Source organism: Dasypus novemcinctus, chromosome 10, assembly GCF_030445035.2.
Source record: "Dasypus novemcinctus isolate mDasNov1 chromosome 10, mDasNov1.1.hap2, whole genome shotgun sequence".
Lineage (NCBI taxonomy): Eukaryota > Metazoa > Chordata > Mammalia > Cingulata > Dasypodidae > Dasypus > Dasypus novemcinctus.
The window spans coordinates 58,806,149-59,094,506 of NC_080682.1; the positions used below are offsets into that span (position 1 = coordinate 58,806,149).

General features: G+C 39.4%; 3 protein-coding genes and 1 long non-coding RNA gene across 8 annotated transcripts; 1 reads left to right on the top strand and 3 right to left on the bottom strand.

Annotated features, from left to right (window-relative positions):
- Window positions 1–5,886: 5,886 nt before the first annotated feature.
- Window positions 5,887–23,273, bottom strand: DEPDC7 (DEP domain containing 7). 2 transcript variants are annotated; one of them, XM_071218122.1, is made up of 9 exons: window positions 23,143–23,273; window positions 13,789–14,179; window positions 11,635–11,762; window positions 10,622–10,811; window positions 8,360–8,571; window positions 7,015–7,157; window positions 6,689–6,814; window positions 6,515–6,593; window positions 5,887–6,209 (listed from the first exon to the last, which is right to left on the bottom strand). In XM_071218122.1, the coding sequence occupies exons 2-9, from the start codon at window positions 13,944–13,946 to the stop codon at window positions 5,995–5,997; spliced, it is 1,251 nt and encodes a 416-aa protein (XP_071074223.1). In that variant the 5' UTR covers window positions 13,947–14,179; window positions 23,143–23,273; the 3' UTR covers window positions 5,887–5,994. The 2 variants fall into 2 exon arrangements, with proteins under 2 accessions (XP_071074223.1, XP_058161581.1); XM_058305598.2 differs by lacking the exon at window positions 23,143–23,273 and adding an exon at window positions 22,646–22,773.
- LOC131280040 (uncharacterized) lies at window positions 22,883–67,774 on the top strand. Of its 3 annotated transcripts, none has more exons than XR_011649925.1 (4): window positions 22,883–23,155; window positions 24,029–24,099; window positions 65,671–65,752; window positions 67,078–67,774. It is a non-coding gene; the product is annotated as an uncharacterized lncRNA (long non-coding RNA). The 3 variants fall into 3 exon arrangements; XR_011649924.1 differs by lacking the exon at window positions 22,883–23,155 and adding an exon at window positions 23,385–23,480; XR_009187603.1 differs by lacking the exon at window positions 24,029–24,099.
- QSER1 (glutamine and serine rich 1) lies at window positions 49,888–157,338 on the bottom strand. 2 transcript variants are annotated; one of them, XM_058305596.1, is made up of 13 exons: window positions 156,823–157,338; window positions 99,470–99,579; window positions 98,918–99,079; window positions 91,554–95,255; window positions 68,525–68,730; window positions 67,690–67,806; window positions 66,487–66,620; window positions 65,171–65,391; window positions 60,964–61,101; window positions 59,129–59,226; window positions 56,272–56,424; window positions 54,581–54,676; window positions 49,888–53,510 (listed from the first exon to the last, which is right to left on the bottom strand). In XM_058305596.1, exons 1-13 carry the CDS (start codon window positions 157,005–157,007, stop codon window positions 53,370–53,372), a joined length of 5,463 nt encoding a protein of 1,820 aa, XP_058161579.1. In that variant the 5' UTR covers window positions 157,008–157,338; the 3' UTR covers window positions 49,888–53,369. The 2 variants fall into 2 exon arrangements, with proteins under 2 accessions (XP_058161579.1, XP_058161578.1); XM_058305595.1 differs by having other exon boundaries at window positions 68,525–68,853.
- Window positions 157,339–196,052: 38,714 nt separating this feature from the next.
- On the bottom strand, window positions 196,053–228,490 carry PRRG4 (proline rich and Gla domain 4). The gene is made up of 8 exons (XM_058306323.2): window positions 228,366–228,490; window positions 223,521–223,588; window positions 221,511–222,249; window positions 221,280–221,404; window positions 215,278–215,441; window positions 213,011–213,059; window positions 211,527–211,659; window positions 196,053–199,578 (listed from the first exon to the last, which is right to left on the bottom strand). Exons 1-8 carry the CDS (start codon window positions 228,488–228,490, stop codon window positions 199,344–199,346), a joined length of 1,638 nt encoding a protein of 545 aa, XP_058162306.2. The 3' UTR covers window positions 196,053–199,343.
- Between the last annotated feature and the right edge of the window lie 59,868 nt (window positions 228,491–288,358).

Consider the following 288,358-nt stretch of genomic DNA (forward strand, 5'->3'; position numbering starts at 1 on the left):
CTCAGCTACGATTCTATCACTTCCCCAGGTCATACAAGCTTGCTCATCACATTTCTGCTCCTTGCTGCAGTCTATTTCACTCTTTTTCTACACTACAGACTGGTTTCTGTATTTTCTCAGTTGCTGCTCCCTCATAATTTATATTTACCCACATAGAATTTGATTGGCAAGCTGGTTTTTTGTGTGAGGTCGGACAGCCTGCAGGATGAAGTGCTCGGCCATGGCCCACTTAGCTCAGGTGGTAGCCAGACTCACAGGCATCTAAGGCATCAGGTATGGAGGGGATGGGAAGGCACCTGGATGAAAAACCACCAACAGTGATCAACAGTTCTAGTGACACAAGAGTTAGTTTCTCAAGGCATTCAGGGTAGCGCTGGACCCCTAGTTTAAAACTTTGACAATGCTTACAATAAACATAACCAACTTTTCTTGGTTTTACTTGTATACTTTCCATGAAATTGTCATTCCACTAGAATGTTGCTGCTTCTACTTCTGGAAACATGAATTATATTAATGTACCAGAATCTGTTTGCTTTTATAAAGGGTATTCATTTGGGGTAAAATTTAGTTACAAGGCCCTAAAGAGTCCAACTCCATGTAACATATTGTATGATTCCATTTATATAACATGTAAATATCAATTTATAAAGATAAAGAGTCCAACTCAAGGTTGCCTTCTCATCAAAGTCAATTGCCACACGTTGAAGCAAGATGGTCATGCCATCTCCACAAGGGTTCAGCCTTCCTCTCTCTGTTTCCTCTCAGCTACAGACTGACATAGGGCTTGTGTCTCAAGGCTTCCTCTCTCTCCTGGCATAGGGCTCATTTCTTTCCAAGTTTCCTCTATCAGTCTCAGCTCTCTTCCCAAGGTCTTCTGCAAACTATCAGGCCAATGGCTCATCTCTCCTTGGGGCTTTAGCTGTTTGTGCCTTCTCCTTTCTGTCACATGGCAGGATCAAAAATGACAAAGTTCTCTCCTTTTTGTATCTTCTCAAAAATGACAAAGTTCTCTCCTTTTTGTATCTTCTTGAGTGTCCATTTATATCTGTCCACCAAGGGGGCAGGGAATCAATCTGAGTCAAGGTCTTACTGATGTGGTTGAATCAAAGCCCTAATCTTAATAATTTAATCAAGGGACCCTCAACCGAATCCTATATAATCAAAGGGCATCACACCCAGAATAATAGATTAGTTTACAAACATAATCTTTCTCTTTTTGGGATTCACAAAAATAATCTGTCACAATAACTAAGCAATTAGTTCTCCCTCTCTGGAAGGAAAAGTGTTTTGTTTTACCAAACAATGCTATTCAATTTTGTACAAAATAAAAGGTTGCAAATCAGTACACACAGTTGCTCTGCAGTCTTACCAAATTTTCAGTAGCTTGTTTTTTAAAATTTCTTTGTTTTTATTTTTTCATTGTTCCATTAAAAAAATGAGGTCCCCATATACCCCCCACCCCCTCACCCCACTCCTCCCATAACAACCTCCTCCTCCATCATCATGGGACATTCATTGCACTTGGTGAATGCACCTCTGAGCACTGCTGCACCACAAGGTCAATGGTCCACATTATAGTTTACACTCTCCCCCAATCCACCCAGTGGGCCATGGGAGGACATACAATGTCCAGTAACTGTCCCCGCAGTATCACCCAGGACAACTCCAAGTCCTGAAAATGCCCCCACATCTCATCTCCTTCCCACTCCCCACCTTCAGCAGCTGCCATGGCCACTTTCTCCATCTCAAGCTACATTTACTTCCATTGCTAATCACATTAGTTCCAGAATAGAATACCAGTAAGTCTACTCTAGTCCATACTCTATTCCTCCATTCTGTGGACCCTGGGATGGGGTTATCCATTCCACCTTTGTATCGAGAGGGTGCTTAGATTCCACTTGGATGGTGGATGCAATTCTCCTGTTTGCAGTTGTAGGCACTCTTGGCTCCCTGGTGTGGTGGTTGACCTTCTTCACTTCCCTGTTAGCTGGCTGGGGTAAGTCCAATAAACCAGAGGGTAGGAGTTACAAGTCTGTTAAGGCTCAGGGCCTGGCTATCACATGGACAGTCCAGAGATTCAGGTCCCGAGTTTACACTAAACCCCAGCGCCAACCACAGGTCCAGTAAAAGTGACAGGAGAGGCTTGTGAACAAAGATCATATCTGAGTCCAACTCCATCACTCAGTAGCTTGTTTCTGAACAACTTCCTCAAGCTTAAATCAGGAACTATCTTATTTCTTTCCTTCACTGTAAAGAGCTGCCTTCCCTTCTTGCCCGAAATATGCAGAAAAGCTGATATGAAAGTTATTTCCTGATTTATGAGAATTGGCAACCTAGATTCTAGCATCTTTATGCTAACATATTGCTGCATCATTTACGTTTTCTCTACCTCTCATTAAAAGTATTAGGTTGGTGCAAAAGGAATTAGTTTCAGACAGTGAATTTTAAATAACTATGCTCAAACACACATTTATTAATCAAAATAGGAACCATTACAATCAACATTTTGCCAATGAGAAATAAGTTTGTTTAGACCTGTAGCATAAAAATCCATGCTTCAGGATTCAACAGACTCTTAGAAAGCATTTTCTGCATCCTGCTGGCTGTGGAAGCGTTTCCCTGCAACAGGTTGTCAAGATGCTGGAAGAAGAGGTGGTTGGCTGACAAGAGGTCAGGTGAATATGGCAGATGAGGCAAAACTTTGTAGCCCAATTCGTTCAACTTTTGAAGCACTGGCTGTGCGACATGCACTGGGGTGTTGTCGTGGAGAAGAATTGGGCCCTTTCTGTTGGCCAATGCCGGTTGCAGGCGTTGCAGTTTTTGGTGCATCTCATCGATTTGCTGAGCATATTCTCAGATGGAATGGTTTCACAGGGATTCGGAAAGCTGTAGTGCATCAGACGAGCAGCAGACCTCCAAACAGTGACCATCACCTTTTTTTTTCGTCCAAGTTCGGCTTTGGGAACTGCTTTGGAGCTTCTGGGTCCAACCCCTGAGCTGGTCATTGCCAGCTGTTTTATAAAATCCAGTTTTTGGCGCATGTCACAATCTGATTGAGAAATGGTTCGTTGTTATGTACAGTAATAGAAGACAACACTTCAAACGACTATTTTTTAAATTTTTGGTCAGCTCATGAGGCAACCACTTATAGGGCTTTTTCACCTTTCCACTTTGTTCCAAATGCCAAACAACTGTAGAATGGTTGACGTTGAGTTCTTCGGCAACTTCTCATGTAGTTTAAGAGGATCACCTTCAATGATTGCTCTCAACTGGTCACTGTCAACTTCGGATGGCTGGCCACTATGCGCATCTTCAATGCTATCATCTCCTTTGCAAAACTTCTTGAACCACCACTGCACTGTACTTTCATCAGCAGCTCCTGGCCAAATGCATTGCTGATGTTGCGAGTTGTCTCTGCTGCTTTACAACCCATTTTGAACTCAAATAAGAAATCACTAGAATTTGCTTCTAACATCATTTCCATAGTCTAAAATAAACAGCAAGTAATGGCATTAGCAAAAAAACAAAGTGAGAAATGTACATTAAAATGATGTATAACGTAACCGAATTTATTGAAGAACATATGCCAATACCAAACAGCAGATTTCAACAATGCAAAACCGTAATTATTTTTGCACCAGCCTAATATATTTTAAAATAGATAAGTCAGGAAAGCGGATGTAGCTCAAGTGGTTGAGCACCTGCTTCCCATGTACAAGGTCCCGGGTTCAATCTCCAGTACCTCCTAAAAACAAACAAATGAAAAAAGCTCTCACTGGGGAGTGGATGTAGCATAGAGAACCTGCTTCCCATGTACAAGGTCAAAAAAAATTCCATTTTTAACTTTCGATTTTACTATAGTAAGGACGAACAATCTCAAATTGTACTGCAATTGTATTATTTGTGGATTTACTAAATATATCTTGATGGTACAGTAGTTCTAAAATAATCATTAACGTGGTTAAAAAGTTGTTTAAAGCCTTTAGTTCTATTCACCAATTTACAAGAAATAGAAGACAGAAGAACAAGATTAAGGACATCCCAGTCTTGCTATCAGCAAAACCCAGACTGTGGGAAAATCAAGAACACCACTGAATAAACAGGGTTTATTCAACAACAGCAACAACAAAAAACCAAACACGAAAAAAGTGAAAAAGGTGGTGAAAAAGAAGAAACACTACCTAGAGGTTAAAAGAGACTTAAGGGAAGCGGACTTGGCCCAGCGGTTAGGGAGTCCGCCTACCACATGGGAAGTCCGTGGTTCAAGCCCCGGGCCTCCATGACCTGTGTGGAGCTGGCCCACGCACAGGCTGATGTGTGCAAGGAGTGCCGTGCCACGCAGGGGCGTCCCCCGTGTAGGGGAGCCCCACGCGCAAGGAGTACGCCCCATGAGGAGAGCCGCCCAGCGTGAAAGAAAGTGCAGCCTGCCCAGGAATGGTGCCGCACACATGGAGAGCTGACACAAGATGACGCAGCAAAAGGAAACACAGATCCCTGTGCCGCTGACAAAAGTGGGCAAAGAATACGCAGCAAATAAACACAGAGCAGACAACTGGGGTGGGGGGGGAAGGGGAGAGGAAAAAAAGACTTAAGAAGCACATTAACCGATTACAATTTATGGACCTTATTTGGATCCTTCCTTACTTCAACAAACTGTCAGTCTTTTGTGATAATCAGAATATTTGAATGCTGACTGCATATTTGATGTTAAGGAACTGTGGATTTGTATGTAGGTAATGGTCTTGTGACTTTTTTTTTTTGAGGTACTAGGGCCAGGGACTGAACCTGGGACCTTTTATGTGGGAAGCCAGCACTCAACCACTGAGCCACATCAGCTCCCCGGAGTTGGCTTTTCATTTGTTTCCTTCTTGTTTGTTTTTAGTAGGCACTGAGAACTAAACCCGAGACCTCCCATGTGGGAAGCAGGCACGCAACTGCTTGAGCCACATCTGCTCCCTAGCTATGTTTTGCTTTTAAAGATTTTTTTATTTTTCCCTCTTCCTCTCCTCCCACCCTGCTGTTTTTTTACTGTCTGTATTGTCTTTTCATTTTCTATCCTCTAGGATTCACTGGGATTCAATCCTGGAGACTCCTGATCTGGAAAGAGGTTCCTTGTCAATTGCACCACCTCAGTTCCTGGTCTCTGCTGTGCTTCACCTTGACTCTCCCCTTGTTTTTCTTTTGTTGCATCATCATCTCACTGCGTGACTCCTTGCACGGGCACACTTTCTTTTTTTACCAGGAGGCCCCAGGGATCGAACCCAGGTTCTCCCATACGGTAGGCGGAAGCCCTATCACTTGAGCCACATCTGCTTCCCCCAGCTATGTTTTTAATTCCTTATCTTTTAGCCGTATGTACTGAAATTTAACACATGAAGTGATAGATTTGAAATTTTCTGGGGTGGAAGCAAAAAATAGGTGGAAGCAAGGAGGGGCTGGGGTATAGAAGAAATAAGATTGGCCAAGAATTGACAAGTGCTGAAAGTGGATAATGGGTACATGGGAGTTCATTATTCCAATCTCTCTACCTTTTTGTGCTTTGAAATCTTCCACATTAAAAAGACAATAAAGTTTTCAAAAGCGTTTAGTTCAATTTCTGACTTGTCTACAGTTTATGGTAATTAGCAAATTCATTTACCAGAGCCTGATTTTCTTGTATTAATATTTTTAAGGAGTACCATTCAAGGTACAAACCACACTCCTATTAACATGTAAACACTAACTTTCTTACTGTTTAAAACTTCCTTATGTAAGTGCTGCAGTGTCAGATCAACCAATTCAACTATGATGTTCTACAAGTATTCACAATAATTCTCAACCACTTCACTTAAGTCAGTGCTTAACAGCAATATACCATCTGACTAATACTCAGTTTCAGACACACAGTTATGAAAGAATTTTTTATTAAGTACAATTTCATATTTAAAAGAACTTCCAACCTTACAAATGTGATTGGATATTTAGTATACATAATTTATTTTTTAAATATACAAGTTATACATTAACACTAGAAACGCAGTCCCCAAAATATTCAATAAAGATGTCTGGATGACACTTATAGAACTGACCTAGCAATTTTTTCTTCTCCTTGGCAGACAGTTTTGAATCTCCATCAATAGTTTTTAGTAAGTTCAACAGCTCATCTTTGGTTGTCTTCTGTGTACTACTGGAATAATCATTTTGATCCATTCTCTGGCAATAAATATACCCTTAAAGTTTAAAAGTAAAATATTCAGTTAATGAATTGATTTCTGATTTAACTTGGAAAATCAAGCAATATTTTTATATTTATGTTTTTTCTCCCCATTTTGTAAAATGCATGAAGATGTTCAGCACCTGCTGACTTCAAAGCTTAGTCAAGTTGCTTTTTGATATGAGGTTCTCTGCTAAGTATGGATATTTTTTAAGAGAATGTTTAGAGTTTAGGCTGAAATTAAAATGCAATATTTGTAGCAACTTAAGTAAACTCTAGGTATTTGTGTTTGGAAGACCATGAAAATATTTCTCAGGTTACCTGTGTCTCTGTTTGGATCTCTTCCCTTCTGCATGGCCATGAGCTTAACACTAACAATTTTATGTAGAGTTCCAGGAATCTTAAGAAAAAGAAGGAACATGGCACATTATTCAAATGCATTTTAATCTAGTGATCTACATCATAAGATTAATGTAACTACTTTCAGAGCTTTACCTTAAAAACATCTTTTTGATGATCAATTAAAAAGAGTACTAGAAGATCAGTTTTGCCTTTGGATACATTTTTATTGTCAATGATGGCTTTCGAGAATATCCTTTTCACAACCATTCGGTTGTCACTCTATAAAAACAAAACAAAGCATAACCCTGTAGTATACATTTAAAAGAAAAAATTTTTCATTTTTCTTTTTACTGTATTTTAAAAAGAAAAATTTTAATATAGAAGGGGATATTAAATATTAATAGCTATTCATTATCCATTTCAGCATATTTTGATATTACAGATATGGAATAAAATTAACAATAAGAAAAAAGACTTACTTCTTCCTGTAATTTAAATTCAGAAGGATGTGCTGCAACAGCCATGAAATACAGTAGTCTTCTAAATTCTTCTCTCTTTTGAGACTCCAAAAGCTTTAGAAAGAGCTGAGTAGCTTCTAATGCTATTTCAGTCTTCCCATTCACTTTAGGAAAAACAAAACAAAACTTGATTCATTTTTTTTTAAACTTTATTTTTTATTTTTTTTAAAGATTCATTTTATTCCCCGCCCCCGTTGTCTGCTCTGTGTCCATTTGCTGTGTGTTCTTCTGTATCACTTGCATTCTCAGTGGCAGTGGGAAGCTGTGTCTCTTTTTGTTGCATCATCTTGCTGCATCAATCAGCTCTCCTTGTGTGCAGCACCACTCCTGGGCAGGCTGTACTTTTTTTCTGCACGGGGCAGCTCAATGTGGGGCACACTCCTTGCATTAGTACTCCCCTACACGGGGGACACCCCTGCATAGCACAGCACTCCTTGTGTGTGGCAGAGCTGTGCATGGGCCAGCTCACCACATGGGCCAGGAGGCCCCGGGTTTAAACCTGGGACTCCCATATGGTAGGCGGATGCTCCATCAGTTGAGCCATGTCTGCTTCCCAAAACTTGATTTAAATTCTTGCCAAATATGACTGTATTAAAGGGAATGAAATTCAAGTTGAAGCTTAAGCTAAATAAACTATTAAAAAAATATTTCCAAAAGCAAAAACAAGAAAACAAGGAATATCAATGAATGACCACTACTATAAAAGCAGCCTGCTCTCAAAGTGGCAACTAATATTCTGACACCCTTGTAATGCAGTAGTTTAGGATCTTAAAGCTTACTCTTTGCTTTGTAGATAAATTACGGTTTTCATTAATTAAATACGTTTTGGGGTACACTATGTGTAATGTACCCTGAAAATACTTTCCACCTGAGGGAAAACAGAAAAGAGTCTCTGAAATCCCCAATTTGTTTTCAACAAACCATGTGGAACAGTCTGGCTCATGGGTAGAAGGACAAAACACTGTATATCTGCCATTTTGAAGAGATTTAAGGGGGAGTGGCAGTGGTGCAAGTAATGCTTTCCAACAAAGAAAACTATTGCTTTATGGTTAAGCTGCCAGTGAGTGAGTGCAGCAGTCTCCTGTAGCAGCCAGGAGTTTCCGCATAATTTTAGATCTTGTTAAAATCTCTTTCTAAATCAGCCCTAGAATTCTTTGGAAAAAACCCATAATTTCCATGAATTAATCCATAATCCAGATCCACTCCCAACTTTAAGATTCAATATTTTGATTAACTTGGAGAAAAATTAACTTTTTCCTGATTCCCTCAAAAGACAAATTCTAGTATCTAGTAAGATCTTACTTACCCAAGAGTTCTGCAATCGCATTGTGAACATCAGATAAATGTCTTAACAGAGGTTCCCTGGTACTGTAATATTTGCCAAGGGCATCAAAGAGAAGTTCTTTTATTAAGTCTGTTCTATCTGGTTGCTCAGGGAAGTTTCTGCTTATGTCCACCACCATCTGGTCTGGAAGGTATTCTAAGCAGTCAATTGCTGCAGAAAGCCACTCATCTTCCCTATGGGGGAGTGGGGGAAGCAGATTATTTAATAAAGCAAAGAATTACCAATATACACATAGTACCTAAGGTATTAACCACTTCAAGTTTGTCTCCAGGGTAAATTTCTATACACTTAAGATACAGACAAATGTCATTCTATTTTTTTTTTAGTAGATACCAGGGATTGAACCCAGGACCTCATACATGGGAAGCAGGTGCTCAGCCACTGAGCTCCATCTACTCCCCTAAGTCATTCTTTTTAACATATAATTAGATCAAAGGTAGAAATTTCAGCTTAATATTTATGTGTATTTAGCAAAAACAAGTAATTCACTACTAAAGAGCTGAAAAGGACATAAAAATCCAAACTCTACTATTTTAATTTACAATGGAGACTCAGAAAATCTAAGTTACTTGCTCAAGATCCCAGACAGGACTAGATCTCTGATCTGATTCGTAGACCAGTATTTTTCCAATACCATGTTGCTTATTTCAGAGATCTATGTATGAGCTATCATCTCTCACACTTTGGGCTAGGAAAGATGAGAGGAAGATAAAGTTTCAAAATAATTAAATGTTAATTGCCATTTCTAGTAAAATGCCAGCTAGCAGCTTCAGAAAAATGTTAAATTTCAAGAAATAAAATAGCTAACTTATATTTTCATATGTTGCTTCAGGTTGTAGAAATATAAATTATTAAAGGAAAGTAAGTTTATCATATATGCAGAGTTCCATAACTGTTTTGTTGGGATTAACTTTTTCACACAATGTTTTAAACTACCTACCTTTGACATTCAATTGTTTAACAGTTCATGAAAATGTAGAACTGGTAAAGTGCTGAAAATGTTAGGTTATATTTCTTTTTAAACATTTCCAATGCCCTAACTGGAATGCTAGCTGCTAAGGCAAAATAATTAAAAATTAAATAACCTAGAAAATACAAGAACTTATTTTAACCTTTAATAATTTTACTTAGGGGAGTGGGTATAGTTCAGTGGTTGAGCACCTGCTTCATAAGTATGAGTTCCCAGGCTCAATCCCTGGTACCTCCTAGGGGAAAAAAAAAACAAATAATTTTACTTAGGAGAAGAGTCTCAGAATTGTGAGGAATATAAAACTCTTTCTTAAGGGGAAAAAACCATAATTCCCTTGGCACTTGAAATTAACCCGTAAGAATTATATTCAGGGAATGGTAGTCAGAAGTGAGAGCAAAAGCGACTTTCATTATATTTCTTTTTGAATGGTTTATATATCATGTACAATTTCTAAAATTATACTAGTTAAGTAAAAAAATTCATATTTAACAGGCATTCTAGGAGTACAAAAGTTTATGTAGCCCATGAATTCATCAAATCTTTTCCAGGTCCATTGAAAGAACCTTTTAACAAGGATAAGATAATGGAGCAAAATCATTTTCTTTACTTGATGAGCAAGTAAGTTATATGAATGTAATGAATACGAATAAAAATTACTATGAAAAATTATGAAAAAAAATTTTTTTTTAAAGATTTCTCTCCCCTTCCCCCTCCCCAGTTGTCTGCTCTCTGTGTCCACTCGCTGTGTGTTCCTTCTGTGACAGCTTCTATCCTTATCAGCAGCACTGGGAATCTGTGTTTCTTTTTGTTGCATCATCTTGTTGTGTCAGCTCTGTGTGTGCGGTGCCATTCTTAGGCAGGCTAAACCTTCTTTTGCGCTGGGCGGCTCTCCTTACAGGGCGCACTCCTTGCGCGTGGGGCACCCCTGCGTGGCACGACACTCCTTGTGCGCATCAGCACCGCGCATGGGCCAGCTCCACACGTGTCAAGGAGGCCTGGGGTTTGAACTGCAGACCTCCCATGTGGTAGGCAGACACCCTATCCATTGGGCCAAGTTCGCTTCCCTGAAATTTAGTATTCTAACTTTGACCATAGTAACTTTGTTCTTTACTTTCTCATGAAATAACAATAAATAATGCCAAACTGACGATATTTATCTGATCCTATGGAAAGAATTCAAAAGATTATTTTAAAACCATTATCTATGATCTACCTACAAATACACTCAAATTAGTACACATATTTCCACATACTGAGAGTCGCTATAAGCCTTGAGAATCCCTCGATCCAGATAGCTACTATCGTAGATCAAGTCAGGAGGCCTCTTGGGTTGAGGAACTTTAGGTACAACCTCTTGCTGTCTGAGTAAGGACTCAAGAAGTGGAAGGTCTACAAGTTGTAGTAGGCGCCCAATTGTTTCCTCTCGCCATACTTCACCAATAACTAGAGGAAAAACAACAGGGTGAAAAGGAACAACAGTTAGCTCACCACAGTATTTGTCTAGGCAGGTCTAAGTCCATACATTTGTGAGGAAAAAAGAAAAAAGGTCAACCTTATGAAGTGCTTTCTTTAACAAGGTAAAACAATTCAAGGTTTGTTTAATGTGTAGGAAAACAGACTTTGGACAATAGGAATTCTTTTAATGCTTTATACAATTCTTTTAACGCTTTATACTGTAAACACAATCTGTCAGAGATAAGAGATCAAGTCATATAACATGTTAATAAGGACTTTGGAAGAAGAAAATGAGTCATTCGATTTTAAAAAGTGGTTTGAAAGTATTGGCTGCAGATTATTCCAGTCAGAGTTTCCACAACTGGATGGGGGAAGGAGGGTAGAAATCAAAGTCATTAAATTACATTTCATTGCCACAGACAAGGAAGAACATAAGAATTCTGTTAATGTTCTAATATACTTTTCAGATTTTTATTTAATCTAATAAATCTTAGGGAAGAAACATCTGAGAGCATATTTTAAATAAACAAAATTCTGCATGCGAAACATTTCAGATTTGAACTTCTGCCAACTGATAGGACAAAAGTCAGTGTTCAAGAACTGCAACACTGATTTATTTGTTAAAGATAATAGACCTCTGTTAAAACTTAGCATAAAAAAAAACTTAGCATAAAAAGCTTTAATACATAGTGTGCTCTTTCTTTGCTCTCTGAATATTTAAATTCTAAGAAAGGTTAAGATTGAAACATTTTAAATAATTTTATTTTGAAGTTACTCCTCTATTTCATATCTCATATTATCTTTAGCTTACCTTCTGGAGACAGGGTTGCAGAGCTATTTACATTAGGGAAGTTAGCTGGCTTTAAACTCAGATTTTTCCACAGATCCTCTAAACTTGCTGATTTCAAATCAGATGACTTAAATAATGCTTCTGCATACCTAAAATAAAATTTCATATTGTTTGTTCATAAACCCTCAGAAATATTTTAGTATTTGAGAGCTAGAGTTTCTAGAGAAAAAAAAAAAACCCACAACAAATGCAAATTTTAAGAGTGGAATAAAATACAAAACAAAACAAAACAAAACAAACACCATCTTTTTCAAGCCTAAATATACAACTCTAAATAAATTCTCCTTTGAATATTTATGTAGATTTAAGTAATTCAATGACTGAAATTTTAGTTAATTTTAAAACATAAACAATCAAATTCACTCTATTTCTAGTGCATTCATTGGTGGATAGTGCTCATTGTTTTCCAAAAACAGATCTATAATCCTTTATCTACAAATTTGAAATGCAAAAATTTTTGAAACATCAATTTATTCGAAACTCATATTGAGGGAAGCAGATTTGGCTCAACAGACAGAGCGTCCACCTACCACATGGGAGGTCCAGGGTTCAAACCCAGGGCCTCCTGATCCGTGTGAGGAGCTGGCCCACGTGCAGTGCTGATGTGTGCAAGGAGTGCCGTGCCACCCAGGAGTGTCCCCCACATAGGGGAGCCCCACGTGCAAAGAGTGCACCCCATAAGCAGAGCCGCCCAGCACAAAAAAAAAAGCACAGCCTGCCCAGGAGTGGTGCTGCATACATGGAGAGCAGACACAGCAAGAAGACACAACAAAAAGAAAACAAATTCCCAGTGCCGCTGACAAGAATCCAAGTGGACACAGAAGAACACAGAGTGAATGGACAGAGAAAGCAGACAATTGGGGAGGGAGAGGGGAGAGGAAAAAAAAAAAAAAAAAAGACCTAGGAGAAAAGGGAGCTGAGGTGGCGCAAGAGAATGATTGCCTCTCTCCCACTGTGGAAGGTCCCAGGATCAGTTCCTGGAGATACCTAATGAGAATACAAGCAGACAAAGAACACACAGCAAATGGACACAGAAAGCAGACAATGGGGGAAGGGGAAGAGAAGTAAATAAATCTTTTAAAAAAATACTTGCAAGTCAATACACTAAAACTCTGACTTTAGGTCAGATCTGAATTATAAGAGCTTCAATTACAGTGTCACATCTACAGTTAGCTGTAAGAAATAAAGAGGAATAGGTATGGGAAGCAGATGTGACTCAAATGATAAGGCCTCTGCCTACCATATGGGAGATCCCTGGGCCCTTCTGGTGAAAAAGAGGAGAAAGCATGCCTGCACGGGGAGCCAGTGCCCATGCAGTGAGCCACATGCCCACATGAGTTCCTGCGTGGTGAGCCAGTGCCTGTACGAGTGAGTTATGTGCAGCAAGATGATGACACAACAAAAGAGAGACAAGGGGAGAGTGAAAGTGAAGCACAGCAGAGACCAGGAAATGAGGTGGCACAATTGACAGGGAACCTCTCTCCACATCAGAGCTCCCCAGGATCGAATCCCTCTGGATCCTAGAGGAGAAAGATGAGAAGATAAAAAAGAGAAACAGATACAGAAGATCACACAGCAAATGGACACAGACAGTAAAAACAGCAGGGCAGGGAAAAAAAATTAATCTTTCATTATGTAATTACCCACATCCACTTCAGTCACTGGGTTTTACAATTCTTTCTCCCCTGTCTTCTTTACATCTGTATATGTTATATGAAGCCATTTGCACCCCAGCTCCCACTTGTCTTTCAAGCTTCACATCTGCCACTTTCTGGATTCTAGTAATCTCTGCAGCTTTCCCTGCCTTTACCTTCTCTCTGTTCTCATTCTACCTTGTATATATAAACTCTTTAACATATTTTAACACTATTAATGTAACGAAGCAGGAAAAAAAAGTTTTTGATCATTTCTTCTACATAAAATGAATAAACAAGAATTCTAGGAGATACCCAATAAAATTAACAAAAGTTCACTGCAATACATCAAATTTACCCACAGATCTGAATTGTAGCCTAATTTACTGTTTAGAAAGTAACACAGAAGACAGACAGCATCTCAGAAAAAGAGACAGAATCCTGCTAATATCCCCGAGTTAGTCTAACATCATATACTAACCTGGAAGGTGAATATAGTTTGTTCTCTTTGCCTAACTGACTGTCTTGGTCAGGTATTGTGGTAAACCTATAAAGGCTGCAACTACTATCTTCAAATGTAGGTTTTTTGTCTTTTCCAAAGACTTTGGTTGGAACTGCTTCAAACACTTTGTAGTCCATAAGTGCTTGACACACTTTCACCACTTTGGCCCGAGGAATATCTACATCACCAAAATACTTATTCTGAATTAGGTGAGAAAAAATGACATCCACAGCTTCTGAACCAACAAAGCAGTCATTGTGCCGTTTTAAATGGTGCCTTCGTCTCTTCACTTCCACCTGTGCGTGAAGGGTGCTTATAATGCTGCTCCATATATATGTGGCTCCAAATGGCTTCTGGGCCACAGTGAAACCTGGAAAGGGAAAAAAATAGCAGAGTAACTGAGATTTAGTATCTTGTTCATATGTAGTAAGGTCTAAGCAATCTTTAAACCAAAAGTGATGATTTCCAAAGTTATTAATAAGGACCAAGTTTGAGGTCAGCTTAATACTGAAATATTAAATTATTAATAGCAATTTATTTTTTAAATGCAGTGCTTACCAAATGCCAAAAACTCTTCTATGTGCTAGGATACAACAGTAAACAAAAGCAAGTCCTCATGGACTTACAGTTTGTGGGAGGATACAGATAATATGTGTTAGGTCAGTGCTAAGAGGGAAAAATAAAGCACAGGGAGAAAATGCTATTTTAAACGGGATGTCAAGAAAGACCTCTCTGATAAGAGTATCTGAGGAGAAATTTTAAAGGAAGCAAGCTGTGCATATATCTGGGGACAGAACAGACAGAACAGAAGAACCTAGGCCATGAGGTGGGTGTGTGCCCTACTAGGACAACAGGAAGGTGGCCAGCACATCCTGAGAGGAATAAGCAACAGCGAGAACAGTAGAAATGAGATAAAAGTGGGAGTGGAGATGGGGCTGGGAGGGGGGGTGCCGATCAAGCAGGATCTCAGGGCATATATGATAATGTGCAGTGCACTGTTAGGTACCTTACATAAATCATCTAATCTGCACAGCAGCCCTGTAAGGGAGATACCACCTCTACTGGAGAGACAGAAAACAGATCCGCAGAAGTTAAGGGTAATTTCCAAACATCATGATGTAAGAGGTAGGCTTGAGGTTTGGTCTCATGGTCTACATGACTTCGAAGCATTTATCAGTCTCATATATAGGGATGTATCTATACATACATACACACAGAATCATATATATATATATATATATATATATAATGGTTACACGAATAGATTTTTTAAGCTTCCTATTATTCAGGCTTACAGATGTCTCTATTTTATTTAAACACAGAATATACCTTAAAAAAATATACATTTATTCCTGCCCTCCCACTATCACCACCACTTGTACTTGTTGTCTACTCTCTGTGTCCATTCGTTGCACATTCTTCTGTGTCTGCTTGTCATCTTTTCTCGTCTTTCTCTTTAGGAGGCACTGGGAACCGATCCTGGGACCTTCTGACATGGGAGAGAGGCACTCAGTCACTTGAGCCACTTAGCTCTCTGGTTTGTTGTGTCTCTCACAGTCTCTCCTCTGTGTCTCTTTTTTGTTGTGTCATCTTGTTGTACCATCTCTCCATGCCACACGGGCTAGATCTCCGCACCACATGGGCCAGCTGACTTTCACCAGGAGGCCCTGGGAACCGAACCCAGGACCCTCCGTAGGGTAGGTGGGAGCCCAATCTCTTGAGCCACATCTGCTTCCCTGAATATACCCTTTTATGTACTACACTTTCCAATGATCCTCTGAAAGTTTAGTGGTCCTAATTTTTAAGGCCCCACTTTTGTTAAATATATTATTTCCTTAATTTTTAGAATATTTTAGCAGAGAAATTGAAAAATTATTACTTCAAGATAATCTAAAAAGGAAAACACTATACATCAGTACAACAGTAAGGATTAAGGAGAATGATAATTAAAGAAACTGCTACCTAAAATTACCTTCCTATCATTTAGACAAAATAGAATGTGGAAGATAGAAGCATCTGGTAAGTTCCTGAAGGAGATTAAAATTCTATTTAAATACACTGGAGTCAAATTTTTTTAGTGGGTGATTTGAACTTCATCTTTGTGTTGCAGTGAATGAATATAGTGACTTGCTATACTATACTCACTTATAGCATCATTGTGTTACATAGCTCCTGGGCATTTTAACAACTTCATGGTAATTACTAAAATACAAACACACACACACAGCCCTTTACTATTTATTTGTATATTTCCAATACCAAAAATAAATGGGTAATTTACCACCCACCCATTACTATGATGCTAATTTAAAATTATCAGCTAGATTGTTTTTAATTATCAAAATTGAAGATACTTCATAAACCAGCACTAAATAAGGAAGAAAATAATTGTTGCCAGTCTTCCAAATATTAAACAAGCAGACTGAAGAATGGAGAATTAACTAGGTAAGTCAAGCTGGAATTAGATTTACTCCGGTACAGTATCAAGTCTCTACTGAATAAACCCAGAATATGGCCTTTGATAGAATCTCAAAGTAAATCCAGGTCATTCCCGGTTTCCAGAACCCAGGAGTAGCTACACTATTGTCAGCTACAATGACTTAATAAGAGAAGGGTTAGCAGCGAATACTCTTAACTTCCTGAACTACCAAAAAATTTAACTGAGATTTCAATGAACTTAATGCCTACTCTTTAATCTTTTTTCAAATCTTCATTGTATTATTAATAATAGCTAACATTTGCGACTTCCAATGAGATAGGCTCTGCCTTCTCTCATTTAATCCTGATAAACTCTGTGGAATAGTTATTAATCTATTTTGAGGAAATTGAAGCAGTCAGACTAACTTGCCCTTGGTTACATAGCTAGTAAATTTATACTAGATTTTCATAGTACTTAAACGTAACATTAAAAGTCAGCTACTAGATTAATAGTTTTAGTGTTAACATGTCAGTGGATTCTTCGATAAAGTGAAATAGCTGAAAGAGAGTCCAAGAGATTAAAAGAAATAAAAATGAACAATTCTAAGATTTGTGAACCTTTACCCAAACTACTTAAAAACACTTTGAAGCAGATGTGGCTCAAGCAGTTGAGCCCCCACCTCCCACGTGGGAGGTCCTGGATTCAGTTCCCAGTGTCTTCTGAAAAAAAAAAACAAAACAAAAAAACAACAAGCAAAACAAACAAAAGAACTAACTCTGGGGAGCTGATGTGGCTCAGTGGTTGAGTACTGACTTCCCACATAGGAGGTCTTGGGTTCAATTCCCAGCCCCCAGGACCTCAAAAACCAATAATAATAATTAAAAATAAAAGCACTTAGCAGTCACTACTCCTAAAATAAGGCAGGATATCAGATAAATTGCTATAAAAAATACTATCTGCAGTTTATAACAGTAAGACAGGAAAGGGCAATAGATAAGGTACAAACTTGAAGAGATAAAGATTGTACTGTAGGTCCCAGTAAAGCAGATTTCTGGACTAGTGATAGTATTGAAGATGAAGCATATTATTTGTAGTTCGAGCTACAAGTATAGCAAATAAATCCTCAAAGAGAAGGCTGAGAAACTTATTAATTTGAGATAAATAAAAACAACTGAAGTGGGTGAAGCTGGTAAGAGTGAGGGGATATACAGCTTCAATGACGTGGAAAAGGCTAATCCTCACAGGGGAATTAAGAGGTAAAAAATAACTTGCTGCTTAAATGTGGGAATTCAGGAAGTTTTGCAGGTTGGATAACACTACATAAAAGATTAGAGAACAGGTTGGAGCAGGATAGTAGGCACCTGCAAACCACACGATGTTTCCCGGAGTCCTCCCAGCCCTTTCAGGTCCCCTCTGTTCTCTCTTGACCATTAATTCCCAGCCATTGCATCATGGGATATTACCTATCGAGCACCGCCACCCACAGACCCAAACTAGCTCGTGTACATACAGGTATTTTAATACATAACATGCCCAGGACTTCACAAATTAAGTATGCCAAAACCCACACTAGGAAACCTGTTTTCTTAATGTTGATTTTACCAGATGTACAGATTCCCCAACATGCTGGTTTGAAACTTTTTATCAGCATCTAAGTCAAAAGAGTTGAAATGAATATTGTTAGAGCAGACCATGGCCCAGTAAGACGACTTATTGTGATTTCCAAACACGATTCAAGAGACCAGAAGTATACAATGAGTGCTTTATAAGTCTAGCAATCAGAATTTAAGCTTCAGTGTGCCCTCAAATCTCAGCTGCATAAGAGCTGGCCAACTCTTTAAAATTCATCACTATCAACATATTGATGCTCCCTTATTTGCACAGGGGCAAGTATTTTGTAAAGGCATTGTGACCAAAGGAATCAGTTTGGAGACCAGCCATGATAAACCCCAGATAAGAGACTTATCTCGACTATGTAGGTTTCTTTATCTATTGATACAGGAGTTGAAGACTATGGTATGGTTGGTTTCAATTCTAATTGCTGACTCAAGATTCTAAGATTTGAGAGGCTGGAATTATGCTCCTCTCCATTTAGATATGAACATTGAATACCAAATAAGAGAGGGCAGAACTACAAGTGAGAAATGAAGCAGGAGGAGAAATTTGGCCTTAAAAGATACAGAACTTTTGGGAAGATGGTATCACATGAGACTTTTCTAAAACAAATTGTTTTAAGCTGGCTCTATAGCATACTACACATGATAATTTCTTAAAACAAATTGTTTTAAGCTACATCTATAGCATACTACACATGCTTTTAAGCACTATAATAAATCTAGGCTAGTTATTAATTTTCCAGTAGTCTCATATTTGCTTAAAAACAGTAGCTATTTTTCAAAAGCAAAGATCTGCCCTTCATATTTATTTGAACTCTACCAAAAGTTTAACAATAAATTAAACTTCTAAGACAATATTAAACATTGCCATAACATTTGAAATACTAAGAATTACCTTTGTTTCAAAGAATGCACATTAAATAACTTTACAATCATTTCCTAAAAGTCAAATCATAAAGTAGACAGGTCAAGAAATCACATTTACTCAAAAAATCACAAGGGGGATAATCCGCAACAACTACAATCCATGCAGTAAGCATCAACTGCAGTCCTACTGTGAAAATTATTCAAATAGTATGACTATTTTAAAATCCTTAAACATATAAGCACATTATAAAACTGGACCCCAATGTAATACACACAGAATTACTAAAACATGCTAACTCTAAATGAACATTTAAGAATTTCACTTTCATCCTCAGGATTTAAACTAGACTTATAAAAAATTCAGATAGTTCATGTTTTTCCACAAAACTTTAACTAATGTCTTATTTCTTTCAAAGTTCCTTATAGTTTGGAATGGTTCAGGCCACTTGCCTTATAGATTACCTCAACATAGCACAGATGATTCAACACTTGTAGATTATTGTCACGTACTAAAAAACTTTTTTTAAGAAGAGTTAACCCAATCATTCACAGTGGGTGATTTTATCCCCCATAGGATATTTGGCAATGTCTGGAGATGTTTATCATTGTTACAACTGGAGTGGGGGTGGAGGGTGTTACTGGTGTCTACTGGGATACTGGGATGCTGCTAAACATCCTACAATGCATGGGACAGTCCCGCAACTAAGAAAAGATCAATATGCTGAGGTTAGGAAGCTCTAACATTAAGAAGCTGAATGTTGTCCAGACACAGGAACTTGTGCTAATCCACCAGGCACAGTGCTAGGTGTTGCACATATAAAAAGAACTCAGAGACCTGGGTTCCATTCTTGGTTCCATCACTTAGTAAGAACGCAACCTGGGGCATAATTGCCTAACTGCTGCAAAACAGCTAATTCCACTTCTCTCAGTTATTGTGAGGATATGAGATAATAAACAAAGTGGGTAGCACAGTGCCCAGCAATTAGCAGATGTATAACTAAAAATAAAAGAAACTGTCACAATCAATTGTAATGTGGTATCCTGGATGGAATTCTGGAACAGAACAGGGATATTAGGTAAAAACTAAGGATGTCCAAATAAAGTATGAACTTCAGTTAATACTAATGTACATCAATACTGGTTCATTAATAGTGATAAATGTACTATGCTAATATGAGATGTTAAGGGAAACTAAGTGTAGGGTATATGGGAACTAGGTAACTATTTTCACAACTTTTTTGTAACCCTAATTCTGTTCTAAATTTTTCAAGTTTCTTTAAAAAGGGGGGTTGTCTTTCTTCCTCTTCCTTCCTCTGAACTTAGAGACAGTTCCCACCCTCAAGGAGTTTCCCTTTACTACTCCTACCACCTGGATGATGTGAAGGTCTGAAGAGTATTCAATCAAATAGACCTCGAGGAGATGAGAAGACAAGATGTGATACAGACCAGAGGATTTAACTCTTCATGAGGAAACAGCAAATACATCAATCCTAAATCATTTAGAATTTAAGAGATTTTAAGAATTTATTTTTTCAAAATAAGTTTTAAAACATTACTCACAGAATTGTCAAGACAAAGGAAAAGGACCGTATCTATTGGTCAGCAAATGAAACCTCATGAAAACAGATAAACGTAGAGAACTGCGTTTTGGGTGTTAAAACGGGGCAGCTATGCCTGAATGGAAAAAACTTCCTATACTATGATACCAAGACTGGATCACTTTTACTGGTTATTGATTTTGCTAGTCCAGAGTTTATTTTTCTTCTTGTATGTTATTAGAGGTTTCATACTGAAAACTGAGATTGCCTCTGAAAAGGCGACTGCCGGCAGGTAAAACGAGTTAAATAAATCTCTACTAACAAGCACAATTTTTAAATATGTTGAGAGAAAAAACAACAAAGGTAGGTATTGACGTCTGCTTTAATTCATACAGAATAATGAGATAGCATATGGGAAGTACTTTGAGCTCCCTGGAAAAGTGATACCAGGCAAATTCAAAGAGTTGGGTTACAGTATAAAGGGATAACAGGATAGCATACCACTTTCTTGTACTTGTCTACAGTAAAAGACCAGTGTCTTCAAAGTACCTGCTAAAGATTAACATATAGACCTTATTTCTTATTTCTTCTACATAAATCAGGTCCCTGGTCTTTATAGCCACTTTAATATATGGAAGAATTACTAACAGGTGGAGAAACAAAGCACAAAAATGCTTGCCAGAACACATGGAAAAGGAATGGCAAGAAACCAAGAACTATTGGCTCCCACTACCATGCTGACTAGGACTGTGATAAGGCAACCAAATGGTGGAAGAGGGATTAACAAATGCTAACAGGCCAGGACTCCAACTGCAGCCAAGTGAGAAAAATGGGTCGCTCCTTACCTACCACAGCTGGTGTGCAGAGGACAGTGGTCCTTCCCCTGGACTCAAATATGCTAATCAGCACTTGAACTCTTGCCTCTGAGAGCCATCTACTTGAATTGTGCATGCATATTCCCTTACACCATGTAAGAAGCCTCAAAAATGCCAAAGCCCAGAACTGGCATTTCAACTGTCAGGGAAGAGTGCCATTTTTTAATCAGGTAAAATCTGGCAATTTCCTTCACTCAGAAAGTAAACCTAAAGAATTCTCAATACTGTATCCAAATACCACTTGAAAAGGTTTAAATTCCTAAATGCTGAAGTATTTTCCTTCACGCCACAAGGTAAAACAAGGTGAGAGTTTGAATATAGTTATCATGTGCTTATCTGAATCCTTAAAATGGGAGAGTAAGGGCAATATTAAGACCTCTCAGAAAAGTACAAATGAAAAGCGGTTTTTAATCAAATTTATCATTAGCATTTTGAAGATTACAAGGAGCATTAATTAGTAACTCAATCGCAAGACTAGGACTTCTGAGACGCACCCATTTGACCTAAGCGAGTTCACAGACCACTGTCACCTTGAAGAGTCATAGTTTCACTGGTTGGTGCTTTACCAAAAAAGGCTATTGTCAGATGAGGGCCCAATACCTAGACCACTCCGAACTGCAGCTCCAGAAAAGTCCGCAACTGATCGAAAAGGGGGAGGGGACGGGGAAGCCAAGCAATAACGAAATCTTCCAGCAGTCACCTGAGCCACTTCCGTTTACTGAGTTATAGATATACTAGTATCAGAATTTTAGAACTGGGATCTTCGGATTCCAATCAGTTGTTTGAGCGTTTGAAGAATCAGAGACCCTAAGCAAAGTATCCCAAAAGATTTGAGTAAGCTGGTGGTGGAATCCACCACCTTTTCTCCTAATGCCCATTAATTAAAAGAAGAAAAGCAGAAACATCTATTCCCCGAAATACTACTTATCCACATCAGAAAGTGTACCCAATAAATACCTTTGATGCCAAGTACCGGCCAGTAGAGCTTATATAACAGAAACCTCCCCCTCTCTCCAAGGAAAAGTCTGGGAAGACGAGCATGATTCCTAAGTCCTACCAATCAGCAGAACAAAGTGGGCAAGAAAGGCACTCGGCCCATGGCCACACTGTGGTGCCAAAGCTGGTGGCTGAGATGACGGGCAAAGAGCTATACGAATTTCCAAATATCGTTATACTTCGTCACCAGTAATGATGTGGTCCATATGCTAGAGACCCACTGCGAGTGCCTGGAACGTAACGGGCGCACAACGCAACGCGCGGTGAAGTTAAAAAGTTTGGGCAACTTGGACAAAAGCTGGGCTGTGAGGGCAAACCCGCGGCGGCGTCCGCGCACGAGCGCGAGAGGCACCCGACCCGCCGCAGCTGTGCGGGGCTCGCCCAGGCGCCGCGGGCCGGCGGCTTCCCGGAGGCGGCGTGTGGGGGCTGGAGCGGCGCGCGGCTCGCCCCCGGCGCCGCGCCACGAGCGAGGGGCACAGCCGGGGCCTCCCCCCGCGCCGGTCCTGCGCGTCCCCCGGCACGTACCTGGAGGCCTCTGCGCGGGGCTCTGGAGGGCCGAGTTCAGCGCGGCCGCCTTCTCCCGCACCGTGGCCATGGCCGCTGCCGCCGCCGCACCGCCGAGGCAGCCCCCGCGCCACGGAAGCCAGTTAACCGGCCCGGGCGGGGCGGAGCCCGCCAGCCCCCGCCCACGGGCGGGCCCACGGGCGGGCCCACGGGAACCCCTCCAGCTGCGGGTCCCGTGCCCGCCTGGGGCCGCGTGGAGAAGGTGTGTCCGCCGCGTCCCCTGCCCTCGAGCAGCCCTCGGGGCCGGCCCGACGCGGGCGGGCGGCCGGGGAGAAGGTATTTCTCTGCGCCCCGCCTAGGGTGCGCGCGCCGCAGCCCGAGTGGCCCGCGCCCCGCGGCGCCGCGTTACCGCCCAGCTGCGCGACTCACGAGACCACCTGGTTCCAACCACGTGCCGATGTAGGTTAACGCTGGGACTAAGCAAGCTACTTAAACTCTCTGTGCCTCAGTTTCCTCACCTGTGACGCGGAGGTAATATTAGTATCCTCTTCAGCAAGTTATTTGTGAGGACTGTACAAACTTATCCATGTTAAGCTCTGGGTCTGGAACATACGTGCTTTAATGATGTCGCTGTCATAAAAGCAGTGAGTTCCTTACATATCCCTCCCTGTACAGAACAAACAAATCCTTATCCCGCCCAGGAGAGCAAGGTCCAGAGGTCATAGTCTGGAGCGTAGCGAAACACCGTGGCGCTGGCTGCCAAGGAAATCTGTGCCTATTCAAAGTACCGCCGGGTCGGGTGGAGAGGGGCAAGCTCTCCATGAAAAGGGGGAGTTGGACTAAAGAAGGAAAGAAGGTGGGGATGGGGGGCGGGAGTGTCAGGGAGTGGAAGGGCTGTTAGTGGGAAGCATCTTAGTTGTCCGGGAGGTTGAGGCCAGGGAATCCGGAGTTTCAAGACTGGGGTAGGCGACACGGAAGCTGGAGTTACCTCTGAAAGGGTGAGGGTCTAAGAGACCAATAATCCGATTGCCAGATATTTGCCCACTTTTTCAAGTTCAGGAATTTTGCAGTCATTTTAAATCTTTGGTATACGTATAATATTAAATGTCTTTTCTTAGAAAGGAGGATGCTTGTGTGATCTGGTTATAAATTAGAACGGAGTCGAAGTGGGAGTTAATGAACTAAGCTTATTTGAAAAAGCTCTTACACGTGGTTGTTTCAGAGAGTACATACTGAGAAGCTAAGTAAGGAGGAGGGTTTAGTGGATGGGGCATGGGGGGCAGTTCCTTCTAAAACTTACAGAAGGTTGCCAGCTGGTAGGTCTTCTTTTATTTTTTAATACTTATTTTTTTATTCACTCCCCCCTGCCCCCCATGGCTCCCTCGTCTGTCTGCCCCTCTTTAGGAAATAGTGGGAATCCAACTGGGCTTCACCTGGGGGAGGCAGGCACCCAACTGCTTGAGCTGATCCACTAGGTAAGTCTTTTTCTAGGTACACTCTTCCCCTAGTGGTGGTAAACTTGGCCTCAGGTATGTTTGAGAAATTTCCTTTGTCATTTCTCAGTTTGCTAACAGAGATAAGTAAGACTCAGGACCTGTTTCAGGTATCCTATGGATAAGTTAACCATGCTGCATAACTGAACGTACTAATTGGGAGCGGGGAAAAAAAAAACTCATCCTATTTTTGAAAATAGATCTTGACAAACATTAGCATTTTGAAAAAGTCAGGTGAGATACCTTATATAATTTTTCACCAGCTCGTGCTGTATTTGTGTACCTCATTTGAAATACTGTATTTCTTCTTCTCTACCTATCTGCATTCTGTCTACCGTGGGGGCCTAATCCAAATCTCACCTTCTTTACTGGACATATTTTTACAGGTCATCCTGATATATTCCTTTCCTAGCTGCAATTGGCACTTACTTGGCCCCTTATTGTATTCTTATCTCTGTTTTAGCATTTATGTCTTGATTGCCTAATAAAATTGGAAGATTGTCCAGGGCAGGGAGTTTATTTTAACCACTCAGGTTTCTTTCATCATCTGTACAGTGTTCGATGTATACTAGATGCCTTGATTGTTCTCATCAAAATATCATACTTTTTAAAGGTTAATATTTATGAACCTATAGATTTTTTTTAAAAACACCCTCATATCTAACAGGTATTATAAACAGTATATTAAGTGGAAGGAAATTTCCTTCATCCTTTTCTTTTTCAAAAAACAAATAGATTTTCCTGATATATATTAATAAAGCATAGAGTTCATTCAGAGTGTACAATCAATGGTATTAATATTTGGTATAATCACATAGTTGTGCATTCATCACTTCATCTGCTCTCTGTGTTGACTTGCTATGTGTTCTGTGTCTGCTTGCACCCTCAGTGGAAACTCCGTCTCATTTTTATTGCATCATCTTGCTGCATCAGCTCTGTGTGTGTGTGGCGCCACTCCTAGGTGAGCTGCACTTTTTTGACATGAGGCGGCTCTCCTTGCAGGGCGCACTCCTTGTGTGTGGGGCTGCCCTACGCGGGGACACCCCTGCGTGGCTTGGCATTCCATGCACGCATCAGCACTGCACATGAGCCAGCTCATGGCATGGGTCAGGAGGCCCTATCAGACCCTGAACCCTTCCATGTGGTAGGCGGATGCCCAGCTTCTTGAGCCACATCTGCTTCCCCAATCTCTTTAAATGTGATTGGTTTGTTAAATTCTTGTATTTTTAAAATAGATTTATTTTATTTATCTCTCCCCATCCCCTCGTTGTTTGCACTTGCTGTGTCTGTTAGTCTTTTGGTTTTTTTTAGGAGGCAGCAGGAACTGAACCTAGGACCTCCTGTGTGGGAGGGAGGTGCCTAATCCCTTAAGCCACCTCCATTCCCTGCTTTGTTTGTGTCTCTCATTATGTCTTTTCTCTTGTGTCTCTTGTTGCATCATCTTATCACATCTTCTCACAGTGTCTACCCGTTCTGCCAGCTTGCTGTCCTGCTCGTTGTCTTTAGGAGGCCCTAGGAACTTCTGCTCCCTGCTTTGTTGGGACTCTCATTATGTTTTTCTTCTTATGTCTCTTGTTGCATCATTTTGTGTCAACTTGCTGCATTTGTCCATTGCAATAGCTTGCTGTCTTCTTTAGGAGGCACCGGAAACCAAGCCACAGACTTCCCATTTGGTAGGCAGGAGCCCAGTTGCTCAAGCCACATCCACTTCCCAAGTTCTTGTATTTCTTGTCGCATTAGTGTAGGCTGTTTGTTTGGCATGTATGTTGTTGTGTTTCATGTTGTCATTCAGCTCCCTGAGCCCCTGATACATTTTTTCCATTCTTTTCTCTCTCTGTTCTTTTCTCTCTTCAATGTCAGCTGTTCTATCTTTCTTCTATCACTTATTCTTTCTTCTATCATTTTGAGTCTGCTGTTGTATGCCTCTAATACGCTTTTTAAAAAATCTCATCTCTCATGTCTTTCATTTCCATGAGCTCTATTACTTTTCTATTCAGGTTTTGAAATTCTTCTTTGTGCTCACTCTGTCTTCTTGATGTCCTTTATCTCTTTAGCCATATTGTCTTTCATCTCATTGATTTGATTTTGGGAATTTGTGTGCATCTTGTTAATTGTCTCAAATCCTGTGTCTCATCTGGGGCTTTGATATATTCCTTTCCTTGGGTCATGTCTTCCATTTTCTTAGTATGGCTCATATTTTTTTAATAATATCTAGGCACATAATTAGGATGGTGAGTTTACTCAGATGATCAATTTTTCTCTCTTTCATAGGGATTTTGTGGCAGGAGGCAGTGTGTTACTGCTGTTCTTTGATTCTTGGTTCAACCTTGGTCTTTCAGGTTGTCCCTGTTATTTGCTCACAACTGGACTCTAGATTCAGTAATGGGTTGGAGACTTACCTCCCTGGGTCTTGGGGAGGAAGGCTACCAAGCCTGGAAAAAGCCTCTTTTACTTAATTTCATCACATGCACTTCCTGGGTCTGCCAGTAGATGGCACCCTTTTGCAGCTCTCTCAGTTCAATGCCTGGTAGGAGTGGGCTGCAGCCCCAGCTGGATCATTGTTGACAGAGGATCCTGCCTCGAGGCTCAGAGCCTTGCAATTCAAACTTTCTCAGAGACAGCTCTTCACCCTTTGCTGGCAGACCTCCCATTTCCCCAGGTGGGAAATAATTTCACTCCCCTCTATGTCCTCAACAATCAGTCCCAGTTAGCAGAGAGGGAGATTGAGCGGATTGGATCTCTTTAGTCCTGAGCTGGTTCCCAAGGCAAACAATGGCACAACCGTATGAGGCCGGGAAGGGCTCATGGTACACAGCAGTCCATATTTGTGGGTCAAAAACTGAGTGAGCCTTAGGCTCTGTCCCTCTCTCTCCCCTTTCCTGGGGAGGTGGATCCCTGGGGCCCCCTTTGTCTGTAGCTGCTGGCCCAGTGGCCTGAGAATTCAATTGTCTTTAATGTGGGGGAGAGTGCCAGCAGTAGCAGCTGCCACTTGTAACTCACAGTTTGACGTATGATTTTTTTCCTTTATCCTTCTCTCTTCTGGGTAGTGTCCAGCCTTCTCCTGGTATCCTAAACCCTAGAAGATCTTTTTCCAAGCTGTTTCTGCTTGTCCTCTAGCTTTTTTTTTTCTGGGAGAGAAGAGAGTCCCATATCTTTCTAGTCCACCATCTTCCTGGAATTCCCACCCTTTTCTTTCTTATTTATTTATTTATTTGTTTATTTATTTATTTCTCTCCCTTTCCCCTCCACACCCCGGTTGTCTGTTCTCTGTGTCTGTCTGCTGCATCTTCTTTGTCTGCTTCTGTTGTTGTCTGCGGCATGGGAATCTGTGTTTCTTTTGGTTGCATCATCTTGTTGTGTCAGCTCTCCCTGTGGGGGGCACCATTCTTAGGCAGGCTGCACTCTCCTTCGTGCTGGGTGGCTCTTCTTATGGGGCGCACTCCTTGCGCGTAGGAGCTCCCCAGTGCAGGGGACACCCCTGCGTGGCACGACACTCCTTGCGCGCATCAGCACTGAGCATGAGCCAGCTCCACACGGGTCAAGGAGGCCCGGGGTTTGAACCGTGGACCTCCCATGTGGTAGGCGGACGCCCTAACCACTGGGCCAAGTCTGCCGCCCCCATCCTTTTCTAATTAACCCAGTAAACAGCTGTACAGCCTTGTAGTCATTTTTTTTCCTTTTCTTTTTACTGTGCTGTAAAAACTAAGCACAGAATGCACCCAGGTTGTTTTGTTGTTGTTTTTTTAATCATATAGGGTGGTTTATCTCTTTTATTTAATTTAATTTTTATTTTAAAATAAAATCCATTCATCCCTTCTCCCCTGATAACTGCTAATCTCTTTCTTAGCTCTGTGAACTTACTCTCGTTATCTCTTTTAAGTGAAATCGTAAAATTTTCATCCTTATGTGTCTCACTTATTTCCCTGAACATGTTTCCCGTGTTCTTCCATGTTGCAATTCGTCTCATAACTTCATTTTTTTCTTATGCCTGAATAATATTCCACTGTGTGTACATACCACATTTTGTTTACCCATTCATTCATTCATTCATTCCTTGATGGACACTTGGGTTGTTTTCAGCTTTGGCTATTGTGAATAATGCTGCTATAAACATTAGTATATAAGTGTCTGTTTGTGACCCTGTTTTCACTCTCTTTGGGTACATACATTGAAGTAGGTTTGCTTGGTCAAATGGTAATTCTGTATTTATCTTTGTGAGGAACCACCATATTGCTTTCCACAGTGACTGCACCATTTTACTTTCTCCCCAACAATGTACCAGAGTTCAATTTCTCTGCATCCTTTCCAGCCTTTATTTTCTTTGTTTTTAAAAATAGCAATCCTTGTGGGTGTAAAATGATATTTCAATGTGCATTTCCCTAATGGCTAATAAGGTTGATCATCTCTTCAGGTGTTTATTAGATATTTGTATAATTTCATCAGAGAAATGTCTGTTCAAGTCCTTTGCCCATTTTTAAAAATGGCTTGTTTTGTCTTTTTGCTGTTGAGTTGTAGGATTTCTTTATATCTTCTGAATATTAAACCCTTATCTGGTATATAGTTTTCTAGCTTTTTTTTTTTTTTTTTGAGGTACCAGGGATTGAACTCAGCACTCAACCATTGAGTCACTGTTTTTTTCATTTGTTTTTGTTTAGGAGAGCCCGGGAACTGAACCTGGGACCTACTACGTGCAAAGCTGGCACTCAACTGCTTAAGCCATATCCACTCCCCTGATATATGGTTTGAATCTATTTTTTCCCATTCTGTAGGTTGTCTTTTTCACTTTTTTTGCTAATTTCCTTCAATGCACAAAGGTTTTAACTTTAATGAAATTAAATGTATCCATTTTTTTCTTTTGTTGCCCATCCTTTTAGTGTCATATTTAAGAAGCCATTGCCAAATCCTAGCTCACAAAGTTTTATGTTATCTTTAAGAGTTTTATAGTTTAAGCTCTTACATTTAGGTCCAGTACCCATTTCGAGTGGACTTTTGCATATCCTTTCCTAATTAACCCAGTAAACAGCTGAAGAGCCTGTAGTCTCTTTTTTTCTTTCTTTTTACTGTGCTATAAAACACAGCAGATCTAACTTCACTAGATTCGTTAGACCAGAGGTCTAACTATATTCTTCTGTATGTGGCTATCCAGAGTTTTCCCAACACCATTTGTTTTTGTTTTTGTTTTTGATTTTTTAAGATTTATTTTTTATTTATTTCTCTCCCTCCCCCGCTCCCAGTTGTCCGCTCTCTGTGTCTATTTCCTGTGTGTTCTTTGTGACCGCTTCTATCCTTATAAGCGGCACAGGAATCTGTGCTTCTTTTTGTTGCGTCGTCTTGTTGTGTCAGCTCTCCATGTGTGTGGCACCATTCCTGGGCAGGCTGCACTTTCTCACTGGGTGGCTTCTCACGGGGCACACTCCCTGCATGTGGGGTTCCCCTACGCGGGGACACCCCTGCGTGGCACGGCACTCCTTGCGCGCATCAGCACTGTGCATGGGCCAGTTCTACACGGGTCAAGGAGGCCCAGGGTTTGAACCGCAGACCTCCCATGTGGTAGGCAAACGCCCTATCCTTTGGGCCAAGTCCGCTTCCCTGCAATCTTGTTTTGATACCAACCTAACTTCAATAGTATACACAAACTATGTTCTTATACCCCTCTTTCCCCCCACCTTTATGTTGTTCTTGTCACAGTTACATTTATATACTTCAAATCCAAAACCACTGATTTATCATTACATTTTATGCATTTGCCTTTCAGATCCTGTAGGAAATAAAATTTGGGATTACAAATCAAAATTACAATAGTACTGGCATTTGTACTTACTCTAGTCATTACCCTTATTGGGGATTTCTTCATTCAGTTTTGATCTATTGTCTATTGTCATTCCCTTTAAATCTGCAGAACTCTTTCAGCATCTCTTGTAGGTATGGTCTAGTGTTGATAAACTCCCTCAGCTTTTCTTTATCTGGGAATGTTTTACTCTCTCCATCATTTTTGAAAGAAAGTTTTGCCAGATATAGAAGTTTCAGTTGGCAGTTTTTTGCTTCAGCAATTTAAATATGTCATCCCAATTCTTTCTTGCCTCTATGGTTTCTGATGAGAAATCAACAATTAATTTTATCAAGGTTCCCTTGTACATGACACATTGCTTCTCTGCAGCTTCAGAATTCTCTTTTTATCTTTAGCATTTGACAATTTGGTTATAATATGCATGATGTGGTCTATTTGGTTATATCCTATTTGGAGTTCATTGAACATCTTGGATATATTAAATTGGAAAGTTTTCAGCTATTATTTCTTTGAATATTTACTCTGTCCCTTTCTCTTTCTTTTCCTTCTGGGATTCCCACAGTGCACACATACAGGTACATACACTCAGGACATAACCACAGGTTCCTCAGGCTCTGTTCACTTTTCATTCTTTCTTCTTTCTGTTCCTCAAACTAGATGACTTCAACTGTCTTATATTCAAGTTCACTGGTTGTTTCTTCTGCCACCTCCAATGTGCTGTTGAATCCCTCTAGGGAATTAAAAAAAAAAAGATTTGTTTATTTATCTCTCCCTCCTCCCCCTATTGTCTGATCTCTGTGTCCATTCACTGTGTGTTCTTCTGTGTCTGCTTGTATTCTCATTAGCAGCTCTGGGAACTGATCCTGGGATCTTCTGGAGTGGGAGAGAGGCAGTTACTCTCTTGAGCCACCTCAGCTTCCTGTTCTATGTCTTCTTATTTTCTCTGCTCTGTGTCTTTTGCTGTGCCAGCTCTCCACATCAGCTGGCACTCCCATGCAGGGTGGCATTCCTGTGTGGGCCGGCACTCCACGTGAGCCAGCTTGCCTTCACCAGGAGGCCCTGGGCATCGAACCCTGGACCTCCTATATGGTAGACGGGAGCCCAACTGATTGAGCCATATCTGTTTCCCTAGGGAATTTTTTAATTTCTGTTTCTTCTTGCTCTGTTTGATTCCTTTACATAATTTCCAACTCTGTATTTTCTTTGTGTATACCTATCATTTTCCTGATAACTTTTAGTTCTTTGACCATATTTTTCTTTAGCTTTTTCAGCATAATTAGGACTATTTTTAAAATATCTTTGTCTGCAGTGTCCCAGGTCTAGCCCCCCTCATTGTTTCTTTTTTTTTTTTAATATATATTTGATTATTTTATTGTACACACATAGTAGGTCCCTTTATTTTTTAAGATTTATTTATTTGTTTATTTCTCTCCCCTTCCCCCCCACCCCACCCCACCCCACCCTGGTTGTCTGTTCTCTGTGTCTATTTGCTGCGTCTTCTTTGTCCACTTATGTTGTCAGCGGCACGGGAATCTGTGTTTCTTTTTGTTGCATCATCTTGTTGTGTCAGCTCTCCGTGTGTGAGGTGCCATTCCTAGGCAGGCTGCACTTTCTTCCGTGCTGGGCGGCTCTCCTTACGGGGCGCACTTCTTGCGCATGGGGCTCCCCTACGTGGGGGACACCCCTGCGTGGCAGGGCACTCCTTGCACGCATCAGCATTACGCATGGGCCAGCTGCACACGGGTCAAGGAGGTGCGGGGTTTGAACCGCGGACCTCCCATGTGGTAGATGGACGCCCTAACCACTGGGCCAAGTCCGCCGCCCCCTCTTTGTTTCTTGAGCTTTATTTATTTTTAGGAGGTACCAGGGATCTGCTCCTCAATGAGTTTTTTTCCCCATTTGTTTATTTGTTTGTTTTTTAGGAGGTACCAGGGGATCAAACCTGGGACATTGTATATGGGAATATACAATATACAACCATTTGAGCTAATCCTCTTCCCTCTAGTACTTGTCTCCTTTGCATGGGCCATCACTTCCAATTTCTTTGTTTACTTTGTAGTCTTTTGTTGAAACCTGGACATTTTGATATTTTGATGTGTTATTGGTGGAATTTAGACTCTGAAGCACTATTTCTTAAGCTTGTATCCAGCTGTGTTATGGCAAAGTTTTGATTAAATGTCAGGAGCTTAAAAAAAAAAAAGATAAAAAGAAAACCCTTTTCTCAGTCTTTACGGATTGACCTGTGGGAGTGCTCTCCTTCAGGGCTTTTCCATACAGGGAATTTAGAGAACAGCTCCAGGCCAAAGCATAGGGGCCTCCCTGATTCTTTCTAAGAGGTGTCTTATTTTAGACAAGGGCATGTAGCCTTAGGAATTCCTCTGTTTACACAGCTCAGAATATCCCCTAAAAAAAAGAATATCCCCTCTTCCCTAGGAAACATTTTTTTTCACGGTCAGGCACTGCAGTTTATCTCAGAGCCAGCAATCCCTTGTCTCTGGTATCTCAACTTGACTCTCCCACAGCATTTTGTGAGCCACCTTCATCACATAGGAAAAATTTTGGGTTGTGGGTGCTCCTTGTACGTAAGGGTTGCTCTGCTCCCTCCATAATAGGACCAAGGATCTGCACTGGGGGCACCATGAGAGGTGTGGAAGTGGTGATCCAGGACACCATGAGATCCTCCCACTTTTTTTCCCTTCCATTTTTAAGTAGGCTTTTTATTGATTTGGTACTTGCCCTGTTACTGCAGTACTTTTTTTTCTGGAGCTTTTAGAAAGATGTTTCTGCTGGTTCTTGTAGGTTGCTTAAAAAGAACACTGATTTAGGCCTCTTTGAGTTGGTGATGCTTTAGTAGAAACTTGATGACATAAAAAAGACAGCTATGAGAAAAGGAAATAGCACAGGTAGAGGAACTATGAAGTTCTAAAATCCTAAAGGATAATGAATTTGATTTACTTAATAAACAGGAAAAAGGCCAGTGGGGCTGGATTTACGACTAGAAGAGCTCATGAGGTGACCAGGGGCCCAATCTAGCAGAGCTTTATAGGCCATGATAAAAAGCTGGAATTTTATTTTAAATGTGAGGAAAAGCCATTGAAGAGTTTTAAATGCCATATAGCATGACCATATTAAAAAAAGATTTTATTTCTCCCCACCCTCCTTATTTGCATACGCTGTGTCTGTTCTTCCTCTGCTTTTTTTCTTCCCCTCCCCCCCTTGTGGCTTGCTTGTTGTCTGCTCTCTGTGTCCACTCACTGTGCGCTCTTCTGTGTTTTGCTTGTCTCCCTTTTTGTTGCGTCACCTTGCTGAGTTGGCTCTCCATGGTGCCTGTGGGCCAGGTGGCACTCCACAGTGCTTGTGGGCCGGCAGCTCTCCGTGGCATGTGGGCGAGCCTGTCTTCACGAACCCAGGGCCTCCCATATGGTAGATGGGAGCCCAACTGATTGAGCCGCAGCTGCTTCCCTTCCTTCTTGTTTTTTAAGGAGGCACTCAGAGCCAAACTCAGGACTTCTGATAGAGGAGGGAGGTGCCTAATCGCTTGAGCCACATCCACTCCCTGTTTTGTTGTGTCTCTTATTCTGTTTTTCCTCCCCATGTCTCTTGTTACATCACCTTGTTGCATCAGCTCATTACGCCTGCCCATCACATAAGCTTGCTATATTCTTTAGGAGACACCGGGAACCTCTGCTCCCTGCTCTGTTGTGTCTCTCGTTATGTTTTATTCTTCTTCTTGTGTCTCTTTTTGTGTCAGCTTGCTGCATCTGCCCATCATGCCAGCTCACTGTCTTCTTTAGGAGGCACTGGCGTCTGACCTCACATGTGGTAGGTAGGAGCCCAGTCACCTGAGCCACATCTGCTTCCCAGCATGATCTTAAGTATGTATATAAGTGTTAACTTTTTTCATTAAAAAATTTTTATTGAAGTATATCATTCGTACATGAACATACATAAACAATAAGTGTATAGCAAAAGTTGTGAACTTACAAAACAAACATGCATATCATCACATAGGGCTCCCATATATCACCCCACCACCGATACCTTGCATTCTTGTAAAACATTTGTTATAAACTATGAAAGAGCATAGTCAAAATATGATTGCTAATTATAACCAATATCTTAGATTTGGTGCATTTTCCCCCAACCCACCTGATTATTATTATTTTTTTTTTTTAATATTTTAATGATCTTCTTTTTTTTTTTTTTTAAAGATTTATTTATTTATTTTAATCCCCCCCCCTCCCCTGGTTGTCTGTTCTTGGTGTCTATTTGCTGCGTCTTGTTTCTTTGTCCGCTTCTGTTGTCGTCAGCGGCACGGGAAGTATGGACGGCGCCATTCCTGGGCAGGCTGCACTTTCTTTTCACTCTGGGCGGCTCTCCTCACGGGCGCACTCCTTGCACGTGGGGCTCCCCCCACGCGGGGGACACCCTTGCGTGGCACGGCACTCCCTGCGCGCATCAGCACTGCGCATGGCCAGCTCCACACGGGTCAAGGAGGCCCGGGGTTTGAACCGCGGACCTCCCATATGGTAGACGGACGCCCTAACCACTGGGCCAAAGTCCGTTTCCCCCACCTGATTATTAATACCCTGTTTTAGTACTATGTATTTCCTATAGTTCACGAGAGCATGTTCTCTTATTTGTCTGTTAACCACAGTCCATCTTCTACCATAGGATTCACTGTATTATACAGTCCCATGCTTTGTACAGGCCATTCAAAGTGTAAACTCAGTGGCTCTAATTTTCATCACAGAGTTGTACTGTTATCACCTCAGTCAGTTTTAGAATGTTTTCATTACTCTAAAAGGAAAAATCTTATACCCCTTTATACCCCTCTATTGTTGCCCTTAGAACTGATATAAGGGAAACGGACTTTGGCCCAGTGGTTAGGGCATCCGCCTACTACATGGGAGGTCCGCGGTTCAAGCCCCGGGCCTCCTTGACCCGTGTGGAGCTGACCCATGCGCAGTGCTGATGTGCGCAGGGAGTGCCGTGCTACACAGGGGTGTCCCCCGTGTAGGGGAGCCCCACGCGCAAGGAGTGCACCCATAAGGAGAGCCGCCCAGCGCGAAGGAGGGAGCAGCCTGCTGAGGATGGCGCCGCCCACACTTCCCGTGCCACTGACGACAACAGAAGCGGACAAAGAAACAAGACGCAGCAAAAAGACACAGAAAAAAAAACAGACAGCCGGGGAGGGGTGGGGAATTAAATAAAGAAATAAATCTTTAAAAAAAAAAAGAACTGATATAATATCTCCTTTTCCATTACTATAAAAATACTATGGGAAGCGGATTTGGCTCAACAGATAGAACATCCTCCTACCACATGGGAGGTCCAGGGTTTAAACCCAGCATCTCCTGACCCATGTGATGAGCTGGCCCACGGGCGGTGCTGATGCGCACAAGGAGTGCTGTGCCACGCAGAGGCGTCCCCTTGTAGGCGAGCCCCACGTGCAAGGAGTGTGCTCTGTAAGGAATGCCGCCCCATGTGAAAAAAGTGCAACCTTCTCAGGAGTGGCGCTGCACACACGAAGAGCTGACACAGCAAGATGACACAACAAAAAGAGACAAAGAGTCCCGGTGCCACTGACAAGAATATAAGCAGACACAGAAGAACACGCAGCGAATGGACACAGAGAGCAGACAACTGGGTGGTGGGAAGGCAGGGAAGGGAAGAGAAATAAATCTTTTTAAAAAATTACAATATTACTGTTTTGGTTTTTTTTAAGATTTATTTATTTATTTCTCTCCCCTTCCCATCCCCCTGCCCCAGTTGTCTGTTCTCTGTGTCGATTCGCTGCGTGTTCTTCTGTGCCCGCTTATATTCTTGTCAGTGGCACCGGGACTGTGTCTCTTTTTGTTGCGTCATCCTTGCTGCAACCCTTCTCTGTGTGTGCGGCACCATTCCTGGGCAGGCTGCACTTTCTTTTGTGCTGGGCCACTCTCCTTACGGGGCACACTCCTTGTGCTGGGCAGTTCTCCTTACGGGGCACACTCCTTGTGCATGGGGCTCCCCTACGCGGGGGACACCCCTGCGTGACACGGCACTCCTTGCGTGCATCAGCACTGCGCATGGGCCAGCTCCATACGGGTCAAGGAGGCCCGGGGTTTGAACTGCGGACCTCCCATGTGGTAGGCAGATGCCCTATCCATTGGGCCAAGTTCACTTCCCTACAATATTACTGTTAACTATTGCTATAAGTTACATTCATTGTAATTTTTTGCATGTATCACCATATTCTTAAATTTTGTAAAAGAATAACATTATTTATGCTATTAACCACAATCTTCATCTACCACTGAAATCACTGTTATATACATGTTATATAAGTCCCTAGATTATTCTCTAGCTTCCTTGTTTTTTTAAAAAATTTTTATTTATTTCTCTCCCCTTCTCCACTCCCCCCCCCAATGTCTGTTCTCTGTGTCCATTTGCTTGTGTTCCTCTGCATCTGCTTGTATTGTAAGGCAGCAGTGGGAAACGGTGTCTCTTTTCGTGGCATCATGTTGCTGTGTCAGCTCTCTGTGTGTGCAGCACTTCTCCTGGGTGAGCTGCACTCTTTTCACGTGGGGTGGCTCGCCTTGCAGGGTGTACTCCTTGTATGTGGGGCTCCCCCATGCTGCAGTGCCCCTGCGTGGCATGGCACTCCTTGCACGCATCAGCACTGCTCATGGGCCAGTTCATCACACAGGTCAGGAGGCTCTGAGTTTGAACCCTGGACCCTCCATATGTTAGGCGGACGCTCTATCAGTTGAGCCATGTCTACTTCCCTCTCTAGCTTCCTTTCAATGGACATTTACTTCCTCAGACTATCCCTTTCAGCCACAATTACCTTTATAAATCAGCAGTGTTAGTTATACTCACTATAATGTGTTACCACCAAACCTAAAACTTATTAAAAATTCTACATACATTAAGCATCAGCTACCATTCTCAAACCACATTCTATATCATAGTAACCTGTATTGTAGAGTTCACCTCTGGGAATTTATTAATCTTATTTAGTTAAAATTAGTGAGACCATACAATATATATCCTTTTGTGTCTTGCTTATTTCACTCAACATAATGTTCTCAAGGTTTATCCCTGTTGTCATATGTATCCTTATTTCATTTCTTCTTAGACTTTCATAGTATTCTGTTGCATGTATATACCACATTTTGTTTATCCACTCATTCGTTGATGGACACTTGAGCTCTTCCCATATTTTAGCAATGCTGCTGTGAAAGTAGTGTGCAAACGTCAGTTTGAGATCTTGCTTTCAGTTCTTCTGAATATATTACTAGTAATGGGACTGCTGGATCATATGGCAATTCTGTACTCAGCTTCCTTAGATTCGGCCAACTGTGTTCCACAGAGGCCTCACCATTCTGCATTCCCACCAACAGCTGTTTCTCCACATCCTCTCCAGCACTTACTGTATTCAGGTTTAAAAAAAAAATAATGGCCATTCTATAAGGTATAAAATGATACCTCATTGTAGTTTCAATCTGCATTTCCCTATAGCTAGTGAAGTTAAATAGTTTTTCATGTGCTTTTTAGCCATTTTGCCTCTTGGGAAAAATGTCTATTCAAGACTTTCAAACATTTTTTAATTGGGTTGTTTGTCCTTTTATCGTTGAGTTGGATGATCTCTTTATAAACATGAATATGAAGCCCTTATTGAATATGTGGTTATGTGGTTTCCAAATATTTTCTCCTATTGAGTGGGCTATGTTTTTACTTTCTTGGAAAAGTCTTTTGAAGCATAGAAGAGTTTAATTTTGAGGAGTTTCAATTTATTTATTTTTTCATTCATTTCTTGTACTTTGGGTGTAAGGTTTAAGAAACTACTACCTACCACAAGATTTTTTTTTTTTAAGTACTGGGCTAAGGATTGAACCTGGGACCTTGTATGTGAGAAGCAGGCACTCAACCTCTTGAGTTACATCTGCTCCCCATACCTCAAGATCTTGAAGATCTTTTCTTTTAGGAGTTTTAAGGTTGTAACTTTTATATTTATGTCCTTGATTCATTTTGTGTTAATTTTTGTATAAAGTGTGAGATATGAGTCCTCTTTCTTTCTTTTGGGTATGAATATCCTGTTCTCCCAGCACTATTTGTTGAATAGACTGCTTTGGCTCAGCTGTGTGGGCTTAACAGAGCCTTGTCAAAAATCACTTAACCATAGGTGTGAGGGTCTATTTCTTAGTTCTTCATTCAGTTGCATTGGTCAGTATGTCTATCTTTATGTCAATAGCATGCTATTTTTTACCACTGTAGCTAAGTAATATGCTTTGAAGTCAGGAAGTGCATGTCTTCCAACTTCATTATTTTTTAAGACATTTTTGGCTGTTCCAGCCCCTTACCATTCCAAAATAAATTTGATAACTGCTTTTCTATTTCTGCAAAAAAGGCTGTTGGAATTTTTATTGGGATTGTGTTGAATGTGTAAATCAGTTTGGGTGGAATTGACATCTTAATGATATTCTGTCTTCCAATCTATGAACACAAAATGTCCTTCCATTTATTTAGGTCTTCTTTGGTGTCTTTTAGCAATGTTTTGTAGTTTTTTTAATACAGGTGCTTTATGTCCTTCGTTAAGTTTATTCCTAAAAATTTGATTTTTTTAGTTGCTATTATAAGTGGAATTTTTTTTTCTGACTTCCTCCTCAGACTGGTCATCAATTGTCTATAGAAATACTACTGAGTTTTGCATATTAATCTTGTATCCTGCCACCTTACTGAATTTGTCTGTTAGTACATTGTGGATCTTTTGGGATTTTCTATATAAAGGATCATATCATCAGCAAATAGCGAAAAGTTTTACTTCTTCCTTTCCAGTTTGGGTGACTTTTATTTCTTTTACTTGCCTAATTGCTCTAGCTAGAACTTCTAGCACAATATTGAATAACAGTTGTGACAGTGGCTATCCTTGTCTTGTACCTAATCTCAGCAGGAGAGCTTTCAATCTTTCACTATTAAGTACAATGTTAGCTGTGGATTTTTCATATATACACTTTATCATATTGAGAAAGCTTCCTCCTATTCCTATATTTTATCAGGAAGTATGCGATATTTTCTCTAATGCCTTTTCTGTGTCAATCAAAAGGATCATGTGATTTTCTTCTTAATTAATGTGGTTTATCACTCTAACTGATTTTCTTGTATTCAACTATTTTTCTAGTTCCTCCAGGTGTGCAGTTAGCTCTTCAATTTTAGCTCTTCTTTTTTTTTAGTGTTTTTTCTTCTTTTTTAATGTAAGTATTGGGGTCTATAAATTTCCCTCTCAGCACTGCCTTTTTGTATCCCAAAGGTTTTGATACAGTGTGTTCTCATTTTCATATATATGTCAAGATATTTACTGATTTCTCTTGCAATTTTTTCTTTGACCCACTGATTATTTAAGAATGTTTTGTTAAATCTCCATATATCTGTCAATGTCCCCCTTTTCCTTCCCTTATTGATTAGTGTCATTCCATTATGATTAGAGAAAGTGCTTTGTATAATTACAATCTTTTAAAATATTGAGACCTGTCTTGTGAACCAACAGATGGTCTATCTTAGAAAGGGATCCATGACCACTTGAAAAGAATGTACATTCTGCTGTTTGGGGCTGTAATGCTCTATAAGTGTCTATTAGGTCTAGTTCATTTATCATATTATTCAAGTTCTCCATTTCCTTATTTATCTCTGTCCAGATGTTCTATCCAATTCTGAGAGTGGTGTATTGAAGTTTCCCAATATTATTGTAGCAATGTCTATATCTCCCTTTAGTTTTGCCAGTGTGTGCCTCATGTATCTTGGGGCACCCAGGTTTGGTGCATACATATTTTAGTTATTTCTTCTTGGTGAATTGCCCCTTTTATTAATATATAATGACCATCTTCATCTTTTATAACAGTTTTGCATTTAAAATCTATTTTGTTCAATATTCATTTCACTACTTCAGATCTTTTTACATTACTATTTGCATGGAATATCTTTTTCCAGCCTTTCACCTTCAACCTGGTTGTGTCCTTACATCTGATTTGAGTCTCTTATATATAGCATATAGATGGCTCATTTTAAAAAATCCATTCTGTCAGTCTATGTCTTTTGACTAGGGGATTCAGTCCATTAACATCCAATGTTATCACTGTAAAGGCATTACTTACTTTGTCCTCTAGCTTTCCATTGTCTGTCTTTTTACCCTTTACGCGTTACCTTACTAATAATCTTCATTTCCACATTCCTTTCTAAGTTTCTCACCTTTGCTTTTTCCTTTCAGGCTGAAGCACTCCCTTTAGTATCTCTTGTAGATCTGGTCTTTTGTTAACATAATCTATAGGTTTTGCTGGTCTGTGAAGACTTTAAACCCACCCTCATTTTCAAAGGACAGTTTTGTCAGATAAAGAATTCTTGACTGGCAGTATTTCTTTTTCAGTACCTTAAATACACCATACCACTTTCTTCTCACCTCTGTAGTTTCTGATGAGAGATTGGCATTTAGTCTTATTGAGCTTCCCTTGAATGTGATTCATTGCTTTTCTCTTGCTGCTTTCAGAATCCTCTCTTTATCTCCGGTATTTATCATTCTGAATAGATGTCTTGGAGTAGGTCTATTTGGGTTTATTCTGTTTGGGGTGGAATGTCCTTTTATGTTGATATTTATGTCTTTCATAAGAATTGGAATGTTTTTGGTCATTTTTTGTTCAAATATTCTTTCTGCCCCTTTTCTGTTCACTTCTCCTTCTAGGACACTGATAACATGTATGTTTGTGTGTTTTGCATTGTCACTGAATTCCCTGAGACCCTGTTCTATTTTTTCCATTCTTTTCTATTTCTGTTCTCTTTCTTTTCAAGTTCATATCCTTGGTCCTCCAATTTATTAATTGTGTCATCTACCAATTCAAATCTGCTGTTATATGCCTCTAAATATTTTTTTAAAGATTTATTTTTATTTTATTTATTCCCCCACCCTTTGCCACCTGCACTGTCAGCTCTGTGCCATTGGCTGTGCGTTTCTTCTATGTCTGCTTGTCTTCTCATCTTCTCTTTAGGAGGCACTGGAAACTGATCCCAGGACCTCTGATGTGGGACAGAGACACTCAATTGCTTAAGCTACCTCAACTCTCTGGGTCTGCTGCATCTCTTACTTTCTCTCCTCTACGTCTCCATTTTTTGCATCATCTTACTGAGTCAGCTGTCTGCAGTGCAGGCTATCAGCTCTTTGCCGCATGAGCCCTCAGCTCTCCATGGTGCAGGCCAGTGTGGCTTACCTTCACCAGGAGGCCCCAGGAATTGAACCTGGGGCCTCTCATATGGTAGACGGGAGTCTAATCTCTTGAGCCACATTCACTTCCCCTTTAATGTATTTTTTTTTTTACCTTTAATGTGTTTTTAATGTCACCCATTTTTTGTCTTTCATTCCCATAAGCTGTTACTTTTCTTTGCAGGCTTTCAATTATTGTTTATGCTCACCCAGTGTCTTAATATCCTTTATCTCTTTAGTCATATTTACAATTAACAATTGTAAATATTGTTACAATATTTGAATTGATTTGGGAGATTTGTGTGATTATTATTGGTTACTTGTCTTAAATCCTGTACTTCATCAGGATTTTTGGTTTGTTCCTTTGGCTACACCATCTCTTCCTATTCCTTACTATGGCTTGTAATTTTTTCTGATGTCTAGGTATCTGAATATATTGGTGAATTTATTCTGGCGGTCAGTTTCTTTCTCTTGCCTAGTTGTTTTGTTTCATAGCTCTTCTTTGTTTTTTTAACAAATTCTTCTTTGATTTTTAGTTCAACTTAGAATTCTGAGTTTTTAACCTTGCCCAGCTTAAGTTATCAAAATAGGGTCTATTTTGGCATGCAGAACTGATCCAAGGGGTCTGGGTCAAGACTCCAAAAGGAGGTTTTTTTTTTTTTTTCTGTTAAGGTACCAGGCCAGGGATTGACACTGGAACCATTTATGTGGAAGCCAGTTCTCAACCACTGAGCCACATCAGCAACCCTGAGTTGGTTTCATTTGTTTTGCTATGTGGGAAGAAAACGCTTAACTGCTTGAGCTACATCTGCTCCCAAAAGGCGTTTTTTATCCTTGCAGTTTCTGGACCAGCCAGCAGATGGTGCTTGTTGGCGAATCTTTTCACGGAGGTGTCTTTCCACCACCACTTGCCCATGATTCTGGTCTGGACAGAGCTGAGGTTAAAAACAGGCTCTGCTGACCAAACTCACTGAAGACAATCCACCACACCCTCCTTCTTCCCACGTCTGTTCCTGTATCAGCTGGCTGCAGTTTGCCATGGGTTTTATTCAGATGGTTCACCATGAGGGTGGGAGGTAGGTGCTGTTCCTGGCTGTGGGGGATAGTAACTCATGTTTTTTGTTTTGGCTCCTTTTACTTTCTGTCCCTTGCCCTCCTGGAAGATGCGCAACACTCTCCTGGTCTGCAAATATCCAAAGCAGCTCTCTTGGACAGCCTTTACCCTTCCTCCTTTGTTTTTCTGAGTGGGTTGAGTCCTGCCTACCTACCCCAACACCATCTTCCCAGAAGTCTTGCCTGTATTACTTTTTGAATCATCCTGTCTCCTTTTTTGAGAATGAAGGGTCAAGAATAGAGACAGGGAGGCTAATTAGTTAGGAGATTATTGAAATATTGCTGAGGAGAGATGCTGGTGGCTTGGATAACTGTGATAGCCCTGGAGGTTGCAGGAAGTGTGCAGATTTGTAATATTCTTTGGAGATAAAAATAACAGGACTTGCTGATGTGTTAGGTGTGTGTGGGTGAAAAAGAATTCAAGGATGCCTTCTTGCTTTTGCTTAAGCAATTGGATGGAAGATGTTGCCTTTCACTGAGATGGAGAAGTTGAATGATTTATGGGAAAACCTCCAGAAGGGTGTTTGTGTTATGTTTGTTTATATTTATACTCTTTGCTACATTCACTTCATCTATATATAATTTTTTTCTGAACCATTTTAAAGTAAATAATAGATATTACCCTAAATCCTTCAACATGTATCTATAAAACATAAGGATATTTACTCAGAATACCATTATCAAACCTAAATAAATGTAACAGTGTCCTGTCCATATTAAAATTTCTTCAGTTGTCTCCAAAATGTCTTTTATAGGTGTTTTGTTCAAACCAAATCCAATCAAGGACCATGTATTTGGTTGTTGCAGTATCTCTCTTTTGGTCTAGGTCCGTTTTGACCCCATTTTTTCTGCTGTGACAATGAGTTGTTGAAGAGAATGATCCAGTTGCCTTACATAATGTCGCACTTGGGATGGAATGGCTGCAACAGGTGGCAGCTGATCAAGCATGTCTCTCTCTACACAGCCTTTCTGATTGGTTAACTTGGGCTTCCTCACACCATGGTAGTAGCGAGTCAGATTTTACATAGTGGTTGGCTTCCCCCTAGAGGTAGCATTCAAGAAACTGAGGCAAAACCTTGGACCTAGCCTCAGAAGTCATGCGACTTCACTCCAGCCTTATTCTGATGCTCAAAGGAATCACAAGTCAGCACAGATTCAAGGAGATGGAGGAAAAGACTCCACCTCTCAATGAGGGGATGGCTTGTGCATATAGAGGGAGAAGAAATTAAGATGACCATTTTGTAAACAGAGAGAAAACCAAGGAAAATGAAAAAGAAGTGTTTTCTTCTAAGCCTTGATCTCAGTTGGCCAGGAATTCGGTCTTCCCTTCCCCTGGCCGGTACTGGAACAGGATGAGGTACTACCTTTTCTTTTTTTAAAAAAAATATTTATTTATTTATTTCTGTCCCCTCCCCCCCACCCCGGTTGTCTGTTCTCTATTTGCTGCGTCGTCTTCTTTGTCCACTTCTGTTGTCAGCGGCATGGGAATCTGTTTCTTTTAGTTGCGTCATCTTGTGTCAGCTCTCCATGTGTGCGGCACCATTCCTGGGCAGGCTGCACTTTCTTTCGTGCTGGGTGGCTCTCCTTACAGGGTGCACTCCTTGCGCGTGGGGCTCCCCTACGTGGCACGGCACTCCTTGTGCACATCAGCACCGCACGTGGGCCAGCTCCACGTAGGTCAAGGAGGCCTGGGGTTTGAACCGTGGACCTCCCATGTGGTAGGCAGATGCCCGATCCATTGGGCCAACTCCGCTTCCCCCTTTATCTATTTTTGAGCTTTGTTCTGGGATGCATTTAAGTTACTTGGAAACAATTTAATCTTTTTCCATGCTTGCTTTTAAGTTTTATTAGGCAGGTTCAGAACAGCTTTTCCTCTAAGCCTAATTTTGCCTCACTACTGAGGCAATATCCTTTGAGGACACTGCCTGATGCCCTGTGTTAGGACTAACTTCTAGTCCCTGTGTTTGCATACAGGATTTTTCCATTTAATTCTTTCTGGTGGTCTTTCCCTGACTTTCCTAGTTTCCTCACACATGTACCCTGATGAGTATTTAGTTGGATGCTGGAAGGGAATCATCTGCAGATCTCTGAACTCTTCTTTGTACAACTCTCTCCACTGCGGTACTCTAACCTGCAAATTCTAGCTTTCTAGGCTTCCCCAAACTCTTTACTCTGCCTCCTTAATCCAGGGAGACTATAAACTCTTTTTGAGTTCCCGTTCCCTAGACTGTGGCCTCGAAACTACTGGAAGTAAGGTGTGGCTGTTGTAGGGTTTAACTCATTCATTTCCCTCCTCTCAGGATTACTGACCTATGCTAACTACTGTTCAGTGTTTGAAAACTGTTTTTATATATTTCGTCTCCTATTTAAGGCAGAAAGATATATCTGATCTGTTATTCCTTCACGGCTGAAAGTAGAAGTCCCTGTTAGAATTTTGGCCTTTATCCTAAAAGCAAATAGGCAGCCACTGAAGGATTTCTAATAGGGAATCAAACAGAGTTATGTCCGACGGCTATATGAAAAGACTGAAGGAAAGCAAGCCTAGAAGACAGGAGACAGTTCGCAGGCTACTGTAGTAGTTCTGGCAGATGATGGTAGTTTGGATAAAGAAAACAGCAGTAGAGGAGAACCGGGGAAAGAAAAGCTTTATTTAGGAACTGAAAGGACCAAAAGATATGAGTCAGTAGCAAAAGTCTTTGTTCCGGATCTTTATGGACCCCTATCCTATGCTAACAGAGTTATATTGTGAACCTCCGAAAATCCTACAGCCATGCAAGGGGGTATGTATGAACTGTGTCCTTGCTTCTGGATAGATCAGAAAGATTATTTTAAACCAAGCAGTGATGACTATTTGCTAGGCTGACAACCTTTTCTATGCTGTGGTTGACAGCATGGCAAACTCAGCTAGAACAGTCATAGTGATGATTTCTCACCTGACTTGTTTGGATTACAGAATGCTTGTTCAGGAGCAGTATGGGCTAAGTTACTTAAAGGCAAATTTTTGCCTTGCAATGGTGATTTAATACTTAATTCTTCTGATATTGTATTGTTTGCACACTCCTGTGATAATGTTACTCACCTTAACCTCAGCTGTGAAAAACCCTAGCTTCCTGACTTAAACTTAAGTCAAATAACATTATCTTATAATAAACTCAATGGCCTTTGAAAGGAACTTCTGACCGGCCCAACTGTTTAAATCACTGATAAAGGAGCCTATGCAAACAAGGCTAATTTTTAAAATCTTCAAGCCAGATTCTTTCCGTTAGGCTATTGCTATATTTTGAATTCTCTTATTTCACTGCTCAAAGACACATGCTTTCTGGGAAATGGATGTGGCTCAACCAATTGGGCTCCCATCTACCATATAGTAGGAGGTCCAGGGTTCGATGCCCAGGGTCTCCTAGTGAGGGCAAGCTGGCCCATGTGGAGTGCCGGCCCACATGAAAAAGCCGCCCAGTGCAGGAATGCCACCCCATGTGGGAAAGCTGCCCCATGCAGGAGTGCCAGCCAACGCAGAGAGCTGGTGCAGCAAGATGACACAAGAGACACAGAGGAGAGAAAATAAGAAGACATAGCAGAACGGGGTTGAGGTGGTGCAAGAGAGTAATCGCCTCACTCCCACTCTGGTAGGTCCCAGGATCAGTTTCTGGAGCCGTCTAATGAGAATACAAGTAGACACAGAAGAACATGGTGAATGGACACAGAGAGCAGACAAGGAGGGAAATGGGGGGGAGGGAGAGAAATAAATCTTTGAAAGAAAAAAAAAGACACAAGCTTTCTATTAATAGCTCATCCATTTCCACTGATTAAAGCAGGGGTTCTTAACCTTTTTTGTTCCACAGATCCCTTCTCATAATGTAGTGGCAGATAGTTTTATGACACTCAACTTGTGTCAGGTCTAACAACTACCATAATTTGAAAGTATTATGAAGCTATCTTTTGAGATATACAACAACTGTAATGTGATATAAAACAAATACTACTATAATTTATTGCATACATTCATAAGTGAAGGAAGTGCTAGCTTTCAGTTAGAGGTTAGAAAAAATAAAGATAGGGAAACGGACTTGGCCCAGTGGTTAGGGCATCCGTCTACCACATGGGAGGTCCGCGGTTCAAACCCCGGCCTCCTTGACCCGTGTGGAGCTGGCCCATGCGCAGTGCTGATGCGCGCAAGGGGTGCCCTGCCACGCAGGGGTGTCCCCCACGTAGGGGAGCCCCACGTGCAAGGAGTGCGCCCCGTAAGGAGAGCCGCCCAGCTCGAAAGAAAGTGCAGCCTGCCCAGGAATGGCACCGCACACACGGAGAGCTGACACAACAAGACAACACAACAAAAAGAAACAGATTCCTGGTGCCGCTGATAAGGATGGAAGCGGTTGCAGAACAAACAGCGAATGGACATAGAGAGGAGACAACAGGGGGAGGGGGAAGAGGAGAGAAATAAATTAAAAATAAATTAAAAAAAAGAAAAAGAAAAAAGAAAGATAAGTTGCTTTTTTAAAATTCAAGCTCATGAACCCCTTTAAGTCTTTCTGTGGATTCCTGGTTAAGAACGTCTAGGTTAAAGGGAAATTAAATATAAGAATTAAGAGAATATACTCTGGTCTGTTGAGAAGTAAACAGGGTGAGAACTAAGAGTGACATGCAAATGATGAAAAGCAAGGAACATACCACTGGCATGCCCAGAGTTGACAACAAGTACTTTGAACTATTTTGGAGGCCACTTTGAAAATCCTTTAAACAAATTCCCAATTTTTGTTTATATATTCACCCATCTATCCAACACAAACCTATTAAGTTCCCATTGTACAAAAAGCTTTGCCCTGTTGGAAATATAAAGATGAAGACCATGTGGATACAGACCTTAAGTAGTTTATAATTGGCTATACAAGACATGCTCTTAATAAATTACATTAGGCGGGGACTTGGCCCACTGGTTAGGGCGTCCGTCTACCACATGGGAAGTCCGCGGTTCAAACTCCGGGCCTCCTTGACCCGTGTGGAGCTGGCCCACGCATAATGCTGATGCGCGCAAGGAGTGCCTGCCATGCAGGGGTGTCCCCCGCGTAGGGGAGCCCCACGCGCAAGGAGTCCGCCCCGTAAGGAGAGCCGCCCAGCACGAAAGAAAGTGCAGCCTGCCCAGGAATGGTGCCACACACACGGAGAGCTGACACAAGATGACGCAACAAAAAGAAACACAGATTCCCGTGCTGCTGACGACAACAGAAGTGGACAAAGAAGACGCAGCAAATAGACACAGAGAACAGACAACCGGGGTGGAGGGGGAAGGGGAGAGAAATAAATAAATCTTTTAAAAAAATTACATTAATAAGTATCACAAGACAAACTATGTGCTGCCAGAGTATATGTGTGTAAATGTTAGCTGCTCAGTGATTTTGAAATAAGTCATGGAAAAAAAAGGCAGTAAATGATGTAGTAACACCTTTCCATTCTTACTATTCTGCTATGCCTCTCTTTTGCTGCTGCCAAACTGAACCACTTTGCCTCTCTCCCAATGAATCAAAGAACGTTAAGAGCTCAAAAAAGCTATGTTTCTTACCTTACTTTCAGGAAGAGAAAACTGAGATCCTGATTAGGGTTCACTTGACGTGCCCAAAGATAGAGCTATTTAGTTGCAGAACTAAGGCAGAAATCCAGTTCTTCTGAAATAAACCATTATGCCTTCTTTCTCATCCACTCTGTTAAAAATCCTCCCAGTCTCTGAGGCTTGTCTTAATAATGAGAACAAAATATGAAAGACAATAGCCACTCCATTTTACTTTTCCCTAAAATGCCAACACGTTTTGATATCTTGGTATTGTTATTTCCCTCTAATGTTGTACTACTTCTCATTAAGGTCATTAATACCATTATTGCAAAGTCCAATGAGTTCTTTTTGATTTTTATACTTTTAATATTCCCTGTAATTGTCCTCTCATGTAGCCATTCTCATCATATGGCTCAAGAAAATATATTTTACTACAGATAAGACACTGTACTAGGAATTGGGAATGCTAAGCAAAGCAGAATATATCCTTTCACCAGGGGTCTTTTATGTGAATTAGAGTCCACTGAAGTAACCAGACAAAGTGTGGTAAATGCTGTATTGGAGGAATCACAAGGTACCTAATTTGGTCCAGGGGGTCAGAACCTAATCTGGTTTAGAAGCTGAGATCTGAAGAAAAAGAGATGAGAGAAAAATATTTTACCAAAGGGAAGGTGAATGGCCAGAGGCAAGAAAAGAACATATACATTTGAGGAATCAGAAGAAGTTTCCTAGATCTGGGCCACCTTACTCACTTTGGGTGAAAACAAACCCTGTAAGCACCAGAAGTAAATTATATGTAAAACAAATTAGTTTTTGCAAAATAATTTGACTTCTAAGTAACATCACAAAATAGATATGGTTTACAGTAGATCAAAAGGTAATTGTTTCTTCCTTTTATTGGAAACCAGTAAGCCCTGAATTATTCATGCTAAATGAAGAACAGATATATATGTAACCAAAATGATCGATAATCCAGAATCATTTATATTTCATTTTGGAATGAGCGTTTTAATTTACATTTAAACATGGGTAAGTCTGAAACCTGGGAATTTACTTAAAGCCACATCACAGAAAAGGGGCAATCCATTTCCATAGGAACTGAAAGCAAGTTTTAGGTAAAAGTCAAGACTTAGCAGAGACAGAGTGGTTTATAAGTTTTTCTTTACAACTTTCTGCATTGTTTGACTTCTTATTTTTCTTTTAACAATAAGCATGAGTAGCTTTATCCTTTTCTGGTAATAAAAATATTTCCATTTTAAAAACAGAGTAGAAGTATCCTCTTTCACACTTTTCCTAAAGAGGCAGGTTAAATGAGTTTAGAAAGCATCTCTGAGATGCAAACAAATCAGATATTCACAAAACATTAACAGAACAGTATAGTATAACCATGTCGTCTATGTTTTCAATACAGGTAATATGAATAATGAAAGAAATATTTTGTGGAAAAAACTAATGAATGGCAATTTTAGCAGCAAATGGAGAACAAAACCGGGATTTTGCAGAATTTAAGAATATTTTTTATAAAGGTCACTGATTAAAGATTTCCTAATTGTATAAAATAAATGTCAAGGAATGAAAAGTAAGTGCTTTACAACCAAAACTAATTACAACCTAGAAAACAGGCTGACCATATCTTTATTTGAAATACCTAATATTTTTTAATATTCTGTAAGGCAGAATCTTATTATTCTGAAAGTCAAGAACAGTCAGAACAAATTCTTTTTAACTTAGTCAATAGTTATTAACAGTTAAAACAAAAAAGTTATCTTGATATTAGTAAATACTTCTAATTATGCACATTATTTTCAAATAAAAATTACGTATAACTTTTTGGATTTATAATTCTTTGTAGAAAAGGGCTAAGAGTTGTTTATTTTTTATTGGGTTAAGCATTTTCTGACACTGTCAGCTAAGGTTATATATAATTCATCAAATGTTGACTTAAAATAATCTTCTGAGAAAATGATGGGTGGGCCAGATACCTAACTCTGTGCAAGGAATCTATAAAATGATTCTTTTGGCTAATACAATATATTAGTTTTCAATTCTTAAAAAAAAACCAAAAAAAACAAAAACCATTCATTCTGATTTTGTTGTTTAAAAACTGTTTTCATTTTAATGATCTGAGTTAGTAACAAACAAATATACAAAATTGTCTTTCACATTTCCATACATTGTGTTATGGACCACTTGAAACTCTGGACTACAAATGCAGAAAGTTTCTTTGTATCCTTAGCTTCAATTATTGTCACTTATAAATAAAGGTGATTTGTAAAAACATGCATTTATGAACATAGATGCCACAAGTTGTACATGTAGGAAAAATGTACAACCACTAGAGTACATTTTTCATTTGTATAGTTGTGTCAAGTGCCATTGACACAGAAGCACTTATCTTGGGACATGTCACTTTGTTTGAAAAGCACTTTTAAGAAACAGATGGAAATAGAGTTTATAACAAAAATTGTACTGTATATAAAACAATAAAATTTGGGACTTGCACATCTGAAGGAACTTTTGAGAAAGCTGCCTCAATAACCCTGCTGCTTTCGGGTATATCTCAAAAGTGACAGGTTATTGGAATATAGTTGCTTTAAAGAAAATAAATATGTATATTAAAATGAAAATGATTTAATAAAATTAGGGAAAAGCTTTGAAAACAGTTATAATGTCCATAATTCATTCATTCATGAATTCTAGAAATTTAAGATAATCCCCAAAATTTCTAAGCCATTTTAAAATAAGATTTTACCATCTTACCAATGTTTCCTATTTGAATAGAAAAACGGGCATTTCCTATTGACTTACTGTGATAATTCATACATCTTTATAAATTTAAGACTTTGTTAGAGAATCAAATAAATGAAAACTTAATTAGAATAATGAAAATGAAAACAAGGAGGTCCCTCTCCAATCACTTATCTGAATTAGGAACAAATACAATGAATTTTTTTTACATTAAATAATTCCCAGATCTCTGTGGTTAGGAAAATCATTTTCCTTAAAAATGTTTTTTTGGGCTTTGGCAACATGTGCTTTACCTCTTTCTAACTCTATCTATAATCTAAATTATTTCTCTATCATAAATTTCAAACTCCCTGGTAAGAAATGTAATTGCTAATCAGCTAGGTATTATTTAACTTCATACAAAGAGAGGACTCATATATCGTCGTCAAAATAGTCCCAATTTTTCTCAAGGGCCCAAGGTTTATGTTTTATGCCTATGTTATATGGATGAAATGAGATAAGATGGTACAACATTAATAGATTCTCCTAGAAGCAGTATCATAGGACTGGCCCCCAATATTGTGTAAACTCTTGTTTTACTACCGTGAATATAACTGCAAAAGTTTGAGGGCAACTGCAGTTCAAAAGAAAATGGGCTATTTTTATAGGAAGCATTAGATTAACTCTAAGGAAATATCTTTGTTTTCCAAGGGGCTTATTATGAAGAAAATGTGGCAATAAATTTCAAACATCAAATTAAGAGTTACCTAAATCCAAGGCAGCTTTAAAAAAAATATTTAAACCAGCAATCATTTCAGGAAAGTAAGCTGGGAGTGTAATATACTGACATATACTTATCACATTAGGAGATTCTGTACTTTGGAAATAAAGGAAACCATTTCTGTTCAGAGCTGATACTACTAGAAAGAAATATGGCTGCTTAGAACTCTTTCCCACTTAGAATAATTAATTTTATGAAGCTCCCACTGCTAGATTCTGCATCTCATATGACTTAAGCAAAATGAATCTACTAATAGGCTAATTCTGCTTTCATAAAAGCTGCCCAAGCAGATTTTAAGAAACTTGCAGAAATGAGACATTTAACCCTTGAGAGAACTTCCATTATTGAGTATCTTATTGTCTAATGGCAGGTGCAAGTATTAAGGATTATTGCTTGTAATAAGATAACCATCAGAAATAAATATGTAAGTATAACTCAAATCCAAATACTCAGTTTTCACCCAATGCTACAATGTTTTTTTTCTCAAATCAAGTTCCATGTTACTTTCAATTCTTTGCCAGTTTACCAAGGTTTTAAGTTTAAGAAGTTGGCCTGTTATCTCAATATCAAGACAACAGCAGTATCCACATAAGCATGTCTTATTTGGGCATTGAGCAGTAACACTGCTTTCTTGACAGGACTTAAGGCACTGAATGGTGGTAAAATAAACAAATGCATGATGGGTAACAACTTTTTTAGAAGCCTAAAAAAGGAGATCATTTAGAATGACACTAGTAAATCTTTTTTTCCCAAACAAATAAGGCATCCTGTTGGCAAACGCAAAAAAAAGACAAGGTCATGTTGAACCTAATACATTCACTGTCTCTGGTAAACTACTTGAAGTACTAACTATTAAACTAAAGACAGCTATGATAGTGTGTATAAGGTTGGAAAGGCACCAAAAAGGAGAGCTCCACCACTTCCAGTTCTAAGAGTTATATAAGCTGTATTTAACACTGCATATAATCTAATTATCAATTTTATACTTCAAGATGTACAATGTGGCTAGATTTTTACTTCAACAAATCAGTTAAGTGTGATTTTAGTATGAAATTTATTTTCATGAATTAGAAAATCACTGCAGTGTTTAACACAACCCCATTTATAAAGCTAAACTAATTCTAGTACTGAATGTGTATACGTGATAACACTGAAGCAAATCTGTATGAAAATGGTTACCTCAAGATAGAGTTTACAATAGAAATTGAACATACAACTAAATAAGTTTTACTGAAAATAATGAAAAGTGTATTACAGATACATCAAACATAATTATAACCACAATATTTTCTTTGTGAAAAATACATCTATTAGTGAGATAAAATGTACAATTGAAAAATTTTCCAAAGGAAAAAAAAACACAGTATAAAGGAAAATACTTTTCTTTGAGATAGGGAAAATAGTATGTCATTGTTTTTTTTTCATCATAATATAAACTGACACAAAAAGCAGTCATAGAATTGCACCAATTCCACATCCAGTTTCCTGAACATGTTAGAGTAAAAGGTCCATAAAGCAGAATGCAGTTTCTGAATTGTCATATTTTAAATTGGTGATATTCTCATATAGAATGTCACAGCATACCAGATCTGTTTACATAATGTACAATACTATCTGTTTTGTGGCCACATATAAATGCAAATATATGCTTTCTGCCACCTCTCTTTCATTCTGGTGTCTAGCCAGAGTCAGGAAAAATAATCAAGTTACTTAAGTGTTATCTCTCTAGCAATGAAGAAAAATTATATTTAGTGCATGCTTCATCATTTGTCAAAAAACATTTCTGAAAATAAAACTCAGTTACCCAATGGTTTACAAAATAGAAAAGTCATTCATTAGGATAAAAATGTTGTAGGATTTAGGTTCATTTCCAAAGGACTGACTTCCTTGGCAGCACCACTGTCCTTTAGCAGAGGTGATGATGTACGTTCCATGATGGAAGCAGACACACCTGCAGGAGACCACTGCTGGACATCCAATTATCTGAGGACCTAGACCCCCTTTGACCACCCCCCTCCGCCATTTCATTAGTGCTATAAAAAGATGGGATTTTGTGGAAATGTTAGGAACATTTCTGCTGTACGTGATTCAGAAGTTCTCCAAATTTTTCAAACAGGTCCTCTACCCATTTTACATTTTTCATACAAAGTTGAACAATTTCTTCCTGTCCTAAATCTTCATTTTTTTTCTGCACAGAAGAAATCTAAAATAAAGAAAATTGCCATATTAGCTTATACTTGTCCCTCACAAGGCCTTACTTTTTCTATATCCCAAATGACAAAAGGATTTCTTAACTTACAAGTACCAATTAAAAAAAAATTTTTTTTTTTAAAATCCCATCCATGGAGAATGATTATTTCAGGTAAGTCTGGGTGAAGACTAACCCTGTCATTTTTTGGCATCATGGGATATAGGGGGGTGACAGTAGGGAGGAAGATAGAAAAGGGTCCCAAACTTTCTCCATTCCTTCTAGTTGTGTGAAAACCTAGTAACAAATTTTAGGGCCTCTTCTACATTTTAGAGCATTGTAAAATTGTCAGCATATTTTCTATCACTGTCTTTGCTTTCTCCTTTGCTGGAGAGAGGTTAGATTTATGAACATCTTTTCATACCAGACTATTGCCAAACACATCAGGTATGGCCTTGAGCCAATTTAACACTTAATGAAAAAACAAAGTACTGGTCAAATAAAGAATACTGTCTAAAATAATTTAATCTGTCTAGGGAAATTCTGTATATTCTATGTACAAGAGGTGGTATCAATGCCATATATAATATCTGAACAATTTAATGACATCTAAAAGTTACAGTTAAATTTTATATTTCAGTTTTCTTCAGGTCAAGGCACAAAAACCCATTTCTCTGTAATTTCTCTGTAATTATGTGGGATAAGGCCCTTCTGGTGATAAGGATGACAACAAGATTATCAAAGCAGTTACTAAAATGAATTAAGTAGGATCATAATACAATATAAGAAAACAAAATGCAATGAAGCACCATTTATTGTGGCAATGTAAAGCAACCACTTAACAGTTTAAAAATATTATCAATTATAGCTCCTACAAGATATAGATGTCTCAGAGTAATCTGAGCACAAAACTTAAAAGAATCAGAACAGTAAACCTTATATTCATTTATAGTAGAATATAGGCAAATTCATACATTTTTAACGTTTTTCTCTAAAGCATTAAAAATACTATGGCTAGAGTCTCTTTAAAGTTCAGAAAAACATATATTTCTTTTTTAAATAAAGGAAAAAAATAAAGCAATTACCTCATCTTTACATATCAGATAAACATGGTATTTATAATGATGGAGTGAATGATACAAAGAATACAGCTGTATTTTCTCTGGATCTACAGCAAACTCCTATAAAAAGAAAAATGTTTATAGATATCTTTCATAAAGTCTCTGAACTAAGAATACTTCTAGGAAAATATTGGACCAAAAGTCTTAATGGCAATCTTTTTTTTAAAAAAGATTTATTTATTTATTTAATTCCCCCCCTCCCCCGGTTGTCTGTTCTCTGTGTCTATTTGCTGCGTCTTGTTTCTTTGTCCGCTTCTGTTGTCGTCAGCGGCAGGGGAAGTGTGGGCGGGGCCATTCCTGGGCAGGCTGCTCTTTCTTTCGCGCTGGGCGGCTCTCCTTACGAGCGCACTCCTTGCGTGTGGGACTGCCCTACGCGGGGGACACCCGTGCATGGCACGGCACTCCTTGCGCGCATCAGCACTGCGCATGGACCAGCTCCACACGGGTCAAGGAGGCCCGGGGTTTGAACCGCGGACCTCCCATGTGGTAGACGGATGCCCTAACCACTGGGCCAAGTCTGTTTCCCTTAATGGCAATCTTGAAAATGACTTTTTTGGGTAGGTATTACCTTTACTAATACAAATGCCAATTCAAAATAAGAATTTTAATTTTATGTTAAAATCTGTTCTTTTTAGTAATATACACTATTTGAAAATTTTAAACACTATAGAAAGAAATGACTTATAAAGTAAAAGCTTCCTATTATCTTGCTTCAGATATAAACATGGTTAATATTTATCCTTCCATAGGTTTCCTCCTATGTATAACACATATACTAGTAACACTATGTTTTTTAAATGGGAAGGGACTCACACTACCCATATTATTCTGCAACTTCGTTTACTCAATTGAAAAAAAACCTCTGGATATCTTTATAGCCACTGAATAGAAGTTATATGAGGGCAGGGATTTTTGACCATTTCAGTATACAGAAACATATTTGGCACACTAGAGGTATGCTAAAATTCTTTTCTTGAAAGAATGAGTGAGGCTATCTCTTCCTTTTTCAAAAGTGCATATTAATTACATTGTGTGGGCAACTATTTATCCAATTTCAGACTGTACATAAATGAGTGTCCTTACATGCAATTTTGCAATGAGCAAGGGTATATACTATTTTATGTATTTGTGAATGTGTTTCTGCAGAATACATTTTTCGATGTGAAATTGATATTTTGCCAAAATTTTTCTGAAAGAACTATACCAATTCTCATTTGAAGATGAATGACTTCCAATTTACACTATGTTTGAAGATTAATGCATTTCAACTTTAATGATTTTGTAGATAGGGAATCAATATTGAATCTTCTTATAGAATGTGCATATGCATACTTGTTTGTACGCATGTGTAGCCAATGACAAAGAACCTTATGAAATATGCATATAAATATAAACATGGAATGATTCCTTGCTTATTAGTGTATTTAAAAAATTTGTGCACACTTATTATACGCCAGGTACTGTGCTAGGCACTGAAGAAAAAACAATGAATAAAAATGAGTTCCTATTCTTCAGGCCAGAGCCTGTTCATTCCTGCCTGGAAAAGGCTTCAAATATACCAACATAAAAAAATATTTGCTTGTTCCAAGGTTTTAAGTAGGGATTACATTAGCAATTGCAAAAAAGTATAGTCATGTCAATCAATATATACTTACTTGTGCAGATTTAGTGGTTGTTTTTGAAGTCCTTAGAGTTTTCTTATTATAAGCTTTGCCATTCATTTTGATTTTAGAAATAGTAGATGCCCCACTTTTTGCTTTGGAATCTCGAGAAATTATTGTCAGTTCAGGAAAACTTTCCAAAGCATTCTTTAAAAGAAGTAAGCAAAATTAACAGCAGAAGAAAACTAATGTAAACTACTATTCAAAGTTCTTTAAATAGATGTAAATGTACACATGCATACACATACATATATGTGGGAAGTTACTGACAGGGTGTGGTAAATTAAACATGGTCATACAATTTTTTACACCTCCTTTCATCAAAACATGGGGTTTAGTTCCTCACTCCTCAAATCTGGGCTGACCACATAACCTGCTGTAAGCAAAAGCATATTACACTGTGGGACTCCTGACCAAGGCTAAATGTTCTTTCTAGTACTACATCTCTGGCTTCACAGGCAGGGGGAAAAGAGGCTGTTTCTTCAAAGCTTTGCTCCCTTAAACCATTGTTAACATCCTGAAACTTGGCCAAGTCCTCTATAAAGAAGTCATCCCATCCTGGACAAGATGAAACAGAGATGAACAGAGGAAAATGAGAACACTTGTGAAGGTAAGATCATGACACAAGACTTAAGGAGTTTTCCGACCACAATTACATAGTGGCTACACTGATAATATAGTGGCTTTGTGGCAGAACCAATTCCAGTTCATTCTTTAAAAGCAATTGGAATATTTATGCCCCTACCTACTTGGTAAATCATCCCAACATGAAAAGCTATAAATAATAATTTAATGACACTTCTAAGTAAATTTAACTATTTTTTAATTTTAATTTTATAAAATGAAACTGAGCTACCAGAATCATCTATTTTGTAATGCTAAAAGGGTTAAACTACTCCCATTATATTTATGATTGAAAATGCCAGCCTCATGTGATAAGCTCAACTATTTTTTAATGAACAGCTCCAACCTTCAAGGCCATGCTTCTCCAAGTCTATACACTGTTTCCAAGCACCTGGAATTGTAAGCATGAATACAGTGTGGGCTTTTTGTTTTATTTTAAACAGATGATATTCTTTTCTTTAGATATAGTGTAGGAGAGAACTACGTTTCATATGCTACAAACGGAATTTTTTTATTTCCTACCAAAGTGAGTTATCAATTTCTACCTTCTTTTTCTTTCTTAAGGTGTTTAAGCTTTTATCATATATTCTGGTGCTTTCCATTTAAAATATGTCTAAGCCTGAATAATTCTGGGTACAAAAAACTATTTAAAGCAAATGAAATTTAAAGACTAGAAATAGAGTCTAAATTTGGAAACAATGAACCCTTTGGCCAATGGAGATAAAAGGAAAAAATATAAATGATCTTTCCAATGAGCTCAAGATACTGAAGATGATCAGAAATACATGGATTTCAGAGGACAACAGACACAGCATCATAATTTCCAAAGGCTACAAGGCTCCTGAAATTACCAAGACTATCATGAGAAACTGTGGTAGTTATTTCTAAAGAATAGAAAATCTTTCTTAATCTACTATTTTTAATATTTTACCTTCAATAGGCAAATCAGTCTAACTTTTGATATTGTGTAATTTGGCTTTGAAATTCAGTTTGTTTTATGAGAAAATTATCAGAACTATAATTACAAAATAAATTAGCTTCATGCTTTTTCCTATGAAAAGACATGAAAATTAAGTTTTCAGTTGTTCGACATAAATTACTGTATAAACTTGAAATATGTACTTAGTCTATTAAATCTCAAGTGGTGACTTTAATATAAGTTATTAAGAGAACTGGTTTGACATTTAAAAAATACATAGACAAAATTCGTAATTTTAAAGATTCAGTAAATCTTTAGAAAACATATATTAAACATTCCTCTGTCTCCAGAAAATATGGTATTTTCCAAAGGAATATTTCATTTGAAGGCAGTTAAGTAGAAAACAATGGGCTAGGGTATGAATAAAGAGACTAAAATTCTTAATACTAGGCTTCTTACCAGCTTCTAGCTATTCTCTCCCCTGCAAGTTCATGGCAGTGAAAAATAAATGACCAGTGCAAGGGGTTGGTGCCATTAAAACTTAAACCTAACTTTTGCCCAGTGCCTCAATTTTCACCTAGTTAAAATGAAGGCAATATTCATTCTTATGTGAAAAAACTACACAAACATTTAATATTGTCACCACCAAAAAAACTTTCCCCATGATCATTAGGTTCAAATGATTCTAGATGTGGTAACGTTATATTTTTGAATAAGAAAAGCTTGAATTTATTTCAACTACTAGGTAGTTTTTACGATAAATATTATCATTTTGGAGTAGGAATTCATTGTTCTATATTACTGATGACATCAAAACCAACTTACAATGCCAAAATATATTAACAGATGTAATTATACATATCTTCTACCATTATTTGAGAATCAATTTTTTTTCATGTATTGGCTAAGTCAGGCAAGGAAAGGGAATTTTGATAATTAAAATAAGAAAAGGCCAATTTTAATAACAGAAAAATAAGAAAAATTTTGAAAACATTTAAAAGAAAAACAAGATTGAAATAGCGTAGTTAAAAGTAAGTTCTTTTGAAAATATTTGGAAATTATTATCTATAATTACTAGATGACTATAAGAGCCTGAAAGAGATCATTTAATCAGAGAAAAAAATGATTAACACTAAGAATTTACTTAGTAAATAAAAAGGCAAGCTAAACAGACTTACAATGAATAAAACTTTCTGTTAGGTGAAAAATTTTGCAAAACTGAGAATGACTTTTATAATTTCCCTTCCTTTTGTACTTAAGACTATGATTTCCACTGAGTTTTGCTAATAAATCATGTGAAGGAAATACCTTGAATGACTGATCCAAATGAAGATTCAAAAGAAGTCTTTTTCTGTTATCATTCAGCATACCATCTATTTTTTTCATATGAGGCAAAAGTAGCTCATCTGAAAGAATATTAAAATTCACTGTAAAAGAAAAACTGTCACATGAAAACTTGTTGAAACTACAACTTTTTTTTTTTTTACTTAATAAAGTGATGGGATCCGCTCTACACTGGGACCAAACGTCCTGGGCTTTAACCCTGTTTCTGCCACTAGAACTGATGGCAGCGATGTGTCCAGTGGGCAACTCGCCTAAGATCTCTAGACCTCACTTACCACATCTGGAAATATCAGTATTACAAAATATAAACTTAACTGACATTATAAAATTATATAAAAATTGACAAAGGATATTCTCAATGTACTGTATTTAAGAGGCAAAGAAGTAGGGGAAGAAAAACAATCAAGACTTGGTATAAAGAGTGAGTCAAAATAGTTAATTTAGGAAAGGGAAGAGAAAAAGTATGGCAAAGATTCCTGCCCAAAACTTTCTACCTTATTTCCTGTTAAAAAAAAAAAACCACAAAACCACCTTTAGAGGAATGGGTATAGCTCAGTGGTTGAGCGCCTGCTTCCCCCAGGTTCAATCCCTGATACTTTCTTTAAAAAAATTTAAAAATTTAAAAAAAGGGGAAACGGACTTTGGCCCAGTGGTTAGGGCGTCTGTCTACCATACGGGAGGTCCGCGGTTCAAGCCCCGGGCCTCCTTGACCCGTGTGGAGCTGGCCATGCGCAGTGCTGATGCGCGCAAGGAGTGCCGTGCCACGCAAGGGTGTCCCCCGTGTGGGGGAGCCCCACACGCAAGGAGTGCGCCCGTGAGGAGAGCCGCCCAGCGTGAAAAGAAAGAGCAGCCTGCCCAGGAATGGCGCCGCCCACACTTCCCGTGCCGCTGACGACAACAGAAGCGGACAAAGAAACAAGACGCAGCAAATAGACACCAAGAACAGACAACCAGGGGAGGGGGGGGTAGGATTAAATAAATAAATAAATCTTTAAAAAAAAAAAAATTAAAAAAAGTACCTTCAGAGTAGGTTATTAGACTATTTCTTAATTTATCAGCATAGTAATATATTTCTATCTATTGATTTTACATCCATATAATTTCTTTTGATAGAAGAAGGGTAAGGGAAACTGGCTTATTAATCCTTCATTACTTCTTTTTCTTTGCCCTGGTGAATGCCATAGGGCAAAAAAAAAACAACAACTGAGCAGCATTAGATCTATGAATTATCAGTTTATTTCATATGTCAATTTCATCCCTGTTTTACTATTAAAAAATTACTATAGTATATAGGAATAATATTAATGGATATAACCCAGCATGTATATCGTTTTAAAACTAATTAAAAAATGATTTCTTTGTGATATTTCTTTTACTGAAGATATATATATACAGTTTTAATCTTCATACCATTACCTTCTGGTTTATCTTTCCAATTATTAGAAAACAGCATATATTGACATCTGGACTTTCTACACAGTTCCATGTAATACAGACATTTAGTGAAATATTATGAGGATGATAAAGATTCTAGAATTGAAAGAAATTGGTGGGTATCTACATAGTTTTCCCAACTGTAGAAAACACTACAAATACATTCAATATACAACTGTTCAAATATTCACACAATGCATGAAAAGATATGACCCATTTTACAGTATGAAGGTATTACAAAATTGTTAACTGACAATGTATAGGTAGACATTACACAAATCATATAAAAATGTGTAACTAATAGACAATAATAGAAAACAAATCCAGAAAGGGCCATCAAGAAAGTACTACTTAGCAGTCTGTACCATTGCTCTTCTCTAAGGCTTGCATTGTGTCAGGGTCCAAGGCAATGCTAACGAGCAATTCCATATAGCTCTTGAAGGTTTCCTTCATTGCTCTTGTGTTCAAAAACCGAGTGACAAAGGGAGCTGGAGGATCAAATTCTGGGAGGGGGGAAAAGATGAAATATTGAATTTTCCCTCTTGACAACTTTAAAAGCATTTTTTCTCTATAAAAAGAGCACGTAAGCAGATGGAAGGTTGTGGACACGTTTTCTTCAAATTCAAGGTTCTCCAACCCTGCTTTTAAAAATACCCTGAGTGAGAGATTCTTAAAATGGGTTTGCACATTAGAATCAATGGAGAGCTTTTAAAATGAAATGAAAACCCAAATTGCTGGACCAACTAAAACAAAATATATTAAGGATATTTTAAAAGGCAATTAAAATACTCCTTTCTTTTCTAATAACAAATCTGTGTGAGACCTGGTTTTCTTACTGTATATATGATATATATGATATATGAAAATGCTACTCTTACTAAATATTGTTAGGCTTAGAAAATATAGTTATTTTTCAAAGGAGAAACAATATGTAATGGGTTTATTTTAAATAATTTTTTAATTTTTTGTTTTAATTTGTATTTTTAACTATCAGTAGTTTTTAAAATAAAATTCAAGACCATAACGGGATCCTGAAACAGAGTCTGAAAACTCCTGGCCTATAAATCTGTGTTTATTTATCAGTAGTTGCTTTTGTAAAAACACTAAAAATGCTTGCTTAACTACTAGTGACACCTAGTGGAAAGAAAGTTTATTTTGGTTATCATGTGAGGAAGCTGTATATAGTCATTTGTCCTTACTCTGGGTTCTGGGAGGCACGACGAGTACCAAAAACAAGTACCAAACAAATTTTCCCATAAGGAATGATGTAATTAAATTTAATGCATTCTGAAACCAAAGACAATACACATGTTTAAGGTAATATGTAAAAATATAGGGCTTTATATCATTACATGAGAAATATACCTAAAAGTTAATATTTAGATTAAATAAAATAAAAACTTCACTTTACCTGTATTGAGAAGAGTCCATGGCCTAATGGGATGGTGGGAGGAGAGTGGTGAGGAGGAGCGGTTAAATGGAGAGTTGCTTTGCAGGAGAGTCCGCCTCCAACAGAACATCGGGCGCTTGCACTTCAGGCGTTCTTTCTCTTTTCTTCCTCTTTTCAACTTGTACCACAGGCTCTGACACACTGTCACCTTCACTAAAAACTTATCCAATAAGGACTGCTTCTGTCTTCTTTTCAGAATTCCTCGAAAGTGTGAAATTGTTTGGTCATTGAATAAATTCACATTTCTGTTTCTCAGGGCTTTGTGGTTGGTACTTCTCCACAAAGTTTTGAACTTCTGCCCATTTTGCACACATTTCTTCTATCAAGGAACTGGGCACATCCTCCCTTATCACCTCCTCACCTGAGGAAATCTCCTCAGCCACCTCTTGTTGCTGCTCCTTCTGTAGTTCCTGCAGCCCCTTAGTGCTGAGCTTTTCATGATGAACCTCTACTAACTCAACATCAGTAGCATCAACCTCCAGACCCATGGACCAGCCCAAAGATATAATATCCTGCACAACGGAACCCTCTGTACCTGCAGGCTAGGAGTAAGCCTTAAACCCTTTAATGTCTTTCTGAGTCACAGCTTCTGGCTACAAATTCTTCCATGCCAAATTTGTTGTCCTATAAGAGACTTTGTTCCAGGCCTTATTAATAAGGTTAAGGCAGCAAAGGACACTGAAATGCTCCTTCAAGGGTAGAATGGGTGTCAGAGGTGATCTCAAAGCACCTCTGGAAAAGTGCCCTGGTGTACAACTTTTTAAAGTTTGCAATTACCTGCTGGTCCATGGGCTGGATGAGAGGAATAGTGTTGGGGGACAGGAACCTTACAGTGATGACGCTGAACTCCTCTAGTGAGTCATCCTCCAAGCCTGGAGGGTGGTGTGGCACATTGTCCAAGAGTAGGAGAGTTTTCAGAGGCAAATCTTTCTCCAGCAAATATTTTTTCACTGAGGGACCAAACACTTCATTTATCTACTTGGTGAAAAATCACCTCATGACCCAAGTTTTGCTGTTTGCTCTCCATATCACATGGAGTTTGCTTTTTATGATATTATGCTTCTTGAAAACTTGCAAGTTTTCACTATGACAGACTAGAAGAGGCTTGAGTTGTAAGTCCCCACTAGCATTCCCAAACAACAACAGAGTGAGCCTGTCCTTCATTGGCTTGTGGCCTGGTAATGCCTTCTCTTTTGTGATGTAGGTCCTATTTGGCATTTTTTCCCAAAAAAAACTCTGGTCTCATCACAGTTAAAAACTTGGTGGGGAATAAAACCGTTAGCCTCTATGTAGTCTTGAAATTCACTGACGAATTCATCAGCAGCCTTTCTATTAGCCCTCACTGCCTTGCCATGCCTCATGATAGCATGGATGACGGTCCTCCTTTTAAAAGTATCAAACCAGCCAGGGCTGGCCTTAAAAACTTCAACTCTCTCACTATCCGGTTCCAGTTTGTTTTTCAAAAGATCAGCAGGCAAGAATTTCGCTTTTTCACATATCATGGCTTCCAATACATCATTGCCAGCTAACTGCTTCTCGTTTACCCAAATTAAATAACAGCTTTTCAACTTCCTTGAGCATTTGGGAATGCTGCTTTGCTACTGCTTTATCTCCTTTTGCAACATCAGCCTTTTTTAAAAATCACTTCTTTATTCTTAATGATGGTGGAGGTTGTTGTTCTAGGCATACTATATTCCCTAGCAAGATCAGTAAGGCAAATAAAGCTCTTATATTTACTTATTATTTTTTTTCCCCCTCAATGGTGGTACAAAGTCATTTTCTTTTCTGCTCAGTGCTATCACTGGTCATTTTCTTAGGACCCATGATAAGAAAAAAAATGCAAAAATACACAAAATGACCACAGAAGCTAAAATAAGACTGCATAGGGGTGTGCAAAGGACAAGAGCTTCTGTGTGACTAACACATGACCCTTTGTTTTGGCTGGAAAGGGCAGTGAGTCACGAAACAACCAACACCAATTTTCTGGCTTGCGTGTCGAGCATCAAACAAACCACGAGTACTGGGACAAAATTTTTACATCAAAATCCACCGTGTATTGATGAGTTTCAAAGCAGTCAAGTACCAAGGGATGACTGCAATTGAGTGTAAATTCAGAACTTAAACCTTCCTTACCTCCAACATACACCCACCATTCAAGTTCTGCCAATTTTATATCCTAAATTTCTCAAATCTGTTCCATCTGCTCTATCGCCCTTTTTTCCCCCAAAGATTTATTTATTTCTCTCCCCCACCACCCACTGTCTGTTCTCTGTGTCCATTTGCTGTGTGTTCTTCTGTATCCGCTTGTATTCTCATCAGGCAGCACTGGGGATCTGTCTCTTTTTGTTGCGTCATCTTGTTGGGTCAGCTCTCCGTGTGTGGCACCACTCCTGGGCGGGCTGCGGTTTTGCGTGGGGTGGCTCTCCTTGTGCAGGGGCCACTCCTTGTGTAGGGGGCACCCTTATGTGAGGGCATCCCTGCGTGGGCTGGCACTTCTTGTGCATAGCAGCACTGCGTGTGGGCCAGCTCACCACACGAGCCAGGAGGCCCTGGGTATCGAAGCCTTGGACCTCCTATATGGTAGGCAGATGCTCTATCTGTTGAGCCACATCCGCTTCCCTCTATCCCTTTCTACCACTACTTAGGCTCAGACTCTTAATTCATATCTGGAGTGTGATGTCTTATAATTCAAATTTCACCATATTAGTTTCCTACTTAAATCCCTTTCCACCTTCAACATGATGCTCTAGAAGAATAGGAGTCAGCAAACTTTTCCTAAAAGTGCCAGGTGGTAAATATTTTAGGCTTTGTTGGCTATATGAAATGAATGGGTGTGGTTGTGTTCCAATAAAACATTATTTACTAAGGCTAGAATTCACAATGTTCTTCTCTCAATTCACCGATTTTTAAATTTTACAATGCTGCCTTTGTGTGCCAACTGTGCTATTAGTTGATGTGCTCAGGGAATGTGAACACTTATTTTCATAAAAACCTAAGCAGAACCTAGTTAGGTAGATAGATTTCTTGAAAATAAATCAAATTTTGAATGGTCAGCATCACTGCTTCTCTCCACTTGTGTATATAATCTAAAGTGATCAATATTCATTTCATAGGGCACTCACCTTCACCATCACTACTACTACTAGAATGTATTTCAGGAGATGAGTCAGATTGGGATGATGAAAATTCTTCTTTCCATTTCTTTCGTTTCTTTGGTGGTGGTTCAGCCTTTACTTTTAGCTGTTTAACTTTAGGTTTCACGGAAGGAGCTTTTGTAGTTGTAGGTTTTAGTGTTGAAGGATCAGAAGTTTTACTGCTACTACTTGGCTTTGACAGAACAGTTCTGCAATGTTACAAACAATTAAATTTTATTAATACATTGAAATCTTGCCAAACTGAAATAAATTAGGAAAAAAAATAAGGGAATCACTAGAGAAGACTACTTCACTAACATTCCCCAAATATAGTCCAAGTCCTATATATCTACAATGGTGATTCCAAAAATGTCTCTTGAAGTATGTTCTTTAACTACTGACATTTAATATTCAGTTAATAAAGGACTAACAATTCAATCCCTCTTCTTCCTTTATTCCTCCCCTCCCATTATGAACTCATGATCCAGAGAGTATGAGGCTGTACAACAGATGCTCAACAGGTTTATGGAAGACTCTAGGCCTGATCCTTTCATCCTCTCACAGGCTCTGGTAGGTCAAGGTTTTGCTGTGGAGATGCAACTACATCTGTCCTATAGCTCTCCAAAAAGCACTGTACCATATTGGTCCTGGAGAAATTAACGGATGAAATTGCATCAAAAGAATAAGGGGGGCTACTACCAACAGATGGGAATTTTAATTAAACTAGCTAGCCCTCTCTGACACAATACTTATGGCCACACCCCCTTTCTTATATAGATCACGGAGACTTTGGTTAAGACAGTATCTTCCAGATTCATGTTTCAGACAACCCAATCACATTAGTGATATGAAAATTCTACTGTACATCTGTCCAGTCATATACAGGTCCCACAGTGCTTTCTCAAAATGTATTTTAAATTTCACACTCACAATGACAGAGAAAGCATTATTATTTCCATTCTAAAGAAGAAAAAAGTGCTTTATAAAGGTTTTCTTAATCTAGGTCATAAAGAACTGGATTCAAACTTTGGAAACAAAAGGTTTTTTCACTATATTCGGGTGACACCAAAAGCATTCAGGGAATAAAAAGGCAAACTATCCCACCACAGATGGCCAAGAGCTTTACGGTGCCATCTCATTAATTAAAAAAGAAGTACTTTTTATTTCAGGAGCTGAATTTTCAGACTTGGATATGATGAAAACAAAACTATTTTAAAAACAGATATAATTCCTTATACAGTGATATTACCAAAAATAAGCTTCTGATAATCAAATACAAATATGTTAGATAAAAAAATAAATACCTGATAGTTTGTGAAGGCTTACTTCTTGGCTTTTTGGAACACACTCTGACGTATTCCTTTTTATTTGTGTTTTCAATGAACTTCACATATATCCTTTTGTATTTATTCTTTGCATCTCCGAAATATCCAAGATACTAAGGAAAGAAACAATTTAAATCACATAATTGTATAATCTGTATATAAATAGTACTTGGTTAACTTGACTGACTATTACACAGTCATTCTTCAAGTTTTCAAATATGCAGGTCTGGCCAAGCTGATTTGCTCTGAATAAAAATATAAGATCACATGTTCATCCTTTTCCACTTCCCGTAGGCTCATTCTTGACTAGAGTCCCACACATTAAGAGCTGTCTGATTTGACTAACTTATTCAAAGTCAGTGAACAGCTAGAGAAGTACGAAAGAAAAACTTCTCTTAGGATATCTGACTGATAGAATACTCAATATAAGAGCTTCTGAGTCCATCTTAACTCTTTACAGACTAACCTTAAATCCTTGTCTTTATAAAAAATGTTAAGCAATACTATTTTAATTTTAAGTGGCTCGTATTTGCCACAGTTTGATTTTTTTTCTTCTTCTTTTTTTTTCAGGAGGCACCAGGAACCGAATCTGGGACCTCCCGTGTGGGAGGCGAGTACTCAACAGCTTGAGCCACATCCACTTCCTCTGATTTTATTTTTTAAAAGTCTTTAGAATGTTATAAAGTATCACATACTTTACTATTCAAAATTTATTTTATATCCAAAATAGTATAGGGAAATGGACTTTGGCCCAGTGGTTAGGGCGTCCGTCTACCATATGGGAGGTCCGCGGTTCAAACCCCGGGCCTCCTTGACCCGTGTGGAGCTGGCCATGCGCAGTGCTGATGCGCGCAAGGAGTGCTGTGCCACGCAAGGGTGTCCCCTGCGTGGGGGAGCCCCACGCGCAAGGAGTGCACCCGTGAGGAGAGCCGCCCAGCGTGAAAAGAAAGTGCAGCCTGCCCAGGAATGGCGCCGCCCACACTTCCCGTGCCGCTGACGACAACAGAAGCGGACAAAGAAACAAGACGCAGCAAATAGACACCAAGAACAGACAACCAGAGGAGGGGGGGAAATTAAAAAAAAAAAAACAAAAAAAAACAAAAACAAAAACAAAAACAAAAACAAAATAGTATAAAATACATCTAGATTTAAATCACTCCATGTAAACACCATTTTACTTACACTATTTGTAGCAGCAAATTCTCTTTGTCCATCTCGAATCTCAGGAACAAACTTCTGTAATAAAGCTTTTTGTACTTTCCAAATAGCTGGGGGTTCTTTTCCTGTTTTTAAAGCCTCCTGTAATAAACAGAATTATTTACATTTATAAAAAGTATAACAATTTAACTCTGCTTAAATTTTTTAAAGCCTACTGTAATAAACAGAATTAATTATATTTATTAACAATAGTGAATTGTCAATGTTAGGATTTGAGTAAGTTCTTCATTGCACTTTTTAATGCCATTCCTCTTCAGGCCCATTTTAAAAAAAGAAGCAAAATGCAAACAAACACAAATCCTGAAAAAAGATTTTCTTATTAGTCAAAAAATATATTCATATAATGAAATATATGAAATATATGAACTATTCATGGTCTACAATTTTGTAATTATGAAAATAAGTCTATAATTCCACTTTTACCTAACCATCTGTTATTTTTATTTAAACTTTTAAATTAGGTAAGTAACCATATTGTCTCCAAAATTCTTTTAATATGATGATTTGGGAGCCTTTAAAAAATTACCATTTCAAAACTGCTATAATTTCTAGTACCTTTAGGTAAGATTTAGACTAGTGTCAGAAATACATAAAACAAAAATAAAATTACAATTATTTTAGCTATTTCTTTTTTAAAAAAATTGGAAATCTGCAAGTTTGATCTTATTTTGACACTTTTGATAATAGAGAATAATTATAAAAATTTAACTTTCTGCAATTCAAGGTAGATGAAGTCATTGTGAAGACACATAGGCACTCCAACTAAACTGACTTTTATACCTGTGAACATTCATATCACCTTAAAAGTCTCTATGTCTTCTATCTTTACCACAAATTCATCACGCTCTCTGTATTGGCCTTCTCCTCCACTTTCTGTGTTCTCCTCATCTGTACAACCTTCTATGGCGACAGTGTCCTGTCCTTTTGCAAACAGGTCTGAAGAAAGACCATCGAGTTCAACGAGTTTTGGGGGTTCTGCATAGTTTATATTTTCCGGAGTATTTGCTGCAGATGAAGTAGAGTAGAGAGGTTCTTGCTTAACAGCAGCCACAGTGGTGGAGGAAGTAGTAGCAGTACCAGTAGTATTGACTGTTGGGCTGGGAGTTGCCACCTGTTGGGCTTCTGAAACTAAATCAAGCAAATGCAAATACTTAAACATTTACTTGTTTTGAATAAAATCTGAATAGTTTAAAAAGAAAGACTTGATTACTTTTGCAGTCCAACTGGTTGAAACAGTCAAAATCACATTAAAAAATTAAAACATGGTTGTTAATTTCCAAGAATCAAAGAGGTGAGAGTTGCATTAAAGTAAGAGGCAAACTAAGCAACTGCATATACCTCCAGCTGACACAAAAGATATTTAAAAGTTTTTATGCCATCAAATAAACTTAGATGAAATGGACAAATTCTTAGAAAGATAGAACTACTGAAAAGGGCTACAAAAGATATAGAAAATCTATTGATTTTAAGTAATAGAAAATCTTTCATTTTTCAACAAAGGTACCAAGATAATTACACGGTGGACAGAACAGTCTTTTTAACAAATGGTGCTGGGACATATGAATGTCCATATGCAAAACAAATGAAGTTAGACTCCCAAATCTAATAGGAAAATTAACTCAAAATGGACCACAGAATTAAACATAAATGCTAAAACTATAAAATCCTAGAAGAAAACATAGGCATATATCTTTGTGATCTTGGGGTAGATAATGGTTTCTTAGAAAGGCCACCAAAAGCACAAGTAACAAAAGAAAAAATTAAACACATTTCTTCTGCAAATCATAGATCAAAAAAGTGAAAAGATAACCCACAATATGGCAGAAAATGTTTAAAGTTCATATATTCATCAAGGACTTCTACACAAAACGTATAAGGAAATTATAACCTAACAGAAAAAGACAATACAATTAAAAAATGGGCAAAGGAACTAAAAGACATCTGTTCTAAGAAGATATACAAATAGTCGATAATCAATAAAAAGATGCTCAACTAACTTCATTAGTCATTAGAGAAATGCAAGTCAAAACCATAACAAGACAATAGTTCACACCTACTAGGATGGCAATAATAAAAAATACAGACAGTAACAAGTACTGGCCAGGATTTTGAGAAATTGGAAAGTTCATGCATTGCTCATGGGAAAGCAAAATAGTGCAGCCACTGTGGAAACCAGTATGGCTATACCTGAAAAGGTTAAACTTGGAATTACCAAGACACAGCAATTCTACTCCTGGGCACATACACTCAAAAAAATAAAGACATAAGTCTACCAAAAACTTTTACATGAGCGTTCATAGCACCATTATTCAAAATTTCCAAAAAAGTGCAAACAACCCAAATGTCTATCAACTGATGATTGGATAAATAAAATGCAGTATATATCCACATTTTTAGTAAATAAAAAAAGGAAGTATTGATACTTGGTACAACATTGATGTACCTTGAAAACATTGTTAAATGAAAGAAGGGGATCACAAAAGGTCAAATATTGTATCATTCCTATTACATGAAATGGTGAGAATAGGCAAATCTACAGACACGGAAAGTAGATCAGGGGTTGCCTAGTACTGGGTTTCTTTTTGGAATGATGAAAACGTTCTGAAATTAGATTGTGGGGAGGGTTGCAAAACTCTGTGAAACCATTAATTCATACACTTAAAAAAGATTTATTTATTTATTTATATCCCCCCCTTCCTTTCCTCACACCCTGCTGTTTTTACTGTCTGTGTTGTCTTCTCTTCTCATTTTCTCTTCTCTAGGATTCACCGGGATTCGATCCTGGAAACCTCTGATGGGGAGAGAGGTTCCCTGTCAATTGTGCTACCTCAGTTCCTGGTTTATGCTGCGCTTCAACTTGATTCTTCCCTTGTCTCTCTTTTGAAGCGTCATCACCTTGCTGCATGACTCACTTGCGAGGGGCACTGGCTTACCATGCAGGCACTTGCGAGGGCACTGGCTTGCTGTGTGGACATGCTTTCTCTTCTTTTTCACCAGGAGGCCTCAGGGATTGAACCCTGGTCCTCCCATATGGTAAGTGGAAGCTCTATCACTTGAGCCACATTTGCTTCCCACTTAAAAAAAAATTTTATTTATTTCTCCCCCCTCCCTCCATTGTCTGCTCCCTGTAACTTATACCCTTTAAATGGGTTTACATTATTGTATGTGAAATACACCCCAATAAAGCTTAAAGTGTTTAAATATATACTTTGAAGGCCAGAGCTGAAAGAGGAACTTAAAGCTGAGAAAACAAGTATGAAGAACATGTAGCATTCCAGTGGCAATTTGAATGACACCAGTGAACTAAAATAATAATATATATAGTAAGAACAATAAGTAAGTAACACGGAAAATCAGTGATCCCCCTGCTTATACTGAACTGTAGGGAACAGGGGTGTCTGATCATAAGGTAAGAAGGAAAAGCTATACCCTGAATAAAGTGAACTACCTGCCTAGAAGGATGAAGGGGCTGAGAGCAAATCAAAGCAGAACCTGAGACAAATTTGGACCTCTGAAACACAGAAAAAATGGAAAAGAAGATCGGCACAGTAGTGTGACAATCAGAATAAAACCCTCTTTATTCTAGCAGTTTGGCACAGAGGGGTTGGGAGTCCAACAGCTAATACCATCCTGCCTACCTGTTTTGTATCTCAAAAAAAAAAAAAAAAAATTGAGGCGAGTGGATGTAGCTCAAGTGGTTGAGTGCCTGCTTCCCATATATGAGGTCCTGGGTTCAATTTCTGGTACCTCCTAAAAACAAACAAACAAATGAAAAACCAACTCTCACTGGGAAGCAGATATATAAGGTCCTGGGATCAATCCTCGATACTGCCTAAAAAACAAAAACAAACAAACAAACCCACAAAGTTATCCTTATCCATTTCTACTAAGTTTGTAGTCAACCATTCCTCTGGATCAAGGGGAGAGGCCTGCTAAGGAAACACATCTAATTCTAAGTATATACTCAAAAAGAACTGAGAATAGGGACTCAAAAAGGTACTGAGACATCAACATTCATAGCATCATTATTCACAACAGCTAAAAGGTGAAACAACTCAAGTGTTTCTCAGTGGATAAATGGATAAACAAGATGTGGTATGTATATACAACAGAGTATTATTCAGCCTTAAAAAGGAATGAAGTTTGGATATATGCTACAACATGGACAAACCTTGAAAACACTATGCTAACTGAAATAAGCCAGACACAAAACGTGCAAATTCAAAGAAATAGAAAGTATATTAAAGGTTGCCAGAGGTTGGGGATAACAGGAAGTTATTCTTTAATGGGTACAGAGCTTTAGTTTGGGGCGATGAAAAAGTTGTAGAAATAGTTGTGATGGTTGCACAAACTGTGAACATAATGAAGTGTACATATAAAATGGTTAAAATGGCAAATTTTATCTTTTATGTATGTTTTACCAAAGTCTGAAGGGCAAAGTACTAAATATGAGTAAATCTAAACAGAAATTATTTAAAACACTTCTAATGACGTCTTGTGGGGTTTTAAAAAACAAGATAGAATTAAAATACATGATAACAATAATCTTTAATTTAGGTGGGGATTATGGATTTCCAGAGTTTTAAAGTCTTTGTATTATTCAGGTTGGGAGAGTATTAAGATTTTGATAAGGTGAAAATGCATATGAACTGAAAAGTACAGAAACATTTCATCAAAATAGCCAAGGAGTGAAGGAGTAGGTAAAAGTATAAACAAAACAAAACTAGCCATGTAGTGAATATTATTGAAACTGAATAATGCATAAACTGGTTTCAATATACTCTACTCTCTACTTTTGTGTATGTTTGAAAATCTCCATAATAAAAAATTAAGAAAATATTTTTAAAGGAAGGGCGTATAGCATTCAAATCAGCAAAGGTTAAACAAACAAAATACCGTGTCTTGATGAAAGCTAATAAGTAAATAAAAACCAAGAAAGGAAAGAAATAGAAACAGAGTAGGCAGGACCAAAAGAAAGCACAATATAAGAGGGTAGATATAAACCCAAATATATTTTTATATTAAACATAAATGACCGACTGTTTCAGGTAAAATACTAAAGGTAACTCAGACCAATCTTCCACAGAAGATGAATTTTTAAAAATTATATGGAATAAAATAATCATTTTCTTAAAAACAGCAAATAGCTAACAAGAAAGTGAGGTACAACCAGGCTGAGAATGAGGAGAAAGATGGAAATTCCAACAGATGAGGCTGGTGTTTGGGGCCAAGTTTTGTACTGGGGCATTTGTGGTTGAGAGAGGCAGCTTGGAGTCCATGGCCTGTATCATATGGGCTCCTTCCTGGTTCCAAATAATCTGGATACTGAAGAAAATCTCAAGCCCTGGATAGGTAAAGGAAAATCTTTTATGAAGATTCAACTAATAATGTTTCAGATATGATATCCAGCATTCAAAGGTAATAACCAGGTACATAAGAGAAAAAGACTATGAGATTGAGAACCAGCACAAAAACACACAGTGGGAATAGACCCACAGGTAGTCCAGACAGTAAAATTATCAAACATACACCCTAAAATAAGTTGTGCTTACTATACTTGAAGAGATAAAACTTTATTTTAGCAAACTGGAAATCATAAAAGAGACATTACGGTTTTGAACAAAAACAGAAATTCTGAAATTGAAAAGTATAATAATTTTGAAATTAAGAACTCAATAGATTAGTTTAGTAGAACAGTCACAGTTGAAGAAAGGAATTACCAAAATGGAAGATAGGTCAGAAGAAACTAGAATGAAAGACAGACAAAATGAAGGGAAATAAGAGAAGAAAAGGCAAGACATATATAAGGAAACAGTAAGAAGCACAAACCTATTGTAATTGGAGCCCCAGAAGAAAAGAGTGCAAGGGTGAGTAAAGAAACACTGAAAGAAAAAATTACAGAGTATTTCCTCAAATTAGTGATAAACAACAACCTACAGGGGAGCAGGTGTAGCTCAGTGGTTGAGTGCCTGCTTACCACACACAAGGTCCCAGGTTCAATCCCCGGTACCTCTAAATAAATAAATAAATAAATAAATAAATAAATAAATAAAACCCAAAACAACAATAACAAAAACCACCTACAGATTTTAAGAAGCCTATGTGAATTTCAAGTGGGTTAATTTAAAAGAAATCCACAAACAGGGAAGTGGATGTGGCTCAAGCAATTGAGCTCCCACCTACCACAATGGAGGTCCCAGGTTTGGTTCCTAGTGCCTCCTAAAGAAGATGAGCAAGACAGCAAGCTGATGTGACAGGCTGGTGCGGTGAGCTGACTCATCAAGATGACACAACAAGAGCCATAAGAAGGAAAAACATAATGAGACATACAACAAAGTAGGAAGTGGAGGTGACTCAAGTGATTAGACGCCTCCTCCCATATGGGAGACCCCAGGTTCAGGTTCCTAGCCCTCCTGAAAATGGAAGATGAGCACACAATGAACAGACAGTAAGCACAAACAATGAGGGGCCGGGGAGGGAGAAATAAATAAAGCTTTAAAAAAAAAAAAAATCCACAAGCAGATACATCTTTAAAAAAACTGAAGGAAAATAAAAGATAAAAGAAGTTTTAAAATAGGCAAGGGAAAAAATGATTACTTTTTTCAAAGCAGCAAAAATTTAACAGTAACAATGAAAACAACAATGCAATTCAAAACACTGAAATAATACCAATTTACTAAAAGAAAATAACAAACTAGAATTCTCATGCAGGAACAATATAATTTAAAAATATAGGTGATAACAGCTATAATGAAAAAGACAATTACAAATATCAGCAAAAATGTAGAGAAGTTAGAACCCTCATAAATTGTTAATGGGAATACAAAATGGTATAGTTGCTTGGGAAAACACTTTGTGAAATCCTCAGAAAGTTAAACATGAGTGGCCATATGATCCAGCAATTCCACTCCTAAGTATGTCCCAAAAGAAATAAAAAATATATATCCATGCAAAAACATATATATATATGACTGTTAATAGCATTAGTCAAAATAATCCAAGTGGAAACAATCCAAATGTCCATCAGCTGATGAATGGATAAACAAAATGTGGTATATTCTTATTTAACAATGAACTACTGATACATGCTACAACACAGTTAAAAACATTAGGCTATATGAAAGGAGCCAGTCATAAAAAGCCACATGTTTGATAAGAAAAGCCCAGAACAGACAAATCTATAGAGACAGAATATAGGTTAGTATTTGCCTAGACATGGGACAGGACAGAGGTTCAGGAATTACCACTGCTGGGTATCAAATTTCTTTTTGGAATGATGAAAGTATTCTAAATATTAGATTGTGATGACAGTTGTAAAACCCTGTGAAAAAACTAAAAACCACTGAAATGCAGACTTTCAACAGGTGAATTTTATGGTTTGTGAGTTATATTTCATTAAGGCTGTTTTAAAAACGCAGATGTTAAAGAACTGATAACATTTAAATATCATGATTTTGAGTCCCAAATGAATTTATGGATCTAGTCATTTATTAATAATTGGTGTTAGACACCACAAAAAGAGAGATATTAAAGACCTTATGGGCCTCTTAAATGAAGAATACAGGGAAGCGGACTTGGCCCAATGGATAGGGCATCCGCCTACCACATGGGAGGTCCACGGTTCAAACCCCGGGCCTCCTTGACCCATGTGGAGATGGCCCATGCACAGTGCTGATGTGCGCAAGGAGTGCCATGCCATGCAGGGGAGCCCCATGTGCAAGGAGTACACCCTGTAAGGAGAGCCACCCAGTGTGAAAGAAAGTGGAGCCTGCCCAGGAATGGCGCCACACACATAGAGAGCTGACGCAGCAAGATGATGCAACAAAAAGAGACACAGATTCCCGTGCTGCTGACAACAACAGAAGTGGACAAAGAAGAACACGCAGCAAATGGACACAGAGAACAGACAATGGCGGGGAGGGATAAATAAATCTTAAAAAAAAAAAAAAAAGGAATACCAACTATGAGGTAATCTTAGTTGATAAAAAAGACAAATGAAATGAAACTAAGTCTGATCAAGCCTCACAGTCCTACCATCAAGTTACAGGAAACATGGAGCACAAAAGGATATAAACACATCACAGGGATGTAGTCAGCAAAACTCTATGGAAAACTACAGAAAATCCATTTTCTTCAACAACTAGATTGCAAAGGAAATGCAAGGGGAACTTATGAATTAAAAGAGATTTAAGATATATCAAAACAACCTCAATGTGTGGACTCTATTTGTATCCCAATCAAAACAAACCATTGAAATATATTTTGAGACAATGGCAATTTTTGAACACTAACTTAGTGATAGTACTGGCCCAGGGACAGACAAATTGACAAATCAATTAATGGAACAGAGAGCCCTAAAATGCATCCACAAAGATACTTACTATATAACAGTACCCTGAAAAGAATATTCAATAAATGGTGTTTGCACAGTTGGGCATAGACAGCAATCAAGTTTAGAGGGATTATAGGACTAAATGTAAAAAGTAAGATCACTGAGATTTTAAAAAGGAAAATGAAAGGAATGAAAAGTTAAGGCTATATTAAAATTGAGGTTTCTTTTTAAACAAAAGACACCATAAATTGTAAAAAGAAAAAGCACAAGTAGAAGATACTAGTACGAAGAAGTAGTATCCATAATACACACAAATTCCTACAAATCAATTTTTAAAAAAGAGCAACAGGTTTAAACGAAAGAGTAAATCCAAATGGCCTATAAAATATGAAAAGGTGCTCAGCATTACTAATGATGGGGAAATGCAAATTTAAACGGCATCAGACACCATAAAAGATCCAACAATATGGCAATAATGAAAGCATCTGAAAAGTCACTACCAAGTGTGTCAAGGATATGGTATAAGGGAACTCTCACAGTGGGTGAAGGAGTGTAGACCCATAAAATCATTTTAGAAGAGCCATGGCATTATCTAAATAAAGTTGAACATGATGCATGTATTTTATGACTCAGTAATTCCACAAGTATAACCAACATAAGTGCTTGCACTAGTATCCCAGTACATCCAGATACATGCATAGGGTGTTCATAGTTATATTTTCTGTAAAAGCTAAAATTTGGAAACAACCCAAATACCCAACAGAAGAATAATTATAGGAATAGATAATAAATGAAATTTACAAATATAATGTTGAATGAAAGCAGCAAGACACAAAACAGTAAGTACTTTATCATTACCTTTATATATAACATTTTAAAACAAGTCAAAGGTATGTTTAGAGATGCATACATAGGTGTAAAATTATAAAAAAAAACATCCAAGTCAGTTAGTGGTTAGCTCTAGGAGTTATGAAAGGGTTTTGATTTGAGTGGAACCCACAGGGGATCTTCTGGATTGCTTGAGCTGGGTGGTGATTTGTGTATGTATTAGCATATGAATTCATTATTTATTCTGTACTTAGGCCCTGTTTCTTGTTCCAAATAATTATTTGCATCTTTCTTTCTTAAACAGTCTGTCAAAGGTTTTCTTATTAAGTGGTTCTTTTAAAAAACCAGCTTAACTTTTTGCTCTTATTGTAGTTATTTTCCCGTCTTCGTTGGATTTAGTAGTAAATTTGTTTTTGTGTTTTCTTGCTTTCTAATGAATGGCTGGCATATAAAGCCATAAATTTTCTTCTTTCTACTATACTCTGGCTACATTCCATTGGTTTTTATACATAATGCTCCACTGTCCTTTCTAAATGATTTGTCAATTCAGCTTCTTTGACATCATTTTTTTTTTTTTTGGAGGTCCTGGGGAACCCAGGACCTTGTACATGGGAAGCAGGTGCTCAACCACTGAGCTATATTCGCTCCCCAATGAAAGTTGGGTTTTTTTTGTTTGCTTGGTTTTGTTTTTAGGAGGTACCAGAGATCCAACCCTGGACCTTACACATAGGAAGCAGGTGCTCAACCACTTGAGGTACATCTGTTCCCTTGATACCCTTTGCCAAGAGTTGTCTAAAAATTTTTCTGTTTCTGTTTCTCATCTCTTTCTTCCTTCCTCCCTACTTCCCTTCTTCCTTCCCTTCCTTCCAGCTTTTCTTTTAAGGAATTATTCCATTGCAATCAGACAATACGGCTCAAATGTCTGCATTTTCAAATTTATGGAAACATTGTTATTTGTTTTTCTTTATGTGCATTATATCTCCACATATCTGTAATATAATTCACAAGAAAAAATGTTTAGAAAATAAAACACAGATATTGAAAATATATAAGAAAATGACAACAACAACAAAGTTAGTATTGGCAATAGCAAAAAGGGGAATCATTAAATAGGAAAAAGAGATTGTATTATGTTAAAAGACAATTTTTAACTATAGTTAACTTTTATGCACCTAAACATAGTAAACAGTATTAGAAAAACAAGTAAAACATAGTGGGAAACTTTAACACACCTTTCTCAGGAATCAACAGATCAAGCAATCTAAAAACAAATAAGGAGAGGATTTTTAAAAACTTTTTATTATTAAAAATCTCAACACAACAACAAACTAGAGAATACAAACCCTAAGTTACCATAATCTAGCTCTATTAATCAAATACATTTTGTTATACTTTTTTCATTTTTCTGTCACCCTGTTTATATTTGTGGGAGTATTTAAGGCAACTTCCAGACATGTCATTTACCTCCAACATATAAATAAATATATATATATACACACATACACAAATATATACCTGTTCTTACATAATTCGGTATCATTTATCACATTAAACAAATATAAGAAGATATAAAGGATTTGGATGTGACTAAGTAAAACTTACTAGCACTTGGTATTCAGAGAATACGGACAAAAATTGATCATGTACCAAGTAAGCTACTAATAAAATTTCAAAAAATTTCAAAATGCAGACATTATTCGAGCCATATTTCCTGAACACAATACAAATGGGCCACAAATTAATAGTAAAGGAGTACCAAAACAAATGATCAGGAAACAGAAAAAACTCGATTCTTCTAAATAAGTCTTGCATTAAAAGGATATCAAAACTGAAATGACAAACCATTTAGAAAGGACTGTGGAAGCATTACAAATTGAAACTGGTGAGATACAAAGTACAGTGCAAAGAAGAAATTTTATAGCTTTAAATGTGACTCATTGAAAAGCAATTAAGTACAAAAATAAATTATTAAACTCATAAGTCAGAAAAAGACTTAAATTAAACCCAAAGAAGATAGGAGGAAAGAATTAAAATAAAAACAATAATTAAGGGGCAACAAGTAAAAAATGAAAATAGGAGCAAAAAACCTCTAAGTTGGTTCTTTGGAAAAAAAATTTAATAGGCAAATCTTTAACAGACAGATTAAAAAGAGATGCAGGGGAGTGGGTGTAGCTCAGCAGTTTGAGCGCCTGCTTCCCAGGTATGAGGTCCCAGAGTCAGTCCCCGGTACCTCCTAAAAACAACAAGAGATGCAAATAACCATTTGGACATTAACTACAAGAAAGAAAACATTAACTACAGAAGCAGAGGCAATTACTTAGAGGGAACACCATGTACAATTTTGTAACAACAAATTTAAAAATCTAAATGAAAGGGATGATTTTCCTAGAAAAAATACCTGACTTAAATCAACTAAACTAAACCAGAGTACTTCTGGAAAAAAACTGGAAAGGTAGTCTGTCTCAGATCTAAGAAAAATCACTGGGGCCAAGTAGTTTTATAATTCATTTGTACCAAATCCCTACTGTATGTAAGTAAACTTTTCAAAGCTGAGACAAATACAGGAAATGACATATATACCTGTTCTTATTCATTGCTACACATTATGTATAATAGCAAAATATTGGAAAATACCTAACAGTAAAATAGTTAGGGAGTGGTTGAATAAAGAATGGTACATTCAATGAAAGAAATATGCAGCCATTAAGTATATTGCTAATTTTTTTTTAAAGGCCAGTTGGGGTATGTATGTATGTATTTTTTGGAGGTACCAGAGACTGAACCTGGGACCTATAAAATGGGAAGCAGGCTACCCATATACCACTAAGCTACACCTACTCTCCTATCACTAAGTTGTTTTTTATTTTAGATTTATTTTTAAAGATTTATTTATCTGCCCCTCCACCCCTCGTTGTCTATTCTCTGTCCATTTGCTGTGTATTCTTCTGTGTCTGCTGTCTTCTCTCTAGGTGGCACCAGGAATCGATCCTTGGACCTTCCGTAGTGGGAGAGAGGTGCTCAATCTCTTGAGCCACTTCAGCAACCAGGTCTGCTCCATCTCCTATTGTCTATCCTCTGTGTCTCTTTCTGTTGCGTCATCTTGCTACGCCACTCTCCACTCGGGTCAACTTGCCACACAGGCTAGCATGCCACACAGGCCAGCACTCTACACGGGCCAGTTCACCTTCACCAGGAGAACTCAGGAATCAGACTCTGGACTTTCCATATGGTAGATGGGATCCCAATTGCTTGAGCCACATCTGCTTCCCTATTTTATTTTTTATTCATTTCTTCCTCTCTTGTTGCCTGCACACGCTATCTGCTCTCTGTGTCCATTTGCTGCGCATTCATCTGTGTGTGCTTGTTTTTATCTTCTCGTCTTCTCTTTAGAAGGCACTGGGAACTGATCCTGGGACCTTCGACATGGGAGAGAGGTACTCAATTGCTTTAGCCACCTCAGCTCCCTGGTCTGCTACATCTCTCACTGTCTTTCCTCTGCATCTCCCTTTGTTGTGTCATATTGCTGTGCCTGCTCTCCGTGGCACAAGCCGTTGGCTCTCCACAGTGCAGGCTGGTTTGCCTTCACCAGGAGGCCCCAGGAATTGAACCCAGGGCCTCCCATATGGTATATGGGAGCTCAATAGCTTGAGCCACATCTGCTTTCCCCTATCGTTAAGTTTTATAAGTTGGGAAGCGGATGTGGCTCAAATGATAGAGCTTCTGCCTACCATATGGGAGGACCTGGGTTTGATCCCTGGGGCCTCCTGGTGAAAAAGAAGACAAAGCATGCCCACACAGTAAGCCAGTGCCCGCGCAAGTGAGTCATGCAGCAAGATGATGACACAACAAAAACAGAGATGAAGGGGAGAATCAAGGCGAAGCACAGCAGAGACTAGGAACTGAGGTGGCACAATTGACAGGGAACCTCTCTCCACATCAGAGGTCCCCAGGATCAAATCCTGGTGAATGCTAGAGGAGAGAAAATGAGAAGAGTCAAGACAGCACAGACAGCAAAACAGAAGGGTGGGAAGAAGAGTAGGGGGAAAATAAATAAATAAATCTAGTTTTAAAAGTAAATGCAGAAGATGGTGAAGTAGGGAGCTGCAGAGCTTACTACACTTCCAGGAACAGCTAGTGAACAGGCAGAAACTGGCCGAAACAACTGTTTTGGTGCTCTGGAGACGAGAGGAGTACTGTGCAGCATCCAGGGAAGAAAAGGTTGTAGAGCCTGAGAAACCCCTGTGAACAGCTGTGAAAAACAGGCTCTGCCGAGGCTGTTGGTGTCCACCCCCCACTCCCTAGCAGGTAGAGTCCAGTCCCTTTCTAGCTGCTACTGCAGACCAGGAGGGCTGTGGTAGCTCTCCTCCCCAAGAACAGGGGCGACAGCCCAGTACTGATGCAGCTACAGGACTGCGAATTTAGTGTCTGGATCCAGCTGCTTTAGCCTGCCCCAGACAGGATTCATACCACCATTGTTTTGACCAGTGTCAGAGGAGGAGCTGGTAAAACTGCCTTCTCAGAGCTGCAGCAACAGGTTGCTGAAAAGTGCCATCTGCTGGGTAGGCCAGGAAATTATACCTTTAGGAAACCATGAAAAAGGCTTTTTGGCAACTTTACTAACCCTTTCCCCAGGGTCCTCTGGAACCGGTCTGCACCTCTGTATACGTCCCTACCCCTGATCTGGCTGGGAAATACTAATGAATCAAGTATCAAAGAAGAGCCTTAACATAAACCCAATTAACAACAAAATCCTAGACAAGAGAAAATGACCTTCAAAATAAACTCATCACGATAATCAGGAGCCCAGATAGCAGCAAAAAATTACAAGCCATACTAAGAAACAGAAAGACATGGCCCAGTCAAAGGAACAAATTAAAAAGTCAGTGGAAATCCAGAATTTGGAACAACTAATCAAAGATGTTCAAACAAATCTCCTAAATCAATCCAAGGAGATAAAGGAAAATATGGCTAAAGAGATACAGGATATTAAGAAGAAACTAGGTGAGCATAAAGAAAAATATGCCAAGAAAAATAACAGATCTTGTCGGAATGAAAGGCACAATAGATGAAGTTAAAAATACACTAGAAGGGGATGTGGATGTGGCTCAAACAAATGGGCTTCTGCCGACCACATGGGAGGTCCCGGGTTCACTTCCTGGTGCCTCTTGAAGAAGGTAAGCTGATGCGTCGGGCAGGCATGGAGGGCTGCTGCAACGAAGAGATATAAGGAGGAAAGATGAGAGACACAAAAAACTGGGGAGCTGTGGTGGCTTAAACAACTGAGTGCTTCTCTCTCACATGGGAGGTCCCAGGTTTGGTTTTTGGTGCCTCCTAAACAGAAGACGAGTAGTTACAGAGCTCATGCAGAGAATGGACAGAGACAGCAGACAGCAACCACAAACAAAGAATGGGGGAGGGGAATAAATAAATGAAATAAACCTTTAAAAAAAAAAGTCTTTAACATCCCAATTAATATAATTGAAAAAAAAATATACACCAGAAGCATACAATAGTAGATTTGGATCAGAGAGCTAGAAGACATGACATCTGAAATTAACAGACAGAACAGATAGAGAAAAGAATGGAGAAAATTGAGCAGGTTCTCAGGGAAGTGAATGACAGCATGAAGCACACAAACATACGTGTCATGGGAAAAGTAAATGTGGAACAGTGTGTATAGTTTACTGAAGTTCATGTGATGGTAGGCGTAAATTACGTATAAATGTTTTTGTTTGTGTATAGAAGGGTACATGAGAAACCAATGGCATCGATTTTCAGGGAGAGATGGTTGGCTGGCAAGAGAAATGGAGGAAGACTTTTCATTGGATATTTTTTACACTTTTTCAGTTTCACCATTTTGAATGGACTGTCTATTAAAAAGCAAAAGAAAAACAAAAAACAACTAAGGAAACAAACCGGCCACAGGAAAGTAAACAAGATTAAGATAAAAAAATCTATAAACTAATCTCATTTATGAACATAGATATAAAATCCCAAATAAAATGCTAACAACTTAAATCTTGCCAAATGGATTAAAATAATTCACCATGACCAAGTAGCATTCATGATAGAAACTTTTTTTAAAAAGGTACAGTATTAGGAAATCAAGTAATATTATAGTTTACCACAGTAGCAGAATAATAGAGAAAAGAAAGTAAATTTAGAAGCTCAAAGACAAAATTCAACATCCATTGTTAGTATTATCATCATCATTATCACTACCCACCACCAGCATTATCTTAAGCACTTTAAAACAGAAGGAAATATTCTTAACTAAAGGGTATAATATGCCCTTTATCAACATATCAACAGCAAATATATTTCATAGTGAAATACTACATAAATTACTTAACTTCAGGGAGAATCAGCATGCTATCACTGCTACTATTCAGCATTATACTAGAAGCCTTTACCAATATGATAAGACAAGGGGAAAAAATCATAAGTAAGAGGAGGAGATTCAACTACCATTATTTCTAGAAGATATAACTGTTTACCTAAAAATATGAGAGAATTAGTTAGAAAATATGCTAGAATAAGAAGTCAACAAAGTTGCCAAATACAAAATGTAGGTATGAAAATTAATGACTGCCATACACTACCATAACCAACAATTAGAAAAAATGTGGGAAAAATTATATTTAAAAACCTGCTAAAATGATATGAGACTATGTGGAAAAAATGATAATACTGACATACATAAAATAAGATCTTAACAAATGGTAAAATATTTTATTTTGTAAGTGTATCAGAGATAGAGAAGAAATATTGCAAAGATATCAATTTCCCCCTATATTATCAGTTCAATGCAGCCACAATCAAAACCCCAAAATATTAAAGGGGCTCCTACTGGCCCATTAAACAATTTGAGCATCAGAAATACTAACTGTAATTGATAAGAAAATGAATTTTACAAAATTCATGAAAGACTTTTGGTGTCATGATGATGGAGTAATTCCATTTAGAGCCTATTAACACACACTGATAACAAATAAAAACCCTGGACAAAATATAAAATGCAACTACCTGAAGACTATGAAAAGTTGGCAGATTGGGGAGGGCCCAAACTTAAATAAAGATCTTTATAGGGAGTGTTTCAGTGTTTCCCAGGTTTCTTTTCTCTTTTAATCACCAAGAACTGACCAGAAGACAGCTCCTATGCAGAAGTGCACAGTACAAAGGCAACAAGAACTCCAAGAAAAACCCTTTCATGGAGATAGGGGTCCCAGGCAAGACTAAGAGCAAGGGGGGAGAGGGCGCCGGGGAAATCTCCATTTACTCTCCTTTTCTCTCCCAGCATTGCTTTGATGGTAGCCCAAGTAAGGGAGCAGCCTTTGGCAGCGGTGAAGCAAACATCGAAATTCCTAACCCTGTCTTTTTGGACAGAAGAATCTGAAACAGGGTCCCTGTGGCATGAAGTGTAGGGAGAATCCTTGTTCCTTTCCTTTTCCTTCCCTTCCCTCTCACTGCATTGCCCCGGTTGCACAGAACTGTGCCAAAACACAGGTAACTAAAACTCAGAGAAAAATTCTGACTTTCTAGCCAAAGGACTAGGAAAAGGGAACCCTAGAAGTAGACAGTATGAGGAAAACCCTAGGAGGAGAGAGTTGGAGAATGGTATTCTTTAATTCCATGTATGAACTCACACAAATCCCAGTTTCACACCCAAATTGTACATAGGTGGGACAGACAGAAAAGCCTTTCTGAACTATAACAGTCTACCACCCAATTCCAGACTAACTGCTGAGAGGCCCATACATGAGACAGATCCAAAGCAGAATAGCAAAGCCTTTGAAAACTGAACTGATATTGGAACCATGGAAGGTGAGACAGAACTTGTGATCTGACTACCTGCTAAAACAAACATATGGGAAAAAAAAATCATTCTTCCAGAGGATTTTAACAGAACCCAGGGTCTTACGTATTTTATTAAAATTACTTGAAGAAGTGGGCAGTATAGCCCTCTTCTCTGTGGTTCTTGCACTGTGCCAAAGCTGGGCTGCCTATTGCGAGGTGGACTTGTTCATCTATCCCACCAGACCGTCGGCCCTGGCTCTGCTGATATCCTGGGATGCCAAGTATAGTTTGCCTCTAGACTTGCCCCTTTAGTTAAGGGATAGAGGCGGGAACAGAAGAAAAAAATAGTCCCATAATGGTTGGAGGCCTCGCCTGATTCTCCCCAGTGTCTTCAGCATCCAATCTGAACTGCAGAGGGTGATATTGGCCTTGAAAAGAAACCAAGATGGTAAGCAGATGTGGCTAAGGGAACAGAACTCCCGCCTACCACACGGGAGTTCAGGGTTCAGTTTCCTGGTGCCTCGGCACAGAGAGCTAACACACAAATGACGCAACAAAGACACACAGCGAGGAAACACAATGTGAGAAGCAACAAAACAGGGAGTGGAGGTGGCTCAGTGATTAGGCACCTCCCTCCCACATGGGAGGTCCTGGGTTTGGTTCACATGCCTCTGAAAAAGAGAAAACCAGCACACAACAAACACACACAGCAAATTCTAACAATGAGGGGATGGGGAGAAATAAATATATAAATCTTAAAAAAAAAAAAAGAAACCTAAATAAAAGGAAACAGCTCTCAGGAAGTATAAACTAATGAAAAAACCAGATTCACTGCCCCATTTTTTTTTATCCCTTCAGTAGTTTGGTTTTCAGTGACTTGCAATCTATGAACTAGAGCCCATTTCTTCTCTATTGAATTTGATTCTTCTGACCCTTTTTCCATTTCACGCTTTCACTAAATATTTAAAACTTCAATTCTTTATTCCACAAATATTTATTGAATGCCTGCTATGTAAAAGATACTGATTCTTCCTTTCCTGTGACTTTCTTGCCGTGTCAGCTCTGTGTGTGCGGTGCCACTCCTGGTTGTGCTTTTATCTTCATGCCGGGTGGCTCTCCTTGCAGGGCACACTCCTTGTGTGTGGGCACCCCTACGCAGGGGCACCCCTGTGTGGCACAGCACTCCTTGCATGCAGCAGCACTGCACATGGACCAGCTCACCACACAGGCCAGGAGGTCCTGGGTATCAAACCCTGGACCCTCCATATGGTAGGCGGACGGTCTATCAGTTGAGCCACATCTGCTTCCCTCTTATATTTTTTAATGTAACATTTTTTGTGATGTATGTATCTTAAAAAAAAAAAAAAAGACAATTAAAAAATAAATAATAAAATAGAACAAAACTAAAACAACAACAAAAAGAATGATATAAATGTGACCAATTCTCGTATGAAAAATATAATCAACAAATGCCAACCCTGGAATGACTCAGATGTTGGAATTATCAAAGACTTGAAGGCAGCTATTATAACCATGCTGCATTAGGTAAGGCAAACACAACTCTTGAAATGAATAGAAATAAATAGAGAAACAAGAAACTAGAAAAAGAACCAAATACAAATTTTAGAGTTGAAAAACACAATTATTTGACATTTAAAATGCACTGGATGGGCTCAGTAGCAGAAAGGAGAAGGCAGAAGAATCAATGAGCTTGAAGGTAGATCAATAAAGTTATCCAGTTAAAAGAACAGAGAAAAAAAGATTAAAAAAAATGAACAGAACTTCAGGAACCTGTGAAATAGTATCAAAAAGTTTGACATTTGTGTCATTGGAGTTCCAGAAAAAGAGAAAAAGATAGGGATAGAAAAAACGTTTAAAGAAATAATGCCCCCAAACGTCCCAAATTTGGTGAAAGAAATATATTTACAGATGCAAGAAGCTCAGTGAATTCCAAACAGGATAAACCTTACCCAGATAAATCATAATTATATTGTTGAAAACCAAAAATGAAGTCTTAACGCTGGACAAAAATGTCATATTACAAATAGGGAATAACCATTCAAATGACCAAAGATTTCCTATCAGAAATCAGAAGACAATGGAGGGAAGTGGACTTGGCCCAGTGGTTAGGATGTCCGATGTGGAGGTCCGCGGTTCAAGGAGGTCCAGGGCCTCCTTGATCCATGTGGAGCTGGCCCAAGTGCAGTGCTGATGCACCCCTTAAGGAGAGCTGTCCAGCACGAAAGAAAGTACAGCCTGCCTAAGAATGGTGCCATCCACGTAGAGAGCTGATACAAGATGATGCAACAAAAAAAGAGACACAGATTCCCATGCCACTGACAACAACAAAAGTGGACAAAGAAGGAGACACAGCAAATAGACACAGAGAACACACAACCGGGGTGGGGGGCAGGGGAGAGAAATAAATAAATAAATAAATCTTAAAAAAAAAAAAAAGTCAATAGAACAACGTATTTAAGTGTTGAAATAAAAGAACTGTCAACCCAGAATTCTATATCTACTCTTCAGAAATGACCGTGAAACAAAAACACCCAGAGATCAATAAAACAGAGAGAATTTGTTACTAGGAAATCTCTTCTAAAAGAAATGTTTAAGAAAGTTCTTCAGGTGAAGGGAAATGCTATCAGAGGCAAATCTGACCAAACATTTATGGAAGAAATAATACCATGCAATCACTTGCAGAAAATAAAAAAGTTGGAAACATTTTCCAATTCACCTGCAGAAAATCTATAGTTAATATCATATTTAATGATAAAAGACTGGCTGCTTTCTCCAAAGAATGGAACAAGGCAAGGATGTCCACACTCACCACTCTTATTCAACATTTTACTGTAAGTCCTGGCATTAAGACAAGAAAAGAGAAAGGCACAAATATGGAAAGGAAGAAACAAAACTGCCCTTATTTGCATATGACATGACTGCCTACATAGAAAATGCCATTCCACTAGCAAGAAATGGAGTTCTGCAAATTGGCAAGATTTATTATCAATATAAAAAATCAACACTATTTTTCTATGCTATCAATGAACAACTGGAATTTAAAGAGAGAAAAAAAAAGTATCATTTACAATAACACCAAAAAATATTTAGGTATAAATCTGACAAGCATGTGCAGGATCTATATGTCAAAAGCAATCAAATGGAAAGATACAGTATTCATGAACTGGAAGTTAAAATATTGTTAACAGTTCAGTTCTCCTCATATTGCTATAGATTCAAAGAAATCCATATCCCAGCAGCCTTTTTTATAGATATTGATGCTAACTTGAAAATTCATAGAAAAAAAAAAAAGGAACTAGAACAAAACAAGAACAATTTGAAGGGCTCACACTACCTTATTTCAAGACTTACTATAGGTGGCGGGCTTGGCCCAGGGGTTAGGCCGTCCGTCTACCACATGGGAGGTCCGCAGTTCAAACCCCAGACCTGTGTGGAGCTGACCCATGTGCAGTGCTGATGTGCGCCAGGAGTGCCGTGCCACACAGGAGTGTCCCTGTGTAGGGAAGCCCCACGCGCAAGGAGTGTGCCCTGTAAGGAGAGCTGCCCAAATGCGAAAAAAGTGCAGCCTGCCCAGGAATGGCACCACACACACAGAGAGCTGATGCAGCAAGATGACACAACAAAAACGGATTCCAGGTGCCACTGACAAGAATACAGGCGGACACACAAGAATATGCAGCAAATGGACACAGAGAGCGGACAACCAGGGGGGTGGGGAAGGGAAGAGAAATAAATTTAAAAAAAAAAAAAAAGATATCCCCTTCCCTAGTTTCAGGATCAAGCAGGTTTCCCCCTCTTTTTATATTCTAGTGGTCATTTTAATGTAAATATAAAAAATAAGAGTGCTGTCTGATAACTGTGCACCATCTTGCTTGAAAGAGCCTAGTGTTAATTTACACTGGTCCTAGCCAATGTAAATCATCTAACCACAAACTTTACTAGAAAATCTCTGTTCTTTTAAAGCAAAGAACATGCCCTTTAGGCACCTGAATAATTAAAAATGCACAAAGAGAAGGAAAAACAGCTGCAACTAAGGGCAAAAAGCCTGTTCCAGAAAATATTACAAGAATCTAGAAGTTGGTATCAGTGGAAGATTTCTCTTTTTTCTTTTAACTTATTGGAATTATGGAAAATGGAATTATGGACTCTGAGGTACCAGAGGCTCATATCCTCTCTATGACCTCATTTCAACTGTGTGTATATGTATAAAACTAAGAATTCTAGTTAAAAAATTAAGAGGACAAAGTTCAACTACTTAACTTTAACCCATGGTCATCCTAGTGTTCCATTTTTCTTTTACATTCTCTTCCTTTTGCATTGAACAAAACTGAGGGCCTATTATGTGTCAGGACTTAGAAGTAAAATAATGAACATACAATAATAAATAAATTTAATGTTTCAGGCTTTGTGCTAACTGCTTTATGTCTCTGACTCCTCTCAAAAATTCTAGGAGGCAGACACTGTATCATTATACCCATTTTACAGATGAGGAACATGTTTAAGTCACGTAACTATTAAACCATAATTTGAACCCTGGGTGATGTAACTGCAAAGCCCAAATTCTTAACTATAACACCTCTCTGGCATAAAGAAATTCATATTCTACAGTAATACCTACAAATGCAAAAGAATAAATTAAAACCAAGTGAATATTAAAGGGCTGTAGGAGTTCAGAGGCAAAGAACACTCATTTTTGCCTGGATTGACTGCTACAAAATGACTTTGATGATTGTTTTAAAAGATAAATATCTGGTGGGCTGAAAAATGGAGAAGAGGCACTCTAAGTAAATAAGAGCCCACAATCGAAAGGCCCACAATTGTGAAAGGGGCTCACAGTTCAAGAAACAATGAGAGGCAAGCAGACTTGGCCCAAAGGATAGGGCATCTGCCTACCACATGGAACGTCCACGGTTCAAACCCCGGGCCTCCTTGACCCGTGTGGAGCTGGCCCATGTGCAGTGCTGATGTGCACAAGGAGTGCTGTGCCACGCAAGGGTGTCCCCTGCGTAGGGGAGCCCCACGCACAAGGAGTGCGCCCGTAAAGAAGAGTCGCCCAGCGCAAAAGAAAGTGCAGCCTGCCCAAGAATGGCGCCACACAGAGAGAGAGCAGACACAACAAGAGGACGCAACAAATAGAAACACAGATTCCCGGAGCCACTGATAAGGATAGAAGCGGTCACAGAAAAATACACAGCAAATGGACACAGAGAGCAGACAATGGGGAGTGGGGTGGGACAGAAATAAATAAAAAATAAATCTTAAAAAAAAAAAAAGAAACAATGAGAAATTAAATTATGATCATAGAAGGAAAATGGAGATGGTGGATGGAGCAAGAGAGTAGAATGTGGAAAGGGACAGATTTTTAAGAATTTTACATATTATGCTCAGGAATTTAAAAATTTTCCCATGAAGCACAAAGAGGGGTTTGAAGCAGAGAAGTAACAACCAGCTTTCCTTTTTAAATTATAGATAAATCTGATGACAATGTAGAAGATGGACTAGAGTAATGAGACTAGTAAGAAGGATTCTTATTAGAAGTCTGTTGCAATGGTCCAAGTAAGAGATGATAAATTCTCCTAGAAGAGGAGACAATGGGGATGGAACAGTGAGAACTTCAAAGATCTAAGTGTAGGATTGGATTGATGATGACGATTTTAACTAAAAAATGAGATAACAATGATTGTCAGGAAGAAACTAGTTTTAGATTTATGTTTTACAGCAGAGATTACAAAAGGTTTGTTCTAGGAATGTAAGAGAGAATGTAATAACGATTTGCAAAGCAGTATGAATGGGGGTACCTAAACTACAAACATAATGTCTTTGAATCTAAGACTGAATTTCTGTTATACTAATTTTCCTATATAACAAAATGAGAATTCTTTTAAAAATTTATTACCAGACATTTCTGCTAATAGATTTTTTGGGATACCAGTTGTTTTGCATCACTGTAGTAGTAAAGTCAGTGTCAGGTCCAGAGAGAAGCAGAGAAGTATATCATAAAACAAGGTTTAACTGTTAAAGCAGCACCCTGTTTATAGAAAAGAGCTCAGGAGGAATATTGGCTGTAGAATCAGAAAGACTTGGCTTCAGATTCTAGCCCTGAACCACGCCACTTACTAGCTGTGTGGATCTGGACAATTCATTTACGCTCAGTTTCATCTTCTATATATTGGAGATGACAATTTATAATACTGCTACTCATTACTGGCACAAAGACGTTAGCTATATTATTGTTAAAATATTTCGTTTTTAGCATGATCCTTTAAAATAGGAAATTTTGTACTCACCTGACTTTTTTTTTTTTTTAATAAAGCAGTTCTTAAAATGTTTCCTCTAGAGTTGCCTGAACTATAGAGAAAAGTGAAGTACATACCCAAAGATTTGAGCAAAGAGTCTGCAGTCAGCACAAAATTAGTTTTTATTTTAACATTAATGTGCATGCAGCACACACTATAGCCATCTTTAATAGTAAAATATTAATCTTGAGGGAAAACTATCATGTCAAGAAAATATGTCAGGTCTTTATTACAACAGGTCTTCTGATACAAAGCCTCATATCCACAAGCTACCCCCAGATGTCTCAGACTAGAGATGTCCAGATAGCGTATCATGAATGTTACTTTACAAGTGGCAAAAAGTCAAAACAGAGAAACAAACCCACAACCACAAAACCTAAAACACAGCAGTTTCCTGTAGGCAAGGGACATTTTAAAAACCAAGTCCCTAACATGCATTTTACCCTGAAAATTTATTTGCAGACCTGATTTAAGCTAAGAAAGTTAAAAATCCAGTCTGTAGCTAGAAATACAGTGGAAAATCGTAATTATGAATCTAAATTTTATAATTTTACCTGACTTCTTCTTTTTCTCAGAAGTAGTATCCAAAGCAGTTAAAGAAGTAGAGATGTTTTTGTAAATATCATGACTGCATACTCCAGGATCTTCTTCGTCAGAAGAAAATGAAGATAAGTGTTCCAAGTTTTTCGATTCACTATCATTTTTTTCTGATGGACTACTACCCCCAGTTTCAGACACTAAAGGCATGGGTGTTGTAGATGAAGTCTTTGGAAGTGGTGGGGGACAAAGTGTACGAACAATCTGGGTCCCTGGTCGTCTAGTCCTATTAGGCATTCGTACAGCAAGGGTGGAAAACTGCTGCTTGGGCCCAGATTTCAGAAAATCTAAGAAAGAGGCAATAAATCCTGTCTTGACTTCTGGCTGTTTTTCCTCTACTTCTTTGATCTTCTGCCTCATTTTTTCTTGATGCTGATAACTATCATGGCTGCTTTCTGAGGAAGGAGGAGTATATGGTAAATATATATCTGTTCCCCTTGGATTCTGGCGTTTGCCTTGGGCAGGTCTTTTCAGCTGTTTCTGATTATTGTTGTCTTCCTCTTTAATTTGCCCTTTTCCTTTAGCTTTTTTCTTTTGAAGGTTAAAATGCATTATTTCTTGGTTTTCTTCTTCAACCTTGACATTGACTGCATCCCCAGGTTGGGTCACAGCCAACAGTGCAGGGGCACTCCGAGCTGGGTTCATTGACACACCACCATCATCACCCCCCAAGGTGAATTCACTCTCTGATGCAGCACTCTCTCCACTGATACTTCTACTACTAGAAATGAACTCATGGTTTCTGTTATTATTTAACGTATTATCAACAGGAACTTCACTGTCTTCTTCAGATTCATGATTAGTAGCAGGGTGTTTTTTGACTGGGCCAGAACTTTGCTCCTGGCCTTCATGACTTGGTCTAACCACTGGTGAAGTTACTTTGGATGCTATATTTTGACCAGGTGTTTCAATATGCTTTTGGTCAAGAGTCAATCTTGACTGAAGGGTGGGCATTGGTGAAAGGTTTATAGTAATTTGACTTCCATTTAAGGAAATATCATTTATATTCTGTGGCTTTCCTACATTAGCTGCTATGGTGGTAAAATCTGAAGTCACATGCCTGGTATCTAATGACTGTTGAAAATGGGATTTAGAATCATCACCATTTCCAATAGCTTGAATGGTTTCATTTGAAGTTGATTTGGAAAAATCAGAAGATGTAACCCCACAAGCTGCTGCTGTAGCTGCTAAGATATCATCTACATTTGATAAAATATTTCTTTCATCACTGAGAAGCATTGCCTCTGGGAAACATATTGATCCAAGAGAAACAAACTGATTCTTTGAATCATTTTGATTTGTTTCACTAAAATGGTCCTTCGTTGTTAGATGTTGTTGTAATGGTTTTGAAGAATCAGAGAGGTCCATTTTCATAATTTCAGAATTTTGAGGATGGAGCTGCTGCTGAGAATGCTCACCATTGCTCTGAATAATATGACCATCCATTTGAAGGAAAGAATGTACTAGTTGTTGAGGACTTTGAACACGCGGTACTTGTAAAGATGCCTTTACTTGTCCTAAACCCGCCTGCAGTATTGACTGCTGAAGAATTTGTAAATCACAGGCAGAGTCTAAAAGGACCTGTGTATTAGGAAGAGACACCTGATGGCCATGCCCTAAAGAATGAGTTGGAATCTGAATTTGAGATGAGGGATTAATTATTTGATCATGCTGTTCCTGGATCTTGGCTTCATGTACCTCATGCATAAGAGAATGCTGCTGGTTTAGGTCTTTAGTATTCAACCTCACTTGTGGGGTCTGCATTAAATTAGTTGTCTTCTTAATATCAAGGGTTGCTGCATTATTTACCTGACCAATTTGTTGGTTAAGTTGTGACACTGAACCAACCATGCTTTCTTCTTTTTTTGACCCTTGAAGAACAATTCCAACAACTTGCTCTTCAATACGGGAATTACTTCTGATTACACTCTGAGAATATCTGTCATCTGCCTTTGATACCTTATAAGCTGATTCTTGAGTATTAATTTCCCCATCAGATAGCCTTTGGGATGATGATTCGAGAGATGTTTGTGGCTGCAATACCTGTAACTCTTGCATTGGAAAATCATTTTCCTGCTTTGAAGATGTATACATATTTGAGTCAAGTTTTCTTTCAGAATAGGACTTTGGATCAGGAGAGGGCATGTTATTCTGTAATGTCTGACAATGAGTAGAGGATGCAAAAGATGGTGACTGGACAGCAGGCAAAAACTTTTGGGAGTGGGGAGATGATGACCCTGGAGTCTGAGCATTTTGGGAAGGATGCATAGAAATATAATTCTGGGTTGGGCTAGACACTGGCAAATTCTGAGCCCGAGAGGCAGAAGAATAAGAAAGAGAAGGAGCTGTTAATGCTAGGGATTGCCCTGAAGCATAGCTTTCTGAAGGACTAACAACTGATAGAACTTGTGACTGAGATGCATAACTAACCTGTGACTGACTAACTGGTGATAAATCCTGAGAGTGACCAGATGAGTAGCTTTGAGATTGACTAACTGAAGACATATCTTTTGTTTGAGCAGGATAATTCTCATTTGTAACTGAAGATAATACCTGTTGTTGATTAGAAGAATAACTAAGTATTTGATTTTCAGAAGTTACAGTCTGAGATGACCCAGAAAAAGTCAATGTTTTATATAAGGATGGCAACTTTTCAACCTTACTGGGCCTATAAACCTGTGAATGAACAATGGATGGCACATTATGTGGCTGTACTACACCATAATTTTGGGACTGGCTAACTGATAAGAGGCTTGGTAGCTGTGCAGTAGAATAAATTTGTGCTTGGCCTGATATTACAGAACTCTGGTTATGTAAAGGTTTGGGATAGCTTAGTGTTTGCACAGGAGGAATTATACTTTGAGGTTTGGGGATCTTAGTTGACCTTGGTGGTTGTTTTATAGAACAGCTTTTTCCTTTTGTAGTAGAAGGAGGATAACCTGGTGATGGAATTGCAGATGAATAAGACTGAGCAAGTTCCACTGAGACCTGGGAGGACTTCTGTTGCAACCCTCCATTGCTCACCTGAGTAGACTCTCCAATTGAACTACAGGACAAAGGTGACTGCCTGGTTGTTTCCTGAAAATTACCTACACTTGCATTTGATAGATAACTATGTAAGGAATGCTGTGAACCAGTCAGTTGTGCCTGAATAGACTGGCTACCTGAAGGCCGCTGATGGTGTTTAATAACACTACATTCTCGAAGAAGAGCTCTTTCAATGGAGGCAGTAGAACTAGTAAATAGAGTTGAACTGTAGGCTTGAGGAGTTTGCTGGGCTCCCCCAAGTGCTGAAGGCAACAAACTAAATTGAGGTTGTAAAAGATGGGGTGCAGATTCTTGAGCTGAACGATATGTTGAAGACTGAGGTGGTATGCTGTTACTTAATGCAGAACTGCCCAGGCGCTCAAATGCCAAAGCAGTGGGAACAGTTCCCTGGGAAGTCTTGATTTGTAGCAAAGGATCATGGGGATTTAAAATTCCATTTGATGCAGTATTAAAAGTTGAATCCTGAAGCACCAACGGTGAGGTGGTAGCAAAGTTTCTATTGCTGAAGGTGGTGGGATGTTGATAAGCAGAGAGGGCAGATGGTGGAAGCGTTCCAGTGGTTGACAAAGGTCCAGTAACAAACAGCTCAGTTGCTGCTGAGGAATGCATTCCTATGAAAAGGCAACATAAAGATCTGCATAAAATCAAAAGCACAAATACTTAAATACATAAGTGACTTATAACCCTAGCCCATCAAAATCTCTATTAAAAAAGCCAAATTGGTGCTATGCTTATTTTGAAAATTAATTTCACAATAGCTAGCTTTCTTAAAGCAAAAGAAAGTTACAAAGGTTCAGAAATTCTCATCTATAATTGTTATTACATGGAGTTGTTAAGGCCATATGAAAATTAAGAAACCAGTAAAATGTATACAATCTCTAGTGGTTAATTTACCCTACAATACGAATGCAAAATACTGACAAACTAAAATGTACATAACATTAAAATTGAAACATCAATACTAAATTGCCTACATTTAACATGATAAATTGATAAGTAACATTAAGGGAAACACTGCAGTTTCTTTTATCAAAATGTATGCATTTTTAAAATTTTATGCATTTCAAGTTTTGACTTCCTATAAAAAATTCTCAGTAACAATAGATGCATGCTTGCCACAAAAGGCTAAGCAGAAAATATTAAAGTACTGCCAAGAAAAGATTCTTAACATTTCAAGACAGAATTCTAGCAATATATAATAAAAGTAAAAATGCATATGACCTTGTGATCCAAAAGTTCTACTTCCAGAAATTTATCCTATGGAAAGAAGTGGTCACAAAGATATTTTTTGTAGAAAATATTCATCATAGTTACTGTTTTTAATAATAATAAGTGGAAATAACCTAAATTTCCATCAATGGGATAGTGTAAGTAATTATGGTATATCCTAATAATAGTTGCCATAAACACTGACTATACATTTTGATACTGAAAGATATCCAAGAAAAATAAATAATAAACTCCTACTACTCTCTAAAAAATAGGACTGCAGTTAGGAACTATCCTATCCATTTTATATAACTTCGTATTATTTTAAAAAGTGTCCATCAAAACAATGAAAAGTGATTTTCATTTTGGAGAGTGAGGGGAGGGGAAGACTATGACTGAAAAACATTTTCACTTCTTTCAATGAAATGTCAAAAAAAGTACTATGCTACTACAGAGATATAAAATACCTACTTGCAAAGGAAGGAATGAGTAAAATTGGAATTAACCTTAAAATAATACAGGAACTGGAATAGATTTTGAGATCATCTAGTTCAACACCCTTGCTACAGCTAAGAGGAAACTGGAGCCCAGAGAAGTGATATGACTTGCCCAAGATCACAGGGCTGTTTAGTGGTATTCATGAAACTTCAAACCACTTATTATACTGCTTTTTTTTTTTCAGGTACCAAGGCCAGGATTGAACCTAGGACCTCCAATGTCGGAAGCTGGGGCTCAACCACTGAGCACATCAGCTCCTCTGAGTTCAGTTTTTCCTGACTGAACCCAGGACCTTCCATGTGGAAGCAGGCACTCAACCACTCGAGTCACATCCACTCCCCTCCAATGCATTTTTTATTTCAACAATATCTCCTTTGTTGTGTGTTTAGGGGGTGGAAGCAATATAAAAAGTAGACAGCAATAAAAGGTAAAAGTTAACTAAATTTAAAGTTATAACCAATTCAGGGAAGTGGATGTGGCTCAAGCAACTGAGCTTCCGCCTACCACATGGGAGGTCCTGGGTTCGGTTCCTGGTGCTTCCTGGAGAAGATGAGCAAAACAGCCAGCTGGCGAGATGGGCAGGAATGGCAAGCTGATGCAACAAGATGATGTAACAAGGAGACACAAAGAGAAAAGACAATGAAAGACACAACAAAAGTAGGAAGCTGAGGTTGCTCAAACAATTGAGTCCCTCTCTCTCACATGGGAAGACCCAGATTTGGTTCCCCATGCCTCCTAAAGAGAAGATAAGCAGACACAGAGAGCACACAGCAAATAGATATAGAGAGCAGACAGTGAGCATGAAATAATGGGGGGGGGGATAAATAAAAAATCTTTTAAAAAAATTATAACTGGTTATGTTATAATATTTATTCTAAAGTAAGAACTGGTATCATAATCGTATGAAAGAACCAGTTGTAATTACAGTGGTAACTGACATCCTCACAGTTATGCCTAGAATGTGGAAGAGGTAGTTATGAAGGCCAGAGAATATATGTGCCTAAAATAGTGGGTAAGGTGCTTATATCACTCAAAATTCTTGTAGATACAAGAAAGATGAAAGGTCGTTCTCACTTGACTTACTTCTGCATGGTTTATTAGATCACTGTAGAAGGGAGTTCTAGGGCCATACATTCATCAAAGTATGCTAGCAAAATAGATTCTGAAATGCAGGTAATGCCATATTGTAATTTCAGACAGTCCAACTGAAAATGCTCCCAGTACTAATACCCTCTTCCAACTAATAGCATATTTGTGTGTATGTTCTTATCCCGGTTTCATTTTTATTTGCCATTCACAGTACATTAGTTTAGATCCAGTTTAATGCACTTAAAATCCATTAATCTTTCTTTTAAGTGGGTATGTAACAGTAAAATCTGGGGAGTAGGGGGTGAGGCAAAAAAAACAACAACACCCCACAACCCTTTCATCTTACTAACTTCATATTCAAAGCCCTTTCTGAATTCAACTATGGGGACAGATACAAATTGGAAAAGTGAATGTTTTTAAATTGAAACCTAAGAAACAAAAAACAAAAAAACCCAAATTGCATAAGAAAAAAACACTTTACAGAAAGTGTTGGCTCACTTACATGTGAATTAAAAGCTTTCCTCTCCTCTTTAAACATATACATAATAAAATAACAGATTTTCCTTTATTCTAAACATGTTTTAATTCTTAGTATCAGGTTTTAGCACTAAAATATTGATTAACAGAAAGTCTAACTATGCAAAATGTAAAATTATTTCAAGAAACAAAAAATTAAGCTATTGGGTTTATGTTTTAGTTCACACTAAAATATGAATTAGCCCCTTAGAAAACTTTGCTAAGGCATGCTGAGAAACTCTATCAATGGAATTTACACCAGAATGATAAAGTATTTCCTATGACTATTTCTTAAAATACCTTTTGAAATATGACATTTCCCAGCCTTTGGTTTTAAAATTAAACCCTAAAAAACAACAAAACTAACCTTCCTGTCACTCTACAAAAAATCATGAGAGGAAACAGCTGAAAAGTGAAATAATAATAAATTAGTAGAAAAGGGCCTAAAGACCTTGTAATTATTGCTGGAAAAAAAATGGGTACAATGTAATAATATGAACTTTTGCAATGGCTTTTAATAAACTAGTGATTAAATCTGTTCAATTAAGGATATTTTAATATAACACTAATGATGAAATCAGTTAAGATTGTTTTTTACTATACTACCAGCCCTGCCTTAAGTGACTAAAATAAATGACATTTAATATTCGCTCCTCAAGTAGACCTGCAAGTATTTAAATAGCCAGACATAAAACTTTACATCAGAATATGTCTTTAATAATTATCTACCTTCTTTAATTTTAACCTGTTAGTCTTCACCAGAGTGCTAAAACCAAATTTCTGCCAGTAACAAATACTTACTTGAGTTTTGTCTATCTTAAAACTGAAAAATTCCAGGTTTTAAAGGTTACTGGAAGATAACATCACTCTCAGTCATACTACCATGATGACAAGACCATAAAAAAGTCTATTTTGGTCAGTATTTTTATAGGACTCAAAAATTCTGAAAACAAAGAATCACCTGTCTGCCATGATGGAGCCCTGAATTGCGGTAAACGAGGAGTTCCTGAAGGAGCAGCCTGAACAGTTCGGGGTTCAACAGCAGATAGAAAGTTCACCACTGAAGATTCTTTAGTGTTAGTGGCAGCACTGTTCACACTGGTATCAAATATTCCAGAAAGACCTACATTTGAAAATAAAATATACCTCAAAGTAAAAATATACATGTATATAAAATTATATTATTAACCATATTTTAAAGAGGAAATTCTGAAAATTGAGGCCAAAAATTTTACAACCTTAGTTTAGACATCATTAGCATTTTATTTTGAAAGAGCTAACAAATATTAACTTGTCCAAGCACATTCTACATGAAAAAGATCTACACCCTATTAAAAGTTAGATATTTCCTCTCAATGAAAGACAAAGCTTTTAATCTTATTTTCATTTTAACATTTCTCATAGCATGGCTCTGTCTTACATACATTCATGATCCAACACATGAAAATGGATTTTTCTAACTATTCACTAAATGTACACAGATTCATGGTATATTTTACAAGAGAAATGTTACCAATTGGTTGAAGTGTAGCAGCATATCCAGGAAGGTGATGTGAGGCTGCAAAAGTCTGTCTCTGAAGATCTGCTTCAGAGTGTGAGGGATGTCCTTCTTCATAGCTTAGACTAAAGGATATTAAAAAAAAAAAAAGTGACCAAAAACATATACCTAAACCATATAGGCAGATCCAAAAGTTTCTAAGAGAGTAACTATCAAAGTGACAAAAATCTTTGAACAAATTCCTGAACTGTAGATTAGTATATCAAACATGGTCTGACAATACTGTCACAATGGGAAAAATATATTAAAGATATTCTAGGAAGAAAAATGATACACAATATTTTCCTTAATTCAACTTTAAGGCAAACAGAATCCTTTTACTAGAAGAGGTAACATGGTACAGTGGAAAGAGCAATATCCTGGAAAATAGGAGAGGTGAATTCATTGTTCAGGTTCTATTCCTAGCTTACAGAGTGACTTAATCACTGTGAGACTACTTTCTTCATCTGTACAAAAAAGTCTAGATAAAATAATCTTTATGGTCCTTTTTAATTTTTACATCCTACAGAATATCAGATAATTTTAATTCAAATAAATTAATAATTAACACTCTTCCCCAATAAATACCTAACATAATTTCAAGCTCAAACATTCTGAGTAACTCAGAACAAGACTGTTTTTCTCCTTGATTTTTATTTTGAAAAATGTTAAACTCACACACACAAAAAAACACCTAAAAGAACAGGACAATCAACACTCAAATAACCATCACTTAAGATTCAACAATTGTTAACATTTTGTCACATTTCTTTTATCTCTTTTTCTGTACACAACACACACTTAACTTTTTTTGCTAAACTATTTGAAAATAACTTGTAGACATCATGACACTGCATCCCTTAAACTTCAGCTATATCTCCTAGGAATACAAACCTTCTCCTGTATTACCAAATATCATTATTAGACTTGAAGATATTTAACATTAATTCAGTAACTTGTAATATACAGTTCATATTCCAATTCAAGAATTGCATTTGGTTATGTTTCTTTACATTTAGATTGATGCTTCCACTTGCCCTCAATCCCAGGATCCCTTTCGTTTCAATTTTATGACATTCACTTTTTTTTTGAGGAATCCAGGTCAGTTGTCTTGTAGGATATATCAAATTCTGGATTTGTCTGATTGTTACCTCATGAGAAGTATGTAACTGATGTTATGTACATTGTATTGCATCATGTGAAGAGACACTTAGTGTCTCATCGTTGGTGATGCTAACCTTGAAGTGATTAAGGTGCTGTCTACCAGATCTTTCCATGTACTTATTTTTTTTCTCCTTTAAATCAGTATGCAAGACAGTTTAAAAAATCTTGTTCCCAAGAGCTAATAGTTTTAGCTATCATCCACTGATGATCCCAAATGAATTCAATTATTACACTATGAGGATAGAAATGGTGGTTTTCTAATTATGTCATTCAATATTTATTAGTTAGCATTCCTCTGTAAAAAAAGGGTCAGGGGCTTAACTTCTTTTCCCCCCCTTTTCTCTCATTCATATATATATATATATATAGTTTTGTTTTAGGAGGTACCGTGGATTGAACCCAGGATCTCATACATAGGAAGCAGGTGCTCAACCACTGAGGTATACCAGCTCCCCTCTCACATATATATTTATATATACTATTTAAAAAGTAAATATATTATACTTTTAAAAGCTGTATCACTGTAGATTCCTAAATTTTCTTTATTCAGTGTGTTATAATCCATTACTATCATTCTTTTTTGATGTTCAATGTTTCCCTTCTATCCTGTGTCCTTTTGACATGACCTTCTTGGTGCTTAAACACAACCTTACAGAAGATATTTCAGCCTCATCTTATTATTTTCCCTGTCCTGGACCTCAAATCAGTTATTTCTAGAAGGAACCTTCCTTTTTCATGAGTAATAGAATTTGGGTACCAAGATCTCCATGTGAGTTGTGCTCAATGCCTAGAATGTCTTTGCTTCTAGTCTCTTTTTGTAGACATAGCATGGAAATATGCACCTTTTATAAATCATGTGTTCATACTGACAATTCTAATTCAAATCTAATATATTCTTCTTCACCTTTGCCCTTTCCACATGTCTATTTCCTTTCCCACAATCAGAATCCTTGTTCCCAACAATAATATATTTACTCAGTAGCTCTATCTGAAAATATTATAACACCATCTTTACCAAAAAGCAAACCTAAGTTCATGATTTCTTCACAGTGCTTTTTGTCCCCAAAATACATCCCACTAATGTTGTATAGTTAAGAGAACTCATTTAAAAGCTACTTAAATGATTCTTTGCATGGTTATGTTATTAGATATAGGAATTAGATTTTGTTTCCATTTTAAGGATTCAATTTTAGAATATATTTTTAAAAATCCTTTTAACTTAAAAAAAATTTTATTAAGGTTTAAAGTACATGAAATAAACAGCACCCATTTTAAATTCAATAAGTAATCCAATCAAAATGTAGAACACATCCATCACCACAAAAAGTTCCATTGTGCCTACTGTAGTCAATACCCTTCTTTACCTCATTCCCAAACACAGGCAACAACAGATAAGCCTGCTGTCACTACAATTTAGGATTGCATATTCCAGAATTATATATAAATGGAATCATACAGCATGTACTCTTTTGTGTTTGGTATTATTTTTGAATTCCAAAAATAGATATTGGATTATGCTTGTAAATTGTTCTGTTCCTCTGGGCATATTACAGTATATTGGATTCAGAGGTTTCACTTTAAGGCTTAGACTGGGCCATATCAGTAAGGACTGCACCACAGAGAAAGGAAGTTGGAGCTTTGATCCTGGAGCCTGGGAAGTAAACACAGGGAAGCAGATACATGAGGAAGGAGAGACACCTCCGTTAAACACAGGCTGAGGCCTCGGGAAGAGATGAGCCGTTCGCCTGATAGTCAATGGCTGGCCTTGTGGTAAAAGCAGGGCAGCTGAGCTGGAAGAGAAATGAGCCCCAGGAAGTACAGAATCTTTGCAGATGACAGCAGCCATCTTGCTCCCAACATGTGGCAACAAACTTTGGTGAGGGAAGTAACTTATGCTTTATGGCCTGGTATCTGTAAGCTTCTACCCCAAATAAATACGCTTTATAAAAGCCAATAGAGGGAGGCGGACTTGGTCCAGTGGTTAGGGCGTCCGTCTACCACATGGGAGGTCCGCGGTTCAAACCCCGGGCCTCCTTGACCCGTGTGCAGCTGGCCCATGCGCAGTGCTGATGTGTGCAAGGAGTGCCCTGCCACGCAGGGGTGTCCCCCGCACAGGGGAGCCCCACGTGCAAGGAGTGCGCCCCGTAAGGAGAGCTGCCCAGCGCGAAAGAAAGTGCCGCCTGCCCAGGAATGGCGCCGCACACACAGAGAGCTGACACAACAAGATGACGCAACAAAAAGAAACACAGATTCCCATGCCGCTGACAATAGAAGCGGACAAAGAAGACGCAGCAAATAGACAAAAAGAACAGACAACCGGGGTGGGGGGGTAAGGGGAGAGAAATAAATAAACTTAAAAAAAAAAAAAGGCCAACAATATTCTGGTATTTTGCATCAGCTCCCCTTTGGCTGACTAATATAGTCTGGTTTCTTTCATTCAGCATATTTTTGAGATACATCCATGTTGTTGTATCTATGAGTAGTTCATACCTGTTCATTGAATTATATGAAAACTCCATCACGTTTATCCATTCACCTACTGATAACATTTTAGTTAGGACTACATTTCCAGTTAGCACTACTATGAATAATCCTTCTATGAACTTTATATACAAGTCTTTTATGGATATATATTTTCATTTCTCTAAATTAATTATCTTGAAGTGGAATTGCTAGGTGAGACCGTTTTACCCTGCATGTATCAACATCAATGTATCAGCAAAGTATCAACATTCCAGTTGCTTTACAGTCTTGCCAATATATCTTTTTAGTCTTCTTAATTTTAGCCATTCTATGTGGGTATAGTAGTATCTCATGGTGATTTAATTTGCATTTTCCTGATAACAAATGATGAATAGTGTTTTCATAAGCTTACAGGCTATTCTTTTAGCTTACCTTGTGAAGTTTGTTTAAATTCTTGCCCTTAAAAAACAAATGAACAAACAAAAAACAAGTCTTAGGTTGTTCACCAGCTTACTAAATTGCAAGAGTTCTTCATATATTCTAGAACCACATTCTTTGTCAGATATATGTATAGCAAGTATTTTCTCCCAGTCTGGTGGCTTGCCTTTTCATTTTCTTAATAGTGTCTTTCTTTTTCTTTCTTTAAGGATTTATTTGTTTCTTTATCTCTCCCCACCCCCCACTGTCTGCTCTCTGTGTCCATTTGCTATGCGTTCTTCTGTGTCTACTTGTCTTCTCTTTAGGCAGCACTGGGAACATATACTGGGACCTTCCAGAGTGGGAGAGAGGTGCTCAATCTCTTGTGCCACCTCAGCTCCCTGGTCTGCTGTGTCTCTTATTGTCTCTCCTCTGTGTCTCTCTTTGTTGCATCATCTTGCTGTGCCAGCTCTCCACTTGAGTCAGCTTGCCATGCGGGCCAGCACTCTACTCAGGCCAGCTCGCCACATGCCTTCACCAGGAAGCCCCAGGAATCAAACCCTGGACCTGCCATATGGTAAACGGAAGACCAATCACTTGGACCACATCTGCCTCCCCAATAGTGTCTTTCATTAAAAAGATTTAAATTTTGATCAAATCTGAATTACCAATATATTTTTTTAAGAGTCAGGTCTATAAATAATTTGGCACAATTTTTGTATTGGTGTGAGGTAAGAGTCAAGGTTCACATTATTTAGACAAAATTAAGATATAATTTGTACACAGTTAAAATTCATCCTTTCTAGTGTACATTTTAGAGAGTTTTGACAAACACATAAACACCATCAAAACCAAGGTAGGAAAAAAGTTTCATCACCACCAGATTCCGCTCCTTTGTAAGTAAACTCCTCCTATCATCCCTATGACCCAAGAAACAACTCCTCTGTTCCTATAGTTTTGCCTTTTCCAAAATGCTGTATAAATAATTATACAGCATATAGCCTTTTGTGCTTGGCTTTGGCTTCTCTCGCTTCGCTTAATGACTTCTGAGATTCATTCATGTTGTTATTTACATCAGTAGTTTGTTCCTTTTTATTGCTGAGCAGTATTCCATTATATTAATTTACTGTCAGTTTTTCTCTTCTACTCCACTCACCCAACTGAAGGACATTTCCCCCAGTTTTGGGCTATTAAAAATAAAGCTGCAATAAGCATGTACATACAAGTTTTTATAAAAATGTAAGTTTTCATTTCCCTTGGGAATATACCCAGGAGTGGAATTTCTGGGTCATATAATTCCATATTTAACATTTTGAGGAACACCCAAACTGTTTTCCAATAATGTCTGAATAATTTACATTCCCACCAGCAATATAGGAGAGTACCAAATTCTCCACATCCTCTTCAACACTTGTTATTGCCTATACTTTTTATTATAACCATCCTAGGGGCAATCTTACCAAGTAATCTAATCAAAGGTGCTTTAATTGAATTTAATACAATCAAACAGTATCACACCCAGAGAAATAGATTAGTTTACAAAGATAATCTCCCTTTTTGGGATTCATAAAATAATCTCGAACTGCCATAATGTGAGATAGGGGTCCAACTTCATCTTTTGCTACTTGTTTTAATTTAACTATAATTTAAAATCTTATAAAAATCAAATGCCAAATAATATTTTCAAAATACTTCTACCATTTGATCTGCTTTTCCAGTTATCAGAGTAATCGTTCTCTATATTAAAACAATCTACACAAATGTATTTCCTAGCTCTGTCAGATTATAGAGCCTAGAAGCAATGACAGCCCAGTAGCTATGATCATGCCTAGCTGCATGACCTTAGTTTCTAGTAAGTTTTTCCAAAAGCAGGAACCAGGCAGGGCTCTTTGGAGAAATGGCTGATTCTAGGTAGGACTGGATCCAGGAATATATATAAGATAAGCCTGAAGCATCCTGTAGACCAGAAAGTAAGGAAGTACTTGAAACAAATCAAAGTAAAACTATCTCCCTCAATGAGAGGATGTTAAAGAGACATAGGAGCACCTGAAAGAGTTCTCAGTGGCCAAAGCTGGAACAATTTAGACGACAAAATAAAGCAGTATTGGTTTGTAACCCAAAGTATCAAATAAATATCCATGAATCTATACTGACATAAATTAATAATTGAACAAATAAATGAGGGAGACAAATCTCCCTTCCAGAAGAATTGCAAATAATTTATGCAGATACTCCATATTCACAGGGAAGGATAAAACATCCCCTTTCTTTAAGTGTGGGCTGAACATAGTGACTTCCTTCCAAAGAGTATAGTATCAAAAATGGGATAAAGAGTAACTTCACAATGTAGAAACCTGACAAACACAATAACAGTCAGGTGATCAAACTAATATCAACAATGACAAAGCATGTTGACAATACATGCCCCTGATATGATGAGAAAAAAATGGCACTTTATCTCTGTGATCTCCCTACCAAAAATGTATAACCCAAGCCTAATTATGAGAAAAACATCAGACAAATCCCAATAAATGGACAGCCTATGTAATACATACCAGTATTCCTCAAAAACAAGGAAAGCCTGAAAAAGTGACGTAGGCTAGTGTAGCCTAAGGAGACATGACAACAAAATATAATGTGGTTATATATAGAGAAAAACACATTAGGTAAAAACTAAGGAAATCTGAATAAACTATGGACTTTAATTAATAATAATATATTGGGAAGCAGACTTGGCCCAGTGGTTAGGGAGTCCGTCTACCACATGGGAGGTCCCCAGTTCAAACCCCGGGCCTCCTGGACCCGTGTGCAGCTGGTCCACGCGCAATGCTGATGCGTGCAAGGAGTGCTGTGCCACGCAGGGGTGTCCCCGCATAGGGGAGTCCCTTGCGCAAGGAGTGCACCCTATAAGGAGAGCCGCCCAGCGCGAAAGAAAATGCAGCCTGCCCAGGAATGGCGCTGCACACACAGAGAGCTGACACAACAAGATGACGCAACAAAAAGAGACACAGATTCCTGTGCCACTGACAATAACAGAAGCGGACAAAGAAGAACACGCAGCAAATAGACACAGAGAACAGACAACTGGGGTGGGGAGGAAGGGGAGAGAAATAAATAAATAAATAAATAAATAATCTTTTTTAAAAATCAATATTAGTTCCTTAATTATAACATTATAGCATTCTAACATATAATTATAACATACCATTCTAACATACAGGAAACTGGGTATTGGGAACTCTCTGTACTGATCTTCTAAATTGCTCTATAAATCTAAAACTGTTAATAAAAATATGTCTTTTTAAAAAAACTCTGAACAAAAAAACTTCAAGAGAATAATTATCAAGATAATTTAAAAATATCATGTTTTAGCCCACAAACTTCTCTGCTTGCTTTTTATAAAACTACGCTAACTCCGTAATTTCTTTTGAGTTTGTGGGTTTTGGGTTTTTTTTTTTACCTTTTTTTTTTTAAAAAAAGATTTATTTTTTATTTATTTAATTCCCCTCCCCTCCCCCGGTTGTCTGTTTTCTGTGTCTTTTTGCTGCGTTTTGTTTCTTTGTCCGCTTCTGTTGTCGTCAGCGGCACGGGAAGTGTGAGCGGCGCCATTCCTCAGCAGGCTGCTCCCTCCTTTGCGCTGGGCGGCTCTCCTTATGGGTGCACTCCTTGCGCGTGGGGCTCCCCTATGCGGGGGACACCCCTGCGTGGCACGGCACTCCTTGTGCACATCAGCACTGTGCATGGGCCAGCTCCACACGGGTCAAGGAGGCCCGGGGCTTGAACCGCGGGCCTCCCATGTGGTAGATGGACGCCCTAACCACTGGGCCAAAGTCCGTTTCCCTTTTTTTACTTTTTATCTTCAAATAATTTAAAAATATAGGACAGTTGCAAATATACAAAACCCATACAGAGAATTTCAACATAACCCCACCCAAATATCCAGACGCAACAAGTTTTAACATTCTGCTATATTTGCCATTTCTATCCATCCTTCTATTAATCTATTTTCTAACATTTGAGATAATTTGTATAAATCACATTCCTTGAACACAATACTTGCATGAACATTTTCTAAGAACAAGGATATTCACTTATATAACCTTTTTTTTTTTTTTTTTTGAGTTACAGCCAAATCTTTATTTAAAAATCTGATTTGCCAACTTAGCATTTTCCTCCAACTCGGGAAGCAGAAACCTTCATAGGCTTCACAATCTTTTGTGGGAGCCTTAGCAACAGCCATTGCTGTCTTTTTAGATGCCTGCTTAGCCTTTTTTGCTTCTTTGGCAGCCCTGATAGCTTGTTCTTGCTGAGCCTTTCTAACTTTGGGTTTCTGATTCCTCTTGGCCATAATATCAGCAAGGGATATACCACTGACAGCCCTCTGGAATCTGACTGCATGGTGAGTTATCTTTTTTTGAATTCTTCTTACTGTCCCTTTTTATGCTTTTTTCTGTAGAGGACAGTCCAGTTTATCTGCCAAGGGTTCCACTTGGAAAGGAACGCCAATTCACATTTTGCATTAAGAAACTGGAAAACCTTCCCCTTGGTCCTGGCATAGCACCTCCCATGTCCAGGATAGATCTCATATCCACTGAAACTGCAGAGCTCAACCTTCATGGTTATGGATGCCAAGGAACAAGGAAGATGGCTAGGAGCTATGCAACCTCCTTAACACTTACCAATTATTTTTTTTAACACACAAGGAATAATAATACCTTTTAACTCGCCTCCCAGAGCCTGCTCTTGCCCTCCCTCCATTCACAGCCCGAGTCATCTTCTTAAAAATAGTAAAGTCAAATCATAAAACTCTGCTCAAATCTTTCCAATGCCTTTCCATCTCACCACAAGTAAAACCCAAAGTTATTACAATGATCCTCAATAAACTATGTGCTATAGTTGCTGGCCCCTTACCTTTGATTTTAACTCTTTTCCCCCTTTCTTTTACTTCACTTCAGGTACACTGGCCTCTTTCCTCTCCCCTCAAACTGAACAAAGAACAAAGCTGGTTCTTTCCCTCATTTCTCCTCAGGTATCTGCTCAAACTTTACCTCACTGAAGACATCCCTGACCATCTGACATAAAATAATATCCTTCTTCTTTCCGCATTCCCTAATCCTCTTTGCTTGCTTTATTTTTCTCCACAGCACTAATAAACATTTCTCAAACAATATATTTACTAGTTTGCTTATAATCCACTAAAATGTAAGCTCTAATTAAAAATAAAATAAAATAAAATAAAATAAAATGTAAGCTCTATGACGGCAGCATCTTTGCTTTGCCCACTGTTACATCCCAAGCAGTCAGAATAGCATCTGGCAAATAGGAGGTACTTTTAAGTGATTAAAATGCATGTTCAGTTTCAGAAAAGAAATCTTTTTCTTTTTAAAGGAGACAGCTTAATCCAGGACTTCATACATGGGAAGGAGGCGCTCAACCACTGAGCTACATTTGCTCCCCAGAAACCATCTTTTAAATTAGAGTTCTGTTACCTTTCAAGCAAATGTTAACTGAGTGCCTACTTGACCAACAGACATCTGGCTAAGGGTTGGGGGTTGAAAAATGAAAGGTTAACCCAATAGGTCAGTTCACTCTAATAAACAATTGAATACCATGAGACTTTTATTAATGTAAATTTTATGTATTGCCTGAGTTTTATATTAGGCAGAGATCTGCTTGGGCCACCATCCGAAGTGTTTAATTATTGAAGCCCAAATTAAGAGAGTTCTATACCAAGAATCACAAAGATAACAATATAGAAATATGCTCTCAACAATTTTATAAATGTTTTTTTTTTTACAACTTATATATAAGCACAATGGAATAAAGATTACATGTGAGATAAAAATTAGCTTTGAGCAAAGCAATGATAGTCACTCAATATTTAACCAGTCCTGTGCCTCCCTAAAACAATTCAACACAGAATTACAATACAGACCAGTAATTCCACTCCCAAGAGAACGGAAAATGTGTTCACACAAAAATGTATACATGAATCTTCATTGCAGCATTATTCGTAATAACCAAAAAGTGGAAACAACCCAAATGTCCCTCAATTGAAAAATGGATGAACAAAATATGGTATAACTATACAATAGATTATTATTCAGCCCTAAAAAGAATGAAGTTCTCATAGAAACTATAACATGGATGAACCTTGAAACTACTATGCTAAATGAAAGAAGCTTGACACAAGAGGCCAAACATATTGTTTGATTTATATGAAATGTCCTGAGAAGTCAAATCCATTGATAGAAATTAGACTAATGGCTGCCAAGGGGTGAAGAGAGGGAAGAATAGGGAGGGACTGCTAAAGAGTAGAGGGTTCTTTTTTGGGATGGTGACACTGTTCTAGAATTACTGCTGATGCTTGCACAACCTCGTGAACATACTAAAAATTGCTGTATTATGCACTTTAAAACGGTTGGTTTTAAGGTATGTGGATTAGATCGCAATTAAAACATCACCTAACTTTAATTAGTAATCACTGGTAATTTCCCATGAGCTGTGCAACATTATCAAGCTTGGAGGTGGTTATGGATAAGCCTCATCATGAATATCTTAAATCCCCTATGACTGGCCCATCTTTAAATAATAGGACTTTTGGGATGCAGATTTGGCTCAACTGGTAGAGCCTCCACCTACCATGTAGGAGGTCCAGGGTTCAAACCCAGAGCCTCCTGACCTGTGTGGTGAGCTAGCCCACCGCAGTGCAGACACACACAAGGAGTGGCGTGCCACACAGGGGTGTCCCCCGCGTAGGAGAGGCCCACGCGCAAGGAGTGCACCCTACAAGGAGAGTCACACTGTGTGAAAAAAAGTGCAGCCTGCACAGGAGTGGCGCCGCACACACGGAGAGGTGACATAGCAAGATGATGCAACAAAAAAAGACACAGATTCCCAGTGCCACTGACAGGAATGCAAGCGGACACAGAGAGCAGACAATGGTGGGGGGAGAGGGAGAGGGGAGAGAAATAAAGAAATAATAAAAATCTTAAAAAATAAATAACAGGGACTTCTTTTTCATCTATATATAATATCTTTATTGTTTTAAAATAAGTTTTCAGAAGGCATTAGCCCATGTAATAATGTGATTGTCACTGGTTTGTGAGATTGTTTTTTAAATGAAAGCCAAATTATTTTTTTAAATTATCCTAAAAAAAAAAAAATCCCTTACCCCAAAAGATGGTCACTGTTCCTAATTCCTGTTATTTGGAACAATGTATAGAGTCCCCCTTGAATATGTGCACATTTATTTAAGATAGGACCTACTAGGACCCAGAATAGCTTTTTTGCAAATCAAAGCCATGATAGGTGATAGAACTCTTGCCATCCCCTTTTAAGGTCCAAACGTTACATGAGCTAAGGCCTAGAAATGAATGCACTAAGGGATATAAGAATCACATTGGCCTCAACTTTCACATTTCCAGCCTAGCATATAATTTAATCTTCCACTCTTTCCCCTGTCATGAGTGGGGTATGGACTCAATCTTGAGGATAAAGCAGGTCAGAATTTTGCAGGAAGTGGGAGAGAATGATCTTTTTTCTAATTACTGTAACTTAAATGTTTAAAAAAAGACCTTTTCCTCAAAATAAAAACAAATTAAAAAAACAAATTATTCAGTTACCATTCTCTATCTTGTTTACTAAATATGAAAAATTCTTTCCCTGACATTTAATCTAATTTGATTTAACAAAAACTTTTAAAGCAGATGATAAAGTGGAGACAAGCCTCAACTAAAATGGCAGCTCATGCGAAAAAGATGGTATATAAGGAAATATGATTTTGAATACACTATTGACAACATTCTCTTTTAAGTTTTCTATCCAGATATTAATAACGCACACATCTACTGTTTGAGTAGCCTATTCTCATGCTCATAATCCTTAAGAAATAAGTACATTCCAAGTTTAAAATCAGCAAGTTCCATGAAATAGCTTAAATCCCAGGCAAACAAGTCAGTACTTGCACACAAGCAATAAGTTACTTAAGTGCTGAATGAATGACAGACTCATTGATAGATTAGGTGGTGGGAGGTTGGGTTAGCTCAGACAAGGGATAGACAATGGCACTTTCTATTGAAATGAGGAAGGACTGTAGGAATGGGGTGGGAATTAGAAACAAGAGGGCAAAAATCAAGAGTTTAGTTTTGGCCTTCTTGGTTTTCAGATTAAATGCCCATGAAACATCAAAGTATCAAGTAAACAGGAGCTCAAAGGAGATCTCTGAGCTCGAGTAACAAATCTGATTCTTCCACTTTTGTTCTAGAGCTCCTTTTCTCAGGGGTTTCCCCCTCTGTGGTAGATTGAGTTATATAGCCTAATTTAGACATGTTCTTAATTTTATCTCCCATTCCTGTGGGTGTGAATCCATTGTAAATAGGACTTCTTGAATATGTTAATATTACTTAAGATGTGGCTCCACTGAATGAGGGTGGGCCTTAATCTGGATTACTGGAGACTTTATAAACAGAAAGCTGCTGGGAACAGTCAGAAGCAAGAAGTTACCAGAACCTGGAAAAGAAATAAGAGTACATCCCCATAAGATGGGAAAACCAAGGAATGCCAAGGATTGCAATCAAGGGAGCACCAGAATGCCAGGCTTCATGAAGAATTCAAACCTTGCCAATACTTAGATTTTGTATGTCTAGACTCAAAACAGTAAGTCACTAAATTCCTACTGTTTAAGTCAAAGCATTGTGTGGTATTTGTGACAGGCAAACACCCTCCTTCAGGAATTGCTCCTCTATCATATCAGTCTTCGCTACTGAATCATTTCTATCACTATTTCCTATCTTTTTAAAAATAACACCTTTAACCCTACACCATTCTCCTACTACCCTAACTCCCCCCTCCCCACCCTTTTCTTCTTTACAACCACTCGGTCTCTGCTTCCTCTCTTCCCAGTTACTCCTCAAATCTCCTCCCACCCTCTTCAGATTTGGCTTCTGCATCCTCCGTTATTCTGCAACTTTTGACTAGGTGACCAAGATCACATTTCCAGGAAACAATCTCTTGTCTGGGCTTCTCTGGAATTAGATCTTCTTGTGCTCCTCATTCTGTCTCTCTTCTGCATTTCTTCCTCCTTTACCCTCTACAACTTACATAGTTGGGTAAAGGTAATACACCACCAACTTATAAAGTTGGTATTTCCAATGCCTTTTCCCTGGGAACTCTCACTTCTCTCCCTATCCCTACGTGATTTTGTAGTTGCTTCTTCACTAATCCTTGATAAGTAGTAACATTTCCTACTGATTTATTAAAGTTAGCATTTATTTACTTTAAAAACTCTAACCCTTTATATATATTAATAGGAAATTTTCCCACCTTTTGCATACTAATGAGACTATTAGATGATCTAACCCTAAGATACAGGTTAAATCCTGTTTCTGTCTCACTTTAGAACTAGAATAAACTGGTTCTGGGCACTAGGACATGCACAGTTAAAAGAAGCTTGACCTAAGGTCTACCTTTGCTTCATTATAATAGTAAAACTCACATCCACAGCCACAATTGCACAGCCATTTTCTTACATACGATCTATTGGCAAGCATGTTTTGAAACAGCGCGTGCTCAGCTTCGGCCCACTTCCTATCCAGTGTAACCTCACTCCATCTACCTCATTTTATTAAACCAGCCCCCACAAAAACTCATAAAAATTAGCACAGCTTTCAGCTTGGGAAGACTAATATGAGAAAACTACTGTCCTCCAGTCTCTGTTAGTTAGCCCTTGCTAATAAACAATAAACTCTTTATTTCCTCAAAATCCTGGGTCACTGTATTGACACTGGGTGCAATGGGCAAGGATTCACTTGAACAATTTCAACCACATTTTTCACCATGGCTTTAAATATTCCTGTGCCCAACTTCTTCTAAGGAAACAATCAAAACTACTTGTAAAAATGTACACTAAAATGTTTATAACAACAACATTGTTTACAATAGCAATCAAGAGTGGACAACTTTGACATCTAACAATGGAGACTAGTTACACATATTTTATATCCATACAAGGGGCTATCATGCAGCCCTTAAAAATGGTGTAGTCCAGCCTGACAGAGGAGAAAGGTGGGAGAAGTTCATCACTTCCGGGGCCATTGTGGGCAGCTTCAGCCTCCATAGCTTACAGCACCAACTACATCCTTGACTCTTACTACACAACAAGTAAGGGATAAAAGATAAAAAAGCCCTAAACTAAAAGGAGAAACGGTACCCAGAATAAACACATCTAGCAAGACAGATAAGAAAACACCAGATGTTCTATCCAGTGGTACACTGAAGTCTCCAACTATTATTATAGAGATGTCTGTTTCTCCCCTCAGTTTTGTCAGTGTTTGCCTCATGTATTGTGGGGCGTCCTGGTTAGATGCATATACATTTATGACTGTTATTTCTTCCAAGTGAATCATCCCTTTTATTAATATGTAATATTCTTCCTTGGCTCTAATAGCAGTTTTGCTTTTAAAGTCTGTCATCTGATGTAAGTATAGCTACCTCAGCTTTTTTTGGGTTACTGCATGCCTGGGTTATCTTTTTCCAACCCTTTACTTTGAATCAGTTGGTATCCTTGGGTCTAAGGTGATCTTGGGTTTTAACTGTCATTTTATTTTCACCACTTTTTTGACACTTTTAGTTACTGTTACTGATACAGTCATCATTTCTAGACTCTCAGTACTGGATAGAACAGAGAGCTTGACTACTATGATAAATGGGACTAAACCTAATAGACATATATAGAACACTGTACCCCAAAACAGCAGGATATAAATTCTTTTCAAGTGCTCATGCATCTTTCTCCAGGATAGACCATATGCTGGGTCACAAAACAGATCTCAATAAATTTAATAAAATCAAAATTATACAAAGAACTTCCTCAGATCATAATGGAATAAAGTTGGAAATCAACAAAAAGCAGAAAAAGGGAAAATTCACATATGTATGGTGATTAAACAATATACTCTTACATAATCGTTGGGTCAAAGAAGTAATTTCAAGAGAAATCAAGAAATATCTTGTGACAAATGACAACGAAACACAACATATCAGAACTTATGGGATGCAGCAAAGGCAGTGTTGAGAGGAAAATTTATAGCCCTCAATGCTTACAATAAAAAAGAAGAAAGAACTAAAATCAATGACCTAACTACACAGCTGGAAGAACCAGAAAAAGAAGAGCAAACTAATCCCAAAGCTAGAAGAAGGAATGTAATAAAGATCAGAGCAGAAATAAATGAAATTGAGAACAACAATAAAAAACAATAGAATTAACAAACCCAAAAGTTGGTTCTTTGAGAAGACTTAAAAAAATTGACAAACCCTTAGTTAGACTAAGAAAAAAAAGAGAGAAAATGCAAATAAATGATCTACACAATGAAAACAGGAACATTACTATTGACTCCACAGAAACAAGAGAGATCATAAGAGGATACCGCAAACATCTTTATGCCAAAAAACTAGACAATGTAGAGGAAATGGAAAAATTCCTAGGAACATACAAACAACCTACACTGGCCCCAGAAGAAATAGAAGACCTCAACAAATTAATTACATGTAAAGAGATTGACAAAGTCATGAAACAGCTCCCCAAAATGAAGAGGCCAGGACTAGATGGTTTCACAGGTGAGTTTTACCAAGCATTAAAAGAAGATTTAATACCAATCTTACTCAAGCTCTTCCAAAAAACTGAACAAGAAGGAACGCTACCAAACTCATTCTATGAAGCCAATATCACTCTAATACCAAAGCCAGATAAAGATAAAATGAAAAAAGAAACTTAAAGACCCACTTCTCTAATGTATACAGATGCAAATATCCTCAACAGAATACTTGCTAATGGAATCCAACAACACATTAAAAGAATTATTCATCATGATCAAGTACATTTTATACCAGGCATGCAAGGGTGGTTCAACACAAGAAAATCAATCAAATCAACATAATATACCACATTAATAAATAAAGAAGAAAAACCATATGATCTTATGGATTGACACAGAAAAGGCATTTGACAAAATACAGCATCCTTTCTTGATAAAAATAAAAGATAGGAACTGGAGGAAACTTTCTCAACATGATAAAGTCCATATATGAAAAACCCACAGTTAGCCTTGTACTCAATGGTTAAAGACAAAGCTTTTCCGTTGAGATCAGGGACAAGACAAGGATGCCCATTGTCGCCACTGTTGTTCAGTATAGTGCTAGAGGTTCTAGCTAGAGCAATCAAGCAAGGAAAAGAAATAAAAGGCATCCAAATTGGAAAAGAAGAAGTAAAACTTTCACTATGCGCAGAAGATATGATCTTATATCTAGAAAACCCCAAAAATCTACAACAAAACTGTTAGAGCTAATAAACGATTCCAGTAGAGTGTAGGATACAAGATCAATATGCAAAAATCAGTGGTGTTTCTATACAATTGTAATGTGTAATCTGAGGAGGAAGTCAGGAAAAAAATTCTATTTATACTAGCAACTAAAAGAATCAAATATTTAGGAGTAAACTTAACCAAGGATGTAAAGCACTTGTATTCTGAAAACTATAATGCACTGCTAAAAGAAATTTAAAAAGATGTAAATAATAGGAAGAACATTTTGTGTTCATGGATTGTAAGACTAAATATCATTAAGATGTCAATTATACATAAATTGATATACAAAGTCAATGCAATCCCAATAAAAATTCCACCAGCATTTTTTCAACAAATGGAAAACAAGATTATCAAACTTATCTAGAATGGTAAGAGGTCCCAAATATCCAGAAACATCTTAAAAAGAAAAGTGAAATTTGAAGGCTCTCACTTCCAGATTTTAAATCATACTACTTAGCTGCAGTGGTAAAAAACAGCATGGTATTGGCATAAAGACAGACACATCAAACAATGGAACTGAATTGATAGTTCAGAAACAGATCCTCACATCTATGGCCAAATGATTTTTGACAGCCAGTCAAACCCACCCAGCTGGGACAGAACAGTCTATTCAACAAATGGCGCTGGGAGAACTGGATATCTATAGCCAAAAAAAAAAAAGAATGGATCAAAGACCTAAATATAAAAGCAAGTACCATAAAGCTCCTAGAAGAAAATGTAGAGAAACATCTTCAAGACCTGGTGGTAGGTTGTGGATTCTTCAACCCTTACACTGAAAGCATGAGCAATGACAGAAAACATGGATAAATGGGACCTGCTCAAACTTAAACACTTCTGTGATTCAAAGGACTTAGCACATGAAAAAGTGTTCCATATCACTAGCAATTAAGGGAATGAAAATCAAAACAATGACATATCATCTCAAACCACACAGAATGGCCATTATTAAAAAACAAACAGAAAAATAAGTGCTGGAGAGGATGTGGAGAAATAGGAACATTCCTTCAGTGTTGGAGGGATTGTAAAATGGTGCAGCCTCTGTGGAAGACAGTTTGGTGGTTCCTCAGGAGGCTAAATATAGAACTGCCATATGATCTAGCAATTCCTCTACTAGGAATATGTCCAGAAGAACTAAAAATTATGACATCAACAGATCTGCACACCAATGTCCATAGCAGTGTGATTCACAATTGCCAAAAGATGGAAACAACCCAAGTGACCATCAACCAATGAATGGATGAACAAAATGGAATACTATGCTGCATTAAGAAGAAATGAAATTGGGACACATATGATAACATGGATGAATCCTGAAGACATTATATTAAGCAAAGTAAGCCAGACACAAAAGGACAAATATTGCATGGTCTCATTAATATGAACTAAATACAAAGAATGGAGTTAAAACCTAGAGTTTTTAGGAGGTAAGAGGAGGGTTGAGAAGAACCACTGATGCTTAATGAATGTAGAAGTTTGTTTGTTTATTTATTTATTTATTTATATTTATTTAATTCCCCTCCCCTCCCCCGGTTGTCTGTTTTCTGTGTCTTTTTGCTGCGTCTTGTTTCTTTGTCCACTTCTGTTGTCATCAGCGGCACGGGAAGTGTGGGTGGCGCCACTCCTCAGCAGGCCGCACTTTCTTTCGGCACTGGGTGGCTCTCCTTACGGGTGCACTCCTTGCGCGTGGGGCTCCCCTTCGCGGGGGACACCCCTGTGTAGCACAGCACTCCTTGCGCGCATCAGCACTGCGCATGGGCCAGCTCCACACGGGTCAAGGAGGCCCGGGGTTTGAACCACGGGCCTCCCATGTGGTAGACGGACGCCCTAACCACTGGGCCAAAGTCCGTTTCCCCGAATGTAGAAGTTTTAATTAACTTTACTGTAAAAGTGTGCAAATAGAGTTGATGGTAACACATTATAGTGAGTTGCACCTGGTTTATAAATGGGATTGTGACTGAAAAGGTTACTCTGGGGAAGTAAATGTCAGTTGAAAGAAAGCTAAAGGATAATCTAGAGACTGAATAACACAGTGAACCCAGAAGTGAATGAGAACTGTGGCTGAGGGTACAAATGAAAGAGTGTCCTTTTGTGAGCTAGAGCAGATACACATCACTACTACAGTGTGGTGGGAAAATGGAGAGGCATGGGAAAACTGCAACTGGTATGACCTATATGACCTATAGACTGTGGTTAACAGCAATACTATAATAATCTTGCATCAATGCCAAATATGTACTATGTTGATAATGGAGATGCACGGAAAAGTGTGCCAAATGTATGCACCATGGTTGGTGGTAATAGTCTGATGATATTATCTCATAATCTGTAACAAATAACAAATGTTCCACCACAGTGTGGTGTGTTGGTGAACAGGTATTGTATGGGAATTCTACACATGTGCATTATTGTTTTTTAAGTTCACAACCACTGTAATAAAAATACATTTTTAAAAAATAGGGGGGGTTGGGGAGGAAATATACCAAATATGAGGTAGGGACTATAGATAGTAGTAATATTTTGATGATGCACTTTCATAGTTTGTAACAAATGTTTCACAACAGTGCAAGATATTAGTGGAGGGGTGATATATGAGACCCCTGTATGATGTTATGTGTGTTTATTTTGTAAGTTCACAATCTTTACTATACACTTATTGTTTATGAATGTTCGTGCATGAATGATATACTTCAATAAAAAATATATTTTATAAAATGGTGCATTGAGATGGTGAGAAGATGGCAAAGTAGGAATTGGTTCCTCCATCAAAACAACTACTGAACTGTCTGAATAAGGTACTTTTAAACTCTGGAGTCTAGTGAAACAATTTGTAGTATCCAGGGAGTAGTGGGGGAACAGGCTGGTAACTACGGTGAGTTTCAGCCTTCCTGCAGGGGCTACCAGACCCCTTCATACAACTATTTGGCAGACAGAAGTGGGGAGTTGAGTTCAGGATTCCTAGTGCAGCTTGCCAGTCATGACATAAAAACCTAGTTCTACAATCTCTTGGTGTGTGTGCTCTGATTGCAGGTCTCTGCCATTGATCAGCTAATTCAGACTGCTGGGGACCAGGTCTGAGGTCAGCTGTTGCTCCAAACCCCCTTGGGCAAAGGCAGCAGAGGGATCTTAAAGATAGTAACATTCCTCAAAACTATGAAGGAATTAAAGTTAAAGAGCTGCATTGACTGAGTGAGTGCTAAAACAAGAAAACATAGCTTCAAAAGCCATAGAAAAAGCTCCTGGAGCCAAACCTGGCACTTTATCAAACATCCTGCACAATGCAGGGTGGGGCCAGTCTGTGTGCCCATTGTGGGTTCCTGGCCCTATTCCACAGAGAGCAGAATGGTCACATGTGCATACTGCGGTACAGGTATGTCACTGCTTATCTATCGGGTGGAAGTCTGAGGGACTGAGCTTGGGTGAACATGGCTAGGGCTTGCATTCCCAGAGTTTGTCCTGAAGGTAGAGAAGCCCCTGGTTTGCAGAAAGCTGAAACACTGTGAGAAATAATTATACTGAAATCACCTAAGGCAAAGGACTACTTGCATTAAGTCATTCAACAGAGCAACCAGGAATGGGAAAAGGCTTTGATTTCAAGGGAAGTAAAGGGAGCTTTCATTCAAACTGGGTAAACTATAAATAGAAAATTCCTAAGGCCTCTAGCCAGCACAAGCCCAGGAAAAAAGTAGGTTCCAGCCTCCAGCTCCATGCATGCTCAGAGAAGATAAAAAGGACCCTGCACTTCTTATTTGCCTATGGCTCATCTTTCTGATAGGAGAGCTAAACTTCTAAGGGACACCAGCATCCAAAGCAGAGCCAATTTACAAATACATTGAAAAGTGTTTTTTTACCTTTCTTTCTTTGTTTTGATTAGCTCTTGATATTCAAGAAAATCTGTCATAAAAAGTGGATACAAATTTAATAGGAAAGGACAGCCAGAAGACTAAATCCCAGAATTAGCATTATAAAATATCAATATGTACAACTTGCAACAAAGGATTATACTAAAAGGAATAACATAAAAATCCAGAAACAATCAAGGAAGAGGACCAGACTTTGGACTTATCATACAGAGACTCCTCAACATGCTCAAGGAGATAAAGGAAAATACAGAGAAAGAACTAAAGGCTATAAGGAAAACAAAGGATGAATAATATGGGAATCTCTCCAGAGAAATAGTGGAGTTGAGGAACCCAAGAAAATGAACAACTTCCTAGATGGCTTCCACAGCAGACTGGAAATGGAAGAAGAAAGAATCAATGGCCTCGAGGACAACACAACTGAAATGATTCAGAGGAGAAAAAAAAGGAACCTCACAGACCTGTGGGACACCATCAAGTACACCAAGATATGCATTACTGGAGTCACAGAAGGAGAAGAGAGAAAGGGACAGAAGAATATTCAAGGAAATAATGGCATAGAACTTCCCAAATTTAAAAAAGGACACAAATACGCAAATTTAAGAAAACAAATGAACTCAAAACAGGATAAACTCAATGAAACCACTCCCAGACATATAGTAATCAAACTGTCCAATGCCAATGACAAGGACTATTCAGAAAGCTGCAAAAGAACAGCACTGAGTTAGGTACAAGGAAATCCCAGTAAGATTAGTTGCCAATTTCTCATCAGAAACCATGGAGGCAAGAAGGCAGTGGGATGAAATATTTAAAGTACTGGGAAAACAAACAAACAAACAAACAAACAAAAAACCCTGTCAATCAGTAATTTTATAACCAGCAAGACTTTTTTTCAAAAATAAGGCAGAGTGACTAGTAAAGATGGAGCCCGGATTAGGCAGATAAGGCTCAGCTCTGTTACAAAAACAATGGATAAAGAGCCAAATGCTGCCTGTAGCAGTTTCGTATAGTTATGAATGCCAAAAATAGATACTGGATTATGTTTGTAATCTGGTCTGTACCTGGGCATGATTAAGTTATGATTAGGGCTTTGATTGGGCCATGTCATTAGGGCACAGAGTCCTCACCCACCAAGGGACTCACAGATAAAAGACATGGCAAAGGACAGAGTAGAAGGGTTTTTGATGTTGGAATTTTGATGTTGGAGTCTGATGCTGAAGCCGTAAGCTGGAGCGCAAAGAAGTAAGCTCACAGAGGAAAGAGAAGCAAGCCCCAGGAAAAGAGAAACCCTGAGCCCAGGAAGAAGCAAGCCTTGGGAAGAGAGGAACCCTGAACCCAGAGAGAAGCAAGACCCTGGAAGGAAGGAACCCAGGAAGCCTGAACCCTGGCAGATGTCAGCAGCCATCTTGCTCCAACATGTGGAAACAGATTTTGGTGAGGGAAGTAACTTATGCTTTATGGCCTGGTATCTGTAAGTTCCTACCTCAAATAAATACCCTTTATAAAAACCAACCAATTTCTGGTATTTTGTATCAGCACCCCTTTGGCTGACTAATATACTGCCTGAGGGACCTGCTTTGGGGGTCAGCAGTCCAGGGCAGTACTTCACAACTCTCAGGAGAGTGAGGGACTGAGACGAAGAAGCTGAAACAACAGACTGTGAGTAACAAAACCTCCTGGCTGCTGGGAAGGGCTCCTCTCCTGCAACCCTGAGATATTCAGGAAGGGTAAAACCCATGGCTCATTGTAACTGACTGAGAGGGGAACCGAGGAATTCCTCCCGGACAGCTGTTAACAAGGGAAAAGGAAAGGGGTGTTGGGGGGGTACTTTTCTTCAGTGAATTCAGCCAACAGAGCCCACTTTGAATCTTAGATCTGCCCAGACAGAAAAAAAGGGAAACCAAGAGAAATACACCCCTGTAGAAAGGTGCAACATCAAGCTCCATCTGCTCTCCTGTCTGGAAATTACATGGACAAAAACGGCTTTTAGAGCTCTCTTTATTCTACCTCTGGGAGAAAGTCTGTGCCACATTAGTGAGTCACTGGCCAATTTTGATAACTTAAGCCAGGCAATTTAAAAAATTCAGACTAAGTTAAACCAAATATCAAAGAAAAGCTGTGAGAAAATAATAACAATAGGCAAGAGAGAGAAAATGGCCATAGAATATATCCACCAACATATCAGATGCCTAGACATTAGCAAAAAATTACAAGTCACACTAGGAAACATGAAGAGATGGCCCAGCCAAAGGAACAAATCAAATATCCTGAAGAGATACAAAATTTAAGATAATTAATTAATGATAATCACAAAACTCTCCAAAATCACTTGAAAGAATTTAAAGAAAATATGACAAAAGAAATAAAGGACATTAAGAAGACACGATATGGATGAACCTGGAGGACATTATGTTGAGTGAAGGAATCTAGACACAAAAGGACAAATGCTGTATGACTGCGTTAATATGAACCAAACATATTGTTTAACATAGTATATGATTAAAAAAAACTAATTATATGTATCCAGTACATCTAACTGAGAAACGTATGTTTTTACTCAACTGTGTTTTCTTTTTAGTTTTTAATTGTTTGTATTTTCAATTATTAAATGTACAAAATAAAGTTTAAAAAACAGACACTAAGTGAGCATAAAGAACAATTTGAAACACTAGAAAGAAAAGTAACAGACCTTATGGGAATGAAAGATACAATGGATATAAAAATATATTAGAGCCACACAAGAGCAGATTTGAATTGCTTGAAAACAGAATTAGTGATTTCAAGACAGAACATCTAACTGGAAAAGACAGGAGACGAGAAAGTGAAGAGAATGGAAAAAATGAACAGGGTCTTAGGGAACTGAATGACAACATGAAAATTGAATGACAACGTGAAATACAAAAACATATGCATTACTGGTGTCCCAGAAGGAGAAGAAAACGGAAAAGGGACAGAAAGAATATTTGAGAAAATAATGGCTAAAAACTTCCCTACCCTAATGAAAGACATAAATACCAATATCCAAGAAGGACAATGCACCCCAAGCAGAATAAACATGAATAGACATACCCTGAGGCACCTACTATTCAGAATGACAAATATCAGAGACAAAGAGAAGATTTTTAAAGTAGCAAGAGAAAAGCAAAGCATACAAGGGAAACTCAGTAAGATTAAGTGTCAGGAAGCGGACATAGCTCAAGGGATTGGGCTCCCATCTACCAGAAGGGAGGTCCAGGGTTCAATTCCCAGGGCCTCCTGGTGAAGGCAAGCTGGCTTGTGCAGTGAGCTGGCCCGAGTTGAGAGCTTGCCCATGTGGAGTGCTGGCCCACACAGGAATGCTGGCCACACAAATAGTAACCAGAAAAGAGCTGGGGTAGCAATAAAATAGATTTTAAATGCAAAACTGTTATAAGGGATAAAGAAGATCATTATATATTAATAAAAGGGGTAATTTAAAAAAAAGAAATAACTATTTTAAATATTTATGCATCTAACCTCAGTACCCCAAGATACATGAGACACATACTGGCAAAGCTGAAGGGAGAAATAGATGTCTTTATAATAATAGCTGGAGACTTCAATACATCACTCTTAGTATTGGATAGAACATCTGGATAGAGGATAAATAAAGAAAAAGAGAGGTTGAATGGTATGATAAATGAATTAGACCCAAAAGACATCTACAGAGCATTGCAACCGAAAACAGCAGGATACACGTTCTTTTTAAGTGCTCATGGATCTTTTTCCAAGATAGACCACATGTTGGGTCACAAGACAAGTCTCAATAAATTTAAAAAGATTTAAATTATACAAAACACCTTCTCTGATCATAAAGGAATGAAGCTGGAATCAACAGTGGATGGAAAAAGGGAAAATTCATAAATATATGGCAATTAAACAACACATTCAAACAATCTGTGGGACAAAGAAGAAATTCCAAGAGAGTTCAGCAAGTATCTTGAGAGGAATGAAAATGAGAACACAACATCTCAAAACCTATGGGACACCACAAAGGCAGTGCTGAGATGGATATTTATAGCCCTTGATGCTTACAATAAAAAAGAAAAGCGAGCTGAAATTGATGATCTAACTGCACACCTGGAAGAACTAGAAAAATAATAGCAAACTAACCCCAAACCAAGCGGAAGGAAATAAAGATTAGAGCAGAAATAAATGAAATTGAGAACAAAAAAACAGAATCAACAAAAACAAAAGTTGGTTCTTTGAGATCAACAAAATTGACAAACCCTTAGCTAAACTTAAAAAGAAAAAGAGAGAAGACACAGATAAATAAAATCAGAAATGAGAAGGGGAACATTACCACTGACCCCATAGAAATAAGAGAAATTATAAAAGGATACTATGAACAACTGTATGCCAAAAAACTAGATAATGTAGACGAGATGAACAAATTCCTAAAAACATACGAACGACCTACATTACTTCCGAAGAAACAGAAGACTATAACAAACAAATCACAAGTGAAGAGATTAAAGCAGTCATCAAAAACCTCCCTAAAATGAATGAATTCTACCAATCTTTCAAAGATGAACTAATACTGATCGTGCTCAAGTGCTTCCAAAAAACTGAACAGGAAAGATGGCTACCAAACACAATTGTATAAAGCCAATATCACTCTAATACCAAGACCAGATAAAGATACTACAAAAAAGAAAATTACAGACCAGTATCTCTAATGAATATAGATGCAAAAATCCTCAACAAAATACTTGCAAACAGAATCCAAAAGCACATTAAAAGAATTATACACTACAATCAAGTGGATTTTATCCCAGGTATGCAAGAGTGGTTCAACACAAGAAAAACAATTATTGTAATAAATCACATTGGTAAATTGAAGAAGAAAAATACATGATCTTCTCAACTGATGCAGAAAAGGCATTTGACAAAATACAACACTCTTTCTTGATAAAAAACACTCCAAACATGGGAATAGAAGGAAGTTTTCTCAATATGGTAAAGTGTATATGTGAAAAACCAACAGCTAATATTGTACTCAAAGGTGACTGAAAGCTTTCCCTCTGAGATTAGGAACAAGACAAGGATGCACACTTTCTATAATTCAATATTGTGCTAGAAGTTCTACTAGGGCAATTATCCTAGAAAACAAAATAAAGGCACCTAAATAGGAAAGGAAGAAGTAAAACTTTCAACATTTGCTGATGACATTATCTGCTACCTTGGAAATCCTGAAAAATCCACAAAGCAACTAGAATTAATAGATGTGTTCAGCAAAGTGGCAGGATACAAGGTCCATATGCAAAAACCAATAGCGTTTCTATACACTACTGATGTGCAATTTGAGAAGGAAATCAGAAAAAAATTTTCATTTATAGTAGCAACTAAAACAATCAAATATTTAGGAATAAACTTAACCAAGAACATATAGGACCTGTATACAGAAAACTACAAAACACTGCAAAAATAAATCAAAGAACACAAATAAATGGAAGGATATTGCATGTTCATGGATTGGAAAACTAAATATCATTAAGATGTCAGTTCTACCCAAAATGATTTACAGGTTCAATTCAATCCCAGTAAAAATCAATAAACCTTTTTTTGCAGAAATCAAAAAGCTAATAATCAAATTTATTTTGAAGGGTAAGGAGCCCTGAATGGCTAAAAAAATCTTAAAAAAGAACAAAATTAGAGGACTCTCATTTCTGACTTTTAAGCATACTACTTAGCTACAGTGGTAAAAATGCATGGTACTGGCATAAGGACAGACAGATTGATCAATGAAACTGAACTGAGAACTCAGAAACTGACCCTCACATCTATACTCAAGCGATTTTTGACAAGGCTATTAAACCCATTCAGCTGGGCCAGAACAGTCTTTTCAACAAATGGTGCTGGGAGAACTTGACAGCCATATCTGAAAGAAAGAAAGAAAATCCCTATCTCACACCTTATACAAAAATTAATTCAAAATTGATCAAGGACTTAAATATAAAAACAAACATAAAACTCCTAGGAGAAAATGTAGGAAAACATCTTCAAGATCTTGTGGCAGGCAGTAGTTCCTTAAAACTTACACCTAAAGTATGAGCAACAGAAGGAAAAATAGATAAATGGGGCCTCTTCAAAATTCAACACTTTTGCCCCTCAAAGAATTTTGTCAGAAGAGTGAAAAGGGAAGCGGATTTGGCCCATTGGTTAGGGCGTCCGCCTACCACATGGGAGATCCATGGTTCAAACCCCGGGCCTCCTTGACCTGTGTGGAGCTGGCCCAAGTGCAGCGCTGATGCGCGCAAGGAGTGCCATGCCACGCGGGGTGTTGCCCACATAGGGGAGCCCCATGCACAAGGAGTGCGCCCCTTAAGGAGAGCCACCCAGCGCAAAAGAAAGTGCAGCCTTCCCAGGAATGGTGCCGTGCACACAGAGCTGACACAGCAAGATGACACAGCAAAAAGAAACAGATTCCCGTGCCGCTGACGACAAGAGAAGCGGACAAAGAAGACGACGCAGCAAATAGACACAGAGAACAGACAATGGGAGGTGGGGAGAAGGGGAGAGAAATAAATAAATAAATAAATCTTTTTTTAAAAAAGTGAAAAGGCAGCTGACTCAATGGGAGAAAATATTTGGCAATCATGTATCTGATAAGGGTTTATTATCCATGATATATAAAGAGATCATAAAACTCAAAAAAAAAAAAAGATAAAGTATCTGATTTAAAAATGGGCAAAAGACTTGAAAAGACAACTGTCCAAAGAAATACAAATGGTGAAGAAACATGAGAAAAGGTTCAACATCACTAGCAATTAGGGCAATGGAAATCAAAACGACAATGAAATATCATTTCACACCTATCAGACCGGCTGCTATTAAAAAGTCAGAAAACTGTAAACGGAGAGGATGTGGAGAGATAGGAACACTTATTCACTGTTGGTGGGAATGTAGAATGTTACAGCCACTGTAGAGGACTGTTTGGCAGTTCTCAAGTAAGTTGAATATAGACTTGCCAGGGGTCCTGGCAATACCAGTGGTAGGTATATACACAATAGCGTTATTCATGATAGCCAAAAGTTGGAAACAATCCAGGTGTCCATCAACTGATGAATGGATAAACAAATTGTGGAATATATACATTCTGCAGTGAGAGAAATAATACCGTGAAACATATGACGACATGTATGAAACTGGAGGACATTATGTCGAGTGAAGCAAGCCGGACACAAAAGGACAAATACTGTTATGATTGCCCTATTATGAACTAAATATATTATGTGTAATATAAATATGTTATGTGGAATATGAATATGGGTAGAACTGCATATTTAAGACCATTTTCCTTTGAAGCTCAACAAATGTAAGCTAATGTTACTAAATGTTAATATCAGACCAAAAGAAGACATTATACTAAGGAGACCAGAGTACTATATATTGTATGATTTCATTTATATAAAATGTAAATATAAACCAATTTTTAAGATGAAATGAGATTAGTGGTTATGTAGGTCTGAAGAAGGAATGTTAAGGGGTATAGAGTCTTTCCTTTTAGAGTAATGAAATTGTTCTAAAATTTTTGAGATAATGAACACACAATGTTATGACTATACAAAAAGCCACTGATTATGCATTTTGGATGTAATAGGCAGAAACAGCACCTTTGTACAGTGGGGAAAGCATAGAGAGATTGAGAAGTAAGAAATTTTTTTTATTAGGTTGGTGCAAAAGTAATTGCAGCTTTGCATTGTTGAAATTTGCCATTTGACATTGGTATGCATTCTCAAATAAATGTTATGTTATTGTATCATTTTTAAAAAAGATTTATTTATTTTTAAAAATTTCTCTCCCCTCCCCACCCCCCCATTGTTGTCCACTTGCTGTGTGTTCTTCTGTGACCGCTTCTATCCTTATCAGTGGGACCGGGAATCTTTGTTTCTTTTTGTTGCAGTCATCTTGTTGTGTCAGCTCTCCATGTGTGCTGCACCATTCCTGGGCAGGCTGCACTTTCTTTCACGCTGGGCGGCTCTCCTTACGAGGCACACTCCTTGTGTGTGGGGCTCCCCTACGTGGGTGACACCCATGCGTGGCACGGCACTCCTTGTGCACATCAGCACTGCACTTGTGCCAGCTCCACACAGGTCAAGGAGGCCCGGGGTTTGAACTGCAGACCTCCCATGTGGTAAGTGGATGCCCTATCCATTGGGCCAAGTCCGCTTCCCTATTACATCATTTTAATGTGCATTTGTTTTTTGTTTTTTTGCTAATGACATTACTTGCTGTTTATTTTATATTTATTTCAGACTATGGACATGATGTTAGACAAAAAGCAAATCTGAGCTATTTTCTTAAATTTGATTTCTAAATGAGTCATAAAGCAACAGAAACAACTCACAACATCAACCATGCATTTGGCCAGGAACTGATAATGAAAGTATAGTGCAGGTGGTGGTTCAAGAAGTTTTACAAAGGAGATGAGTGCCTTGAAGATGAGGAGCATAGTAGCCCGCCATCGGAAGTTGACAGTGACTAACTGAGAGCAATCATCAAAGCTGATCCTCTTAAACTACACGAGAAGTTGCCAAAGAACTCAAGCTCGACCATTCTATGGTCAATCAGCATTTGAAGGAAACTAGAAAGGTGAAAAACTCTGTAAGTGGGTGCCTCATGCGCTGACTCAAAAAAAAATCGTCAATTTGAGTGTCGTCTTCTCTTATACTACACAACAATTAAGTGTTTCTCAATCAGATTGTGACATGTGATGAAAAATGGACTTTATATGACAACCGGCGACAACCAGCTCAGTAGTTTGACCAAGAAGTTCCAAAGCACTTCCCAAAGCCAAACTTGCACCAAAAAAAGGTCATGGTCTCTGTTTGGTGGTCTGATGCCAGTCTGATCCCAATACAGCTTTCTGAATCCCAGTTGAAACCATTACATCTGAGAAGTACACTCCACAAATCAATGAGATACATTGAAAACGCGATGCCTGCAGCCGGCATCAGTCAACAGAAAGGGCCAAATTCTTCGCCACGACATTGCCTGACCACACATCACACAAACAATGCTTCAAAAGCTGAACAAACTAGGCTATGAAGTTTTGCCTCATCCACCATATTCACCTCACCTCTCACCAACCAGCTACCACTTCTTCAAGTATCAACAACTTTTTGCAGGGAAAACGCTTCCACAACCAGCAGGATGCAGAAAATGCTTTCCAAGAGTTCGTCGAATCCCAAAGCATGGATTTTTATGCTACAGGAACAAACAAATTTATTTCTCATTGGTAAAAATGTGTTGATTGTAATGGTTCGTATTTTGACTAATAAAGATGTCTTTGAGCCTAGTTATAATGATTTAAAATTCAGTCTGTAACCGCAATTCCTTTTGCACCAACCTATATTATTATTGAAATTATGAAAATGCTCTAATAATGATTGAAGTGATGAACACACAACTATGTGATTATACCAAATACCACTGACTGTACCCCTTGGATGAATTGTATGCTTTATTAATTTGTTTAAAAAATGAGGGATTAAGACATTCCTAAGTAAAACAAAAACTGAAGTAGTTCATTACTACTAGACCTACACTAAAAACAGTGCTAAAGAGAGTTCTTCAGACTGAAAGGAAAGAACATTAGATAAAAATATATTCAGAAAGAAATGGGAAACGGACTTTGGCCCAGTGGTTAGGGCGTCCGTCTACCATATGGGAGGTCCGCGGTTCAAACCCCGGGCCTCCTTGACCCGTGTGGAGCTGGCCATGCGCAGTGCTGATGCGCGCAAGGAGTGCCGTGCCACGCAAGGGTGTCCCCCGCGTGGGGCCCCCACGCACAAGGAGTGCGCCCGTGAGGAAAGCCGCCCAGCGTGAAAAGAAAGAGCAGCCTGCCCAGGAATGGCGCCGCCCACACTTCCCGAGCCGCTGACGACAACAGAAGCGGACAAAGAAACAAGACGCAGCAAATAGACACCAAGAACAGACAACGGGGGGGGAATTAAATAAATCTTTAAAAAAAAAGAAAGAAATGAGAAGGGACTCAAAATGGTACAATACCAAAAACTAAATATCGATGTCAACTGACAGAAATGTCAATTGAAAGGAAGCTAGAGAATAATCTAGGGAATATATAACAATGATTTCTTGGTGGATGAAGACTGTGGTTTATAATATAAATATAAGAAATGTTCTTTTACAAAGGATTAAGAATATGGTGATACATGGGAAAATTACAACAATATAACTTATGGGTGACAGTTCACAGTAATATTGTAATATTTTTGCAGCAATGGCACAGAAGATATATTAATTCTAAGGGACAAAAATAGGGTCTATAAAGGGGTATGGGACTTTTCCTTTTGGAGTAATGAAAACGTTCTAAAATTGACTAAGCTGATGGCAGCATAACTGTGATGAAAATGAGAGCCACTGAGTGTACACTTGAATGAACTGTACAAAGCATGGAAGTGTATAACACAGGGAATCCAATAGTGAAAGGACTGTGCTTAACAACAATTATGAGAACATGCACTCAAGAAGTATAACAAATATATAATAATAATAGAGATGTTAATAATCAGGTAGGTTGGGAAGAAAAATACCAAATATATAATATGGGCTATAGTTAACAGTAGTATTTTTGATGTTCTTTCATAGTCTGTGTGGCAGTATGAAAATATTTTATGAATCTCAAGAAAGAAGAAAGATTATGTTTTAGGTAATCTATTCCTGTGGGTTTGATACTTTTGATTGCATTAAATTCGGTTGAGGATCCACATGGTAGCTAATTTGTTAAGAAAGCACCACTTATGGTGCCCTGATTTGAACTTCTCACAGCTTGGAACTGTAACCTTTCACCCCAAATAAATTCCCTTTATAAATGCCAACCCAGTTCTCTTACTTTTCAATGGCAGCTCTTTAACAAAATATTACAGAAGTTGGTACTAGGAGAGTGGGGCTGTGCTGCTGCAATTACTAAAAATGCTAGAAGTTATAAGTGGGTAAATGGTATGGGGGGGGAGGGGGAGGGGGACTGAGATGCTTGATTGAAAAGGCCTAGATTGCTTGGAAGAGACTGTTAGTAAGAATATGGACCTTAAAGTTATTTTTAGTGAAGCCTTAGAAGGAAATGATGAAACTATTACTGGAAACTGGAGGAAAGGTAATCTTTGTTTTAAAGTTGCAGAGAACTTGATTAATTGATTCCTGATGTTAAAGGGAATGAAGAATTTGAAAATTAAGACCTTGGACATTTAGCGGAGTAGTTTCCAAAGTAAATGTGGAAAATGATGCCTGGCTTCTCCTTGCAGCTTAAAGCAAAACGCTACAGGTAAAGAGATAAGATAACTAAACTGCTGGGCACAAAGAAACCAGAGACATTTGAGAAATTTTAAGCTCCTGGAAAACAAGCCCCAGAGGATAATGCCCCAAGTGAAGACTTAGCTAAAGCTGAAACTTGTAAGTCAGGATTGGTAATGCTTTAAGGACTTCTGAAAAGTCTTACTGTCTGATGGCTTGGAAGTCTGCTTCGAGTGTGCTAATAAGCCAGCAAGCTTTTTGAGAGATTTGAATAAATCAAACTATATGGGCCTGCACTAAAAGGGACAGTGAGGGGAGAGACTGAAAGACAAATGGCTTCAAGAGGAAAACCATGGAAGCTGAGATCTGGAATTAAGACATCTCCTCATACCAAGAGAGGGACTCCACCCATGCATGCTAAAATACTTTGTTCTGGCATTTGAAGAGCCTAGATCTTCCAGCCTATTGCTCAGGATTCGATCTCTCCAGGTTACAGAAAGGGTTGAGCCTGTTCCCCATGGTTTGACCACCTCACTGCTCTGAGGGGGCTGAGCTTGTTTTCTGTATATTAGTAAGAGTCTGCATATATACTAAGTGTGGTCATCACCCCAGTGTTCCTGGAAGGTGAGATCTGAAGCTTGGTCACCACCCAGATGCTTTAACAGGGTGGAACCAAAAGTATGGCCACTGGGCAAGCTCGTGGAAGGGGTGGGTCCTCATGAGGCCTTGAGGAGAAGAAACCATCATTTTAAGAATAACTCTCAGAATGTGAAATCTAATGGAATATGCCCTGCAGTTTTTTGGAACTGCTGGGGAACTGTGACACCTAATTTCCTCCCAATCTCTCCTTATAGTAACGTCTGTCTCTCCTTTGTATATTGGAAACAAATAACTTATTTTCTAAGTTTCACAGGTCTACATCCAGAGGGAACTTTTGACCCAAGATAAACTGCATGCCTATAAACTGATTTTTCTGAGATTTTGTACTTAGCACTGTTACTGGAATGATTTAAGGTTTTGGGAGAAGTGGATGTGGCTCAAGCAATTGGGCTCCTGTTACCATATAGGAGGTCCAGAGTTCAACTCCTGGGACCTCCTTGTGAAGGCAAGATGGCCCACATGGTAAGATGGCCCAAGTGGTGAGCTGGTCCATGCAGAGTGCTGACCTATGCCAGGTACCCACACAGGAGTGCTGGCCTGTGCATATGCTGCCTGGCGGAGAGCTGGCGCAGCAAGATGTCGTAAGCAAAAGAGACATAAAGGAGAGACAATAAGAGATGCAGCAGACCAGGGAGCTGAGGCGGTGCAAGAGATTGAGCAGCTCTCTCCCACTCCAGAAGGTCCCAGGATTGGTTCCCAGTGCCATCTAAAGAGAAGACAAGGCGGCGGACTTGGCCCAGCGGTTAGGGCATCCGTCTACCACATGGGAGGTCTGCGGTTCAAACCCCAGGCCTCCTTGACCCGTGTGGAGCTGGCCCATGCGCAGTGCTGATGCATGCAAGGAGTACCCTGCCACGCAGGGGTGTCCCCCGTGTAGGGGAGCCCCACGCGCAAGGAGTGCGCCCCATAAAGAGAGCCGCCCAGTGCGAAAGAAAGTGCAGCCTGCCCAGGAATGGTGCTGCACACACTTCCCATGCCACTGACGACAACAGAAGCGGACAAAAGAAACAAGACGCAGCAAATAGACACAGAGAACAGACAACTGGGGGAGGGGGGGGGAATTACATAAATAAATAAATCTTTAAAAATAAAAAAATAAAGAGAAGACAAGCAGACACAGAAGAACACATAGCAAATGGACACAGAGAACAGACAGTGAGTATAAACCAATGGGGGGAGTGGGGATAAATAAAAATAAATCTTTAAAAAAAAAGGTTTTTGAAATATTTTGACGTAATGAACATATTTTGCATAAGGAAGGAACATGTATTTTGGGGATTCAGAAGTTAGAGTGTGGCACTTAGAAATTATTTTATAAATTCCCACAAAGATATTTTTGATCTATTCCTGTGGGTGTGATATGCTTTGACTGCATTAAATTTGAATGAGGATTCTTTAGATTATTTGATATATTCGCATACCATATGATCTATCCACTAGACAAGATCAATTTAAGTCTTTTGACTGGCCTATGTCAAGTGAGGTGTGACTCAAGTTGAACCTCCACCCCCTTGCTGGGCCTAATATAAATGGAGACATAGAGACAGACAGACACAGACACAGGTAAGGGAAGCTGCCATATTTGATCTGACCATGTGAGAGAAAGGAAAACAAACAGTTCTACTCACAATTGAGCTGCAAGGAAAGAAGGCCCTAAGAAGCTCAAAGAGCTGAGACCCATGAAGAAAGGAGTCATATGCCTGATAGCTAACAGCTCAAATCTGGAAGAAAGCAGAGTACCAAGACTGAGAGAAGAGGCCTGATAAGAGACAAGTCCCATGCCAGGCTTGCCTACAGCCACGAATAGGCAGAGATCTTGGCAGAGATTGGTGTCCATCTTAATTTGCCATGTGGTAACTACTTTGGTGAAATAGCATCTCTTATGGTGCCCTGATTTGGACTTCTAACAGCCTTGGAACTGCAAACTTATAACCCCAATAAATGCCCATTATAAAAGCCAACCAATTTCTGGTACTTTTCATCAGCAATCCTTTGGTAAACTAAAAGTTTGTAACAAATGTTTCACAACAATGCAAGGTGTTGGTGGTTGGGTGATTGATATACTGTAGCCCTGTATGATGATATGCAGGTTTGTTTTGTAAGTTTATAACTTTTACTATACACTTGTTTATGTATGTGCATGTATGTACACGTCAATAAAAGTTTATTTAAAAATAAATAAAATAAAAAATACCATGCAAGAAAAAAAAACAAATTTGGAAGTAGGCATTAACAGAAGAATTGAGGGTCAAAAAAAGGTATAAACAGTAAAATGGTAAAAAAAAAAAAATACTGCATTATGAGTAGTAACCTTAAATGTAAATGGATTAAACTTTCTAGTCAAAAGGCAGAAATTGACAGAATGGGGGGAAAAAGCATAACTCAACTCTATGTTCTTTATTTTATTATTTTTTAACTATATGATCTTTGAAAGAGACTCACCTTAAATTCAAAGACATCAGTAGGCTGAAAGTAAAAGGATGGGAAAAAATATATACCATGTAAGTAGTAAGTGAAAGTGAGGGTAGCTGTACTGATAGCTGATAAAATAACACTAAATCAAGAATTGTTAAGGAAAAATAAACTCACAAACAAATGAATAAAAAGACAAAACAAAAACAAATAAAAAATTTTTAAAAATTGTTAAGGGACAAAGAAGTTCATTATACACTGATAAAGGGGTCAATTCAACAAGACATAAAAATTATAAACACATAAGCACCAAACAGCAGAACGCCCAAAATATATGAAAAAATATGGACAGACTAAGAGGGAGAAACAAACATTTCTACCTTAATAATAGATTTCAATATACTACTTTCAATAATGGATAGAATATCTTCATCTAGACAGAAAATCAAGAAGGAAATAGAAGACTTGAATGATATTCTAAGCCAGCTAGACCTAAGAGACATATTTGGAACACTTTACGCAACAGCATAAAAATACACATTTTGCTCTAGTGCACATGAATCATTCTTCAGGATAGACCATATGTTACGTTACAAAACAAGTTTCCACAATTTCAAAAATACTGCAATCATATCATATATCTTCTCCAATAACAATGTAATGAAGCTAGAAATCAATAACAAAGGGAGTTATGGATAGTGATGATGATAGCACAACACTGTGAATATAATTAACCACACTGAATTATATATTTGAGTGTGGTTAAGGGGAAATTTTAAGTTGTATATATGTTACTAGTATAAAAATTATAAAAAGACTAAGGACTGTACAATACAGTGAACTCTATTGTAAATGATGGACTATAGTAAACAGTACAATTATGAAAATGTGCTTTCACTAATTATAACAAATTTATCACCTTAATGCAAGGTGTTAATGATATGATGGTATATGGGAACTCTGTATTTTATACATGATTTTTTTGTAAACTTAAAATTTCGATAATTAAAAAAAATGGTGCAGAAGTTTAAGATAAAACAGACTACATATATGTAGATAATGACTCCATTTGTGCCAAATTAGAAGAAAAGCTGGTAGTGGCTGCTTAATGTTGGTATCAGTAATCATCCTTGGCCCACTCATCACGCAACCACACACTCTTCTTGGGCAATTTCATCCATTTCTGAAGCTTTAAAAAACAAAAATAACCCAGTTGCTAGTGATTCCCCAATTTTTTAACAAACAAATAGGAAAAATAGACAAGTTTAATCTACAAAAATACAATTTAATAGAGATACTGCTTTTAAATTATTAGGTTAACAAAAAGAAAATAATAATGTTCATTGGTATCAGGTAAATAAGTTTGTGAAGGTAAGTAAGTTTGTGAAGATATGAGAAAATGGGCATTCCTATAGCCTTTCTAGGGAACAGTGTAGTATTTTTATAAAATTTGAGTTACAAGGATGTGCTTTTATTTCCAGTTCAGAACTTTCTCCTGAGCTTTAGGTAAGGATACCTTTTGACCACTTTCCTTTGAATATTTTGATTTTTTCATATTGATTTGAAAAATCATTGTTTGTTAATGATGTTATTCTTTAATTATAATTGTAGAAAATCTTCCTAGTTTATTTACCCTTTACCTTTGTTATGGTGTTTTTTCAGGAAACTATTAAACTTCACCTCTATTTTCTTCTAGAACATTCAGCTCTTTAATCCACTTGGCATTTGTTTATATATATTTATATATAAAATGAAGAATCACATTTATGGGTTACCAATAATTATTACAGATAATAAAATAGTCTATCATTTTCCCATTGGTTTGAAATGCCAACTTCATAGAATTAATTTTTAAAATTCTGGTGTTTTTTGGGGGGGTTTCCTACATCATTCACTGATGTCTAGGCAGGTACCCACACTACCCCTGTTTTAATTATTGTAGCATTAGAGTACATTTTATTATCTAGAAGTACAAGTCCTCACCCCACCATTCTTTTTCATTATTTTCTTGGTTATTCAAATAGGTTTACTATATCAACTTCAACGTCAAAATCACTTTGTCAGGTATACATACACACACACACACACACACAGATTCACATTATGATTTTAACTGGAATTACATTAAATGTATATCCATGCACATGTGCTTAAATTTTTCTTATATTTAATTATGAGTTTTATATTGAGTCCTCTAATTCAAGAGCATGTAACATCTCTCCATTTATTAATGATTTCTCTTAAAGTCCCCAGTGAAGTTTTTTTAAGATTTTTAAATTTATTCCTTTCCCCTCGTTGCTTGCACTCGCTGTCTGCTCTCTGTGTCTGTTCACTGTATGCTCTGTGTCTGCTCATCTTCTTTTTAGAAGGTACCAGGAACCGAACCCAGGACCTCCCATGTGGAAGGGAGGCACCCAATCACTTGAGCCACCTCCACTCCCTGCTTGTTATGTCTCTCATTGTTGTGCCTCTCATTTTTGTGCCTCATGTCTCCTTGTTGAGTCATCTTGCTGTCTTGCTGGTCTTCGTTAGGAGGCACCAGGAACTGAACCGGTATGTCCCGTGTGGTAGGCGGGCATCCAACTGCTTGAGCCACATCTGCTTCCCCTCAATGAAGTTTTAATTTTCTATATATGGGCCCTGCATATGAACCATAAAGTCAATCTATGCTATTTTTACCTTTTTATTGATTACATCGAAGGTTTTGAACATGGAGGATAACAGATCAATAATGTACTTAGTAACAGAAAATGGGAAAGAATTTTTATTTGTGATCAATTCAATAAAATGCTGTGGTTTAAAATATATATATAAGTCTTATTCACAAAGCAAAAACAGGAAGAACAAACATGCATTTGAAAAAGTTCATTTATCTTGACAAAAGTGGTTTTACCATTTATTACAGTGTAATGATCAAAAGTTTTGAGAAAATGTGTTACAATGTATGAGTCATATAAGCATTTCCTTTGAGAAACAGTTGTGGAAAACTGCAACACAAAACTTTAGGATATGCTAGAAAAATCTGAAACAATATCAATACTGGGAAAAAAACCCAACATGACAATAATTCAGATGATTGTTTAGGAAATAATTCCTTAGAATGAACACCTATGTTAAGATATTAGCAGACACTAATACTTGACGATGCTAGCTATATACTAAACTGATACTAACTTATTTAAACATATAGTTAATGCAGAGAAGAACAAGTAAGTGGACATCAAAAGGCAACTGTCTCAACATCCAACAATGAGGATAAAATTTTCAGAGTACCATTAATATGAAAGCTACCAAGAGCATAACATACGTAACTTTTTATTACTATGTTAATGAACATTTTGAATCTGAGGGGGAGCTTTGATTAGCTGAAGCTTTTGAGAGTTATACATAAATTCTGCCCAGCCTGCTGATGTTCTAGATAATCAGAAGGCACTGTAGGACATGGAAATGCCATATTTTTCTTGCTGTTGATCTATTTTTTTTAGCATTATTTTGTACATTTAATAATTGAAAATATAAAAAATTAAAAGCTAAAAAGAAAACATAGTTGAATAAAAACATACATTTCTCATTTAAATGTACTGGACACATATACATATTTTTAAAATCATACAATATATTACACAATACATTAGTACATAGTAAAGCAACCATACAGTATTTGACCTTTTGTGTCTGGCTTGCTTCACTCAAAATAATGTCTTCCAAGTTCATCCATGTTGTCCTATGTTTTACGACTTCATTCTTCTTACAGGTGCATACTATTCCATCATGTGAACAGATGAGAGCTTGTTTATCCATTCATCTGTTGATGCACACCTGGGTTGTTTCCAACTTTCAGCAATTGTGAATAATGTCACTATGAACATTGGTGTGCAGATGTCTGTCGTGTCACTGCTCTCAGGTCTTCTGCGTGTGTATCCAGTAGTAGTATTACAGAGTCACATGGCAAGTCCATATTCAACTTCTTTAGGAACTGCCAAACAGTCCTCCACAGTGGCTGTACCATTTTGCATTCCCACCAACAGTGAATAAGTGTTCCTATCTCTCTACATCCTCTCCAACACTTGCAGTTCTGTCTTTTTAATAGTGGCCATTCTGATAAGTGTGAAATGCTATCTTATTGATATAAAGAAAAGGTGGCTTCACACAAAAGGAATGTTTACAGAAACATGGTTACAAAAGGAAAAGAGTATTTTAATAGCACTCTCAGATAACTATCTTTTTTGTGTGTGTGATTCTATACCAAAATTCAACAATTGATAGTTTCTTAGAGACTTGCGATTTATAATCTGCAACCATATTAATGAATTTTTCATATTGTTACTATATATATTTTTATTACATTGATAAAAAAAAGAAATCGTATCTCATTGTACTTTTGATTTGCATTTCCCTAATCATTAGTGATGTTGAATATTTCATGTGTTTTTTTTTGCTGTTTGTATTTCTTCTTTGGACAAATGTCTACTCAAATCTTTTGCCCAACTCTATAATTAAACTCTTGTCTGACATGCGATTTCCAAATATTTTCTTCCACTGAGTGGGCTGCATTTTCACCCTTTTGACAAAGTCCTGGGAGGTGCAAAAGTTGAATTTTGAAGAAGTCCCATTTATCTATTTTTTCTTTTGTTGCACATGCTTTGTGTGTAAGGTCCAAGAAACTACCAACTACTACAAGGTCTTAAAGATGTTTCCCTACATTTTCTTCAAGTAGTTTTATGGTCCTGACTTTTCTATTTAGGTCTTTGATTCATTTTGAGTTGATTCTTGTATAGGGGTCCTCTTTCATTCTTTTAATTATAGATATCCAGTTGTCCCAGCACCATATTTTGAAAAGACTGTTTTGTCCCTTTAATGTTAACTTGGTAGATTTGGCAAAAACCAGCTGATGTTTATTTCTGAGTTTTCAATTCTGTTCCACTGATTGATGTGTCTATTTTTATGCCAGTACCATGCTGTTTTGACCACTGTAGCTTTGTGATATGTTTAAAGATCAGGCAGTGAAATTCCTCCTAGTCACTTTTTTTATTCAGATGCACTTTCCCTTCCAAATGAATTTGGTAATTGCCTTTTTAAATTCTAATTCAAAGTAAGGTGTTGGGATTTTTTTTTTATATTTACCCCCACACACACACACAGCTTGCTTGCTGCCTGTTCTCTGTGTCCATCCGCTGTGTGCTCTTCTGTGTCTCCTTGTCTCCCTTTGTTGCATCATCTTGCTGCACCACCTCTCAGCAGGCACAGGCACAGGCCATCAGCACTCCATTATTGCGGGCCATCAGCTCTCTGGGGGCGCAGGCCAACTCGCCTTCACAAACCCAGGATGCAAACCCAGGGCCTCCCATATGGTAGATGGGAGCCCAATTGATTGAGCCACAGCCGCTTCCCAGGTGTTGGGATTTTGACTGGCATTGCATTGAATCGATAAATCAGTATGGGTAAGATTGACATCTTCACGATATTTATTCTTCCAATCCATGAACGTGGAATGTCTTTCCATTTGTTTAGATCTTTTAAAATTTCTTTTAGCATTGTTTTATAGTTTTCTGCATATAGTTCCTGTACTTCTTTGGTTAAATTAATTCTTGGGTACTTGAGTCTTTTTGTTACTATTGAAAATGAAATTTTTCCCAATTTCCTCCTCAGATTGTTCAGTACTAGTGTACAAAAACATTACTGATTTTTGTATGTTGATCTTGTATCCTGCCACTTTCCTGAACTCATTGATTAGCTTTGTTGTGGACACTTCAGGATTTTCTAAGTACAGGATCATGTCATCCACAAACAATGAGAATTATACTTCCTGTTTTCCTATTTGGACGCCTGCAATGTTTTTTCTTGTCTAACTGCCCAAGCTAGAACTTCTAGTACAATATTGAATAATACTGGTGACAGTGGGCATCGTTGCCTTTTTCCTTATCTTAGAGGGAAGGCTTTCAACCTTTCCCCATTGAGTATGACGTTGGCTGCGGGTTTTCATACATGCCTTTATCATACTGAGGAACTTTCCTTCTAGTCTTATCTTTTGAAGTGTTTTTAATAAAAAAGGATGCTGGATTTTGTCAAATGCCTTTTTTACATTGATTGAGATAATCACGTGAATTTTTTTCATTCAATTTGTATATCACACTGATTGATTTTCTTATGTTGAACCAGCCTTGCATACCAGGAATAAACTCCACTTGGTCATGATGTATAAGTCCTTTGATATGTTGTTGGATTCAATTTGCAAGTATTTTTTTTTTGAGAATTTTTGCATCTATGTTCATTAGGAAGATTGGTCTGTAATTTTCTTTTCTTGTAGTATCTGTATCTGGCTTTGGTATTAGGGTGATGTTGGCATTATAAAATGTGTTGGGTAATTTTCCCTTCTCCTCAATTTTTTGGAAGAGTTTAAACAGGATTGGTGTTAATTCTTTTTGAAATGCTTGGTAGAAATCACCTGTGTAATCATCTGGTCCTGGACTTTTCTTTGCTGGGAGATTTTTGATGACAGACTCAATCTCCTTAAATGTGATTGGTTTGTTAAGTTCTTGTATTTCTTGTAGTGTCAGTAGAGGTTGGTTGTGCATTTCCAGGAATCTCTCCATTTCATATAGGTTGTCTAGTTTGTTGGCATACAGTTTCTGATAATATCCTCTTATGATTCTTTTTATTTCTGTGGGGTCCGTTGTAACTTTCCCCCTTTCATTTCTGATTGTATTTATTTGCATCTTCTTTTTTTCTTTGTTAGTCTAGCTAGGGGGTTGTCAATTTTATTAATCTTCTCAAAGAACCAGGTTTTGGTTTTGTTGATTTTCTCTCTTTTTTTTTTTTGTTCTCAATTTCATTTATTTCTGCTCTAATCTTTATTATTTCTTTCCTTCTCCTTGCTTCAGGATTGGTTTACTGTTCTTTTTCTAGTTCTCTTTCTTCTTTGACTGATTATTTAGGAGTGTGATGTTCAGCCTCCACACGTTTACAAATTTATTTTTTCCTATTACTGAGTTCGTTTCATTCTATTATGATCAGAGAAGGTGTTTTGTATAATTTCAATCTTTTTATATTTATTGAGAGCTGTATTATGCCCTAACTTGTGGTCTATCCTGGAGAAAGGTCCATGGGCACTTGAGAAGAATGTATAACCCGCTGAGTTTGGATGCAGTGTTCTGTATATGTCTATTAGGTTTAACTTATTTAATGTATTGTTCAAGTTCTCTGTTTCCTTGTTGATCATCTGTCTAGTTGTTCTACCTAATGATGTGAATGGGGTGTTGAAGTCTCCAACAATTATTATGGAGATGTCCATTTCTCCCTTCAGTTTTCCTGGAGTTTGTCTAATGTATTTTGGGGCACACTGGTTAGGTGCATAGATATTTATGACTGTTTTATCTTCCTGGTGGATTGTCCCTTTTATTAATATGTAATGACCTGTATTTCTCATAACTTTTTTGCATTTAAAGTCTGTTTTGTCTAATATTAGCTTACCTTCCCCTGCTTTTTCTGGTTACAATTTGTGTGGACTATCTTTTTCCAAGCTTTCACTTTCAGCCAGTCTGTATCCCTGAGCCTAAGGTGAGTTTCTTGTAAGCAGCATATGGATGGTTCATGTTTTTTAATCCATTCTTTCAGCCTGTATCTTTTGATTGGGGAGTTTAATCCATTCACATTCCATTATTATTACTGTAAATACACTATTTTAAAAAAGATTTATTTATTTATTTCTCCCCCACCCCACCCCAGTTGTCTGCTCTGTGTCCATTCGCTGTGTGTTCTTCTGTGACTGCTTCTATCCTTATCAGCGGCCCAGGAATCTGTGTTTCTTTTTGTTGCATCATCTTGTTGTGTCAGCTCTCCATGTGTGCGGCACCATTCTTGGGCAGGCTGCATTTTCTTTCACACTGGGTGGCTTTCCTTATGAGGCGCACTCCTTGCACGTGGGGCTCCCCTATGTGGGGGACACCTCTGTGTGACATGGCACTCTTTGTGCGCATCAGCACTGTGCATGGGCCAGCTCCATACGGGTCAGGGAGGTCTGGGGTTTGAACCACTGACCTCCCATGTGGTAGGCGAACGCCCTATCCATTGGGCCAAGTCCGCTTCCCTAAATACACTATTTACTTGCTCCATTTTATTCTTTGGTTTTCCTATGTCATATCTTATTTTTGTCTGTCTTTTTACTCTTTTGGTTATCCTTCCTGCTATGCTTTCTTTTATACTCTCCACCAAGCCTGTCTCTCCTGTCATTTTCTTTCAGGTTCTAAAGCTTCCTTTAATATTTCCTGCAAAGGTAGATTCGTTTTTGCAAACTCTCTTAGTTTCTGTTTGTAAATATTTTATACTCACCATCATATTTCAAGGACAATTTTGTTGGATAAAAAATTATCTTCTGGCAGTTTTTCTTTTTCAGTATCCTAATTATATCATACTACTGTCTTCTTGCCTCCATGGTTTCTAAAGAGAAATCTGTGAGTGACTGTAAATGAGGTTTCTTTGGGGATAATCGCAATTTCCAATATTAGATAGTGGTAATATCCCCAAAAGCCATTGAATTGTACACTTAAAATGGGTAAATTTTATGGTATGTAAATTCTATCTCAATAAAGCTGTTAATAAAAAATGAAGTGTTAGAGGAGTCAAAGGGCCTGGATTTGAATCCCACTGAATTTACCATCACCAACTAAAGGGACCCTGGACAACTTATGGCATCTTTGGGTCTTAATACGCTTTTCTGTAAAATAATATCTGTACTGTCTGCCTCAGAGGATCAAATCAAAAGCTAAAGCACTTCATGGTGCAGACTAGTTTTTTTTTCCATTTGTACCCTCATATCCATTCTCTGCCCTGTACTCTGAGGGTAACTCCTTGTACCAGTTTGATATTATTGATGAATTCCAAAAAAGAAATATTGGATTATGCTTCTAATCTGATCTGTACCTGGGCATGATTAAGTTATGATTAAGGCGTTGATTCCCCATCCCTTGGTGGGTGGGACTCACAGATAAAAGGCATGGCAAAGAACAGAATTGAGGCTTTTTCTGATGTTGGAGTTTTGATGTTGGAGTTTGATGATGAAGCCTTACGCTGGAGCCCCGGGAAGTTCAGCACGCAGAGGAAAGAGAAGCCAGTCCCGGGAACGTAGAAACCCAGGAAACCTGAATCCTCGCAGACATCAGCAGCCATCTTGCTCCAAATAGACTTTGGTGAGGGAGGCAAGTTATGCTTAATGGCCTGGTATCTGTAAGCTCCTACCCCAAATAAATATCCTTTATAAAAACCAACCAATTTCTGGTATTTTGCATCAGCACCCCTTTGGCTGACTAATACACTCCTACAGACTGCATCATCCAGGCTCTCTTGGAGCTGGGGGGAAGGAGGTGGGAGACTTCTGCTGAAGATCAGAAGGCAGAAGGGAGGAGTCAGAGTATTTCTTCCTCATTCCCTCCTTCCATCTTAACCATGATTCTTGCCATGCATGTCCCTCCACAGTTACAGTTCCTGCTATGGACTCCAATAACTGTTGTCCCTTCACGGGCCCAGTAGCTATTTTCTACTGCTGCTACTTTCTCTATGCCTCAATATCCTATTTTGGTTCCCTTAACCCTTTCTCTATCTGTATAAATGGACCCTTCAGTCAAGGGACCTCAGTCCTAGTGGACTGATAGAGCATATTCAAAAATCAATCTAACTGAATTAATTCAAAATAGTTACAAGCATTATTCACAACAAAAGGAGAAAGATTTGGGCGTTTGTAACAGATGCCTATGAAAAATGCTGAAGTCAACGTGGCTAAGAGTTTCTGTCTGTTGTTTCTCAGGGAAATAAATGAAATGTGATGGTAATGTAGCATATGGTTAGCTATATCCATGATAATAAGAGCCACCAAAGCCTGGATGGACATTCTTCCAAAATTCCATTTCATTACCTTCCTTTTCTATTTGTCATCACCTGCATTATGCATTTTTTCCTCTGAACAAAGACAAGTTTTCAGGTTCTGCTTTACCCACCCCCAGTATTTTTCTGCAATGCTTTTCCTTTTTCTTTTTTTAAAAAAAGCATGTTTCTAATTAAATTTTTTTTGTCAAAGCAAATTGTTTTGTGGTTCAAATTTCTACAATTAATTAACAATCTATAATATCCAGTCATTAACATGTTTATTTAAAAGAGGTAGGAAAAAACGGCCATGGGGTCCTGAATGATTATCTCTAGTTTTGGGCTATGAAGCAATATTAAAAATGACCTAAAATATAGCTGGTTATTTCTCACAACACATAACTGAGTTTGTATCATGATTCAAATGTATGAGTACTACGGCATGTTTTATTTTAGATTCTTCAGTATATCTTCTTATTGTTTGTGACCTAATCTTTCCTTTACCAAATTAAATTTTCTTCCTTATTTCAGAAATTAGTAGAGCCAACCTTCTCATTACATCATGATTTTGTTCACTATTACTAGCATGGTCTAGGATTTCTAGCATTAGGTAAGGAAAGCCTGTCTAAAGATACATGTTTACATAATTCATATTTGCACTATAGATCTGTACACAAACACATACATCTTTGGTTTAATACAAGCATTTATTAACATTTTAAAGAAAAAGATATTTGAGTGAATCAAAATCCAAAGTTTTAAACCATCTTGGTCCTCAATGTGTATCTTTTCTTTCCCTACCAAAAAAAAATTTTTTTGAGGTACCTGGGGCCAGGAATTGAACCTGGGACCTTTTATGTAGGAAGCCAGTGACCAACCACTAAGCCACATCAGCTCCCAAGTTAGTTTCTTCATCTGTTTGTTATTTGCCTTTTTGTTTCTAGGAGGGACCAGGAACCAAAGCCAGGATATCCCATGTGGGAAGCAGGTACTCAACCATTTGAGCCACCTTCTGCTCCCCACTCCCTAGAAACTAATTAAAAATCTGAAGTTTTCCAAAGGCTCAAAAAGTTTGATACTTGCTTTCCTAGGGAAAGGTCTAGAAATTTATGAGTGAATTGGCCCAAGACTTATAATAAAACCACTAGTACTTATCCTACTATCCTCCTAGTATTTTATAAGATTGATTTTAGATACTACAGCCAGTAGAATACTTACAGACTGCTCTGAAATATCCTATATATTGTGGCTATGTTAAAAAAATTTATCTTTATTTTTTAGACATACTATGGATGAAAGAGATACATGTATGACTTGAAACTTGTTTGAATATAATACTTGTGGGGAAAGAAAGAAGGTGAAAACATAGGTGAAATAAAACCAACAATGTGTCGAAATTGAGAAGGGAATAATGAATATATAGGGGTTCTTTATACCATTCTCTTTAAATTCGTTTTTGAATTAACTTTTAGGTGGTTAATTCATATTCTTGATTACTAGCTCAGAACAAAGGTTAATGCATAGGAAGAAATTAAAATTAACTTTAAACTTATGCGCTTACTATCTTAATTATGTTAAATGGGAATACCAGAAATATCCACTCCAAAGTACACTTTGTATTACCTAGGATGATACTAAATGACCTTGTAGGGTACACAACAGATCATGGTCAATTAGATGGTATTTAATTAAGATTAGCTTGTAAAAGCAAGTTTTGAAATTAATCCCCTATGCAACATTTAAAACACAATTTATGAGTCTTAAAAACCATTCTAATCATTAGCATGATGAAGAGAATCAGATCTGAGCACCAAACTTATTATTGTTAAAAGAAAAAAAGTAATACAAAGTTATTAACCAATAATATAAAATCATCCCTAGTTTAACATAATATCATCTCTAGTTTTGTCCATAGGCACAGTTCTACTTAAATCCAACCCTTCCAAATGGTTTACACTTTTATTTTGGCATCATTCCACTGTTCCCTTCATGGGTCTGGCCAAATCAAACTTTGATTAAAATAGTTAATGTCTGTTTAAGTGAGGATAGTTCCAGCTGCTTAACAAGAGCAATGTTTATCTTGCAGTTTGCTAAACATGTGAGAAATATTTTAAAATGTTAAGTCATCTAATTTAAGCAGATTCAAGCAAAAGTATTTTAACTTATCCATAGTTTTGTGTTTGTTATGCTTCACTGAGTCACATAAATCTGGTCTCAAGTTATTTAACATGATCAATGATCACACAACGAGATGCCATTAAATCATAAAAATTTCATTATTTTATGTTTAGTTATACCCTACATGCCTAGCAACAAAGGACACATTGTCAGGATCCTTAGAAGAACTTTAAACTTACGGAGGTTATATTTGGTATTCTTAATATACTAGACAACTAGTCAAAGCAAAATATACTCAAGCGCTAAATATATTCTTCATTAAATCAGTATTTATTGAGCACTTTTTATATGCTAGGCATGTGAAAGAAAATAAAGAACAGGTCTCCCCAACAATGTGGCATTTTTAACCAAAGTGAGGGGAAAAGTCATGCAGATTATCTGAGGAAGGGTCCTGGCAGAGTGTGATGGTTAAGTTCATGTCATCTTGTCTAGGTTATAGTGCCCGTTTATTTGGCCAAGCAAACAACGGCCTGATTATTACTGAGAGTATTTTGTAGATGGATTTGCATCTATAATCAGCTGATTGCATCTACAATCAACGAAGGAGACTTTCTTCAGCAATGTGAGGAGTTACTCATCCAATCAATTGGAGGTCTTTTTATTTTTTTAATTTCTCTCCCCTTCCTCACTACCTCCTCCCCCCCCCACCCCGGTTGTCTGCTCTCTGTGTCTATTTGCTGTGTGTTCTTCTTTGTCCACTTCTGTTGTTGTCAGCGGCATGGGAATCTTTGTCTCTTTTTGTTACATCATCTTGCTGTGTCAGCTCTCCGTGTGTGTGGCCCATTTCTGGGCAGGCTGCACTTTCTTTCGTGCTGGGCGGCTCTCCTTACGGGGCACACTCCTTGAGCGTGGGGCTCCCCTATGCAGGGGACACCCCTTTGTGGCACGGCACTCCTTGTGTGCATGGGCCAGCTCCACACGGGTCAAGGAGGCCCGGGGTTTGAACCATGGACCCCCCATGTGGTGGGCCAAGTCCACTTCCCTGGAGGTCTTAAAAGAACTGGATATTTCAGAATGTCAGCCAGCCAGCTTCTTCTAAGAAATTAACTATGATTTCAAGTTTTCAGCTCGGGACTGCCCTAAGGAGTTGGGATATGCCAGATAGATACCAAAATTGCCTTTATCAGAGTTATCAGCGTGACACCTGTCCTATGGAATTTGGATTTGCCAATGCCATGGTCGTGTGTACCAATTCCCTTAATAAATCCCTTAATATTTACACATATATCCTGCTGGTTCTGTTTCTCTGGAGAATCCTTACTACACAGATACTGGTACCAAGAATGCAGTTCTTTAAGGAACAGAAACTTAAGGATGGGATTTCTGAATTGGTTTTAGGGTTTTAGATGGTAAATTAATTTTCTCATCTGATTAAATTTAAAAATTTTAAAAATCTATTTTCAATGATCAGAGCACTGATAGTTCATGGTGTAAAATGGCATTAGAGATATAAAAAGTATCACCATGGAGAAAGTAGATGCAAACCAAACAGCTGAGTGCCTGCTTCCCACAAGGGAGGTACTGGGTTCAGTTCCCAGTGCCTCTTAAAAACAAAAAGACGGACTACAAGCAAACAAGCAAAAGGACCAACTCAGGAGAGCTGATGTGACTCAGTGGTTGAATGCTGGCTTCCTACATATGAGTTCCCAGGTTTAATCCCAGGCTCTGGCACCTAAAAAAAAAAATTAAATAAATAATTTAAAAATCACTATTGGGTACTCCCATTCAAATCCTTATAAGAGGCAAGGTTCTGAGTGACAGAGTATAAGATACTCTAGCATATTTATATATTTATGTGAAGTTTAAAAAAAAAACAATGATATTGGATAGTTGATCCTAAATTCACTGGATAAAGTTATTAAAGAAAAGGATGACTCAGAGCTTCAAATTCCCAGCTCAAGCACATGAATGACATGAAATTTTCCATGTGTACCCTAAAAGAAAGTTCTTATTTCCTGTAGTCACAGACTTCAAATTTCTGAAAACCAAACAGAGCCTCATCATGAGAGTAGCTGAATTATAATGCAAATTGATTCCCAACCTTGTAAGATGTCTGTGTTAAACCGAGGGTACTGATTGGGAAGGAACAGGATCTTGAATATTGGAATGGGGTGAATGTATTTTGTATGTGGGGAGAACATGTCTTTTTGGGGTCCAGAGGGCAGAATGTAGTACATTTAATTATGTACCCTGACAAAAGACATGCTCTTAATCTTAATTTATCTTCCTGTAGGTGGGAACCCATCACAAATAGGAACTTCTAAAAATGTTATCTTAGTTAAGATGTAGCCCAACTGAATCAGAGTGGGCCTTAATCTGCAATTACTGGAGGCTTTATAAAGAGAAGTCAGAAGAGATGAGAGGTGGAGGCGGCTTTGGGACATGGAGCTGCCCTGGATGGTGCTTCAGAGGTAATCACCGGACATTGTAAATCCTCACAGGGCCCACTGGATGGAATGGAGGAGAGTATGGGCCATGATGTGAACCATTGTCTATGAGGTGCAGAGGTGCCCAAAGATGTACTTACCAAATCCAATGGATGTGTCATGATGATGGGAACGAGTGTTGCTGGGGGGGGGGGAGAGGGGGGGGGTGGGGGTGGGGGTTGAATGGGACCTCACATATATATTTTTAATGTAACATTATTACAAAGTCAAAAAAAAAAAAAAAAAAAAAAGAGAAGTCAGAGGCAAGCGAATGTGACTCAAGCGACTAGGATTCCGTATACCATATGGGAAGACCTGGGTTCAATCCCCGGGGTCTCCTGGTGAAGGCTCCTATGTGGGGAGCAACGCAGCAAGATGATGACACAACAAAAGAGAGATGCACAGGTGAGTCAAGGTGACAGGTGACAGAAAACAGGAAAGAGGTGGCGCAAGCATCAGAGAACCTCTTTCCCACATCAGAGGCCCCCAGGATCAAATCTCAGTGAAGCCTAGAGAAAAACGAGAAAAGACAAAAAGAAACAGACACAGAAGATCACACAGTGAATGGAGAGAGACAGCAAACAGCAGAGACGGGGGAAGAGAGGGAGGAAAAATAATAATAAAAAAAGAGAGAGACATCAGAAAAAGCCACAGAGAAGAGCCAGAAGCCAGAGGAAACCAGAAAAGGAGACACACAAAAAGGGATGGTCATATGATGGGAGGTAGAGACACAAGTTAAGCAACCCCAAGGATTGTAGCAAGCCAGCACTGAACGCCACAGACTTTGGGAGAAAGCATGGCCTTAACATGGGGGTTAATTTAATGCTTAAATTATACAGAAGATTGGTTGTAAAGTTTTGGTAATGGATGGTGGTGACGAAAGGGTAACACTGTGAATGTCATTTACAGCACTGAATTATACACATGAATATGGTTAAAAGGAGAAATTTTAGGTTGTATATTTGTCACTAGAATAGAAATTTAAAGAAAGAAAAATGGGCTGTACAACACAAGCAGTGAACCCTATTGTATATAAGGGCCTAGGGTTAATAGCACAACTATAAAAATATTTTTCTATTTGTTATAATGAATGTGCCACACTGGTACAAGGTGTTGATTATGGGTTATATGGGAACTCTGTATTGTATACATTTTACACATGATTTTTCTTTAAGCTTATAAGTTCTCTAATAAAAAAAAATCACCTAGCATATTCTTAAAATTAAAATCATCAGCACAAAGGATAAACAATTAGCAAAGAAATAAGTTTTTTTGTAATCAAGTTTGATAACAGTGTAGGCCAAGTTTTTTGTGTTTTTTGTTTATTTTTGGATAAAACTGGTAGCCTCATTTGAACTACTGGCAAAAGAAACATACTGAATACTGTTTCTCACTGTAAAATATTTCTCTCATTTCAAAATATTATTACCTTCAAGTCTTTGTGCAAATTCACCATTTCAACAAACTGCCCAGTCTACCTTATTCAAATCTGCGACCTGCATACCTTTACCTCCTATTCTTCCTTTCCCTGCTTTTCTTTTTATTTTGCACTTATCACCTCCCAACATTCTAGATAATTTATATAGTTATGTTTATTTTTCTTGTCTGTCCCTCCCCACACACTTCTAACCCAAGTTCTACCAGGGTGGGGAATTGTTGTTTTGTTCATTGACATATCCCAAGTTCCCAGAACCACATCCAGCATTAGAAAGTGCTCAATAAATATTTCTTCATAACAAGGATCACTTTTCTTCCAATTTCCAATGACACATTCCTCATTTCTTTCTAAGGCCTCACCAGAAGTACCTCTTTATTTCTACCAACAGTTTCTTTAAAGCAATCTAGGGTTTCTCTACCTAGCACCTCACAATTCTTCTTGCCTCTAACAATTACTCAATTCTAAAGCCACTGTACATTTTTGGTATTTGTTTAGCAGCACCTCACTTTCTGGTACCAAAAACTGTTTTAGTTTCCTGGCTGCTAAAGCAAATTTCATACAGTGGGGGTTGGTTTAAACATGGAATTGTATTGGCTCAAGGTTTTGAGGCTAAAAGAAGTCCAAAATCAAGGCATCAGCAAGGTGATCCTTTCTTTTTCCCCAAAGACTATGACATTCTGGGGCTGCTGCTGAGATTCTTGGTCCTTGGTTTTTCTGTTACATGGCAATGCACCTGGTGGCATCTTCTCCTTTATCTCTTAGGTTCCACTGACAACCAGCTTCTTGCTTCTCCTCATGGCTTCCTTCCTGTGCCAAATTTTCTTTGCTTATAATGACTTCAGCCATATTGGATTAAAGTCCACCTTCATTCAGTTTGGGTACACCTTAATTAATAACACCTTCAAAGGTCCTATTTACAAATGTGTTCACACCCATAAGACCAGAGGTTGGGACCTGAACATGTCTTTTATGGAGGGTATAATTCAATCACCAACACCTGCCTTCTATAGATACAAATGAGAGTGACAAGATCCCTGTTTTCACGGAATATACATTCTACTAGTGGTAGTTAAGGTAGGGGAAAAGGGAGCTAACAAACTACACATATAAATCAACAAAATTACTTCAGTGCAATATTGCTATGAAAAAAAAAAACTGTGGTAAGAAAGATCAGTCATAGAAGGCCTCTCTGAGGAGGTAACATCTGAGAGAAGACCTGAATGTTCAGGAGAAACTACAAAACAAAGATCAGAAAAGGGAATTCCAGACAAAGAGAAGAGCCAATACGAAAGCCCTAAAACAAATAATTTTGGTATGTTTCAGGAACAGAAAGAAAGCCAGTGTAGTTGAAGTGAAGTGGTAGAAGTGGAATGAGATAAGGGTGGGCCGAGGCTCAGATCACAAAGGGCCTTGCAGGCCAGAAGAACTTTGGATTTTACTGAGTAACACTGGAAGGTTTTAAGCAGGGGAATGACATGACCTGATTTATATTTCAATAAGTTAACTCTGGCTGCTATGTGCTTAATAAATTCTAAAAGGGCCAAAGTGGAAGCAAAAAAAGCACTTAGGAAGCAATTGAAACAGTCCATGTGGGTAATTATGGATATAAAGATCAAGCCAATAAGATGTACTGAGGGGCTGAATACAGGAGGGACAGAAATGAATCAGAGACAGCTCCAACCATTTGGGCTTCAGTAACTAAGTAAATGGTGGTATTATATACTGAGGTAGGAAAAATGAAAGGAGTACAGGTTGGGAGGTAGAGTGACAATCGTATTTTAGATCTATTATGTTTAAGGTAATTATTAGATATACAAGCAGAGATGTCGGGAGACTGCTGACATGAATCTGGAGGTAATTTTGAAAGTCATTTAATATATATGGCACCTTCATCTGGGGAAGTGGAAAGAAGAAAAAAGGATGGAACTCCAATGTGGCACTTCAACAATTAGAAGCCAACAGACAGGTGGCAAGTATAGTGCCCTGTTGCCCTTCTGGATCATGAGTTCTTTGAGAGACAGGACAGTATCTTTTTCATTTTTGTGGCACCCTGTAGAACTTAGCTAAGCAACAGCAACCCAAAGATGCGCAGAACATTTTAATGAGTAAATGCTTGCCATTTGACTTCTCAAGCTTTCACTGCAGAAATATAATACCTGAGGACAAAGGTAACAGTGTCTGGCATGTATTAAGCACTCATATATTTGTTTAAGGAATGAAAGAAAAAAATTGACTGTGTTTTGCTAGACCAATTTTAGTACATATTATTCCTGAGTACAGCAATGAAAAGGAGAAAGCAAGCAGGGGTCCATCTTCTCATATTTCTAAACCACTATAATCACAAGCATCCTAAATCACTCATCTTGGACTCTGTTAGAGGAGAGATTGAGAAGGGGAATGGAACTAGAGGATGCCACAGGAAAAGGGGCTCCCACTTCCAGCACTGAAGCAGCGTTCTGGCTTTCATGTCTTAAATATGTACTAGGCACCAACTATAAGCCAGGCACTAGAGTATTAGGAATAATAAGGATATAAGAGTAAGCAAACCAAATTGGGTTCCTTAAAGAATTTCCATCCTAGAAAAAGAAATATAACAAATAATCACACAAATAGCATATAAGAATATAATTTTATCTGTAAGAAGTGATATGAAAGTAAAGGTTATTGTGAAAAAAATAAAAATTTAAAAAAAATTTAAAAGAGAAAGTATTGTGAAAACATATACCATTGAAACAAAACAAATTAAGGGTATGGGTAGTAGGGAGGGTTGGAAGGCACCAGGTTTCTAACATGAGATACCATAAGAAAAAGTCAGGTTGGAAAGTGGTAATAGGAAAAAGATTATCTAGGAAGGAACAGATAGGAAGGAATTTAGAACAACCTAAGAAATTTTAAATGGACCAGTATATGCAAGGCCATACAGGCACATTATAGATTTTTTAAAAACTTGATGAAGATCTAGGAGTAGCCTTGAAAAGGTTTTATGCAAAGGAGGAACATAATCGCACTAGTAGATCTGTGTTTTTTAAAAATTACTCTGGGCAGCGGACTTGGCCCAGTGGTTAGGGCGTCCAACTACCACATGGGAGGTCCGTGGTTCAAACCCCGGGCCTCTCTGACCCATGTGCAGTGCTGATGCACGCAAGGAGTGCCCTGCCATGCAGGGGTGTCCTCTGTATAGGGAGTTCCACGCGCAAGGAGTACGTCCTGTAAAGAGAGCTGCCCATAGTGAAAGAAAGTGCAGCCTGCCTAAGAATGGCGCCTCCCACATGGAGAGATGACACAACAAGATGACTGCAACAAAAAGAAACACAGATTCCCGTGCTGCTGACAGAAGCAGACAAAGAAGACGATACAGCAAATAGACACAGAGAACAGACAACTGGGGTGGGCTCGGGTGGGGTGGGGTGTGGTAAGGGGAGAGAAATAAAAAAAAAATTACTCTGGATGTTATCAAGAGAAGGGAGGAAGGAAAAGATTCAAGATGACTAATTAGGAGGCTACTGCTATTATCCAAAGTGAAATATAATGGTGGCTTAGATCAGGGTGGAGCAATGGAAATGGAAAGTAGACAGTTTCAAAACGTATTTAAGAGAGTAAAAGCTGGGTGACTGAGAACACGCAACTCGAGGTTTCTCCACCTAAGTAATTAGGTGGACAGAGATGTGACTTATTAAGATGGACCTTACTAGAGAAGAGGTGGGGTGGGGTGGGAAAGCACAACTTTTATCATTAAATACCTGTGATATACCCAAGTAAAGGGTCAAAGAGATGGCAGGAAATGTGAATTGGAGCTCAGAAGAGGTACGGGCTGAAGACATAAATACGGACATCTCCACACAGAAATGGTATTTTAAAACATGGGCTGGATATGAGGTCCTAAGAGAAAGCATGGAATGGACAAGAAATCACATCAGTCCCAAGCCCTGAGGAAACTCTCCCTCCTCCTACTCTGCACAAGATATAAATATCAGGTAAAGAAAAGAGCAGCAGGTCTACAGTTTATTTAACGCTTCCTGATCATCATCTTATTTCCAAAAGCATGTAAAGGTAGTTACAAATACCCAAAATAGCCCATAAAAGGTATTTCCAACAGCATGGTGACAGCCAGAAGACATGTTTGTTTGGTACCTAAAACTGAGAAGAACACAATAAAGGGATTTAGATGAGCAGTTCTTATCCCTGAACTTTTCATATATCTACTAAGCACTATTTTAGAAATATTCAGAAATCTCTCCATAAGCCCTAATTTAAGGTACATGCTGGATTCTTCCACTGGCTCTTTATTTTTCAATTATTAAAACAGTAGAAATACCAATATCTGATGGGCTGTTTTACCGAAAAATTATTGTTTCAAAAAACTCATGAAGAATTATTTATCATACTTTTTTCCATCAACAGAAAATGTTGCATTTCAGGACCAAGCAAAAATATTACCTTATGTTAGATCCCACCTCACAACTAAACATCATTTAACATCTGTCAACTTCTGAAAAGGTTATTGGAAACAAGGTGACAGACAGGCTAATTCTTTATGGTAAGTATCCATATTACATCATCACAAGTAGTACTCATTTGCACCTTCAGAAGAAACTGCCACAAAGGGGAACAAAAACATTCAATTGCTTATGAATTATGAAAAAGCTTTTAAAGATGTAAAAATACAAATAAACTTCTGAAAATGTAGACTCTTTAGTTACAGAGCACATTTCACATTCAGTATTTTTAATATAAATGAAGTCAAAGAGAACATTTGCACACTTTGAGGAATAAAATGAGGTACAATTAAGAAGTATGTGCAGCCCTGTACAGATGGCCCGATCCTAACACAAGATGTTAACAAAGCAGGTTGGCAGGGGGAGAGGAAGCCTGTATTTTCTATGCTATAATTCAGCTGACCTCAACTCCAAAATATGTATTTTTAGAAGTAGTTTGAGAAGGTAGCACTTAAGAATCAATAACTTCCAATAAACAGAACTCTCTTCTAGATTATGTGTTCCAGGCAAATCTACTTACTGTTTTCAAATGGGTTTGGGAAGTCATTCTGTGTTACTATGATAAATAACATTTGGAAAATATGATAAGCAGACTTTAGTTTCTTGCCTCAGAAATATTCTGCTAAAATAGCATTTCAGTTTCTGTTACCTAACAAATCATTTCACATTTAAAACAAAAAAATGATGCACAGATACCTATCACTGAAGAGAAACTAATTTTAATTTGCAAATTATCACTGTTCAATGCAAAAAGTACTTGAAAAATGATAGTCAAATACCAACAAAAATAAGGGAGAAGAGTCAAGCATCTTTCATAAAATTCCTTAAAATGGCTTACTTGTATATAATACAAAATCCCGGCTATTTCTGAAAGATATTATCATTCAATTATGTAGCTCCAAATTGGTATATCACATTTTTAAAAATACCAGCTCTTTTAGACAAAGGGCCTAAAATTTTCTAAGAAAGCTTATTTCCCTTTTATTGAACCAAAACTGTCTCCTTTCGCAATCATTCCAAGGTCCGATCTAAGACAAAGACCAGCTACTCTTTGCACATATTTTCCAAATCATGAACAAGAACTTTCATAAAAACAAAGACGGCAACCTTAACAGTCATATACAAAGTAAAAAAGTTCACTTCTGTCCTGAAAATAATGAGATCATAAAGCCACGAAGCTTCCTGTTGGTGGCTGAGGATGAAGTCATTAGCAACCCAGGATTCCCTGGTCCTTGTAATCAAAAGCTGCACCTACCAGATTCAGTATTGTTCGGGAGAGGTGGCTTTAAAACACCCCGCTCTGGAATCCTCCAAACCAGACCACGCCTTCCAGTTATCATTCAAACGGAACCGTTTGACTGTAGTGGTACTATTATGCGTTTGTCGCGAGCTTAAATATCGAGTAAGAGTCAACATTTTAGATTCCCTTGCATACTGGAGGAAAGATGAACTCTTGAACCCGGCGCTACATAACGAAGCCGGTTTAAGAAGCCGAGAGGGAGAAGCTTGCGCCAGTTCTTCAACCTTTACTGCTTTTCAGAGACTCCCCACCTCCGTCCCCTTCCCCACAGTCCTTCCCAACTCTTAGTCACCCCAAGATACAGAAGGCAAAGAGATTCCTTACTTCCTGCTGTTGTGAAAAGAGAAAACCACAGAGTAACTTGGAATGCATGGAAGAGAAATCGCTTTCTCTTGGCCACCACTGCAAACATATGTCACCCAGTCTGTGCACAGGGATCGCGCCCCGCCAGGCCTATTCGCGGGCCCCACGCCCCCGGGGTTCTCCTGAAGACCAGCCCGCCCGAGTCCCCCCAGCGTCAGGGATGCGGCTCGGCTCTGCGGGACTCGGCCTCTACCTCCCCTCGCCTTCCCACCCTCACATCGCCGAGGCCCCCAAGACCACATTGTTGGCCACCCAGATTCCAATACAATGGAATGTCACTGCCCCCAACTCCCGGGCGTCCCTCTCAACTCCGAGCCTCGGATCTCCCAGATCGCCGAGTTCAGCCACGATTTCAAACTTCACTGTGTAAGAGAGTCTAGGACCCCGGAGGGTGTCGGAGCCCCACGATTCCCGCCCAGCCCTCCCCTCACCCGCAGTCCCCGATCAGCCCCAGGCACGAATCCTGCCCTGGCCCCCACTCACTCCAGGACCACCCCGTAGCAGTCGTGAGCCGCCTCACTCGCCTCGGGGCGAGCCTGAAGGGGCGGGCGGAAGGCACCCAGTCCCACCCGGACCCCTGGGCTGCGCCGCACGGGGGCGAAGGCCCCAAACACATCCCCGGCCTTTCCTGGCCCACCTCGACCCCGCCGCCCACCCTCCCTACCTGGCCTTGAGGCTGGGGCTGCTGCCGCTGCAGCTGCTGCTGGCGGCGGCAGCAGCGGCTCCGGGTTCGTAGGCCCAGGCGGGGGCGGGGGGCTGTGCGGCGGCGCTGGCGCTGGCGGGGGCAGGGGGGGGCGCGGGCGGCGGCGGCGGGTCGGCGAAGCCCGAGGTCGTGTAGTTCCTGTCCATCGTGGGGGTCGCGTCGGGAGGGCGGGCAGCAGTGGGGGCTCCTCTTGGGCCTTGTGCGAGGGGGGCGGGAGGGGAGGGAAGGAGGGGCGGGGGGAGGAGGAGGAGGCGGCGGCAGAGGGAGCTGCCCCCTCACATGGCCCCAGCGGGCGGGCGGGTGGAGAGGGCGCTGGTAAGTCTATGCCGGAGGAACCCGGACCGCGGCAGACAGCGAGGCCCCAGCTGGGCGTCAGAGAAGCGGCGGCGCTAGTGGCCGGGACTCGCGGTGGCGGTGGCGGCGGCGGCGGCGGCGGTAGCCGCTTCGCCCCATGTTGGTGGATTTCCCAGGATGCACCTCCCGCCCCCCTCCGCCCCGTGGCCTCGCCCCGCCTCCCCTCGGCGCCCCGCGCTCGCGGCTTTCGGGTTAGGCGGGAGGCCAGCCAGGCCTCGGCGGCCATGGGTGGCTTTCCGCGGGGCAGCTGGGACCGAGGAACTGGGAGCAGCCGGCACCTGGAACTGGGAGCTGCGCGTCGGGCTCGAGAGGCCGTAGTTCGCAGGCCGCCGACTTCCCGCCCTCAGCGACTTGGAGGGGAGCTGTCCGCGCTCGCGGCGCCCTCGTGGGAAGGGGCCGCGGTCTGGGGCTCGCCCCGCGCGGGAGGAAATTGGGCGGAAACCCAGCGTAGGGTGCTGCAGAGGGAAGACTTGTCAACGCTTTGCTTGAAGTTCTTCGTTATTTTGCCCTTTGGGTTATTTCGAGTGACTCAAATACTCGGTTCCCACAACACGGTTTCTTTCTCCGCGCCTACCCCCAAACCAGAAAGTGCTGAATGAGCTGTTTTACAGTTCCGTTTACTCCCTTCCTGCCCAAAGATTACTGGGCTAAAGGACCCTTTTCCTGCTGTTAGGGGAGATTTATATTCAAAGAGACTTAAATTCAAACGTATTATTTTCCAATCCAAGTTGAAAGGGCCTTTCCCTGGGGCTCTTATTAACTGTCCCCACCCCCACCTTGGGGATTTTCTCATTCTATTTCAGAATCTTCTATCCCGAGATAAATAATGCCTCTTCATTGATTAATTGAACTACCATCTGGATGGTTTTAATTACAATAAATTTAAACTCACTTTGCACCCTTTAGGGTTGTTTTGTTGGTTGGTTGTTTTTTTTTTTTTTTTTTTTTTTTGCTTGTTTTAAGATTGGAACTTCAGGAGGATCCTCTACCCGAGCATTTCCTATCTGACCTCCAAGGTGTTTGGGGAGTGGTATAATGCAATAATTACTTGAGTTCTATTGCATATCAGAATTAAAAAACAAACTCATAAGTAGTGGAATTGGGGGATCATAGAAATCATTAAGCTTAGCCCTTAAGTCATAAATTAAAAGTTTAAAATAACAGAGGTTATATTTACTTAAATGACTACCTCCTTTAAAAATCAATATTGGTTTAACACATTATGTGCTTAGCACAGATATCTGTTCCTCAAGATAAGCCTAACATAAAAGTTTAAGCAAATCAGACAGGCGTAGTAGAAGACCTAATAAACTTGATACACTATCTCTGATCACCAATTCTAAAAGCAGTTTAAACTTCCCTAATACCTATTCACTATCACATCTCTATTCCTTCCAAGATTGGTTTAATTTTGTGCTGGGAGATTCTGTTTTCCTCCTGGCGCCTACCTCCTTTGTTCCTATTCATTCCTTTCTGGAAGTCTTTCTGCACCTGTGATGCTTAGGACCTGGTTGGGGGTGGGGCAGCAAGGAAGTGAGTAGTCGTTATTTACAAATGAATTCAAACGTGTAGACACTAGTGTCCTTGCCAATTTTATGCTAATTACGTATGCATTTACTGAGGGTAACTTTGAAAAGTGGTTTTCCCTAGGGAAGGCATTTGCCAGATAATCTGAGGTCCTGCAGAGAAGTAACCTAAATCTTCCTTAAATCAATTTTCTCCCTGCAGAATGGAAATCTGTAATCTAAATAAAACAAAAAAAGTTTTATTTTTGTGTATGTGAGCTCTGAAGTTTTGTTTCTATGTAAAGTGTAGGAAATAGAGTGGCATGCTAAAAATGTTCTATGGCACTTAGTTTGAGGTGCCCACACTAGTACTCAGAGTGAGTTATGTAGACAATACCAAACAAGTAGCAATAAAACTTTTATAGTCCCTTACATCATTATGTAGTTTGTTTATGCCACATAAATCAGAGAAAAGATATTAAAGAAAAGTTTTAATGAGTGTTTTTAAATAATATAATCCTGTCACCATATGTGATGTTCCTTTGCCTGCTAAGTGAAATTTCCCTAGTTTACCCAGTCAGTACACAATTACATTTTAAATTTGTGTACAAGTTTACTGATATCTTTTTTAAAAAATAGTGAAATTGATGATACGGTCTGAATAATTTCTTTTTTATGCTACTGAACATATAGTCCCAATTTGGCAATCTCGTCATGATCTCTTTCCAATAATCCCCAACCAAGCTGCTTCAAGTCTGATCCCGGCAGTGTCAAAAATCTAGAATGAGTTTTATCGTTCTTGTTTTAAATTAAAATGTCCCTTCCATTCTTTGCTTATGGAACTCCTACTGATCCTTCAAGATCCAAATCAAACATTGTCTTCCATGACATTTTTCCAACTCCTGTTGGAAAAAGGAATCAATTCTGTTAGTTGCCATATTCCAATGTCTATTATATAGCACTATCACACAGATACACTGTATTACAATTAGTGTATCTGCCTCTCTACCTCACAGATCTTGAGTTCCTTAAAGCAGGGGTTTTTTCGGATTCATCCTTCTAACACCAGTACCTGGCACAATGCCTAGTACTATATATATATATATATATATATTTTAAAGATTTATTTTTTATTTATTTCTCTCTTCTTCCCTCCTTCCCTCCTTCCCCGCCCCCCTGTTGTCTGCTCTCTGTGTCCATTCACTGTGTGTGTTCTTCTGTGTCTGCCTGGATTCTTGCCAGCAGCACTGGGAATCTGTGTCTCTTTTTGCATTCATCTTGCTGTGTCAGCTCTCCATGTGTGCAGCGCCACACCTGGGCGGGCTGTGCTTTTTTTTCGTGTTGAGCGGCAATCCTTATGGGGCGCAATCTTTGCACATGGGGTTCTCCTACACAGGGGACACCCCTGCGTGGCACAGCACTCCTTGCGTGCATCAGCACTGTGTGTGGACCAGCTCACCACACGGGCCAGGAGGCTCTGGGTTTGAACCCTGGACCTCCCATGTGGTAGGCAGATGCTCTATCAGTTGAGCCAAATCCGCATCCCCCTAGTACTGTATTAAACTCTAAGTACATATTTATTGAACAAATAAAATACACACTCCTTTTAAAATGCCCATTCAGTTTAGTGATATATATATCTCTTTATATTAAAAAAAAAAAACTATTTTTATCTCATTCCTAAAATTTTAGGGCAGGGTTTTTAAGTTGTTCAAATCAAAAGCTGTTTGGTTACAAGACGAATTGAAATAAATCTTTCCTCCTATTCTTTTTTTTTTTTTTTAAAGATTTATTTTTATTTATTTAATTCCCCTCCCCTCCCCCGGTTGTCTGTTTTCTGTGTCTTTTTGCTGCGTCTTGTTTCTTTGTCCGCTTCTGTTGTCATCAGCGGCACGGGATGTGTGGGCAGTGCCATTCCTCGGCAGGCTGCTCCCTCCTTCGCGCTGGGCGGCTCTCCTTACAGGTGCACTCCTTGCGCGTGGGGCTCCCCTACGCGGGGGACACCCCTGTGTGGCACGGCACTCCTTGCACGCATCAGCACTGCACATGGGCCAGCTCCACATGGGTCAAGGAGGCCCGGGGCTTGAACCACGGACCTCCCATGTGGTAGACGGACGCCCTAACCACTGGGCCAAAGTCCGTTTCCCTCCTCCTATTCTTTATCACCAGTTCCCACATCCCTCTTAGTTTATTTTCTAGGAGTTCGTGATGATTCAGAATATGCCAATAAACAGTTTCCCCACTTTTCCCCCATTTTATTAGAAAGTCAGAAAATTATTTCAACTGATAGGAAGCTTGGAGTTAGACTCTCACATGTAGCTAAGGAAACAGGTCCAGCCTTCAGGGATTTACTTTAAGATGATTGAGGGAATCATTGCAATATGGCCTGTGCATGTATTCAAACTTATCTAATTCTGTACCCAAGTTTGCCTAGTCTCCAGAAAGCCAATTAAATGATATAGACTCTATAGGCTTTGAGTATTCAGGAAGGATGTAGACTGAATGTGTATTCAAGCTTACATCCAGATGGAAGTGAGCAGTATGTTAATTCAAGTTTACCTGGTTTCCAAACAAACTCCTAAACCCTAAGAAACTAAGAAAGAGAGTTCTTTCCGTGCCAAAAGCGCCACTTGACCCCCACTCCTAAATCCTCTGTATGAAAGGGACCTGGAGATCCTATTCACGGCTTGGTTTTTGGACTAAAGTCTGCTGGGCCTGGCTGGTTGAAATAAATCTTCTCAGAGATTTCTTGTGTCCTGACCTTCAATACTGCGACCACTGACTCCTCTCTCATGCCACAACATTTCTGGGGGCTTGTCCAGGACTGTTGCAAAGACCAGAAACAGCAACAGTTGGTTGCCCCTCTTGGACACCTCTGAAAATGCTGGGAGGGACCAGGCAAATCCCAGCCCAGGGTGTCCCTGGACCCCTTTACTCCAGAAAGAGATTGTGGACTCTGCCAGAGCCCTCCCAGAAGAAACTGGAGGCACTGGAGGGTTTGAAGGAGACCCTGAGAACGAAGCAAAGGAGCTCCGCACGCCAGATGGGTAAGACCCCCGGGGGCATAGTGCAGGAAGAGCCTAACTCTGGAAAGTTAGGAGGGGAGTCTGATCAGCTCCCGAGAAGACCCTAGTACTCCCAAGGAGAAGGGAGGAAGCCATCTTCTCTAGGTCCGAGAAAGGAAAGGAAAGCAGGTGGCTGTGTCCGTGTGACTGTGGAGACTGAGTGAGATGCAGAGACATACTTCTGTGGAGTGAGAGTGGAGTCCTGATCTGCAGTTCCGTGGTGACCTCATCTGGCCAAGGGCAGTGATGGCAGCCTCCAGGGCCCTTCATCTGAATCGGGGGTTTATACCAACCTGCTAAGGCTAAGAGGCACTGTAAGTTCCCGTGAGGGGCACGACTGGAGATGGATGAAGCGAAAGGTTGAGTGAGTGCTGTGCAGCGCCGACACAGGATGGAAACATGGGGAACACACAAAGTAGGACCCCATTAGGTGGTTAGATGGTATGCTGAAAAACTTTCCCCAGGCATTCCATGGAGATGTATACAGCATAAAGTTTCAGCCAGAGAAGTTTAGAACACTTTGTGAATTAGAATGGCCAATTTTTGGCATGGGCTGGCCCCAGGAGGGCACCTTTGATCCCCAGATCATCCGTAAAGTACACAATGTGGTAACCAGAAAACCAGGACACCCTGACCAGTTCCCATACATTGATGCCTAGCAGGACACTGTGAGTCAAAGTACGCCCTGGTTAAGGAAATGTGCAATTTAAAAAGCCAGGATTTGTCTGATACAAAAGCCCAGAGGTGCTGTCCAGGGAACCAGGCCAAAACAAGGACTTTGCAAAGGGTCCAGAGAAAGTGAGCTCGAAATCTAGTTCTTACCCACCCATTCTAGAAGAGCCAGACAAAAATGAACTCCCGCCACCTTATGTGGTTGCTCCTAGTGCAACGGTGCGGAGGAATGGGTATGAGCTGCGTTCCCCAAGTAGCACAGCCCTGCCATTTCCACAGCCGCTTTCCCCAAGCAGCACAGCCCCTTCACCCCCGCAGCCGCTGTCTCTGCCAATCTTAGCCCCCAGCAGTGTACTGCCGTACTCCCAGGCACAAGTGCCGACTATCAGTCCCCTAAAAGACGACAACTCAGACCATGGGGAGCCCTGGGGACAGGTGAAGCAGGGAGAAGGGTTGCCCTACAGCTACCATTCCATGAGGGCCAAGCTCCACTTTACTATGATGCCAATGGCCAGGTCCAAGGGGGAAACCAAACATTTATGTACCAACCCTTCACTACCACCTACCTCTTTAACTGGAAAAGTCACACCCCACCATACTCAGAGCCTCAGGCCCTGACAGACCTTTTCCAGTCCACAAACCCACCTGGGCTGACTGCAAATAACTCCTCATGACCTTACTCAACTTGAAGGAGAGAACACAAGTCATACAAGGGACTCTAACCTGGCTCAAAGAACACCCACCTGAGGGAATCCTGGACAGTGACCAATATGCCCACACACAGTTCCCAGACAAGGACTCCCAATGGGATCCCAATGACATGACCGGGTTCAACTGACTAGAAACTTTCCATAGCCCTTAGTCGAAGGGTTCAGAGCTGGGAGCCAAAAGGTAGTAAACATGATGAAGACCACCTACAGACTCTCGATAAAAGTTCTGCTCAATTCTAGGAATGACTGTGTGAGGTGTTTTGTGTATACATGCCCTTTAACCCAGATGCTCCGGAAAGCCAAACAATGATCAATGCAACATTTGTTGCCCAATCACTGGCTGACATCTGAAGAAAGCTACAGAAGTTAGATGGGTTTGCTGGTATGAACATTTCCCAGCTCATGGAATTAGCCACCAAGATTTATGTCAACCATAGTGTAGAAACCAGGAGAGAGGAAAACTGGAAAATGAAAAAGAAAGCAGACCTTCTCACAGCAGCAATAGTCAAAAGAAGCAACCCCATGTCACGGAAAGTAAACTGAGATGCCTTGCCCCAAGGAGGGGGGCCCACCCCTAGCGTGAAATCAGTGTGCATACTGGAAGAAGGAAGGACACTGGAAGCAGGAGTGCCCCAACAGACCACTCAACCCCATCGCCTCCAAGAAGGCAGCCAAAAAACATTAGCCAAGAGAGCAACCAGGGCACCACAAACTAAGCCCTGGGTTTGCAGAAATTTGGAAGAAAAGCATGCAAATCAGTTCATTGGACTTGTGCAAATAGAGGGCTCTGATGAAGATTATTAGGACAGACTGGGCTCCTATCCTCTCAGCCCTGCAGAGCCTATGATCAGAGTCCAAATTGGGGGCCACACCATACATATGATGGTCGATACTGGGGCTCAGCACTCTGTGATGACCAGGCCAGTCAGGCCATTACCAAGATAAGCCACTATGGTAGGAGCAACTAGTAAAAGCACCCAGCGGCCCTTCCTCCAAGCCAGGACCTGTAACATTGGGGATAAAGAAGTCACTCATGAGTTCTTGTATCTCCTGGAATGCCCAGTCCCCCTCCTGGGTCAGAACCTGCTGTCTAAACTACAAACTCAGATTACCTTTAATGCCGCAGGACAATCCATGCTAACACTTGGACCACCAAAGCCCCCAAAGGTGGTGTTAACCCTCCCTCTGCAGGAAGAATGGAAACTGTTCTGCCTCAGTGAAGCTGGCTAATCTATCCACACTGATCCCCTTTAAAGATGTATCTGAAGTTTGGGCAGAAGGCAACCCAATGGAGATGGCACATGCCATTCCCCCAATTGTTGTTGAAATAAAGCCCACAGCCAGCCCAGTAAGCATAAAACAATATCCCACTCCTTGTGAAGCACAAGAAAGAATCAGGTTACATATTCAGAGATTGCTGAATGAGGGCATACTAAAGCTGTGCCAGTCTTCATGGGATACCCCATTCTTCCCAGTTAAAAAGGCCAATGGGGATTACTGCCTGGTCCAGGACCTGCGAGCGTTCAACTCAGCGCTAGTAACCCTACTCTTGGCGGTTCCCAACCCTCACACTCTCCTCAGCTTGATACCCTCATCAGCAGTCTACTTTTCATGCCTGGATCTCAAAGACGCCGTCTTCTGCATTTGAATAGCACTCCAGAGTCAACCGATCTTCACCTTTACATGGGACAATCTGAGCTCCGGTGAAAAGCAACAACTAGCCTGGACATGGCTCCCTCAAGGATTAAAAAATGTGCCCACTATTTTTGGGCAAGCCCCAGCCAGTGATCTTAAGTCCTTTAAACCAAATAGCCATAATTGTTTCATCCTCCAATATGTAGATGATCTCATCCTTGGAAGTCCCACCTAGTAAGACTGTGCTAGCAAAACACATGCCCTCTTAAAACATCTGCAACAAAAGGGTTATCGGGTGTCTAAAAAGAAAGCCCAAATCTGCCTACCTCAGGTCAAGTATCTAGGCTATAAAAGAGCACATGGGCTCCATAAATGAGGATCTGAAAGAAAAGAAGCAATCTGTAGCCTCCCTGAGCCCCGCACTTACCAAAAGTTGTGAGAATTCCTTGGAACAGCTGGATTCTGCCACATTTGGATCCCCAGTTTTGGAGTTCTCACTCACCCTTTGTATGAAGCCACAAAGGAGGGGAGATCATGAACCCTTGCTCTGGGAAAGCCCACAGAAAAGCGCTTTCACCACTCTCAAGTGGACCCTGATGGCAGCACCAAGTCTTGGGCTTCCAGATCTCAGTAAACTGTTTTACCTCTATGTCCATAATCACCAGGGCATTGCAGTATACTCCCTCAGTACCTGGGTTCCTGGTAAAGACCTGTAGCCTATCTTTCCAAACAACTAGCCCAAGGATGGCCCTTGTCCTTACAAGCTGTAGCTGCCACAGCAATGCTAACACTAGAAGCCATGAAATTAACTCTTGGGTAACCTACAATTGTTCTGGTTCCACACGTGAAAGTCACAATCTTAGAAGTCAATGGAACACACTGGCTTACTAACAGCTGTCTGGTTAAATATCAGACCCTATTATGTGAAAATCCATCATCCAACTGGAACTCATGAAAACTCTGAATCCTGCCACTCTGTTACCTTTTTTTTTTTTAAAGATTTATTTATTTCTCTCCCCTTTCCCCCTTTCCCCCGTGCCCGGATTGTCTGTTCTCTGTGTCTATTTGCTGCATCGTCTTCTTTGTCCGCTTCTATTGTTGTTAGCAGAATGGGTATCTGTGTTTCTTTTTGTTGAGTCATCTTGTTTTGTCAGCTCTCTGTGTGGGTGGTGCCATTCTTAGGCAGGCTGCACTTTCTTTCGCGCTGGGTGGCTCTCCTTATAGGGTGCACTCCTTACACGTGGAGCTCCCCTATGCGGGGGACACCCCTGCGTGGCACGGCACTCTTTGCGTGCATTAGCACTGCTCATGGGCCAGCTCCACCCGGGTCGAGGAGGCCCGGGGCTTGAACCGCGGACCTCCCGTGTGGTAGACGGCCGCCCTAACCACTGGGCCAAGTCCGCTTCCTTCTATTACCTTTTGAGCCGGGGGTTTCAACCCATAATTTCCTGGAGACATTGCAAGAGGTACATTCCAGCTGGCCAGACCTCCAAGACCAGCCACTACCAAATCCCGACATGGAGTTTTTCATGGATGGGAGTAGCTTTGTTCAGGGCATTGACCGGTGGGTGGGATATGCTGTAGTACCCTCCAAAACCACAGTAGAAGCCCAGCATCTCACAGATAACACATCATGCAAAAAGCTGAACTCATTGCCCTAATCTGAGCCCTACAACTTGTGACTGGATCCAAGGTTAACATCTATACAAACTCCAAATATACCTTCCTTACCCTGCATGCACATGGAGACTTATACAAACAAAAAGAACTCATTAACTCGGGAGGTAAGGGCATTAAATATGGCACACAGATTCTGGAGCTACTAGAAGCAGTTTGGGAGCCCACCAAAGTGGCCTGCAAAGGACAACAGGCAGGCCACAGCCCCGTTGCTCAAGGAAATCGGAGGGCAGACACTGAAGCAAAAGGAGCCACACGGGAGGAATCCCTATCTGAGGACCTGGTTGCTGCCCTCTTAATTATCAGAAACTCCATTATAGGCAACCTGCTCTCATCCCGCAGCCTCTGCATCACCAGGAGCTGTCATATGCTCAAGCCAAGAGAAAATAGATACTCTCTGAGAGCGGGACACAAGGGGCAGATGGCTGGTGAACATTGCCCGATCACAGAATAGTCATGCCTCAAATATTAGCTGCAACCATAGTACAGGACCACCATGAAAACACACACTTGGGAAAAAACCCATCTTAAAGAAGTGTCAGAAAGATTTGTCTACATCCCAAGTCTAGCCGCTATCACCCATGCCGTATGCCAGCGACGTGTGATGTGTGCAAAAAATAACCCTTGCCAAGGACCCACAGGAACCCCAGAAGTCCAACAAATTTGCAATATGCCTCTCAAAGATCTAGAAATAGATTTCACTGAAATGCCACAATCCAGAGGCTACAACTACCTCCTAGTCCTTGTTTGCACCTTTTCCAACTGGTGGAAAACTTCCCCACTCAGACTGAAAAGGCTGAAGAAGTGGCCAAAGTTCTGCTCTGGGAAATCATTCCTTGATATGGGCTACCCCTCTCAACTGGCTCTGACAACGGACGCGCATTCATTTATGAAATTACTCAAAAGATTGCCAGAGTGCTGTGCATCCAATGGAAACTGCCCATTGCCTACCATCCTCATATCTCTGGGAAAGTAGAGCAAATGAACCATACAATAAAGACTTATATGGCCAAAATTTGCCAAGAAATTGGGCTAACATGGGTGCAAGTGCTCCTGAGTACCCTCCTCCAAGTTTGAGCCAGCCCAAGCCGAAAGCTAAGCCTAACTCCTTATGTAATCCTCTTTGGGAGGCCCCCGCCCCCATTAATCCAAAATATAGAAGGGGACCTCAGAGAAAGAGGAAATATCAATAGCTCAGCAAATGATCACTTAGGAAAAACCCTACAAAACCTGCATCACTGGGTCCAAGAAAGGGCCCCCATTAGCTTAAGTAGTTCCATACACCCGTACAAGGCAGGAGATACAGTCTGGGTCAGAGACTGGAAATCAGCTCCACTAACCCCTCGATGGTGAGGACCCTTTCTTGTCATTTTATCCACCCCCAGTGCAATTAAAGTAGTTGAAATCACCCCATGGATACACCATAGCTGGGTCAAACAAGCTGCCCCAGAGTCCTGGACCTGTATTCCAGACACCCACAACTCAACCAAACTCATCTTGCAAAAGAACAAAACACCGAGCCCTGCTCCAGTCACACCCCAAAAGCTGACTAGTCCACGCACGGCCCAAGGTTGAGGATGGAACCCGGGCTCTGCTCCAATCACACCCCAGAGCTGATTGGTCTACGCACACCCGAAGAGTAGGAATCTGTCCAGGTAGTGACAGCCTTTTTTCTCTTATGTATTGATATACTGGTTGGCTCAGCTCTTTCCCTTCTGCTAAGGGAATGAGGAAGAAGGAGAGTTTTATTGTACTGAGCTTACAAGTACCACACCAATTTTGGGGAAGTTCTTGGAATGTGACTTTCCCACAAATCCAGTGCAGACCATTTAGGGCAATAAAGGGGCCCTTTGTGGTGGAGTTCCACACTGCAGTTAATTTGAGCTGGTACTACCTGGGCAGATGATGAATGGCCCCCTGAGCATATAGTCCAGTACTATGGGCCAGCAATTTGGTCAAAGATGTTCTGTGGGGTTATCGAACCCCTATGTATATGCTCAACCAAATCATCCACTTACAAGCCATGGTAGAAATAATAACTAATGAAACTGCCCATGCTCTAACCTTACTAGCCCAATGGCAAACCAAATTTAGAAATGCTATCTATCAAAACTGTCTTGCCCTAGACTATCTCCTGGCAGATGAAGGGGAGTTGGCAGAAAGTTCAATCTCTCTAATTGCTACCTTGAACTAGACAGCACTGGAAAGGTTATTGATGAAATTACAAACAAAATGGTAAAAATTGCTCATGTTCCAGTGCAAACCTGGAATGGTTGGAATTTAAATAATACCTTTGGTGGGATGTGGACTTGGCCCAGTGGATGGGGCATCCGTCTACCACATGGGAGGTCCGCGGTTCAAACCCCGGGCCTCCTTGACCCATGTGGAACTGGCCCATGTGCAGTGCTGATGCACACAAGGAGTGCCCTGCCACATAGGGGTGTCCCCGCGTAGGGGAGCCCCACGCACAAGGAGTGCGCCCCATAAGGAGAGCTGCTCTGTGTGAAAGAAAGTGCAGCCTGCCCAGGAATGGCACTGCCAACACGGAGAGCTGACATGCAAGATAACACAGCAAAAAGAAACACAGATTCCCGTTCTGCTGACAACAACAGAAGTGGACAAAGAAGAACACGCAGCAAATGGACACAGAGAGCAGACAACGGGGGAGGGGGGTTGGGGGGGAAAGGGAGAGAAATAAATAAGTAATAAATCTTAAAAAAAAATAATACATTTGGAAATTGACAGTCAATAGCAGAAAATTTCATACTTCTAGTGGGAATAATTGCCTGCCTCATAGGAGGATGCACCCTACTCCCTTGCTTCTTCCCTTTCATCATAAACAGGATATGCATCCTAATAAATAGTACAATGAAAACACAAACAGCCACCCCTCTCATGCTATATATATGTACTAGTCCGTCCAGAGAGACTCTGACAATAGTGATGCCAAATCTTAACAATCTTAAGCAGGCATCAAAGGGGGAGAATAATATGGCCTGTGTGTATTCAAACATAATCTAATTCTGTACCCAAGTTTGTCTAGTCTCCAGAAATCCAATTAAATGATATAGACTCTATAGGTTTTGAGTATGCAGGAAGAATGTAGAGTGAATGTGTATTCGAGCTTACATCTAAATGGAATGCGGGCAGTATATTAATCCAAGCTTACCTGGTTTCCAAACAAGCCCCTAAACCCTAAGAAACTAACAAAGAAAATTCTTTCCATGCCAAAAGCACTGCTTGACCCCCACTCCTAAATCCTCTGTATGAAAGGGACCTGGAAATCCTATTCAGGGTTTGGTTTTTGGACAGAAGTCCACCAGGCCCAGCCAGTCAAAATAAATCTTCCTTCTCAGAGATTTCTCGCATCCTGGCCCTCAATACTCTACCACTGACTTCTCTCTGATGCCACAATTGTGGAAGTAGTACTGGAACCCCATCTCCATAGGGGCAGCTTTGTTTATTAGTTTACTGGGAAACGCTGCATTTGGTGTACTTGGTTAGAAATGTAGTTGGTCTATACATTTCAGTGTTACCAAGAAACCAACTATTTTTAGGCAGAAAAATCCAGGATCAAGTTTGCAGTTTCACTGAAAATAATCCAGAATATGTTTGTGGGAGGTGGGTAGATGAAGGGAGGCAGATTCAGTTTTCAATCTTCCCTCTCTCTTCTGAAATTCCTCTCTCTTCTGACAGAAATTATAAGCCCTGACTTTACCAGGGCTGCCTTGATTTTAGTCTTAGGTCAGCAACAGAAATTAATTAAAACAACAACAGAAAAATAAACTAAATCCCACCATTCACAATTTCCATAATCTTCTCTGTCTCTGAATTTTGATGTTTTGAAGAGTCTTTGATTCTTTTCCTGTTGTCTGCCATACCCCAAGGGAGGCAGCAATAGAGTCAAGAAGAGTTGGTAAGCCTTGTCTCTCTACTCTGGTTATTTGCAGGTCATGAGCAAATTTTTTTTGGTCTTTATTTTTTAAATATTACATTAAAAAAATATGAGGTCCCCATATGCCCCCCACCCCCCTCAACCCACTCCTCCCCCCATAACAACAACCTCCTCCATCATCATGAGACATTCATTTGGTGAATACATCTCTGAGCACTGCTGTACCTCATGGTCAGTGGTCCACATTATAGCCCACACTCTCCCACCGTCCACCCAGTGGGCCATGGGAGGATCTACAGTGTCTGGTAACTGTCCCTGCTGCACCACCTAGGACAACTCCAAGTCCCAAAAATGCCTCCACATTTCATCTCTTCCTCCCACTCCCTACCCCCAGCAGCCACCATGGCCACTTTCTCCACACCAATGCCACATTTTCTTTGATTATAATCACAATAGTTCATGAATAGAATATCAGTAAGTCCACTCTAATACATACTCTATTTCTCCATCCTGTGGACCTTGGAATGGTTGTGTCCACATCTATATTAAGAGGGGGCTTAGATGCTGGATGCAATCCTCCTGCCTTCAGTTGTAGGCACTCTTGGCTCCCTGGTGTGGTGGTTGACCTTCTTCACCTCCATGTTAGCTGAGTGGGGTAAGTCCAACAAACCAGAGTGTAGGAGCTGAAGTCTGTTGAGGCTCAGGGCCTGGCTATCACATGGTCAGTCCAGAGATTCAGGTCCCCTGGGTATTCATTAAACCCCAGCACCAACTACAGTTCCGGTAAAAGTAACAGGAGAGGCTTGTGAGCAAAGATCACATCTGAGACCAGCTCCATCACACAGAAACACAAACTCCGAAGTAGGGCCAACTGACATGGCACTGAACTCCATCTGCCATGACCATAGAAGCTGTGGGTCTCTGTAGCCCTCAGAAGAACCAATACCTGGGGTTATCTACTTTATCTATCTCTGGGACTCTGCTGAGTTGTGCATAAGGGCAACCCCTCTGATAACCTCCCAGCTCTTTTTGGAGACTCATAGCCATATAAACTCATTTGTCTTTTCCATTTCTCCCTTTTATTCAGGTCAAAAAGCATTTTTAACTCCTGGTATTATATGTAGATTGAGATATTCTGCTGGTCCGAGTTGACCCTTTAATTCAAGGTCATTTTCTAGTTACATCATCAGCTAGTACTTGGTAGTAATCCCTCAGCACCAGGGAGGCTCATCCCAGGGAGTCATGTCCCATGATGGGGGGAAGGCAACGCATTTACATGCTGAGTTTGGCTTCAAGACTGGCCACATTTAAGCAACACAGAGGGTCTCAGGAAGTAACTCTTAGGCACCCTGCCGATGAGCAAATTTTGATTTCATTATTCCATAAAATGAAAACTAGATGGCAGCCTTTTTGTTTTGGTTTTAAGTTTCAAAGAGGCCCCTTTTATCAAATAAAACCTTTGTTGAAATTCCATTACATAAAACAGAAATAATAGAGTGGTTATCATTGATTTGGGTTTGGTGGGAGTAGGTGGTAGAATACTGCCTTCTCTTCCCCTGTCTTCCCTTATCCACACCTCAGATGGCCTTTGACAGACTTCTTCCATTCTTAGGCCCTGAGAAACACAGTTAGAAAACCCCTGGTCTCTAAGTTAGTGTAATACCTATCGATTTTCCATCCAATTCCCTTTCTTCCTATTTCCCATTCCCACCCCACCTTCTGCAAATCTTTCTTCTACCTAATCTCCCACCCACCAGCGTCTCCCTTCTTCCATCCAATCGCAGGAGCCAGATTAACTTCCAAAACACTATTTTCAGTTTTGTCATTTCACTGCTGCAACCCCCTTAATGACACCTCATGAAATAAGAGCCAAATTTCTTAGCTTAATATATAAAGTCATTCAAAAAAACCCCAGCCCAATTCAAACTGGCCCCATCCTTTTCCTTTCCATTCTCTTGATAACACTGAAATGTTGGGTGTACTTTGGAGACTTTGACCTCTCTATATACTCCACTGCCCACCTCATCTAGAATGTTGCCCATATTTCTGCTTAGGCAAATCTAATCCATCCTTCAAGGCTAAATTCAAGCCCTACTGCCACTATGGGCTAAATATACTTCATTTTGCCCTTCAGATCCTTTCTCTACCCTTATTTGCCTTTTGTGCTACCAGAGACTGACCCTTACATGTGAACCATAGCCTTCTGGTTTCTAGTTGAGTTGGCCACTGGGGAGCACAGGTAGATTGGAGGGAGGAGAGTGGGGTCAAGATACCTCCCTCTTTCTTGCAAGGATGGATCCCTTGACTCACTAAAAAAGGGCAGATTACAGCTTCTGTAAGGCAGCCTTTTCCACCCAGCAATCCCTGTCTACCCTCCTACCTCCACCCCTTTCTAGAAACCATTTTCTCCTCTCAGTGGTACTGCACTGTTCTTTGTGAAATCCCTATACCCTGTGCACTCCTTTGTGATTAATCCTTTCTCAAACTCATCTCATATTATACAATTTGAGTGTGCCACCTTTCTTCTGCTGAGATCCTCACTGATATATACTCCAGAATACCTTTCTTAACCATCCTAGCCATGGAATTCTACATTCTTTCTCTGGCTGACCTCCTATTCTCCCATATCTCTGAAGCACATCAAAGGTAAAGACTGGAAATACCCACAGGGTTAAGGGAGACCATGTGGTAAGAGGAAGGAGATTTTGTGGAAGGAACAAAGGAGTCAACATTACCTTCTACTGGGTCATTCACTCCTTTTTTCCTGCTATTCGTTAAGAAGGGATTAAGCTTGCCTTCTGCATGGGAGATGATCCTAAAGCTGCAGAATTGAGCAAGGCTAGAATGGGATCTTGGCAAGAGGAAACCTGTCATCTCAGGCCCAGCCCTGGTCCAGGCTATGAAGAAAATGAAAATAGGGGCATCTAGGAGTTCTACATATGGTCCAGCCCAGGGCAGCAGGGAGGAGAGAAAATAGAGATTTGGGGCTGGAGGTATGGCCATGGTTGGAGGTCATATTTCATAGGTTCGAACATAGGATAGGACTCCAATCTAAAGCCAACAGGTCATCAAGGGCCAGAGGGACTAACTAAGTCAGATTCAAGGTTTACTAGAAAGAATAACAGGAATAATCATAAAGTTCAAGAGTCCAGAGGTGGGATGAGGGCAGAATAAAAGTGTGCTTGGAATAAGTATGAGGAGGTCTGGGAGATTGTTATGAACCCTGGCCACATTTGTGGGACCTTTCTAGGCCAGAAGATGTGGAGTGTTTTGGTCAACTCTGGGGTTACAAAGTAGCTAGCTAGATGGGAGATAGAGTTAGGAGAGGCAAGTGTACAACAGAGAGGCAAGTTGTTACCCCACCCATATCCCTCAGCCCATTCCTAAGTCCATTTCCAACAATACTGGGCACTCCTTTTACAGACTGACAACTTCTCACTTCAAGTGCATGCATATCTCTGATTATCTGCTTGTGGGTTTTCACCAGCTCCCCAGGAGCTTGCTTAGACCCCTGAGAGCAGCATGGTAACAGAGATTTAACAGCCCCAAGGGCAATCCTCATCAATGAGGGACAGGATGGACCCAATAGATCCAGTAATGTTAGAGCAGGGGTTCTTAACCAGAGGTCCACGGACCCCCAAGTGGTCTGAGGAAAGATTTTAGGGATCTGTGAGCCTGAACTGAAAAAATATCAACTCGATTAGATGTCCAACATGATATGTGTATTGTCTTATCAAGTACTATACCACAGTTTAATGTTCTTATTCAAGATAGGCAACAGTCTGCATATTGACATGCCTTTAAGAAATAAAATTTAACTTTAACTTTCCTATATTTTCATAATATAGGAATATAACTTTCCTATATTATTTAATTTGTTAAGAAAGAAGCATGTCTGTATAGTATTATCTCATATGTCTCATATGCTTTTTTGTTTTAGTAACTATATTTCAATATATGTAAGTGATTTCCTTTGTAATTTTATTTTATTTTTTATCTTTTTTTGGTAATTTTATGCATTTAAAAACATTATTCTTGGAAGAACATGTAGTGTGGGTGTGATATATTTATTAAATAATACATAATATGTTGTGGACTTGGTATGATTTTTATTTTGATGTAGTGTGTTCTGAGTGTAATGAATACTGCCTGCGAAAAGGTTGGTAAGGATGACAGAGGGAAGCAGACTTGGCCCAATGGATGGGGCATCCGCCTACCACCTGGGAGGTCTGCAATTCAAACCCTGGGCCTCCTTGACCCGTATAGAGCTGGGCCACGTGCAGTGCTGATGCGCACAAGGAGTGCTGTGCCATGTGGGGGTGTCCCCCGTGTGGGGAAGCCCCACATGCAAGGAGTGCACCCAGTAAGGAGAGCCGCCCAGCACGAAAGAAAGTGCAGCCTACCCAAAATGGCATCGCACACACAGAGACCTGACGCCACAAGATGACGTAACAAAAAGAAACACAGATTCCCGGTGCCACTGATTAGGATGGAAGCAGTCACAGAAGAACACACAGCAAAATGGAAACAGAGAGCAGACAACTGGGGGTGGCGTTATGGCAGAGAAATAAATAAAAAATAAATCTTTAAAAAAAAAAGGATGGTAGAGATGATTTTACGATGCCATGGGAAAACTCAAATTTCTAAATGTTTGCTGAAAATGACTGTTTGAACAGATGTTGAACTGTGTTAGATTATCAGGTATTGAAATTATGGGAAAGTTGTATTAGTCAGCCAAAGGGGTGCTGATGAAAAATACCAGAAATTTGTTGGCTTTTATAAAGGGTCTTTACTTGTGGTAGAAACTTATAGTTACCAGGCCATTAAACATAAGTTACTTTCCTCACCAAGCCTGTTGCGACATGTTGGAGCAAGATGGCTGCTGACGTCTGCAAGGGTTCAGGCTGCTTCTTCCTCTTAAGGCTCCATGATCCCAGCTTCTTCCAATGTAGGGAGCCACCCGCTGTGAGACCTATCTACAGCCTCCCACAACATGGCGGATCTCACAACATAGCGGAGTTCACAAATCTGCCCTGTCATTTTCTTATTCTTCTCCTCCCTGCTTCTTTGTTCTCCCCTCCCGCCACTACTCAGGTGACCACAGCAATACTCATGCGCAAGGCGCGAAACTCCGCAGACCTGGTGCGAACTGTCGGCCAATCCCCTCCTTGGACGTCTGCCACCCACAAGACCAGCCTATCACCTATGTACATGTTCCCTTCCCTCTCTATATATCCCCGTGTTTTACCCCCAATAAACGAGACTTGATCAGAATCCTGTCTTGTCTCCATTCTTCCCTCGACTCCTGCCCCACCCTGCTTCTTCCCACAGGTCCCTGGACTCGCCCCCGCCGAACTGGAACATTCCAATATCACCTATAGGCAGGGATAAGTCTCGTCTCTCTCCCAGGGCTCATTTCTCTCTGGACTCAGCTGCTCTCTCAAAAAGCTAGCTGTAAACTATCAGGCAAACAGCTCATCTCTTTCCAGGACATCTGCCATGTCTAATGGAACCTTCTCTCTTTTCTCATGTATCTGCTTCTCTGTGTATTTACTTTCTGGAGCTCCCAGCATTAAAACTGCAACTCCTTTCTCTGCTGTGTAGTTTTCTCTGAGTCCCCACCCCCTAGGGGACTCACATTGCCCCATCAAAGCCCTTATCATAATTCAGTCACTTAAAAGTGAAATCTCTGAGGTTAATACAATCTAATACACCCAGAGGAACAGACCAGTTTACAAATATATTCCAATACCTATTTTTGGAATTCATAAATAATACCAAACTGCTATAGTTGTAAAACGTAATTTTAATAATCCTAAAATTTCATTTAAAGAAGGACCGATGTTGAGTGTCACAAATCTATCTGCTGCTACATTCTGAGAAGGGTTCTGTGGTTTTCACCTGACTGGCCAAGGGGTCTGTGGAACAAAAATTGTTAAGAACACCTGTGCTTGAGGTAGCATAGTAGGGAAGGATGCTGGTGGACTCTCTGGTCCCATGGTAAAATGGCAACAGAGAGGTATCTTGATTAAGGCCACTCACAATTTGAAAAGCAGCTCTTTGGGTTCCACTGGGACTAAAAGGAACTGAGTGCATGAGCATGGGACATTAGTTGTCTATACAGTTGGAGCTGCCCATCATTCATTGGATATTATCAGATACACAAGTTATAAGGTCAGACAGGCGCAACAATCCTCTACTGTGAAATGGGCAGGTCCAAAGAGGCCCAGACCCCTATGACTGCTGTACCTCTCTTTAGTTCACCCCTATGGCCTCATGGGGAACAACTGGCTTGAAGCAATTATTCTTATTATGGTCGCTAAATAGTGAATTTTCTAACGCCATCATTCCTTCTATAATCATTAGTTACTGTTCTTCTGTAAGGAAAAACTTTTCATTCTTCCTTTTTTTTTATGGATTTTTTTTTATCCCCCTCCCCCTCCCAGAAGGCTCCCTCATCTGTCTTCTTGTTGTCTGCTCATCTTCTTTAGGAAACACCAGGAACTGAGTCCAGGACCTCCCATGTGGGAAGGGAGTGCCCAACCACTTGAGCCACTTCTATTCCCTGCTGGTTGGAGCATCTGCTCCTTGTGGCATCTGTTCATTTCAGAGTTTGCAGTATGTGCTCATCTTTAAGAGGCACATAGAACTGAACTTGGGACTTCCCACATGGGAGGCAGGTGCCCAATTGTTTGAACCACATACATTCCCCATTTATTTTTGTTTATTTTATCAATGCAGACTCATGGACTCCTTTTTTTTTTAAGATTTATTTTTATTTATTTCTCCCCCCTTTGTTGTTTGCACTCACTGTCTGTTCTCTGTTCTTTGTGTGCTTTCTGTGTCTGCTTGTCTTCTTTTCTTTATGAGCCACTAGGAACCAAACCAGGAACCTTCCATGTGGTAAGCAGGCGCCCAACTGCTTGAGCCACATCTGCTTCCCTCATGGGCTCTTATTTCATTCAATGTTTTATAATTTGTTACCACATTTATTTATTCTGATATTCTAATAGACCCATATTTGGTCCAATACCCAAACATTTCATTACTTTTTTATACTTCCTCATAATAGGGAGCCATAAATGACACAACAAAAGCCATAGAAAGCATTTCCTTGTTTTTCCTAAAGTCCCACCTTGGTCTACATCCTCAGTCTTGATTGAACATTGGCATACCAACAAGGGAAACATAGTCTCTTCATAGATTTGTACCTCCCTTCCCCTCTCTCCACCAAAAAAAAGGGAAAAAAAAGTTCACTACCTAGGAGTCCCAGTGCATACCTCTTGTCCTGGTTGTTTGCGAATACAACTCGAGGCAAATATTTTCAGAGATTTTGCTGTTGGAGGATTGAGCCCCCAAATCAATCTATTTACATATTCATTTCTCAGTTGCTCATGTAATAAAGCTACTTGCTCACAATTTTAAAAATCATGACATGTTGTAGCAGATCCCTCTGGTGCCAAGGTCACATCTCAGGCATTCTACTTTCTCTTGCATTGCTGTTGTTCACTGGAACATGGGGGAATTTGCACCCATTCCCCAGGAGAAACCTTCAATCAATGGGAAATGGAAGCCAGTGGATAAATGACCCAGCCTCCCAACTTGCAGGGGCATTCCTGAGAGGCATTCCACACCCTTCCGTTCTGGTCCTCGTGCCTGCTAGCGCTGACCAGCCACCACGCCACCATTTTGGTAATCCAGCTGTTAGCTTGTCTTGCTTTGCTGGGTCTCTCGTTGCACTGCCATTCTTGCTTCTTCTTAAGTAAACCACCTACATCCACATCCTTGACTCAGGTTCTTGTCTCAGGGAAAAATGTCTTGTACTAATGTTCAAGACAGCGATTTAATTTTAGCTTTGCAGTTTAACTTCTTATGTATGTCTTTTCATAAGTGTCTTGTTCCCAAGTTTAAGTAGTTGTTGAATCTTCTGTCAGCTATAGGTTAGCTAAGGGGACAAGGGGGATTGAAGGAATAGTGCTAAAAGTACTAAAAGCTATATTCTATATGTTTAAGAGGCAGAACTGGGGCAAACGATTCCAAAAGAGGTACCAATACAATGGGCTAAACAAGTGGGCTTCGATCTTCTTTATTTTTTTATTTTTTTAAAGAACACTGTAGTCCTTCCCCCCAAAAAAGCTTATATGCTCCGTAGGTATAGGAAACGTGATAAAAGTGGAGCTCCTTTGATTAAAGCAGGGGCAGGGGACCCTGAGGTCTGTTGGTCCTCTCCCTTTACCCCCACCCCCACTGCTCAAGGCACCTCATAGAATTCCAAGGTCCTGAGGGACACAACTTGACTGGGCTAGACAGGTAGATGGAGCCAAGGTACAGAGCAAAAATAGGGCAAAAAATGAGAAGCTGATATGTAAGAAATGGGGAGGCAACTGGTTAATTCTTTTTTTTAAAAAAAAGATTTATTATTTTTTATTTATTTCCCCTCCCCCACTAGTTGTCTGCTCTCTGTGTCCATTCGCTGTGTGTTCTTCTGTGTCCTCTTGCATTCTTGTCAGCGGCACTGGGAATCTGTGTCTTTTTGTTGCATCATCTTGCTGCATCAGCTCTCCGTGTGTGCAGCGCCCCTCCTGGGCAGGCTACACTTTTTTCACATGGGAAGTCTCTCCTTGCAGGGTGTACTCCTTGCGTGTGGGGCTTCCCTATACAGGGGACACCCTTGTGGGGCACGGCATTCCTTGTGCATATCAGCACTGTGTGTGGGTCAGCTACCACATGAGTAAGGAGGCCCTCGTTTTGAACCCTGGACCTCCCATGTGGTAGGTGGACACTCTATCCATTGAGCCAAATCTGCTTCCCTAGTTCTTGGTGCTAACATATTATATTTAAGGTTTTCTCATTTCATTAAAATTCTAATGATATTTTAAATCCTACATTGACACACCATAATTAAACTGACCCGTCACCTATTGTAGGGCATTTTAAGTTGTTTACAGTGTTTTGCTTTAAGAACTATGCTGCTGCAGTGAGCAACTTTTTGCATGCATCTAACTAATTCCTACGATTTTCTACAGTAAGTTCCTAGAAGTGGACTTTCTTTGTCATGGGATATGAATGCTCTTAAGGACCTTGATGCACATTGCCAAATTATTTTCCAAAAAGATTGTGTCAATTTCTCTCCCACCCACAGTATATGAGAATACTATTTGGAGTTCACCCATGTCAGCACTGAGTGCATGAACCTTTTGAACTTACTGGTTGAAAATAAGGTCACAAAGACCATATTTTTGCCATTTGCTTTACAGTACTGATAAGCTTGGAAATGCAACATGTCCCTTTTTTCTCTCTACAGTTAATGCTAGATAGTGCTGTTATTAGATGCAATTTCTTTGGGCCTAAGTCCTACACCGGGCACCCTCTTGACCTGAGCATCCTTGCCTTCTGTGCCATCTTATTTAGAATGAGAGCTCTCTACCATTCTTCTCAGACACTTATTGGTTAAAGTCAATAAAGTTCAGGGGTCCTTCACTAGCTGTCACAATGCTTAAGTTCCTGGAAAAACAAATAAACAAGCAAAACAAAACCTATGGTTAAATGCTCCAGTTGAGAAACTTAACCTAATGGGGAAAAAATTAAGTTCGTGGGCCCAAGATTGTGAGGGTAGCTAAGAGTGTCCTTATAAATATAAATTCTGATTCGTACTCCCAATCCATCAGTCCTCAGTTGTTTGATTTTGTGCATTATTGTACCAAAAGGATGACGGCAACGCTAGGATAAAGCTTGTGAGATTTTGGGTGAAAGTGAGTCATGAAACCGTAACCCTTGAATTGAACAATGGAACTCAGGTCTGTGGAACCACCACAGGCATGGACGTCAGCATGAAAACACATCTGAAAGCCACGAAAATGACCCTGAAGAGCAGAGAAACTGTATAGCTGGAAACACTAAGTATTGGAGGAAGTGATCATCGATATCTTATTCTGCTAGATGGCTTGCCTCTGATTATACTACTTGTAGATGTTGAACCTAAGGTGAAATTCAAGAAAAGGGAAGTTGTTGGCAGGAAGAAGAAGAGGCTGTGGTAGAGAAAGAGGGGGTCCTAGGTGATAATGTCCCCAAGATAGTGTCTCAAAGCGATAAGTAATTTGGGCTATTTTTTTGTACAGGGTTTGTTCTTTTTATGTCAGTGGGACCATGTTGCCTATTGACTATCAAATTTAAGTTTTAGTAGTTTCATATATATATGCGTGATGTAGCAGTTTGATATAATTGATGAATTCCAAAAAGAAATATTGGATTATGTTTGTAATCTGATCTGTACCTGGGCATGATTGAGTTATGATTAGGGTGTTGAGTCCCCACCCCTTGGTAGGTGGGGACTCTCATTAAAAGGCAGGGCAAAGAACAGAGTTGAAGGTTTTTTGATGTTGGAGTTTGATGCTGAAGCCTTAAGCTGGAACCCGAGGAAGTAAGCTCACAGAGGAAAGAGAAGCCAGCCCCAGGAAGAGAGGAACTCTGAGCCCAGGACGAAGCAAGCCGTGGGAAGAATGGACTCTTGAACCCAGAGAGAAGCAAGACCCTGGAAGGGAGGAACCCAGGAAGCCTGAACCCTTGCAGACGTCAGCAGCCATCTTGCTCCAACACATGGAAATAGACTTTGGTGAGGGAAGTAACTTACGCTTTATGGCCTGGTAACTGTAAGCTCTTACCCCAAATAAATAACCTTTGTAAAAACCACCCCATTTCTGGTATTTTTCATCAGCACCCCTTTGACTTACTAATACACATGATATTAACACAGTAAGAGCTAAGCATAACTATTAGGCAGTCCTAGAAAAATTATGTTCTTTAATTGGAATTTAAAATTCCAATTTATTTAATTTTTTAAATCAAGATTTTATTTCTGATGAATGTACCTGTCAGTGGTGTTATCAAGTACTTTTACAAGGAGTCCTTTAAGAACAAAATGAAAATGACCAGGAAGCAGATATGGCTAAAACAATTGGGCTCCTGTTTACTATATGTGAGGTCCAGGGTTCAATTCCTGGGGCCCCCTAATGAAGGCAAGCTGGCACACACAGTGAGCTGGCCCTAAGGGAGAGCTGGCCCACACAGAGTGTTGGCCTGTGTGGCAAGCTGGCCCGAGTGGAGAGCTGGTGCAGCAAGATGATGCAAAAATAAAAGAAACACAGAGATAGACTATAAGAGATGCAGCAGACTAGGGAGCTGAGGTGGCACACAGAAGAACGCACAGCGAATAGACACAGAGAGCAGACAATGGGGGCGAATAAATAAATCTTAAAAATAATTCTTTAAAAAGATCTACTTTATTTTACAGCAAAACTAGATTTTTTCCAATCACCAATAAAACCTTTTAAAATTGTTTTTATTGGTTAAGCTTAGAGAAAAATACCTCTTCAGTATATACTGTTTTTATCAAACTTACTACTGTTTCTGTACTAAGAAAGTATGTTGAGTTTGAGAATATGGGGGTAACTAAATTTGTATTTTTGCTTAATTATGCATTGTTGGCTTTTTTTTTTTATGAGGAGGAAATTTTCTGCAAGAAATGTTACCTAAAAATAATAGGTGGACTCTGTAAGAGAGTTACTTGATTTGAGAGATAGCAAGAGCACTGTGTGTCTTTGTGCACATGGGTGTGTTTTAAAGCAGTTACTATAAACTTGAATTATACATATTTTAAAAAGTGTCTTGCTCATATCCTCAAAAACTGCACTCTGATCACTAAAATTAAAGCTAATGATCAGGAACAGATGTGGCTCGAGAGTTTGAGTACCTGCTTCCCATATGGGAGAGCCCATGTTTGGTTCCAGTGCTTCCTAAAAACAAACAAACAACAAGCAAACAAATGAAAAAACAAACTTAGGGCAGCAGGTGTGGCTCAGTGGTTGAGAGCTGGCTTCCCACATATGAGGTCCTGGGTTCAATTCCTAGTACCTCAAAAACAAACAAACAAACATAAAAAAAGATTTATTCTTCAGAAAGATAGAATAGCATAGTGGTTAAGAATGTAGACTCTGGAGCCAGACGGCCTTGATTCAAATACTGCTGCTGTGTGACCATGGGCAAGCTACTAAAATGTTCTGTGACTCAATTTCCCCCTTTGTAGAAGTGTGGTAGAATTACCTGACTCATAGGGATGTGAAAAAGAATTAAATAACTTAATGTATGCATAGAACACATACTTTAATTTTTTAAAAAACTCTTTATTTTGACATATGGAAGGTTAAAGAATAGTACGGAGAATTCCTGTATATACTTCATTAATATTGACACTTACCATATTTGCTTTCTCCCACTACCTCTCCCACTCTGACCATTCTATTCATCATTGTACTGGAGGTTCTAGCCAGTACAATAAGATGAGAAAAATAAATAAAACGTATACAGAAAAGAAAGAAAAAGTAAAACTCTATTTATGAATGTCATTAGTATGTCACAAAATGCTAAGGAATCTCCAAAAAAAGTGCTAAGCAAACTCAAAGAGTCAGAATCTAGAATATAAATTACCAGGGGATGGGGTGGAGATAGGAAATGAGAACTTAAAGCTTAAAATGTACTGGGTTCCTATTTGGAATAATGGAAATGTTTTGGTGATGGATGGTGGTGATGGCAATGCAACATGGTAACAGCATTGAAATATTTATCTAAAAGTGATTAAAAGGGGAAATGTTAGATTGTATATATGGTAACAGAATAAAAATTCTAAAAAATTCCTTGGAACTACATTATCCAGTGAACTCTAAATTAAACCATGGATTATAGTTAATAGTACAATAATTAAAGTGTGCTATCATCAATTGTAAGAAATATTCCACACCAATGCAAGGTGTTCATAATAGGGTGATATGAAGGAATCCTGTATTTTATGCATGGTTGTTTTGTAAATACACAACTTCACTAATAAAGAAAAAAACACTAGAACTAATTGAATTTAGCAAAATCACAGGATATAAGGTTTACAAGGAAAAATTAATTGCATTTCTATATACAGTACTAATAATGAATAATTGAAAAATAAAAAAATGTAATTGATATATACTTCACATAGAATAAAATCCATTATTTTAAAGAGTACAATTCAGTGCCTTTTAGTATATTCATTAGATTTTGCAACCATCACTAACATCTAATTCCAGAACATTTCGTTACCCTAAAATAAACCCCATACCCATTAGCAATGTCTCCCCTTTCTGCACTCTCCCCCCAGGCCCTGATGACCATAAATTTATTTTCTGTTTCTGTGGATTTGCCTATTCTGGACAATTCATATAAATGGAAGCATATAATACGTGTGGTCTTTTGTGTCCAGCTTCTTTCACTTAGCATAGTGTTTTCAAGTTTCATCCATATTGTTGCATGTATCAGTATTTCATTTCTTTTTATGGTCAAATAATATTCCATTATATGGCTGTATCACATTTTGTTTATCCGTTCATCAGTTGACAGATATTTTGGTTGTTTCTACTTTTTGTCTAATATGAATAATGCTGCTATGAACATGTGTGTACATGCTTTTGTGTGAACATATGTTTTTAAAAATTTATTTCTCCCTATCCCCCCTGTTTGCATTTGCTATCTGTTCATCTTCCTTCTTTCTTTTTTTTTTAGGAGGCACAGGGAGCTGAACCTGGGACCTCCAATGTGGGAGGGAGGTGCCCAATCACTTGAGCCACCTCTGCTCCCTGAACATGTGTTTTAAATTCTCTTTGGTATATATTAAGGAGTTGGAAAATTAAATTTTTTTGTTTGTTTATTTTGATTTGTTTTTGAGGTACTGGGGCTGGGGTTTGAATCCAGGATCTCGTATGTAGAAAGCCGGTGCTCAACCACTGAGTCACATCAGCTCCCCTGGAAAATTAAAATTTTAAAATATTACTGAAAGAAATTTTAAAAGACCTAAATATATGGAAAAATATATTATGGATTGGAGGTCTTGTAATTGTTAAGATGTTGATTCTCTTCAAATTTTCTATAAGTTAATTGCAATCCCAGACAAAATCCCAGCAGTCTTTTGTTTAAGAAAGTGATGAGCTAATTCTAAAATTTAAATGGAAATGCAAAGGTCCTTTATTATCTTTAAAAATTTGGGAAAAGAACAAAATTAGGGAACTTACACTACTTCATTTCAAGACTTACTATAAAGCCCCTGTAAACAAGACACTTTGGGGAAGCAGATGTGGCTCAAGCAATTGGGCTCCTGTCTATCACAGGGGAGGTAGGGTTTAATTCCCAGGGCCTCCTGGTGAAGGCAAGCTGACCCACACAGTGAGCTGGCCCATACAGAGTGCTGGCATGAGCAGAGAGCTCGCGCAGCAAGATGATGCAACAAAAAGAGACACAGAGGAGAGACAATAAGAGGCAGAACAGGCCAGGGAGATAAGGTGGTACAGGAGATTGAGTACCTCTCTTGCACTCCAGAAAGTCCTGGGATCGGTTCTCAGTGCTGCCTAAAGAGAAGACAAGCAGACACAGAAGAACACACAGCAAATGGACACAGAGAGCAGACAATGGGGGGGCAGGTGTGTGTATTAGTCAGGGTTCTTTAGGGAAACAAATTCAACAAAAGGTATCGCTCAATAGTATGCGATTTTATAAGAGTCTCTCACATGACTGTGGGGATGCACAAGTCCAGGTTCTGCAGGCAGGCTGCAACCAGGGGCTCCGATGAAAGTCCAGTGAAGGTTGTTCAGGAGTTCTGGGAGATGCTGGCTGTCCAAAGATGAGCTGGGAAATTCTCACTCAATGCTGTAATCACTTCCCCTTTTAAGGCATTTAACTGATTGGATAAAGTGTCAACCATTGCTGATGGCAATCTCCCTGATTGATGTAATTATAAACAGCTATCTATGATTAATCACTGCAGTGAAGTCAATGGTGACTAAAGTCCACAAATGTCCTCGTATTACAGTTAGTCCAGTGCTTACTTGACCAAACAACTGGGCACAATTACCTGGCTGAGTTGACACATTAGTTTAACCATCACAGGGGAATAAATAAATAAATCTTTGAAAAAAAAGACACTATGTTATTGGCATAAAGATAGACAGAAATCAATGGAACAGTATAGTGTCCAGAAATACATGAACAATTGATTTTCAGTAAAAATGCCAAGATAATTCTGTAGAGAACAAGCAGCCTTTTAAACAAATGGTGCTAAAACAACTGTAGTGTTGTATGGAAAAAATTACCTTGTCTTTACCTAATATACACACAAATATTAAACTTGCATGTAAAAGCTAAAATTATAAAATTTCTAGAAGAAAACATAGGAAAATATCTTCACAAACTTGGCGCAAAATTTTTTTAATTAGAAAAGTTGTAGATTTAAGGAAAATCATACATAAAATACACTCTTCCCATATACCACCCTATTATTAACACCATGCATTAGTGTAGAACATTTATTACAATTCATGAAAGAACATTTTTATAATTGTACTATTAACTGTAGTCCATCATTTACAATAGGGTTCACTGTGTTGTACAATCCTATGTTGTTGTGTTTTTAAATTTTATTCTATAACAAATATTCAATCTAAAATTTCCCCTTTCACCACATTCAAATATATAATTCAGTGCTGTTAATTACATTCACAGTGTTGTGTTACCATCTATTACCAAAATTTTACAATCAACTCAAAGAGAAATATTACACAATTTAAGCACCAACTCCCCATTCCCCACTGTTACCTCAGCCGTAATCGATATCCTAGATTCTGATTCCATGGGTTTGTGTGTTCTAATTATTTCATATCTGTGAGATCATACAATATTTGTCCTTTTGCGTTTGGCTTATTTCACACAACATGATGTCTTCAAAGTTCATCCATGTCAGACAAAGGTTTTTTCTTTAACAAAATACAAAAAGCAATGAATATAAATGGAAAAGTTGATAAATCAATCTCTATCGAAATTTATAACTTTTGCTTTTTCAAAGACACTGTCAAGAAAATGAAAATGCAAGCTGTGACCTAGGAGAGAATATTTGCAAAACACATTATCTGACAAAGTATATATATCCAGTTTATATAAAGAACTGTTGTAACTCAAAAGTAAGAAGCTGAACAACTCCCCAGAAGGTCATAGATTTGGGGGAAAAAACACTTGAGAAAGAATTGTCAAGAATTGACATGATTTGCCAATAAACACATAAAAATATACTCAGCATTATCAATCATCAGGGAAATGCAAATTAAACCACAATGAAGGAAGTGACTGTGGCTCAATCAGTTGGGCTCCTATCTACCATATGGGAGGCCCTGGGTTCATGTACCGGGGCCTCCTTGTGAAGGCAGGCTCACCTGCAAGTGCCGCAGAGTGCCACCCGGCCGGCAAGGACTGCGGAAAGCCTACTCAGCAAGGTGACACAACTAAAAGGGAGACAAAGCAAAAACACAGAAGAGTGGCAGCGAATGGACACAGAGAGCAGACAACAAGCAAGCTGCAAGGGGGAGAGGAAATAAAAAAATACAGAAGAACACACCGTGAATGGACAGAGAGCAGACAGCAAGCAAAAAAAAAAAAAAAAAAAAAAAGCCACAGTGGGGCGGTAACCACAATGAGATACTACTGCAGAATCACCAGAATGATTAAAATTAAGAAGCCTGGTAACAGCAAGTGCTGACAAGGATGTGGAGCCACAGGAGCTCTCATTCCTTCTTGTTGCAAGTGCCACTCCCAACCACTTTGGAAGTTTGGTAGTTTCTTGGAAAATTAAACATATATCTACACTATTACCAGTAATTTACTCCTATGTATTTACCCATGTGAAATGAAAACATATGTTCACACAAAGACTTGTGTATGAATGATCATATAGTAACTTTATCCATAAATGCTCATCAACAAGTGAACGAATAAACATGTAATAGAAGTATATCATACAATAAAATACTATTCAACAATAGAAAGGAACAAACTAACAAATGCAATAATCTTCTGCTGAATGAATGAGGCCAGCCACTAAGAGTATATGCTATCTAATTTGATTCATATAAAATTCTAGCATAGGCAAAAATAATCTACAGCAACAGAAAGAAAATAGGTTGTAGTCTGAGGCTGGAGGTTGGGAAAGTGGACAGAAGGAAACTTTGCAGTTAGGATGATTGTTAAGTGGGTGTCTACATTTGTTAGAACTCATTGAACTGTTCACTTAAGATGACTTCATTTGATTACATATAAATTATACACCAATGAAACTGATCGTAAAAGTAAAAAAAAAGAACAGGATGTTGAGAAAAGGAACAATCAGAGAATATGAAAGTGCTCTTGGAAATTAAAAGTATAATAACCTAAAATTATAAAAATTTATTAACATAATTGGAAGATAAAATACAAGGACTTTTGCAGAATGCAGAATAAATAAATGGAATATAGAAGTTCAATCTAGGAAGTCCAAAATTCAACCAAGAGGAATCACAGAAATAATAGAGAAAATAAAGGAAAGTAGCAAAAAATTAAGTAAGAAAATTTTCTAGAATTGGGGGATACAAATTTCCAGTCTGAAAGAAGGAATTGGATGGCATGAATAATAAAGGAAAATTCACACCAAGCCTCAGAATTGTGAATTTGAGATCACCAGGGATAAATAGAAGATTTGAAAAGATTCCACAGAGGGAAAATAAAGTCACATGTCAAGGAATGGAATCAGAATGCTATTAAAATTGTTAATGGCAATAGGATGCTAGAAAATGTTAGAGCAATATCTACAAAATATAGGGGAAAATAATTTTCAACCTAGATAAACACAGATAAACTATAAATCAAATGTGAAGGTAAAGAGGACATTTTCAGACTAGGGATTTGATCCTCTCTTTTCCAGACCTTCCTTTTTGGATGAATTTGCCTGGCCAGTTGAGGGGCCAATTTCTTAATTTGTTCCCAATCTTACAGTCTCTGTAATGCTAGGAATTGTAGGAAAATGAACAAGTTTAGTAAAAATGGTAAATAATGAGAAATTACAAAGTTTTCACAAAACAAGAATAATAGTTTTAATGCTTATGTGAAATGAAAGATCATATGGAAGGGAAGTGGTTGTGGCTCAACTGATAGAGCATCCGCCTACCATATGGAGGGTCCGAGGGTTTGATACCCAGGGCCTCCTGACCCACGTAGTGAGCTGGTCCATGTGCAGTGCTGCTGTGTGCAAGGAATGCTGTGCCACGCAGGGGTGTCCCCCATGTACGGGTGCCCCATGTGCAAGGAGTGCACCCTGCAAGGAGAGCGCCCTGCATGAAAAAAGCGCAGCCTGCCCAGGAGTGGTGCCACACACATGAAGAACTGATGCAGGAAGATGACGCAACAAAAAACAACACTGTTTCCCGGTGCCCCATGACAAGAACGCAAGCAGACACAGAAGAACACACAGAGTGAATGGACAGAGAGAGCAGACAATGCGGGAAAGGGGAGAGAAATAAAATAAATCTTAAAAACAAACAAACAAACCAAGATCATATGGAAGACATTTGGCTGGGAATTGGCACGTAACAGGTTCTTGTAGTAGTTGATTCCCAATGATCTCTTCTTTCTGGTATTCACACCTTTGTAGAACCCAATCCCCTTGAGTGCTTGGGTGGGTGAGGTATGACTTGATTGTAACCAAAAAATAATGGTAAAATTGACTGAATGTCTCGTTTCTGATAATTTTACATTATGTAAGACTCCATTGTACTAGCAGACCTGCTCTGGGGATTTTCTTTGCTGGCTAGGTGAAGTAAGCAGCCATGTCGAAGATGCCCATGTGACCTCTAGGAATTGCCGGTGGCCTCTTGAGCTGAGGTTGGCCTCCATCTTCCATCTGTAAGGGCCCTCGTCCTACAGAGGCAAGGAAAGAATTCTGTCAATAACCTGAATGAGTTTGGAGGTGGAATCTACTTACATATGTTTGCACTCTTGATTGTAGCCTTGTGAGACCCAGAGAAGAGGACCTGCTAAGCCATGCCTGGACTTCTGACCCATAGAAACTGTAGGATTAAAACCATGTGTTCTTTTATATTTGTGGTAATTTGTTATGCCAGCTATAGAAACTAATACAGTGTTCAACAAATGTTAATCTCTTTGAAATGTAAATGAGGTTAGGTCTACCATAACTGGTCCTCCCTCTTTCTGACCATCCTTTTGTTTCTAGACTGTTTAACCCTTGCCCCCACCTTGTGTGGATGGTTATAAGACCAAATGAGTCTGAATATGTATTAGTCTGAGTTAGATTCTGATTGGTCTTGTCACCAGTCTCGAGATGATTCTTGTTTTCTGAGGTAGAGAACTGCTGGTTTTTCTGTCCATTTATTTGTCCGTTCTTTAGTAACAGCAGCAACTTCCTTTGAGGAACTGTCTCTTCCCAACTTCAAATCATAATAAGCTGCAACTTGGCAACAGGGTGGGTACATGACTCAGGCCTGCCCAGTAATTGGTCAAGTTACGGTCCTCAGACCCAAGGTTGGACATTTAGAATTCCAATTAGAACCACAGTCAACTGGGTTTTAATATGTGGCCATTGGGTGAGAGAAGATCTCTTTCCTCTGTAGTCTCTGAGCAAGTATAATACAAGCCTGTGGCTGTGCCCCGCCCTGGACACAGACAAAGCCTGTGTACAACGTAAAGAAGGAGCGTGTAGAGCTGGTGACAGTGAGTACCTTAGGATGATTCCAACTCAGACTTCCCATTTAGGTAAGCCAGTTTGAATTGTTTTTACCACTTTCAATATCTGGGCTTTTATACTATCTTTTAGACCCTATTTCCTAATCTATTTACTAGTGGTTCCTAAGTCATTTCTTTTGGTCCCTGTAGCAGTTTGATATTGATGAATTCCAAAAAGAAATACTGGATTATGTTTGCAAACTGGTCTTTTCTTCTGGGCATATTAGAGTGTATTGGATTCAGAGGTTTTACTTTTACTTGATTAAATAATGATTAAGGTTTTGATTGGGTCACATCAGTAGGACATTGACCACCAAGGGGGCAGGGACCTACAGAAAAACTGCACCACAGAGAAGGGAGGTTGGAGCTTCGAGCCCAGGAAATGAACACATAGGAGAAGAACACAGTGGACTAGAGACAGCTCCTAAGGCCAGGCAGAGAGGCCTGGGAGAAGGACAGAGCCATTCGCCTAAGAGACTACAGCTGGCCTTGTGGAGCGAGCACAGGAGCTGAGCCTGGAGAGAAATGGAGCCCTGGGAAGAGAGGAACCTAAGTAGCCTGAACCCTCACACACGTTGGCAGCCATCTTGCCCCAACACGTGCCCATAGATTTTGGTGAGGGAAGTAACTTATGCTTTATGGACTGGTAACTGTAAGCTTCTACCCCAAATAAATACCCTTTATTTTAAAAGCCAGCTGATTTCTGGTATTTTGCATCAGTACCCCTTTGGCTAATACAGTCCCCGAATGAGAAAAAATATGCCTAAAGTCAGTGATGGACTTCCGACTAACTTTGTAAGAGTGTTTCTAACCATCTCCTCACCATTCCCGCATCCCCCAAGTCCCTGTTTTTAGTCTCCCAAATCCTCCCTCTTATCCAAGTTAATAACTCTGTTGGAAACATATTTTTCCTAAGCTATTGCTAAAGCAGGCTTTACTTTTAGATGAAATTTGACTACTCCATTTAGTTTTTTAAAGTTAGTACCTGTGTTTCTTTCACTATCTTGCCACAGCAACCAAAATCTAGGATAGATTTTTGAATCCTTTGAAGTTTACTTCTTTGATTTCACCTAATTAAATGCTACATAAAAATTGTTACTATAATAAAACAATTCATTCTTTTTTCCTGCTCTTACCAGCATATAAATTTGATTAAAAAACAACTTTCAATTGGTCCTGAGAAAACGTTTAAGTTTAAAGGCAATTTTAAGTTTAAATAGTAACATTTTAGTATTCGTCACTTGGATCCAAAATATTTTTAAGGTAGTCTAAATGTTTAAGATGAAGTAATATTTCATTTTAATCAGTGTTTATGTAGGTGTATGATACTTAATATTATTTAATGTATTTCTCTTAAGCTGGAAATACTATATTATTCTTAAAATTTAATATAACACTACTGTATTTTTTCTGATTTTTCAATTATGTATAGATATAGTTCAGAAATAAATTTATTTTATAAGGAGTAATATAATTTTGACTGAATCAATTTTGGAAGCAGGAAATACATTAAATTTTTTTTGCATAGTTATTTAATTTCTTTTTTTTAAAGATTTATTTTTTTATTTATTTCTCTCCCCCCTCCCCCCAGTTGTCTGCTCTTTGTGTCCATTCGCTGTGTGTTCTTCTGTGACTGCTTCTATCCTTATCAGCAGCACCAGGAATCTGTGTTTCTTATTGTTGTGTCATCTTGTTGTGTCAGCTCTCTTTGTGTGTGGCACTATTCTTGGGCAGGCTGCACTTTCTTTTGCACTGGGCGGCTCTCCTTACGAGGCGCACTCCTTGCGCGTGGGGCTCCCCTACGCGGGGGACACCCCTGTGTGGCACAGCACTCCTTGTGTGCATCAGCACTGCACATGGGTCAGCTCCACATGGGTCAAGGAGGCCTGGGGTTTGAACCACGGACCTCCCATGTGGTAGGTGGATGCCCTATCATTTGGGCCAAGTCCGCTTCCCTGAATTTATTTTTTTAATTATATATTTTTTGAAGATACATAGATCACAAAAAATGTAACATTAAAAAATATAAGATGTTCCCATATACCCCACCCCACCCCACACCACTCCTTCCACATGAACAACCTCTTTCATTACTGTGGCACATTCATTGCATTTGGTGAATACATTTTGGAGCACTGCTGCACTACATGGATAATAGTTTACATTGTAGTTTACACTCTCTCCCAGTACATTCAGTGGGTTATGGCAGGATATAATGTCCAGCATCTGTCCCGGCAATATCATTTAGGACAACTCCAAGTCCCAAAAATGCCCCCACATCACATCTCTTCTTCCCTCTCCCTGGCCTCAGCAACTACTATGACCACTTTCTCCACATCAGTGCTCCAGTTTCTTCCATTACTAGTCACAATAGTTCTGCACTAGAATACCAGTAATTCCACTCTAATCCATATTTTATTCCTCCATCCTGTGGACTCTGGGGTGGTGATGTCCACTCCACCTCTATATTGAGAGGGGGCTTAGATCCCACATGCTTGATGAATGCTATTCTCCTGCTTGCTGTTGTAGGCACTCTTGGTTCCCTGGTGTGGTGGGTGACCATCTTCACTTCCCTGTTAGCTGACCTGGGTAAGACCAACAAACTGGAAAGTAGGAGTTGCAACTCAGCTGAGGTTCAGGGCCCAGCTGGCACATGGACAGTCCAGAGATTCAAGTCTCCTGACTATACACCAACCCTAGCACCAACCACAGGTTCAGTAAAAGTGACAGAATAGGTGTGTGCGGAAAGGTCACATCTGAGTCCAACTCCATCACATTCAGGAACACAAATTCCAAAGTAGGGCCCACTGACAAGGCACTGAACTCCAAAGCCATCTGACATGACTGTAGAACCGGCATGTCTCCGTAGCCCTCAGGAGCACCAGTACCTGGGGTTGTATCTACTTTGGCTGTCTCAGGGATCCTGCTGATGCATGTGTAAGCGCGACCCCTCTGATGTCCTCAAGACTCTTTTTTGAAGATTCTTAGCTACATTAACTCATTTGTCTTTACATTTTTTTTTTTTTTTTTTTGAAAATCCATAACTGTAGTTTATTTTCTCAAATCCAACATAGAACTTCCTAAAAACCTGGACAATCACTCATCTCTTGACTACAAAGCCCTTTCAGATGAAAACATCTCTGTGAATTCACAATAGTATTGTTGACAAGTTTTTATCAATTCTCAACCCACAGACTGGGTGATCAGCCTCTGCATAATGAAGGTTCTCTTTGGAAGACACATAATATTGCTTCAAGAGAAGTTCAGGGTCTCTTTGCTTATTGCACAGGCAGAGATAAACTTCTACAGCCAGAGAGGGCTGTGTATGCCCAAAATGCTCCCGTAATGATTCTGGCTGCGTGGATAGAATGACATCGACAGGATGCAGATTTATAAGTGAGGTGAAAGGAAGGGATGGAGGAGCTCTGAGGGAGAATGAAAGGGGTATCCCAAGGGAGAGAGCCTATGGGTGTTTCCAAACCACAGGCGGTGACCCACTAGTGATATTGCAAAATGTCATCTTTCTGCCTCTTGGTTTTCTCAGTGGTAAAATGTTAGTACTAATGGTCTCCATCGACTATTCAGAGGATTAAATGAAATGACAGGGAAGCACTGAGCACAGTGCCTGCCACAAAATAGGTGCCCTCTGTGCTAGCTATTCTTCATCATCATGGGCATCATATTCTCTCTCCCTTTCTTTTAGGATCTGATGCCTTGGGGCTGCCCTCTTTTAAGAACTCTAGTATTAAAGATGTGCCTGAAACCAGTTTGTCCTGCTGTCAGGATGATGATCTTTAATTAATGTCCTAAATCTCTCAAAGATAATCTCTTTTTATTTGTTACTTACTGAGTTCCTTTGGCCCTATCAGCCTTTCGCCCTTTGTCATATGGAACATATTGCCATTTTTTTCTCTTTCTTCCTCCAATTAAATATATATATATATATGTATGTATTTTTTCTATCTTTTCAACATTCACCACATTGTTTCCTCTGTCCTGAACAAGTTATCATGTGTCCGTTACCTGATCTAATATTCTTTTTTTTTTTTTATTTATTTTTTTTTTTTATTGACTTTGTAATAATATCTTTACATTTTATTCAAGGTCTTTTTCTAGCTGTATCACCAGTTAATGATTGGTAGTAATCCTTTGGCTCCAGGCAGTCTCATCCCTAGGAGTCATGTCCATGCTGGGAGGAAGGTAATACATTTACATGCTGAGTTTGGCCTGGAGAGCGTTCGCATTTGAGCAACATGGAAGCTCTCAGGAGGTAAGTCTTAGGCATCCTGCAGCTCTAGGCCTAGTTGAAGAGTCAGGCACACAGGCTCATCAGCATAGTCATCAGTATCAAGTGCTCATCACTGGACCATCCTTCTTCACTGGTCTTTGCCCTTGTACTTGGAGGATTGTTGCTGTTCCACTGGGGAATGTGACAGAGCTCCCCTGGCTAGGAACTCAGCCCCACCTCAGTTGTTGTTTGTACCTGTAACTACTATGAAAATATCCAATGAATATCTGAACATTTTTTATACCCTATATACATGCCCTGGAGAACTCCCTCCCAACTATGTGTCCCCCATCAATAACATCCCACACCAGTGTTTCTCCCCTGCCATAGCTGAATCCCTCTGTGATCCAAAACTTCAAAAATGAAGCCTAATGGGAAGCGGACTTGGCTCAATGGATAGAGCATCTGCCTACCACATTGGAGGTCCATGGTTCAAACCCAGGGCCTCCTTGACCTGTGTGGAGCTGGCCCATGCGCAGTGCTGATGTGTGCAAGGAGTGCTGTACCACTCAGGGGTGTCCCCTGCATAGGGGAGCCCCATGCACAAGGAGTGCACCCAGCATGAAAGAAAGTTCAGCCTGCCCAGGAGTGGTGCCATACACATGGAGAGCTGACGCAGCAAGATGATGCAACAACAACAACAAAAAGACACACAGATTCCTGGTGCTGCTGACAAGGATACAAATGGACACAGAAGAACACACAGCAAATGGACACAGAGAGCAGACAACTGGGGGGGGGGGTGTGAAGGGCGAGAAAGAAATAAAAATAAATTTTAAAAAAATGAAGCCTAATATATTGCCAAATTCGATTAGTAGGAAGATGAAATAGTAATGATAGATTTAAAGATTAGAAATAGAATACATACTAATTTAGAAAAACTAAAGTAAAAAATGAATTAGGGTATTAAAAAATGAAAAATATCATAAAACTTTGTTTTTGATGTTTTGCCTTTCATCACTGTAATAGGTATTGCCCTGTATGTACAGTGGCAAGGCAATTTCTTTCATTCCTTCCACAGTATCTAGATCCTTTTTTTTAATTTTTAATTTTGTCTTCAAAAAAGTTTTAGATCATAGTAAATTCACATATACAATATACGGGACTCCCATATATCCAACATCAAACCCTTTTCCCCCTTCTCCAGCAATGATCTTTTCACATGTTCCTGTTATATTTGCTGTAGCTGATGTTCAGATATTGAAACAGCTACCAAACATTGTTTCATTTTGGTTTACATTATGGTTTATATTTTAGACTGTACAATTTTCTAAATTTTTATATTATGGTTTACATTATGGTTTACATTTAAGCCTATAGACTTTTATACATTTTTGGTGAAGTTTAACATGTCCTATATCCATCATTGCATGATCTTGTGGAACACTTTCATTGCCCCCCCAGTTACCCGGTTTCCATCTATTCTATTCCTCTCTCCCCCTCCCGTCAGGGCCGAGAGTGACAACCAAGCTTCCCTGCTTGAAGGACCAGATTCACAGATACTTGAAACAATGCTGAAATACATTAAATATTAAAACTGTTAATGAAAATGGCACTTTTACAACTGTAACTAAATTGTGTAAATAGTATGCTAGCTTTCCCGGGTGAAAGATATATATATATATATATTTATATATACATATATTTAGTAACATGCCATAAACATTGTTTTGAAAATATGCAATGTGTTGTTCAGATATAATTCATAAATGGCATATATCAGTATATGACATTATACAAGGAAGCAGAATGCATAAATGAAGCAACAAGCAGTAAATATTTACTTAATATAAAACACCCTAAAAACAGTTTATTTACATGTATAAAAAGTATTCATAACAGAAAACACATTGAAATCAAAACACAATCAAAGCTTTAGGTAAAGTGTACATTCAAAAAAAGGATTGCTTTTTCCAGATAATGAAAATACCGATATATCTGTATTGGATTATCTTAAACTGTTAAGTTGTTAGAAACATATTTTAAACAACAAAAAGATGTTGGCAGAAACATAAAATAACAGAAGATTGAAGGCATCAAGATATGTCACACATATTCCAAAATGACCACATAGGCAGGAGCTACAAAAGAATATAAATTAAAACAAGATACAGAAATGCTTGATATTTCTCTATTAGGACAAATGCTGTACACAACATTTCAAATCCAAGTAACAACTAATAAAATTTTAATTCACATCAAGTGAAATAAAAAACAACATGAATATGATATTGAGCTTTTGTTAAGTATTAACAAATCTTTTAGCATTAAAAATTATTGTCTTGTACATGTAGGAAAATTATCTGAGAAGCAGAAACAATTGATTAGAAATTTAGAGGTAAACAGGAACTAAAGACACGGACACTATTGTTCTATTAGTTTTTAACTGTTCTGAGAGTTTTCACTCCTCTCCATGTATTCACTGAGAGGGCACATTATTAACAGATGAAAAACTTTGACAGAGTCATGGAGTCTGTGTGCTCTTTAATTTTTTCCTTTTGAACAGAGAATATTCTATGTAGAATTACCTATCTTAAGGCATAATCTTATGAATGTATATTTGTCTTCTTTTCCAAGTCCAATTCCCTTTTCATACCCACATTACATTCATTTTCTGGTTTTAATAGAGTTGAAAACTGATCAAATTATATATAAAACTTTGGACTGAAATCAGTTTAATGTTAAATACTAAATAAGTTGCTTGGGGGAATAAGCACAAACAAAACAATCAATCAAGCAAAATAAAAATTTACCACCAAAAGTACAAAAGGAACAAAAAAAGTGAGTGAAAAAGAGATGTCAATGATTTTATATTTTATTATTTTCCTTTCAATCAATATAAACATTGTCAATTATGATTACATCATATTGCTTCTTAAATTTAAAGTATCATGAATTCAACATAGGATGCTCTACAAACACCATTAATTTCACAGTCTTCATGATGAATTCCCAACTGATTCAAGTTAGAGTAATAGGTTTAAACTAAATGACGGAAGATGACAAATCTAGGCTGCTGCCGGGGGTGATGTGTCAAAGGTTCTGAAACTTGCTTTGCACTAGGACGTTTGTTAGTCACTGGGAGTAGAGGAGGTCAGGTAATTTTTCAAATTATGATTCAGTAAAAGATGTATCCCTTATCTTATATTTCTATCAGTCTTAAAATATATTGTGAATTAATATATATGTAAATATAAATGTATGTGACAATTGCTTGTAAATTTCTCTCACAGACATGGAATTAAGTAACAAAGTCCTTAGATTTCACAATTCGAGACAGTGTAATCTATAGGCACAAAATGGGAATAAAAAAGTGTGCTTGCTCATTCTAAATCCAGCTCTCACCAAGTTGTTAGATTTGGGGCAAGTTATCCTTCTATGCTTTAGTCTAGTCTGATTATTACAAAGTGAATGAAGTAGAGTTTGCCTCTGATCTTTTAAAGAGGATTAAAATAAGTGCAAATTTACATGGGAAAAAGTGCTTATGTAAAGACAAAGTATGATTAATAACAGAAGTTTTATAGGTAATGTGGATGGCTCAAAAAAACCGACTTTTCCTAATTAAATCTAAATGTTGCTAGATGATTTATTTGCAACAAGCAACTGAAAAGATTCTGAGAATAAAAGGATAATGTCTTTGGCAGTCTGTAATGATTAAGATCTTAATTTTATCTGCCTTAAGATCATACTGTCTTAAAAGAGAAACATACGTACTCGTGTATGCATTGTAATATGATTTATACTTTCAAACATTTAATTTGGAAGGAATAATCAAATGCATGTGGGTTGCAATCTCATCCCTGTAAAAATGATAAAACAAAATAAAACTTTAAAAATGATCTTAAAAATAGGAAAATGCAGCGCCTGGCAAGCATATAAAGGACAGAATTTTCTATTACATTTCTCAGGAGTACGTAACTACTTGACTTACTGCCAAGAAGAAACACACACCTACCCATGTACTTAACTTCATTTCATGCGCATGCACACTTACTTCCAGAGGTATATAGATCATACTCCGCTGCATTCTTAAGGAGAGACTGCTTATATACAAGATTGGAAGAGCAACCAGAGTGTGGACTAGTTATTATTTATGGTGTTTTTCTTTTGCAGTTCAGACATATTAACAGATGGAAGGAGTTTCCAGTAACTTTAATCAATATTATTTTAATAGCAGAAAAGTAACTTACTTTTTCCAGGTTCTCAAACTATTATTTATATTATAGAGTTAAAATAATTTTCAAGATAAATAATTACATGTAGTTATATATAGACAATTTACCTATGAAGATGGGTATATCTACTTGTTAGTAACATGGGCAAATTTATCAAGACCTAGTAGCTCCTAGATTTGAGGCTCAATTATTTATTTGCTAGTATGGTAACCCCTGCAAATCCTTGCCACTGCAGTTCTTGGCCCTCTCAAGAATTAATTCCATAGCAAGTAGTAATTTTTTTTTTTTTTTAAAGAAAACCACTAACCCCACTTCCAATAATGAAACTTGAGTGACAGCAAGAGTTAACTAATACTTGAAAGGTATGGTAAATGCTATGCAATAATTTAAAATGTAAAACCAAGTGATTATATTAAGGTCACCAATTTGTACTGAAATGTCAAATTCTGTGAAATATTCCAAACCAAAAAGAAATCCTAATAAACAGTGGGTCCAATATCCTGATTAGATACTCTAATGATAAGAAATTCTTACATATTTTCATATTTAACACAATAAACCTACAATCTGTATCTGTATAAAAGGATACAAATAGTTTACCAGTTCTAATTATGCCATCGATAACACAGATTTGTTTTTGAACCATTAGTAGACACATTACAAAAGAGTGCTTTCTTAACTGCAGAGAGATGGAGTCAAAGGTCCCCATCAAGCTGGTGATGATCAAGTTCAGGTCCAAGAGGCAGACAGAACTGCTGTGGTGTGATCCATATGCTTATTTTTCCTTTGTTCCCTGCAGTTTGTCAAAAATGGCTGAACTGACAAGTCTTTTTTGATTTGGAGAGAATGAATCACTCAAAAAAAATGAATTTAACAACCAAGTTGGCAAGTGGGCTTAGTGAGATGGGAGTGACACAGACTTTTTAAATACTCTAAACCCTTTTGCTGGGCCAGGATATGGTGGTGGTGGCGAAACACTGTGTTTTCTGGTCAGTGCCACTGCCTGTTCATATGAAGGTAATCCTGTGTCTTCCACAGAAGATGGCGATGGAGACAAGACAGTCTCCTCAGGTCTTCTGAACATGATGGAGGGAGTGTGCCTGCCCCTTCTCATGTAGACTGCTGAAGAACTAAACAGAGAGATAGTATTTAGGTCCAGGAAAGCAGCATTTTTAGGTTAAGACAGCAATTTTAGAAAATTCAAGGACTCAGTTTGCTTATTATTTATATGATATATAATTATATATTATAATATAAAAGTATTAATATAGCAACAGTTTTATTTTACCCACAGACCCTGAAAGAATCTGGACCTGAGTTTGAAATCTGACCCTGTCATTTCCTATGTGGCCAAAGGCAAGTTATCATAACACAAGTCTCAGTGCCCTCCTCTTTAAAATGAGCATAGAGGCGAGTCTCCTGCTTGCAGTTGTAATCACTCTTGGTTCCCTGGTGTGGTGGTTGACCATCTTCACCTTCCTGTTAGCTGACCTGGGTAAGTCCAACAAACTAGAGAGTATGAGTTGCAACTCTGCTGAGGCTCAGGGCCCAGTTGGCACATGGACAGTCCAGAGATTCAAGTCTCCTGACTATACACCAACCCTAGCGCCAACCACAGGTTCAGTAAAAGTGACAGAAGAGGCATGTGTAGAATGGTCACATTTAAGTCCAACTCCATCAGGTGGAGTGGGCATCACCATCCCAGGGTCCACAGGATGGAGGAATAAAATATGGATTAGAGTGCACTTAGTGGTATTCTACTACAGAACTATTGTGACTACTAATGGAAGAAATTGTAGTATTGATGTGGAGAAAGTGGCCACGGTAGTTGCTGAGGCCAGGGAGAGGGAAGAAGAGATGTGATGTGGGGGCATTTTTGGGATTTGGAGTTGTCTAAATGATATTGCAGAGACAGATGCTGGGCATTATATACCCTGCCATAACCCACTGAATGTACTGGGAGAGAGTGTAAACTACAATGTAAACTATTATCCATGAGGTGCAGCAGTGCTCCAAAGTGCTCCAAATGCAGTGAATGTGCCACAGTGATGAAAAAGGTTATTGATGTGGGAAGAGTGTATGTGTGTGTAGGGAGGTGTGTTGAGTATATGGGAACCTTTTATATTTTTTAATGTAACATTTTTTGTGATCTATGTATCTTCAAAAAAATACAATTAAAAAATGATGGGGTTGGGTGGTGGGGAGTGGGGTATATAGGAAACTTATGTTTTTTTAATGTAATGTTTTGTGTGATCTATTAACTTTAAAAAAGATAATAAAAAAAATAAAGAAAAATAAATAAAATGAGGATAATAGTGATCTTGTTAGTGTTGCTTTGTGTAGACTGAATAAGATATGGTATATAAATAAAGCATAGAGCAGTGTCCAGCATGCTATAATAAGAACTCAAAACATGCTAATTCCCTTTTCTCACTCCTGAATGAAAAGAGTCTGAAAACAGTGTGAAATAAAATTCAGGCTTTGCTGAAAGATGGCACAGCTCTGAACTGAGGAAATAGATGCCACAGAGATGATCACAGCAGCTGAAGCCCGTCTTGCTTCTCTGTTCGCTCTTGTGCTCCTATTGCTGGGTTGATCTCCTAAATACAACTTTCATCACTCAGCTCTTCTCCTTAAAAAGTCTAACCTGCAGTAGGCTTTCCACGAATTGAATACTAACTCCCGTGCCTTCTTTTCAAAGCCTCCCTCACTCTAGGCTTGCCTTTTTTTTTAAATAGTGCTCTACTTTTGCCAAGAGACCTCATTACTCTCCTGCAGGACCAATGTATTCTTAGGCCTTTCTCTGTGTTTTCACTGGTATTGTTTCCTTTCTCAGAATATTACCTTTTCCGCTTCCACTGATCTAAGCCCAAAATTTAAAAAAAAATATGGCCCAATTCAAGTTCCACCATTTTCACAAAACCTTGTCAGGTACACCAGCCAATGAAGGTTAAAATGTATCACAGTTATGCTGTTTTGAACCTATGTTTTCCCTTCTCACTTATGAATTACAAATTACAATTTAAACATTATTAAACAAAAAATTAATTAATTAAAAAAAGACAAAGGGAAAGATAAACATTATTAAATGGATATGTTTAGACCATGAAGTTGGCTGTATCTAAGCATAAATTAACTGCCTTTAGTTATAGTTATATAAAATAATTAAAATTCACAGGAGTCCCCAACTTCTAGTCTATGTATATATTTTTTAGGAGGTATCAAGATTGTACATAGGAAGCAGGTACTCAACCACTGAGTTACATCTGCTCCCCTAGTCAATATTAAAAAATTTTCCATTAAGGAACAGTTTAGCAGACCCACACAATACTGTGAACTTTTCCAAACGAAATCAGTCAATTTGCCCCTTTTCCCTTTGGTACAATAATGAGATCTGAAAGTAAAATGAGACCTGAAATTGGAGGGGAGGAGAGTGAAAAACTGCAGAGAGAGAGAGAAGAGAGAAGAAATCCAAAAGGTCTGTGTAAATCTAGGAACTGAACAATCAGTCCATTTGAGAGGTGACTGAGAGGATCACAAGTGTACTTAGAGGGCTCGAGACAATTCCTCCTCTGTCAGAAATCTGAAATGTCTTCGTGGTAGTCTAGTCACTTGCCACATTCATTAGATTGTGACAAAAAGTTCTATTGGTTTGTTTATAGAGAACAGGAGAGAAAGATATTTTATTGGAGCAAATGAATTTTTCCATATTGACTTAGATAATTTAACATAGAGAAAACAGGTAATAATTGCATCAAAGTCATTAAATATCCTCACAGTATTTTCTTACATATCATACATCTTAAATGAATTAGGCCACAGAAACTGGCCATATATTATGCCTATAGTCCTCCATAAAATATAAGAACTACGAAATGAAAAGCTCTTGTTTTCCATTTCTTGGCATGCTTTTACAGAGGCAAACTTTTCTGATAATGATTTTATTTTTTAATCTTTTCTTTCTAAAATATTTCCTCACCCTTCCCTTACTTCCAGACTTGCAAAATATAGAAAGAGAACAAATAACCCTGCTGGAAGAATTTCTTGGAACAACAGATGGAAAGTACTTTAATAAGTATTTGGGAAAAAAAGGTATTTGAAAGTTAATCCCAACATAGCAGAATGTCTAGTAAACCTAGTTTGAAACGGGAATTGCTGCTCCCTAAAACTTGGAGGTGCTGTGGAGATCAAAGTGAGACATGAAAATGATCTTTTTAATGTTCAGCTTATATTGTATAATAAGTTTTAAACTTTTAAAGTAAGAAATATCCCAGTTTTTAAAAACTTTATAACATGCACTGAAGACGTGAATAATCATAGTACCACTTTGCTCCCACTGTGTTGAAATTCTGCTTCTGGGGAAACAGATGTGGTTCAACCAATTGGGCTCCCATCTGCCTTACAGGGGGTTGATGGTTCGATGCCCAGGGTCTCCTGGTGAGGGCAAGCTGGCCCACATGGCGAGCTGGCCCACGTGGAGTGCTGGCCCGCACGGGAATGCCACCCTGGACAGGAGTGCCACCTGACGCAGACAGCTGGCACAGCAAGAAGACGCAACAAGAGATACAGAGGAGAGAAAATAAGAAGACGTAGCAGAACAGGGAGTTGAAGTGGCACAAGAGAGTAACTGCCTCTTTCCCACTCTGGAAGGTCTCAGGGTCAGTTCCCAGAGCCACCTAATAAGAATACAAGCAGACCAAGAAGAATACACAGCGAATGGACACAGAGAACAGACAATGGGGGGAATGGGCTGGGGGGAATAAATAAAATAAATCTTTAAAAAATAAATAAATAAATTCTGCTTCTGACCTCATGCAGGGAAGAAAAAGACATAAGGTAGGAAAATATATTAGTGGAATAGAAAAGGAGAAAAATGAAGAAAAACAGTGGGGAAGAAAACACCTGGCACGAGGACACTAAATAACGGCTGTGCTACCATAGACTTTAAATGAAATTATTAAACATAAGCCATATCTGAATTTTTTGGGAAAACCATTATGAACATGTGGAAAATATGTCATCATTATACCTGTGAATTTCCAGGATTCACTCAGCTTATGGAGAAAGCCATAATGAACAAAATTTTAGTCAGAAGTTTTAGAAAAACCTAGACCCTGCTCATATCCAGTCTTAGAAACAAAGGGAATAGAGTTCTGTCAGCTTAAAAGATAGTGGCTTAAGAAAAATAAATTCTTCCTTATCTTCTCCCACTTCTTAAATTTTTTCTGGATTTATAGCAGTCTCTGACAAACTCCTTAATCCACCTCCATAGGCCACATAACGCCTCAGTGAGCTTTTCAGGAATTTCAGCTTACAGCTAGAATTAAAACTTATGTTGCTTCTGTCATCTGCTCTCTTTTCTGGTTCCTCCTCTTCTTTCTGTACCTTTATTGCTGACGTCCTTTAAAGCGCCCTTCTTTGCCTTCTGTCCTTTCACCACACTTAGAGAACTTGCCAACTCTCATGGCTTCTGCTTTTATTCTCCAATAGATGAATCCTGATTCCACATCTATAGCCTTAAACACTTACCTTTACTCGAACTATCTCTAAAATACATGCAATTTTATTTTGTTAAATCCTAAATTAGTTTTCTTCATCACAGTTTCCATATATGCATATCTGTTCTTTCAACACGGAAGCTTAGGTCCAATTCACATTCTTCCAACATCCCCTCATTCTTTCTAATCAGGTATCAAGTCCTGTAGATTTTCTTTTTCAAAAACAAGTCCGATACCCAAAAGAATTGAAAACAGGGGTTCAAACACAAACTTATACATGAATGTTCACAGACAATCAAATTATAATAGCAAAAAGATCAAATGTCCATCAAATGATGAAAGGATAAACAATATGTGTTCTACCCATTCAATTGAATATTATCCACCTATAAAAAAGAATACTGTAGTCAGTAAAGACGGCGGCATAAGACGCTAGAATGCTTATTCCCCAAGAATCTTTAAACAACTAAGGGAGCCAATGTGGCTTCGTGGTCAGGCACTGACTTCCCACATACTAGGTCTGGGGTTCAATTCCTGGCCTCTGAACCTTAAAAAAAAAAAAAAAAAAAAAAGACAAGAGTCTTTGAACAACTAGCAAAAACTGAGAGCCATTTTCCTCAAAAGTCCAGAAAACAGTTAAAGGGTTGCAGTAACTGGGCTGCTTTAAAAAGGGTACAAGGATGGTCATGGCAGATGGCTCTGGAGTTCAGTGCCATGTCAGTTGGCCCTACTTTGGAGTTTGGGTTCCTGAGTGTGAGGGAGTTGGATTCAGATATGACCTTTCTACACATGCCTCATCTGTTACTTTTACGCAACTTGTGATTGGTGCTGGGTTGGCGTATACTCGGGAGACCTGAATCTCTGGACTGTCAATGTGACAACCAGGCCCTGAGCATCAGCAGACTTGCAACTCCTATTGTCTGGTTTATTGGACTTACCCCAGCCAGCTAACAGGGAGGTGAAGAATGTCAATCACCACACCAGGAAGCCAAGAGTGCCTACAACTGCAAGCAGGAGAATTGCATCCATCATCCATGTGGAATCTAAGCCCCTTCTTGATATAGAGGTAGAGTGGGCACAACCATCCCAGGGTCCACAGGCTGGAGGAATGGAGTATGGACTAGAGTGGACCTGCTGATATTCTACTATGGAACTACTGTGATTAGTAATAGAAGAAATTGTAGTATTGATGTGGAGAAAGTGGCCATGGTAGCTGCTAAGGGTAGGGAGAGGGAAGAAAAGATATGATGTGGGGGGGCATTTTCAGGACTTGGAGTTGTCCTGGGTGGTATGCAGGAACAGATGCTGCACACTGTAGGTCCTGCCATGGCCCACTGGGTGGACTGGGGGAGAGTGTAAACTACAATGTAAACCACTATCCATGTGGTGCAGCAGAACTCCAAAATGTATTCACCAAATGCAATGAATGTGCCACAGTGATGAAAGAGGTTGCTGATGAGGGAGGAGTGGGGGGAGGGGGATGAGCACCTCTTTCGGATATATGAGGTCCCAGATTCAATCCTGGGTACCTAGTTAAAAAAAATGGTAGAAGTTTGTGGTATCCTTGTTGGCTCCTCCCCATACCCCTGGTGGGCATGGTGTGGAGCCAGCCTCTGTGGCCTGTTTCAGAGGGAGCGGAGCAAATCCTAAGCACATACTGGGGTGGCTGTATGTTCATGTCAATCTATTGGGTTAACCCAGAACACTAGGGCTTGTCCTACTAGAACCTGCCTGTAGACACAAGCAGCTTGTAGACAGCTAAAGCAGAGTAAGAAACAATTAAGTCAAAGTGGTCTGGGATAAAGAATTGCTTGCTTTAAGTCATACAACAGAGTGAGGGAGAAAGGCTATGTTATAGGGAGAAGAGGGAGGATTCAAAATTCTTTAGATGGAGAATTCTTAAGGCCATGAGCAAATACAAGCCCAGACAATACCAGCCTCAGAAAAGAGAGAGAACACCCTGTACTTTACATTTGCCTTGAGCTGATATTCTTGATGGGAGGACTAAACTCTGAAGAAGAGTACCAGCCAATGCAGAGCCAATTTCCAAAGACTGTGAAAGGTACTTTTTATGTTTGTTTGTTTTTGTTAGCTCCTGGCACTAAAGGAAATCTCTGTCGTATCATCAGCTGGATACAAACTTAAGAAATAGACATTTAGGGGCTAAATCCCAGAGTTAATACTTTAAAATACTAAATGTACAGTGTCCAAGTACAGAGTACAAGTCAAATGAAGAAATAGGAAATGATGGTCCATCTAAAGCAACAAGATAAAAATCCAGGAATGATCGAAAAGAAGACAAGACTTTGGACATATTGGACAAAGACTTTTTTAAAAACTCCTCAATATCTTCACAGAGATAAAGGAAAACACAGAGAAAGAACTAAAGGATATGAGGAAAATAATGAATGAACAATATGAGAATTTTAATGAGGAGGGAAATTTTAAAAGGGAATATATTAGTCAGCCAAAGGGGTGCTGATGCAAAAATACCAGAAATCTGCTGGCTGTTAAAAAGGGTATTTATTTGGGGTAGGAGCTTACAGATACCAGGCCATAAAGCATAAGTTACTGCCCTCACCAAAGTCTATTTTCATGTGTTGGAGCAAGATGGCTGCCGATGTCTGTGAGGGTTCAGGCTTCCTGGGTTCCTCTCTTCCTAGGTCTCAGCATCAAACTCCAACATCAGAACTCCATTAAAACCCCTCAACTCTGTCCTTTGCCATGCCTTTTATCTGTGAGTCCCCACCCACCATGGAAGACGTCATGTTAAGTGTTGAGTGAAATAAACCAGATATAAAAGTACAAATATTATGAGTCTATAGATATGAAAAAAATTAGAATAAGCAAATTCACAGAGTCAGAAAATAAGGGTTGCCAAGGATCTGGATGGGAGCAGAGAATGGGGATTTAATGTAAATTGGTACAAAATTTTTGTTTGGGGTGATAGGAAAGTTACGGCAATGATGATAGCAAAACATTTTGGATGTAATTAACAGCATTAAATTATATATTTGAATGTAGATAAAAGGGGGAAATTTTAGATATATATTGCTAGAATTAAAAAGACAACACTGCCATAGGCAGTAGCTCAGTGGTTGAGTGCCTGCTTTGCATGTTCAAGGTCCTGGATTCAATCCACAGTACCTCCTAAAACAAACAAACAAACAAACAAACACCATAACACTCTACAACACAAAGAATCCTAATGTAAACTGTGGAATATTGTTGACTGTTAAATTATAATAATAGTCCTTCATCAATTGTACTGAAGGTACCACATTAATGTAAGTGGTAATAATAGGTGGGTAAATGGGAATTCTGTATTTTCTGCAGGATTTTTCTGTAAACCTACAAGTTCTCTAACAAAAAAATTTTTTTAATAAAAACATGAATACTATTTAGCATATACTGATACATGCTGCAATATGGATGAATATTGAAAACACTATGCTAAGAAGCCAGACTCAAAATGCCATATATTATGTGATTCAATTTATATGAAATACCTAGAATAGGGAAATCCGTAGTGAGAAAACAGATTTGTGGTTGCAAGGGGCTCTGAGCTGTGAGAAATAGGAGTGACTGCTTAACAGGTAGGTTTTCCCGTTTGAGATGATGGAAACATTGGTGGAACGAGAGAGTAGTGAAGGTAGCATAACATTGTGAATGGACTTAATGCCACTGAATTGTATGCTTTAAAATGGTTACACTGGTAAATTTTATGTTATGTGTATTTTACCACAATAAATAAGATGGGGGATGAAAAAAGACCCACACCAAAACAAGTCCAGACTCATGACCTCACATCTAAATTACTGCACTAATATCTGGGTTTTGTCCATCACATTAGTATCTGTTTTTTGTCTGTCCTCCATATTGTTCTTGCTCTAGGACAAATAAACCAGAGTGTAAGCTCCATGGGGGCAGGCTCTATGTCTGTTTTACTCATGGCTGTGCTCCTAGAATCTAGCACATTACCTTGTTCTCAAAAATATTTCTCAAAACCATTTTTCATTTTAAATCCTCTGTTTAAGCAGTTCCCCTTGTCTGGTAATGAAATTTAAACTCTCAAGGAGTTTAAATTATCCATCAATTTCCCCATTCACTATTCCTCATTAGAGCTCTTAAATCCCTGGTCAAGACTATTTTGCTAATAATTTTTGATGGTGCCCAGTTTTGTTCCTGTGATTCTGTCTGCTTGGAATACTCTCCCCAGTAACTTCCTTACAAAACTCAGGTCCTCAAAAGAGGCTAAGTGTATTCCACATAAATGACTTCCATGTTTGAAATTCCCAGGCATTTACAAGGAGAGTGTTCTATATTTTACAGGTTTATATTAAAGTTACTTTTTGTTATCTAGACACCTCCATTAAAGGGAATCACACCATATATTCTTCATGTATCATAATGTACTTTCTATAGTACGTGAAATACAGAAGGTACTTAAAAAACAAGGTGGTGGAGGTGTGTAGAATGTATGGTTAGCAACTTCAGGTAATGTAGAAGACAGTTATAAATGGGCTGAGTAAGATTACATAGGTCCAACAAAATTTTTGTAGACCTACCAAATTTGAAGAGAACTTATGGAAATATAATATATTCTCATTTTTAATTCTATATGAGTACTGCAAAATCTGCAGTCAATTAACAATCCAAAGTTATTTTTAAAGAAACACAAACACTGGACTGGAAGACATAAAAATTCTATGCAAGGTTTTAGAAGCATCTTAGTTTGCAAATTAATAACAATGATAGCCAACATTGAGTATTTCCAATATATCAAGAACTAGTTTAAATACCTTATGTATACTGTATCATTTACTCTCACAGTTCCTTTAGAGATACATATAAAAATAATTATCAGGGCTACCATACTGCACAACGCTAGAGGGTACCATTTACACTGTAGTAATAAAAATGGCACCCCCTTGGCACTATGTAATGAGGTGGCTCCAATTATTATTCCCTACTTACTTATGGGGAAACTGAGGTGGAGTGCATTTTAGTAACATGCTTAAAGTCAAACAGAACTTAGTGGTTTTGATTCCAGTATAAAACCCAGGCAGTCTGGTTCCAGAGTTCACAAACTCAACCACTATATTATATTTACTTCTGGGATGGGGTAACATACCTTGTTCTCTTCCCCCACACAGATAGTGGGCTAAGACTAATGTGTTTTAGAAAGGAATCATATTTACTACATTTTGGATTTTTAAAAATTCTTTAGCAAATACAAATGAAATGCTGCAGTAAAAATGTCTGGAGTGAGTCTCATGATTTATGCATTTAAGCAATGCAGGAATAATATCTATAATACATTGTTAACTGACAAAGGCATGTTGCAAAGGAGAAAATAAAACATATTTCTTTGTAAAATCATAAAATCTTACAGATAAGAAAAGCTCAGAAATCAAGGAAATTGCTTCAGAACATAAGAACCTTTATCTTCAGTTCAGTGTTCTTCCTCTACATATTATTCTATTTTTCATTTATATCTGATATGAAATAATTAAGAACAGGCTTGCCCCAATTAATTTGAAGTTATGATTAAAGTTTTCTAGTTATCTAAAATTTACTTTTATATTGCATTTAGAGTTGAATAGATATTTAATCCTTTCTAAAAATGGACAAAAGCTCTAAAAAATTAAACTAATTAAAACATTTTTGATGCTATATTGGTTTAATTAGCCTTTTAAAAAAATAGTGACCACCACATGGAATTTTAGAACCATCATATAATTAAGAATTTTGAAATGCTATTGAAACAGTTTTAAAATTCAGGAAATTCAATACTGATGCAATCCTACTATCTAATATCCAGTCTATTTTCAAATTTCTTCCAAAAGTACCCTTGCAGCAACTTCTTTTTCTGGTCCAGGATCTAAGTTCAGTTTCACACATTGCATTTAGTTATCATGCCTTTTTTTTTTTTTAAGATTAACACCTCCTCCCCGCCCCCCATTTTCTGCTGTGTCCATTAGCTGTGCATTCTTCTGTGTCTGCTTGTCTTCTCTTTAGGCAGCATTGGGAACCAATCCTGGGACCTCCTGGAGTGGGAGAGAGGTGCTCAATCTCTTGCACCACCTCACCTCCCCAGTCTGCTGCGTCTCTTGTTATCTCTCCTCTGTGTCTCTTTTTCTTGTGTCGTCTTGCGGCTCCACCTTTCTGCTTGGATCAGCTTGCCACATATGCCAGCTCTCTGTGCAGGCCAGCACTCTGCAAGGGCCAGCTTTCCACATGGGGCAGCATGCCTTCACCAGGAGGCCCCAGGAATCGAACCCTGGACACCTCCAATATGGTAGACGGAAGCCCAGTTGCTTGACCAACATCTGCTTCCCCATCACGTCTCTTTTGCCTAGTTTAATTTGGAAGAATTGGTTCCTCAGCCTTTCTTTGTTTTTCATGACTTTGACAATTTTTTGAAGTCTACAGGCCAGTTGTTTTGTAGAACTTAAATTTTACTTGATATAGATTGAAACTTCTTAATTTAGAAGACAAAGTCTTCTAATATATAGGATAAAGAATACTTTTTCTTCTACTGGAAAAGTACAAAAACACTGCCCATTTTGTAGGAAAAATAAACTAAATGACTAAATTATCATAAAACAGTATACCTGGTTACTGTCATAAGCTTGTTTACAGAATTGGAAAGTGTGAATAGGGATATAGAAACATCAATTTTTAAAAGGCTCTTTAGCACCTGGTTTTTTGTTTTTTTTTTTTTGAGTAAGGTAATTTCCACACCTACACCTCAGGATACTTACTGGGAAGATAATAGGCACTTTTATTTGAATAGGGTGTTGAGGTTCTATTAGGCAAACAATTATGGCCTTTATGAGTCTCAAGTACTTTATTAATGTGTTATCCTTAAATGGTAACCATTTTATTTGATTCATTTTAATGTAAAAGTTTAATAGAAATAGCTCAATTAAAAAGCCAGTTACACTCTTTCTATTTGGGTGGCTACATGTCTAGATGTGTTAACTCCTGTGTCTCAGAATTAACTACAGAACTTCTCGCCTCTGAAAGAAATGAGGGGACACTGGCATCTGCCTCCTGCTTATGAAAGATGGAAAAATCAAACCAACATAAGTGAAGCGTTCCTGCATTCTTTTGAAGGACATTAGAAATAGCATTATTAACTTGTCTATGAAAATGTCAAATTAGACAACCAAAGGACTGAGAAATTTTCACAGACCAGAGAAACCAGGAGGACATGACAACTAATTGCAATGTGGTACCTGATTTGGATTCAGGAACAGAAAGAGGACACTAACGGAAAAAGTTGTGAAATTTAAATAAAGTCTGCAGTTTTTGTTAATGTAATGTACTACTGTTGGTTTCTTAGTTCTGACAAATGTACTTGGTAATGTAAGATATTAACAATGGGGGAAACTGGGTGAAAGAAATATGGGAATTCTGTTCTACCTTTGTTACTCTCCTGTAAATACAAAATTATTCCAAAGTAAAAACTTTCATTTTTTAGAAAAATAGGCAACCATTTGCTTGATCCATTTTAAAATAACAATACAGAATGTATAAAAATGAAGTAAATTTTCATTTTATTTGGTACTTACCCTGGATATCCTTGTCTATTACACTTAGTGATACAAAGATAGTAACCAAGTAATCCAAAGATAACCAAAAATACTCCGGCAGCAATTAATCCAGTCAGTAGGCTCATAACATCAATTTTCTCTCTGTTACCATCTTAAGAGAAATTATTAACATAAAATTAATAAAATAACTGAAAAGCACTGCCTATGACTTCCATAAAATAAACATTGAACCTAAGCACATTATTAAGCACCTAATTATTAATACTTAGTTCTTCAAAAAGTCTTTGTGCTAGAGACATTACCTTAAAAATTTTAAAATGACACTTCCTAAGAACGCTTGTTATGGTTATTAATTCTTTCACTTGTTTTAAATAGATTTCATTTGTTTTAAATAGATGGATAATATTTATCATTAAGTGGGTATCCTTTGCTCCAGTGGACACACTACATTTTAGTATTATCTATGAAGATAAATTTGTTAAATAACTCCAGTGTTGCAAAGTAATAGTTTCCCTTTTAGCTGGGGTTCTTCCTAAGGGGAATGAAAGAATAGCTGGAAAGGGAAGCGGACTTGGCCCAGTGGTTAGGGTGTCCGTCTACCACATGGGAGGTCCGCAGTTCAAACCCCGGGCCTCCTTGACCCATGTGGAACTGGCCCACGCGCAGCGCTGATGCGCGCAAGGAGTGCCCTGCCATGCAGGGGTGTCCCCGCGTAGGGGAGTCCCATGCGCAAGGAGTGCACCCCGCAAGGAGAGCTGCCCAGCACAAAAGAAAGTTCTGCCTGCCCAGGAATGGCGCCGCGCACAGGGAAAGCTGACACAACAAGATGACGCAACGAAAAAAAGAAACAGATTCCTGCGCTGCTGACAGCAACAGAAGCGGACAAAAAGCAAAATGGAAACAGAGAACTGACAACTGGGGTGGGGTGGGGTGGGGTGGGGTGGGGTGGGGTGGGGTGGGGAAGGGGAGAGAAATAAAAAAAATAAAAATAAATCTTAAAAAAAAAAAGAAAGAAAATAGCTGGAGAAACAAACAAAATACTTTCAACTGAAAAGCTTCTAGAGATGATCAATACAGATAAGATAAAGGATCTTCCCTCTCTGGAAGTTACTTAATTCCATCTAACAATCCTAATTTACCTAACATAAGTATTTCATTCAAGTGTAATGGTAAAAGGAAAAAAAAGTTAAAATAATTTAATACTTGAAACTAATGCAGTCCTATTTTTATTCTGTGCAAGTCTTGACTTAGCAAATTGTTTAAACCAACTTTAAGCCTATTATCTCACTTCCTTACTATCTCACCAAACTTGATTTTCCCTGTGTAAATAGCTGAATATGGCTTTCTCCATCTTAGATAGCCCAGTGTATAATTAAAATGTCTTCTTTGGATTTACAAGGTATGTATGTTGAGCAACAACCAAACTCAAACAATAAAGCTAAAGTGTATTACAATAGCGAGAGGGCAAGAAAAATATTAAACTTGGTCAATTCTTGCCTTACCTGATTTTGTGGCTGGTCCTTTTATCGAATAGTCTTGCCAAAATGTCACCTATGAAAAAGACCAATTTCCCAAGTTTATTTAATTTCTTTATTACTGCTTCATTTACTCTTTTTTTGTTTTGTATTTCTCTCCCTCCCCCTTCCCCACCCCAGTTGTCTGCTCTTTGTGTCCATTCTCTGTGTGGTCTTTTGTACCTGCTTCTATTCCTATCAGTGGCACCAGGAATCTGTGTCTCTTTTTGTTGCGTCATCTTGCTGCGTCAGCTCTCCGTGTGTGCAGTGCCACTCCTGGGCAAGCTGGACTTTCTTTTGTGCCAGGTGGCTCTCCTTACAGGGAGCACTCCTTGCGCATGGGGCTCCCCTATGTGGGGTACACCCCTGCGTGGCACGGCACTCCTTGCGCACATTAGCACTGCGCGTAGGCCAGCTCCACATGGGTCAAGGAGGCCCTGGGTTTGAACCGTGGACCTCCCATGTGGTAGGCTGACGCTCTATCCATTGAACCAAGTCTGCTTCCCTGTTTCATTTACTCTTGATGACCTAGACAAAGGGTAGTAAACTCTTGGCATGTGATACAGGTAGGACCATTCAAGCTGGAGGGCATGACTCACTCTAATAAAAGCACTACCACCCACCACTGTTTTTGCTGTCTCTGGAACTGGCCAGAGGATTACTATTGCTATACCCTGCTATTCTCCTTTTGCTTGCTTAGCACCCCCACTCTGGCATCCAAAGCTACAGTTAAGAGAGAGTTAGGGGAAGCGGACTTGGCCCAGTGGATAGGGCGTCTGTCTACCACATGGGAGGTCTGTGGTTCAAATCCGGGCCTCCTTGACCCATGTGGAGCTGGCCCACGCGCAGTGCTGATGTGCGCAAGGAGTGTGCCCCATAAGGAGAGCTGCCCAGCGTGAAAGAAAGTGCAGCCTGCCCAGAAATGGCACCGCACACACGGAGAGCTGATGCAGCAAGATGACGCAACAAAAAGAAACAGATTCCTGTGCCACTGACAACAACAGAATTGGACAAAAAGAAGAATACACAGCAAATGGACACAGAAAACAGACAACTGGGGTGGGGGAGGGGGGAAGAGGAGAGAAATAAATAAAAATAAATCTTCAAAAAAAAAAGAGTGAAAATACTAACTGTGGAAGCTGAGGCTGTGGGCTCATTATCATACATTTCTCCAATGAAAAGAAGTACAAACTTTTCTATATTACATAGGCCTTCAGTTTGCCAGGAGATATTATTGAAATGTATTTATTGATTTGGAAAGACAATCTTGAGACAGTTCTAGGTTCTGTGTTACTTAAGAGAATAAAAGCTGATTTTAAGGAACTGAGAAAAAATTAGAAAATGGGTTTGTGAAAAACAGGATAAAATCCCAACAGGCACAACTGCAAAGTATATACTTTGTTTTTCCCTCTCTAATAGAAGTGGCAAATACTCATAGGGAATGGGAGGCTGGGCACATATATGGGAAAATAAAGAACTAGGTTTCATTACCACCTGCATTTGAAGAAGGATATCTGGAAAGGCTCTTATTGACAAAAGAGTAAAATGGGACTCTTGAGGAAGGGAAAAAGGAACTGGTGTTATTTTAGTCTACAAAAATAAAAACTTTGTGCCATTTTTAACATCTTTAAGAATAGGTGAGATTATAAAAGAGATGGTACTGACTGGTGGTGTTTTTTTAAATCTTATCAAGATTAACTGATAGAATTTTATTTTATTTTAAGGTAGAACTTCTACCTTAAATTACACAGATACACCAAACCATAAACTCCTGGAAGCCAGGGGCTACTTATTTGTATCCTCAGTGCCTAGCAAAGTGCCTGGCACATAGCAAATTGTCAATAAATGCTTGAGGTATAAATATGGGCAATCAAAAAAAAGTAAGGTTGCTTCTATCTTAGAGAATCTTTATGGAGATAGAAATTGCTCTGTGTCTTGAACAATTGAATCCTATCTGCCTAAGTCAAAGGTCTAAAATAAGATTTTGAAGTTTAATTCATTGTGCTCCATTTTTGTTTTTGAATATAATAAACACAAAAAAATCACAACATAGTCAATAATTTGCTAATAACTATAAACCCAGTTAAATATCAAACAAGGTCTAAACAGGTTTATGAGCTTATTAAGGCTGTAGAAAGAAATAAAAGGTACACAACCATGATTTTGTTTAAAGCATAAAATCTCTAATAACTGGAAGTGCCACATAAGTACAGTTTAATAAATTTCTAGCTAATTAACATAATCAACCAAATTACCGTTTTATCTTCATCCCCAAAAATCTCTCTAGCTTCCTCAAAATTACAAAGTTCTTCATAGCATTCTCTTTCTACGTCACCAGGAGTGAAGAGTTCCATATCAAATCTATTAAACAGAAGACGTCGGTGTATGAAAAAGTTTGCATCTTCCTTTGATGTAAAGACTAATAAAGAAATAAAAATATTTCAGATAATGATAAAAAATAAAACAGAAATTCCTGTCTCAACTGTGGAAAAAGTGAACAGTTCTCTTGTTGTGGCTAAACTATATATAACCTTTACATACAGTTTTAAAATCCAACAAAACTTCAGTAAAAATAATTTCTGCTAAATATGAAATAAAAAATTAGCATAATTCCAGTACATACTTTAGTTGATTAATCTATCTAAAAATACTGGCATAAACAAACATTATTTAAATATCACTTTTCCCTCCAGACAATTATTTTTCCAATAAATGACAGGTTAGACTATTCTTTTTTCTAAAGGGTAGGTTCCCTCTTATCCTGACTGGGAACAATCAGTGTGGCATAAAGAAAAGAATATTGGACTAAGAGTTGCAAGACAGGGATTTTCCATTTTGTTTTGACTTATCTATCAACTGCATATCCTGGGATAAGTCATTAGTCTTTCTGGGATGCCATTTTCTCATTTGTAAAATATGGTAATTTAGCTAAATGATGACTAAAATTGCATTAAGTTCCAAAATTATAAATAAATACAGAAATGTTAAAAGTTTCTATACTCAAGTTTATGTTAAAATTTATAAAATCTAAACTCCTAAGTTAATAAAATTATAAGACTAGTTAAAAAAACATGCCTCCCTTCCCAAAGATGTAGTTCTCTTTTTCCCATTCATGCGCGTCTGCAATGCCTTACAAAATTCCCTCTTCATTTGCAGGGAAGGTAAATGGTAAACACAAGATGAAGCACAGGTTGACACAAAACCAAAACATGCCACCAATGCAATATTTTAAAAATAACCTACAAACTTGAAATTTGTTTTGGTTCCACACAAAGCTTAAGTGATTTTGCTCCAGATCTCATTACCAAGACTGGAATTCAGCTCTCTGAGAACTACAACCAAAGCTTAAAAGAATTTAAAAGTGTTGGTACTTCCCACTGCTTTTTTTTTTTTTTAGGAGGTACCAAGGATTGAACCCAAGACTTCGTACATGGGAAGCAGGCACTCAACCACTGAGTTACACTCACTCCTTCCCCACTGCTTTTATTAAAAAAATGTATTACAGGAAAGTGGACTTGGCCCAATGGATAGGGCATCTGCCTACCACATGGGAGGTCCACGGTTCAAACCCCGGGCCTCCTTGACCCGTGTGGAGCTGGCCCATGCGCAGTGCTGATGTGTGCAAGGAGTGCCGTGCCATGCAGGGGTGTCCCCCCACGTAGGGGAGCCCCATGAGCAAGGAGTGCGCCCCATAAGGAGAGCCGCCCAGCGCGAAAGAAAGTGCAGCCTGCCCAAGATGGCGCCACACACAGGGAGAGCAGATAACTGGGGGGGGTGGGGGGGGGGAAGGGGAGAGAAATAAAATAATTTTAAAAAAAAGTGCTGCATATAAAATGTACTGTAAAATACACCCTGCGTTTCAACACTTATTATGGAAAAAATGTGAAAGATCTCAATAATGTCTTATATTGACTACATGTTGAAATGAACTAATTTTTGATATATTGGGTTAAATAAAATACACTAATAAATTAATTTCATCTACTTCTTTCTACTTTTAAATGTGGCTACTAGAAAATTCAAAATAATATATGTGGCCTATGTTATATTTCTACTGGCCAGCTTAGTTCTGGAGTATCAATATCTATGTTATTAATACCATATATAAGCCTATTCAAGCCAAGAGGAAAACTAGAATGGGATAATTAATGATAGTTGTTTTAAGAAATATTCTAAAAGGCTTATAAAGGGGCTAGTGTGATGAATTATTTCTGTTCTCTTTCATCTCTTTTCTTCTTGAAGATTTTATGTTTTATGCTTCAAGAGGTGAAATGGTGAAAGAGGATCACTCTATTCTTGTCCAGTGGTATACCTCCTACCCTCCCTCCACTCCATTCAGTAAAGCACACCAGGCCCCTTGAAGGTACTGGTGGTTCTACTTTCAAAATATAGCAGAAATCGAACCATGTCTGATCACCTCCACCATCATTATCCTGGTCCAAGCCTCCATCGTCCCTCATTGAGATTCCTGAAGGATCTTTTAAGTGCTTTTCTTGCTTCCATATATTCAAACTGTTTTTAATATTGCAGTCAGAGCAATCTTTTTTTTTGAGCTACCAGAGGCAGGGATTGAACCCAGGATCTCCTATGTGGGAAGCCGCCACTCAACCACTGAGCCACACTGGCTCATCTCAGTTGATTCTTTCATTTGTTGGCTTCTTGTTTTTTGTTTGTTTGTTTTTAGGAGGTACTGGGGACTGAAACTGGGACCTCCCATGTGGTAATAAGGCGCTCAACCCCTTGAGCTACATCCACTCCCCAGAACAATCTTTTAAAAAGGTAGGTCAGGGGGGTATGGGAAGTGGGGTATATGGGAACCTTTCATATTTTTTAATGTGTGATCTATGTATCTTAAAAAAAAAGACAGTAAAAAAATAAAATAAAATAAATGAATATAAAGAATTAAAAATTAATGTATTTTCAAAACATAAAAAGGTAGGTCAGACGGTTCCTACTTTTGAAGGCCTTCTAACAGCAATCCCATCTCCCTTGGAGTAAAAGCCAAAGTCCTTAACAATGGCCCACATGGGCCTACACAACCTGGTCCCCATCCCCTTACCCCTCTGACCTCAGTTCCTGCCACTTTCCCTCACGCACTCTGCTGCAGCTACACTGACTGGCTTCAACTTGTTTGCTTTTCTCCTGCCTTTCACTTGCTGTTTCCTCTGACCAGAACTCTCTTCTTCCAGTTCTCTGTCTCATCTCCGTCAGGATTTTGTTCTATGTTGCCTTCTCAGTAGGACCTTCTAGAGTGCAACTCTCCCTACCTACTTCTGGTGCTCCCTTCCATGTTCTGCTTTTCTCCACAGCACTCATGGCCATCTAGAGCAGGGTTTCTTAACCTTTCTTATTCCATGGACCCCTTTGCCAGTTAAGTGAAAACCACGGACCCCTTACTAAGTCCACACTATACTGTGTATTAGTTCATAACTCTATCACACCCACACCCACACATCCCTACAAGAATATTTTTTTTTGAATTTCAATTCAAGCTCATGGATACCTTGTTAAAAACTCCTGATCTATATGTTTTACTTATTTGTTACTCCTGTGTTCTCCTCATTATAGTGCAAAAGCAGAGATGTTGGTACGTGGCATATGACAGGTGCTCAAAAATTACTGAATAAATGAATGAACTTTACTAGAGTGGGAGGGAGCACTTGGACCTAAATTCTGCCTGTAGAGGCATTTCATAGGTACAGTCTCATACTACTCAGTTTGGCATAGGTTTAAAGTAATAAACTAGTGATGGAACGACCCACAATCTACCTAACTTAGCTACACTTGCTGCATAAAATCTAATTACAGAATGCAGAACTAGAAATCTGCCTCTGATTTGCTACTTCTCAGATATAGCCAGTATCTTATATTTTATTGGCTTAAAAAGCAGTAATAGGGAAACAGACTTGGCTCAACAGATAGAGCATCTGCCTACCACATGGGAGGTCCACAGTTCAAACCCAGGGCCTCCTGACCCATGTGGAGTTGGCCCATGTGCAGTGCTGATGCGTGCAAGAAGTGCCGTGCCATACAGTGGTGTCCCCCGTGTAGGGGAGCCCCACATGCAAGGAGTGCACCCCGTAAGTAGAGCCACCCAGTGCAAAAGAACGTCCAGCCTGCCTAGGAGTGGCGCCACACACACGGAGAGCTGACGCAGCAAGATGATGCAACAACAACAAAAAAGAGACACAGATTCCAGGTGCTGCTTTCAAGGATACAAGTGGACACAGAAGAACACACAGCGAATGGACACAGAGAACAGACAACTGGGGGGTGGGTGGAGGGGAAGGGGAGAGAAATAAATAAAAAGAAATCTTTGGAAAAAAAAGTAGTAACAAATTTTTCATGGACAGTTTTCTGTTCAAATAGGTTATCTGAGTCATAAAAATATCTAACGCCCAACCCTACCGGACTCAAAGCTACTTTCAACTTGAAGGGAAAATCAATGGGTTGACCTTAGACTTAACCTGCAATGTAGATCAAACTTTTCCCTGCTTCCTTTATGATCTCAGGAAAAATATTATCCTTTGTCATTTGGGTTCTAAGTAATTCTAAATTTGCTTCTGGTTGAAAAAAAGCAAACTTCCCTGTCCCTCGAGCATCCTTAGCTTCTACTGGGCTTTTGTACTTTTGTATCTGCCTCCTTAGATTCTCTTCCCATCTCTACTGTCTCCCGTTTTTGGCTATCCTAAAAGGCTGTTTATATACTCTTTCAAATCCACCAACCCATATATTCCATACTCTTCCTCTTGCCTGTCTCTTCATGCTTTCTAAATGGGCTTCTTTAAAATCATTTCAACTTCATCCACTGGCCAGACCAAAATTTAGCTGAGGGTCCCTTCTTTTCCCAGTTACCTTTCATATCTCCGTTTATTATATACCATTTGCAAGTGGAAAGCATTAGCTTCTGTGCTGTACAACTCTCCTGAAGCAGAATTACTACTCCTTATTCCTCTGCTCTAATACCTCTCTGTTCCTACTTCTGTGATAGACCTCATGCAAATTGCCTGTTTACACACTGCCTCCCCCACTAAATGAAGAGGTCATCCAGGACAGGGTTTCCATCTTTCCTTTCTACAGTCCAGCACCTAGCATAGGGCCTGGCACATGACATGTTCAGAAAGTGGCTGCTAAAGGAACAAGCTGGCTTTTCAAATATGTAGGATCCCTTGTTTATATTTTCCAGCCCATTCCCACTCAAACACGGTTTCTAAATTCTTTCTGTAGATTGTGATGTTCTTTAGAGTGTCTTTTATGACTGGTATCATACGTATGAATGAATACATTCATAATTATTTTGGAGACAAGCATTTGCAACTTGGGAGGCACTAAGAAGGACTCTTCCAAAGTACACACACACAAACACACCTGGGAGGTTTAACCCACCAAGCCGTGTTAATCATTAATAAGTCAGCCAGAGTATTAGTGTAACAGATCCTCCCCACAGGAAAAGGAGCTGAGAGTAGGATTTGATGAGGAGAGATAAGGGCCAGGATATATGGAGAAGTAGATCCAAAATGCTGGCACTGGGAACGTACAATGATTACACAGAGAGGGAGATGCTGAGAATCAAAAGCCATTTTGCTTTTCTTTCTGGTTTTGCTAGGTTAGGGTTTTTAAATGTGGGCCTCAGGTTCAAGATGCTGGAACCAGTCTGTTAGTGACCCAGAATACACAAGGAGTTGAATTCTAGGCTAGCAAGTCCCATCCTACTCTTCAGTCATCCATCTGTCTTTATTCAGATAAGAGTTTAGACATTTTAAAGCCAAAAAGGACCCCCACTCCTATCATTTTACAGCTGAAGAAATTCAAGCCCCAAAGGGTTAAGGAAGGTGCCTAAGGTCTCCGAGCAAGCCCAGACTAGATCCCAGACTGCCCTACCATCTTTTCAGGAAGAACAAGGTACTTATGCTCGTTAGAATTACAACATAACCTCATTAGAAAAACGGCACTCACTGATTTTGAAACAAGTTTCCCCTTCGGTTAACCACAAAACAGGTCCTAAGTACATCTTTATCAAAGAAAATGAACAGAAATACACTTGTATCATTTGTAGTATAGAAACAGAAAAAACAAACAAACAAAACCAAAGCCACAACATTACCAAGCAAACCACAAATTCAACTGAAGGCTATTTTAGTGCTTCTAAGATTGATGGGGTCATGGAGTTTCAAATACTACACTTTCTCGCCTACGATCTAGAGAGCGCGGCTCGGGTTTCCAGGAGGCTTTTCTTTGAAACTGAAGTCATGCTTACCTTCTTCTCCCGCGTGCCCAGAATCCCTTGAAGTTCTTGTGCAATGAGGAAACGCGAAGACAACTGCCGGCAGCTGGCTGAGTAGAACCAGAACAGTAAACACAGCCTGGCAACTGTCAAACAAACTAACACAAAAAACAAAACAAACAAACAAAGCACGTTAAAAAAAAAAAAAAAAAAAAAAGCCCCTGGCTCAGCACTTTGAGTTTCTGTGGGAACTGAGTCACCGACCTGTTGTGCCGAAAGCCACTGCGCGACTGCGCCCCGCGCGCGGTTTCGGCCGCCGAGTCCCGACCTGCACCCGGAAGGCGGCGCCCAAGGGTGCCTGGGGACAGGGGCCGCGCGCCGGGACTCGGCCGCAGGCGGAGCGGGCACCTGTCGCCGCGGGCGCCGCCCCGCTTCGCGTTCGAATCCGACTCGATCCTCCGGGAGCAGCGCCGAGGAGGCCGCTGCCGAGTCACCCCGCCAGGGCCCTGCCGCCCGGCCTCGCCCTGGCAGCCCGGGACACATGCTCCAGGGGCCCCCGGGCCGGAGCTCGGTCTCTGGGGGGTCCCTGGCGCCGCCAGGCCCGCGGTCTCTGGCGCCACGCCCACAATCTCGGCGACTCTCGGGGCCTGGCTCAGCAGCGCGCGGGTGGCTCCGGCGCTCGGGCCCAGGAAGCGCTCGGGGGTCCGCGGAGAGGCTGCCAGGCCAGCCGGGTGACGCGCGCGCAGGAGTTCCTGTCTCGGTCTCGGAGGCCGGCGAGCGGAGCCGGAGCAGAGCGAGGAGGCGGCTGCTTGGGCGCCCCCGGCCGCGCCCGCCCGCGCGCTCCGCCTCCCGGGGGCCGGCCTACCTGCGGCGCCGAGGCCGGGGGGCCGGGGGGCCGCGGCTGTGCGCGCCGCGCGTCGCTCTCGCCGCCGCGCCGGGTTCGGTCCCGCCGCCACTTCTGGCCCGGGCTCGGCGGCGGGGACGGCCGGTTGGTCACTGGTTTCTAGAGCGTGAATGGAAAGTGACCTTAATATTAATCGATTTCATTGGTTCTCAAAGTCCGCCAGGTGTGCGAACCTCTAACATGATCCTTTCAGGGGATCTCCGAGCTCAAAATTATTTCCATTATAATATTAAGAAATGTTTTGCCTTTTAAACTCTCATTCTGGTCATGAGTGCATGGTGGGGATTTCCCGAGGCTATTTGACATTTGATTATGTCTAACTAGTAGAATACCTATGTGTGAATTCTTGCATTTTCTATATTTTCTGGGGTAGTACGTTTAAAGCAGCAACGTGTTCATTTCATACAGATTAATCAGTTTGTTCTCTGTGCTTTACTAGCTATCTTTGGTTATACCTGCTGGGATAGCTGTTATCTCACTATCCTCCAATAGATAGTTATCTTGAAATCCTGACGTTTTCCTTGAGCTTGTGTATTACAGAAACACAAGAAATGCACCTAGTTGTGGTTTGAAATAATATTTTCAGCATTTCTCAGTTTTAATATCTAATATGATAAAGATCAACAGATATAAAACACATTAGGAAAAGCTCTTTGGAGACCTCAATAATTTTAAAGAAGGAAGAGGTCCTAAAATTAAGGAGTTTGAGAACTGCTGCTTCAGGTAATGAAGGCAGTAGATATACAGTGGGTCCATGCCAGTGATGTTCCTGTTCTTCCTTGCCCAAATAACATGTTTAAAAACTTTTTTTGGAACATTTTTAAGGTTCCATGCTTTGGCCAGAGGAAACTTTTTTCACTTCCTCATCTTTAATTCACCAAAGTCCGTTTTTCTTCCCACAAAGGCTTTTGACCATTTTATTCTGAGTGTTTAGAGTCGACTGAACTCTTCCTAAGTTTTCTGCGGACATTTCATTTTCACTGATTCCTTCTGGTCAGGGCCTTTTCTTTTCCCTTCTCCGAAATCTCTTCCTCTGCTTCCCATCTGCTCACCCTGTGCTCTAAATTGTCTTCATGATGGTTACTCGTCTCTCCTTATTTAAGCAATTGGGATCAAATTGTGAAGAGGCTAGAGATGATTTCTTGTGGTTGATATTCTAGAAGACAGGACACATCTTCACCAGAACACTCATTCTTTTATTTATTCATTCATTTAGTTAACGTACAGCATGGAGCCTGGGGATGCAGAGGTAAATGTCACAGTTTCTATTCTGGAGGAAAACCTAATCTGGATAAGACGAATGGACAGGCTGGCCAGTAAAGTTCTTGTTGAGGACAAGAACTGATTTATCTTTACATCTTCCCCGGTACCTGGCAGAGTACCTTCTAGTTGTATGTACTCAACCCATTCTAGCAGGGCAGAAGCATAGTGCTTCACACTATGTTGGGAGAGGCAAATGGTCAGCTGCCTAATGCTCTGGAAATCAGCAGATATGAATTTTGATGACATTCCCCAGTGGAATGTATCCACCCACGTATTTGGATATTTGGACCAAAATAAATGAAGCTTTGTGCTCACAAAAATTATCAGAGTGTACAGACTTTGGAGAGGAGAGGCAGAGGCAGAAATGTGAATCAAATTACATATGTCCCTGTAATATTAGATTCTAAAGAATATTACTGCGGGCATTTGGCAGATGCCCACAAATGTCAAATACTGTGGAACTGCAAGATATTCTGGGGTTAGATGGTAAAGAGAGAAAAGAGAACAGCTGGGAATAACAGTGTCCAAAATGGCTGATTTCTTGTTTACTGGATATACTAATTTTCTTATTTTGTACCATTTGCTTTTTAAAATCACAATATTATTATGCCTTCCTTCCAAAGCATTTGAAGTTCTCTCCAAGATAGTATTCCTCTTATTCTTCTAGCATATCTGTGGGCCAGATATTATGCTTCTGAATTTACAAAGAGGGATACTGAAGCATGAAGTAAAGGGCCTTGAATAATCACTGGCTGAGTAGTAGCCCTTCTCTTGACTCTTTCCAATGCTTTTTTGAGTTATTACCAAGCAATAAAGGGCAACAGGTAAAGAGTTATTTAACTTCAAAACAAATTTTAGAAATCAGAGCATTGAGATTAATGGACTTAGATTAATGTGATAATGTGACCGAGTTTGAGCACATACCCACCCACCTACCTGTGTGAATTCAAGAATGAAATGGAAACTCGATTTACTGTGTGGGCATGAGGATTGACTCAAAGACTGTGACAAGAAATGTTAAGGTTGTAGCCATGAAGTTCTGTAAGGTCACATCTGCATTTTTAAAGATAACCTGATATCTGTGTCATTAGATGACTTGGAACAGGGAATGCAACTTTATTGAACTTGATGTTTCTGTGGCATTTACACTTGACATTTCAACATCAATTGTTGTTGATTTAATTTAGCCCAGAAAAGTCAGCAGGTGGAAAATGGAAAGACTCCTACTGTGTAAGGTTGATTATACACCCATTTATAGGTATTTTCAGATTCAACAAATAGGGAAAGAGATTAAAGATTTTATTTTAAATATTTCCTCTAAGGAAACTTTTGACTAAAGCTCATATTTAATTCTCTCATTTAAGAACAATGGTTCTTAACAATTAATTAATATCAAAAACAGTGTGAGAGGTCATCTGGTTTCATGTCATGCTGTAGTAATACTGCATCTGTTACTTAAAAAAATCCTTTTAGTCTTTACCCATGTACTTAACAATTTGAATCAATGTGGTTTTGAGCTACCCCAGAGGCCTGTGACAGCAACGTGTGTCAAAGCTTATCACCAGACTAACTCTGTGCTCAGATCTTGGCTTTTTTTACAAGTATACTTCTTCATTCATCAGCCTCATTTCATCATCATAATCTTCCTCTCTGATTGCCACAGTTGTTTTTGTTTTTTCGGTTTGTTTGATTTGCTCTCTTTTGTAAATTCATGTTCAGGTAATCAGGTAAACATACACAAGTTTATTTGGCATCAGTTCCTGTTATAACTCAACTCCTGAAGGGCACTAGTTGGTAGGGCTTTGAGATCAAAGAACACTCCTGGCATTTAGTCAGGCATAAACTTTATTGGGACTTACATCTAGACAGGAGAGACTCTTTGATAGTGGATGGTGTGTGTTGAAGTTAGCACTTTGCAAAGAAACAGAGAAATGAGAGGTGGTATTAGGGAGTAATAAGGATATTCCACAGGGTATGAGAACAGAGTTCCTACTAGGGCCCCATGACAGTGCACATGGGGTCAGGTGACGTTTTTACTATGCCCATTACAAGGATGTTTACCAAGGACGTTTACTGCTTTGGGAAGATTATAGTTTATGATACCATCCATGCATTCTCTCCCCTCTGGGGAGGGTTGTTAACCTTTAACTTATGTCTAGATCATGCAGGCGGCTACTGTGTTGAAGACTTGGTGGAGGGAGCCTGGGTCTCCACAGTCCACCCCCATGTAGCAGCCTACATTGACCAGAGGACAACCATTGCATCCATATTCCACAGCCATAGTATAAAAGACAACAGCTAAAGCTGTGATGTGTTTTTCAGTGATGATTACAGTTCCGCCTGGCACAAAAATCACCAATTGGTAGAAGCACCAGGGGGGACGCTTTACTCTATACCTAGCCTTGATAGTGAAATTACACAACTCAGGGGGAACCATCCCACATCATGGATTCTCTCTCGTTGTTTCATGCAGACAGGAGCGATGCGATTTAGGGTGACAGACTCAGCTATAAACCATCCTAAACCATATAAGGCATGTTCTAATAAAGGCCTGGGCTTATTCACCTGTTCCCTTACAAGGGAAAAAATATAATTACAAGTCTCATTGAAAAATGACAGCCAAATCTTGGTCTTGAATGATGAGAGGGTCTTATTCCAAATTTGTTGATGGGTCGTATTCTGCCATGGCAGCAAGGGGTAACACACCATCCAATTTTCAGGAACTATGGTCCAAGGAAGGTCAGTCGCACCCAAGGAGGGTAAGTCTGTGCAAACCCAACATTGTGTTCTATTGTTGGCATAGGTTACTGCCAAAGCCCACTGTAGAAAGATATTGGCTAGGGCAATTTGGGCGAAAAGAAGGATGTTTATGAGGAACAATAAGGGGCAGATCATGCTGGTCAACAGTATACAAGCAACATTTCCATTAGTAGAAAACAAAGGACCAGGTAGGGGAGTCCTATGAGGAGGCTTCCACTACCATACATTTTCCCCTTCAAAATTCTCTGAGTTTTCTATGGTGACCTCAAAAACTGGTTTAGGCACAAAGAGAGTCCACATAGACATACATAGGGCCCCAGCTATTTGCTGTCCTGCTTTTCTACCTTTACCTGTTAGCTTTCAGAGAACCAATGGGGTGACATTTCTATTTGGAGTTATCCAGGACTTCTTTTGAGTCTGGGACTTTCAAACTGGACCTTGTGACTAGGGTATTTGGTTGGCTTTATTCTGACCAGCTGCCTTCCCTATTTCCTGTACTAACCTGCATCCAGTCACCCCTCAGAGAGTTCACACACTTATTCTTAAGAGGGAGCTGAAGGGTGATGGTCATTCTGCAGTTGCTGCTTCCTGCTGGTTAGGGGCAGAAGTGCCCTGCCTGATGAGATGTGAAACTCTCTGGCAATTCTCTTGAAGTTGAGGTAAGGTGGGTCCAGCACTGTGGTTAGAAGTGGATGAAATCCCTGCATGACAGTACCTTGTACTGGAAGGTGCAGAAGAAATTAACTTAGAATTTTGAAGATCATGGTTTTACTAAAAGAATAAAGAAAATGGTGTTATGTGGCCCCAAAAAGGAGGCTAGCGGTAGCTGTTTGATATGGTTATGAATTCCAAAAATAGATATTGGATTATATTTGTGATCTGGTCTGTACCCGGGCGTGATTGAGTTATGATTGGGGCTCTGATTGGGCCACGTCATTAGGGCATGGCAGGTAAAAGGCATGGCAAAGGACAGAGTTGAGGGTTCTTAATCTTTTTTTTTTTTTTAAAGATTTATTTATTTCTCTCCCCTTCTCCACCCCGCCCCAGTTGTCTGTTCTCTGTGTCTATTTGCTGTGTGTTCTTTGTCTGCTTCTGTTGTTGTCAGCGGCAGGGAATCTGTGTTTCTTTTTTTTTTTTTTTTTAAGATTTTAAAAATTTATTTATTTCTCTCCCCTTCCCTCCCCCCCACCCCGCTTGTCTGTTCTCTGTGTCTATTTGCTGCGTCTTCTTTGTCTGCTTCTGTTGTCAGCGGCACGGGAATCTATGTTTCTCTTTGTTGTGTCATCTTGTTGTGTCACCTCTTGGTGTGTGCGGCCCCATTCCTGGGCAGGCTGCACTTCTTTTCTCACTGGGTGGCTCTCCTTATGGGGTGCAGTCCTTGCACGTGGGGTCCCCTACGCGGGGACAAGCCTGCGTGGCATGGCACTCCTTGCGTGCATCAGCACTGCTCATGGGCCAGCTCCACACGGGTCAAGAAGGCCCGGGGTTTGAACTGCGGACCTCCCATGTGGTAGACAGATGCCCTAACCACTGGGCCAAGTCCGTCCCCCTGTGTTTCTTTTTGTTGCATCATCTTGTTGTGTCAGTTCTCTGTGTGTGCGGTGCCATTCCTGGGCAGGCTGCACTTTTTTTCACGCTGGGCGGCTCTCCTTACGGGGCACACTCCTTGTGCGTGAGGCTCCTCAGCGTGGGGACACACCTGTGTGGCAGGCACTCCTTGCGCACATCAGCACTGCGCATGGGCCAGTTCCGCACGGGTCAAGGAGGCCCGGGGTTTGAACCGCGAACCTCCCATGTGGTAGACGGACGCCCTAACCACTGGACCAAGTCCACTTCCCGAGGGTTCTTAATCTTAATGTTGGAGTTTTGATGTTGGAATTTGATGCTAAAGTCTTAAGCTGGAGCCCCAGAAAAGAGACAGAGCTGTTCCCTTGATAGTCTAGGCTGACCTTGTGGAGAAAACAGTGGAACTGAGCCCAGAGGAACCCAGGAAGCCTGAACCCTGGCAGACATCAGCAGCCATCTTGCTCCAACATGTGAAAATAGACTTTGGTGAGGGAAGTAACTTATGCTTTATGGCCTGGTATCTGTAAGCTCCTACTCCAAATAAATACCCTTTATAAAAACCTACCAATTTCTGGTATATTGCATCAGCACCCCTTTGGCTGACTAATATACTAGCCATGACATACTGGACCATGGGAATGAGAAAGGCCAGGTGATTCCAGAGGCTACATTCTTCCAAAACTGGTGGGCTTGGTCTTGTAAGTTTCAAATGTTGTCTGGAAAATGTGCCACCTCCAGTTCCCACAGTCATGGTTATGCCTAGGTCAGCTAGGAGAGGTATGAAGAGAGGCACTGTCCTAGACATACACTCATCAAGATAATTGTAGGCATCAACAAGATAAGCATATGGCAAGCAAAATAAAGGCAATACTTAAGGAAGCCATTCTTTTATCTTATAGGCACATTCATTAATTACTTGGAAAATGAATTGTTTACCACAAGTCTTAACATGTTCAGTATCCCTCTGCATATGATGTAGAATAGGAGATATTATCTCATTCATCATGTGTATAGGTACAGCACTTAATACTAATCAATGTACTCATCAATGCACAAGTCCCTCTTTGAGCTGCAGTTAATAGACTTAAGCTCCAGGTTTGCAATACCATACATGTTGTCTCTCCATGGGAGGAGGCCATAATGCCAATTCTACTTGTTTAAGGTTTACTTACTGTAGCAGTTTGATATTATTGATGAATTCCAAAAAGAAATACTGGATTATATTTGTAAACTGGTCTTTTCCTCTGGGCATATTAGATTATATTGGATTCAGAGGTGTACTTGATTACATAATCAAGTAAACCTCTTTTATAACTAGTGCATTGGGCCCCCACCTTGGTGGGCGGGGACTCACAGATAAAAGGCATGGCAAAGGACAGAGTTGGAGGGTTTTTGATGTTGGAGTTTTGATGTTGGAGTTTGATGCTGAAGCCTTAACCTGGAGCCCTGGGAAGTAAGCTCACAGGAGAAACCAAAGCAAGTCCCAGAAAGAGAGGAATGCTGAGTCCAGGAAAAAGAAGCCTGAGGAAGGGAGGAACCCAGAAAGCCTGAACCCCCACAGGCATTGGCAGCCATCTTGCTCCAACACATGGAAATAGACTTTGATAAGGGAAGTAAATTATGCTTTATGGCCTAGTATCTGTAAGCTCCTACCCCAAATAAATACCCTTTATAAAAACCAACCAATTTCTGGTATTTTGCATCAGCACCCCTTTGGTTGACTAATACACCCACATTACTCCAGTAGTTATTGCTCCACGTGGTACATCCTTCACACCGCCAACAAGCTGCAGCATCATTGGCCCTAGAGAGAGGCTCCAGTGGTTCACCAGCCTGGTGCATAGCACCCTTTGGCACTCTGAAACAGAGCCAGTTTGGAGGCAATTGTAAATCTTGCCATATTGTAGCATCACTAGCTGCTGCAGGAGTCTGAAATGCAACATAATTTCCATCCACAGGAGCCATGTTCAGAAATGTGGTAGATACTTTTATTATTTTAGGTGTCATAGGGACCAACCTAGCCAATAACTCAAATGAAGAGGCACTATGCAGGGTACTGGAGGCCTGGTTTGAATGCACAAAGGTGTTTGACAATACTGAAGTCTATAAATTTTTATACACTTTCTAAAAACTTCCAATGCAGTTTATAACATATTAAATGGGCTCAATTATTTTTTAGTACTTCACTTTTTACTTCTATACCTTTACCATAATTATGTTAATTAACAGATATTTTACTTTAGCAGCACAAGAAAAACTACTTTCTACATTATTTTATGAAAATCTAAGATTTCCAGTGGAATCAAGATCATCTTACCCCAATCACCACTTTAATATGCAGAGTGAGGTGGCCTTTGACAGGTTTCCCTGTTATGCAGTTACTTTTTGTTATCAAAACCAATTCAGTTTCTATTTAATAAGGTCTTCCTAGAATTAACCATTTAAATATTTCAGTTTAAAAAATGCTTTTTCAAACTTCCCAAACTATCCGTAACTGCATAGGCTATAGTTACTTTATCTCAAGAAAAGCTTCACTTTTACAAAAAACATTCCCTTACTTAATGCTACCTTCTATAATACTTTCTATAACTTTCTATATTCATTCAAGTCTTGTCTTACATAGTTTAACCTCGATTTTATGAAAACCAGCCATCTTATCTTAGGACAAAACACATTCCCTTAAATAAGCTTACTGAACTTCAGTTAGCATTGACTATTGTAGCAGATTTTGTCCAGGTTCTTGGCTAAGCTGCAAGAAATAAATTTCTAGAGCATGCCATGTTGGTTAGTCCAGTAATTTATTAAGGTAGTGAGGGAAGAGAAATAGGAGAAAATAATAGATCATGGGTCCCAGAGAGAGGAAGGGACTAAAGAGTGATAAAGAGGGCTGATTTACAGATTACAATTCCCTATTATACGTTTACTTGCGTTGCCATTATGGCAGGAAAAAACAGTGAGAGCTGGGTAAGGAAAGCAGGAGCTGGGGTGAAGACAAGAAGAAGACTGATTTTGCTTCCCGCTCACTTTTTTTTTTTTTTAAAGATTTATTTATTTATTTAATTTCCCCCCCTCCCCTGGTTGTCTGTTCTTGGTGTCTATTTGCTGCATCTTGTTTCTTTGTCTGCTTTTGTTTCTTTGTCCGCTTCTGTTGTCGTCAGTGGCACAGGAAGTGTGGGGTGGCGCCATTCCTGGGCAGGCTGCACTTTCTTTTCACACTGGGCGGCTTTCCTCACGGGCGCACTCCTTGCGCGTGGGGGCTCCCCCACGCGGGGGACACCCTTGCGTGGCACGGCACTCCTTGCGCGCATCAGCACTGCGCATGGCCAGCTCCACACGGGTCAAGGAGGCCTGGGGTTTGAACCGCGGACCTCCCATATGGTAGACGGACGCCCTAACCACTGGGCCAAAGTCCGTTTCCCTTCCCGCTCACTTTTTAAACCATTAATTATTCTGCCCCTTTGCTAGTGACATGGGAGGAGTCCCAGCTGTTTGCTGTTTTGATTGATTACCTCACCCATCAGTCCCCCAGGAGGACCCAATGATAAGGCCCCTGGAGAAGATCCAGGGCTTCTCCTGGCTTCTGGAGGAAATCTCATTCTGAATGTGAGAATCTCATGAAGGTCTTCCAGCAACCATCTTGGGGTATTGATGTCCACATGGACTTTTTGACTTTTTGTCAATAGATCCATCTATTGATTCCCTATACAGCCTGCTTCACTATAATTTACTTCCACAAACCTGTTACTTCTTTCTATATCCATATAAACCTCATAACCCTAATCCTGTTCTGTGAAGAAAAAAAACAAGACTATTCATCTTAATTTAGGCAAAAAAACAATTAAAAAAAAAGAGGTTTGTAATAATTTCATTAGCCAAAAACTTATAATTTTCATCATTTTAATGCTAATTAATTTTATTAGTATTCTATAAACTTAGGGAGATTACACCCAAGCTAAATAAAATTGAAACCATTATAGTTTACATATGAGATGTTCTTTTTTTTTTCTTCCTTCCTCCACAAGAGTCTAAAACCTCTTCTTTTCAAGGAGGTGAGGATGGACAACCACTATACCAAGAAACCAAGAGAGTCTGCAACTACAAGCAAAAGAGTCCCATCCATCAGTCATATGGGATTGAAACCCCCTCTCAGTTAGAGGTGGAGTGGGCATCACCATCCTGGAATCCTCAGAACTGGGGAATAAAACATGGACTAGAGTGGACTTACTGGTATTCTACTATAGACTTACTGTGATTCTACCAATGGAAGAAATTATATCATTGATGTGGAGACAGCGGGCACTGGAGTTGCTGAAGACAGGGAGAGGGAAAAAGAGGTGTAATATGGGGGCATTTTCGGGACTTCAAATTGTCCTGAATGACATGGCAAAGACAAATACAGGACATGATATGTCCTGCCATAACCTACAGAATGAAGTGGGAGAGAGTGTAAACTACAATATAAACTATAATCCATGCTGTGTGGCAATGCACCAAAATGTGTTCATCAATTGCAATGAATGTACCACACTAATGAAAGAAATTGTTAATGTGGGAAAAGTGGGGCCTATGAGAATCCCCTATATATTTTTAATGTAACATTTTATGAATTCTATGTATCTTTTAAAAATAAATAAAAAATACATTTAAAAAATTTATTTGGGGAATAACAGGAGAGACTATACAAAACAAGGTTTATTCTGTAATAGCCCCTCTGTCCCTATTATTTTAATTTCCAAGTCTAGTAGAATTCTAGGCTAACTCACATCTTCCCTATCTTTTCACACCCAGCCCATCCCCTTAGTTTCCTAAACCGGTTTTACTGGAATTCAGTCAAAGTTAAGAGAAGACCTCGGGGCAATATAGGCTATAGAAAGATTATGAGTGAATTCAGGATAAAATTTTTAGTTGCTTTCCTCTAAATAGTTTCTTTATTCATATTTTATGTGACTTTTTATCCTATTTGATTTCTCCAGTTTGTGCTTCAGGAGTACTCATTTACTTATATAAGCACCCATATAATTTTTAGCAATTTGAATAGAGCTCTTTTAAGAATTTTCATTTGTTAATTTAATATTACCATCTGGATTAATGAAATTATACACTGAACAAACAGACAAATACAAAAAGAGTTAAGACACACCAAAAGAAACATGAAACTCACTAATTTGACTCATAATTCTCACTCCTTTGGTATGGCTGTGTCCAAGCTCTCTATCACTTCACATCTCTGATTTTTACTGCTTTTAAGATTTCCTCTGCAATCAGTGTTTCCTGTAATATGCAAGCTCATTCTTGGAAACACTTTTATCAGTAACCATCACCAGTAAGGAATACTTGGGCACTATAAATGCTGTTAAGCCCTAATTTATCAGTTTAGACAGACAGACAGACATTCAACACATATTCTGGATTACTCTTCAGGAGTGCACTTGGACTCAAAGTTCAGGAGTAAGCTATTGATTCAAAACTGTAAGTAGGGAAACGGACTTTGGCCCAGTGGTTAGGGCGTCCGTCTACCATATGGGAGGTCCGCGGTTCAAACCCCGGGCCTCCTTGACCCGTGTGGAGCTGGCCATGTGCAGTGCTGATGCGCGCAAGGAGTGCCGTGCCACGCAAGGGTGTCCCCCGCGTAGGGGGAGCCCCCACGCGCAAGGAGTGCGCCCATGAGGAGAGCCGCCCAGCGTGAAAAGAAAGTGCAGCCTGCCCAGGAATGGCGCCGCCCACACTTCCTGTGCCGCTGACGACAACAGAAGCGGACAAAGAAAGAAAAGCAGACAAAGAAACAAGACGCAGCAAATAGACACCAAGAACAGACAACCAGGGGAGGGGGGGGGGGATTAAATAAATAAATCTTTAAAAAAAAAAAAAAAAAAACCTGTAAGTTCTTTTTAACACCTTGATAAAAATTCTGATCAAAATAAAATGTGGGGAAGAGGATGTGCTCAACCAGTTGAGCACCCACCTACTACAAGGGAGGTCCTGGGTTCAGGCCCAGTGTCTCCTAAGAAGATGGGCAGATGCTCATACCTGCCTCAGTGAGCTAGACGCTGCACCCGCCAAAATGAGCAGACACCTGAAAAAGCAGATGTTACAAGCCAGCAGATGAGACAGCCCACAGGGAGGAAGTATGGCTCAGGCTGTTGGGCACTTGTCTCTCAAGTGGAAGGTCCTGGGTTCGGTTCCTGGTGCCTCCTGGAGAAGGTGAGCAAACAATGAGCAGACATGTGAGAGAACCATCTGGTGGTGGTGGGGATAAATAAATAAATCTTTTTAAAAAAAAGCATAGCAATTTATATTGAACGACAACAACATATTATTGTTTAAATGTGAATAAAACTTAAAACATTGTCAAAATAACATCCCATTAACTCTTCCAGTTTACAGTTTACAATATAACTGACCATCAACTTTGCATAGGCGACTAGTTAAGGAATCTTTCATGTAGTCCTGTATTAGAACTTAATCCCTTTCTAACTTTAATTTTCCTTCCAAGTGGCACACAGAGGCCTTTGGCAATTCTTCTGCCTTGGTAGCCACCCATAAGTCTCTAAAAGGGACCATACTATAACTGCCACTATCTGGCAGTCTCCCTTTTCTTTACTTAAGTGCAGCTGCTCTACTATCTGCTGTAGCACAACTGGCATACCTGCTGGAACTTTTAGGGCATCCCCATATTCTCAGTCCCCACTTATCCTGGAGAGCAGCCACCCCTCCCTACATGGACATTATAGGCCAACCTGGGATTCTCCCTGCAGATTCTCCTCTCCCTAAGCTCATGCCTGCGGTCACCCCTCGGGCTGAAGTGTGGTTTGCTGGCCTGGCGGGGGAGCGGCTGCGGCAGGCCAAGCCGCTGCCCCCATAATAGGGTGGCTGGTCGGACTCACTGCCACCCCTGAAGGGAGCTCAGCATGGGCGCAGAGTGCCCTCGGGTCTCCCCTTCTCGGCAGCCATGCTTCCGCGGCCGCCCCTCCTCCCAGATAGCGCCACACGATGCCTTCTTTCTCCCTGCGCAGGCGCAGGGCGGAAAATTCCAGTCTGCCCTTTTCCCCGCCCCCGACAACAGCAACAGCCAGGCGTGGGCGGAAAAATCCAGTCTGCCCTTTCCCCTCCCCCGACAGCAGCAACAGCCAGGCGTGGGCGGAAAAATCCAGTCTGCCCTTTCCCCTCCCCCGACAGCAGCAACAGCCAGGCGTGGGCGGAAAAATCCAGTCTGCCCTTTTCCCTTCCCCGGACAGCAGCAACAGCCAGGCGTGGGCGGGAAACTCAAGTCTGCCCTCTACCCCAGCAACAGCAGCCACCAATCACTAAACCCTGCCACTTCCCCCAGCAACAGCGACAGCCAATCCCTAACCACCACCTCTCCCCCGTCCAGTACCGCCCACTGACCTTTCACCGGCAACCAATCAGAACAGGGCGTGGCTTCGACCAATCAGCCTTCCCCAGCCCCTATAAAACTGTTGCCTCTCCCTCAATAAAGTGGACTTGCATGTTTACCTGGTCTCCGCGGTAGTTCTTCTGCCGTGCGCCCTCCAGTCCTGAGAGCCCCCGACAAGGGCCTGGCCTCCCTTGTCCCCAGTTTGTCGCCTGCTTCTCCGGGCGACCCCTTCGTCGCCGGCTTCGCCGGGCAACCCCGTCAGCCGAACCGCGCAACCCCTTGTGAGACCGATCCCTCGTCTGCTGCCGGACCGACCCCTCGTCCCAAGTGGGACCGACCCCTCGTCCCAAGCGGGACCGACCCCTCGTCCAGAGCTGGACCGACCCCTCGTCTGCAGCCAGACCCCACCTCTACCGACCGAGCAAGCCGTCGCAGTTGGCGCCCAACGTGGGGCAAGGCAACTCCACCACAGCCTCACTCCATAACCTGGCGGCCCCCCCCCCCTCCTCTCTTCTCACCTTGGGACTTCTCTCGTGCAACATTGCTGCTACCTGAGCCTTGGCTACCTCATATGATCCACGGCGGTCTGGGAGAATCGCTGGATGGCTTTCTCCTTCCATGTCGGGGGCTTATACCGACCCGCTATGATTAAGAGGAGCCTTGGATTTCTCGGGAGCGTGCGCTTGCACGTCTGAAGTAAACCTATCACAGCCCTACGCCCTCCTCTCTTCTCATCCCTATCATTTTGCTCTGCATTGCTGCTCCTGAACCTTGGTGACCTCATATGATCCACGGCGGTCTGGGAGAATCGCTGGATGGCTTTCTCCTTCCATGTCGGGGGCTTATACCGACCCGCTATGATTAAGAGGCGCCAATAAAACTCTCAGGAGCGCGTGCCTGAGCACCTCCACCCCTGCCTTCACCTCTGCCTCCTCCCCTCCGCGCTTGCTCCCCTTTGCCTTTCTCCACTGCTCGTCGTTCCACCCTCCCCTCGTCGGGGCCTTCTCTTGGCCCGCGACCACCGTCGGAGTCCCATCGGCTCCGACCCCTCGTCTCACCGCGCACCTCAGCTCCCATCGCCGCGCTCTCAAGGTAAGGGCCCCTTTTCTTATCGGCTCCAAAAGGCCATTAGCAATGGGTAACATCCTATCTGCTAGGCAAGCCCCACAAGTTCGGGCCCTCGCTGGTCTCCTAGACACTCACCGGTGTAAGATCTCTTTGAAACAGCCCCAAGTCTTCTGTAACCACGGCCCCCCATGCCGCCATCGCTCTCAAGCAGCTCCAGCCCCACTAAACGGCCCGCAACCCACTTTCCCCGGCCCACGGCCTGCTTTCTAGCATCCAATAACGTTTCTGCTTTTAACAGCTCCCCATACTTCTGCGGAGCTTCCTCCTGTCTCGACCTCACTCCTCTTCTCAGCCATTCAAAGCGTCCTTTCTCGTCCCCCGCCCCCCTCCTTTTTTTTTCCTGAACCCCCACTGTGTTGCAGATTGGGCCGCCCCATGTCGGCCCGCCCCATTAACATCGGCCTCTCTCGCGCCCGTGAAGACTTTGGCCTTCTTGTTGTCCTCGCCTACGTCTCCACCACTCCCGACGCTGCCGCCACCACCGTCGCTGGTGCCCTGACGCAACTTGTCCTCACCGCTGTGATCCTCCAGACCATCACACAGTCTGCCTCTACCGCTCTTCGCCGCCAAGAAGAGATCAACTACCTGTAACGCGCTGTCACCCTGGACTTTTAACAAGCAGATGGACCTTATAGCCACCGAGATCAACGAGAATTGGACATTGGCCACCCTTGCTTGCAACGGCAAGATACTGCCCCCCAAATTGTACATTTATATCCCCGGCATACTCACCTCCCTCTTCAGCCCTGCTTCCCTCATTGCTTGCTGCCTCTTGGGCCTCGGCTATTTGCTACTGCTGCCATCCTGGCCTTTATTTGAAAAGAAGGGGGAAATGTGGTCACCCCTCGGGCTGAAGTGTGGTTTGCTGGCCTGGCGGGGGAGCGGCTGCGGCAGGCCAAGCCGCTGCCCCCATAATAGGGTGGCTGGTCGGGCTCACTGCCACCCCTGAAGGGAGCTCGGCATGGGCGCAGAGTGCCCTCGGGTCTCCCCTTCTCGGCAGCCATGCTTCCGCGGCCGCCCCTCCTCCCAGATAGCACCACACGATGCCTTCTTTTTCCCTGCACAGGCGCAGGGCAGAAAATTCCAGTCTGCCCTTTTCCCCTCCCCCGACAACAGCAACAGCCAGGCATGGGCGGAAAAATCCAGTCTGCCCTTTCCCCTCCCCCGACAGCAGCAACAGCCAGGCGTGGGCGGAAAAATCCAGTCTGCCCTTTCCCCTCCCCCGACAGCAGCAACAGCCAGGCGTGGGCGGAAAAATCCAGTCTGCCCTTTTCCCTTCCCCGGACAGCAGCAACAGCCAGGCGTGGGCAGGAAACTCAAGTCTGCCCTCTACCCCAGCAACAGCAGCCACCAATCATTAAACCCTGCCACTTCCCCCAGCAACAGCGACAGCCAATCCCTAACCACCACCTCTCCCCCGTCCAGTACCGCCCACTGACCTTTCGCCGGCAACCAATCAGAACAGGGCGTGGCTTCGACCAATCAGCCTTCCCCAGCCCCTATAAAACTGTTGCCTCTCCCTCAATAAAGTGGACTTGCGTGTTTACCTGGTCTCCGCGGTAGTTCTTCTGCCGTGCGCCCTCCAGTCCTGAGAGCCCCCGACAAGGGCCTGGCCTCCCTTGTCCCCAGTTCGTCGCCTGCTTCTCCGGGCGACCCCTTCGTCGCCGGCTTCGCTGGGCGACCCCGTCAGCCGAACCGCGCAACCCCTTGTGAGACCGATCCCTCATCTGCTGCCGGACCGACCCCTCGTCCCAAGTGGGACCGACCCCTCGTCCCAAGCGGGACCGACCCCTCGTCCAGAGCTGGACTGACCCCTCGTCTGCAGCCAGACCCCACCTCTACCGACTGAGCAAGCCGTCGCACATGCCCGCTGCTGCCAGTGGTCTTTCAGTCTCATGGCTGTGGCTTGCCAATTGTTACAACCCAACTCGAAAGGCACTACTTGGTGAGGCCATAAGACCAAAGAACACACCTGACATTTAGGCATAAGCTTTATTGTGACTTACAGACAGGAGAGACACTTTGATGGCGGCTGGTTAAAGAATGAACGAAGTTAGTGCTCCACAAAGAGACAGGGAAATGAGGGGTGATATAAGGCATAACAAGGACCTTCCATATGAGAACAGAGTTCCTGCTAGGGTCCTGTGATGGCGTACATGGGGTCTGATGATGTTTTCACTATGCCCATAGGAAGGACATTTACCAAGTACATTTATTGCTCTGTGAAGATTATAATTTATGCATTCTCTTCCCTCTGGGGAGGGTTGTTAACCTTTAACTTATGTCTAGGTCACACAGGTGGCTACATGCCGAGGACTTAGGGGGGCCTGGGTCCCCACAGTTGCAAAACCTTACTTTCCAAAAATGGCTTGTGAAAAGGGAGTTTAAACAAATCACATATTTCTAGCTATATTATTGACGGTGTTTAAGACAGTGTTTAAGAATAATTTGTTAATTCTACATCAAAGAAGGGTAATAAATGCAGCATTGATGTAGACACATTACATGGAAGAACTGTTAGGAAATGTATAAACCAGGATCCCATTTATGATGAAGGATTTTCCTTTGTTTTGTTTGTCCCACCCTGGCTTAAAAAGTCTCAAATGAAGTGTTAACTGAATTTTGAAATACAAAATGTGGACTTAAAAATATCGTTTCTTTTACTTATACACACTAATTGCTTTAGGTAAAGTGTATGGTTTTTCCTGACCACCCCAGCAACTCCTACCCTGACAACTCCTTGAGAGCTGGAAACAAAATTCATTTTTGTATTTTTGGTGCTTAAAACTGTGCCTGGCACTTAGCAGAATTTTCTGATTGCCTAGTGAATGAAGGAATGAATGAGTTTAGTCCTACATCTGCTTATCTTTAGCTAGGTTACTTTGAACAAATCAGTTCTCTGGACTTCTTTTTCCTCTTCTGCAAAATTGAGTGGTTGGTCTGAATCCTATGCTAAAATTCTTTAGTTCTTTGACCATCCTTAATAATAAAGTATAAAAAAGGCTCTATTTAATGGTTTTCTAATTATTCTTCCCTGCTCTGTATAGTGTTGGATTCCTTGCTTGACTACAATTTATATATTTTATAAAAGGAATAAATTATGTCAAAATACAAATTTCAGAATTTGAACACACATTATATATTTTATAATTTTTTCACCCCACTATTATACAAAAAAAAAAAGGGAAATAGATATAATTTTCTATTTGCCAAAAAAAGATATTAAAGCAATTAAAAATTTACCTTCTTGGTCTCTCTACTCTGCTATGGTTTTAAGTGACATTACTGCAAAATCTGTTTTTCTATTATCAGAGTTCCTATTTTATTTATTTCCAATTGTGCTATCTTTTTCTTGTATTTGTACTAAACTTATACATGTTTTTTGTATTTCAGCTCCTTTTTTTTCTTTTTATCTCCCCCACTGCCTCAATAATTTTTTCATTTTCTTTTTTTATTCTCAGAATATAGAGTTTTAAAAAGACAAGTCATAGATTTGTTTTCCTCTTTTAAGAAGAACAATGTCTTCTCTTTCATTTGAGGTACGGTTGTACCTAGAATGAGACTATGCAATGTTGGATACTCCGTAAATACTGGATCAAATAATTATGAAAAATGTGTTGGTTTTTATATTCTCTTCCATTTTCTTTCATAGTTCCCCTTTTTCCCACTCACAAATTCTTTTTCTTTTTTTCATTCCCCTCCACCTTATTTCTTCCAAGTTGTTCTTTTGAAAATTTTGTTTTTCTCATAATTTTCAACCTTCATTTTTATCTTCTTTCTCCCTTAAGCAATTTCTGTAATTTTCTTAGGGTGTACTCTATGAAATTGCTGTTTGGCTACCTTTGATCTTTAGAAATGGCAATTTCACATTTAATAGTTTTCCTCAGTGCCTAGCACAGTACCTGGCAGGTATTCAATTAATCTTTGTTGAATGAGCTAACAAATAAATACTCTTTTTTGTCTGCTTTGGCCAAAATGTTCTAGGAAATTTATGTTCTAGAGGCTATGGACCTAGTAAACATTAGCAGAACTCTTTAAAAAAAAAAAACCAAACGTTTTTTAAATTGAAGTTTGTCATTCATACATGAACATCCATAAACAATAAGTATATAATACAAGTTGTGAACTTACAAAACAAATATGCATAACATCATATAGGGTTCTCATATATCACCTCACCATCAACACTTTACATTGTTGTGAAAGAATTGTTACAACCTATGAAAGAGCATCATAAAAACATTACTACTAACTACAGCCAATATTATATTTGGTGTATTTCCCCCCTAACCCACCCTGTTGTTGACAGCCTTTATTAGTATTATATACTTGTTATAGTTCATGAGATAACATTCTCATATTTGTTCAGTTAATTGAAGTCCATCTTCCACCACAGGATTCCCTGTGCTAAACAGTCCCATGCTTTGTACAATCTATTCCAAGTGTACACCCAGTGGCTCTCATATTCATCACAGAGTTATGTGTCAGTCAATTTTAGAATGTTTTCATTATTCCTTATACCCCCGTATCGTTGTCCCTTAGAATTGATATAATACCTTATTTTAGGGACTGGGATCAAGAGCTTCTATCTAATCATCAACGATCTTATGAAATTTGAGGATTACCTGATTTTATTAGTCCTTTTCATCACTATGCTAAAGATAAGCCTGAGGATATGCTTGTGAGCAAGCATGTGGTTATCTACATTAACATTGGCACAGGGCGGTGGACTTGGCCTAGTGGTTAGGGCGTCCGTCTACCACATGGGAGGTCCTCCATTCAAATCCCAGTCCTCCTTGATCCATGTGGAGCTGGCCCATGCGCAGTGCTGATGCGTGCAAGGAGTGCCCTGCCACTCAGGGGTGTCTCCCGTGTAGGGGAGCCCCATGCGCAAGGATTGCGCCCCGTAAGGAGAGCTGCCCTGCTGCGCGCAAGGAGTGCCCTGCCATGCAGGGGTGTCCCCCACGTTGTAGGGGAGCCCCATGCGCAAGGGGTGCACCCTGTAAGGAAAGCTGCCCACCCGAAAGAAAGTGCAGCCTGCCCAGAAATGGCGCTGCCCACACGGAGAGCCGATGCAACAAAAAGAAACACAGATTCCCGTGCCACTGACAACAACAGAAGTGGACAAAGAAGATGCAGCAAATAGACACAGAGAACAGACAACTGGGGTGGGGGGAGGGGGGAAATAAATAAATAAATAAATCTTAAAAACAAAAAAAACATTGGCACAAACGTATTTCCATGAATTTTAGTAAATACAAATGGTACAGGCATCTTTTTGTATATGTGTATATATGTAGTTAGCTTCTGAAACATTAATACTTTATATGTTAAAAGATAAATAGCTAGTTTAGAAATAGCAGGAATTGAAAAGAAGTTAGGTTGCTTAAAATGCATTGTTATTTGAAAGACTTGTTAGCAGTAGCATGAAATATGTGTTATTCCCCAAAACTTTCACCTCTGATATTCCACTGCCCTCAATGGGCCTTTGAGAATTTATGCCCACTGAAACAACAGCTGGGCCCTGGAGAGGAGACTTATTAACTGAGAAAACATTTTAGGTTTCCTGACTTTCTGATGATTAGAATTGCTGACCTTGTCTATGGAGCTTTTAGTTGAAAATGCTTTTAATACTTTAATATGTCAGCTCATAAACCCATTTTTTTCTAGCAATCAAATAAGATATTTGTTTAATGCATGGACAAACAAGTACAGAATTTTAAAGCAATTAATCTAAGGAACTTTAGTAAGAGAATCAGGGAAGCATTGAAACTAGGATTTCTGGTATCTACCAAATAGGATTTCCGCTTCACTCCCCTGGCATTAGAGTTCTATGTAATCATTCAGTAATTGAACTTATGATTCATGCTCTGTGAATCATGAAGAGTTCTTTTGTTCTTTTTTTGGCATGAAAAGGTGAAATCCAAGATCTGATTTTCAAGTGTGTGCATCACCCTCTCATGCAATGAAGGGTATGCTTTTTTCATTCTCTCTTCAAAATAAAATTTCATTTAATAGCAATAGTAATACATACCTTTTATAAAGCATCCAATTAATATATGGGTTTATTAGTCAGAAGGTACCATTTTACAAAAGAAAAATGTTCACGTTTTCCACATAGCACAAGACTTTTGTATTGAAATCTCAAGAGCTGTCTAAATTCATATATCACAGGAAATTTTGTTGTGTTGAGTGATAATTCCTCAGACACATTTAATATTGCAAATATTTGCTCTGCACTGAATCTGTTGTAATGCCTAATGTTAAAAAAAAAAAAAAAAAAAGAAGTGTTCTTGATGTGGGCTGTGGGTGGGAGGCTCTTTGTCTCTTTGGAGATAACCTTAACCCAAGCTGCCTGTCCTGACTTGTGGGTGTGGGATGATAAGAGGCTGCAGTCCTGCCCTTGGTAACCATGGCAACGACTCTAGTCCCAGGAAACAGTTTATCAGTGCAAACTTTATAAACTTTAAATATTCAGGGGAAATGCAAACCAAATGGGCTAAAGCTTATCTAGAATGTATAAGGTCTATGCTAAAAGCTTACTTAGGATGTGGAAGATATATATGCTAATTCAAACCTATTAAGTACTGAAACAAAAGAACCATTTGGCCTTTCCTCTCTGTATAAAAGGGACTCAAAAATCTTGTTCCGGGTTCCAGATTGAACCAGAAAGCTCCCGAGTCCAGTAGGCCGTCAATAAACCATTTTTCCTTCTCAAAATCATTCCTAAGTCCTGGCCTCTCTATACGCAAATAATTGAACCTCTCTCAAATTCTACAACATTCTTTTTAAGAGTAGTTGTCCTGCTCACATCTTACTCCAAAATAAACTCCAGATGGCTTTAGGAATTAAGTGGGAGGGGGGTATGGGGTGCGGGGGGGGGAAACGGACCCTTTAAAAGAACCTGAAGAAAATACAGGTGGATGATATCTGCTCCTAGACTGAAGAAAGACTAATAATAAAAGCAAAGGAAAAGAAATAAAGGAAAAGATAAATTGATTTACCTCTTAAAAATTAAACACTTTATATACATCATAAGATGTAATTAAATTTAAAAGGTATATTTGCAACATACCTAACAGATAAAAGACCATTTGAAAAACATGAACAGATAACTCAAATAAAAAGAAAAATACAGTCAATGAGTCTTAAAATATATTCAACTTCACTACTAGTCAAAGAAATGAGATTCATATCCTGTTAGAAATGGAAGGTAAAAAAAATAATGACACATTCAGGGCTGGGAAGGGCGTGGTAAATGGGTGCTTTCTGTTCACTACCAGAACACCCATTTTAGAAAGCAATTTAACAATTCACATCAATAAGTATAGCGATTCTGTTCTTAAACCATTACAAGAGATTATTGCCTCATCCATTATCATGAACTTAACTATTGCAATTTTTTGCTTTGCTGATTTGTAAAAATATCTCATGAGTCATTCTCTAATTGCAGATCTAATGCCTCCTCAGTTAATTTCTATATTTTACCTATTTATAATTTTCTATGTGTATCACTGACAAGCTCACTGAAGTTCTATTTCACTCCTAAAGGTTTTTCAAATATTTACAAGTTGACTTCAACAAAGTGAACTGGCTGTTTTATTTTTTCTCCCAAATTATATTTCAAAAAGTTAAGAAATATATTCCAAGACTTTTTCCAGCATTAAATATATGTGCTTATTCTTATTGCTATTTCCGTAGGTGTTCAAGGGCATGTAAAGATGAATAGTAATATATGTAACATTTTTTATTGAAATAAAATTTATGTAGCATATATTTCATCATTTTCACCATTTTAAAGGGTACAATTGGATGTTTTTTAGTATATTCACAATGGTGTGCAAACATTACCACTATGTAATTCTAGAATATTTTTATCACTCCAAAAAGAAGCTCTTTACCCATTAATCAATCCCTCCCCGTTCCCTCCGTCCCACCCCCTGACCCCCAGCTCTTGGCAACCACTAATTTATTTCTGTCTCTATAGATTTGCTTATTATGGATATTTCATCATATAAATGGAATCATAAAATATGTGGTCTTTTGTAACAAGCTTCTTTACCTTAGCATAACGTTTTTTTAAGGTTCATCCATGTTGTAGCATGTATCAACACTACATTTTTTTTAATGGCTGAATAATATTCCATTGTATAGATATAGCACATTTTGTTTATTCATTCATTAGTTGATGGACATTTGAGTTTTTCCACTTTTTGGCTATAATGAATAATGCTGCTATGAATACTCATGTACAAGTCTTTGTGTGAAAAGAACGTGTGTGGTTCTTAGTTAAGTGCCTTATTTGCATTATTTCATTTAATCCTCACAATTTCCTGGAGTAGGCCCAATCATTATGTTCATTTTGAGGGCACTGAAGCTCAAAAAAGTTAACAACTTGCTCAAAAGGCTCACAGCTAGGTGGGATAGATCCAGGATTTGGATTAAGGCAGTCTGCTCAGAACTTGAACTCTTTACTGCTCTTATTTCCTTAAGATGTTCATGGTCCATAAAAGGCATTTTTTTTAAAGATTTTATTTTATTTGTTTTTCTCCCCTTCCTCCCCCACCCCAGTTGTCTGTTCTCTGTGTCCATTTGTTGTGTGTTCTTGTTTTTGTCTGCTTCTGTTGTTGTCAGCGGCTCGGGACCCTGTGTTTCTTTTTTGTTGTTGCGTCATCTTGCTGTGCCAGCTCTCTTGTGTGTGCGGTGCCATTCCTGGGCAGGCTGCACTTTCTTTCGCGCTGGGCGGCTCTCCTTACGGGGCGCACTCCTTGAGCGTGGGGCTCCTCTACGCGGGGGATACCCCTGCGTGGCACGGCATTGCATGCGCGCATCAGCACTGCGCACGGACCAGCTCCACACGGGTCAGAGAGGCCTGGGGTTTGAACTGCAGACCTCCCATGTGGTAGCCAGACGCCCTAACCACTGGGCCAAGTCCGCTTCCCCATAAAGGGCTTTTGACAACACACGAGTAACAAAATAAGGCCAATTAAGTAAGAAACATAAGAGCCGCATGCTTAGAGTGCCAGGATGGAATTTACCTAGAGAATTGGAGGTGGCAGGGTGGGAACAGGAAAGACTTTCCAGAGAAGGGACCATCTGAGGTGAACCTCAATTGATGTTTAGAAATTCAAGAAGAGGAGCTCAGGTAAAGGCAAACTAAGTGAAAGGGCTATTGCCGGGATGGCAAATTAGTTTCACCTCAAGTGCCTATTACAGTTTATTAGTAGTGGATGTCAGTAGCACTGTGTTGAGACCCTGATCCCAGCTCAGTGGGAAAGATTGTGGTGAATAACTAGCAATATCTGCCTTGGGCAGGGGAGGGGAAATTTGCAACATCTGTGCTATATATTTTCGTCATTGGACTATTATGACATGGGAGATGAGAAATTATGAGTCATGTTTCAGAGAACAATGACTATATGATTTAAAAAATTTTTTTTATTGTCTTTTAAAAAATTTATTGAAATGTCACTCATACATAAAAACATACATAAACAATTAATGCATAATATTTGTGAACTTACAGAGCAAACATATATAACTTCAAAGAAACATATATAATATCTCACCCTACCACCAATAACTTGCATTGTTTTTAAACTTTTTTAACTGATTAAATAGCATTGTCAAAATATTACTACTAAACAAAGTAAAATTTCCCCTAACCAATCCAATTATTATTATCTTTATATCATTTATATTTGAACATACCTAAAAAATTAAGGGTATAGTAAAAGTTGTAAACTTACAAAGCAAACATGCATAACATCATACAGGGGTCCCATACATCAACCCTCCACCAACACCTTGCATTGTCATGAGATGTTTGTTACAAACTATGAAAGAACACTGTCAAAATCTTACTACTAATCATAATTCTTATCTTACATTTGGTATGTTTCCCCCCAACCCACCCTATTATTATTTTTGAATGTATTTTTTTATGACAGAAGTTGTAAACTTATAAAACAATCATGCACATGTGCAGAATTCCCAAACAACAACCCTCCATCAACACACCTCAATGTGGTGTGTCATTTGCTACCGATAAAATAAAATCATCTGATTATTGCCATGTCCATAGTGCATATTTGGCTCACATTTTCCATTCTACCTCAGTATCAAAACAGTACATCTTTTGCATAGATGCAAGAATATTATATTATTACTACTAACCACAGTCCATAGGTCACTCCAGCTGTATTTTCCCCATGCTTCTCCACATTCCCAACACCCTACAGTAGTGATATACATTTGTTCTAGCTAACAAAGGACACTCTTGCATCAGTACCATCAACCACAATTCTCACCCACCTCTTGGTTTACTGTGCTATCCAGTTCCTAGATTATATTCAAGCATCCGTGAATTGGCGTTCACATAACTAGACTACCATTTTCAGTCACATGCCCATTTATAAACTAGCTGTTACTCATTGTGTGTTACCATCCACTCTATACATTTCCACACTTTTACAGTAAAGCTAATTAAAACTTCTACATACATTAAACATCAGTAGTCCACTTAGTCCTTCAGAATCTACCACCTACCACCAGGTCTTGTAGATATTTTCCAATAATTTCTTCTGGAAGTTTTATGGTTCTTGCTTTTATTTTTAGTTTTTGATCCACTTCGAGTTAATTTTTGGATAATGTGTGAGATAGGGGTCCTCTTTCCTTCTTTCAGCTACGGATGTCCAATTCTTTCAGCACCATTTGTTGAATGGATTGTTCTGCCTGAGCTGTGTGAGTTTCACAGGCTAGTCAAAAATCACTGTGAGGGTCTGTTTCTGAACCATAAATTTGGTTCCATTGATCTATTGTGTCTGTGTTTAGGCCAGAACCATGCTGTTTTTACCACTAGGTAGGTTTTATGATTTAAAGTCTGGAGATGAGGGCTCACTTTCCCTTTTTATGATGTTTCTGGCTATTCAGGACTCCTCACCCTTCCACATAAATTTAATGATTGTATTTTCAATTTTTTTCTTTAATGCTGGTGGAATTTTTATCAGGATTGCATTAAATCTGTATATTAGTTTGAGTAGAATTGACATCTTAATGATATTTAGTCTTCCTATTCATGAGCACAGAATGTTCTTCCAGTTATTTAGGGCTTTTTTGATTTGTTTTAACATTGAGTTGCAGTTTTCTGAATACAAGTCCTTTACATCATTGGTTAAGTTTATTCATGACTATTTTAGTTTTATCTGTCATATTTTATTTTCATCACTCTTTTAGTTACTTTTATTGATATAATCTTCATTTCTAGACTCTCTTCCAGGCCCCTCTCTCCTGTCTTTTCTTTTCAGGCTCTAGCACACCCTTTAGTATTTCTTGAAATTCTGGTCTCTTGCTTAGAAATTCTCTCAGTTTCTGTTTAATTTGTTAATATTCTAATTTCACCCTCATTTTTGAAAGACAGTCTTGCTGGATATAAGATTCTTGTCTGGAAGTTTTTCTCTTGTAGTATCTTAAATATATCAGACCACTGTTTTCTTGCCTCCATGATTTCTGGTGCAATATCAGCACTTAATCTTATTGGATATCCCTTATATGTTATGCATCGTTTTTCTCTTGCTGCTCTCAGAATTCTCTCTTTGTCTTTGGCCTTTGACATTCTGATGAGTACGTATTTCAGAGTTGGTCTATTTGTTTTTTTTTTGAATGGGAGTATATTGTGCTTCTTGGACATGGATATCTATGTCCTTCAATAGGGTTGGGAAATTTTCTACCATTATTTCTTTAAATATTCCTTCTACCCCTTCCCCTTCTCTTCTCCTTCTGGGACACCCATGACATTTATGTTTGCATGCTTTTTGTTGTCATTTAGTTCCCTGAGACCTTGTTCAATTTTTTCCATTCTTTTCTTCATCTGTTCTTTTGTATATTCACTTTCAGAGGCCATTTCTTCAAGCTCACCAATCCTTTCTTCTGCCTCCTCAAATCTGCTATTATATAACTCCAATGTTTTTTAAATTTCATTGATCGCACCTTTCATTCCCATAAGATCTGCTTTTTTTCTATTATGCTTTCAAATTCTTCTTTGTGCTCATCCAATATCTTCTTAATATCCTTAATCTCTTTAGCCATCTCATTGAATTTATTAAGGAGATTTGTTTGAACATCTATAATTAGTTGTCTCAACTTCTTTATGTCATCTGGAGCCTTATCTTGTTCCTTTAACTGGGCCATAACTTCCTATTTCTTGGTGTGGATTGTAATTTTTTGTTGGTGTCTTGGTGTCTGGCTTACCAGAGTATTTTTTCTGGGTGCAGTTTTTCTCTTTAGTTTAGGGCCTCCTGACATTTTTCCCTTGCTGGTTATGCAGTAGGAGCCAAGCATGTAGTTGGTGCTGTAAGCTATGGAGGCTCAAGCTGCTCTCATTGCACCAGGGACCAATGAAGCTTCTTCCAACTTTCTCCTTTGCTAGGGGTAGGGACAGAGTCACAGTTATGTGGACTAATCTAAGTGCAGGCCTAGACTGTAGTTGCCCAGAGAGACTGATGAAACTTCACATCTTTTTCTCCCCTGTCTGGGGCAGGGATTGAGCTGCAGTTGTGGGCAGCAATCTATGCAGTGCAGGTCCAAGATGACAGTGGTGCCTTGGCAGACTTCTGATTTTCAGTCTATGCCAGCTGAAGTTCCCTGCAGTTACCTATATAGGCTTGTGCAGGGCTCCTCAGCCTCCTCCCTGCCAGAGGTGGGTTGGAAACCTAGGTGGGCTGCAGGCCGATCAGTATCAAAGAAACTGGTTCCTGCTGACACTGAGAGTTGCAGTCAGCCCAGCTTCCCCTCAGGCTGGGGGCAGAGTCAGAATGGTGGCTACTGGCCTCTTACTGACTTGGGCTGGTTCTCACCCCAGTTGTTCCCAGGTTATCTCTTAGCCAGTCAAGTCTCCCAATCAGTAGCTGAAATCGGCAGCCAACCGTCTCCTCCTCCCCTGTTTCTGGGAAATGGCTACTTCCAATTCCTGTCACAGAGCAGCTCCTGAGGCAGCTCATGCTGCCAGAGCAGGACAATCACCAGTCTCTGCAGCTTGGCCGGAGAGGCTAGAGCAGGTCCCCGCAGCTTCCTCCCTGCTGGAGATGGCACTGGGACCTAGGCTAGACCTGCAATATGATCTGGATGGGAAGAAGCCGGTCCCCACCAGCACTAGGATTTTCCGTCCACCCCGCTTCCCCTCATGCCAGGTGTGGAGTTAAGATGGCAGTTCCCAGTCTCTTTCTGACCTGGACAGGCTCCAACTTTAGCTGTTCTCAGAATCATACCGTAGCCCATTGAATTTACTCATTTTTAGCTAAAATTGGTGCCCAACCATCTCTTCCTCCCCCATTTTGGGGAAGTGGAGCTTTCAATTACAGTCGTGGAACAGCTCCCAAGGCACTTGTGCCTCCATGGTGTGGAGAGTTCTACTTACATGTCTTCTCTGCAGACGGGCAGTTTCCTCCTTCCACTCCTTCAAGGACCTTGCAGGATGCTCTTCTGGCCTCCTGGAGCCCCCAAACAGGTGCTTCAGCTAGTGCCAGAGAGCGCTGGGTGTTTGCTAACTGCCCTGTAGCAGGAGCTGACTCTGGGGCTCCTTACTCCACCGCCATCTTGCTGGCTCTCTTCAATTATATGATTTTAACTGGACCATAGGATATGTATAGCAGACAGGAGGCTAAAATGAGCTTAGAAATAAGAGATGAGGCTATATTGTGGGGTGTCTTAAATGACAAATTTAAGAGTTTGTACTTAATTTGGTAAGAAGATTAATCTGATAGAGGCATACAGAATGAGTTGTTATGGGAAAGACTAGAGAGAAGAAAACTATTCAGGGCAAAGTTAAAAAAATTAGGCAGGTGATAATAATACCCTGTCAAAACAAGGTACTACCTTTTCCCCCATTAATTTGATAAAGATTAAAATGTAGGTGTGAGGAAATGAACCCTCTCATGCTCTGCTGGTGATAAATTGGTTTAGCTTTTCTGGAGAGCAATTTGGCAATATGTATAATATGCCTTAAAAATGGTCCATTCCTGTTAATCTAGTATCTAGAAATTTATGCCAAGGAAGTAATCCTGGATATATGCAAAGATGTAGGTTAAAGATACTCATTGCACTGCCATTATTAAAAACAAACGTAGCTCAAATACTGACTGTGCAGTTTTTCCTTTTTTTGTTTTTGTTTTCCTAAAGATTTATTATTTATTTACTTCCCTCCCCATCTCCCCCCCCTCCCGACCCCCATAGTCTGCTCTCTATGTCCATTCACTGTGTGTTCTTCTGTGTCTGTTTGCATTCTTGTCAGCAGCACTGGGAACTTTATCTCTTTTTGCTGCGTCCTCTTGCTGCGTCAGCTCTCCATGTGTGCGGCGCCACTCCTGGGGCAGTCTGTGCTTTTTTCACATGGGGAGGCTCTCCTCACTGAGTGCACTCCTTGTACGTGGGGCACCCCACACGGGGACACCCCTGCATGGCAGGGCACTCCTTGTGTGCATCAGCTCTGTGTGTGGGCCAGCTCACCACACAGGTCAGGAGGCCCTGGGTATTGAACCTTGCACCTCCCGTATGGTAGGCGGACGCTCTACCAGTTGAGCCACATCTGCTTCCCAAGCCTTTGAATTTAAATCAATCAAAGGATATCATGCCCAGAGGAACAGACCAGTTTACAAATCTAATCAATCTCTCTTTTTTGGAATTCATAAATAATATCAAACTGCTACAGTAAGCAATATAAATTTGCTGAAGATTATGTAGGGAACCTGGAAGACAGATTTTTAAAAATTGAAAAACACTCAGCAAACAACTTGATAAATTTCCTTTTGACATTTCTGTTCTCTCCACAGTGCTGGGTAGGGATCCTCATCTCTCTGACCCTTTCCCACACACTTAACTTTGTTCTTCCTCCTTTTCTCTCTTTTGCTGTACAGAGTTACTTCTTTCTGCTTCACTTTGGGAATCAGATTCTATTCCTAGTATGTCTCTTTTCAGAGAAGCTGGTCTCTCTTTAGAGAAAAAAAATTGTAAATATCTTCAGAGAATGTTAAAACTATTCACGAGTTACCCAAAACATTGGGAAAAACATATGTTAAAAAAGAGGGATATTCGTTAAATAATTATAGTGTAACATGTCTCCACAATGGAATACTACCTAAAACTTATTGAGCACTCTTAGGAAGCATTTTCTCTCTAAGGTATTCATTTCCATGGGGATTGTGTTCATTTTCAAGGCTTTAAACGTTGTTTCTGTGCTGACAGCTCCCAGCACAGAACTCTCTAGCATAGAACTTTCCTTTGGGTTCCAGATTCATATTATCTCACTCTAGATATATTTGCTATCTCCACTTGATGTCTTTTTAAGCAGTTTTATTGATATATATTCACATACCATCCAATCTATCCAAAGTATACTATCAATGGCTTTTTTTTAAAGATTTATTTTATTTATTTCTCTTCCCTTCCCCTCCCCACACCAGTTGTCTGTTCTCTGTGTCCATTTGCTGCGTCGTCTTCTTTGTCTGCTTCTGTTGTCAGCAGCATGGGAATCTGTGTCTCTTTTTGTTGTGTCATCTTGCTGTGTCAGCTCTCCGTGTGTGCAGCGCCATTCCTGGGAAGGCTGAAATTTCTTTCACACTAGGCGGCTCTCCTTATGGGGCGCACTCCTTGTACGTGGGGCTCCCCTACACGGGGAGCACCCCTGCGTGGCATGGCACTCCTTGCGCACATCAGCACTGCACGTGGGTCAGCTCCACATGGGTCAAGGAGGCCTGGGGTTTGAACTGCGGACCTCCCATGTGGTAGATGGATGCCCTATCCATTGGGCCAAGTCTGCTTCCTTCAATGGCTTTTAATACAATTACAGTGCTGTGTACTCATTGCCACCCCAAATTTTAGAACAATTACTCCAAAAGGAAGCACTCCACATCCCTTAGTAGTCATCTCTCCATCCCTCTATCCTTCCCCAGTCCTACATAGCCACTAATCTAATTCCATCTTTATAAACTGATTTATATTTTATATAAATGGAGTCATACAATATGTAGTACTTTGTGTCTTGTTTCTTTCATTTAGCATAATTTTTTCACCTGATTTTAATATCCTGTACCATTAACATATATAACATTCATACAATTTCAAAGAAAAACAGTCTTATATATGCAATATTACCCATATTCATATTCCACATGAAGTTTTACTCTGTTATATAGTCCTGTGTTACATTTTTTTAGCTTTTCTTTTAGTAATATACATGACCTTAGACTTTCTCTTTTAACCACTGTTGTACCCTTATAATAGCACTGCTACTTATGAACATTTTGCTGTGCTTTCACCTTTTCTATTCATTTCCAAAGATTAACACAAAATCTTTTTATCAATTCTGCACAATGTAGCCCTGAGCTTCTATTCTCTAACCTCATTCTAATTTTCTGGTGACCCATATTCTAGTTATTAACCCTGTATTACTCAGCCAAAGGGGTGCTGATGCAAAGTACCAAATATCTGTTGGCTTTTATAAAAGGTATTTATTTGGGGTAAAAGCTTACAGTCACAAGGCCCTGAAGCAGGGGTTCTTATTTTTTATTCCACAGACCCCTTTGCCGGTCAGGTGAAAACATCTTACTAAGTCTATACTATACTGTGTATGATTTATATAAATATATCACACCTGCACCACCACATTCCCACAAGAATGTTTTATTGAATTTCAATTCAAGCTCATGGACCCCTGGTTGAGAATTCCTACCCTAAAGCATTCAACTCAAGGTACCATAAGAGGTATTTTCTAACCAAAGTCAGCTACCATGTGTTGAAGCAAGATGGTGGGCAACCTCTGCCTGGTCTCTCAGGGCTTTCTCAGCTGCTCTGTTCTTTTTGGCAGCAAATTATCAGGCAAAAGGCTCTTCTCTCTTCCTGGGACTTTAGCTGTTTGAGCCTTCTCCTTTCTGTCACAAGACAGTACCAAAATGATCAAGTTCTCCCCTTTTCTGTGTGCCTTCTTGAGTGAGTGTCCATTTGTATCAGCCCACCACTGGGGTGGGGACTCAACCCTGAGTCATGACCTACTGATGTGGTTGAATCAAAGCCCTAATCTTAACAGGTAATTTAATTAAGACATGTCAGCTGAATCTAATACATTCAAAGGGTATCACATCCAGAGGAACAGGCCAATTTTCAAATAATCTTTCTCTTTTTTGGGATTCACAAAAATAATATCATACTGCCAAACTCCATCCTTTGAGTCCCAAAAAACACATTACAATATTTTTAAAAAAGCTTATTTCAGTAGCAATACTAAGTATAAAATCTCATCACAATTAGTTTATAGAAATACAGTTTGTCTTGGGGCAAAGTCTCCTCTGGCTGTAGACCTGTGAAACTTATAGAACGAGTTATTGGCTTCCAATATACAAAGGGACAGATATAGGATAAACATTTGCATTACCATAAGGAGAATTTTGGAGAGAATAATGAGTCACTGGTCTCCAACTGTTCTGAGAACCTGCAGAGCATACTCCATTAGATTTCAAAGGCTGAGAGTCAGTCCTAAGATGATAGTTTCTTCTCCTTGGGACTATATGGAAGCGCACTTTTTCCACAGGCTTGCCCAATGGCCATTTTCTTGGTTCTACCCTCAGCAGGTATCCAGGTAGTGACCGAGCTCCAAACCTCACCCTCCAAGAATATTGGGGTGATGACCACTCTTTCCCCAATCTCCAGGGTACCGTATTAAAAGACTGAGAGGGAGAGGGAGGCAACATTCTCCCTAATCTCTGGCATACAGGCCCAACCTTCTCAGAACAGTGAGGTGGTGAACTGGTCTTTCTTAATCTATGGGAAACAGGTCCACCACTCTCAGAGCAATGGAATGTAGACCTCACTCTCCCCAACCCTTGGAGAATGTGCTCTACTCTCTCTGTAACCTGGGGGAGCAAAACTCTCCCTGAACAGTGGGCTGGAACATTTACCCTCTTCAAATGCTGGGGCAAACTCACCCTCTCCAAAAACATGGGTGGGGTTCATCTCTTGGCCCAAGATGTCTTAATTCCAGACCTCAGTTTCCATGGTTTTCCTCTTAAAGTTGTTTTCCATTTCATCTCTTTACTCAATGTCCCTTTTAGTCCAGGCTGACAGTAGTTTTGTTCACACAGATCTTGTAGAAAGCTTGTTGGTTTAACCTGCAGGAAGGAGGAGTCCAAATCCTCAGACAGTAACACTTTCCACTCCTGGATAACTGCATTTCCGATCCTGGCTTACAAGTTCCAAGTTTAGTTAATTCTTCAAATGGGGTACTATCATCTGGGGGCTTGATTTCCAGAGGTGTGTAATTTCTGGAATCAGTTTCTTTGTGCCCAATAATTCAGTTACCAGTTTATCTCTTTCCTCTAACATTTTGCTGTAAAACTGTAAAGAGAAGGCAGGCTGCATTTTCCACATTTAGTTTGGAAATCTGCTTGGCTATATGTCCAAGTCCATAATTTTCAACTTCTTCCTTCCATAAAATATCAGGAGTCAATCTTGCTAAGTTCTTTGCAACTTTAAAACAGGGATCCCTTCCTCCAGTTTCCAAAAATAGTCTCATCATTGCCTTCTATGGCCTCATCAAAAGTCTCTTTAGTTTCCATATTCTATCAACAGTATCTTCAAAGCAATATAGGCCTTTTCTACAATTATTTCACAATTCCTCCAAAAAATACCCCTAGCCCATTTATGAAACCATTCCAGCATTTTTGGCAATTGCAAAAGTATCACCACACACCCAGTACCAAATTCTGTGTTAGTCAGCCAAAGAGGGTGCTGATGCAAAGTACCAAATCTGTTGGTTTTTATAAAGGGTATTTATTTGGGGTAAAACGTACAGTTACACAGCCCTAAAGAGTCCAACTCAAGTTACCATAAGATGTACTTTCTCACAAAAGGCAGCTGCCATGTGTTGAAGCGAGATGGCGGGTGATCTCTGCGTGGTCTCTCAGGGCTTTCTCAGCTGCTCAGCTACTCTATTCTCTTTGGCTGCAACCAGGTAAATGACTCATCTCTCTTCCTGGGGCTTTAGCTGTTTGAGCCTTCTCCTTTCTGTCACATGGCAGGACCGAAATGACCAAGTTCTCTCCTCTTCCATGTATCTTTTTGAGTGAGTATCTATTTATATCAGCCCACAAAGGGGGTTGGGACTCAACCCTGAGTCACACCCTACCGAAATGGTTGAATGAAAGCCCTAATCTTAATGGGTATTTTAATCAAGACATGTCAGCTGAATTTTAATGCACTGAAAAGGTATCATAACCAGAGGAACAGGACAGTTTGCAAACAATCTTTCTCTTTTTTTGGGATTCACAAAAATAATATCAAACTGCCACAAACTCCATGAGCTTCATAATATGTGTTGGGTAATTTTTCCTCCTCTTCAATTTTTTGGAAAAGTTTAAAGAGTATTGGTGTTAATTCTTCTGGAAATGCTTGGTAGAATTCATCTGTGAAGCCATCTAGTCCTGGGCTTTTCTTTGTCAGGAGTTTTTTTTTTTAATTTTAAAAATTATTTTACTTGTATTTATATTTATTTTAGCTCATCCTTTTTTAAAGTTTCCATTTTGCATCTTGCAAAGTATACATAATACAGAGTATAGTCATACTGTAATTATAATTAAAAATAAACACATAACGTGTGCATACTCAACAGTACTTACTGATAGAATGAACTCTAAAAACAATTGAGGCCAATGACGTAGACTACTTCTCAGGGAACTCTGGCTCAAGGGCTAAAATAATGGTCTCAGGATAGAACTCTTACATTATGTCTTCCCAGCACCTTAAATTAAGATCAGTAGTCTATCAAGATTATATAGATAAGCTCCTGGAGGCAAAAGTCTGCTGTTATTAATCTTTGTAAACCAAACATTCTGCACAGGGCTTGATGCTTACCAGTCAATGTTGAAACTAGCAGTATCATGAAAGCCTTACTGAAAAAATACTCAGTGTTGAGAGGATATGGAGAGATAGGAACACTTATTCAGTGTTGGTTGAAAGGTAGAATGGTACAGTCACTGTGGAGAACTGTTCAGCCATTCTTAAGGAAGTTGAATATAGATTTGATACGTGACTCCGTAATACCACTACTAGATACATACCAAGAAGAACTGAGAGCAGTGACAGGAACAGATATCAGCACACTAATGTCCATGGCAGCATTTTTCATGATTGCCAAAAGTTGGGGACAATCCAGGTGCCCATCAGCTGGTGAATGGATAAACAGACTGTGGTGTATTCACACAATGGACTATTTTGTAGATTGGAAGGCTTCTACCCCAGGGACACTCACCATCACTGCACACCAACCTTCCTGAGTTGCCTGCCTCAGTGTGCCACCTGGATGGTTTGCAGGTACCATTGTGGGACCAGCAGCCACCAATCTCGCCTACACCAGCAGTGCCTCCACTGTGCCATTGTGGCCTCTTTCTTCACTGGAAGATTTTTTGATGACTGATTCAATATCTTTAAAGGTAATGGTTTGTTATGTTCTTGGATTTCTTGTAGAGTAAATGTAGGTTGTTTGTGCATTTCTAGAAATTTGTTCATTTCATCCAGGTTGTCTAATTTGTTGGCATACAGTTTCTCATAATATCCTCTTATGATCCTTTTTATGTCTGTGGAGTCAGTTGTAATATCTTCTGTTCATTTCTGATTTTATTTACATGCATATTCTCTCTTTTTTCTTTATTAGTCTAGGAATGGGTTTGCAATTTTATTGATCTTTTCAAAGAACTAGCTTTTGGTTTTGTTGATTTTCTCTATTGTTTTTGTTGTTGTTGTTCTCAGTTTCATTTATTTCTGCTGCAATCTTTATTATTTCTTTCCTTCTGCTTGCTTTGGGAATAGTTTGCTATTCTTTTTCTAGTATCTCCAGTTGTTCATTTAGATCTTTGATTTTAGGTCTTCTTTCTTTTATAATATAGGTGTTAAGGGCTATGAATTTCCCTTTTAGCACTGCCTTGGCTGTGTCCCTTAAGTTTTTCTTTTAAAAAACAAATCAATTTTATTGATACACACTAATAAAGCATAGAATCCATTCAAAGTATACAATCAATGGTATATGATATAGTCACATACCTGTGCCATTCATCATTTCAATCATTATTAGAGAATTTTTATTTATTTATTTTTTTAAGATTTATTTTATTTTATTTCTCTCCCCTTCCTCCCCCCCGCCCCCCACCCCAGTTGTCTGTTCTCTGTGTCCATTTGCTGCATGTTCTTCTTTTTTGTCCACTTCTGTTGTCAGCAGCATGGGAATCTGTGTTTCTTTTTGTTGCGTCGTTTTGTTGTGTCACCTCTCCGTGTGTGTGGTGCCATTCCTGGGCAGGCTGCACTTTCTTTCGTGCTGGGCAGCTCTTCTTATGGGGTGCACTCTTTGCACATGGGACTCCCCTATGCAGGGGACACCCTTGCATGACACAGCATTTCTTGTGTGCATCAGTACTGCACATGGGCCAGCTCCACATGGGTCAAGGAGGCCTGGGGTTTGAACCGTGGACCTCCCATGTGGTAGACAGATGCCCTATCCACTGGGCCAAGTCTGCTTCCCAAGAGCATTTTTATTATTTCAATAATAATAATAATAACCCAGGAAAACAAACAAAAATATTCATCACCTCTCAATCTCTTGATGCTTTCCCTGCAGTTCATAGTTGCTATTTCTGGCTATTCTTGTGTATTTATTTATTTATTAAAGCAGTTTTATTGAGATTTACACACCATTTAATCTATTCAATGTGTATAATCAATGGCTTTTAGTATAATCACAGTGCTGTGCATTCATCACCACAAAAAATTTTAGATCAATTTCATTACTCCAGAAAGAAAACTCCACACCCCTTAACAGTCACCTCTCATTTCCTCTTTCCTTCCCCAGCTCTACATAGCCATTCATCTAATTTCATCTTTATAATTTTATTTATATTTACATCCCATAAGTTTTGATAAATTGTGTTCTCATTTTCATTCATCTCAATATATTTACTAATTTCACTTACAATTTCTTCTTTGACCCACTGATTGTTTGGGAGTGTGTTGTTTAGCTTCCTCACATTTGCAAAATTTCCCATTTTTTGTCTATAATTGATTTCAAGTTTCATTCCATTATGATCTGAGAATGTGCTTTGTATAATTTCAATCTTTTTATATTTATTGAGATCTGCCTTGTGACCTAACATGTGGTCTATCTGGGAGAAAGATCCATGAGCATTTGAGAAGAATGTATAACCTGCTAATTTGGGATGCAATGATAAGTCTAACTCATTTATCATATTGCTCAAGTTCTCTGTCTCCTTATTGATCTTCGGTGTAGTTGGTCTATCTAATGATGTGAGTGGTGTGTTGAGTCTCCACATGTTTTTGTAGAGATATCTATTTCTCACTTCAATTTTGATTAGGTTCATAGACATTTATGACTTATTTCTTCTTGGTGGATTGTCCCTTTTATTAATACATAGTGACCATTTGTATCTTTTATTTGCATTTAAAGTCTGTTTCATCTGATTTTAGTTTCTTTAGTATCTTTTTTGTTTACTGTTTGCATGGAATATCTTTTTCTAATCTTTCACTTTCATGTGATTTGTATTCTCTTGTAGGCAGCATATGACTGGCTTATGCTTTTTAAAAATTAATTAATTAATTAATTTAAAAAAAGATTTATTTTTTATTTATTTCTTTCCTCTCCCCCCCCCCCCCCAGTTGTCTGCTCTCTGTGTCCATTTGCTGTGTATTCTTCTGTGACTGCTTCTATCCTTAGCGGCACCAGGAATCTGTGTTTCTTTTTGTTGCATCATCTTGTTGTGTCAGCTCTCAGTGTGTGTGGTGCCATTCTTGGGCAGGCTGCACTTTCTTTCATGCCGGGCGGCTCTCCTTACAGGGTGCACTCCTTGTGCATGGGGCTCCCCTATGCGGGGGATATCCCTGCTTGGCATGGCGCTCCTTGTGTGCATCAGTGCTGCACATGGCCAGCTCCACACGGGTCAAGGAGGCCCGGGGTTTGAACTGTGACTTCCCATGTGGTAGGCAGATGCCCTATCCATTGGGCCAAGTCCGCTTCCTTAATTAATTTTCTAAATTGTATTTTTTGGCTTATGCTTTTTAAATCTGTTCTGTCAGCCTATATCTTTTGACTGGGGAGCTTAATTCATTCACATTTAATGATATTACTGTATATGCATTATTTATTTCCACTATTTTATTCTTGATTTCTGCATATCATACCTTATTTTGTCTGTCTCTTTCTATTTTGGTTATCCTTTCTGTTGTTCTTGCCTTCTATACTGTCTTCTAAGCCTTTCTCTCCTGTTTTTTAATTTCAAGCTGTAAGTCTCCCTTTAATACTTCCTGCAAAGTTGAATTTTTTTTTTTTTTTTTTACAACTCTCTGAGTTCCTGTTTATTTGTGAATATTTAAACTCACCTTCATATTTGAAGGACAAATTTGCTGGATAAAGAATTCTTGGCTGGCAATATTTTTATATTTTTCTTTCAGTATTGTAATTGTATCATACCACTGTCTTCCACCTCCATGGTTTCTGATGATAAATCCACAGCAAGTTTTACTGGGCTTCCCTTGTATGTGATGGTTTGCTTCTCCCTTGCTGCCCTCAAAATTTTCTCTTTATCTTTAACATTTGACATTCAGAGTAGTATGTGTCTTAGAGTAGGTTTATTTGGATTTATTCTGATGGGGGTATCCTATGCTTCTTGGATTTGTAAATTCATTTCTTTCATGAGAGTTCACCCATTATTTTCTCAAATACACTTTCTATCCCTTTGCCCTTCTCTTCTCCTTTTGGAACTTCCATGGTATATATATTGTTGCACTTCATGTTATCATTTAATTCCCTGAGCCCCTGTTCAATTTTTTCATTCTTCTCTCTCTCTCTTCTCCTCTCTTCAATTTCAGGTATTCTGTCTTCTGTATCACTTATTCTTTCTTCTATTATTTTAAGTCTGCTATTGTATGCTTCTAATATGTGTTTGATCTCCTCTATTGTGTCTTTCATTCCCACAAACTCTGTTATTTTTCTATCCAGGTTTTCAGATTCTTCTTTGTGCTAGCCCAGTGTCTTCTTGATGTCCTTTATCTCTTTAGTCTTATTGTCTTTCACTCATTAACTTGATTTTGGAAATTTGTATGAATCTTGTTGATTAGTTGTCTCAAATCCTGTGTCTCATTTGGGACTTTGATATATTCTTTTGCTTGGGCAATTTCTTCCATTTCTTATAATTTTTTGATGATGTCTAGGCATCTGATTATGATGATGAGTTTACTCTGATGCTCAATATCTCTTTCTTTTGTAGGGATTTAGTGGCGGGAAGCTGTGTTACTGCTATCTTTGATTCTTGGTTCAATTTGTTCTAGTTCCTTTGAATTGTCCTTGTTAGTTGCTCAAATCTGGGACCCAGTAATGGGTTTTAGACCCACTTCCAAGGACCTTGGGGAGAGAGGCTGTTTAGGTTGAAAAAAGCCTCTCTTATTTATTTACTTTTTTTTTTATCCTCCCCCCTCTTGTGGCTTTTTTGTGTGTGCTGTCTGTTCTCTGTGTCCATTCGCTATGCATTCTTCTGTGTCTGTATTTATTTTATTTCCCCTCCTCCCTTGCAGCTTTCTTGTTGTCTGCTCTCTGTGTCCATTTGCTGCACACTCTTCTGTGTTTTTTGCTTGTCTCTCTTTTTTGTTGTGTTACCTTGCTGAGTCAGCTCTCTGCAGCATTTGTGGGCCAGGTGGCTCTCCGTAACATGCAGGCAAAGCCTGCCTTCACAAGGAGGCCCCGGGAAGTAAACCCAGGGCCTCCCATATGATAGATGGGAACACAACTGATTGAGCTACAGTTGCTTCCCCTTATTTGCTTTTACTTTACTCACAAGCACTTCCTTGATCAGTCAGCAGATGGCGTTCTTCAGAAGGTCTTTTAATTAAAAACATGGTTGGAGTGTGTTTTGGAGTGTGTTTGCTACTACATGGACTGGATCAATGTGACAGAAGATCCTTCCTGTCTGAAGACTAAGAGCCTCACAAATCAAACTTTCTCAGAGACTCCTCTCAGCCCCTCAACCACAAATTCTGGCCAGTTGGGAGGATGATTGAGAGGGTCAGATCTCTTTGGTACCTTGCCGTCTCCCAGAGCAACCAATGGTGTGGCCCCTGCCAGCCTGGAAGGGCATGTGGGACACAGCAGACCAAATTTGTGGACCAAAAGTGGAGTCTGCTTTAGACTCCCCTTTCCTGTGTGGATGGGTGGTGGATCCCTGCAGCCCCTTTGTCTGTAGCAGCTGGTCCAAGGTTGGAGAATTAAAAACTGTCTGCTTGTAGGGTGGGGTGAGGGTGCTGGTGGTTGTAGTTGCAGATTCCACTCACAGTCTTTCCATTGAGATTCTTTTCTTGTGCTCCCTCTCTCTTCTGAGAGGTGCCCAGCGTTCCCCTGGTGTCCAAACCCTAAAATGTTTTTTTTTTGGAGGGCTGTTTCTGCCCGTCTCTAGCTATTTTTCAGGGAAAGGAGAGAGTACCATGTCTTTCTAATCTGTAACCTTCCTGAAAGTCCCTTAAACCTGGTCTTTTCCTGGTCTTTCCAAACTTGGGAAATGGCAGTTCCATCTGAAAAGTTATTAAAATCAGAAACTTTAGTAGGCTTCCTTGACCCTTTCCTTCTTTTCCACCCAATATCCACTTTATTAGCAAGTACATTTATACTCCCTTTAAATTATAGTCATCAACTTCTTTCTATATCCATCAACACCCCAACTTTTTCTCTGTCATATTTCTGCTCAAATGCCTCCACCTAGGGACATTGCATCTGATCACAGAAAATGACATCTTCCTTCATTCTATGTTTCCTAATTCTGCTTTATTTTTCTTCAAAGAACTCATCTCCACCTGATACTATAATTTATATTATTGGTTTCCCCAATAGAATGGACACTCCATAAAGGCAGGGATGAGGTCTGTCTTGTTCACTACTTTATATATGCTTAGCACCTGGAACATTGTTGAGATCTCAATAAATTGTGTTGGATTGAATGCTTGAATGAATGAACCATTTTTTGCCCAGGTAACTTTGGTATCTTCAACTGGTTTTGACACTTCTACTTTTGACCCCTCCATTTTTCACTTAGTGGCCTAACAGGCTTCTAAAAGTTAAACAGATCATTTCATTCCCTTGCTTACATTCCTCAGTATCTTTCCATTGCATTTTAAAAAAAGATTTTATTTATTTATTTATTTATTTATTTATTTATTTATTTATTTATTTCTCTCCCCTTCCCCCCTCCGCCCCAGTTGTCTGTTCTCTGTGACTATTTGCTGTGTCTTCTTTGTCCGCTTCTGTTATTGTCAGCGGCATGGGAATCTGTGTTTCTTTTTGTTGCGTCATCTTGTTGTGTCAGCTCTCCGTGTGTGCGGCACCATTCCTGGGCAGGCTGCACTTTCTTTCACACTGGGCGGCTCTCCTTATGGGGCACACTCCTTGTGTGTGGGGCTACCCCACGCGGGGACACCCCTGCATGGCAGGGCACTCCTTGCACGCATCAGCTCTGCATGTGGGCCAGCTCCACATGGGTCAAGGAGGCCCAGGTTAGAACTGCGGACCTCCCATGTGGTAGACGGACACCCTAATCACTGGGTCAAGTCTGCTTCCCTGCATTTTTTTTTTTTAAGATTTATTTATTTATTTATTTGTCTTCCCTTCCCCCCACCCTGGTTGTCTGTTCTCTGTGTCTATTTGATGCATTGTCTTCTTAGTCTGCTTCCGTTGTTGTTAGCAACACGGGAATCTGTGTTTCCTTCTGTTGCGTCATCTTGTTGCGTCGGCTCTCTGTGTGGGCAGCGCCATTCTTAGGCAGGCTGCACTTTCTTTCACGTTGGGTGGCTCTCCTTATGGGGTGCACTCCTTGCGTGTGGGGCTCCCCTATGTGGGGGTCACCCTGCATGGCAGGGCACTCCTTGCGTGCATCAGCACTGGGCATGGGCCAGCTCCACACGGGTCAAGGAGGCCCGAGGTGTGAACCATCGACCTCCCATGTGGTAGACGGACGCCCTAACCACTGGGCCAAGTCCGCTTCCCTCTGTTGCATTTTGAATAAAATTTATACTACTTACCAAGGCCTAGAAAGTCCCACATGATTGTGGCCCCTACATACCTCTACAGTCTTATCTCATGATGCTTTCCTTTTGCTTACTTGTGATGTAAAGTGCTTGTGTAACACTTTATATGAGTCTGAGAAAACCACCAATGAATACATCGAAAAATGAGGATGATGGGTCCTGACAGAGACAGAACCCAAAGTTAGGAGGCAGAAACCCTATAACTTATTTAAACAGAGAAAATGCAAGGCTCTTGTGCAGAATAATAATAAATAGTGAAGAATGAACTCAGAAGGGAAGTGTCTTCCTGTAACTATTGCCTTGTAGGGTTAACAAAGCTTAACATGCACCAGGAAATGGTAATAGAGATATATTTGCAGGGTCCAGCTTCACCATCACAAAGCACAGTAAGGAAGGGTGAATTTAGAGGGACAGTGAATTGATAACTCTTCGAGGGCTGTTTAAGCCACCTCTTTCTTACCTTTGCCACCACCTCACTATTAGTAATGAATAGTAACTACCTTCGTAGAGATTTGCTATGTCCCAGGCACTGTGCTAAGTATTCTACATACCTGTTTAATATGATATCCCTATGGGGTAAGTAATGTTATCTCCTTTTTTACAGATAAGGAAGCTGTGTCTTAGAGAGTTTATGTAACTTTGCTTTAGGTTATATACCAAGTAAGTGGTTCAAGTGGGTTTTAAACATAGATAGTCTTACTTTTCTATGTAGGCTCTTAGCTGGGCTGTATTTGCACAATTTGCACATTTGATTTTTATTTCCATATTAAAATATATTATACTATATATGAGATATTTAATCTACTAATTACATTCTCAGATGTACCTAGTGGATAGTAACCATTAACAGATGACTAATTCCTGTTTGTTTCATCATATCAAATTTCAGATGTTTAGTTCAATGGTAATGTTGACTACATATTCACTATTAAATACAAAAGAAAATAACCTTTTCTAAGTATGAAACATATGTATCTGAGGTATTTAATATAGATTTCATACATATAGTTTAAGACTTTAAATTTATATCATAGACCTCTGTTTTCTAATAGTCTTATAGTGTATACATGGTTGTTGTGAAATGTATTTATTCACTGCCTTACACACAAAACTATAAAGAAATGACAAAGGAACACATTTGGCTTGATAAAGCAAAAACACAGCTAAACCAGGCCTAGTGTTCACCAGAATTATTTTAGTACTTTCTTTTCTTTTTTTAAAAAATTTATTATTATTTTTTATTTATTTCACTCCCCTTCCCTGCTCCCCTCCCCTCAATTGTCTGCTCTCTATGTCCATTTGCTCTGTGTGTTCTGTGTCCACTTGTGTCAGCGGCGCCCAGAATCTGTGTCTCATTTTGTTGTGTCATCCTGCTGCATCAGCTCTCCGTGTATACGGCACCATTCCTGGGCAGGCTGCACTTTTTTCACACTGGGCGGTTCTTCTTACGGGGTGCACTCCTTGCTTGTGGGGCTCCCCTACGTGGGGGACACCCGTGCATGGCAGGGCACTCCTTGAGTGCATCAGCTCTGTGCGTGGGCCAGCTCACCACATGGGTCAGGAGACCCTGGGTTTGAACCTTGGACCTCCCATGTGGTAGGCAGATGCCGTATCCATGGGGCCAAATCCACTTCCCTTTCTTGAAGGCAGTGCAAAAGCTAAGCACACTTTAATTCAGTTAGCATTTATTTAGTCCTATTTTTTTTTCCTGTTGTTTGAAAGGAACACACAATTCTTTTTTGAGGAATTAAAATTTATGGGAAACCTCTCCTTACTCTGATTAGTTTCTCAGGAAATTATCATCTAGAGTATTAACAGATTGTAGTATGCTAGAATATTGTGGATTTTAGAAATAACTGGCATAGCACAAACTAATTAAGCTATTGCTAATTCACTCACACATTTATTGAGTACCTAGTATGTATCTGGCACTGGGAAAAGGTAAAAGGCACAGTCCCTGTGCTCAAGGAGCTCGTTGTCTAACGGAAGCCAGTAAGTAAACAGAGACTTACGACACAATTCTACCAAAGAATATTTAGGAGGGGCCCCTAATGTAGGGAGGGGTTTAAAGTGTAGGAATGGAGTTTAGAGAATATTCCCATTGGAGTTGAGTCTTAATGGCCAATTAAGTTAGAAATAGAAGGGAGTGAAGAATTTCCATGCTGACAACACGTCATGTGCAAAGGTACAGAGATGTAGAGGGTAAGGCTGTCTGAGGAAACTGAAGGTGGGTCGGTGTGGTAGGAGATGAGGCTGGAAAGAAGGTCCCTGAGGAGGCAGGAGAGGATGGGATTCAGAGCAAAGGCAGCAGTTTGGGTGAGGACCTAAGCAGGGGCCTGGAGGAAATACCTCACCCATCTCTTTTTAGAAATACTGATAAAGGAAAGATCATAACAACATAAGGCAACTTACAGCACAGACTTTTAATAAGCAAAAAGATATCACAAAATTTTTCTCATCCTATCTGGAAGAATAGATCTTGTTAATATGTACAATATCAAAGATGTTTTTTTAAAAGCAATTATTTAGACAAGGGAAAATAATACAACAATAAATGTTCACTTTTAGTTATGGGTGAATTCAACGTTAAGGTAAAAAATGGCTTTGTATTAACTTTGTATTAACCAGCACATACTTGCTTTTTTTTTCATTTTTATTAATGTTAAAATTTTTATTGAGATATAATTCACATAATATAATATTCACCCTTTTAATGTGCACAAGTCAGTGGTTTTGGTATCTTTACAAGACTCTGAAACCATCACCATTATCTAATTCCAGAACAATTTTCATCACCCCAAAAAGAAACCTAGCACCCATTAGCAGTCATATCCTATTTCCCCCTCCCTCTGGTCCCTGGCAAACACTAATCTACTTTGTCGCTATGAATTTGCCTATACTGAGCATTCATATAAATGGGATCAAACAACACGTGGCCTTTTGTGTTTAGTTTCTTTCACTTAGCACAATGTTTTCAAGTTTCATCCATGCTGTAGCATGTATCAGTACTTCATTTTTTATATTGCCAAGTAATATTCCATTGTGTGGATATAACACATTTTGTTTCATTTGTCAATTGACAGACATTTGGGTTGTTTCCACTTTTTGGCTATTATAAATAATGTTGCTATGAACATGTGTGTAAAAATTTTTGTGTGGATGCATATTTTCGTTTCTCTTGGGTATATACCTAGCAGTGCAATTGTTAGGTCATATGGTAACTCTATAGTTAGCTTAAAAAAAAAAAACTATTTATTTATTTCTCCCCCACCCCCTCCTCGTTGTCTGCTCTCTGTCCATTCAATGTGTGTTCTTCTGTGTCTGCTTGTCTTCTCTTTAGGTAGCATTGGGAACCGATCCTGGGACCTTCCAAAGTGGGAGAGAGGTGCTCAATCTCTAGCGCCACCTCAGCTCACTGGTCTGGTCTGTTGTGTCTCTTATTGTCTCCCCTCTGTGTCTCTTTTTGTTGCATCATCTTGCTGTGCCAGCTCTCCACTTGGACCAGCTCGCCGCATGGGTCAGCTCTCCACACAGGCCAGCTTGCCTTCATCAGGCAGCCTGGAAATTGAAACCTGGACCTCCTATATGATAGATGGGAGCCTAATTGTTTGAGCCACATCCATTTCTCAAGATAGTTAACTTTTTGATGACCTGCAAAACTTTTCCAAAGTGACTGCACAATTTTACATGTCCATGAACAGTAGGCTCTGATTTTTTCCACATGCTCACCAACACTTGTTACTGTCCGTCTATTTTATTATAGCCATCTTGGGGTTTGCTTTCTTTTCTGTTCTCTTTGTTCTTATCTCACTTGCTGGCTGAAACCTGTTGTTTCATTTTTCATTCTTTATTTTAAATCACCTGATGAGTGGTTGTAACTGACAGTGTTTTAAAAATCAGGAAATTTCTAGGTAGGATGGAATATTTGGATGTCCTGGTAATATTTGGCAACAATTAGCTGGAGCCAAGTAAAGACCATCCATTCTCCATCTTCTGTTGCCTTATGCCTGGGCTGTTTTATACATTTATCTTTTTTACCTGGCCCCAGAGATAACTGAGTTTGCAGTTCCAAGTTAAAGATATTAGGCATAACTTAATTATAAATGATGCCTCTCAGAGTGAAATATAAGGTACTCTAGAAATAAATTTAACCAAGTAGGTGCATAAACTTTATGGGGAAAATTATAAAACTTTACTGAAAGAGGTCAAAGAAGACCTAAATAAGTGGATAGAAGTAACATTTCCTAAAATGGTGGTGGGTGCTACCCACGCATGTATGTGTGTGTGTGTGTGTGCATGTGTTTATATCACATAATTTTTGTGTATCTCAGAGGATGGTGGGGAGAGGAATGAGTTAGCTGAGAACCGAGTGTGTGTAGGAGCATAAAACGAGGAAGGGAGGGATTGAAGAAAGACTTTACTTCACAATTTTGCCAACAGTGGCCTTTTTCCGAGATGGTGTTTCTATTTCTTCTGATCTGAAGCTCACAAAAAGAAAAAAAGGGTTCATATTTTCTTCTACAATTTTACATATAGTATTAAGTCTACTCCAGGCATAGGAACCAAAAAACGTTATGTACACAAACAATGTGAGACCCATAACGAAGAAATTTCCTTTTTACCTTTCCTTGAGTGATTTGATGAATTTGAAAGAGCACGGGATTAAGAGTCAAAGACCCAAGTTTATAGTTTTGCTTTGTCCTTAATTAATTGTGTGACCTGGGGTAAATAATTCAGTCTCACAGAGCCTCAGTTTCTTCAACAAAATGAATGCTAAGCCTCAGCTTTTAAGTTCAGTCATTTTATGAGTTAGAGAATCTCTCAACCAAAAAGAAAGTAGACATGTACATTCATCATTTTAATAAAGATATATTCTATTAATTTGGAAAAGCTGAAGAGAGTATTAATTTTCCTCCCACAGTCTTAATGAAGAAATAAAGAAACTAATTTTCCATTACCATTCAAGGGGCAATCCACTCCTTCACAGATTGTGAAATTAATGTAACAGATCCAACCGACTGAACAGTCTGTGCATCTTTCTTCTCCACTCCAATTCCAAGCACTGGGATTATATTTTGTATAAACAAACTTTAAAAAGTAAATTAAAAATTAATGCAGTTTTTAAACTTAATTTCATATATAGTAATGTAGTTAAAAATATCTGCAGACATAGTTTTCAATATCTTTGACTTAGTAAATAACATTTATTGAGCATTTCCTGTGTCTGAAGCAAAATTACACTGAATTAGTAATTAAATCATTTATCTTAACATATTGATGAAGCTAGTAGAAGCAAGTATTGTAATCATTATTTAGAGCAGAATATTAAGGGCCAAGGATTAGATCATGATCATATGGCAAGTTTTTTTTCATGAAAATTAAAAGTAGAACCAAATATATACATATTCTTCCCTCATCCACTTCCTTCCTACTTAGGGGCAATGCCCTATTGTGTGCAACCCTAGTGGGTTGCAGGGCTCTGCCTTCCACTTTTCAAACCAAAGAGGGGAGAGCTTCTCTCCCCAGGGCTTGTGGCAGGCAGGGTAAGGACTCCTTGCCTAGGCTTTGAGAAGTGGGCACTCCTGTCCAGATGTTGAATCCTGAGGAGTGACACACGTATGCAGAAGCGATTTAGAAATTACTTATGATGGAAAAGGCAGCAATAGTCTAGCTACTATGGTATAGAGTATCCGATGCCAGTTGTATACTCTGACTTAACCCCTCCAGTGCCCTAACCAGTCAGATCTCCTGGGATTGCCTGGATTGCTCAGGCCCCCTGGGTTTCTGTCCGCTTTCTAAACCTGAGTTTCCAGGCTTCTCTTTATTTTTGTGAGCTGCCCAACAACCTTCCAAGAATTTCCTCTTCTACTTATGTTCAGAAGAATTGATTTCAATTGCTTGCACACAAGAACACAGAACGATATAACAAATTTCCTTAATCTTACTTCTGTTGAAGGCAGAATATTTTTTAAAAAGATTTTATTTATTTATTTCTCTCCACCCCTCACTGTTTGCACCTGCCGTATCTGTTCGTCTTCCTTGTTTCTTTAGGAGGCACCAGGAACCGAACCTGGGACCTCTGATGTGGGAGGGAGGTGCCTAATTGCTTAAGCCACCCCTGTTCCCTGCTTTGTTGTGTCTCTCATTGTTCTTGTGTCTCTTGTTGCATCATCTTGTGTCAGCTTGTTGTGCCTGCCTGTTGCACCAGCTTGCTGCCTTCTTTAGGAGGCACTGGGAACCAAACCAGGGACCTCCCATGTAGTAGGTGGGAACCCAATCACTTGAGCCACATCTGCTTCCCAAAGGCACAGTATTTTAATCACTGAATTGTTCTGTATATTTAGGACTTTCAAGTTTTGCATTAAATTGAAAAATTTCAACCATATTAGTTGAAGTCTAGCTTCAAAATCAAAATAAGCTAGGACCATGCCCTATTATGACCTTCAGGATAATGTCAAACACATATATTCTTACTGGACCTAATCAAATAGAATTAGAGATTGAAATTATTTCTGTTATATCAAGCGAGGACACACAAGACAAAAAGCAGTCTGTATGGAATGATGTGAATTTTATAAACATATTTGTGAGTAAAGTATTGGAAGACTAGATAATGAAATTTTAATAGTGTAATATCTGGGAAGCAAGATTATGGATTAGATTTCTTCTTTGTGCTTTATTTTGACATTTGAAAAATTTATGTGTATTATTTCTTTTTTTTTATTTTATTTTTATTTTTTATTTTTTATTGACTTTGTAATAATATTACATTAAAAATATATATATGAGGTCCCATTCAACCCACCCCCCACCCCCCCTCTCCCCCCCCAACAACACTCGTTCCCATCATCATGTCACATCCATTGGATTTGGTAAGTACATCTTTGGGCACCTCTGCACCTCATAGACAATGGTCCACATCATGGCCCATACTCTCCTCCATTCCATCCAGTGGGCCCTGTGAGGATCCACGATGTCCGGTGATCACCCCCGAGGCGCCATCCAGGGCAGCTCCACGTCCCAAATACGCCCCTACCTCTCATCTCTTCCTGCCCTTCCCCATACCCATCGTCCACCATGTCCACTTTTCCCAATCTAATGCCACCTCTTCTATGTGGACATTGGATTGGTTGTGTCCATTGCACCTCTATGTCAAGAGGAGGCTCAGATTCCACATGGATGCTGGCTGCCATCCTCCCATGTATTATTTCATAACTATGAGAATACATATTTTTTTTTCGATTTTTCATTTTATTTATTTATTTATTTATTTTTAATTATTTATTATTTTTTAAAAAATTACATTATGAAAAATATGAGGTCCCATTCAACCCCACCACCCCCACCCCCCACTCCCCCCACAGCAACACTCTCTCCCATCATCATGACACATCCATTGCACCTGGTAAGTTCATCTCTGAGCATCACTGCACCCCATAGTCAATGGTCCACATCATAGCCCAGACTCTCTCACGTTCCATCCAGTGGGCCCTGGGGGGATCTACAATGTCCCGTAATTGTCCATGAAGGACTATCCAGGACAACTCCACGTCCCGAAAACGCCTCCACATCTCATCTCTTCCTCCCGTTCCCCACACCCAGCAGCCACCATGGCTACTGTTCCCACACCCATTCCACATTTTCTCTGTGGACATTGGATTGGTTGTGTCCACTGCATATCTATGTCAAGTGAGGGCTTAGATTCCACATGGGTACTGGATGCACTCCTCCCGCTTCCAGTTGTAGACACTCTAGGCTCCATGTTGTGGTGGTTGACCTTCTTCAACTCCATGTTAGCTGAGTGGAGTAAGTCCAATAAATCAAAGTGTAGGAGCTGAAGTCTGTTGAGGCTCTGGGCCTGGGTGTCATATTATCAGTCCAGAGATTCAAATCCCCTACATATATCTTAAACCCAGCACCAACTACAATTCCAATAAAGTAGCATGCAAGTCTTGTGAAAAGAGATCCCCTCTGAGTCCAATTCCATCACACAGAAACACCAGTTCCAAAGAAGGGCTATCTGTCATGGCAGTGAACCCCTTCTGCCATGACCATAGAACCCGTGGGTCTCTTTATCCCTCAAAAGAACCAATACCTGGGGTTGTATCTACCTTATCTGTTGAGAATACATATTAATTTAAACATCTGTTAATTATGAACATTTACAAAAGAATAAAATAGTTCTCATTTTACAAAAGTAAATTGGGCTTCAACAGTTATCAACATATCGCCTATCTTGTTTCATTTAATACCTTCTCTACTCTCCACTCATGCTAAATTATCAGCTCAGAAGGACTTTTTCATTTAATTGATTATTCCTTCTTTTCCTTATATTACTTTCCCTTTTAGGAATTCTTACTCAACATCTCCTTCTTCCATGCATCTATTACTTATTTTTTATATTTATTTTCCTTTATCTCTTTGGCAAACTTGTCTCCTGCTTTACTAATTCTGTTCCCAACTTGTTGTATAATGCCAATTATTAATTTGGTAATCATGTTTTAAAACCAATCTTTTCTGTTCTCAAATTGATTCATTTTCATGAATGCTTATTTTGTTTTCATAATGCATTTTTTCTTTGAATTTTATTGAGGAAAAGAATTTTTTTTTCCTAAAAATTTCTCCTGCTTTTGTAGTGAAATTATTACAGAGGGAGTTATCCTTTAACTATTCTAGTTCAAGGTCAAACCACAGCCCTTTGCGGCCTGTTTCTATCTATATATCTGTCTGTCTGTCTATCTATCTATCTATCTATCTATCTATCTATCTATCTATCTATCTATCTCTCTATTTTTCATAGTCTTTTTTCCTTAAAGATGCATAGATCACAAAAAATGTTACATTAAAAAATATGAGGTTCCTATATACCCCTTCCCCTCCCCAACTCCTCCCACATCAACAACCTCTTTCATCATTTTGGCACATTCATTGCATTTGGTGAATACATTTTGGAGCACTGCTGCACTGCATGGATTATAGTTTACATTGTAGTTTACACTCTCCCCCAGTACATTCAGTGGGTTATGGCAGGATGTATAATGTCCAGCATCTGTCCCTGCAATATCATTTAGGGCAATTCCAAGTTCCAAAAATGCCCCCACATCACATCTCTTCTTCCTTCTCCCTGCCCTTACAACTACTGTGGCCACTGTCTCCACATCAATGATACAATTTCTTCCATTGCTAGAGTCACAATAGAATACTAGTAAGTCCAGTCTAATCCATAGTTTAGTCTTCCATCCTGTGGACCCTGGGATGGTGATGTCCACTCCACCTCTAAATCGAGACGGGGCTTACATCCCACATGGCTGTTGGATGTGATTCTCCTGCTTGCAGTTGTCAACACTCATGGTTCCCTGGTGTGGTGTTGACCATCTTTACCTCTGTTAGCTGACTGGGTAAGTCCAACGAACCAGAGAGTACGTGTTGATGGAAAAATATCATTGCTGGGGAAGGGGAAAAAGGGTTTGAGGTTGGATATATGGCAGTGCCTATTTCTGTAAATAAAGTTTTTTGGTAACACAGCCACATCCAGTCATAGTGTCTATGGCTGCTTTCACACTACAGTTGCTACAGTCCTGCTTTCTTGCTACATTGCACCTCTGTCAAAGTTGTAAAAGGGACTGTATGGCCTGCAAAACTTAAAATATTTACTGTCTAGCCATTTACAGAAAGGTTTGTGAATCTTTTTTGGGTGGGTTCCTCTTTGTGAAGTTCAGAATGTCTTCATAGGTTCAGAGCTTTTTCTTTATTTGCATATCATTGATTATCAACAAGGAGTTAGTACCAGAATCAAATGGGTTTTTATTCAAATTTTGCATGCCTGGGCCCCACTCTAGGCCAAATTGGAATTCTCTATTGTGCTAACTTCTGCCTCACACTACCCTGCCTTTACTGTTCATACCGTCCAGCAGGTACTCTGACTACTCTGCCTTTATGGAAAGCTTTGTGATTTGGCATGGGGAGCCTGAATGCCTAGAAAAATTCTACTTGGAAGACTAATTTTTCTTGTTTCTCTTTCTCTCTCTCTCTTACTATCTCTCTCCACAAATTGATAGGAATCAAAGTGTCATTTTAAGAGTTTTTGGCTTGAAATAAATAACTACAATCAATAACAGAAATAAACTTTTGCATTTTAACATCTTTTAACTGGTTTCCTGCTCACAGTTAGATTAATCAGGAAGCTCACATAGGGTAACATGAGTTAAACACCGTTATTATCTCGGCTCAAATTAGTTTACTACTTCATGACAAGAAAAGACGACTTTCCAAAAATGAGTCTGAGACCTTCAGAAGGTGACAAAATGAACAACAGATTGGCAATCAGTTTTAGCTTATTGACTTTGAGAAAAGTATTTGAATTTTCTGGACTTCTGGTTCTTCAACAGTCAGAACTGTAGTTGGAATTGAGTCTCTTGCAGTTCAAAATTCTCCAAGGTTGAATACAACCCTGGAACCTGTAGTAATGGTCAGTTCCAGTGAGTCTCCCCAGAGCGGCAGTTTGGTACCCAGGAGCAGGGGGGAAGAGCACTGGGACATGAAATAAACTGAAGAATAATTCTATAGTTTTTCCCAAGGCTGGCCTAGGTGTGTCTTGCTAGGTGTTGTGAAATTGTTCTTAACTGACCTGATATGAATGCTTCAAGTCAGATTTGGCCAAAATGTGAATTTGTATGTTAGGTAAATCTTATCTGAAAAACTTTCTTCAGAAAATGGTTTCAAGTTGGCATTATGATTTGTATTTTTTATTTAACTTAGATCCACATTTTAGATGCAATTTCTTATACTTGCTTTAATTTACTGGACTTTAAATAAAGGAGCCCAACAAATAAGTATACTTTATAACAGTTTTAGTTTTAAGAGCTCTTTCATCCTTTTCCTACTTATGTGGAATTTTTATCAATGTCAGATGGATTTACTGTGATTGAAATGAGGAGAGTCTGTCCTTGAAAAGTTTGTAAGCAATCTTTAGGTATATAAACTGTATTACATATTTATGAGCATAATATAAAAGTTTAAACAGAATTAACATGAACAATATAAGATATTGAAGGTATGTTTATATTAGAAGACTGAAGAGAATCATAGGGGAGATTGAATTTATTATCTGGATAATTGCCTATTTTTTTCACTTTAAGATTGGACCGGATATTGGGGAAAATGCGCTACTCAGGCTAAGTAAAAGGAAGTATCTTCTTTTGGATATAAGGTTCTATATGTTTGAGTTAGTATGTCAAGGATACTATTTTTACATTAACTCTTTCTGAAGAATTTTTTCTATTGCCTTAAGATTGGTTGTCTCTGGAGCTGCCCTGGATGGTGCTTCAGAGGTAATCACCGGACATTGTAAATCCTCACAGGGCCTACATGATGGAATAGAGGAGAGTATGGGCCATGATGTGAACCAATGTATATGAGGTGCAGAGGTGCCCAAAGATGTACTTACCAAATCCAATGGATGTGTCATGATGATGGGAACGAGTGTTGTTGGGGGGGAGGAGAGGGGGGGTGGGGGGGTGGGGTTGAATGGGACCTCACATATATATTTTTAATGTAATATTATTACAAAGTCAATAAAAAATAAAAAAATTAAAAAAAAAAAAAAAAAAAAAAAAAAAAAAAAAAGATTGGTTGTCTCTGTATCTACTCCTTTATCCCGGAGTTTGAGTCAGGGAAAAACAGCTAAGTATTTTATCTATATTCTACAATTAAATTTGGAGGAAGAAGGGGATAGAGTGAGGCAGAAGATGAATATTCAGATTTCCATTACATACTTTAGCATAAGTGGTTTTTTTTTTTTTAATAATCTCAATATAAATACTCAGTGAGGAATATTCCTGTATCTGAGTCATTTATCAAAGGTATTCAAAACAGACGGGGCTAAAGCAAACCTTTGTTTTGAGGTTATAGACTAAATCTTTTATCATAGTGTGGAAGAAAACAGGGAGAAGAGAGTAGAAGGCTTACAGCAACCCATCTACACTATTTCTGTAAAATTCTACTTGGAAGACTAATACTTGGCATATTAAGAAAGGAATGGTTCAATATTTGGAGCTCTAGGCAAAAGGTCATCCCAATATGAGTCTCTTGACTGTTATTGTAAACATATAGCTAATTCTAATCTTTTGCCCCTTCCTGGTGTTTTAAGTATTTCTATTTAGTGAAGAACGTCTCTGACCATGAAAAAATACTAGAAATATCTTAAATTTGACAACAATACTAAGTTTAGTGAATCACCTACAGAATGACCACATTCTGGCCATTTTAGTCTTACTTAATTAAAGACAGTTAATCATGATTAGCTGCAGTCTCATCTTCAAATATAGAGAAATATATAGAATTATGTCACATTATCATGTCAAGGATAATCAATTAATGGACATTTCAGGCATGGCAATATGGGATTGCTGCAATTTGATAGTGAAGCACAAGGTTCAGTGTCTAGTACTTAAATTAAATGTGTAAAAATTAAATTTTATATGTTCCTTCAGGAATTGACTGGACTAAAGAATTGAATAACAGGAATGAAATTAATAAGTGATTGGTTAATGTTCAATAAGATGTACATGTATATAGGATAATTTATGCTTACTGTTTAGAGTTTTAGTCTATTTGGGAAAATAAATTAAAATCAGAAGTTTTTTAGTAAATAGAGTTTCAAAATGTTAAAGTAGGGTAGATTTTTGTTTTGAAGAATTCCTTTTTTAAAAAAAGTTAAAAAGTTTAAGTGTAATAACATAAATGCAATTCAAAGGAAGAATTCTTTATTTATGTAAACCCATCCGTTATTTGCTGATGCTTGTAAGTTGTTTTTATATTTTAGAATTCACCTTTCTTCTCATTCATGTATCATTTCTTTATAGAAGTGTTCAATCTTTAATATAATGGTTTCATGTCACACTAACCAATATTATCACAGTTGGTCATACTGATGAAGACTCTGAGATATATCAAGATGGTGATGAACATTTTGATTCATTAAACAAGATTAAATTATGGTTGGTATGTTTTGATATTGAGCATATTTTACTTGTTGAGAATTGGCTGGATATTTATGATATTAGTAGCTCTTTATTAAATAGAATATTGAATTAGTTAGATATTCCATATAGCAACCTATGATTCAGAGAGAGAGAGAGAGAGTAACAATAAATGTTATAGAGTAGGAAATCATCTATGATGTGTGATATTTGGAAGGCCTGACAGATGGAAAATATCTTTTCTATTGGAATATTACTGTGACTGAAATTTGGCCATCAGAGATATTAGTTAAGATATAATTACTAGATATCAAGTATTTACTATGTATCCAGTTCTTTTTATTATCTCAGTTGACTCTCATAATATTACAGTAAGGTAGATATTACCATCTCTGATTTAAATATGGTAAATTTAAGGTCTTTTTCTCCACAATCTCTTTCTGGGAGATCTCATCTATTCCTGTGGATTAAATATCTCTTTTAATGCTGAGCACTCCCAAATTTTATACCTTCAACTCAGACCCTTTTCTGAAATATAAGTCTGAAGATGTATGTTTCATGGATCTCTTAAATTGAGCACGTACAAAAACAGAACCATTGGTTTTTATAGCAGATTATATTGGTCACCTGTTCAACTCCATTCTCCCTTTCTTTTTTATTTCCAGAGCCCTGATTTTGTTAGGTTTTCCATGCCCCTCCCCACCATGTTGCTCAGAGGATGATATCCCAGCTTCCAGATCTAGGGATAAATCCTCTTTGATCTAAACCAATCATGGTTATCCCATTCCCCTTGTCTGGGACTGGCTAAGGTAGGTATGTGAAAGAGTCTGAACCAATGAGATGTGAAAGGATGGAAGTCTACTGGAAAACTTTTGTAAAAGATTTTTCTCCCATCCAAATAGTTAATAGGCGAAAGAGCCCCTTTCTTCCTCTTTATATTGTTGTAACTGGATGTGAGGCTCAGATAGGAAAGCTATCTTGCTACTACTGTGAGGGTGAAGCCAACAATGGATGAGGACAAAGCAAAGAGAATCCTTAAGAAGTAGAGCAGAAGACTTAACAAACTGTACCTGGAGCCCTCCATTCTCAACTTCCTGTTTTCTGAGATAATATATTTCCCTACTGGTTATCAGTGTAAACTGAAGCTTTCTATTTTTTGTAGTCAAAAACATGCAGATAACACTTCAACTCTCCTTTTCTTCTCCATTTCACTAACTGGCAACAAGTTACTTAAGAAACTTAGAACTTACCTCATTTTCCTTCACCTACATCAGTAAACTTTGCAACTTGGAGGAGAGGAGTAAGATAGAGAAGAGAAGGAGAAGCACATTACTAATCTGAAGTTTTCATTTTCATTAACTGGGAGAATGCTATTAATATTATCAACACAAGTAAAAGGGCCAGAATGAGGGATTGTTTGTTGGGGTGGGGATGGGTGGCAAGAAGCTAAATTTTATACATTTGTTGAGTTTGTCTTATTGCGTTTCATTAAGATTTGAGTTGGAAGTTAAAAAAAGCCAGTATGTTAATACGTAAGTAAAAGTCTTAGGAAGAATATGCTTAAAACAAGTTTTCTAATAAGAATAACTTGGGAAGCGGATGTGGCTCAACTGATAAGAGTGTCTGCCTACCATATGGGAGGTCCAGGGTTCAAACCCAGGGCCTCCTCACCTGTGTGGTGAGCTGGCCCATGTGCAGTGCTGCTGTGCACAAGGAGTGCCCTATCATGCAGGGGTGTCCCCTGTGTAGGGGAGCCCCATGCACAAGGAGTGTGCCCCACAAGGAGAGATGCCCCACATGAAAAAAAGTGCAGCCTGCCCAGGAGTGGCGCTGCACACACAGAGAGCTGATGCAGCAAGATGACACAACAAAAAGAGACAGATTCCTGGTGCTGCTGACAAGAATGCAACCAGGCTTGGCCCAGTGGATAGTAGGGCATCTGCCTACCACATGGGAGGCCTGTGGTTCAAACCCCAGGCCTCTTTGACCCGTGTGGAGCTGGCCCATGCGCAGTACTGATGTGCTCAGGGAGTGCCCTGCCACACAGGGGTGTCCCTGTGTGGGCGATGTGCAGGGAGTGTGCCCCGTGGGGAGAGCCGTCCACCATGAAAAAGTGCAGCCTGCCAGGGAATGGCACTGTACATGCGGAGAGCTGACAGGGCAAGATGACGCAACAAAAGGAAACACAGATTCCCAGTGCCACTTGTAAGGATAGAAGCGGTCACAGGAGAGAGATAAAAAAAAAAAAAAAAAAGAATGCAAGTGGACACAGAAGAACACACAGTGAATGGACACAAAGAACAGACAACGGGGGCGGGGGGGGGAGAAAAAGAAGTAAATAAATTTTTAAAAAAAGAATAACTTGATATTTTTTCTCTCATGTGGTTTGTATGTAAATAAGGTTAAATAAAATCAATGAACCATAAGTTCACAATAAGCCCTTTCCAATATTGAATATAACACTTTTTCAGCTAATGTTTTATAGTTAATCTATCATCCTGATATTAATTTAATAAATAACTAGTGGATATGTTGCATTATTATAGAGGACAAAGTGAAAAGCCAGTGTGAAATCCCAATATTTCCAGCAAATTTTAGAGGGATTTCTACTACAATTTGTGATGCTTCCAACTACCATGTAAAATTCTTTGAATTAGATGTAAGTCTGACTTGAAATTTCAGTATATATCCATAAATATTTATCAAATATATATCATGTGCCAAGCACCGTGTTGAGATTGTAAATAAAAAGATCCTTGCCCATAAGCATGGAAAACAAATAGCTATAATGAAATGTAATACGTGCTGTAATTGTAACAAGTTATAAACTTTCAGTACAGGATTTAAGTAGGTTGGTAGAAACCTTCTCATTTACTTTGTGCATGTAACATTATTCTTTGATGTAGATGTTATCTTCTGTTATTCTCATAGGAAGTCATTGTGTTTATTAATGACAAATTCTAACTAGCTCCAGGCCTATTAATATAGGATGTGAAAACTGTGGTTAGAGAGAACCTAGCTTGGGAGACATGTAAATATGCTCGCTCCTTTTGCTACATCAAATAAAAATGACTTATTTTCACTCTTTGACAATTATAGTTAGGGCTGGATTAAGACATTCTGAGCCCTTAATCTATGTCAAGTGTAAAAATGATTCCATATTGTAATAAATACATTTATTCATAAAAAATGAGCACAGACTCTGTAGTAGAAGAAAGCATTTACTTTGCATTATGTAAAATTACATTAGATTAATCAAGGGGGGGTGAATGGGGACAGAGAGCAAAAAGGGAGAAATAGGGTGAGTGCAAAAGGAGGAGATTCCCACCACCTGGGCTTGGATTTAGATGCTGAATAGTCACCTAAAATATGTCATTTGTTCATTTATTCATTCAATTAATACTTACTAAATTCTTAGAAATAATAATCACTATAAAGATAATGATGAGGAGGAAGATGATGATGAGAATGTTACTAATAATAGCAACAGCAGGCACTTTTGAATACTTACTGTCTACCAGTCACATTGCCATGCATTTTTTTTTTTTAAGAATTGTTTTATTTATTTATCCCTCACCCCCTCGTTGTTTGCAGTCACTGTCTACTCTCTGGGTCCATTTGCTGTGTGCTCTCTGTGTCTGCTCATCCTCTCTTTAGGAGGCACTGGGAACTTAACCCAGGACTTCCCATGTGGAAGAGAGGTGCTTAATCACCTGAGCCACCTCAGTCTCCTGGTTTGTTATGCTTCTCATTGTCTTTCCTCTTTGTGTCTCTTTTGCTGTGTCATCTTGTTATGTAGCTTGCTGCACCTGCCCACCATGCTAGCTCGCCTTCTCCAGAGGGGCACCAGGAACTGAGCCCAGGACATTCCATGTGGTAGGTGGAAGCCCAGTTGCTTAAGCCACATCCACTTCCCAGTGCCATGCATTTTAGGCACCTTTTTGATCATGTTTAATCTTAGAAGTTGGTACTATCATTATCCCCATTTTTCTGATGTGGATTTTGATGCAGAGAGGTAGAATGCCTTGTCCCCAACTCATTAGTTAGTAAATAGCAGAATCAGAGTTTGTATCCAAGCCATACAAACCTTTAATCATTATGCTATGTGCCATCCATTGTGCTAGATGTTGGGGATTTAAAAGTAAATATGGGGAAGTGAACTTGGCCCAGTGGTTAGGGCGTCCATCTACCACATGGGAGGTCTGCAGTTCAAACCCCGGGCCTCCTTGACCCGTGTGGAGCTGGCCCACGTGCAGTGCTGATACGCGCAAGGAGTGCCCTGCCACGCAGGGGTGTCCCCCGCGTAGGGGAGCCCCATGTGCAAGGAGTGCGCCCCATAAGGAGAGCCACCCAGTGCAAAAGAAAGTGCAGCCTGCCTAAGATTGGTGCCTCCCACACGGAGAGCTGACACAACAAGATGATGCAACAAAAAGAAACACAGATTCCTATGCCGCTGACAACAACAGAAGCAGACAAAGAAGAAGACGCAGCAAATAGACACAGAGAACAGACAACCAGGGCGGGGAAGGGGAGAGAAAGAAAGGAAAAAAAATAAATAAATATGACAAAGTCCCTGTCCCCAAGGAGCTCACAATCTATTAGAAGAGAGAAGCATATGCAAATAATTGCAGTAGAGTGTGATGAATGCTAACACGAAAGATATTTACACTTGGGTTACTTCCAGCTTTTGGCTTTGTAAAAAAAGTTGCTATAAACATTGATGTACAAATATCCGTTTGAGTCCCTGCTTTCAAAACTTTGGGTATACACCAAGAAGTGGGATTGCTGGGTCATATGATAATTCTATTTGCAATTTTCTGAGGAATTGCCAAACTGATTTCAACAGTGGCTGTACCATTCTACAGTACCACCAACAATGTATACGTGTTCCTATTTCTCTGCATGTATCCTCACCAACATTTATTATTTTCTGTCTTTTTAATTATAGCCATCTGTATTAGTCAGCCAAAGGGGTGCTGATGCAAATACCAGAAATGGGATGGTTTCTATAAAGGGTATTTATTTGGGATAGGAGGTTACAGATACCAGGCCATAAAGCATAAGTTACTTCCCTTGGCAAAGTCTATTTTCAAATGTTGGAGCAAGATGGCTGCCAACGTCTGCCAGGATTCAGACTTCCTGGGTTCCTCTCTTCCAGGGTCTTGTTTCTCTCTGGGTTCACGGTTCCTCTCTTCCTAGGGCTTGCTTCTTCCTGGGCTCAGGATTCCTCTCTTCCTGGGTCTTGCCTTCCTTTCCTCTGTGAGCTTATTTCCTTGGGCTCCAGCTTAAGGCTTCAGCATCAGACTCCAACATCCAAACTCTAACATCAAAAATCCTCAACTCTCTCCTTTCCCATGTCTTTTATCTGTGAGTTCCCACCCACCAAGGGGTGGGGACTCAACGCCCTAATGACATGGCACAGTCAAAGCCCTAATCATAACTTAATCATGCCCAGGTACAGACCAGATTACAAACATAATCCAATATCTATTTTTGGAATTCATAACCATATCAAACTGCTACACCATCCTAGTGGATGTGAGGTGGTATCTCACTGTGGGTTTTTTTAAATTAAAGATTTATTTTTTATTTATTCTGCCGCCCCCCCCCCCCCCCCCCCCCGTTTGCTCTCTGTGTCCATTCACTGTGTGTTCTTCTGTGTCTGCTTGCATTCTTGTCAGTGGCACCGGGGATCTGTGTCTCTTTTTGTTGCGTCATCTTGCTGTGTCAGCTCTTGTGTGCAGTGCCACTCCTGGGCAGGCTGAGCTTTTTTCGCCCGGGGCAGCTCTCCTTGCAGGATGCACTCCTTGTGTGTGGGGCTCCTGTATGCGGGAGACACCCCTGCATGGCAGGGCACTCCTTGTGTGCATCAGCACTGTGCGTGGGCCAGCTCACCACATGGGTCAGGAGGCCCTGGGTTTGAACCATGGACCTCCCATATGGTAGGTGGACACTCTATCAGTTGAGCCAAATCCACTTCCCCTTACTGTGGATTTGATCTGCATTTCTCTGATGGTCAGTGATATTGAACATCTTTTGATGTGCTTATTGGCCATAATATTTTAATAGAGTTAGTTGCCTTTTTGTTGTTGAGTTGTAGCAGTTCTTTATATATTCTGGATATTATACTCTTACTAGATATATGGTTCATGATTATTTTCTCCAATTCTGTAAGTTTTCACTTTCTAAATAGTGGCTTTTGATGGACAAAAGCTTTTAATTTCACCAAAGTCCATTTAATCTATTTTATCTTTTGTTGTTTGTGCTTTTGGTGTCATATCTAAGAAATCACTACCATGTGTATAAGGCTATGGAAATTTCCTTCTAGGAGTTTTACAGTTTTAGCTTTTATGTTTAGGTTCTTATCCATTTAGAGTTAATTTTTGTACATGATGTGAGGCAGGGGTCTCACTGGATATTGAAGTTCCCCAAAACCATTTGTCGAAGAGACCATTCTTTCTCTAATTTATATACTTAGCAACCTTGTCAAAAGTAAGTTGGCCATAGATGTGTGGGTTTATTTCCAGACTCTAGATTCTATTCCATTGTTCTGCGTGTCTATCTTTATACAAGTTACATCATGGATGAATCTTGAAGACATTATGTTGAGTGAAATAAGCCAGATACAAAGAGACAAATATTGTATGATCTCGCTTATATGAAATACCTAGAAGAACCAAACTTAATAGAGACAGAGGTAACTTTTAGGTTAACAGGGGCAGTGGGGTGGGGATGGGAAGAAGGAAGAAGTTTATTGGGTGATTAGTTTCTATTTGAGGAGATGAAAAAAGAGGGGTAATAGATGTCAGTGAAGGTAGCACCATATTGTGAATATAATTAATATTATTGAATTGTATGCTTGTGGTTAAAATGGGTAACTTTGTATTCTATATGGGTTACTGCAAGAAAAAGTAAAAAAAAAAAAAGATATGTAAAGTGATGGTATCAAGGAGGGAATGATTAATTCTGCTTAGATGGGAGTGGAGAGTTGATGAAATTTCAAAGAGGAGCCCTTTGTTTTGGACTTTAAAGGATGAAAAGGTGTTTTTAGGTAGGCAGTGTGGCAGGGAAGAACATTCCCAGTAGAGGGAGGAGCATGTTTAAATACTAAGGGAACTGTGGATTGGTGTGAGGCCTGGCGAGGAAAGGTAAAGGGAGAGAAGGAGTAATAGCACATTCCAGGTAAATGAGAGAATATAAATGGAATTCTAAACATTTTAGTATGTTTATCTTTTTGATAGGGCATGTCTCCATTAACAACTTATTCAAAGAGAAAACAGCCAATCAATTAAATAGAACTCATTTTTAATAAACTTTTAACAGTTTAACAACTTTTAGCAAAATTTTTTAAAAAAGACTCATTCAATCATTATTTTCACTTTGGGGCTATCACTTTCAGGTCATTGTACATGGGGACATTTAAGAAAACATAATTGCCATCTAATAATGCTGTATTAAAATACTTCTTAAGTATTTTGGCATAGATTATCTGGACCAAGTCGTTTCTAACTGGCTACTAGAAATAAAATTCTGCTGGCATACATTACAGAATGAAATCTTAAGGCTCTGCCTGTGAGGTACATGGATAATCTTCACATGAGGAGGAGTATCTAGCTAAACATAGGTCTTCATTTAGATGCTCTGAGTTTCACAGGACCTTCCATAAAGAACCCTGGGCTTTGGGTGGATTGGTGAAGTAAAACATTTTAAGTTTTTCCCTTTTAGTCTTTAGGCAATTCCTTCTACCTTGTCCTTAAGTGGTCTACTAATAACGTAAATTAGCACTGAATGATATAGGAGGTAGGTTGCATTGTTTCCATTAGGAGTCCTTTAATTCAATATGTTAATCATACGATTAAAAAAAAATCCTATACAATAACAATGTTATGCTTACAATAAAAAGGGGTTTGTACCCTCACAATATTTCCATGATTTTTGAATAACCTTCAAAATATCATTCAGTGCACCATTATTTATTCAATCATTCTTTTCTTTAATATTTAGGTTATTTTCAATTTCATTCTATTATAGATAATGCTATAATAATCACCTTTGTTATTTCCTTAGTATAAATTCCCTGGGGTGAGGGAAAAAATTTAATATTTTCATAGCCCTTCTTGCATATTACCCTGCTGCTTTCCAAAGAGATTGTAACATTTATAAAGGTACCACAAGTATATGTGACCAATTTTATCACACACTTTACCAACATTGGGTATAGGAGTCAACAAAAATTTTGTAGTATGATAGGTATAAATTAGTAACTGAAGTTTATTTAGATTTGCAATCCTTTGAAGAACTAAAAGGATGGTCATTTCACAGGGTTTTCTCATTTTACGTAAAAGAAATTTTAAAAATATGGCTTAAAGCAAATTTATTTGGTTAAAACTTGGAAGTATAAGGCTTTAGAATTCATCAAATTTTATTAAATTACTTTAGCAGTTAAAAAATCATATGAATTTAAGTGATCAGATACTTCATTCTAAAGTTTTCTCTGATCCTTCTCAGAGTTCAAATATATATTTTAGTTTTTAATCATTCTAACTATTATTGGGTCCTGTCTTTTCTTTTGAGGTTATTTATATTTTTTTGCACTGTAACAGTATACTTTAAAAAATGTTATGAATGGTTTGGATTTATAAAAAATAAATAGATTTTATTGATACATATTAATAATGCATACAGGGAAGTGGCTGTGGCTCAAGCAATTGAGTTCCCATTTATCATATGGAGGACCCGTTGGATCCCAGAACCACGCAGAGGAAAAGGCATTCCAGACCTGTATGGAGAGGAGCAAGGCCCCCACGTGGCAAAACTACGCACCTATGACACAACCAGATTTTTAAAAAAATGCATACACTTCATCCAAAGTATACAATCAATGGTATTTGGTATAATCACATGGTTGTGCATTCATCACTTCAATCATTATTAGAGCATTTTCATTATTTCAATAATAATAATTTTAAAAAACCAGACAAACAAGAAAGTTCTTCACCTCTCAAGGGTTTGAATTTATTGTTATACCATGTAGTTCCCCAAATATCCAACTATTTCAAAATGGCTATTTCAAAATTTTTGCTGTTTGAAATAGCACTGATATAAACATCATTGTACAAATTGTTATTTCTCTTTTTCCTTTCTCTGTCTGATTTTTCCCCCTTTGGAATATTATCTTAAAAGTGGGATTATGGCTCAAAGGATACATTTACTTGTATCCTTAGTTGTTAACATAGAGATGAGGTTATTTTTAAGTGCTTAACTTGTTTTAAAAACTGGCACATCAATTGAAACCAAGGTGTTTTTCTTGGTTATAGAAAAATGTATAATAAATACTTTAGAAAAGGGGAAATGGAAGAAAGTCACAATTCTGAAAACTATTTTAAATCTCTTCTATAAACACAAGTTATATTTTATATCTACCTATCATTGGAAAAATGGTATAGAATTAGAAGGTCCACAGGGTCATTTAAGTTCAACTCCTTAAGCTCTCTGCACCCTAATTTTTTAAGGTTTTTTAGTTTCCACAAAAAGTTTATTATAATAATAGGTTTGTTGTGGAGACTAAAGTGAGATGATGTGTGTAAAGCACCTAGATCATTGTCTGGCTTAGAGTAAATTACCCATAAATGTCAGTTATTATTAAACTATAGCTGTTATGAATAACACGTTCCATCTACTTATTCATCTCTATTTGGCATTTATATGCCAGGAGTTGAGCTAGAATTTAGAATGCGGAAGTGAACCAAATCATTCTTGCCTTCGTGGAGCTTATGTTCTAAGATACAGACAATAAACAAATATAGCGTATCTGGTGATTGTGCTATGGAAAATAAAGCAAGGTAGGAGTGAAAGTAGGGTATGTGTGTGGATGTTACTTGATAATGTGACATTTGTACAAAGACCTGAAGGAAGGGAGAGAGAAAGCCAGGGGTGATACCAGAGGAAGGAGAGTTCCAGATTTTTACTTGGAAATTTGGTTAAAATTTTGAGAGCAGGGACCGTTTCTTTCATATTTTGGTGACACACAAAAATGATGAAGGCCTGAAACATACCGTTTTCTGTTTTAGTTGGGTTTGGGAATAAGTGTGATCATTAGTACAACTAGCGCTACAAATTCTCTTTAGTATTTCACTTAAAAATAAGTAATATTTAATTTTTTGAATGGATGACATGTTCATATGACTCAACCATAAATAAGTGTATAAGGTATTCAGTGAAATGTCTCCTTCTCCCTCCTGTCCCCACCCAGTTTTCTACGTAGCTTTTGGTTTATCGTTCCAATGAAAAAAAATTTTTTTAACAAGGATATATAAGCCAATAAATGCTTTAATTAAACAAACAGAAAAACATCGAACATCTGGAGATATCTTTCCAGAATCTTTTCTTAAAAAAAAAAAAAAAAGCAATCACATTTTGCTCCAAGTCCTCAACGTCTCCTACCTTCATCCAGGCAGCTCAAGGCGTGGAGATCGGAAGCGCCTCCAGGAGGGAAAGGTGAACCGGAAGCGCTGACGGGACCTAGCGGAACATCGCTGAGGTAACTCGGTGCAGAAGCTGTATTGCAACCGGCTGTTTGAAAACAATCGTAATCTTCTCATACAAGGTCAAGGAAAGGGTTTGCTGTCTGTCTCTGAATGCTAGACTTACCCTTCTGTGCTCTGGCTGCTGAGAAGTCGCCTTGCTCCTGAGTCTCCTGACTCAGGTTGGTAGTGTCTGGAAGCTCTGGGAGAGGCCATGATTCTCGGTGTCATTTCTTTGCCGGGTCTTCTCATTTCTGTTCCTGAAATGGATGTCGAGGCTGCCCGTTAGTAATGTGGGTTATGCCTGTTGATTATAGAGAAGCGCATACGCATCCCAAATACTGCCTTAGATTTTTTTATAAACCTCAGGTTTGTGTCACGAATGTTGATCATTCGTGGGAAAATTCCCAATGAAGCCCACTGCTGGAAGATTGCAGCATTTCAAACTGCTGATTTTGGTATCTCTGCTTTCTTTGGTGAATAGTACTTGCAGAATGTTAAAAAAAAAAATAGTGCAGAATCCTTCTGTCACAATGAAAAGCTGCAGAAGTTTGTAAATCCCCAAGGAAAATTTACTGATTTTTAAATAAGTTCTTCTGGCAATTTTATTCCTTCTGAAGAGCCTTACGAGCAAACTGAAATGGAATTTCCCTGGGAACTAAATGACTGCCCTGCTAATCCCGATAATGCCAAGTAGTAGATTAAATTATTTATCTCATTGCCTTAAACTCCACTTCATTTTGTTTTTGGAATTAATCAGTGGTAACTCTTAAGGCATTTTTGGAAACCTTTATAATCACAGTATTCCATTAGGAAGAAAAATGTGAAGATCCCACTAAAATCATCCATTTAGAGGATTACTGAGAATCTTTAACTTCTGATTATTTGCTCTTTTGCCTTAATTTTGATAAATGCGCACCAGTTTGTTTTGTATCTTAAGGAAAAATCCCTCCGAAATCTTCCAAGCTGAAAATCAGCAAACTGTGGATGGAATTTTTTCTGCAGCTCTTTACACTTTTCTCTAATCATTTCTTTAGCCAAGTTCAGAGTTTATGATTAATCTCCCTGGTTTCAAGTTTAGTTTGAAGTGGTTACTGAAATTTTGAAAATTAGATTTCCCACTTTGATGCTTTATAAAGTGTGCTAATGTAGCTTGAGAGGATATAATTTTTAAGCTACTTCATACCATACCATAGTATCAGGAAAGAACCGAATATTGATTTTTAAATAATAGTGGCCACTGGGTGGCAGCATAGTGCTTTTAGTTTATTTAATAGTGCTGGGTAACTGAACTGGTGCTGTGATGGTGTTATTCTGATAGTAATAGTTATTATATATTAAATGTTTATTATATACCAGGCACTGGGATAAATGCTTATGTCTGTTATCTCATTTAACCCTAAAAAGAAATCCTAAATCCTGTGACATATGTATTCCCAAGATTCTCCTTATACTGATTGAAAAGGTCAGTAACCACACAGCCAATACATGGTAGAGCCAAA

What these genes read in the sequence shown, in the direction of transcription:
- QSER1 (XM_058305595.1), bottom strand. Translation starts at nt 157,007, where the DNA reads ATGGACAGGAACTACACGACCTCGGGCTTCGCCGACCCGCCGCCGCCG. An exon ending in AAGACATAGAGACTTTTAAG is followed by an intron (nt 67,807 to 68,524) that starts GTGATATGAATG and finishes TGTTTATTACAG; the next exon opens with GAGGCTTTAAAAACAGGAAA. An exon ending in TAGTAGTAGTGATGGTGAAG is followed by an intron (nt 61,102 to 65,170) that starts GTGAGTGCCCTA and finishes CCCCCCTCCCAG; the next exon opens with AATTTGATCCTCCAGCTCCC.
- PRRG4 (XM_058306323.2), bottom strand. Translation starts at nt 228,490, where the DNA reads ATGACTGTGGGAACTGGAGGTGGCACATTTTCCAGACAACATTTGAAA. An exon ending in ACTAGAAGGTACTCTGCCAG is followed by an intron (nt 222,250 to 223,520) that starts GTACCGGGGAAG and finishes TTCACGCTCTAG; the next exon opens with AAACCAGTGACCAACCGGCC. An exon ending in AATAGACAAGGATATCCAGG is followed by an intron (nt 199,579 to 211,526) that starts GTAAGTACCAAA and finishes CTCTCTGTTTAG; the next exon opens with TTCTTCAGCAGTCTACATGA.
- DEPDC7 (XM_058305598.2), bottom strand. Translation starts at nt 22,715, where the DNA reads ATGGCCACGGTGCGGGAGAAGGCGGCCGCGCTGAACTCGGCCCTCCAG. An exon ending in TGCAACCCTGTCTCCAGAAG is followed by an intron (nt 10,812 to 11,634) that starts GTAAGCTAAAGA and finishes TTTTTCCTCTAG; the next exon opens with TTATTGGTGAAGTATGGCGA. An exon ending in AGATCCAAACAGAGACACAG is followed by an intron (nt 6,210 to 6,514) that starts GTAACCTGAGAA and finishes TTAAACTTTAAG; the next exon opens with GGTATATTTATTGCCAGAGA.